The sequence below is a fragment of the Rhinatrema bivittatum genome, chromosome 4, assembly GCF_901001135.1.
Source record: "Rhinatrema bivittatum chromosome 4, aRhiBiv1.1, whole genome shotgun sequence".
Taxonomy (NCBI): domain Eukaryota; kingdom Metazoa; phylum Chordata; class Amphibia; order Gymnophiona; family Rhinatrematidae; genus Rhinatrema; species Rhinatrema bivittatum.
In genome coordinates, this window is record NC_042618.1 from 461,746,450 (window position 1) to 462,034,807 (window position 288,358).

Consider the following 288,358-nt stretch of genomic DNA (forward strand, 5'->3'; position numbering starts at 1 on the left):
ATTTAAATTTGTGAATAGTTAATTTTCCTTTTTTTAAAAAAAATGTCACCCCTGGACATGTTTAAAGAGTATATGGAGGTTTGTTTAAAAATTCCAAAAGATATCACTCCGGTTATTACTAAAGTATTTTTTGTTTCAAAGAAGTCAATGACATCGGTAGAACCTGTGAAAACATCTGAACAAACGTCTATGAATGTCTTTGAATTGATTGAGTTATCTATACATTCTGAAGTTAAATCTAGAGGGACATTGCTGGCGTCCTTTGCTTTTGAACAGGATAGAAACCTTGTTCTAAAATTCTTTTTTAGAAATAGATCTGTTCAATACTATGGGCAAAGTATCTGGATATATCCGGACTTAGTCCGAAATACCCAAGAGCGAAGGAGGAAATTTCTTCATTTGAGAAGTGAAGTGATTAACAGAGGAGCCAGTATTATAACAAGATATCCCTGTAAATGTCTTTTGAAGTATCAAGAGGCTAAATATATTTTCCTAGAACCTGAACAATTAAGGGACTTTCTAGACGGGAAGGCTTGAATTGCTGTATTAAATTTGTAGGGGTAGCCCTATGTGTATGGTTTATTTCCTGTTTCTTTTTTGATTAATAAGTGAAAAGCTCAATAAAATTTTAAAATCTTGGTCCAATACTACTTGATATCAAGAGATCCATTGGAAAAATTACTTGTATATGTTTCTAATTAATGATGTTAAAGTTTGGATTCTCTTATTTCTTTTGATATATGATGTAATATATCTAAAAATTGCATAAATAAAAAAATAAAAAATCAAAGTTACTGGCCAAATAGCTAGACGTAGTTTAATAGGAAAGCATCAACAAGGTTTTAGTAAAGGGAAGTCTTGCCTTACAAATCTATTAGACTTTTTGAAGGTATAAATATCATTTTGATAAAGGTGAGCCAATTGATAGAGGGTATTTGGGTTTTCAAAAAACTCCTCAGGAAATTAAAAAGTAAAGGGATAGGAGGCAGTGTCTGATGTGGGTTGGTAACAGGTTAAAAGGCCAGAAACAGAGAGTAGGACTAAATAGGCAGCTTCCAAATGGAAGACAGGCTATAGTGGAGTACCAGAGGGATCTGTTCTGTTTAAAATATTCATAAATGATCTGGAAAAGGGAACAGTGAGCGAGGTGACCAAATCTGCAGATGCCATGAAATGATTCAAAGTGGTTAAAACAGTAGGAAATTGTGAAGAGCTGCAGACGGACCTTGTGAGACGAGGAGACTGGGCGTCAGAATGGCAGGTGAAATGTAACGTGGAAAAGGGCATTCTGGGCCAGAGTCTGCTGTCCAGCCTGGGGGAAGGGGAAAGGTGGGTGAGGGAGGGAGTTTGCCAGACACAAATCATGAGAGAAACCATTATCTAATCACAAAAATATACAACACTGAGCACAAGTTTGAAACAGTGGAATCCTTCCTCAAGGCTAATTCAGCTGCTTTGTGCTAGGGCTGAAACTTAGATGATGAGCGCCACTGTTCGCAAGTTCCAGCTTGAGCAGATTCAACTCCTTTGTGAGTATGTAATACAGTCTAAATAAGCAGAATATTAAACTTGCTTGACGGGATGATACAAACTTTCCAGGGAAGCCTGCTCTCCCCACACACACACACACACACACACACACACATGCAGGCAAAAACTGAACTGGAAACCACAACAAGCCAGATTCTGTATGCAGTGCAATAATAGAAAAGCAGAACATCACTATTCCTCAAAACAATACAATCAAGAAATATAAATCAATCAGAATAGTAAAACCAAACTAAACAATTATACATATCAAAACAGGTGATGAACAGAATTACCAAACATTGATAAGATATTTCAAAATAAAAGACACATCACATCTAATAATTAAAACTAACAAGGATAAAAAAAATATCTCTTGTTCTCCATATCTAGGAACTTTAGATTTCTCGTCATCCTAAGTTGTGCCTTGGAGGAGAGCGCACAAACTTTAACTCCTCTCACACACATAAATACAGGCACACATGCACAGGCACGCTCTCTCGCAGAAACCCACACAGGCACTCACAGATACACACACACAGGCACCCTCAGACACACACACACACACCCTCTCATAGACACACAGACACCCCCTTTCGTGCACGCACACACACACACTCATACACAGACACCCTCTCTTGCACACACAGGCACCCTCTCATACACACCCACACAGATACCCTCTCATAGACACACACACCCCCTCCCATGCACACACACACACCCTCCCATGCACACACACACACACCCTCTCATGCACACACACAACTTCTCATGCACGCACACACAGGCACTCCCTCATACACACACACACAGCTTCTCATGCACACACACACAGGCACTCCCTCATACACACACACACACCTTCTCATGCACACACACACACAGGCACCCCTTCATACACACACACACCTTCTCATGCACACACACACACACAGGCACCCCCTCATACACATACACACCTTCTCATGCACACACACACACACGCACAATCTCATACACACACAGACTCCCCCTCTCATACACACACAGACCTTCTCATAAACACACACCCTCATGCATGCACACACACAGGCACCCTCTCATACATACACACACACACCCCCTCACACAGGCACCCTCTCATACACACACACCCTCTCATACACACACACACACAGATACCCTCTCATAGACACACACACACCCCCTCATATACACACACACCTTCTCATGCATACACACACACCGACACCATCTCATACACACACAGACCCCCCTCTCATGCACACACACACACAAACCCTCTCATACACACACACACCTTCTCATAAACACACACCCTCATGCATGCACACACACAGGCACCCTCTCATACATACACACACACACACACACTCTCATGCACGCACACACACACACACACACACCCTCTCATACACACACACACACACAGATACCCTCTCATAGACACACACACACCCCCTCTCATGCACACACACAGGTACCCCCTCATATACACACACACCTTCTCATGCATACACACACACACAGGCACCATCTCATACACACACACACACCTTCTCATGCATACACACACACACAGGCACCATCTCATACACACACACACACCTTCTCATGCATACACACACACACAGGCACCATCTCATACACACACACACACACCCAAACCCTCTCATACACACAAACACACACACACTTCTCATAAACACACACCCTCATGCATGCACACACAGAAGCACCCTCTCATACATACACACACACACACACACCCCCTCTCATGCACAGTCTCATACCCCACACACACACACACCCTCTCATACACACACACACACACACAGACCTTCTCATACACACACACACAGGCACTCTCCCATACACACACAGATACCCTCTCATACACAGACACCCCCTCTCATGCGCACACACACACACACCTTCTCATGCACACACACAGAAGCACACTCTCATATATTATATACACACACCCCCCCTCTCTTGCACACACACAGATACCCTCTCATAGACACCTACACCCTCTCATGCACACACACACAGATATCCTCTCATAGATACACACCCACACCCCCTCACGCACAGGCACTCACTCTCACAGGGCCAATCTCCCGCACACATTTTGGACGTCTTGTTCCGCGGCTGGCTGCAGAGCAGGACCTCTCCTTCTGCTTCTGCTGCCGCCGCAGCCTCTGGGGAAAGGCCGGCGGCAGGGAAAAGCCTCGCTTTTGCGGGCGGGGAGTAGGAACCCCGCCCGCACGTTACTGGAACGCGGCAACGGCACCCCTCCCCCTCTTATCACCCGGGGCGGACCGATACACCCCGCCCCCTACATTCTGTGAAATCTCTGAGCACGCATCTCTGGCATCGCTCGCTCTGGGGGCGGAGCCCGCTGCCCTGGGGCAGAAGAGAGGGACCGGTTTGGAAGCGCCCCGCCCACGAGTGACGTATGTGACTCCGCCCCGTTGGCGAGGCTTTAAAACCCTGGGGGGTGTGCGCGTAGCCTCTCAGCTCTCTCTCGGCGCAGCGGGTGCTTGGTGTGCGTCCGGTCTCAGCCCTTAGCGCAGGTAAGAGGCGATGCGGGCTCGGGTGCTGAGCAGGCAGGGAGCCGGTGCAGGGGTCTCCTGCCGCCGCCGCCGCCGCGCTCTACAGCGCAGGCGTTCGTTAAAGCCGAGCTGGTGAGCGGCGACGCTGCCCTCTGCACGTGGCGGTGAAGACGAGACTCCGGGTCCGGCTCTAAGGTTAAAACCAGGGACCTAGGCAGAGAGGAAGGCGGCGGGGGAGCACTCAGGATCCGCCGATGGAAAGCGGTAAAGAGGACAGAGTGGGAAAGTAGCAAGAATCACCTGACAGGTCTGCAAAAGGACAGACTTAGTGGTAACAAGACTGCTCTTACCCTCTGGAAGAGGGTCGCATTTACCCAGGACAAGGGGGTTCGGTGTCCCAGGTGACCCTTCAGTCTCGTGGCCCTGCCTGTGGGGGGTAGAACTGGCACAACATCCTCTTCTCTTGCCACACTCGACATCAGTATCTCACCTTCTGCCAAGTCCTGTATCCCCCTTCCTATCCACAGTGCCCAGCATATCTCACCTTCCCCCACTACCCGCATCCTCCTTTCTCCCCTTCACTCCCTGCTTAACACACCAGCATTATCCCAGTCTCTTTGCCCAATTTTTTCTCCACACCATCTTCACCTGCCCAGCACACTTTCCATAATTCTCTCTCTCTCTCCCCCCCCCCCCCCCCCCCCACTACATCTACCCAGTGTTCATTACCTTTTTATGTGGTACCTGCCTTAAATGGGCGATAGCACCTGGAGGGGGAGTAACTGCCCCCCCCCCCGCAAAAAAACCAAAAAAATTTGGCACTCTAGGCAACCACCTCATTCACTTAATGGAAGAACGGGTTGTGATTTTAGTGCTGGTTGCTGGAGCAGGGCTATAGCCTGTGGACCAAAGGATCTTTGCAGGGTTGGAGTCCATGAAGAGGAAGGCAAGAAGTGAGGAAGAGAGATGGAAAGGTACTGGCATAGATGCCCTCAGGAAGGGGCTTCCTCTGCCTCCACTCACTCCTACTCCTGTCTCTTTGAGCCATCTGCTACACCTAAGGCAGGGATGGGCAACTCTGGTCCTGGAGTGCCATAAATGGGTCTGGTTTTCAGAACATCCACAATGAATATGCATGAGAGAGATTTTCATGCACTGCTTCCTTTGTATGCAAATCTATCTTATTCATATTCATTGTGGATGTCTTGAAAACCAGACCTGTTTATCGTCTTTCCAGACTGGCATTGCCCACCCCTGGACTGAGGCCTCCTATCTGGCTTAAGATGTGTATTACTAGCTTTGATTTGGGAAGGTGATGATATTATGTTTGTGTATTTATTTATTTAGGTTTATATTCTGCTTTTTGCACTTTTTTTCAGTGCTTCAAAGTGGATTACATTCAGGTACTGTAGGTATTTCCCTATCCCCAGAGGGCTTACAATCTAAGGGGGTCATTTTCTAAGCCTATCGCACACGAAAAGTCCCTTTTCGCGTGTGATAGCTCGCCGGGGGCGGAGTCAGGAGGGCAGGGGAGGAGTCGGGGTGGCGAGGAGGCGGATGCAGCGCTATCTTCGCTGGCGGCGATAAGGTAAGCACTGTTATTGCTGCCAGTAGCACACCCAATAGCGCCACCTTACACGGTGGCGCTATTGGTGTGTGAAAGCCGACAGCGATAACACTGCAGTGGTGCGATCGCTGCCGGCTTTTGCAGGCCCTTTGCCCCCCCCATTAACGCTGGGATTCACCATTCTCTGCGTGAATGGAAAATCCAGCCCTACGTTTGTTCCTGAATGTATATGCATTTTCAGATATTGCAGATTCTGGCAGTTCTGACTATTTTAGGGGAGAGGGTGGATGCGATGGGGTTATTCAATCCATTCCTCCCTTCCCAGCCTTTCCATTTACATTTTATTCTGCGCTGGTCAGGCTGGGATATAATTTCTGAGCAAAGGACAACATCAAGGAAACCTTTGCATCCTTCAGAAGGGTTCTGAAACCTTTTGCTTTACTACTTATTAAATGTGGGAGCATTACATATTTACTCTAGCATTTAAATATTTGCTCCAGTCACTGGCTGGCAGGCCAGGATGACTGAGAGCATCCTAGGATCTTGTCTGTGAAACCAACATAACCATTCACCTCCCCTCACTCCGGGGATGATGACAGGAAGGTGGTGGAAAAGAGCCAGAAAGATGTGTAGGAGTCTTCCGGACATGCCTCGCACATGACGGGCTTGCAGACGGTGAGGGTAGCGAAAACATAGATGTTTGCTGAAGGCTTCTGTTGGGGGCACATCTGGAAAATGAGTCACAGTGTAAGCGCCTCCCGAAACCAATCCTGTCTAGCAGTTGATAACTCTGTTAGCGTGAAACACAGAGCAGTTAAGTGAGGGGCGAGGGCTGGGTCTGTCAGGAGCTTAAATAATGATCCGTTGACACCACGCTCATCTTTTCGGAATGCACTTTCTGCCTGAACGTCAACTGCGGGTGAAGAACAGTCGGGGCTCCTAATAAACAGACCTGCCCCTCTCGGAAGGCTGGGTTTGTTTCACGTGCACCATTTGTAACTAAAAATGTGGTGCGACTGAAATCGTCGGTCTGTTAGAAATAGTAACAATATTCCTCACATTAACCGGGACCAAGTATATATTTTTTTTCCCCCGTGGACACAAAATGGGAAAAAAAATCCTTTAACATGTCTGGCCCAAAGAGAACAACAAACATGCCGAATTCTGTATGCCACTATTAAAAGTGAAGTGCCCAGCTTGATTCAGTTCTCTCTTTCTTAGATGCCATTATGCTCCTGATCCACGGAGAATGTTTGTTTTACCTGGAGGCCTAACCTTGTGGGGCCCAAACCTTAGCCCTGGCTTATGGGTTCTTACTGTCTGTGGGAACCGACTGGCACGAGTGCAGTAAATACCCAGAAGTAAGGCTGCCAAAATCTTGAGGCGATGGAAGCACCCCTCCCCTCCCCCATGATGCTATTAATTTGCTATTAAAAGTGCCGGATTAGCTCTCGCGTTCTTGTACTTTTCTTTAGACCGGTCGGCTTTGTCCATGTTTAGACCCGGTCTCTGCCCACGCGTTTACCTCGAAGCTCTTCTGCCTTGAGGGACTGAGATCGCTGCATCCTTTGGCCAGGCCTGTGTCCAGTGCTGGGACCCCGGCGTGGACAAGCTGCCTCCCTGTGCCCCGATGTAACGTTACGTCTGGGAAGAGGCCCGGCCCACCCCCCACTGCCTGCCCAGTCCTTCAGGCTTAACACAGCTGCACTCCCAAGGTCTTGGGTGCATTTTTTCTGCAGATATTTGCTTTTCAGAAAATATAAAAGCCCCCTTTTTTTCTTCCAACCCTTCTCACGCACTTCCAGCCCTCTTCCTGCTAAGGAGCGCTCACGTGTAAGGTAACTGCAGTAGCGGCAGTGCACATTTTAGTGGCGCTGGCTTCATTCCTTGCATTAACACACAAGAGTTTCAGCAAACTGTGCAGCTCTGATTTGGGATGCTCCTGTGCCGTTTCCTAGCATTGATGCCAACTGTTGTGTGGTACGGAAGCCAAGCACTTAAAAGGATTGGAAACGGATATGAGTCCTGGCAGTTGTGCTAGGAGTTGCATGGCAACATCTGTAAGCCGCGTAGTAGGCCTAAAGCTAATTTCATTAACCATGCTTTGTTTGTTTTTGGCTTTTTGTTTTAACCAGATTGTGAAATCAAGAACATGCAAAGAAGCTTTTGAAAACTTCTTAAAATTTCAAGACTCATATTTATTTCACTGATCACAGCAGGGTTTCTTTAGTGAAAAGATGCAGAATAGGGCTGTGTTTAAGTGAATTTAGTAAGCTGCTGTCCATAACAACATAAGACATGCCATACTGGGTCAGACCAAGGGTCCATCAAGCCCCGTATCCTGTTTCCAACAGTGGCCAATCCAAGTCACAAGTACCTGGCAAGTACCCAAAATTAATTTCCTATCGTGTAGCAGATGGACTCAGGACCAATGGGTATAGTGTACTCCTGATAGCAGTTGGAGACGGATCAGATTTCAATCTGACGTCAGCCCCCAGTACATATACCCCTGCAGGAAGTGCAGCTCTTCAGTATTTTCCGTCTCCATAGCAGTTAGTGACTCTCTGCACGCTCTCACAGCGTTAGAGCAAAATCAGCGGAGAAAAAATCCTAAAATCGAAAGAAAACTTACCTCTACAGACGAGCCCCGCTCTCCTGCGGTGATATCCTCGGGTCCCTCCCCCAGTTGAGAATTCCCGAGGGGATTTCCGTGGTCCCTCAGAGGTGAGCCTCGGTCCGGCGGCCGATCCTCGGCGGGGACCTAGCCCCCGACTTCGGGCGCGGCTGAGAGGCCGCGTGCATCCTCGAGACCTGGGTGCATCCTCGAGCGCGGCAGTGAAGGTATTTGCCCTCTCCTCCCACAGCCGGAGACCGCCCGGAACGAAACAGGGAAGCGCCGAAGACTAGGTAAGGTAGAAATCTTCTTTTAAGACTCTGGTCTCCAAGGTCGAGGAGTCGCACAGGTCGCCGGCCGGGACCAGTGCCGCCGGGTTGATCTGCCCTAGCAGGGCTAGCCCTCTGTTAGATTCAAGGGTCTCCCCCCACGTGGAGACCCTACGAAGTGGTCGCCATATTGCCCACGTGGTCGCCGTTGCCATTTTGGCCCTATTCGCCTCTCTCCGCCGCTTCGACCTGGGCGCACAAGGCTCGCTAGGCGCACAAAATATTACATGTGCGCATAAGATACACGCACAAGTGCCGTGCGCATAAGATACGCGTGCAGCACTTACTGGGTTGGGCGCATATCTGCGGCTTAGGCGCACATCTGCGCGCACACAACCCGCACGTACATAAAGATTTACGCGCCTATACCCATGGCACCACTGGAAATGGAGATCAAGGCCTCTGCCCAGCATGCCATATCAGAGCCGCACAAAACGAAGAGGCCAACGCCCTGTGCGTCCAGTGCGAAGAGGCCCTGGGAGATCCAGCCCAGGCCAGTCCCACCCAGGGCCGAGTACTAGCTCCTCAATGAGTAACCCAGACCCCGCAAATTCCAGCGGGACTCCCCCTTAAATGGGGACCCCCAGGGACTCAGTTCCCCCTCGCTTAGACCCAGCATCCATCTCATGGGTGGAATTCTTCAAAGGCCTATACATCTTCGTTCAAATGCAGATGGAGCCTCCGGCAGAACAGCCACAGTCTCCACCACAAGACCTTCATGTCCCAGGCCCCACTAGGCCCAGACAAATGTTTCCACTGCCCAGAAGTCCCACCTACGGGGACACAGATAACTGAAGAGGGGGAACTCCCCCTGGGGACAGAGCCTCACCGGACCATGAGACGCTTCTTCACCAAGGTCGAGCTCCCAGACCTGGTCACCAACAGCCTGAAGGAGCTTGCTATTCTGGGCACAAGTGCTTCAGGGGAACCTAAGATGAATCCCCTGCTAGAGGGACTCCGCCAGACCTCTCGCCATTTCCCTCTGTTACAAGCCGTCCAGCAACTAATTGACCTGGAATGGAGTGCTCCAGAGTCCTCATTCAAAGGGGGACGGGCTATGGCAGCCATGTACCCTCTGGACCCGGTGGCCAAAGACCTTTTGACATGCCCCAAAGTTGATTCCATGGTCTGCGCGGTCTCGAAGTGCACCACCACCCCAGTGGAGGGAGGTGCAGCGCTCAAAGATGCTCATGACCACCATCTGGAATCCATCCTTAAACAATCCTTTGCCTGCCTATCACAGACCAGGAGCAACACCCCTGGGGAAGCCATGGAACCAGCAGTATCATTCCTTGTGGATGCTGCTTCCGATCTGGTACGCACAGCGGCTAGAGGAGTGTCATCAGCTGTGGCAGCCAGGAGGCAACTCTGGCTCCGAGGCTGGTCGGCCGACGCATCATCCAAAACGCGACTCACAAGGATGCCCTTCAAGGGATCCCTCCTGTTCGGCAGCGAACTAGAGAAACTGGCCGACAAATGGGGCGAGTCCCCATTGCCGCAACTACCGGAGGACAGGAATAAGAAACACCAATGCCCCTTTCCCCGATCTTCCAGGGGCAGAGGTTCGCAGCGCTTCAATCCATACAGAAACTCTTATCACACGGCTCATCCTGCAAGCAGGAACCAGTCCTTTCGCAACAAGCACAACAAAAGGGAAACCAGCTCGGGCCCCGGCCCTAGCCGCACCCCACAATGAGATTCGGCCGACCCGTCCAAAGGAAGAAGCCATAGGGGGCAGACTTGCCCTATTCTACCAAAGATGGGTCGAGAACTTCCGGCAAGTGGGTCCTAACCATCATTCGAGAGGGGTACTACCTGGACTTCCTCCGAACCCTTCCGGACAAGTTCGTGGAATCCCCTTGCCACGACCCCTCCATGAGGGTGGCAGTGGAGGCGACTCTGACCAGATTACTGGCCCTAGAGGCCATAACCCCAGTGCCTCCGTAACAAATGGACACTATTCCATCTATTTTATCGTCCCCAAGAAAGAGAGAACGTTCAGGCCCATCCTGGACCTCAAGTCAGTCAACTGCCACCTGAGGATCCCCCGCTTCCGCATGGAAACCCTACACTCTGTAATAAGGGTGATACAACCAGGAGAATTCCTCACATCCTTGGATCTGTCGGAAGCCTACCTACATATTATGATCCATCAAGAACATCAGCGCTTCCTTCGCTTCAAAATCCTGGACCGTCACTACCAGTTCCGGGCATTACCCTTCGGGTTAGCCACAGCACCCCGGACGTTCACCAAAATAATAGTGGTGGTAGAGGCAACACTGAGGAAGGAAGGAATCCTCGTACACCCTTTCAGTGCGAAATCTCCAGAGAAAAGTTGCCAGGCAACCAGCAGAGTCCAGACCCAACTGGAGAGCATCGGATGAGTGGTGAACACAAACAAGAGCTGTCTGCAACCCTCACAGACCCTCGAATACTTAGGAGTCCGATTCAACACCAGGGAAGACAAGGTCATCCTGACACCGGCGAGGAGATTAAAACTGATGAACCAGTTACGAACCCTGATGAGCGAACATCGCCCCACAGCATGGGATTACCTATAAGTCCTCGGTCTCATGGCATCCACGCTGGAAGTAGTACCATGGGCACGAGCTCATATGAGGCCCCTACAGCGCTCACTCCTATCGCGATGGAGCCCACTGTCTCAGAACTACACCGTACGTCTACCGCTCCTGGGCAAAGTTCGAACCCACCTATGGTGGTGGCTACAGGACAGCCACCTGAGCCAGGGAACAAGACTATCCTCACTGATCTGGATCCTGCTCACCATGGACGCCAGCGTACGAGGATGGGGAGCACACTGCGAAGAGCTAATCGCCCAAGGGCAGTGGAACACAGAAGTCAGGTGGAACATCAATCACTTAGAAACCAGGGCAGTCAGACTAGCCTGCCTACGGTTCGGCCACAGACTTCGAGACAAAGCGGTCAGGGTAATGTCGGACAACGCCACAACAGTGGCATACATCAACCATCAGAGAGGAACCAGAAGCCAACAGGTGTCCCTGGAAATAGACCCCCTAATGTCGTGGGCGGAAGGGAATCTCCAGGAGATCTCGGCCATCCACATCGCCAAGAGAAAACATCACGGCGGATTACCTCGTCAGAGAAAGTCTAGACCCAGGAGAATGGAAGCTGTCGACTACAGCGTTCCAGCTGATAGTGAACCGTTGGGGAACACCAACCATGGACCTTCTGGCAAACTGGTCCAACACCCAAGTACCCAGTTACTTCAGCCGCAGACGGGAACCTCAGTTCCAAGGCATTGATACCCTGGTTCAGACATGGCCACAGGAGACTCTGCTATATGCCTTCCCATCGTGGCCCCTACTAGGCGCGATCATTCACAAGATAAGTCGACACAGGGGACAGGTACTTCTTGTACCCGTCCAAAGGAAGACCATGGTATGCAGACATGCGGAGATTACTGACAGGAAACCCCCTGTCACTACCTCCACACAGAGATCTGCTCCAACAGGGACCGATTCTCCACGAGGACCCAGCTCGATTCTCTCTTACAGTCTGGCCATTGAGAGGGTTCACCTGAGAAAGAGTGGATACTCGGGAGCTGTAATCGACCCCCTACTCCGAGCACGCAAATTCTCCACATCTCTAACATACATAAGGGTGTGGAGAGTATTTGAAGCCTGGTGCGAGGACCACATCATCATACCTCGCTCAGTTAAAATCCCCGTGGTCTTGGAATTCCTACAGAACGGCCTACAGAAGGGATTGTCCCTCAACTCCATCAAGGTACAGGTGTCAGCATTATCATGCTACAGCGCCAATTCAGCCGATTCAAGTTAATCAATTTAACCAAGTTATAAAGTTACACAAGTTATTCAAATTAGTCAATCACTCATATATCCACAACACTTTTCGAGGAGAATACTGAAGAGCTGCACTTCCTGCAGGGGTATATGTACTAGGGCTGATGTCAGATTGAAATCTGATCCGTCTCCAACTGCTATCAGGAGTACACTATACATATTGGTCCTGAGTCCATCTGTCTACACTAAGGAAAACAAAATTATCAGGTAAGTAATTTCTCCAATAGATCCCATGCTACTAATGCCGGCAATAGGAACCTATTAATACCTTTTTAAACCCAGCTACACTAGCTGCCTTAACCACATCCTCTGGCAACGAATTCCAGAGCTTAATTGTGCGTTGAGTGAAAAAGAATTTTCTACGATACACACACCCTCTTATACACACTCACAAAGTCTCACACACAGGCATTCACTCTCACAGGGCAAGTCTTTCACACTCACATTTTGAACCTTTTCTCTGCACAGTAAGGCTTCTTCTGCTGCCGGTTGCGGGGAAAACATTGTTGGCACCAGTGACTCTTCTTTGGCTGTTGGATGGTCCTTTTGGTAGTGGGGATCCTGCCAGTACATCGCAGTTCCGTGCTTCTGGGACCTTCCTTTTGCTTTCAGGGAGTGGGAACCCTGCCAGCACATCACAGATCTGCGCTGCCGCAGCATCTTTCTTTTGCTGGCAGAGAGTGGGAACCCTGCCAGCATGTCGCAATTCTTGTCGCTGCTGCATGCCGCCAGCACTGCAGGTTTTCCTGCCACCAGATTTTGCCTGAATGAAGGGTGAGGCAGCTTTGGCAGGAAGGTTTCAGGGGCCAATTTTGCCCCTCAGAATCTTGCTGCCTGAAGAGGCCACCTCACCCTGCCTCATTATAGAACAGCCCCTGGTCCTGCTGGTTACCTTGCTAAGGTCAGATTGCCTCTGGAAACATGTGGCTAATCAAAGGGCTTTAATGACTCTCTTGTGACACTGTTTGCTTTCTCCGAGCTGTAAACCTCCTGCTCCCCTGATTCTGGAATGGATATGGGACATGGGCAGGAAAAATGGCCACGAGCGAAGAGCAAGTCGCAACTTTACTATTTAATAGGGTGGCTTTTAATTCCATGGACTCCATTTTCAGAACTAAACTTTTGATGAACTTTAATTTTGAATACTGATAACCTATGAAGAGTCCAATACCAGGTCTCTATATAGTCTTGTGTGGCCTTGATCATTCTCGTTGGCAGAAAAGAAACACTAGCGAGGTGGTAAGAATAAGCTTTGCTCTGTCCTGTTCCAGAGTTCATTTCACAGATCTACAGACGTTGTACACAGAATCTTAAGGTGGTTCGTGCAGTCTGGAACCAGTTAAATGTCTGTTAGTAACCATGCGTTTCCCTTCTTCCCACTTCAGCGGTGCCAGGATGCCTAACTGGGGTGGCGGTAACAAATGCGGTGCCTGTGGCAGGACCGTTTACCATGCTGAAGAGGTGCAGTGTGACGGCAGGTGTTACCATCGATGCTGCTTTCTGTGCAGTAAGTATGACCTTGCAGCAGTTTGTCGCTGGCACAGAGTGCCGCCATGCCGGCTGTAAACCAAGTACAGCACTGACCTTTCAACTGAGAAAAGAAAGCTATAACTGGCCCTACTTGGAGTTTAGCAACAGCTAGAGGGAAAAAGATGGGAATTGTGAGCCTGGAGACTGTATACATACACTGGGCTGAAATGCTTCATATAGGTTTGTAGCACCAACTTATAACAGCTGTTTTTTTTTTTCCTGAAATGGAGGCCGCCCTCTATCTAAGGTGCCATTTTGCTCTCCAGTGCCTTCTGGGCCTGTGTCTACATTACTGCAGTGTACCTGAATTGAAACTTGCCTTGGGCTTGAGCTTGTGTTGGGAAAGATTAATAATTCCAGTATAAAAGAAAAAAAGCTGCAAGGCTGCACAGAGCTCTAGCCTAGAGCATGACTAGAGAGGGAAGGGATGATCCTGTGGGCCACAGTTCTGCAACATTCACACTCTGTGCAAAAAACATCATGCACAGGAGTAAGCCAGAAGTCCTCCAGACTGCTCCAATTAACTTTTTTGCTGCATATCTCTAGAGGATCATCTCGGGAATTTTTTGGAGGTGAGACCTTGCATGCAAGCTCTGACTTTCAGAAAGAACTTCTTAATTTACAAAAAAGGTTGAAAGAAAACTGGAAGTCCACTGAGGTGAACATTGCGGTGTGTTGATCCCTGAGATTATTTAACTGGGAAAGTTAATAACGTTCTGCTGTATAATCATTGAAACCTGCAGCGTAACCTCCGCCCAGACCATGCAATAAAATACAGGACAACTAGAGTGGCCCCTGGCTCACCATGATGGCCATGGCCCTTTCATCTGGTATTTCCCATGTTGGATGTAGGATATTTCTTGTGGGTAACATTCTATTGTCTTGCATTATTTAAAGTGACTACCATTGTTGGGAATACTGGCTTTTCAAGAAGCAAACGAAGGGCAAATTCTGGCAACAAGCAGTGGTGTTAGTGTATAGAATGCCAGTGGGAAGAGCAGAGTATGAGCGAGCGAGTGGGAAATGCTGGCGGGCACCGTTACCTGTGACTGTCTGGATCCAATACAAAAGGCGATGGATGCCCCTCATGCAGTCATGAGCCATTAACGATGGCGTAGAAAATGCACAAAGCATTGTGTGTTCTCAAAGCTTCGCCCTGCTCAGGGGGTGGGAGTCTCAGGAGCTGGAAATCTGTGTCCTTCAGCCCCTCAGCAGGTTGTCCACATTTTACAGTCCTCTTCCCACTTCCTGCTTCTATGCTAAAATGGCCGACTGCTTCATATTCCATTGAGAGCACTGGTGCTTGATTGTCTTCCCTTTGAATATTGACATTTTTGCAAAGCCGAGGATTTTTTTTAAATTGGAAAATAAATCACAATCCATAAACATCCAACTAAGCTGTTACATAATTGATAACATAAGTGACTTTAGAGTATATCTCAAAGAAACATAATGCAGAGAGACCATATGGCAATGTTTACCAGTCTGTCTCTTGCGCTTGTCTCATGCTTTGTTGAATTCAGAAACTGTCCTTATCTCTGCTTCTATTGGTAGGCTATTCCATGTATCACCACACTTTCTTAAAGAAATATTTCCTTACATTACTCCTGTATCTACCCCCTTTTACCCTCATCCCATGACCCCTTGTTCCAGAACCTTCTTTCAGTTGAGAGGGCCCCCACCTCCTGTGCACTGATCTTGAAGATATTTAAATGTTTCTATCCTATTTCCCCTATCTTGTCTTGCCTCTAAGGGTATACATGTTTAGATCATTAAGTCTATCCCAATATGCTTTAAAATGAAGATCACTGACCATTTTAGTAGCCGCCCTCTGGAGCGACTCCATCCTGTTTATCTCCTTTTGAAGGAGGGACCTCCAGAATTGTACACAGCATTCCAAGTGAGGTCTCACCAGGGACCTATACAGGGGCAGTATCACCTCCCCTTTCCTGCTGACCATTCCTCTCCCTATGCAGCCAGGCAGCTTTCTGGCTTTTGCTGTCACTAGGGGTATTTCCCCATCCCCAGCGGGTCTACAATCTAAGTCCGTACCCGAGGCTTAATGAAAGGACGCGTTCTTGCCATGATATTCAGGCGAACTACGGCATACACTGTAAGTAGCGGTTTATAAATTGTGAATGTAGGGGTGTGTGTTCCAGCTAATTGGGGGGTGCTTTGAGAGTACAAAACAATCTCTGTACATGACACAGGTATTGTTACTGGGTGCCTTTTTCAGTTGAATAAAATACATAACGCTTGGGCAGCAGCATCATTGGCATGGAAAAGGCGCAAAAACTGGACAATCCAAGGCAGGCAAGGGGAGGGGTGAGTTTTAGGGGAAGGTATATTATTTATATATATATATATATATATATAAATAAATATATAAATTTTTATTTATTTTTTGCTGTGTGGGGGGGGGGGGGGGCGTATTTTATCAGCTAAAACCTAAAATAAGCCCAAGTTACATAGTACAGTTACATAATCCTCTGAGATTGCTGTTGGACTCTTTGTGTGATAAGTAGTGCGATGTTCACTTTAATATGTTTTACTGTATCTTTGTATTCGGTGACTGCCAGTGTACAGAGATGGTGGTTTCATGTATGTTGTGGTAAATAGAACAAGTTACAAATCATTATTGAATTTGTTTTGGGCTACTTGTAAACAGAATTATAAAATGCATTTTATAATCAGAATTTTGTAAATACTGTAAATAATTACACCTTGTTCTGTTAATTCTCTCTAGCTTCTCCCAGTTTGAACAGCCTTGTTTTTATTGTAACTTCATGGTTTCTTTGCACTCGTTACATGTTCTTGTTTCATCTACACCCCTTGTTAATTGTAAACCAGCATGATGTGATTCTATCATGAATGCCGGTATATAAAAACCCTAAATAAATAAAATAAATACTCAGAATAGCCTATACGTTATCAAAACAGTGACCCATGTTTATATGAATACATTGCCAATAAAATAACCTTTGCAATTCTGATGCTCTGGACAAACCTGTGCATGGCTTACGTGTGGCCGGCCTATGCCCTTTGTCTGGTCTCACAGCACAATGGATGAATGAACATTTTTTTTTTTAAACCTATTCTTGAGTGGATCCAAGATGGCGCCGTAGAGCAGATCGTGGGAGCCTCGGCATTTCTCTTGTCTGAATTTACTTCGTATCGATGCCGCATAGGGGTAAGGAGAAGACTGACCCTGCAGTCCTCTCAGGAACCCCCATCGCAGGCCCTATGGATGCCCACGTACAGCGAGTGAACAGATCGGAAGAGTTGTCTTTGGGGTTGGCGGCTGAAGGAGAGCTGCTGACCTCTCCCCCGGGCCTTTCGACATCTTTATCCCCGATCTATAGGGCTCCACCAGCAGACGCGGCTGCCTTCAGAGCCCAGGTCGAGCCAGTGGCCGGGGCGTATGCTGAAGATGCTGACACCTTGCAACTCTGTGCAGGGTTGGAATGCCCTGGAAAACCTGGAGGAGAAGCTGGAGTTGGCCCCATTGACGGTAGTGCTGGCTCACCGAAGAAAGGAGGATTTTTTTTAATCAGAATGAGCAGGTTACTACTGCAGTTTCAAGTCCTCTAAGCAACTTTTTTGCACCTACCCTGGTAAGACCAAGTTTAATTACTCTTGGTACAATATGGGAGGCTATTGTAAGCTTGGGGACTTCCATGGCATCGCAACTCAATCCAGTAGTGGATAAAGTTAACAACATCCAAGACAGTTGTTCTGTTGGAAAACTCCAAAATATCTTTTTTAAAAGAAATTGAGGATTTAAAACAAGATACACTAAAATTGAAGCTTACTCAGGATCTGCTTATAAAGGAGAATCAATGGCTTCAGATTAAAATTGAGAATCTGGAAAATGCCATACGAGGAAAAAACCTCCGATTTATTTATTTTCCTAAGCTTCCTCATATATTGGCAAAGGACATGTTTAGAAAATATCTTTTGGAAATCCTTAAAGTCCCAGAGGCGGCAATACCACCATTATCAAAGCCATATTATTTGCCTCCATATAAGAAGCAGGAGATTGAAGAAAATCAAGATGGTGTTCAGGGGATGGATTCCCTAACCTCCAAAGTGGATGTATCTCAGTTATTGGAAACGTCTGATAGCGCCCTGGTACAAGCGGCCACAGTGGTAGACTCATTTGTATTAGAACCTGATCGTGTCTGACTGAAGAGTTTTTCACTGAAGTGTTAGGGTAGTTCCAGATGTCTCCAAGCAACTGTTTCTTCTGTTGAGACCTAGAACTTTGCAGATAGGGGCCTCCTTTTGTTCTGAAATACCCATGTAAATGTAATGTCAAATATAAGGGCCTTTCACCTGTTTTTTCTCTTCCTCCATTAACTTTTTTACTTAGTGATAAACCAGTAGTGTGATAAATGTGAAAGATCTGGTTTTGTCTATTTTGCCTCCTGAAGGTTGAGTGCCCTACATTATGTATTATACCTGCTGTCTAAACACTGCTCTTTTATCTTAATTGGTTTGGGATTTTTCCTTTAACTTTTTTTTCGCAATTAGATCCATCATTGTGGACTTGCGGAATAGAAGTAGTATTTATTTCCATGATAACTTATGTTATGACATGTATAATTCTCTTTTATTCTTCTTTCCTTTTCTGATCAAGATTGTTTCTTGAAAATTTGTTGGAAAATGCATAAAAAAAACAAACCAACCCTATTCTCCTTGCTGTGTGCTTCACTGGGATTTCCTATTGGGAATGCTGGAAAGCCGATACAAATGTACACTCGATACTCGGCCCATGCTGCTGGCACGGTGGTTGTAGTCTTATGGTACGAACCAGTAACCAGTGTTTTCTGCTATGGGTGTCTGAAGGCAGAGAGCTGCACAGTGGCTGGCAGCAGATGGGGTTTGTAAATTCATCCTGAGACTTTCCAAGCATGCTGCAGACTGGCACAGCCCTGCACCTGTCCGTGCTCCCTCCTGAATAAAAAGGTGGCAGGCCTCTCCTCTAAAACAATCTGAGGCGGACGCAGAAGGCAGAAATGAAGGGGTCCTAGAAACCTTTTAAGCTTCATACGCTTAAGGAAAATGTTACCATTTTGAACTTGGTCTGTTGGGTGACTTAAGACCTCGTTTCCATGTCACTTCCAGTGGAGGGCTTGTTGGGGGGGCTAGACATTTTATTGATGTAGCTAGTTAAAATTCATTTTCAAAGTCAAGCTCTCTAATTTGCAGAAGGCAGATCATCTATTAAAGTTTTTTGGTTTTATGGAAAGCAAATGTTGGCTACATTTAGGTGAGTTTGTTGCGCAGGTTGGCCGTTTACTTGTGGTTTTCTTTGAATCAGTGGTTTGCAGGAAAAACCTGGACAGCACAACAGTAGCGATTCACGACGAGGAAATTTACTGCAAGTCTTGCTATGGGAAGAAGTACGGGCCTAAAGGTTACGGCTACGGGCAGGGAGCTGGCACCCTTAACATGGACCGGGGAGAGAGGCTGGGCATCAAGCCTGATGAGTGAGTTCTCAAAGAGTGAAGACCTGAGGAGGGAGGGGAGGGAGCTGGCACCCTTAACATGGACCGGGGAGAGAGGCTGGGCATCAAGCCTGACGAGTGAGTTCTCAAAGAGCAATACTGGAGTGAAGGCCTCAGGAGGGAGGGGAGGGAGCCTTGCTAGTAGAGGTTGCTGAATATCGTTCCTAGACCCCACCGCATTCTTTGCTCCATGGAAAGATCCCCATGTGGTTGAATGGTGAGCTTTCTGGTTAAGTTAAAATAAAAGGCCCATCCAGGTTTCATGGAATCTTTTTCTTTTTGTTGTAATTATGTAAACTGTTTGGCTATAATGGGCCTGGGCTGGGCTGTCCTTGGCATTCTCTCGTGTGGCTGGGCTGAGGGGTTTCTGACCAGAGCTCTGAACCATCTGTACCTTAGGAGGTGGGCAGCAGGAGGTGGCGAACAATTGTTAGGAAATGCTGAGAGCTGACTGAAATAGAACCAATAGCAAACTCATTAACGTGTGATTTTTGAGAGCGAGAATTGCTTAAAATTAGAAATTATGGAAAGGGAAAGATAGCAAATCTATTTTCATTTATAGGCTTTAAAGGCAAGGCTGCAGTAAGGACCAGGGGTGCCAAAGGATTCTAAGTTTTTGTGTATAAGAAAATGTTTACTTCTGTCCTAAATCTCATTTTTCCTTTTGCATCACAGAACACAAGTTTTGCGATCCACTTCAAATACCAACACGTCAAAATTTGCTCAGAAATATGGGGGCGCTGAGAAGTGTCCTCGGTGCAATGAGTCGGTGTATGCTGCAGAGAAAGTAATGGGAGCTGGAAAGGTAAGAGGGGGACAGACTAAAAGGCCCCTCACCTTGGAGCCAGGTGGCTGAGAGGAACGGAGCCTCTGACAGCTTTTAATGAGCGCAGAGTCACAGAGCCGGCAAACTTGCTGAAGAGGCCCCAGAGTCTGCATGCTGGAGGACCTTGCCCTTCTGCTAGTTTCATAGTTGGATTGAAAAGCATCCCCTGCGATGGCAGGATTCATCTTGTCCTGGTAGCAGGTAGCCAGCATTGGGCTGGGGCGGAGCGGAGAGTGATCGGCTGCTGGTACGGCATAAGCTAGCTCACCATGCACTTGACTGTAAAAAGCATTATTTAGGCAGGCAGCTCTTTCTATCCAATTGACCAATAAATTACCTATAATTCTAGGCATGCAAGTCATAGGATCTGCTAGGGAAGCATACATTTAGTTTTGCTCAGTAGCCACTTTACCTTAGAACAGTGGTTCTCAGTCTTTCATGGCTACTGTATCCCTTTGAGATGTCTCTGTAGCCCCTGGTTTCCAAAAATTCCAAATTGATAGTAAATTCTCCTTTTTATGGTTTTTTTTTCTGTCTTAATATTAAGAATTTTCCCCCTTGCTTTGTTTTCTTTCACATGTCTTCCATCCTTCTTTCATCATTTTTTTCTAGTCTCTTTCCTTCTGCGCTTGTTTCCCTTCATCTCTTGCCTGTCTCTCAGCTCTTTTAATCTCATTTCTTTCCATCTTTCTTCAGCTCTTTGCTTTACATCTCTTTCTCCCATTTCTCCACTCCATTTCTTCTTTGGCTTTTAGCCCTCCCATCATTCTTTCCCCTTCCTCATCCCCCGCATCTCCCTCCCAGGCTTCCACATCCCTTTCTCTGGGGTAGTCATGCATAATGACATATGGTGTTCACAAGCTAAGTCTTTGCATCTTACAGAACCTAAAATTTGGTTTCATGGGGTCTTTCAGCTCAGATTAATTTTCCCTCACAAATCAGCTTTCCTTATCCTCGTGATCTCTTGCCCCATTTCTCTCCAGCCTCTTTCCCAACGTTGTTTTCCTTGCCTCTCGGGTCTACAACTCTCTGGGCCTTGACCTCTCTCCTGTGGCAATTGGAGAGCAGCAACAGAGCAAGCACCGAAGTAGTAGGACTTGAGAAAAGCAACAGAGCGCCAGCACAACAGGGGACGGTGAGGGGCCTGCGCTTCCTGTTCCCACAGCTGCCTCCTTTTCCTTGTAGCCCAGCGGAAGCTTCAGCCCCTATCAGGAAGCCCATCAGATAGGGCAGGAGACAACTGCGAAAACAAAGCACAGCACATTCACTGCTGCTTACACTGCTCAGCTTGTGCTGGTAATGGCCACCTTGATCACCTCTCTCCTGTCAGGCAACAGTGATGGCACCTGTCTCCATTTTACTTCTCCAGGCCAGAACACGGTAGCTGACAAAGCCTCGGCTCTGCTTAAGGGGTTAGTGTGCTTTGTGCAACAGCGGCGAGTGGTTGCTTTCTGCAGGTTGGACTCCTCTCGTCCATGGGGGGGGGGGTCTGGTTTCTCCCCCACCTCCCCAAATAAAAGCTTCCAAGTAGCCTGAGGATACCTTTATCCCTGAGTTATGACAGACCAAAGGGGAAACCCTTACAATTAAGGCAGAGAAAAAGCATAAAAGCTATACATTTTGAAATGTGAAGCAGGGAGGGCACATGAGACACATCATCCATGAAAGGGAGACAAGAGTCATGAAATGTTGAGATACCTGCCCTATAGAAGACTTGCCCCAAAACACGACTCTTTGCAGCTTAGAAAACCAAATATTGGTTTTACATATACTAACCACCCATCTTGTATACTGGTATATATGGCGCTCCAAACTAGGTTCCTTGCTGAGTGTTCTAGCAGCTAGGCCACTCTTGTTTCTCCAAATAATCAGCTCCTGATAATCGTGTGATACTGATGCATGATGCATTCTAACCTCATTGTAAAATTGTCATAATAGAACACACTGCACTATGTCACTATCTCACAACAACAAATTAACTTGGCCCCAACCACTGAAAACGTGCAGAAATCCATGGGAGTCCTCGGGTCAGCATGGCTGGTAACAGGAAACCAGTGGCCTTGCGCCTTGAAATCATGGAGCCTCAGCGCGTCCTTTGGCTAGCTGTATGTTCAGTACTTGGAAATGTAACCAGAACTACTTGATTGCTTTGCCATTCACATCTTTGTGGTGTAGGTCTCCAGTAATACCTCACCAAGTTCAAGATCTTGGGTCATTGTTTGTAGTTATTGCTAAACGAGTCTCTTCCTCCTTAGCCATGGCATAAAAACTGTTTCAGATGTGCCAAATGTGGAAGGAGCCTAGAATCGACAACTCTGACCGAGAAGGATGGAGAAATTTATTGCAAAGGTATGTACCCCACCAGAAACCATACAGCACTGGGCAGAATACAGCTTTCTGATTTTTATGGTACTTTGCACATTGGGTTACCATCAAGTTCGATTCCCATATTTACCTGGGCATGAAGACATCAGAGCAATACCAAAGCCTTCATGGTTCAAATATTCACAAATCTGCAGTGAAACAATATAAAGTCCAGGCTGCTTAATTAAGTTTGCATAAATATTTGTGGTCAGAGGTGCCAGAAATCAACCAAAGCTTCTTGTAGGGTACCAAAGATCCATATTTCCTGTATATTAAATCCAACATACCAATATAATCCCATGATCTGAAATGGATCTTCATCTCCTTCCTGGCACTGTTTACCACCACTGCCTGCTTATTTTTGGCTATCCAACGATTGCCATGGCTTAAAGTGTATACCTCCCTGTGTTTAAATCTTACTCCACTCTTTGGAACCACTTCCTATGCATCTGTTCTGTATTTTCAAACCACATTCATCTTGCAGTCCCTGTCCTGTCCTATATAAACCTTTTTTGCTTAAATATCGTGATGGTTTTGCAGCTCAGCTTTTACTGTAGGTGCTTTGCACTAAAAATGACTATAAACAAATTGGCAACCAGAGGGATTTTTTTTACCATTTTATCTTAAAAATGGATTCTAAACATTCCTCCAGGAGGTTCTATTTAAAGTGGAGTAGCCTAGTGATTAGAGCAGCAGGCTAGGGTTCAAATCCCACTGCCACTTCTGGTGACATTGGGCAAGTCACTTCACCCTCCATTGCCTCAGGGACAACCTGAGATTGTAAACCCCTTTGGTCGGGGACAGAGAAAATATGCACTGACCCTGAATGTAACTCACTTTGTGCTATCAGTAAAAATGTGAGCTAAATATGTCCAGTTGTGCACAGCAGAATTCTGGGGTTCGGACTACAGCAAGGCATCCCAAACCTGTCCTGGTACCCCCACAAGGGATATGCACTCACAAGAAATTTGCATACATTGGAGGCCCAATGTATGCAAACTCGATATCCTGGAACGTACGGTCAACAGGAAAGCTAAGACAAGGGGTGCTCTATGGCAGCATTTTGGTAATCTTCCTGCTTGCCATCCAGCTAGATAGATATTTTGGATGCATGCAAGTTCCTTTACAGGCTACAGAATCCAGTAATGTCAGTTCCTTCCTGTAAACTCTCTCTGAGGTCCAGTCAAGCCCCCACCAGCCCCTCTGCAAACAAAAGAGGAGACATTGATGTGAAGTAATGCAATTTTTTCTTTTTCTGTCTCAAAGGTTGTTACGCAAAACATTTTGGACCAAAAGGATTTGGGTATGGCCAAGGGGCCGGTGCTCTTGTTCATGCCCAGTGAAGGAGGCAGAGAAAGTAAATCAGAGGGAGACTTCAGTTTGAGATGAGGCTTCCTGATCTTTTAAACTTCTAATTATTGTGACTCTTAATTACCGGATGCTCCTAACTATGGTGTAAGGCTGTGGTCTTTTCCTTGGCCGGGTTTTTTAATCTTTGCATACAGCGTTCTGTACTAAGATGTGTTGCTTTTCCCCAAGAGTCTGTAAAGTTTTTAATAAAGTTTTGTGTATTAAATTACTGTTTGTTTTAATAGTGCAAATGAGCCTCTCTCTGCAACTTTGAAAATATGTCTGTGCCTGTGTGTATAGAGAGTAAGGTGTTCACAGACCTATTTACCCTCACTGAATATGTTTTTTGGGTGATATTAGAACTCTAAATACACGAAGCTGTTTTCCCCCCATTTAAAACTTTATTAAGAAAAACAAGGCCCTATCTCCTCTACAATCTAATGGGAAACACTACTGGAACTCTGAAATGTAAAGTCCCACTTCTATTTGCACACACCGAACTACCTTTTTACACTATTTCATCAACAATTACTCTTTGGAAACAGCAGTAGCTTAAGACTGGACTAAGCTAGTTTTCTCCACATGGTCACCCACTGCTTTGTCTAACATAAAATTGATGTATTCCATTCAAAAAACCTTCCCGAATGACTGGAAAAGGTGCTTTTTTTTTTTTTTCCCCCTAGAAAGAAAGCCCTGCATCAGAGTACTAGTACCTATCGTTGGTGGGGGACGGGGGATCAGGACCATGAGCCAGGGTCCCTTGCTTTGGGGTGTGCCATACGCCCTGCCACCAGTATTCAGTGTGATCCTCCCTTCTCCTAGCTGGAGCCACAAATGAGCGTGGGTCTGGCACCGTGATGGCATGAGAAGGGAGGGAATAAAACTCACTGGTGAGAGGATGGCAGGGGCGAAGCATGGAAGGTGGGAAGTGGAGAGAGAGGTACCACTGCTGCTCTTCTCTTCCCCTCACTGTCTTTCCCCCCCACACCATGCTTATTTCTCTTCTCTCCCCTACCCCCTTAATTCTCACTGGTGTGTTCCATTAAACATTGTTTAATGGAACAAAGTCAGCATGGCTTTCCCCAGGGCAAGCCTTGCCTCACAAATCTGCTTCACTTTTTTGAAGGAGTTAATAAACATGTGGATAAAGGTGAACTGGTAGATGTAGTGTACTTGGATTTTCAGAAGGCGTTTGACAAAGTTCCTCATGAGAAGCTTCTAGGAAAAGTAAAAAGTCATGGGATAGGTGGCGATGTCCTTTCATGGATTGCAAACTGGCTAAAAGACAGGAAACAGAGAGTAGGATTAAATGGGCAATTTTCTCAGTGGAAGGGAGTGGACAGTGGAGTGCCTCAGGGATCTGTATTGGGACCCTTACTTTTCAATATATTTATAAATGATCTGGAAAGAAATAAGACGAGTGAGATAATCAAATTTGCAGGTGACACAAAATTGTTCAGAGTAGTTAAATCACAAGCATATTGTGATAAATTGCAGGAAGACCTTGTGAGACTGGAAAACTGGGCATCCAAATGGCAGATGAAATTTAATGTGGATAAGTGCAAGGTGATGCATATAGGGAAAAATAACCCATGCTATAATTAAACAATGTTGAGTTCCATATTCGGTGCTACAACCCAAGAAAGAGATCTAGGCATCATAGTGGATAACACGTTGAAATCGTTGGTTCAGTGTGCTGTGGCAGTCAAAAAAGCAAACAGAATGTTTGGAATTATTAGAAAGGGAATGGTGAATAAAACGGAAAATGTCATAATGCCTCTGTATTGCTCCATGGTGAGACCACACCTTGAATACTGTGTACAATTCTGGTCGCCGCATCTCAAAAAAAGATATAATTGCGATGGAGAAGGGCTACCAAAATGATAAGGGGAATGGAACAACTCCCCTATGAGGAAAGACTAAAGAGGTTAGGACTTTTCAGCTTGGAGAAGAGACGACAGAGGGGGGATATTGATAGAGGTGTTTAAAATCATGAGAGGTCTAGAACGGGTAGATGTGAATCGGTTATTTACTCTTTCGGATAGTAGAAAGATTAGGGGGCACTCCATGAAGTTAGCATGGGGCACATTTAAAACTAATCGGAGAAAGTTCTTTTTTACTCAACGCACAATTAAACTCTGGGATTTGTTGCCAGAGAATGTGGTTCGTGCAGTTAGTATAGCTGTGATTAAAAAAGGATTGGATAAGTTCTTGGAGGAGAAGTCCATTACCTGCTATTAAGTTCACTTAGAGAATAGCCACTGCCATTAGCAATGGTAACATGGAATAGACTTAGTTTTTGGGTACTTGCCAGGTTCTTAGGGCTGGATTGGCCACTGTTGGAAACAGGATGCTGGGCTTGATGGACCCTTGGTCTGACCCAGTATGGCATGTCCTTATGTTCCTTCTTGTGCTACCTCTCAGGCATTCACCCACCACTCATTCACCTCCAAGCCTTGACCGCTACCTCCTTGCTCCCACCTCTGCTGGCACCTGAGTCCCAGGAGCACAGAGCTGTGCTTGCTGGTGTGTCCGCTCCTGCCCCAACTAGGGGTGAGGAGGGTAAGCAGAGGGCTCTTCTCTGCTATGGAAGATTCCTCACTTGCCCAGGAGAGGCCAGCCTGCTGTTGCAGTCCCTCCTAGGCAGGGTCCAGGGAACTGTAGAGGAGGGACAGAGAAAAACCTGTTCCATAATCCAGGCCCTCTACTCCCATCCTTTCCCAGGGGAAGATGCCTGTATTAGGTACCAGCACCTACCATTGATTAACAGTCCTGCTATCTAATGTGTGGGGAGTTTGTGGACCATCTGTGGGCAAGCTGATATATTACTGGAAATGAGAGCAAATAGGGTAGCTGCTGCCTAGATTAATCTCTGCACAGTTGTGAATTTTTAATAGAAAGGTCATTGCACATGAAGTAGCTACTTGAGCTATTGCTGCATTTTTAAGTCTATGATTAACCCAGACTGCAGTTTATGTAATCAACAAACGCCAAAGGCTGATCTAGCTAAGAAAACATAACATCCATTCATACTGTGCACTTGGGCAAATGATTAGAAGCAAAGCTTGTCTGAATTACTGTTTTAAGTCTGCTTTATTCCTGGCACCAAACTTATCCCTACAATTCAGGACAAAGTCTAGATCTTGAAATTCTTATATAATCTGGAAATTGCCCCCTCTCCAGCCAGGAATTCTCTTTTCTTAGTCTATTTTGTTAAACTGATGCTGCTTAGGGTGCTATAGAGGTCAGCTCTCAAAATAATTGGGAGTGGTAGTGATGGTAAACACCACAAAGGTATCCGTCCCTAGAAAGAGTGACGTTCAGTCCAGCACTGAGGCAGGGCGCAATGCCACTCTTCTCAGCCAGGCTAATCAGAGCAGGCCTCCTTGCTGATGCATGGAAGAATGATGCTGGTATTCAAATGCAGAACTGTCCTCAGGAGGAGGTGAATTTGTGCCCTTACTCAAGTGTGCTGAAGCCTCACTGCCTGCCAACTCCTTACAGGGTTTGGTCATAGCTGGTTCTCCCCACCCCGCACCTTCCCCTGCGTAAGGGAGCAGTGCTCTTACCTGCGGGGGACGCCTCCACCTTTGTCATGAGAGAGAGAGGGGGGCACCTCTGGTGCTCTTCTTTTTCTCATCTCCCTCCTGTCCTGGTGCTTTTCTCAGATTTAGATTCAGGAAACTTTGTCAGGACAAAATTTGTACGTCTGTTGCCAAAAAAAAGGAAAAGGTTCATAACTGTTGTGACCTTTACATGGAAGGATGGTATATAAAATGTCTAAATAAATAAATGGTGCTAACATTTAAAATGAGAATGTACAGAATGAGTAGTGGCACGGAGCATTACCGGATTTTAGGGCGGTGCTTGGTCACAGCCCAGGAGTGCAGTGCCTTACAGAGATTGCGAGACCGTAGCAGACAGAACGATGCAGGCCCCTCCCCTCTTGCCACCTCCTAAAGGCTGATGTAAAGGGAGAAAAAAAATGCAGGTACTAAATACAGGACCCCCCCCCCCCCCCCCCACAATGTGTTTAGTACAATCAGGGCCTGTGAAAGAAGGGGGCAACAGCACGTGCAGAGCACTCACTGGGTTTGGGGGAAGAGAGAACGAGCACTGTAAGAGGGTGACCTTAACTCTCTCTCTCTACCACTGTCAGAGGAACATTGAACTCGGGATGAAGGGGGGTTCACAAGTCTGCCTAGGGCGCTACAGACCCTTGCACTGGGGTCCTGAGTACAGTTATGTCCTCCTGAGTTTAGCATTACACAAGAACCTAGGCTGGAGGAGCAGCTGCGACAGAGAACCCTTTGCTTTGTTCAGATGGTCACGGCCTAGCTAGAAAGGTGCAAGTGTTCGTTTTTAGCTGCTGCACATAATATTTTCATTTTTTTGTTATTTACTCAAATACCAGGAGCCATTACTATCTTAACTGAATCATTGTTAGATTATAAGAGGGAGAAATCTTTTAGTAGTAGTAGCTTTTGTTAGGTTACACTTCTATGCTGTCTTTTTATTACAGACCAACAATCAAATGTAAAAATAAAATACATTGAACATAAGACCAATTTGTCATAATACAACAAAACAGAACATCCGACGCATATTATAATATAAAATCAGATAAGACCTACAAAATTAAAATTTCCATAGATTCTTCCTTTGTTCATGTTTAATGTTTATGTAGATGGACGTAGCTCAACCCTGGCAGAATTTTGTTTTAAATAGTATGAATATCTCAGCTTTTGAACAGGTTGTGAAAGAAGCAACTATTCAGGGAGGGCTATGCTTTAAGACCTTCTGCATGTTGGCCATGTGATGGTTATGCTTCTATTCTGGCCAGATCATGTAAATACAAACTGGTAGTGATAAAACAATTTCAGAGACAATTACATTCCTTAGGAAAGGTATTAGGGGGAAATACTCTTCATTAGAGGCTTTTGTGGCATCTTTAAACCTAGCAGCAGTGACCCAACATCCCTGCGGGAACACTGGTTAAGATTTGAAGTAGAGAAATTGCTGAAATCATAGATCCGGTAGCTACTGTCAGACCTTGCAAAATTAGGGATAAATGCCCAACTCCATCGGTTACCGTCTAAACTTAGAAATTAAAACAAAGCAAACAAATTAGAAAGAAAATGGTGAAAAACTCATGCAGAATTAAATTGTTACATAAGGCACTGTTTTTCGATCCCGTCCATGGCCTGAAACCAGGATCGGTGCTAGTCCATGCATGCAGCAGCTGTGCCTGCAGGAAGGAGATGCTGAAACAGAAAAATAAATCACTCCCTCTCCTTCCCCCAGCTGGCCACTAGGAGACAGTTCCCCTACCCATCTCTGCACCGAGGACTGAACAGCAGCAAAATCTTAACAGAATGCAGCCAGCAACCACACTCTCAGCGCTGCAGTGACCGGGCCCCTCATGGCTTCCAGCGGGAAGGAAGGCCTTGAGAGCAGAGCACAGGCCGACCGTCTCCAGCTGCATTGTTTGAGTTCATGCATATTCATTGCGGACATCCTGAAAACCAGACCTGTTTGTGGCTCTTCAGGCCTGAAGTTGGCCACCGCTGTGTTAGGGGGACTGTCTTCTGGTGACTGGATGGGAAGGGGAGAGGAAGCATTTTATTATTAAAAAAAAACAAAACAACAACAGAAGACTGGTGGCTGACAGAGGGTAGCGAAGAGAAAAAAAAATGTACTCTTACCTAATGTCCTCTCTTTGAATTCTGCTAGAGCGGTCCAGAGGTGGGGGTTTATCCCACAGTAGCAGCAGATTGCGACAGAATCCAACTTTTAGTGACATTATCACTCCTATTAGTGATGGTACAGTACAGGCACTTGCCAATATCTTTATGATAAAGCAATGAAGTAGAAAATACCCCTAACAATTTTAACAGGAGAACACTCTCTCAGCACAACCCCTTCTTTATCAGTGCTAGAAGGGAAGACAGAACAGCTTCCAAGAAGCCAAAGGATCTCCCTAACTAGCATGGAGGAAAAAAAATCCTGAAGGCTCCCTACTATTGACAAGCAAAGCACGGCCATTCGTATTTCCCAGGGAGGTGCGGGAAGTGGAATTCAGGATTCTAGTCTAGTGCCGAGGTTCAGTGGAAAGCACATATTTCACCAGTCCTTCACAATCGCCAGTGGTTTCCAGTCCTATTAAGAATCTGGGTCATGATACTTTTATTGGTTTTCATAATCTTTGCATAAGCTAGCTTCAGTTATCTCAATATGCAGCTATGTTGTTAGAATCCCATACGAATCCTCAGAAGCACTAAAGGCAGCAAAATAGTTGAATGTGGCAACAAGCCACTTTCTGTCAAACCCCAGTTAAAAGGAACACATTGCCCAAAGAAATACAGGGTGCTTCAGTTTAAGCAGCATCTAGAAACAGGTTTATTTGTTCAGGTATTTGTGATTAAAGATATCTGAATACACTGTAATAACTTCTAAAGCCATCATTCTGTAGGGATTGTGCATTTGTTTTTACATGCATAAAATTGATTTTAGGTGGGGACACAAATGGACATGCATAAAAACATGTTTTATGCATGTAAGTAATAAAACAAAACCAAGAAAATTATTTCCGCGCACAACCCTATCAATCTGCATGTGGTTTTGGCTAACCAGTTTTTAGGAGATGGAAAATAATTTAATTCCCCGTCAATCTGGACACAGTTGATGGTTTTGTCAGATTTACTGCTCCAAGATCACATTCCTGTGAGCTGTATCCTAGCAAAAAGTATTCCATCTGCACGTCAGTGTGCAAACAGCATCCATAGTGCCTGTCTCTCCTGTTCTCACAGCTGTGGCTTTTTCTCATTTCATTTTTTTTTTTTTTTAAACTTTTCAGCCCTCAAGAGTCTGTTTAGAGTTCTTCACATTTTTTATTAGTCTCCTGCAGAACCAGAATGCTTCTCTGTCATATGCAATTATTAAAGGTTTTCAAACTCCAGTGTGATGTTTAATCAAGGTAGGCAGAGCCACTACAAGAATCCCAGTGCAGTGAAAACTTTGGCAAATGCAGCAGTTAACAGCTGGAAATCTGTTTCCAGCCCAAGCTGAGAAAGCTGTCATCTCATATCTTCTTAGGACCTTAGAAGGAGGCCTAGAAATGAATAGCTTCCTGTCGCTGCTGTGCAGTACGGGGAGGCAGAAGTAGAGATTTGAAATGTCTTCACAGATTACAACTGCTCTATGTACAATACGATTTGCTTTTCCACCAGTCTCATCCCTGCCCCAAACCCGTAGTGAGATTTGCATTTTTGGGCTTGCCCATGCTCCCCTGGTCCAGTTGTTGAGCAAATACTGGCAAGCTGGATGCTTTGGGCTTTATGCAGTTGTCCCACTGAAATCGGAACAAAGCAGAGCAGATAGCACAGAGAACAGCTTGGGTGGCTGCCTTCCGCAGAATTGCTCCAGCCATGTCTGTACACCTTTACCCAACTGACTGAAGAAGAGACAACACAACTTGCTCCAGCAGCAAAGGGTGTATGGACAGATCAAAATTGTGGCTAACAGACTGCATCTTTCCTACACCTTAAATCCTTTGGACTTGCAACTGGGAGCTGCTGCAGCCTCCAGAAGATGGTAGCAGAGTTGGCCTGAGTCAACACATGCAGTGAAGCTGTGAAGGATGGAAAGGAGAAGCCAACTAGACAAGTCCACAGTAGAGAGCTGGGGCCAGAACTGACACTGATTAAAACGAGAACAGGACAAAGACGTTAATATTCTTATTTCCAAAGAAGAAGACTAGTTTTAAGTTGAAAGTCAGTGTCAGCACATAATGTTTGCCTACCTAATTTAGAAAAACCGTGTCCTAGGATAAAGAGAGGCCTAGAAATAAAAGTGAAAGAGGAGGTAATGGCGCAAGTCTTTCCAATCCGATCCTGGTGACAGCACAGCTAGTTGGGTTTTCAGGCTATTCAAAAGCAGCTCATCACCATCGGAAGCAATGATTAAGAAGAGCTTTCTTAAGCTCCTACTGCGAAACCCTCGATATGACTTGGCTTTTTGTTTCTCTTCACCTAGTGTGGCTAAAATGAATTTGAGTGAATTCAGGCCACAGTGCATAACTTGAAAGGCGTCAGGTAAAAAATCATTTTTAACATGGCACATCACACCTTTACCAATATTTATAGATTTAGTGCGTGCATCATCACTAAGGCAAACAGCAACCTCAGCGGAGGCTTAAATGAAGCTCCTAAAGGCCTCTCTGCAGTTTAAGTGGGAAGATATGCCTCAACAACATGGGTTGTATTTTGAATTGCAGTGTGAGCCATGAATTCCCTCCCAACTGATGTTGAATAGCTCCGTAGACACCTTGGCCAATCCAAGAAAGAATTTTGGCAAATCCATGTTGACCTTAAAAGATCAAAGGCAGGTAGGTCAACAAGTGGGGCAGAGATAAGGCAGTGATTTTGCTTGCCAGTCCTCCCACTCTAGCTCTTCCGCTGTTACTTCCATCAATACTAGATCTGCATTTAAAGCAACACTCCTTGAAAAATTCTTCAGTGTTTCTTGGTTTGTCACCTTCTGTTCCCACGTCTCTCCTTTTTTATTGAAACATTTTATTCCTTTCAATTTCACATCTCTTTGGAGCAAAACATGCACCCATCACCACAGTTGTGACACCACATGTACGTACTGCTGAGTGTAATTAAGAAAAAGTAGCCAACACTACCACAAGAACACATTCTTAATTATTTATTAAATTGGAGACATTCTAAGTTCAACTTACAGAAGAAAAGCAATCTATTTCAGTACCTGGTATTAATTTTCCATATTTAGTGTTTATTGATCTAACAGGAAAAATGTTGTGTTTATATTTTTCTGTGTGATTAATACCAGCACCTCCGATAGACCATTAATAGTGTTACCCAGGTCACACAATTCTGACGGAGCACAAATCTACTAAAACACTGCAGCCAGAATAACAAGGGGAATATTTTATCAATGGATTCACACTTGTTTTATTATCCTAAGTATACTAACAGTTATTCTTTTCAGGTTGTGAAGCCTTCCAGAGACCATGAAGTACACAAACATTTGAGGCTTGGTGCGATCTCCAAGGATTCAAAATCTGACTCCCTGGAGATCTTCACATCCTCCTCCTCTCAGGCTCCTCTTTGCAGCAGGGAGTCAAAAGTTTCATTCTGGGCTCAGTTAGCCAAGACTGCGTCTTTCTGCAGCATGGATGAAAGCAACCCAGAGCTAAACTCTGAAGCAGGTTCTCAGGCCTGGCTGAACTGCGTGTGGGATACTGAAGAATTCCTTCCAAAAACTGACTAAAGAAGGTGCCGATGTGGTCGGGAACGCTCACGTACATCATGGTCTTTGGATAATTCCATTGGTGCTTCAATAAAAGACATCTCAACCTGCAACGAGACCGGTTTCCTTCAAGACCACTAAAGCTACAAGAAGTCTGCACTGCCAGCTATGCTGTGTACAAACCCTCTGCTTACTGTGTTTTAGCACCACTGGTTAAGATGAAGAGCTTAATCACATCACGGCTGAAATAGTTCATAGTCGTTATTGAAAGACAAAAGAAATATTTTAATCGTTTATGCAATTCATAACTTACAAAAATCTGATTTCATTTGTGTAAGGAAAGCTAATTTATTAAACATTTACAGTTTTTTTTTGTTCACAATGTAAGTACATCAAGATCTTTGACAGCAGTAAAATAATACTTGGCACAATTATAAATAAAATATAAAAGATATCCATATGCTTAAAATGTAGTGACACTGTTAAAATTCCAATCAAACAAGGATGAGTAACAAATGCTTGCAAAGAAGCAACACATGATAAAGGCTGAGACAAAGATTTGCCATGTACTCTCTTTCCCTGCTGTTGGGATAAATTGATTGGACTTTCACTCGGTCTGTTTTACCCAATTTTAAAAGTGATGCTCCCTGGCTGACACATCCTTTTGTTCAATCATGAGCTTAAATCTCTGGCTCACCATCTCTCCAGCGACTGGTTTAAAAGACCAAAGGATCACCTCAACAGATTATATGAGCGATGTTCTTTACCCCCAAACTCCAGAATATTGTCCAGACATACCTAAAACAATGCTGTTTTCTGACCCTGACTGCCTCTGCTGTATTAAGACCACCTCTGAAAGCCTGCAAATGCATTATAGCTGGTACGGGGGCAGCCAGTTTTAAATTGAGTAGAACATAGGGCATTCCACTGAATATGTTTGGTCTTTTGACAACATGAAATGTGTAAAAGTTTTCTTTGAACTGCTCAGGACCGATGTGACATCAGCTGCCCAAATAAGAACAGACTTTCAGTGCTAATGCTGACTTTTTTTCTTTTTCATTTTTTTATTAAGAAAGTTGTGAAATGATAAAATAATTTAAGAATAGCTCAAGAGCTTTCAATATTTTTTCCCATACTTTATTTCTTAAAATCTAAAGAGCTATAAACTCTCTTAGTTATGGTTAATGATTTAATTCTGTTTGAATTCAGAAGTGATGAAATAACAGGCTTTTTTTTTTTTTTTTTTTAACAGCCCCATACCATCACGTCAAAACTCGCCCCCCAAAAAATAATGCCAAAGATGAAGTTGACATTTTTCAATATTAAAACATTCATGTATAGCAAAGTTGCACTTTTATAGGTCTGGTACTTGCAAACTAGGAGGGTGTTGCCCTAATCAGACACAAACTGGGGGGGGGGGGGGGGGGGGGGAAAAAGGTATAATTGCAAAACACCGAACATCAATTATTTACAGTGTTACTGCTCCTCTTATGAAGGCCAAGGGCGGGAATACGACGAGATTGCCTTAATACCTGTAATGCTGTTCATTACAGCAAAAGTTAATTTTCCCAAGCCTCACACATGCAGTGATCTTGCAAGATATAATGCCGATAGGCAGTAGACATCACAAGAAGCTCAGATATATCGTCCTACATTTTTTGGTTGGATTAAAATGAAAGGAGCAGCCTTAGGTACACTAGACACACACACTCACAAAGAGAAAACGGTCTGAATTAGTTATGTACAGATACACATTCTTTACACAGGACTCTAGGATCTGCTTTTAAAGGGAAGGAGGGAGGGATGTTTCCTCACTGGTATTTTGACCCACTACATTGCCGCAGCACATCAGTGAACTCAACAAGTCTCAGTCGCTCAGGAAACAATATTTAAGGTGGCAGTGGAGAACTCACCATGCGCACAAGAAAAAGCTATAACAGAATATAATCAGTGCATCACATTCCGTAATGAAATACCACCGGAATGCAGTTACCCTGCTACCTTATTTATAGTGTGAAAGGTGGTTTCTCAGCTAGTGAAGCCAATGCATTGTCAACAAGATTTCCAAGTTCTGATTACCACTGTAGTAACAGGAGGCTAACAGCGCTGGAAAGCCATTGTGCTCTGTCTATGCCAAATAACCAGTTTCAGTTATATGTACATAATTCAATAACGCATTTGCTCACCAGATTAAACTGATGCCTTGTTTTCAACTGGGTCCCAGAGGTACAGAGGAAAAAAAAAAAAAAAAAGGTGATTTGCCCAACTCGCAGGGTCAGTGAGAGGGAACAGCCTTGACCAGTTCCCAAGACTTCTCCTAAATTAGTGCACTAACCAGCTCCCAACAAACAGATACTTCACAATTAATATTTTGCCATGAAAGGGTTAAGGAATGCACCTCTATGTAATTGTGACATTTTGCATTCAAAATTTCACATCTTTGGTTCCACCCGTGCAACTTATCTCCACCCCCCTCCAGCTCCAGGATTATTAGACTGGGTTACTTCCAGTGCTTGGATACCATCATTTCCAAAAATCGTTGAAATCATCACTTCAAGACAGCCAATCCACACCCCCACCTGCTTCTACGTTAGCACACTGGTAAGCTATTTTGAAATCATTAAAAACTTTTCACCAGGGCATTAAGTTCAAAAACAGAACTTATGTGTCCATGTAGCTGTGTATTTTGGACTACAGAGCCTCTAGAACATGGTTATTAGAATTAGTTTACAGAACCAGATGACAAGAAACAGCAGATAGCCATAAAACCGCAGGCAACATTTTGTCGTCAACATTAACCGTATCAACTTAACATATTACAGTGGATCCCTATTAAAAAAAAAAAAAAATCACATGATCTTTGATCACAGTATTTAAATACCCAGTTTAAATGAACATAAGCTTAAAGTCCATCTGTGTAAGACCACATCATAGGAATAGAATAACACAGTAAGTAAATCTTATGCAAGCCTGACTGCACCATAGATACTTTTCATTCCAATGGAATTATTTGGACTGGGATGGGGGAAGCAGGGAGTCGAATTTCCTTTCAGCATAACATATATTTCATTATGCCAATACTGTCATGCTCCGCTGTGAATGGTGTTAAAAATAAAAATAAAATAAACCTCACACACACACATACATCCAATGCAGTTCAGCTGTTCCAAATCATCCCTCTTTGTTTTCCCTTCTCAGCACTGGCAGTTTGCTCTGTCCGTTTCATTCACAAGATCCCGACCAAGAGAAGGTGCCATAAAAGTCATTGTTCGCCCTGCACACACAGCATGCTACAGTTCAAGGGGCGTGGGGTGGAGTGAGAGCGCGAACGTCTGGCACCGCTCAACTTTGATCTGTGCGCACGCACAGGACGGCGATGCCCCCTGCTACACCAGCTGGTAGCCAGTTCCTGATGTCTGGTCGTATTCTATCGTATACTGCCTTGTCCAGTCCACAATAACAGGGCGAAAGAGGCCACAGCATCTGAATTCAAAGAAGTCTATAATATTTCTTATACATCCATGGCTAGGCAAAAGGAAAAATGAAAGTGTTATTATTACTAGGCATCATAACAGTCCTTCAGCAATTAAGAACAAAAACAGAGAGAGTCATTCCACCATAATACCTGTGTAACGTCTGGAGGAATGCTAGCAATAGGATCTATTGCCTGACTTAGAGGAAGGAACAACTGAATAAATGGCGGCTGGTTGGGCCAACAGTGTAGCAGAGGAATCCAGGTTTGGATTCTTAGTCTGCTGGAGTTGGCTGGACCAGAGCACCTCGCAGAAATGGTGTGCTCTGGCTCAAGGGAGGGAGATGAATGGCTCCACCATGTTGGGTCCTGCCAGCCAAAGAGGGGGTACTGAGCCCACAAGCCAGCAAGGTTTCCCTACAGCCATTCAGGTATCCTGGCTGGGGAAGGGAGGGGGGGTTTCAAAGATAGTGGGTGAAGATATGAACGAGGGTTCTATGCTGTTTTGGGTCTCCTACTATGATGGATAACCATTTCTTGGCAAGGCAGGCAGCTAAGAAACAGTAAAGGGCTTAAGAAGATCCCTATCGAACATGAAAGCAAAAGGAAAGGAGAAGCTTGAGGGAAAAAGGGGAGAGACAACAATTTAACTGTGTTTCTATAATGCAACAATAAATGGCTTTTCTCTACCACATTTAACCCAATAGTCTATACATGAAACTCAGTATTTAACCTGTTAAAAGAATGCAATCACTCTCAAAGGCAGCTGCAATTTATGGAGAAAGGTTTTAAACATTTCATACAATAAAACTAAAACAAAAAAAATCATTATTCCCAAATCTTTAGTCATTTCTCACGTCTCAGTATTTATTACAAAAAAACAAAAAACATTTTCTTTTTGGCTAACTCACTAAAGACCACTGTGTGTGTCTAGAAGTGCTAAAGGATTAAGTGGTAGTAGCAGTGTGATCAAATTATCAGCCTCTGTTTCTAGCTTTTCTGAACTTTAAAAGGGAAAAAGGAAAATTGGTTCTTACCTGCTAATTTTCGTTCCTGTAGTACCATGGATCAGTCCAGACTCCTGGGTTTTGCCTCCCCTCCAGCAGATGGAGACAGAGAAAGTTTTACTGACACTTAAGCTGAGGTGCTACCCTGCAGTCCCTCAGTATTAATCTTTACCCAAGCCTGAAAAGTAATCAAACAAATCAACTAGGCTCCCCCCGAATGAACAGGGGGAGAAGAAAAAACCCCTCAAAAATGAAACTGCCCCCACACTAGAAAAAAAAGGAATCGTGTAGGACTAACGGAACCTCTGCCATTCTTCAGACAGCAAACAGAAAAGAGAAATCGAGCGGACTCTCCCAAACTACCCAAATCCTCCAGAGGGCGGGACTCTGGACTGATCCATGGTACTACAGGATCAAAAATTAGCAGGTAAGAACTAATTTTCCTTTCCCTGTATGTACCCAGATCAATCCAGACTCCTGGGATGTACCAAAACTTCCCTAAACGGGGTGGGACTGTGAGAGTCCCGCTCGAAGCACACTTTCACCAAAACCCTTGGTCCCTGGGGCCTGGAAATCCAGACGATAATGTCTGGCGAAAGTGTGCAGCAACTTCCAAGAAGCCGCTCTGCAGATCTCCTGTGGAGAAACCAGCTGACACTCGGCCCAGGATGCCGACTGAGAATGAATAGAATGCTCCTGGAGATCCTCTGGAACCAAACGCCGCTGACATATATACGCCGAACTAATAGATTCCTTTTTGGAAACGATGAAGTAGATGGAATAGCAACCTGTTTCTTGTTCCGCCAGAGGAACCGGGACAATGACTCCTAGCTTGCGCAAATGAGAAACGGTGTCTCTTACTGCTACTTGCTTCTCGTGGTAAGAGCATGGGGAAATTAAGAAGCTGTCCCTTAGAGGCCGAGAAATTCTAAAGCATAGCCTAGTTTTTTCACACTTAAGACCTACTGGTCAGACGTGATCTTAGTCCACTCCTTGTAAAACAAGCCCAAATTGGCCTCCTATCACTGGGACCAAGGAGTGGACCAGCCTGGCATCATTGGGAGGGTTTGGCACAGCCGTTCCCTGTGAAGAGCAATCTCGGCTGGGCTGCCGCTGCCAAAAGGACTGACTCCATGACTATTGTCTGACCGAGAACTGTCACTGAGTGGAATCGGAAGGCCTGGGTGCCCGAAATCTGCGACTCCCCTTGAAACGAGGGCGAGAAGGGAAGGAACTCTCCCTTCGGCTTATCCTCTGACAACTTGTGAACCTTGTTCTCAACAAGGGACTGGATCATCTCTTCCAGGTCTTTACCAAAGAATAACTTCCCTTTGAAGGTTAACGACCCCAGTTGAGATTTGGAAGAAACATCGGCCGACCAATTCCTCAGCCAGAGGAGCCACCTGGCCGAGACTGCTGATATCATGGTCCTGGAAGAGGTTCTGAGAAGATCATACAATGCATCCGCACTGTAGGCCATCACGGCTTCCAACCACTCAGCTTGAAGAACCTCAGCATCAGACAAATATTTGTGCATTTGCAACTGCTGCACCCAGCGCAGCCCCGCACTTAGCATGAAACTGCTGCACATAGCTGCTCGGGCCCCAAGAGCAGACACCTCGAAGATCTTCCTGAGATGAACTTCCAGCTTCCTGTCCTGAAGATCCTTCAGAGCTGCAGCTCCCGTAACTGGAATGGTCATCTTCTTAGTGACCGCCGAGACCGAGACATCGACTTTTGAGACCTTGAGAATGTGCAGCGCATCTTCAGACAACGGATATAACCTATCCATAGCTCTGCTGACCTTCAAAACTGTGTCTAGGGTATCTCACTCCCTTGAACAGGATAGTGCTGACCAAAGAATGGAAAGGAAAAGATCAAGTGGGACCCTGGAGGCCAACCATGTCCGGGATCCACAGCTCCCAACTTGGAAACCTCCTGAGGGATATCAAGGCCCAGCTCATCAAGGACCGCTGGTATGAGGAGACAACTCCTCCTTGTGGAACAAACAGACCACTTTGGAATCATCCCCTTCGACTGCCGTTCTTTGGGCAGACTGCCGATCCGGATCTTGGTCACCCACAGCTGGGGCCACATCCTGAGGACCCAGACACTAGTGAACCTCCGTATCCGAGGGGTCCGGAGAGGAATCCACGCCTGTGTGGGGAGACGAGGCCCCTAAGAGCCTGGCAGAGCCTCAGGGCCCCAAGATCAGCCCTGGCCTTCTTGAGGTGCGTCCCTGGAAGCTCCTTTGCTGCCTTGCGATGAACCGATTTACGCATCTTATAGGCCTTATATAACAGTAAAACAAAATCGGAAGAGAAGGAGGACGACGAATCAGAGGACCCCCCCAGGGTCTTCCTCACTCCCTACTGGTGCCTCATCAGGCTCAAGCCCTCCCCTGGAGCCCTAACCACGGGGGGAGGGGGGGAGATCCCTAGCCCCCTCTGCGGATCATGCTGCTGCATCAAATGTGGCCAAAATGGCTGCCGTTCCCGCTCAGAGCCTCTAGAGCCTGCTGCGTTGAAACTAGCCTCCTAGGCTTGCAGCACTGGCTCGCCCGATACCCGATCGTGCCCCTAGATTGGTCCCCCCCTCCCCCCCCAGGGAGGCAGCATGCACAAAGGCCATCATGGGAAAGACGTGCTTGCGCGTCCCCGCAGGCCGCACCATGCGGGATCGGGGTCGGCAGGAGAAATAAAGTACAGCACCGGGACAAAGAGAAAAACAAACACCGGTACGGGCAAGCACCGAGGCTGCCAGAAGAGACAGCAACCCCCAGACGGGAGAAACCCTGCCGCGCAGGAACTCCCCACTGCTGAATAGAAACTTGCCTCTGCGACTTTTTTTTTTGTAAACTTTAAGCCAGCGCAGAGGAAACAAATAAAAAAACTTCCCTGAGAAGTGTCTGTGGCTCTACTGGTCCCTCAGGGCAAGTGACCTGGATCCCCTGGGTGTCAGCCATGCCCGGCCAGAAGGGAGAGTGGGCGGTAGAAAGGTCCCCGACCCCCTGCTCGTGTGCCTCGAAGACAAGAGGGGGATGATCCCACCAGGACCTAGCAACCCCCTGGGAGGCAAGAAGTGCTGCCAAACACAGAGCCGTCTTTTTTTTTTTTCAGTCAGACTACAGGCTTTGACTTCCACCATCTGCTGGAGACAGAGAAATACTGAGGGACTGCAGGTGGCATCTCAGCTTAAGTGTCAGGGTCAGTAAAACTTTCTCTGTCTCCATCTGCTGGAGGGGAGGCAAACCCAGGAGTCTGGACTAATCTGGGTACGTACAGGGAATACCTCCTTTGTTCCATTGCTTAACTGCAAACTGAAACACTGCAGGTCAGTTTTAAATCATGTTTTGCTAGTGTCAATGGGCATTCACCTACCCCTCCCCTCCCATCCTAAGCAACTAGACAAAACCTAAGGGGCCGATGCAATAAATGCGCGTAGAAAGCGGGCGCTGAACAGTCAGCGCCCGCTTTCTTAATGCGCCCCCAAGAGGGGCGCGTCCCTAGCACCTCCTTGCTAACGAGAACGCGATCACTTTTACTAACTCAGCCGTCTGCTGGTTAGGTGGGGTTTTTTTTTGTTTTTTTTTTTTTAAGACGTTTAAGGTTTTCCTCCTACTTAATATCGCACTCGCAACGAGATGCACTTTTTTTTTTTGCATCGGAGTGAATGCCTAAAAGCCTCATTCACATGCATTTGCATGTGATGAGCGCTATTAGGTTCACTCCGTGTTGGACACGCGTTGAATATTTATTTATTTTTATTTATTTAGAAACTTTGTTATACTGATATTAGTGGTTACATCATAACGGTTTACATCGAACTGCAGGTAGAAAGTAGAGAGCAGGGAAGGGGAGGGGGACTGCAATTAAACCAGAAATCAAGGGAAAGAAAAGGAGAGAGGAACTGGAGAATTTAACTGGAGAGAAACGTTAACTTAAAGAATGTAACAATTAATGACTTAGAGGCAGTAATGAAGCGATGGGATTAGTGCGCAGGGGACCTAATCTGGGTTTGCCTGTTTGAAGAGCCTGGTCTTTAGCTTTTTCTTGAATTTGATGGAGCAAGGCTCGAGGCGGAGATCCTTAGGTAGTGAGTTCCAACGGGTGGGGCTTGCAAGGAAAGAGCTCGATCCCTGGTGGAGGTGAGGTTGCATTTTTAAGTAATGGGATGTGGAGAGTACCTTTCAGGGTTGCTCTGGTGGGGCGGTTGGAGGGGATGAAACGGAGAGGCTCGTCAAGCCAGTTGGAGTTGTGATTATAGATGGATTTATGAATAATGGTAAGGGTTTTGTAGAGGATGCGTGAGGGTATCGGGAGCCAATGGAGATCTTTAAGGATGGGGGTTATGTGGTCGGATTTGAGGGTATTAGTAAGGATTCTAGCAACAGCGTTCTGCAGCATTTGTAGCAGTTTTATGGTAGAGTAGGGGAGGCCTAGAAAAAGGGAGTTGCAGTAGTCCATTTTAGTTGAGAGGGTCGCCTGTATGACGGTGAGGAAATCATGGGTGTGGAGTAAGGGTTTTTGAGCTTATAGAAGCCTTCCTTTAGGATGGTTTTGATGTGTTTTTCAGGTTTAGTTGCTGGTCAATCAGAACACCAAGATCTCGTACGAAGGGCTGTGAGGAGATAGTACTGTATGCCGGGTCACTTGGGAATTTGTTGGTTGGATATAAAGAGAAGTTCAGTCTTAGTGGTATTAAGGGCGAGATGGAGATTTGTGAGAAGGGTGTTTATGGAAGTGAGACATTTCTCCCAGAATTTTAGTGAATTGGAGATGGATTCTTGTATTAGTATGATGATTTGAACATAGTCTGTGTAGATGTATAATTTGAGGCTGAGGTCGGACAGGAGCTGACAAAGGGGAGTGAGGTATATATTAAATAGGGTGGAGGAGAGGGAGGAGCCTTGAGGCACACCTTGGTGAGGCAGAAGTGTGTGGATTCGGAGTTGCCTATTTTGACAGAGAATAGTCTATTGGCAGATAGGATTTAAACCAAAGGAGGGCTGAGCCTGAAATGCCAATGTCAGATAGGCAAGAGAGGAGGAGGTTGTGGCTTATTGTGTCAAACGCTGATGAGATGTTGAGGAGGGCAAGAATGTAGCAGTGACCTTGATCTAGGCCTTTGAGGAGGGAGTCAGTGAGGGTGAGTAAGAGGGTTTCCGTGTTGAAGTGCTTACAAAAACCACGTTGAGATGGGTGAAGAATGTTGTTGCTGTCTAGGTAATCCATGAGTTGGGAGTTGACCACCTTTTCCATGATTTTAGCGATAAAAGGAAGGTTAGATATGGGATGGTAATTGGCTGGGTCATTGGGGTCAAGTGACGGTTTTTTGAGAAGGGCTTTGACAACTGCATGCTTAAGGGTGTCTGAGACTGTGCCAGAAGAGAGGGAGCAGTTGATGATGTCTGCTAGGGGTTTGGCGATGGTATTAGGAATGGTCAGCAGTGCTTTGGTGGGGATGGTGTCCGTAGGGTGGGATGCTGGTTTGATCTTTTTAAGAATAGATTCAATTTCCTTGGACGAGGTAAGGTCGAGGGAGTCAAGGTTAGCCTTGGCGATGATTGGGAGTGGGGGGATGGGATGGGAAGTGACAGGGAATCTGAGGAGGATGTTCGCTATTTTATTGTGGAAAAAGAAGGCGAGTTCTTCCCTTTTAATACTGGCTTCGGTGTCAGATGAAGGGTGGGGATGATTTAGTGAGATCTGCAACATAGAAGAATAGAGCTTTGGGGTTGAGCTTATATTCATGTATTTTGGAGGCATAGGTACTAATCCCCTTATTGCATTAGGGAACTGATTAGTGCCTATTCAACTCGCGTCCGACTGCGGGTTATACAGTGTGCTCGGCTGAGCACACTGTATTGCATCGACCCCTAGGTGTTTCTACAACTATCCAGTTCTAGTACTTGACGACCTCCAACTAATCAGGTTTTCAGGATATCCCTAATGAATATACATGAGAGAAATCCGCATGCAACTGAGGTTTTGCGCATGCAAATCTCTCTCTCATTAGGGGTTTTCTGAAAACCAAGGACTGGAGTTGGATACTTGTTCCACCAACACACAAATGTATCAACAGACCTCCTTATTTCTCGAGCTAATGCTGATTTCTACACCAGAACTGCTAATTAAAGTGTGCTCATACACTTTGATTTCTGAGATCCGTCACAATCAATCTGTAATGTCATGAAACCACCTCACAATATGAGAGGACATTTTTCTAATACAGCATTTCCCAACCCTCTTCCAGGAGGGAACCCTATCCAGTTGGGTTTTTAGGGATTGTCACGATGAATAGGCATGAGAAAGGATTGGGTCTCCAATGTATGCAAATCAATCTAAGACAAATTCATTTCAGATATCTTGAAACCTCATCTGGTTAGGTGTGCCTCCAAGAGAGGGTTGAGAAACACTGCTCTAATGTTACCAGTTTCACAGTATATACAATTAATAGTTAGGAGGTGTTTGTACCTGTCTGGAACTAAAGATCTTATTCTTTTGTATAGCACCCTGAGGAGTGTTCAGTTTGATTCCCCCCAAGTAAACTTACTTGAATGGGCTCTCAATAGAAGTTGCTGTGACTTTAAAGTGCTTGTATCTCCTTGCATTCATTCTTTCATTTGTAGTAATGCCCAAACAGGATATCTGCCAAAGAATAACATTAGGGAACATTATGTCTCTTTTTAATGCATGCATGTTTCAGGAAACATATACAGCACTATGCAAAGAGAAAACTGAAAATATTTCACCAGTTTTTATTTTTAATGCAGTAAAAATAAAGGGGATTTCGGAATCCATCCCCACACACATTGACATTACGAAGTCAATATTCAAAGGGATCTCAATATCTCATCACCCTACGCCTAGAAGTACTGGGTTAGAGAACTGCCCCAGATACAGTGGATAAATACAGTCATGTCATTTCAAAATTCAATTATATTTAGCCACTGAAAGAAAGGGTGTTCCAGGAAGCCTGTTTGGGTTGGGAGAGGGAAAGCATGACCATATATTTCAGTTTACAAATGCACTTGCAGCTTTTCCTGCAGATATAGCAAGAGCAAGGCCTGTGGGTACTACCCAGATGCTTTCTCCTTGACAATCGCTTACAAGGTGTAAGGGTAGAAAGATAATGCTAGAGCTTGCACCTCGCTGGCTCACTGATGATTGCATCAGTATCTGTGCTTTGTTTCAGGTCTTTCTGTGTGTAGGCCCTTGCGCACTTAGGGCCTGATTTTAAAAAGCATTTACATGAGTAAAACTGGGTTTTATTTCAGTAAATGTACTTTACTCAAGTGAGTGAGCTTTTGAAAATTGCTTCAATATATGTCACTAAATTGTCCACAGGATTTACTCACGTAAGGACACTTTACTTGTGTAAATGGCTTTTGAAAATTGCTATGATAGTATGTTACATTTGTGTGCATAACTCCTTTGAAAATTACCTCCCTAAGGGCTCTTTTTGCCCCATCAGAAGAAATGTACTAAAGTGATACTCTTTACTGCATTACCTCTCAGGTAAAAAAAAAATCAATGAATTACATTTCGACAGCCAAAATTATCACATTCATTAGTTCTCAAGGAGGAAGTCCGAATGTGAGGTAGGGGTAGAACTAAGTTCTAAAGGAATACAGTGGATAAAATAATACATTTAGCGGTAATGACTAAAAGAGTAAACAGAATAGCAGTATAATCACCGTGTAACTATGAACTCAGATAAGAACACTGCCAAAGTAGGGTTATCGCCTCCTGTGGCAAGGCGGCAGGTATACAACAGTTCCAGGCTTAGTACTAGAGTAACCAGATGACATACAGAGCACGTGTGCCACCTTCCTAACAACGATTTGTGATCTGGACATGCAGTGGTAGGAAATGGCTGCAACCCGGCCTGGGTTACAGCAGAAAACAAGACCCAAAGGACAGAAACTTATCTGGTCTCAAACACTCGTGTACAATATTATCTCGGGATAATTCCTATGCTGATCTAATGCAAGATGTTACAGCTTGTGGAAGGGGATTTCTAACTCCCAGAGGTATATATAGTGGAAGAATAAGAAGTCTCCTACCTGGTACATCTGACACATAAGTAACACAGCCACCCACATAAAGTGAAATACACTGTTTAAAAACATCCAGAACATCCAAGGGGAACAGGTGGCAATCTGGGTAATGTATGTCCAAATACCATCTTTTGTGTAGCTGGTCTCGCAGTGGATTCCCCAATCTAGAACAGATACAAAAAAAAAGATGCAATAGGCCTTATTTTCACACAGATTTGCAGAGCATGACAACATCCTCTTTAAAGAATCAATTTTAAACACAGCATACTATGGAAGAGCTTTTGATTTCTGGCACTAATGGAGTAATCTCCCTAACTCCCACCATACAGCCTATCCCAGTTTTTAGCTTTATTCTGTTCGCTCGTCACTTGATAATGGTAACCAGACACCTCATGCCAAGCTTTTACATGGATTAATGCACATTGTAGAGGGCTTAAAACATCTAATCAACACCAGCCAAGGCATGCAGCTAATCTTTCAAACACATGACCTGCATGCCCTACAGCTTTAGGAAATACCTCAAAATACACCTAGGACCACTTACAAGAGATGCACCCATAGATCATCCAGCAGATCATACAGAGCAAGAAGAAGAGGTATCCCATGAAATAACGATGATTGCCAGCTCCTAAAAATAAGGAGAAGATCATTAATCCCGAGGAAGTCTACAAACCAGTTGAAGGCTGCGTAGTGTAAATTTCTTGCACATGTTTACTGAGAAGAGAAATAAAAATTAAACAATGAATTCATAAAACAGGCTTTTGAATAAAGCATTTGAGTTTTTGGGTTATGGGGTCATTAGTGATTAATCTTAGGGTTAAGGAATACGACTAAATCCGCTTCTAACTCAACATGATTTCAGAACTGCATTACAATTACTGATTTTCTCTAACACTGATTCTTGCAACTCCCTTTTACTTGGTCTTCCTTCTTCTACTCTCCGTTCCTTACAAACCTTACAGAACGCAGCCGCTAGAATCCTGACAGGAAAAAAAGAAATTTGACCATATAAATGCCTGTTTTAATATCCCTCCATTGGCTTCCAAATCAAATACCAGATTGATTTCAAAATATTATGTTTATTACAGAAAATTATTTATGGTGGACAGACAGACTGGTTAAATGCCGCCATGCGTCTACATATTCCTCAATGGAACCTTAGATCTGCAAGCAAAGGCCTCTTATCTATCCCCTCAGTTCGGTCAGCTCACCTCAGCCAGGTCAGAGCAAGAGCTCTATCACTAGCCGGCCCTAAAATTTGGAACGCTCTCCCGTCTGTATTCCTCCTACAACCCAATTTAAAATTATTTCAAAAAGGCTTAAAGGCATGGCTGTTTACAAAGGCTTACCAGGATTCAGATTAATTTTCTATGAAGTATTTACTGCATATGAGTCCTACGGCGCAGGGGAATGTTTTATTTACGAAGCTTCTCTCCTTTCTTTCTATCCTTATTATGAAGTAAGTTGTAATCTCTGATTTTATTTATTCTTTTATCCTAATCTTTTATGACTATGCTCCAAATTTGTAAACCGTTGTGATGGTATTTCCAAACGACGGTATATAAAACCAATATATAAGTAAATGTATTATTAAATCATAAATGAAAGGCAACAGAAAGGAAATATCCCATTAGCCTGATGAATGGATCATCTGTATTATCTCTTCTCAACAACATTGTTGGTTTGCTTTTAATTTAGAAATTCAAGTTAACAGTGCTTTTATCACACCTTGGCAGTTTGAACTGGAGGTCTGAGTATAGCTCACATATTGAAATGTGAGATTTGTAAGCAAAGTTTCATTTTTCTTGGTAGACAGTAGGAATAATCCAGAAATAACATGGTTTAATGGAGCCTATTCACCACAGATGAAAATAAAAGGATGGTTAGTCACCAAGACCTGCTTTAAATATTTTGGGAAATTGGGAGGGGGAGACAAAATGCAAAATGGCAGGGCAAGAGAGAGCAATCAGAATAATGGTGCTGCTACTTGAACAGGGTTGGGAGATGCTACTCCAATTACAAATGACGCATTTCATGTTGAGAATCCACTACCTCACTCTGCCAATTAGCTAAAACTCAGACTAATCAACTGTTAGCTGTCAGCACCTCTTACACTTACCTACACAGTTACCCACCCATGGACAGTGGTGATCAAATTTTGCTATACATCGATTGCATACGCCACAATGCTTGGATCTCACTGGCTTTCTGATCTATTAAGAGAAATTTATAAGATGACAAAACAGTAAAATTTAGCAACACTGATGTGAATTCAGATGTATTAAATATATTTCCCACATTAGTACATCTGTTTCTATGAACAATAATCAAGCTTCAACTAAAAAAGCTAAGGTATGCTATTTACAGAGACAGAAAGAGGGACAGAAAATGTTTCTACTTTTAAATGGTTGCCTACTTCTGACAGTTCAAGGATATCTTGACTTATTTTTTCTAGCCACTGTCTGTACCTTGTATATGACAATTATTCTGAACACTGCTGTTTCTGTGGTTCATTCACTTATCTACTCATGGTTCCAAAGGATGCCCTTATTATTATTATTATTATAAGAGTCTCACAGTGTCTTAGGGCAGAAAGCCATAAAGTCAAGGTGAGAATATAAATGAGCCTGCTCTTGCCTTGCTCTCTGATATCTCAGTAGTAAATCAATCATAGGTGGTCCTTGTATTTTAATGTCATTACAAACGTCCCCATCCTGCCCTGCCAGTGTATTTCAATCTTGCTCTGGAGGGACCACCTCTAGAAATGAGAAGGGGTAATTCAGGTTCTGGTTGCATTTGCCCTTTGACCCCTCTGTTAATACTGCTTTTAAAGGTGCCAATGAAAAACAATTACCAGGGTTTTTTTTATTTTTATATTGATGAGGTCATGGTAACTGTCTCTCACCACCTCTGTGATAACTTCACAATTAAATTCAAAACTCTCCAGGAGGTGCCAAATGGTGAGGAACAATAGTAGGGAAGCAAAAATCAGAACAATTAGGAAGAAACCCCGAGGAACAAAGAGGTCCTTCTATCCCCTAGTAAGGCAAAAAGGGGTGAACTGGTAGGAAAAAACACACTTGTGCCTGTAACAGACGTTCAAATGAAAATCTTTACCGTAACTTAAAAAGGATGATGCAGGCCACAATACCACAAACCAAAACCCGCATCAGAAATATGATGGCAATGAATATTATGGTCAATTTGTCCATCTCGAGTGTTAGTTCTCTTCTCACTTCCCTTGCATCATTATCCATGGAGAAAATGTTCTCACCTTGTAGATTTGGGTAACTGGAAGGGGGTTCCAGCATAAAGTCAATAACAAGGCAGAAGAAAATCCCCAAATACAAAAACTCCAGGGTAAGTGTTCCCAAGTACAAAAAACATCTGAAACTCTACTTTGGTCGGACTCAAACTTCTTTCTCAACTGGAAAATTCTCAACAGGAGTTAGACCCTTAACTTCTTGTCTCAAAAATATCACAGTTTCTCCTTACCCTTGCTTCTTCAGGTTGCTCAGGAAACAAGAACCTTGCCTCAATCCTTTTGGATACCAGGGGTATGCCCTTCCCTTCAGAATGGTCAAGTTTAAAGTCCAAAAATCTTATTCAGAAGTCCATCAGTATCTAAATATGAAGAGTGATGAGCAAAGGCCCACCCAAAAAGTAGTGGTAAATCTTCTCTTTAGACTCTGTGAAGCCTCAACTCCACTATTCTTCCTCAAAAATCCCAAGGGGATCCAAACTTCTCAACTGTGACTGAAATCCTGAAGGAATGTTTCTCCTAAGCTGAAGTCCAAGGGGGGATCTCCTACTCGTCCCACAACTTGCTTGAGATCCTTGGGGATCTCCAGCTGCTCTCCTCACCAACTCTTCAGAATCTCCTTCCCACTAAAGCACCGAGCATGCTCCAGGAGATTACATACCCCCCCCCAAAAAGGTGGGGTTACAGCAATGGGAGGAATTCCAAAAAAACAAAACTCCTCCTACTATCCCCAGTTAGAAAATCAATGGCAATTATTAGTAACTGGTGAAACCCAGACACATTATTTTCTGCTTTCTTGTTGGATGATCAAAGTTGGGGTCCAGAAGAACTCCCCCATTGAAATATAGAAGTAGTGAATTGTTTAGGGAGGGTAAGATACAGTGCTGGAAAAAGTGACAGGTATTGCACTTGGAGGAGACAGCAGAGCCACATATTGGTTTACCTGGTCCTCGAGTCATAAGAACATATAGAACATAAGATATTCCATACTGGATCAGACCAAGGGTCCATCAAGCGCAGATTCCAGTCTCCAACAGTAGCCAATCCAAGTCACAAGTATCCAAACATTAAATAGATCCCATGCTACTAATGCCGGCAACAAGCAGTGGTTATTACTTACTGATTAACAGAAGTTTATGGCTTCTCCAGGAACTTATCCAAACCTTTTTTAAACCCAGCTACACTAACTGCCTAAACCACATCCGCTGGCAACAAATTCCAAAACTTAAGTGAAAAATAATTTTCTATGATTCATTTTAAATGTGCTATTTGCTAACTTATCCAAAAGAGTAAATAACCGTTTCTCATTAACCTGTTCAAATCCTTTCATGATTTGTAGACCTCTATCATATCCTTTCCTCAGCTGTCTCTTCTCCAAGCTGAACAGTCCTAACCTCTTCAGCCTTTCCTCATAGAGCAGCTATTCCATGCCCCTTATTTTGGTCACCCTTCTCTGGTACAGAGAAGGGTGACCATCGCAACTATATCTTTTTTGAGATGTGGCGACCAGAATTGTAAACAGTATTCAAGATGCGGTCTCACCATGGAGCGATACTGAGGCATTATGACATTTTCCGTTTTATTAACCATTCCCTTCCTAACAATTCCTAACATTCTGTTTGCTTTCTGGACCGCCGCAGCACACTGAGCCGATTTCAATGTAATATCAACTATAATACCCAGATCTTTTTCCTGGGTGGTAACTCCTAATATGGAACCTAACATGGGCCCCAGTTTGAAAACTTTTAATAAGTTGATGAATTGTAGAATGTGTCATACCCTTTATTTTAGACCTTATAAGCGATGAAAATTCTAACAAGAGGAGTTGATTTGTACACTGCAGTCTCTGCTAGCTGCATTGTAGAAATCAACTCCTTTTTATCACTTATAAGGACTATAATTCTTTACTGATGTCAATTTTCACAATGAATACCTCTGAATGTGTCTGTAACACTACCCCCCTAACCCCAACCCACCACCCAAAAACTCACCTCGAATCAATCACCCCTTAGCAATGGTCCATATATTGAGTTCAGGCTGAGCCTTATAAAGAGGATCTCTCGCTATCTCTCTCTCTCCGAGCGTGCGTAAGATATGCGTGTAGAGCTGCAAACATACGCGCGGTGACACAAGCACGTTTACAGGCGCATGCATGGCCCTTTAAAAATCTACCTGCTAATTTGTTAAAATTGACTTCATCTTTAAAAGGAAGTTAAATTTTTTTAGATTAAACTCCAAACCCCCTCCCCCCACACACACCAATCTGCCACTGCCAGACATTTCAAAAATGGCACCAGCTAATCTCACTCTGTACTATCCCTCCAGACGCTAAGAAGCAAAGGATCACACAAGGTCAGTCGGTGGCTTTTGGAGCTCATCCTCACTGAGGCAGCAGGGTTTCCTCCAGCCACACAACTTGAAGAAATGGCCATCAGAGAGCGTAAACTCTGGGAGGAGATGGGTCCTCCTGCTTTCTGTTCTTCACAATATATATACTTCTATATAAATATATGTATATATTTTTAAATGGGAGGTTTAAAACTACTTTGGCAATTATTATTTGTTTCTCCAATTGACCCTCCATGTTGTATAGGTTCTCAATTTCAACCCAAATATAGGATTCAAACTAGCAGCCTAGCAATGAAAGGCATATAGAGGAAAATAATTTATGCTAAGAAGTAATTTTTCTCTCTCTCACTACCACCAAAACCATAACATTCGAGCTGGTTTTTCTTTCTAAGCTGAAATTCTGCTTTAATGATCAACATGAAGAAAGAGACAATAGTTATATGAACAGTTACATAATTTAAAGTTTATCAGTCAAGGATAATATTACTTGTGAAAAGATGACCATGTTCTTTCTGCTATCACTAATATAAATATGGCTTCATTCCTATGATTTCCTCCTGTTAATTATTTTTACTCTTTATTTGAATAGTTTTAAAACTATTTAGTTGAAAAACTAAAGAAAACCTTGACTAGCAGGAAAAGAAGTAACTGCAACAATACCATGAACTGTCTGCAACAGAAATTACTTGAGATCAAAGCATGAATAATAATCAACACTATACCCATCAGACCTAGAGCACCAGAAATGGTCCAAAATGAGACCAGCAAATATTTTAATTTCCTGGAGTGTAAGCAGAGATATTCAACCAAGACCCATTAAATGTACTAATTTAGCCTGACAATGGACTCAGATGCTGGTACACTGTCACCATTCAAAACGCCTCTGATGAAACTCATATTAAAAATAAATTATATATATTTTGTATATATACATATATACAATGTATATATATACAAAAGTATTCGACCCCTAAACAGTCTGTAGATTTGTGTGGATTACAAATGACACCTACACAGATTGTTCCAGACAGCAGGTTTATTGCAAACCAGTATGCTCTTAAAGCACATTTTCAACATCACAAATCATTATTTCTCTGCATTTTTTTGTACAATAAAATTAAAAATGGAAAAATGCTGCTTGCATAAGTATTCAACCCCCTCAGACTAGTCATGGGATAGGAGATGATGTCCTTTCGTGGATTACAAACTGATTAAAAGACAGGAAACAGAGAGTAGGATTAAATGGTCAATTTTCTCAGTAGAAAAGGGTAAACAGTGGAGTGCCTCAGCGATCTGTACTTGGACCAGTGCTTTTAAATATATATTTGGTTATTTATATATATATATATATAAATGATCTGGAAAGGAATACAACAAGTGAGGTTATAAAATTTGCGGATGATACAAAATTATTCAGCATAATTAAATCACAAGCGGATTGTGATATATTACAGGAGGACTTTGCAAGACTGGAAGATTGGGCATCCAAATGGCAGATGAAATTTAATATGGAAAAGTGCAAAGTGTTGCATATAGGGAAAAATAACCCTTGCTGTAGTTACACGATGTTCAGTTCCATATTAGGAGCTACCACCCAGGAAAAAGATCTAGGCATCATAGTGGATAATACTTTGAAATCATCAGCTCAGTGTACTGCAGCAGTCAAAAAAGCAAACAGAATGTTAGGAATTATTAGGAAGGGAATGGTTAATAAAACAGAAAATATCATAATGCCTCTGTATCACTCCATGGTGAGACAGCACCTTGAATACTGTATACAATTCTGGTCGCCTCATCTCAAAAAAGATATAGTTGTGATGGAGAAGGTACAGAGAAGGGCAACCAAAATGATAAAGGGGATGGAACAGCTCCCTTATGAGGAAAGGCTGAAGAGGTTAGGGCTGTTCAGCTTGGAGAAGAGACGACTGAGGGGGGATATGATAGAGGTCTTGAAGATCATGAGAGGTCATGAACGAGTAGATGTGACTCCGTTATTTACACTTTCGAATAATAGAAGGACTAGGGGGCATTCCATGAAGTTAGCAAGTAGCACATTTAAGACTAATCGGAGAAATTTCTTTTTCACTCAATGCACAATTAAGCTATGGAATTTGTTGCCAGAGGATGTCGTTAGTGCAGTTAGTGTAGCTGGGTTCAAAAAAGGTTTGGATAATTTCTTGGAGAAGTCCATTAACTGCTATTAATCAAGTTTACTTAGGGAATAGCCACTGCTATTAATTGCATCAGTTGCATGGGATCTTCTTGGTGGTTGGGTTCTTGCCAGGTTCTTATGGCCTGGATTGGCCACTATTGTACAGAGTAATGCATATGAGAATGAATTTACTCAATCCTACATTTAAGAAGTAATATCTCAAAGAGATAGTAACGCAATAATATACCTGGACTTGACCAACATTACTCAAATAATGATTTTATTTATGAAATTGTAACCGAACTTTATTGGCACCTGTTAGAATGCACGATATCCTAGATTTACTAACCTTAGTCTATGTGCCTATTTGTAAACCGTTGAGATGATATATAACTTAGCGACGGTATAGAAACGTTTTTAAATAAATAAATATTGGAAACAGGATGTTGGGCTTGATGGACCCTTGGGGTCTGACCCAGCATGGCAATTTCTTATGTTCTTATGTACTAGGTAGAATCACTTTTTGCTACAATAACAGCTTTAAGTCTGAGGGATAAGTTTCTATCTGCTTTGCACACTGTTTGGGAGTGATTTTTGCCCATTCTTCCTGGCAGATTTGCTCCAGGTTGTTCAGGTTGGTTATATGACATTTATGGACTGCAATTTTCAAATAGTGCCACAGATTCTCGATTGGATTGAGATCTGGACTGTGACTTGGCCATTGTAGAACATTCACCTTTATATTCAGTCAGTCCTGTATTAGTTTGGCCTTGTGCTTGGGGTCATTGTTCTGCTAAAAGGTGAACTTTTCCCAAGTTTTAGTTTTTTAGCAGACTGAAGCAGGTTGTCGTGCGGTATCTGCCTGCATGTTGCACCATCCGTCTGTTCTTCAATTTTAACAAGATGCCCCATCCCTGCTGAGGAAAAGCATCCCCCTAACACGATGCTGCCACCCCCATTCTTTACTGTTGGGATGGTGTTTGCTGAGGAATGGGCAGTGTTAGGTTTGCACCACACATAGTATTTTAAATTTTGGTCAAAAAGATCCATTTTTGACTCATCTGACCCCAAAACCTTATCCCACATTTTAGCTGGGTCACTCTGATGTTTTCTGGCAAACTCCAGCTGTGCCTTGATGTGTGTTTTCTCAGTAATTGCTTCTTTCTAGCCACCCTCCCATGCAGGCCAGTTGTATGCAGAGCTCTTGATATGATTGACTGATGCACCTCCACTCCAGTCTCAGCCACTGAACACTGTAGCTCCTTTAAAGTGATTGTTGGCCTCTCTGTGGCTTCCCTCACAAGTCTCCTCCTTGCTGTGATGCTGAGTTTAGAGGGAAGGCCTTGTCTAGGCAGTGTCGGGGAGCTATGATGCAGCTTCCATTTCCTTACAATTGATCCAACAATGCTCACTGGGATATCCATGCACTTGGATATTATTTTGTAGCCTGTTCCTGTCTTATGCCTATCTATAACTATGTTTAATTTCCTTAGAATGCACTTTGGTCTTCATTTTCACAGCTTTCCTTCAGATTCTCAGTCTGACCAATGGTACTGGAATTAGGGGGTCTTTTATCCAGAAAAGTTTACCTTTTTTAATGATTCACAGTTAGAGGCCAATTGTAAGCCAACTGTTAGGGCAATATCTTTCATCTGTGTAAACTTGGAGCTTTCACAGCACAGGGGTTGAATATTTATGCAAGCAGCATTTTTCAGTTTTTAATTTTATTTTACAAAACATGCAGAGAAATAATGAATTGTGACTTTGAAAATTTACTTTAAGAGCATACAGGTTTGCAATAAACATACTGTCTGGAACAATCTGCCCATCATTTGTAATCCACACAAATCTATTTAAGGAGTTGAATACTTTTGAATACCACTGTATATACACACACACACATATACAATTTTCAACTATGATAATCTTTGTGAACTGGAGTAACTACAGAAAAATGTAATGGATTTTAAGTGAATTTCACAAACATCTCACACTGATTAATTCTGGCACAGACAGACCATGAGTTCACTCTGATTCATACAGCTTTTTCTTTTCTTCAGTTATAGCCCCTGACCTGTTTCTGCACCTCACTTTCAGAAATGGCCTGCTTTCTGAACGCAAAGCACAGCAGCTGGATGGGAGCCAAATACTGCACAATGGAATCATGCTCACTGCTCTGGACAGGGAAGCGAGAGAAGGAAGCATTTTTTAAATAAAAGGTTACAATGAATTTTCTCAGATGAAGCTTTCCCTAAGTCAGGATTTTTTCCCCCAATGTATTTCAAACACAGAAATAAAACTGTTATGGGGAAGAACGTCCCTTTGTACAGTGACAATCTCTGCACAGAAGCGGATATTTTACTGGGTATACTCCTGAAAGCTAAGTTCATGAAGAACCTGAATCACAGCTGGATCATAAAAAAGACAGAGGTGTTAGACCATGGGCATATGCTGTTTTCATGACTTGGACGCACTAGAGGGAGAGAGATTCTTCGCATATAATGAACTTATTGTGGCAAAACGGAGTTAGGTGTAAGAGTGAGCAGTCCTTTCTTCAGATGCAGTGCCGGTAAAAGCCAAAGCATGCAATTCAGTGCAGGCTCTGCAGGCAGGAGGGCCAGTAAGTATTGTGCTGTGCTGGGCTAATCAGGCCGGATCAGGCCTCTTCTCCTCCCAGAATGCTGCCATTGCTGTTAGTTTATCCTTCTCCTCTCTTTCTGGCTTTCAAGGTGGGGGGGGCCTATCTGCTGTTGACATTTCCTTTTAGCCGGTGACTCGGCTGGTCTCCTCCCCTTGCCTCTTGGTGCTGACATCAGCGGTTTTTTTTTTTTTGCAGTGTTGCCTTTCTTATCTCCTGTTCCGGTCTGAAACATGAAGTAACTGCGCTAGGAAAGGCAGAATGTGCAGAGCCGCAGCTCAGGAAACAGGCAGTGCACTGACCAGCCATGCTGGTGGTGCCCCCAGGCGACTGCCCAGCCCATCCTACCCAAAGGCCGGCTCTCGTCTGCAGTTTTCGGGTGGCAGGTCAGGGTGAAGTGCTAGAGGATCTAGGTGAATTGGAGAAGGACTGGGTGAACTGGCGAGTCCAAGTTCAACTTTATAAAATACCTGCCTCCACATTTAATTCTAGGTGTTTACTCGCATAGTGTCAATTATTTTGCATGTAAAATGTGTGCATGCGTTTATAAAGTGGGTACAGAATATACGCATTTCCTTGCACTGGAAATGTCCATGTTTATTGAAACATACATGCATACTTTTGGAGCGGAAATATGCAATACTTTATAAACTGAATAGCTCCCACCGCACAGTTTATAAAATACTAATTAATCTCATGCGTTCACTTATGCACACGAATGCTGTACCACAGACAGGTTTGAGAGTTGGGTTCTTAGTTTTTTTTTTTTTAAGTCTTGGCTGAAAGGCCAAGGACAGGCTGACTGTGCCTAAATTACCCTCCTGCCCCTTCAGAAGAGATCTCCCCAGAGTATGGTTAAGGCACTGCACATGCTCAGTGGATAAATAGAATAGAATCCTTAACACTCCAATGCTGACCTTTTGCAAGCTGTAAACTGACTAGAAAAGTAATTAAAAAACCGAATATACTTACTAAACAAGTGCTACAGAATATACTGAGATCCAGACTTCCTGTTTCTGCAAGTTCAACTATTGTCTGCAACAACAAAAAAATACTTGATGTTAGTATGCTGCTTAAAAAAATCCATGGACAAAACCCTTAAAAGATATTCAACCAATCAGATGAAGGAAAGATCATGCCTCTGACTTGCCCCCTAATTTTACACTATAATCCGATGCAACTATTGTTGCTACAGGGGATGATTTCTAAACTCTTACATGCAATTTGACATTTTCTGTTAGCATCTGCTCTGGTCTACTGATAACAAAAATGTCAAATTCATATTATCTTCTATTTGGGTTTCAGATAACGAGGCGGAAAAACGGCACTATCTCTATGCTATCAGTTTGGGCATTTGTTAATTCAAGATGAAAGTAATCTTTAAATTGTTCAAACTTATGTATTTGTGCTGCACATAGATTTATTGAAATTCAACAACTATCTTCACAAAGGCATATGTCTCTTTGACATGCATATAAAAATTCATGAAGAAATCTAAAACCCAAATCAAGTCTTCTCAAATGCCAGAGAAGCAGTGGCTGCTGGCAGATAAGGCTTTCTTGTCCCACCCAGTCTCCCCAGTTATCCCAGCTTACTGTGTTGCCACAGACCCTCCATCATCTACCTGCTTTGCCTTTATTTAAAAAATGTGTATTCTGCCATAGCAACAAATGTTTTATTACAACAGTAACAAATGACATATTACAATTGTAGTACTGCCTGGTTATCCTGTCCCACACAATGCCTCCGTTTTGTCACGAGCTTGGTTAAAGGAGAAGTAAAGAGGCATGTGCTTGCATGGGATTCAAGCAATCTTTACATGAAAAGTGCTATTAGCTGCTTTTACTTTAAAAGATAAGAATTTGCAAATCTCAGAGGCAATTTTCAAAAGGAAACTGCACATGGAGTCTGTCTTTGAAAGTGCCGGCTGGCAGGGGAAGGCAGATACTTTTGTACCTGGGTAATTTGCTCACTGCTTTGAAGAAAGTGCAAAGCATGCATGGGGATTTCTCGCCACTGAATCTAGCATGAAGGGGGAGCAATATTCAAACCACATAAAGGTTTTCCAATTAATCCCTTAATTGCTAACACCTTAGATGACTTCTACCACTTTTAAGATAGTTGTACACTGTATTATACTATTCCTTGTTTCACTCAAGATTCTAGGGGGACATCATGGACAAGACAGAAGACAGTTTACTACCCAGACAGGTGAAAGCAGAAACCTTGTGCCCAAGCACCAGAATAAACTATATGCTAACTTATCCTAAGGACACTGTATACCCAAGACCCTGCCAACAGTTGCACATTCAGTAACATCACCAAGTCTCTCATTTTATTTATTTATAAAATTTATAACCTAAGCAAAGTATAACTTCACACACATAATAACAGTCAAGAACACGATACAGCCAGACAAAACTAGAATACTGCCAGATCTATCATTCAGTTCTGCCTACAATGATCTTACCTATGCCGCTCTACAACCTATCCACCAACTGCCTGCTTAAGAAAACCTTTAACTTTTTTTTTTTCAGAATAATTTCATACATCATCAAGCAAGCAGTTCCATAATTCAGGGCCAGGCACCACAAATACCTGTCCCCTAGTCTCATACAGACAAGAATACTTTATTGATGGAACCTCAAGCAACTTGTAGGGGCAATACACGCCTCATGCACACCAGAACAATGGAATGTAACACCTTGATAACCTAAAAAAAGAGTTTAAAACCTTTTCCTGACACATCAGCGGCAGTCAGTGTAAAGACTGTAAAATTACTGTAACACGTTGGCACCTGGCTGCACCCACTACCACGCCTGCCGCTGCATTTTGTGCCAGCTACAGGGCTCACATAGTAGTAGTAGCAGCAGCAGCAGGAAGGCCCAAAAAGACCGCACTACAGTAATGAAGACCATGAAGCAGAGTCTGAAAGTCAATACATGGTGTAAAAAATGGTTTTGGATACATGGGAGGCTGGGGCCGTGTATGGAGCAGTAAAAGGCCATATGATAAGGATGGCCTACATTTGTCCATGGCAGGAAAAGGATACATTTTCATGCATTTAGACTAGAGGACAGGAATGGCAGGAGGTGGCCATTGAAATTGGTATTTTGCCTCCAAGCAATACAACAAGACTAGGGGGCACTCCATGAAGTTAGCATGGGGCACATTTAAGACTAATCGGAGAAAGTTCTTTTTTACTCAACGCACAATTAAACTCTGGAATTCGTTGCCAGAGGATGTGGTTAGTGCAGTCAGTATAGCGGTGTTTAAAAAAGGATTGGATGAGTTCTTGGGAGGAGAAGTCCATTACCTGCTATTAAGTTCACTTAGAGAATAGCCACTGCCATTAGCAATGGTTACATGGAATAGACTTAGTTTTTGGGTACTTGCCAGGTTCTTATGGCCTGGATTGGCCACTGTTGGAAACAGGATGCTGGGCTAGATGGACCCTTGGTCTGACCCAGTATGGCATTTTCTTATGTTCTTATTCAGAGAGCAGCGATTGGCTCATACTGAAAAGTGGGCTTTTTCAGTGGCAGGGCTTAGACTATGGAATCCTTTCCAAGTAATCGGGCCGATACAGTACAGTACGCTCCGGAGCGCACTGTTAACCTGCCATTGGACGCGCGTTTTCCCTTACCCTGTATTCAGTAAGGGGTGGAAGGCCCTATTAGGTATTCGCGCGTGATTCAGTAAGTAAAATGTGCAGCCAAGCTGCACATTTTACTTTCAGAAATTAGCGCCTACCCACAGGTAGGCGCTAATTTCTTTGGGCACCGGGGAAGTGTTATTTCTTTGGGCACCCTCCAACTTAATATTACTGTTAGTTATTTATTTTATTTATTTATTTTTTCTTCATTTATTTATTATTAGTTATTTATTAATTGTTATTTTATCTATTTATTATTTACTTCTTAATTGTTAACATTATTATATATTTTTTCCTGTTATTTTGGATTAACCATGTTCATTGTAAACTGCTAACTTGAAGCGATAGTTACTGTTCATTGTAAACCGGGGTGATATGTATATTATACAGGAACCCCGGTATATAAATCCTTAAATAAATAAAATAAATAAATAATATCATGGTGATATTAAGTCAGAGGTCCCAAAGGGTAAAAAAAGTAAAAAAAAAAAAAAAAAAAAAAAAAATTTTTTTTTTTTAAGTCGGCCGGTGGCTGTCTGGTCGAAAACCGGACGCTCAATTTTGCCAGCGTCCGGTTTCTGAGCCCGTGGCTGTCAGCGGGCTTGAGAACAGACGCCGGCAAAATTGAGCATCGGCTGTCAAACCCGCTGACAGCCGCCGCTCCGGGTCAAAAGGAGGCGCTAGGGACGCGCTAGTGCCTTTTGCCCGTTTCTACCGCCGGACCTAATTTAAATACTGAATCGCATGCACAGGTGAGTGGCCTGTGCGCGCGCCAGGAGAGCGGGCATTTGCCCGCTCTCCCGCGGACTTTACTGAATCGGCCCGAAAGATAGAATTTAATTACATGAATTTTTGGAAGAATATGGAAACCTATTTTACCCATTCTTTTGGGAAAGGTAGTCGACTAGACCCTTTTGTTGGGATTGTCATAACTTAACCATTACTGAGTATTAGGTGGTTGTTTGGGATGTGCTCAGCTGATCTTGGTTTTAATTTTGTCTGATGATTTATGTGTATGTTTCTTTTTGAACAGTTGTCTTTGTGATTGCTGTATTTAAACATTTATCTTTGATGCTTAGAACTCCTAAGCTGGGTATGCAGAATATTCACTAAAACCTTGTAAATAAGTTAAAGAATAATATTCCCTTAAAGAAAAATGAAGAGGTAAAAGAAAAGATAATTTCTGATCATACATAACTTATTATCTGAACTGGAACAAGTAAAGGTCACCAGGGTCTTGCAATCTCAATGTGTGAAAAACCAAGATGAATTAGCAGCCAAACCCAAAAAAGAGAATAGGGGAGAAGCCAAGCCAAGCCCGGACAGAGATAATGATATAAAACTCTAGAAATAGCTCCAAAAACAAGAGACAATAAACAGCTCTAAAAGATGCACTAAGTTTCGTCTGATTATTATATTAGGGAATCCGACAGGTACCTGTGGCATACAGGATAATTAGCAGATGCCAAGAGAAAGATCTGGCTTCCTCTTTGGGACAACACGCAGCAGGCCAATCAACCAATCAATGCAAATCCATCTTAATTATTTAACTTTGGAGAAACAAGTAAAACATAAAAATCATTTTCCATGAGATGCCACAGCCAACACAAGTTTTAGCAGAGTTACTGTTGTAAACATTTCTCCTCTTTTGGAACCGCTGAAGGCCAATTTGGCACAACTTAAACATAAGCTGTAATTATATTACTTAAATTAACATTACAAAGCTTCAACCATTTCACGTAATATATGTTATCTAAGCATTAATGAACAGTAACTAAGAACTCTACAGTGTCCAGAGAAAACCCAAGTCATCGCTTTTTTCCCACTCAGTCGAATGCCACCTCTGCTCCTTAATGCACTGCATAGCAAACAACGCCAAATGTTTTATCATTATCAAAAGGTGAACGTGTTACCTTTTTCTTATGTTCTTCTGTGGCTTTAATAATTCCTGGATCTGATTTCCAGGATTTTCCAAAATTGTAGAAAAGTGCAATACTATTAGCAAGGAATGGGAGATGAACAAACAGAAAATCCAGATGTGTGCAAAGTTAAGGAATCTGCCCAGGCCAACCAACGTCTTGTAGTAAAAACTGCAGCTCTAGCCATGATTGGTTCTATCATAACACTTAAAAAAAAAAAAAAAAAAAGGCAGCTTTGATTGATTTTTTTAATCTTGAAACATAAAACTTTTTTCTCTAAAACAATCATTTTCCCCACGTAAAAAACACAAGGCTTTGCATGGTACTACTTAAAACATTATAGTCTAGTATCCTTTGGTCATAAGGGTATGAAAACATATTTTCAACTTTCTTTCTGAAAATGTTGCTCTCCAGCTCTCTAAATTGATTTACACATTTGACATCTACTCATGGTGAGTAATCACAATTCTATCTTTAATAAATGTTTGCCTTAGTTTAAAAAAAATAAAAAAATGACATGTTACCATAAATTACTGCACATGTTTAAAGCAAACAGCCCAAGCAACTTTGAAACTGCTTTAGCCCATATATGGGATGGAGTAATCAGGAACACTATGGAATAGCGGAAATTCCTCATTCTTTACTCAGTCTGCACGACAGCCATTTACAAGTTCACGCAATCATTTTAGAGTCAACCTTTAAAATTACAAAAGTGACAGAAAAATATTACGCACAAATTAGCATTTAAAAGCTGTTGTTTTATCAAGCTGGAAATAATTTTATGGTCCAAGAAAACTTTGTAAATAAAACACTGCAGGACATAGCTTTGGGCATTATTTATTTATTTTTAGAGGTTTATATTCCGCTTTTCACACTTTTTCAGCACATCAAAGTGGATTACATTCAGGTACTGTAGGTATTTCCCTATCCCTGGTTGGCAGAAAGCGGGCGCCATGCAATATTATATTAGGGGGTCGCATTAGTGCCTTCTTGCTAACGAGAACCCGATCGGCATCAGCCAGCACTGGTTTGGAAAAACGATGCTTGTTTAGTTTTGATATTAAGTAGGAAGCAGTACAGAAAAGCAGGTTGTATAGGTGCTGTATTGCATCAGCCCCTAAATTTGTAGCTGAGGCAATGGAGGGTAAAGTGACTTGCCCAAGGTCACAAGGAGCGACAGTGGGACTTGAACGCTGGTCTCCCTGGTTCATAACCCACTGCTCTAACCAGTAGGCTACTCCATTATAGTGTTTAAGACATTGTTTGCTAAAGTCCAAAGCTGCTATTAATAAAACATTTCACTGCTGAAGAGCTGGCTCGTTAATTTAACATTTCTCGAGTTATAATTTAACAGATTACTAAAAAGCAGTAAACAGTGGTGATAAAAATTATTCAGTGCTAGCACATACAAGAGGAGTCACTGCTAGAGACTGAACACAGAGGGTGTTTTTTGGGGGGTTGTTTGGTTTTTTTTACCTTTTTCTCTCTTCTCAGAAGGGCCATAGGGTTAGCTGGAAAACCACTCAATTTGTTGGCAGTTTTCCTCCTGGATTCTTTCCCATTGTCTACATTTGTACTTAGCCAGTGAAAAGTGTTGCTGGAAAAAGTAATCTTTTACTCCGGAGAATGAGGAACAAACTAGGAGTGTTAACAATCCTACTCACCGAGGCCAGAGGAGCCAGTCACCCCAAAAGCTCACGCACGCTTTGGGAGGGTCATTTTCAAACAGCTCGCCTAGGAAACGCCTATCCCCAAGTGCCACAAGCAGGTCGCATTTTCAGGATACCCACAACCAACCCTACATGAGATTCATTTGCAAATACGGCTCATCAATTTTCAGTGCGGATATCTTGAAAACCCAATCAGCTTGCGGCATTTGAGGACTGGAGTTGCCTACCCCTGAGCTAAAGTTTCTGGGTCCTTTTTTTACCTGCGGCTAAATCTGCTCACATCACCGGTGCCAGACCAGAAGTGGGTGCAACTTTGTGCATGCATATTTATGGGCACACTTCCCACACACAAATCCCTCTCCCCCTCCCCCCCGCAGGCATAAATCCTTCTGAAATTACTCCCTAAGACAAACTGATTTTTCTGCTAACACTGCAGTTTTTGTGGTATTTCCTACATACAACCACTGGGGGGACCATGTTTACTATCAGAGTCACCGAGAGGAGAGAGAGCGCCTAGCCATAATGCCCTTACCCTAGATAGGTATTTATATATCTTTGGGAGGCCTACCTAGTAACTCGAGGTGAGGTTTAGGTATTAGTGTAGGGGGTTAGGGGCCACTTTGACATTCAAAGTGAGATGTACGAACAGAACAGTGCTCTCTTGTGAAGATTTGATGACCTTCGGAGTGAGAAAACTCTCTCAAAGATGAGATTTGTGCAATGTTCGCTCAACCTAGCTTGATGTTACCCAGGTAGCGAGTCACAAGAGAGCACTGTTCTGTTCTGGACTGGCTATTGGCGACTCTCTGGCTTCCGACATCGGACTGAAAATTGACGACTATCGTCTTCATAAGGGCCCACCCAAGACCAGCTCAACCCGCGGGAAATGGGGTTGGTATTGATGAAGCTTCAGCTGGCCCTTGCTTCAGTTCAGCCTCGCCTCCCGACGGTGGGGACCTGTGGGGATTTGCCCTCGTAGATAATGCCAACTCCCCCTCGGGCAAGGGGTCCACATTCCCCTTCGGCTACACAACAATATCGCTCCATGGTGAGACCGCACTTTGAATACTGTGTGCAATTCTGGTCACCCCATCTCAAAAAGGATATAGCTGCACTGGAGAAAGTGCAGAGAAGGATGACCAAAATGAAATGGGGCATGGAAAGGCTAAAGAAGTTAGGGCTGTTCAGTTTGGAGAAGAGACAACTGAGGGGGAAGGTCCATAAAATCATGAAAGGACTTGAATAAGTTAATGTAAATCGGTTATTTACTCTCTCAGGTAATAGAAGGACCAGGAAGTTAGCAAATAGTCATTTAAAACTAATCGAAGAAAATTCTTTTTCACTCAGTACATAGTTAAGCTCTGGAATTCATTGCCAGGGGATGTGGTTTCAGCAATTAGTGCAACTAAGTTTAAAAAATATTTGGATAAGTTCCTTGAGGTTATTTATTTATTTTATTATTTTCTATACCGGCTTTCACGCCCAAAGGACGCATCAAGTTGGTTTACATTGAACATTTTGTGCATTGAACAGAGAACTCAAGTTACTAACTGGTGCAGAAATAGTAGTTTCTGCACCTAGTAGTAGGTTAAATCCATAAACTGCTATTACAGTAATTAATAAGCAATAGTAGCTTGTGATCTGTTTGGGTACTTGCCAGGTACTTGTGACTTGGATTGGCCACTGTTGGAAACCAGATACTGGGCTTCATGGACCCTTGGTCTGACCCAGTATGGCATTTCTTATGTTCTTAATGTGTGGGAAGTTGCAAATAGAGTAGCTATTGAAACAAGCAATGCAGACCCCACTAGGTGAACAGGCTGCGCAAAACTGCTTGTCCAAAGTTACTATCTCTTCAAGACATATTGCTGAGACAGTATGAGACAAGAAGGTGTGAAATGATGACTAAGTACCAACTTTGCAAATGTCTTTAATGGAAGTGACTTGAAATGAGCCACTGAAGTGGCCATGGCCCTCACTTGATGAGCCTTGACAGTGTGTAATCTAAAAGCCAGCCAATGCGTAACAGTGTGCGATCTAGTTTACTATCCAACTAGGCAGAGGTTTTTTTTAGCAGCTGCTTGTCCCAATCTATTAGGATACAAACAGCTGAGAAGGTTGACGATAAGGTTGAGACCTTCTCAAGTAATATGCTAGGGCAGTCCAAAGGATGAAGAGTCCTTTTTCCTCTATGCACATGCACTCTTGGAAAGAAACTAGGCAACACCATAGTTTGGTTAACATAGAATACAGATACTACTTTTGGAAGAAACTTAGGGTGAATACATGGAATCACTCTGTTGTAAAAATTGCAGGTTTGGGGAATACAAGACCAGAGCCTATAATTCACTTTCTCTTTGTGCCAAAGTGACAGCAACAAGAAAATACTTTCCAGGCGAAAAACTTAAATTATACTGACTCAAAAGGTTGAAAGGAGGGTTCATGAATTGAGCAAGGGCCATGTTTGCACTAGAAATTTATTGACCAGAGGCTTGGAACATCACAATCCTTTCATGAACTTTGATACTAACAGGTGGAGGAAGATCAGAAATCCTTCCATCTGTTGGTGATATGCTGCAATGGCACTTAAATGAACTGAAGAGGTGTTTAGCCAGAGGATGAGAGGAAGAATAGATATTGAAACAAGTCCCTCATCATATCAAGAACCTCTGCCCCTTGAATTTGTAAGATCTTCTGATTGAAGGTTTTGCAGCCAAAATTTATACACTGTCCTCCTCCTTAGGAAGGAGTAAGGAGGTGCCTACTGCACATTCTACATCGTTGCTAGGAGGCCTGTGATGGCAGGGTCGGATGGCAGAGCCTACCGCTCTCCTGTGTGATGAGAGTCAGAGAGCCGATACATAGACAGGGTCAGGTTGGACTTGGAGAAGTTGACCAAGAACCCTAGTAACTGGAGAAGTCAAATAGTCTATTTGAGAGATTCCAAAACTCCTGTTGGAAACGGACCCATCACCAACATATTATCCAGGTAAGGGAATATGCAGACTTCCTGCCAATGCAGATGTGCAGTCAGTACTGCAAGGCATTTTGTGAACACTCTTGAGGCCGCAGAGATGAAACATCTTACATTGGTAGGGCACTTCCTTCACCACAAGCCTGAAGAACCTCCGGTTGAGAGAGGTGAATGGGGATGCATACATAAGCTGCTACTATTACTATTCATCATTTCTAAAGCACTACTAGATATATGCAGTGCTGTATAAATACACATGAGAGACAGTCCTTGCTTCATGGAGCTTTCGGTTTAGTCAAGACATACATACATAACATACAAGAGTTTGGAAGTGTATTTACTGCAGAGAAGCACTTAGGATTTAAAGCAGAGAGCATGACTTGGACTCAGGAAATCTACTACACGCATACAGCATAGCACAGTAGAAAGCATGGGTTCAGGAGTTGGTGGTGGTGGAGAAGGGCAGAGACAAGAAATTTGCTGGATTAATGGTGTTCACGAAGGAAAGTGCCTTTCAGGTCCATGGTGCACATCCAATCCCCAGGCTGAATGAATGGAACAGTTTGCTCTGCTCTTGCAAGTCCAGAACAGATCTCAATCCACCTGACTTGCTGGCACTGGTCCTTTAAGAGATGGACAGATTGGTCTCTCCTCCTCATAGGAAGAGGCGGGCCTCAAGGACATCAAAAACTGGTCCTGAGCTTAGGCTGTAACTGCTGCTGCTGAGTCTTCGATCGATGCCTTTCCCTCCACTCGACTCTAGTGGGAAACTGCTAGTGTTGAAGAATGGAAGAAGCTAAAGGGCAGAAAAGAGAGGAAGGATGTCTTTGGAAGAATGGATGAATACACTGGGCAACAATGAAAGTGTTACTGACCTAAAAAGGTCCTACTCTGTAGTATCTTGATGTGCTAAACACAAATATGACCATGAAAAGTTTTTATTGGCTCTCGTTTTGAAGATATTTAATATAGTTCACTTTCTATGTTTAGTCATGTAAATTTATCCAGTAGGATAAACAACATCCTAAATAAGCCTAGAATGATGTAATATTGCATAATACCATCATGCACACATCATCCAGAGTTTATTACATCATTTTCTGATGCAATGCAGTTCTACTGCCATGCTGCTGCTGAGTAAGTTGACGTCAGCAGTGTACTATATGAAGCCCAGTCAGAAAGGGTGAGCATTTGAAATATTCATGCTGGCTGACCACTGCTGGACACTCCGCAGAGATGCTCCCGAACAGGTGTACAAGAGACAAGCAAAGAAATCTAAGACGTAGTCTATGACTTCATTTTTCAAACGGTATTAACCGTAGGTCTCCTACTATTGGCATACAATTCAAGATGTAATTATATTATTGCATATTACAAAAAAACTAGAGCCAATTTAGCATTTTCACAGTCAAATTCGTGTTTAGCACATGGAAATTTATAAGAAGTGACTAATTTCATTTCCTTAACATGACTTTTGTGAAAATTTGTTGCCCAGTGATATAGGAAAACTACTGTCAGACTAGGGTCAGTTAGCCCCCCCTCTACTGCTGCCACTGATGACTGAAAGGTGGACTGATGCTCCTTAATCAGAGCCACCGTCCCTTACCTTGCCACCAAACAAGTTTTCCCCAACACAGGGAACATTCACATCTTCAAGGCTCTCAACCACATGAGCCTTCAAGCTCCAATGGATGTGGCTGAAGTCCTGGCCGTGGTGTCAAAAGGTCTAGGTTTAGATGCAGTAACTGAAGACAACACATTTCAAGGATTTTATGAAGTCAAACTCCATTGTGTTAAAAATGATTTCAGTACAGCTTCAAAAGTCAAACTGGTTTAGAAAAAGTGCACTGAAATGTTAAAAAATGCCATTTGTACACAGTGTCATGACGCCCATCTCGGGAAATAAAAAAAAACACCCCCATGTGTTAAAATTGAGGCACCAGTCCAATCCAGGCCAAGGGAATATAAAATGTTCAGTATCCATGATTAAATACAACTTTAAACTAGGCAGTCTAGACAGTAATAGTAGGTGTTGGCTCAAAAAGACCAACTGACCCATCCAGTCTGCCTAGTTATTCTCTGCTAAATATGCACCCTAGCTTCCAGTCACAGAGTGTGATGCCTTGCAAGATTTTGCCTTATCCACAACAGTCTTGACTTCCTCCTTTGTTCTTGAACATCTTGGGTAGTATAGCATCCAAGATCTCCACTTAGTTTTCTCCAGCATCTGCTTTTCCCATGTCTAACCACAAGGCTCTGTAATAATCTAAATAGCTGACAATACTAGTATTGCCCAAGCATCTGGCCTCTGCAAGCATTATTACAGAACTTACAGCCTGCCAGACAAACCCAGTTGCTAGTAAGACATCCTCAAAGGCTGATCTAAATAAATGGGCCTTACAATCCTTATCTGCTGTAACAGTCCATGATTCTAAGCAGATTGATGGGTCAAGTGAATAAGTTGGCTGCAGCGCTCTGTGTAACTGTCACTTGTATAAAGCATCCAGAATGAAATGCATGAATAGGCCATGCAGCAAAAAAGTAGCACTGCAGAAAGCATTTTACAACATAAATGGAGAGAGCCTAAACAGTTATGACTAGGAAACTGCACTCTCAAAATGACTGGGTATTGCATTATTCAGCAGTATGAGAAAATATATTTAAAGGTTTTCTTATTCATGAAATCCACAAATTGCTTTTCAATCTATACTCGATATATGAAATCCAGAATTCATATTAAAAAAATGCAAACAAATTGAAAGTAAAACATGGAGCATTTGCAATTCATAGTAAAAATGTCATTCAGTTGTAGCACTTCAATAATCTACAGGAGAGATTTCAAAAGTGCCCTGAACATTCTCTAATCCTCCATTTGTAGATTTATCTCTATGCACTGTCAGCCTGAAAGAGCTGAGCACGGGTGCCTCAATGTTTTGCTCTCTCTGTGGCTATGTTGGAGAACTCTCACTAAACAAGTCTCCTTACTGCTATTGTCAGTTAGGAATGAGCATGTTACTTACAAGGTGGCAGAGAGGGCAGGACTGTGCTATTCCTTTCCCATCCAGAATCTGGGGGCTGGAAGTGCACCATCCATTCCTGCTCACCTAAAATCCAAGGTGAACTACTGTGCAAAATATTTACTTTTCACTATGAAGAAGTATGCAATTAATTAAAGCAACATGTCCTATATTTCTGCAGGCCTCACAATTCAAACTTGGTTTCTTGTGCCAAAGCACTCAGGGTTGGCTACAGTTATATTTTCTTAGGGAACAACACAAAAGCTAAATTATGAGGTGGAATTTTCCATAGAATCGCTATTATTCTTCAAAAAATTCAAGCTTTCTTGAATATCCAGTTTCTTAGCTTGTGTTTGTTTTTCAAACAAGTAAATGCCACATCCCCCCACTTCTGCTACTTCATAATGTAATGAAATTAAATGTTTGCATCAATTAACATTTACCCTTTAAATTCTATTTATTTAAAGTAAAAGTTCAGTTTGGCCCAAAGTATTTTCAACTAACGAAAACAATGGTCTCAATTATATACTGTTACTAATATATTCTAATTGAAACATTATGGTACAATAATTAAGTCCTAAAAGTTTCACAAATAACAAATACTATATTTGGGATCTCAGAAACTCTTTTACAAGGGAGGATACAAAAGGCAGGCAAGAGAGAGAACTGGAAGTGAACAAAGATTGGACTTTATACTTCAGATACAGTGTTTATTATATGATCTGCTTTTGTAGAGAAAGGATGGTATGTTACATGTCGGTGCGTCACAACTACAGTTCTTGTGGCCTCAAAACAGGTCTGGCTTCAGCGTAACCAAAATATAACCCAGCTTTTAGATCAAATGTATGAACGTAACTAATGTATTCATTGCAGACAACCTGCAAACCAAACCTGTTCGAGATCCCCAAGGACCGGAGTTGGGAACCAGTAATATGGTAAGGCTGCTGCATCAAGCATTTCTTAAAAAGAGCACATTTTTCACATATTGAAATATGGAAGCAAATGAACATATAGGATCTAGTTCACTTACGCTAGATCAGTTTATATTTTCCAGTAGGGTAGTTGTTGGATGCTGGGATGAGTTTCCTTTTCCAAGTTTACATGGTTAAGCTAAAGTTGTGAACATTATTCAAAACAATGCCAAACTATTCCTTTGTCTATAGCATCATAAATAAAGTAGTAGTATGCACAGCAGTAACTAATCACACAAAGCTGTCCAAATACACAAATCTACATCTAACAAGTTTTCCAGCTGAAGCATTTAACAAATTAAAAAAAAAAAGAAATAAAAAAAGATATGCCTAGTACATTTTTGCATTTTAAACAAGATCAAAAAGCAATTCACTCTAAAATGAATCTGACAAATTATTACAGTGCTCACAATTTAAATTGACAAAAAGAATGACTAGATGTGCCAGCTTTAAGAATGTGTCTCATTACACTGTGTCATCTTTACGGTTTAAAAAAAACACAGTGTGCCACTAATTGTGAAAGCCAGGCCATTATACAGCACAGAATGGCTGTGCAAGGAATTATGGGTCTGCTTAACTCTAACTCTAGCTGTCTTTTGTGTGGAGAGTTACTGGCTAAGGAGAAACAAACAAGAATATCAGCATATACATGGACAATTTATTTTGCTGTTTATATGTGCTCCTTCAATTTAATTTTAATCTGCTCTAAAATGTAACGACCAAAGATTTATATGATACCATCAGCTTAGCTGAAAAAAACAGGCTTTTAACTCTTACGGCTGACCTAATGCTTACATCTTGCATAAAGTCATATATGTTAAGTCTACTTTAAGACATGGAAATAAAGTCCAGCAACCCAGGGTCAAAGGATACATTTTTTCTGAGCTAACCTTACACATTTCTGACTGGCTTCTGAGAGATATGCTTCCTTCAACATAACCACTTTTGTACTTGCCCGATGGAGAACCTAGAATTCTTGAAGGCTGCTCATAAATGTCAGAGTTTGTCTAGTGAAAAAGAGATCATTACTGCTAAGTTGATGACCTTGATTTCCATCCTAGCTCCTCCTCATCATAGCTTGATTTTTTTTTTAAAACAAATTTATTATAATAAATTTCCTGAAACTTCCGGCTTGTCTTATCTGTGTGATTCGGCTGGACTGGATGCTCCACAGAGAAGGAACTCTCTCTTAAGTATCTTCTGTACAGCACTGCATATGCTGAGTACTGCTAAAGAAATAAGTAGCAGCACGGGAAACTCTTCAGCAGAAGTATTTCTTGTAGAAATATGCACCCCCTTCCCTAAATCCTGACATGAAAAGCAACAGATTTAAGGCATGCATTTCCATTACTACTGTGTCAAGAATTCTGTAAATCATCCTGCTTACGGCAGTAAAGTAGCTCTGTATCTGTAATGCTATACATGTTTATGAGATGTTGCTCACCACCAAAAGAAAGGGGCACAGACTAAGCCAAAACAATAATATGGTTTGTCAGAAAGGCAAAGTCAAAGGTAACAGTAAACAAGATTGTAAGCTAATAATATGGGGTACCAGCAAGTATGTCACATGCAATTAAACTAAACCGCTGCCCGACTGATCAATTTACCCCAATACAAATTTAAACAATTTTTTTCCAATTTGTGCAGCAAATTAAATGGAAGGTATAATCCTAAAAACCCAAAAAACACCCACTGATCAAGAATATTCTCTCTCTATGAAACGATCAAACATCTTATTAGCTTGTAGTTGAAAGTCATGTAATGAATTATAAATCTGTCTTAGTCAAACTGGCTGACTGGAAGACTTCTTTAGACTGGTGGGATGGGCACTGCCATAGCGTAAAAGGCTGTTGCAATCGGTGATCTTTCGATATAAAGAGGTAGCCAAAGTTCAAATCCCACTGCCATACCTTGTGACCTTGGGCAAGTCATTTCATCCTCCATTGCCTCAGATCGTGAGCCCTTTGGGGACAGGAAAGATACCTACTGTACACCCTGGCTGTAACTCACCTTGAACTACAATGAAAAGGCAGAAGCTAAATAAAATAAAAAGTCCTCGTAATGGATTATTCAAGGAAAGCAATCTGCTGTCTATGTGTCTGTGCCATAAAGTTCAATGTAGATGAGAAAGTTGAACCAGGAAATAAAATGCTAGAACTCCATTTGTTCCTTTCCACACGATGAATACATCGTCAATGTAGTGTCTCCATATTAGTTACAATGAGGCAAAAGGATTTCCAGGCCACTTTTCCTCAAAATAGCCAACATATAAATTAGCCAGATGCGGGGCCATGGTAGTCCCCATGGCTGTACCATGGTCTTTTTGGGGAACAGTGGCATGGAAATAATCCTTTTCCCTCATCGTTACTAATATGGAGACACTATACTGATGAGTTCCAGCATTTTATTTCGTGGCTCAACTCTCTCAATCCATATTTGAAATTTATGGCACAGACAAATAGACAAATTAGGCGGGTTGAAGTTCAGCTTGCATTTAGGAAAGGATATGCACGGACTAAATCGCCGCTTGTGATGGAACTTCTTTGAGCAAAAGATGGCCTGTTTCCGTTGAATTGGTTTCCTGATTTCGAGCTATTCCCCTGAAGCAGGACTTCGGTCCGAAACATGGCCATGTCGGGATGTTTGGGACCTATTCATCGTGGATAAGTATCTGCATAAATATTATCCGTGTGACTCTATTAGTTGGGAGTTTTCCCCATGAATTTTTGTGAGGATATTTTTAAAGAAAATTTGAAAAATTTGAAGTAAACAAAATATAGGTGTGATTCGCAATTAAAGTAATGAGACCCCTTATGACAAACGAGATGGAATTATATATGCCTGCTCGTGTACAGAGGGTCTAACAAAAGTTTGTCGGTGACAGTGTGCTGTATAGTATATACCAGTACATTGGTTGAATTGTTGTTACAGACAAATAGACAACAGATTGCTTTCCTCGATTTAACCATTACGAAGACTTTCTGAATTCACTACGTCTTTATATCGAAAGGCCACTGATTGCAACTACCTTTTACGCTATGACAGTGCCCAACCCACCAGTCTAAAGAAGAGTTTTTCAGTCAGCCAATTTGACTAAGACGGATTCGTACTTCATTGCATGACTTTCAACAAAACTAATAAGATGTATGAGCAGTTCATAAAGAGTATTCTCGATCAGTGGGTGGGTTGGTTTTTTTTGGGTGTTTAGGATTATATCTTCCATTTTATTTGCTGACAAAAATTCCCAAAAAAATAGTTTAAATTTGTATTGGGGTAAATGATTGATCAGTCCGGCGATGGTTTCGTTTAATCACATGAGACATGGCTTGCTGATACCACATTTTATTAGCTTACAATCTTGTTGTTTATTATTACTTTTGACTTTGCATTTCTGACAAACGATATTAAAAGTTGCTGACATTATCTAGCCCTCTCGTTTGTTAAACTAGCAGTGCCTTCTACCGACTTCAGAAGCATCTTAACCTGGGCCATGACCAGATCCTAGGGAAGGATCTGAGAAGAAGCAAGGAGATAAACACACACAGCCTGTTGCTTGGCCTTTTCTCAGAACTCAGTTAACTCTAATAGGAGATCTACATTCAACATTTTGACACTCCATATCTAAACTATTACTACTATGACTTATTTCTGTAGCACTACTAGATGTAAGCAGTGCTGTAAGTTACACATAAGAGACAAGTTGGAGAGGGTATGCTTCTAGTATAACGCAAAGTAGGTGCATCTCATAGTCGACTTGTGTTTCAGTATTATTATGCCCCCAGTAAACTCAAACAGTACAGTATTTGCTGTGGGTGGAGTCCATGGCTGAATGACAGGGGCTAGCATTGTGATATCAGCAGGAGAAAAGCTCAGCCAATACAATATTTGCTATGGGTGGGGTCTGCAGCTGAGTGGGAGGGGCTAGTATTATATCAGCTTCTATAAGCTGCCGAGGAGCAACGAGTTGCAAGGACTAGTAAATGTACTAATCAATTCATACAAAATATGAAAATGTAGATAACCATCATTTAAGATACATTTTCTGCACATGAATGATCATATTTTATCATATTTTTTTATTCCCTTTAAAAAAAACTCTTATTCACTGTAATTTTGCTAGGAGAAGTCTGTGCTGTTTTAAAAGAAGGATGCCAGGAAGAGGTCAGATGCACAGCTAACCTGGAAAAGGGGGTGCCTATATGATCTGTGTGCCATGCTAATCCTAAGGAGGGGAAGGAGAAAGGGGAGAAAGGGAAAGGGAGAAACAGAAGAGAGCTCACTGGACATTTGACGGCCTCCAGCTAAGAAATACAAGCACCTGTCAAATTACTTTGGTATAGAAATATGGAAAACACATCACTCACTAGCACAGCAGACATGTCTATGAAAAGGTCTGAGCAAAAGCGTTCCAACATAATAATACAAGTACTACTATTTTTCTTTTATTTTTTTTAAGTCTTGCTCCTTTCAAACCAAGGAACAATTATGCAGTAGGGATGCATTAAAGGACCAGCTCCTTGGCAGTGGTGCACATGGACACGTGGATGACCCGATCTGTGATTCCCAGTTCAAGTTTTTTGCTCCCTGAGTCAGCTGGGGATGTTGCACAGGCAGCATTCTCAGCCTGTTGAGGAAAGGGAAGGGTCACAGTCCTCCTATAATGGTGACACTTAGTCGCCAGATTTAGGGCCATTGATTACAGCATTCAGGAATGAGCTCTGGTATATGCTCCCCACCCCTACCTCAAGTTAGTGGACTAACGTATGAACATAAGAAAATGCCATACTGGGTCAGACCAAGGGTCCATCAAGCCCAGTATCCTGTTTCCAACAGTGGCCAATCCAGGCCATAAGAACCTGGCAAGTACCCAAAAACTAAGTCTATTTCATGTTACTGTTGCTAGTAATAGTAATGGCTATTTTCTAAGTCAACTTAATTAATAGCAGGTAATGGACTTCTCCTCCAAGAACTTATCCAATCCTTTTTTAAACACAGCTACACTAACTGCACTAACCACATCCTCTGGCAACAAATTCCAGAGTTTAATTGTGCGTTGAGTGAAAAAGAACTTTCTCTGATTAGTTTTAAATGTACCACATGCTAACTTCATGGACTGCCCCTTAGTCCTTGTATTATCTGAAAGAGTAAATAACCGATTCACATCTACCCGTTCTAGACCTCTCATGATTTTAAACACCTCTATCATATCCCCCCTCAGCCGTCTCTTCTCCAAGCTGAAAAGTCCTAACCTCTTTAGTCTTTCCTCATAGGGGAGCTGTTCCATTCCCCTTATCATTTTGGTCGCCCTTCTGTACCTTCTCCATCTCAACTATATTTTTTATATGTTAGCCTAGGGGTTAGAGCAGTGGGCTTTGAAACAGGGAAGCCAGGGTTCAAATCCCACCGATGCTCCTTGGGACCTTGAGCAAGTCATTTTACCCTCCATTGCCTCATAAGCCCTCTGGGGACAAGGAAATACCTACAGTACCTGGACATAATCCACTTTCAACTGACTGAGAGAGGGAATATAAATCAAAATAAATTAACACATTAAAAAATAGGAGAAAAAAATCCCCAGGTACTTGCAAATGCAGGCTCATGAGCCCTGATCCCAGCTCAGGGTCTGATTAAGCTGGATTTCCAAAGGAGAGGAGGAAACTTCTGGGTCAGAAAAAGAGATATTTAAATGGCGTAGAAACTGCACTGAATTATTAGCATTTCATATAAAACCCATCCTCTCTTCCACGTGATCAAACATCACAAGCCATCCGCAAGCCCAAGACAAAGGATATCATTCCAAAACCATAACAACCACGTCACGTACATCCAGAATTTGGTTGCCAGGTATATTCCGAGGGGCAGTGCACTATGCATGGAGTGATCAAAGAATGACCTGCAAAAGAAGAAAAGTAATTAACACGTGTTTCCTTGACAATGTCCTGTTTACACATTATTCCTAAAAACTTCCTTGCAACATATATGATGATTACATTCCTGAATAAACTTACATTGTAAACTATTAGAACTGACAATAACACAGACCAATTGGAGTCTCATAAAACATGCACAGCACCATCCTGATTTTTCACCACCCCCTGCTTGTATACTCCACTACAGTAATGATGCAGTAGCTCAACTAAACAAACCAGACCAGCAAATGCTTTAACAGATCTTCAACGCATCAGATTTTCCTTACAGACAAGCAAAGAGGATAAAGCCAAGGCACATTCTGTAATTGACAGTAGTGACCAGAGTTCAGATCTCAAATCTAACAGGGCTTAGATTAGCTATGAGAATACCAGAGGAAGGTTAAGATACCAGTGGATGAGGATCATGTGTAGCCAGAGTCTAGAACTAAAGATTCTGGCCTCAGAGGAGACATTTGGGCAACGTCATTTGATGGTGCTGAACAGACCCATCTCGCCAGCTCAGTAAAGTTTTATTACTGGGCATCGTGAGTTCCCACATGTGCTGCCTTGTGAACCCCTTAGTCCTTTACAGAATTTAGCTTTAGCTAGGTAGTCAACTCTCCATACAGGCAGGCAGGTATTAAGCATGGCTTACTTATCTGCTATCTACAATGCACACCATTTACAGTAGCAAGTGAACTCACTTTTCCATTGACCAACAAAGCTGAATTAGCCATGACACATGGTGAGTCCCAAGATAAGGGTTGCATACTGGAGTACCCAATGTATAAACAACCTGGCTCCCCTGTGGAGAGTGGACTGTTAAGTGAAGAGGCTGTGCAAAACTGCTTGCTCAAAGCTACTGTTATTTCTTGAGCGATTACTCAGACATCAGTGGGATATAACAGTGTGTACAGATGACCAAGTTTCAGCTTTGCAGATGTCTTCAATAGAGATGGCTCTTACATAAGCAAAGGAAGTACTGTAACTATGGCTCTCACTTGATGAGCCTTTATAGATTCTGTAATCTGAAGAACGGCCAATGCAGAGCAATATGTAATACAGTCCGCTAGCCAGCTGGATAAAGTATGTTTGGCAACTGCCACACCCATTCTATTGGGTTCATAGAACATAAACAGTTGAGAAGTCTGATGATGTGGTCTCAATCCTCCTGACTTCCACAATTTTAGGCAGAGACGGGCTCCATCACCCGCTAACTGAGAAGCAGCTCCACCTCAAGACAAAGCTGAGTCAAGTGAGACAGATCTGGTTTGAAAGCCAAATGCTGATGAAGCGCTGGGGGCCAGGAGAAGTGCCAGGTAAAAGGATTCATACACTGACCGGATAAGGTGTCACTCACAGTCTAGGAAAGCATCTAGGAGAGCCAGGTAATAACCCTCTTACTCTCTGTGCAGGGACTCCACACAAGGCACTTCAGCTTGTCAATGCCGTCATGTAAGTATTACACCATATAGAATTGGTGGCTGCAATGTGGATGTCTAGCATTGTGCTCTGGAAGACTCTCTTCTTTAAGTTGGTCAGGAATGTGTTGGACAATATTCATGTTTTCTTAGCCTGCTTCAAAGCAAACTACCACCACAGACTGGTGAGACAGTTGAACTACACTAAAATCAGGGCCTGCTGCATTTTATATTTGAGATTCAGCTTCCTGGCTACCAGACGACAGGAGACTGGAATATCCCTCATTCTCATTTGCAAGACCTCTAGAATCTGATGACCTGGAAGCGCTGCTGGCTCGGAAGGCATTTCTACTATCCGAAGTATTTATTTATTATTTATATATATCTTTTTCTATACTGAAGTTCAGGTAACAGAGTTACTTATCACTCCGGTTTACATTGCAACAGATATTAAACAATGACAACAGGTGTCTTACAGAGAACAGGGAGAGAATAACTTGGATAACATAACTGGGAACAAGAACATTAAACTATTAATGCGAAAACAAGCCCATGGAGTGGGAGCTTAGGCAGATAACTTCCAGGTGGAGGGTCCTTGTCCATTCGGATGTTGACTTTAATGGCCTTGCCCAATTTTTCCAGGAATCTGAAGCATGAGAGGTCTTCTAGTGGGGGATTCACGCCTCAGCAGCTCTGTTAAGTGGTCTAAGGGAATCCTCATAGATTTCTCCTCTGAACAGAGGGATACTAACCCATGACCCCGATGAAGATGATGGCGATCGAGACAGAGACTTCGGCTATCTCGGAAAGATAAACTCCCGGGGAAGGTCCCATTTGGCCATGTCCTGCACTTCATCCTCTGAATGCTGGCTGGACTCTTCCACAGAGAGGGATGGCCTGCCTGAAGGAGGTGGTCTACCACCGCTGGAATTTCTGATGCAGGTTCTCGCAGTATGCAAGTGGAAGGGACTTCCCCTTGAGGGAACAAATCTGTTATGCTGGACAGGAGAAGCTTAAGGGTTTCCTTGTTACTGACCACCAAAGTAGTAAATAAAGTCTTCAACAATTCTATGATGTGGTCCACTGATTGCTGAGTCCTCCGGGACGGAGATGGAAAAGAGATATCTTCCTTTGAGACTAGTATAGGATCATTGCCTCGAGAAGCATGCACCAGATGCCAGCTAGAGACCTCTCCTGTGCTACCTGAGTTAAGAGACTCATGGAGAACAAGGGCACAATGAAGCAGATAAGGTCTGGATTTTTAAAATGCAGTGGGAGGGATTTGGACTGGGTGCTCCAGATAGTTGACACTAATGAAGCTCTGGAGGGCTTGGGATCCAGAAAAAGGTGAGATGGTGATAGAGGCACCAGAAAAGATGAGGGAACCTGTGAAGAATCCCTGCCGGACCCATTGGAATCAGGATCACAATTGGCATTGGTGGTGTTGTCTGTGCGTTGATGGTGCTCAGTGCTTTAAGTGCTGATGGTTTCCACCCCACTGGCAACAACTGAGTTGTATGGTGCTTTCTCTTCAATACTGGTGAGCCCAGAGAGGGAGACTAGACTCAGGAGTGCACCGTGAAGCATGCTGGCTCCTACTGCTTGCTCGATCCTAGAGCTACAGCAGATCTAGAGTCTGGTGCCACAAGTGGGAGAGAGCCCTGCCAGAAGAGCCTTTGCTCGACTTGGCATGGAGGGAGCCTTAAGAGGCCCAATCTCTTCACCAACCTGCAGAGCTCCTCCATCTTCCATGCTCTGTTCCACTGGCATCCAGGCAACCTCTAACCATAGTCATAGCAATTAGAGTTGTGATAAAGTCCCAGGTACTTGTAGCAGATATGCTGGACATCTTGCAGTAACAGATGCAGTCCTTGAAGCTACAGGAACCAGACATCCCAATAAGTTTTCTTCTTTCTTGTTTAATACTAAAACATTCTGTTGAGGAGGGTTGCTGAGGCAGTGAGGCAACACGAAAAAAAGCTGAAAAAAGACTGTAAAAGATTTAAAAAAAAAAAAAAAAAAGAGAGGGTATACATCCATGCGGAAGCTCAGACAAAAAAAAGACTGAGTGGTTCATGTGGTACCACAAGTGCAGAAACTCCTGCACATGCTCAATAGTAAAACTTTACTGGGCTTGAGAGAGAGGACTGTTTGGTGCCATCAGATGATGTGACTCATATTATGGCTAATTCAGTCCGGCTTGTTGATGGAGAAAAACTAATGATAGGAAATATTTTCTGGGCTAGTTTGGCGGCTAGACTGGATGGGTCAATTTAGTCTATCTGTTGTCTTCTACTAGGTTAGTATGTAGCAAGATTACACAGCAGGAGACTCAGTTGCTGGAATTTTGGAATTAAGCAACATACGACGTCCCAGTGAAGGCTTTCCCATCTGCACTCTGTGACAGAGGCAAAGTGCCATAAAATATACTGCAATTATTAATGAAGGAAGAGATCACTTATGACTGATGGGATAAAGCAGAGACCTATGTTAGAAATTGAACACTGACAGCAATTCTTTTATTTCACATTTCTGGCTGCTTTGTAGTCAGCCACATACTCAAAATGTGAAATACCTATCAACAATATCTAAGAAAAGGAGAGGAGATACATCATTTACTCCAAGTTATTAAGCGATAAGCCTCCGCTAGGGAACGTAATCTTCTGAACTCCAACCAAGGTGACACCAAACTCCTTATAGATCAGGAGGAGGAATTTAGTAGATGTGACTAAAGAACAAAAATTAAAAAAAAAAAAAAAAAAAAGTTTAAAATATCCATTAAAAAATAAAATAAGTGCACTTCTCCAGGAATCCAGTTGGAAAAGTGCAGCAGCAGGCCAGGATCGTTGTCCAAAGTGTGCTATGCTTTGAGCCTCAGCCAAGCTCGGGGACCTCTTCTCCAATGACATCCACTTTTGAGGTTAAAAACCCACATCCTCACGGTAAGTCAGCAAAGCCTTACAAAATATTAACTGCATTCAGTCCCTGGATCTACAGTGGTAAACACATCCAATTACGTCACAATCCAGTGAATTATAAGATTTTTAGACTGTATTAATAGTAGGTAGAAATACGTAGCATATCCACAGTCATATCAATAGGCTTCTGCGACAGCTTTCATTTTATTTACACACTATTTGGATTTTCCTAACTTCTTGTTTAAAATGTGTACATTGTCTTGTACAAATACAAAAAGTTGATTGAAGCTACTACACAAAAGCTCGATATCTTCCTTGGGCTCTCGCTTACAAGAATCCTGAAAAACTACGTCCTACTTAGTGTATTAGATTAAAGGTCCTGATTTACCAAGCTTTTTCCCCCCTAGGCATAGAACAGAAAAGAAAGCCTCAGTAAACCAGGACTTAAGGAAGAGCATGAAATTAATATTAACCGTGCTAATCTCTTAACATGGAATAAGAGGTTTTTTTAAAGCTCTAACATGCCTGTTCATGTCAGGGTTAGTGTAACTATTAACTAAGGAATTGTATAAGTGTTTACTAAATTACCACTACACAGTGGTAGAAAATGATTGACTTGCAAGTATTGCAGCCTTAAAGAGACCAGTTTCACAAGCCTAAAGACATTTTTTAAAATTCTCTGACATGTCTGTTCTCCATGGTACATACAGGATTTTGACAATTAACATTTCTTCTTTTATTTAAATATTTCTTTTAGTGAGAGAGGGTCTTCCTCATGGTTCACAAGCAAAGTCAAATATATAGTTTGTTTGTGTTATGTTCTGTCTATGTTTTTTTTATGAATGTTTTGGTGTTACCCACTTAGGATTTTAGATAAGCAAGATATATATTAAAAAAAATAAAAAATAAAAATGAAACTTTTGTGGTTATGTATAACAAATTAACCTCTGTAGGGCATCTAAACTGAGTATTACATATGATGAGCATTCGGTTACCTCTAATTGTGCCTAAATTGCTCACAAGGTACTTATGGAACATTCAGACGTCCTCTCTCCCCAAAGAGGACTATTAATATTTTATTGGAATTTTAACAAGATACATTAAAAATATACATAAAGTAAATATATTGGAATACAAGCAGACTTATACATTATCCACTTATACCAAAAGAAAAATATATATTCCAATTGACTAGTCCCCAAATCATGGGAGGTTAATTCAGGCAAGACCTAATAAGATCAAAAGGAAATCTGTAATAATTACAGTAATGTAAAGATAAATTCAACTAAATGCCGTGTATACCTTACAAAATACATTATATTACACCTTATCACATCCCCTTATCCACTAAAAAAGTATCAAGGTGGGAAGGGTCTTGAAATATAAACTTGTTCTTCGGGTACATAACAAGACATTCGCAGGGGAATTTTAAGAAAAAAAACCACCCCAGAGATAAAACCCTTGGCTTTAATACCAAAAATTGTTTCCTCCTCAATTGAGTGCTTCTGGCAACATCAGGGAATATTTGAATTTTTTGACCACAGAAAAGAAGATCTTTATTTTTAAAATATTTCTGAAGCACCAAAGTTTTATCTTATTCACTACAAAATGATACCAGGAGAGTAGCTCTGGTGGGTATATCATCAATAGAAGCCTCCAAAAAGGAGGTCAAATTAGGGCTATCCCCTTGCAATATATCCAAGTTCTTCTTCCCTCCCTTCTGACCTAATCTTAAATCTAGGAATATAATACATTTTAGAAATAATCATTTCTTTTACAGAGGGAAATAGACAAAACTTCACCAAGATATTTTTTGAACTCAGTAGCTGATAATAACCTTGAGACAGGAAAATTTAGGAAATGAAGATTCCTTATACACATCTCATTTTCCAAATTTTCAAGATGTTTTTGTAACATTAAACTATCCTTTATAAAGGAATTATTAGATAATTGTAAGGAAGATATTTGAGATGTTGTAGACATTGAAGTGGCTTGCAAATGGATTAAATGAGTACCATGGTCATCAAGGACATTCTTAGTTTCAACTGAAAATTTACCAAACTGGGATATGGAATATGATAGTGACTTTTCCATATTAAGAAGTACCTTCTACACATCAACTAACGTTACATTCTGGGGATCAATAGTCTCTGAACCAAAACTTCCAGGTTGAAAAGGCACCTCTAATGGATGAGATCCAGAGTCCTCTTGTGCTCAGTAATTTCTGCTATGCCAGCCAGTGAGGTAGCAGTTACTGGATCTAGTTTTTGTTGTAATATCTGAGGATTAGCTTCAGGAGAATCCATCAACATGTGAGGTGACGGTGGTTGGCTAGGACTCTCTAAGGACCTTGACAAAAAAGAAATCTCTGGGATAGAATTTCTCATAAATTGACTCACCCTGAGTCCATGGGTCCTCTCACAACCGGCAAACCAGGCGATGACGTCAGGACTTTGGTCTTCCTCTTCCTTCCCATATATCTTCAATAAAAAAAGTATTAAAGAAAAACACTAGAAGGGGCGCACCTCTTTGGCATGCGGCTTCGGCAGTGTGCCAGTGGCTGTGCGCCGCAGCCTCTCAGGCTTTATCTGGTTGTCGGTCCCCGGATGATGACGTTGTTGGGGTCGGGGAGTGTCCCGTGGCACAATGGGCTCAGGTGGAAGAGCCCTTAATTCAGACCTCCAGCCAGCCTCCCAGACGGGAGGGAGTTCTCTCCAGATTCCTCCAAAGGAAGCCGCAGCCTCTCTGGCTTTATCTGGTTGTCGGTCCCCGGATGACGACTTCATTGGGTGGTCGGGTAGTGTCCCGCGGCACAATGGGCTCAGGTGGAAGAGCCCTTAATTCAGTCCTCCAGCCAGCCTCCCAGACGGGAGGGAGTTCTCTCCAGATTCCTCCAGAGAGAATATTTCTCTTCCATTTTCTGGAGTTCTTTACAAGATGTGCTGGAGAGTGCCTTATACTGAAGCCAATTTCTGGCCATGTTCTTTTTCAACTTGCGCATATATCTTTTCGTTGCCAGGAAAATTACACATGTGAGTTTCATTGCATTAGAAAAATAGACTTATGTTGTTTATATGCGATGCAGCAAGATGGCGTCCATTCCCATATCAGCGTGCCTAATTTTCTTATGCTGTGAAACTTACATATATAAACTGACCAGCCATCTAGGCTGAAAAAGCACAGACGAAAATCGGCAAGGACCGACACACATGTACAAACAATTTCTTGCACACAGCCTCCTCGTTGCATACGTACTCCCTTTCCAACACACATACACACCAATATCCTCTATTTCACAAAGCCAACTAAATAAATGACAAAAAGTTTGTCACCAACTCATTCACATAATCAAATTCAAGCTCTCTCAAATACACAAAAAAAGTCTCAATTTCAGACGCATAGCAACAGCCTTTCGTTCTCATAAACACAGTTTCTCCCTCTTGCATAAAGAACCACCCACAAGTCTTGCCTCTCTGTCACAGGCACAAAAAAGTGACACCTCTCTCCCTCTCATGCATGCACACACACACACACACAGAGAAAAAGTCTCACTGTTTTTCACATACACACACACAACCTCCCCATGTTTCATGCTCAAACAAACATACATATTTTGGAAATTTGCATTCAATACAGAACGCTTTTGGCAATTTTGGCTACTCCATGGCAGTGGTTCTCAACCTTTATTCTGTCGGGACACACATGCATGACACACTGAATACACGACCATCATAGGGCTAAATGTAAAAGTACAGTTTACATCCACAGGAACCCCCTTGACCCACAATTATGGATGTAAAGCAGAATTATGACATTCCCCGTACAACTCACCTTACAAAAAATATATTCTGCTTCTAGTGTCATCTCAGTAACAGCAACACAAACTCCAACTACCAGGCTCAATAGCCCTACTTATGAAAAGACAGCAGTTTATCACCAATGCATGTCCTTTTGAGAAAATTCAACAAATAAGACTGATACAGTAAAATACCTCACCTTGCTAACACATACAGAACCGACCTAACATACTCCCAGGATCTGCAGTAATGCACATAAACTAATCCGCACACAGTTACACTTGTATTATGGAATGCACTCAAACAGTAACAACCCTATCTATGAAAAGGCGGCACTACAAATATTAAATCAGGCCCTAAACACCAATACACCTCCTATTAGGAAAACAGAACTAGCCAAGCAGCTATAGATCCCAACACAGAAATAATTGTATAACTATACTAATAAGCAGAATAAAGGTTTCACAACAACTATGAACAGAATAATATCCAACAATTAAAAACGCATAAAGATTATTTAAAATTCTCCAAACACCAATAAAATATTTCAAAACAGCAGACACATCACATAATAGTCAGTAATTAAAATGGCAGTCAATCAAAAAAATAAACTTAAAAAGCCACCTTTACTAACCCTCTCCAGCAGCTCTCCTACTCCTCTTCCATGCAGGCCAGTAGCACACACCAGAAGCAGTAGTGGCTGAAGCTCTGTACTCATGGTCCTCTTCCTTAGGGCCCATGACCAGTCTCTCTGTCTCACACACACATACCAGTTACACCCCCACGACCAGTTTCTGTCTTTGACACACCAATCATCTCCCGACCAGTCTTTCTCTTACATACACACCAGTCACCTTCCCGATCAGTTTCTCTCTCATGCACACACACAGGCTTCCCATTTCCATGTTCTATCTTACATATACAGGCTTCTCACTCCCATGCTGTCTCTCACACACACCCAGGTTTCTCAGTCCTATGCTAGCTCTCACCACATGCACAGGCTTCTCATTCCTATAATCACTTTCTTTCTCTCTCACACTCACATACCAGTTTCTGTCTCTCACACATCATCGCCTGACCAGTCTCTCTCTTACACATACCAGTCACTTTCCCGAACAGTCTCTCTCTCTGATGCACATATACACACAGGCTTCTCACTCCCATGCTGCGTCTCACACACCCACGTTTCTCACTCCTATGCTCTCTCTCTCCACAAGCACAGGCTTCTCATTCCCATAATCACTTTCTCTCTCACACACACACACTCCAGTCATCTCCCTGAACAGTCACTTCAATTGTCTCTCCTATATACACACACATCACCTCTCTGACCAATTTCTCTCAATCACACACATGCTCGCTCTCTCACACTTTACATAGATGATCTCAATAAAATGCTCTCACTTATACACAGGCTCTAAGTCACAGTTACACATGCACACTCTCAATCACATATACATTCTCTCACTTACAGACAGGCTGGCTGTCTCTCTCATTTCCTGCACCCCCCTCCCCCGAGCACAAATGGTAGCTGCAGCAGCCTCCTCCTCTAGCCCCCGCAGGCCAAGAAAGAAGAATCCCATCGGCCACGGTAGGCTAATTCTGTCGTCTCCTGTGCCGATTTCTGGCTGCTTCTGATTTTCCTTCGGGCCCACGCTACTGCTCGGGGCTGCCGCTGCCGCCGCTACTTTTTCGTGCAGCATGGCCCTTTCTTCTTCCCGCGCACCCCACTGCACATCACTTCCTGTTCCGGGCCAGGGAGGGGGCAGGTGCGGGAAGAAGAAAAGGCCCAGCCGCAGTTGCCAGCCTCCACTAACACTGCTGCTGTTCCCATCCGGGCTTGAACGTGCTGATAGCCCGGGCGGCAACAGCAGCAGTGGAAGATTGTCCCTCTCTCGCTCAGTGAAGGAAGAGCAGCGGGAGACCGGTAGCACGAGACACACTGGTTGAGAATCGCTGCTCCATGGAGTTACCCATCCAAACTTGTTTTATACTTTAACTTTTACAAAAGATTAAAAGGTTTGCTAGCCAGTCAGACTGCTCCCTACTTAAGCTTTTCTATAAGGAATGCTTACATTACCTGAAATACACAGGTGGCACACCTTCTTGGACTGAATTCTAACAAAAAGTAACTTGAAACTAATTTGTGGCACCCATCAAGGAACTATGACTTCATACCACCAACTCCTTGGGTGAGGTGGATAATAAGCCTGAAAAAAACAGTAGCACACCAGACTTCTTCATTCTTTCCACCTTAATCTTATCTATGAAGGCTCCTATCTTCTATGTCTTCTCTATAAAAAAAAAAAATAGCTATTTTGGAGTGGAGTCTAACTGTTCTCTAAATTGTTTTAATAAAGGTCATTTGTCTTTAATACTATTGATCTTTTTGCCCTGTTCAAGTACTTGACTAGCCAGTTAGTACTATAAAATAAATATGTACCAAATCTCAGAAAATCTGAAAGCAAAGAGTCTTAGGAAAAACAAAAGATATTTTATCTAGCCAGAAAACAGAGAAAAAAGAAAACAATAAGATTACAGCAAAGAGTTCAGCTACTCATAGTTAGATGGAAAAATACAGCATAACTTGTTTCAATCAATGAGTGCTAAAGAGAAAAAGGCTTCATAGTACATAATGCAGTTTCATTAGAGCTTTCTGAAGATTAACAAAACACTTACTTTGAAAGAAACTGTACCATGGCCCAAACGCCACCGTACATCAACCCTTTAATGAGCCAAGAATCTATGTCAAGGTTTGCAATAAACCCAACCAGCCAAATCACTAGGAAGGGCGTTCCAAGCATCACCTTCTGACGGAATTCCTGCAAAAAAGAAAACATTTTGATACGCAATTTCAGAAAAAATTCATTTTCCTTTCCTTCCCAGGGCAATTGCTCCAACTAACCATGCAGCTCTAAGAGGCCAAGAGCAAAACTCAACCCTTCAGTACCACTCGAAGGTGGCCCCAGCAGCAGTAACCTTCCCTCTCCCTGGCACCTGAGCACATCATCTCTGCAACACTTCCGTACTCCGCCAGCAAGACGATGTAACGCAGGTCTCTTACCCCATAGCTGACCCACAAGACCATCTTCAGAAATAAATCTTGAATCCAATAGCCACACCTTCCTACCTGAGCAGATCATTTTGAATGCCCTATGTAAGCAGTGATTTTGTATGCCCTCTAGTATTCAATGGCACTGCTAAGATTAACAGAATGTACGGGGGTAACCTGCACGGAGAGGCAGTTACTACCCTTAACAGAATGCATGGGGGTAACCTGCATGGAATGGAAGTTACTACCATAAGCAAATTAATAGGCAGGCTGAATGGACCATTTGGGCTTTATTTGCTGTCATTACTATATTACTGTGTAAAGTCACTAGCCTTAAGGCTGCTAGTGAGTATCTGCTCTGTGATTTCTACCTTTCACGAGCAGCTTGGGGAATCAAGTCCCTCTGTTCCACAGTCCTCTGTATCTATCCATCGTCAAAAGGAACAATCATGGGCTAATGGCATCAGCTACACAAATGGTTACCTTAGCTTCACATTCAGTTTTATAACGCAGAGTTATTTGCACAAAAGGGATTTTACACACTAAAGAAATGAGACCTTTAGTCATTTGTGAGGTTATCCCTTGACTTCCAGCTGCTCAGTTTAATCATCAGAGGAACAAGTATCACCACAGGTTAACAGAAGATGATATGAAATTACCTTCTGACTGCCATGTACATTTTAACATTACATATCTGATCTTTTGAATTGTATTAAAAAAGAACAAGTATTTAACATTTTGGAGAAAATCAAATAGTCCATCTACAAAAAAACTTCAATCTTACAAAAAAAAAAGTCAATGTATGTAAGTATGCACTATATGCAAGGAAACTGCCTTGTCACCTGCTCTCTAAAATTTGAATTCTGACTATACCAGGAGTTTCTGGCAAGCAAACAATGTCACACCTAAGCTGCAAAACCAATGAGATCCTGTTACACTTCTGTAGGGAAGGGCATTTATATATCTATTGCTTATTTACTGTTTTCCTAATATTCTGTCAGATCCCTCAAATAAAATAAGAACACAACACTTGCCATACTGGGTTAAACCAAAGGTCCATCAAGCCCAGTATCCTGTTTCTAACAGTGGCCAATCCAGATCACAAGTACTTGGCAGGATCCCGAGGGATAGACATTTTCCATGCTGCTCAACCCAGGGAGAAGCAGTGGATTTCCCTAAGTCTATCTTAAAAATGGTTAATGGACCTTTCTTCCAGGAATTTGTCCAAACCTTTTTTAAACACAGCTACACTAACAGCTTTCACCACATCCTCTGGCAACAATAAGCTTAATTATGCATTGAGTAAAAAAATGTTTTCTCTTATTAGTTTTACATGTATTACCTAGTAACTTTACTTTTTGTCCCTTATTCTTTGTACTCTTTGAAAGAGTAAACCACCATCTACCATTAGACACTATTGCAAAGCAGATTAGAATGTAAAGACATTATTTAAAATTTATTTTTATACCGCCTAATTGGTGTGACCATGCTAAGCAGTTTACAGTAACAGGCATACTGAATTTAAAATAAATAGAAAACAAAAACAAAATAAAACTGTATAGATTAAGCAAAAAAAAAAAAACCAACAAACCCATACATAATATTTTAAAAAATATACAAGCAGTAAAACCCATCAACAAAAATAACATGTTAAAATGCTTTAGAAATCAGAAAAAGGCTAATTTAAAATAATAAGTTTTTAAATTATTTCTACACAGTTTATAATCTAGCATCGTATGATGCTCTCTAGGTCATTCATTTGAAAGGGTAGGCCTCATTATTGAAAGTGTTTGACAGCGAATGGACTGAAGATGTACAATTTTATGTGATGTATTACTAAAAAAAGATATATCTGTTGATCATAAGGACTGAGGAGGAGAGTATTTTACTAAATGTTCTGAGAGATAAGAAGGCCCTTCTTCCTGGAGGGCTTTGAAAATTAGAGTTGCCATTTTAAAATTGGACCCATTGATCTACGGGCAACCAGTGAAACCTTTGCAACACAGGTGTAATATGATTTTAAACTGGTCACAATGTAATTAAACAGCCGGCAGCATCCTGTATTAACTATAAAGCTTGCAATCTATATTTTGGTAAACCAAAGTATTGTGAATTGCCTTTTGACAGAGAACCTTTTTTTTATATTACAAAACAATAGAAATATTGATTTTTTACTTACTTCAAATGCCAACCTACTGTTTTCTGGGTGCATTGGCTGGGGTTTGCAGTACAATAAAGCTAGAACTGAGCAAGGTAAGCCATGGGGCCAGATGAGGTTCATCCAAGGATACTGAGGGAGCTCAGAGATGTGCTGGCAGGTCTGCTTCATGACTTGTTCAATAGATCTCTGGAATCAAAAGTGGTGCTGCATGACTGGAGAAGAGTGGTGGTGGTCTCGCTTCACAAGAATGGGAGCAGAGAGGAGGCTGGAAACTAAAGACCAGTTAGCCTCAACTCGGTGGTGGGAAAATTAATGGAGACTCTATTGAGGGAAAGGACAATGAACTATCAACAGTCAGGAGGATTGCTGGACCAGAGGCAGCATGGACTCACTAGGGGAAGGTCCTGTCAGACAAATCTGATTGATTTTTTTGATTGGGTGACTAAAGAATTGGATCGGGGAAGAGCACTTAATGTGATCTACTTGGATTTCAGCAAAGCTTTTGCTGAAAGGAGGCTTGTGAATAAAATGAGAAGCTTGGGAGTAAGCGTGGTTATAAACTGGTTGACGGATAGAAGACAGTGTGTGATGGTAAATGGGACCTACTCTGAAAAGAAACCGGTGTTAATGGAGTGCCATAAGGATCGGTGTTGGGACCGGTTCTGTTCAATATCTTTGTGAGCGACACTGTGGAAGGGATAGAAGGTAAAGTTTGTCTATTTGCGGATGGTACTAAGATCTGCAACAGAGTGGACACGCCAGAAGTAGTAGAGAATGAAACGTGATTTAAGGAAGCTTGATCAGTGGTCAAAGATATGGCAGCTGGGATTCAGTGCCAAGAAGTGCAGAGCCATGCATCTGGGGTGTGGTAATCCAAAAGAGCTGTATGTGATGGGGGGTGAAGGGCTGTTGTACATGGAGCAAGAGAGGGATCTTGGGGTGATAGTATCTAGCGATCTGAAGACGGCGAAGCAATGAGACAAGACGATAGCTAAAGCCAGAAGAATATTGGGCTGCATAGAGAGAGGAATAACCAGTAAGAAAAAGGGAGTGATAATCCCCTTGTACAGGTCCTTAGTGAGGCATCACCTGTAGTACTGTGTACAGTTCTGGAGACCATATCTCAAAGGAGACAAAGACAGGATGGAGGCAGTCCAAAGAAGGGTAACCAAATGACTTATGAAGAGAGGCCGAAGGATCTAAATATGTATATCCCAGAAGACAGAAAGTGCAGGGGAGATATGATACAGGCCTTCAGATACCTGAAAGGTTTCAATAATGCACAAATCAACAAACTTTTTCCACTGAAAAGAAATCAGTAGAACTAGGTGGGTCACAAAATGGAACTCCAGAGAGGACAACTCAGAACCAATGTCAGGAAATATTTCTTCACGGAGAGGGTGGTGGATGCCTGGAATGCCCTTCCCAAGGAGGTGAAGACAAAACCAGTGAAAGAATTCAAAGGGGCATAAGATAAACACTGTGGATCCCTAAAGGCTACAGGATGAAAATGAAGAAAAGAGTGCATGGGGGTAACTTGCTGGTGTGGTGGTTACTACCCTTAACCAATAAGCCTTCATAATTTTGATGCTACTCCATTATTGCTCTCTGCTTCAACAGCAGGGGGAACAAGGGAATTGGATTCAGACAGCAACTAACAAGGGCCCTGATTTTTACAGTCTGGGAAACTGATAAGTATGGGGGTAACCTCCATGGTGCAGCAGATACTACCATAGGCTTGCTCGGCAGATGGATGGACCATTTGGTCCTTCTCTGCCACCATTTCTATGTTTCTAAGTTTTCTTTTATTTTTTATAGCTTGTCTAGAGAAGGGCAAACAATTATTTAAAAGCAGAAAGAAGAATACAGGAGCATGTGATAGGACAGAAGCAGAGGAACAGAAATCCATCTGAACCCAATGCTGCTTTATCTGCCTCCTAAACATGCCTCATTGCTTTGTGAGGATGAAGGCCATGAAATGGACTGTAAGAGAAATATCTGAAGCCAGCCATCAGAACAGTTTGATGGCATTACAGTGCTGCTATAATATAAACTGAAGCAAATTCAAAGTGAGATGGGGACCACATCAGCAACATTGCTAACTGGGTAAGTTAAACTTGTTTAGGTGTGCAGACCTGTTCAGCACTATTGTCTAAGTACTCATTTTATAATCAAAAAATGACAACGGGCAAGCTATTGTGCAGTGTAATTAAAGCACTTGAATGCAATAAATAGCACTCAGCAGCTTTCTGCCGAATAGCACACCTAGGTGAGCCCAATTCCAGTGCAACACATATCCTGTCGCTTCAGTGCTTCATTAGAAACACCTCATCTTGCTATCTTTTGTGTTACAAATGCATTAGCAGCAAACCACTTGGATTTCTATAACAATAAATTCTGCTGAGACATCACAGTAATAACAGTGGATCAGCTTATCATACAACCTTGAAAAGATGACAAATTGATCTCTGTAATTAGCTCAATTCTATGCCATGCTCTCATTAATGAACTCCGCATTGCTTAACTGATTTCCAACCCAACACTTTTCATGCAATACAACAGACAGAATGCAGGGTAGCTCAGCTAAGTATGGAACAAGGGGTCACAATAAGAGACTCTGAAGGGGGAGATTAAGGAGAAACATCAGATCATTTTTTCACAGAAAGGGTGGACAAACATGGAACGCCCTCCTAGGGTGGGTGCTGGTAGCTAAAATGATAACAGAGTTTGAGAGGGCATGGAGTAAGCACAGAGGATCCTTAGTTGCTACAACTGGCACGAGTAGAAAGCAAAATGGCAAATATGAAAGGTTGCTAGTCCATATGGCCGGGTTGTCATGGTAGCATCGACTGGCAGCTGGGTCTGTCTGGCAGGCCACAAGTCCTAGCAGAAATGTAGGCACTCATGTGGCCAGGCTTGTGTGTCAGGCTAAGCAGGAGATCTGATGTTGCTGGCTATTTAGGTTATTACAGAGCCCTGTGGAAAAGGGGTGCTGGAGGGACTATGTGAGGATCTTATAAGCTCCTCTACTCCAGAAGGTGGAGTGGAAGAAAGATTGTCCTGGATAAGGAGACATCTTGCAGGTAGTCACACACTGTTAGCAGTGGGGACAGAAGAACTGGGTAGAGGTGGATGGGCTGGATGGTCTTTTTCTGCCATCATTTACTACGCTACCATGACTCAAGATGCTTGCATGGAGCATGGCCTGCAGGACTGTTCAGAAACTGGAAACAAATAGCAGCTCTGGTAACAGCCGTGAACCCTGCTTTCTATGATTCAGGCCCAGTATATGTTTGATGTTACCCTGATCCCTGAAATGAGAAAGGTGCATGCTTTGGCTCAGGAGAATGGCAGAAGCTAGGACTTATCACTCAAACATAAAATTCTTTGCCCTGAGACCTCAGTGCTACATTGGTGTTTGCAATGTTCTTAGATCATAGCTGTATAACACTTGTTATGAATGTGTAACCTTAATTTAAAGCCACCCCCCCCCCCCCCAACTCTGAAAGATCACCACCGTCTCACCTTATCAGCTTTCAGCTTTTTCAGAAAGGAAGGACTATCATACCCTTTTGCCTGCCTCGCCTCCTGCAAATGGTTAATCATCCAGACATTTTTTCTCTGTTTTGCCAAATCAAGCGGCGATTCCCCCTGCCAAGAATATAGAAGAGGCTTAACACCAAATGAAGCACATACAGGGAAGCAATTTTTCATGGTTTTCCTACAAAATGTGATCAACACGGCACTGCAGTCTGGAGAAGGATAAATACAATGAATCTAGCTTCCAGCTATTAAGGAGTTGCTGCCCTCTGAGATCCCACCAGCACACATTCCTGCCCGTCTTCTCACTCTCCCTACGATATTAAGTCGGGGGATGTACAGGAAAGCACCATTTTCTGCTTTGCGGTACACATATTCGGGCTGCTCAAAGATTAACGCCTGCCCTTGGGCGGGTGCTAATTTCTGAGCGTAAAATGTGCGGATCAGCCGCACATTTTTTTCGCTATCCTGGGCGAATGACTAATAGCCTCATTGACCTGTATTTGATGAACATGCGTCCAACAGCGGGGTTAAAGCAGTGTACTCAGCTGAGCGCACTTTACAGCATCGGCCTATTAAATCTTTTAAACCCAAGCCAACTCTTAATTCTCCTGTGAAAATAAAACTCTTCAATCAGGGTGTAATGACTTCATGCAGGCGATACTATTGCCCCACTAAGGACCTGCATGATTCCACGTGGTTCTAAAAAGAGACTGAACAGGAGACTAGAAAAGGCGATGGCGTAAAACTGTCAGGGACTCTGGACAGCACAGCTGGCATCATACAAGCAAATAATAAAGTTTACTAAAAAGGAGCATTTCCTGGCACAAATTAAAGAATTTATGAATGGACCATGGCAGACCTTTGCCACAATAAAATTAGTGTTGAAATTGAGGGCCATTTGTATGTATCAATTTATTAAATACCTTATCCAATCAATGCAGACTACCCAGCGTGATTATACAATTCTTTCACAGGGAAAGTGGCCAGGATTCGGCAGGAATTACAACGGAAATTAGATAGGGTCAGAGGTTAGGCTGTATGGAACCGTTTTCATCAGGTCAGCATTAAATAGGTAGAAGAAATTTTAAGTTCAACGCAACCTACTATATGAGTCCTCGCGACTCATGCACCTCTTCACTGATAAGATCTAAGCAAGGGTTGAGTGGGTCTTTATCTATGCAGCAGGGTTCTTTTCCTGGTGCCCTTAAATCAGCTGCAATCTGCCCTATGCACAAAAAGTATCATTTGGATACTGATGATTGCAGTAATTACTGGTTGAGAGCTAATTCTTGGCAAAACTGTTGAAAAGCCTGTTATGGTCCAGTTTTCTGATTTTTTGGAAGATAACATTTATTCTGATCCATTTTAAATCAGGCTTCAGGCCAGGTCAAGGCAGAGAAACCATACTGCTTGCTAAGTCAGAAGACCTGCATCTACCAAGACTTAAGGGTGAGGAGAGTTTGTTGGTTTTACTGGATCTTATTTTAGCTTTTGATTCACTTCATCATGGGCATCTTGCTTGTCAGATTGATATATTTTAGGTAAAGGAGGACAAGCTTTTCATTGGTTCTGTCATGTCTAAGGGACAGAACTCAGTTTTTTTATGATGGATAATTTCCAGTCTTCCTCTATACCGGTGGTTTCAGGGGTTTCCCAAGGATCTCCTCTCTCCTTTTCTTTTTAATGTGTATCTGCTTTTGTTGAGACAGCTTATTAGGGCCTTTTTGTATGCTGGCCACCGGTAGCTGTAACTTTCTTTGGGCTCTAATCGTGAGGGAGCCTTGCACAAATTGACTGAGTGCTTAACTGCAATTGAGAACTGGCTTCCTTAATATGAAGAACTGGGGATTGGAAGGGATGGGCCTAGCAAGCTAGATTGTGTCCTTGGTTATCTGATCATAAACTTCTAGTAAGTGCCCAAGTAAAAAACATGGGGGAACTACCTTAGAGAGCAGTTATGTCAATGTTACCTCATGTCAAAAAGGTTTGCCGCACTGTTTTTTTTTTATGTTGCATTTGATTCTACAAGCAAACCCTTTTTGAGGCAAAGATAAACTGACAAAAGCTCTGCAAGCTCTATTCTTTACCAGATTAGGCTATAGTAATAGTTTGCTGGGTGGGTAGCCAAAAAAGTATTTGTGCTGTCTTCAGTTGGTCCAGAATGTTGCTGCATGAATTGTGTCTAGTGTCAATTATGGGGACAGTGCCCAGCCTTCATTGGCTGTCTATTGACTTGCGTATCATTTTTAAAATTGCTCGGTATATTAACCAGTCTTTATATGGCCTGTGTCCTACTCATTTATGTACTCGTCTTTCCTGGTATAGACACTGGGCTGATAGGTGCATGCCTCTGAATCATGTTTATTAATGGCGCCTTCTTTGGGAACTGCTCATCTCATGACTCATCAAAGCTAAGAGCTTCCCCCAGCGGCTATCTGGCCTTTGGGTCTTTAGGTAGGCCTGTGTGTGAATATTTAGCTAGCCGTGGATGTTGAGCTTTATTTGGTATGGTAGCAATTGTGCTTTTTTGCCAATTCTAATTACTGTTGTACTGGTATGCCAGTTGTGATGTGGGTTACCCACTGGGAGCACATCTATCCATCCATCCATCCATTAACCAGTATGCAGAAAATGAAGAAGAAAGGTGGCTGAAAATTAAATTATAGCCAAACTACCCATAGAAGGGACTAATAATCCTAGCAGCAGTCAGCTGGCACTTCTGATTTTTAATGAATTCTTCTCAAACTTGAGTTTAAAACTGAGAAACCAGATGCAACTAATTGATGCTTTTTGGGTCAACTGTTTAAAAATATGTTTACGAGGGCTGGCTCGATGGTTCAGTAGCAGTGCAGGGTTTCACTCCAAGCCTAGTTTATGCTCCTTGGGCCGGCTGGGACTGGGGGGATACTGCAGAGTTCACAGCCCCAAAGCTGGTGGGGATGCACAAAGGTGAAACCTAGTGTCCAGACTCGGGGTGCAAAGGAACCAGGCTCTGGGGGAGCTGCAGCCTGTGGCCAAAGGCTGTCGTGCTGATGACTGAACTGGATGGGAAGGGATGTTTAAAAAAAAAAAAAAAATAGGGGGAAATGCAGGATGGTGGGCAAATGAAGATTCATGGTTCTGTAAAGCCACAGAGAATGGTTTCAACTGATCTGAAAGCCCAAAAAGAGCAAGAGGAAATTAGTGGGCCAAAAAACACTCAATTCTCTCTGTATGCATATCAATATTTATAGGTCATAAAAACATAAGCTGATACCTTTGTATTGGACTAACAATGCATTTCTTAACTTGTTTTGGGAAGTTATACTCCCTTCATCAAGCCAAAACAAAATGAGCTTATTCTGTTTTGACCTGCTGAAAGGCGTGCAACTCCTAAAAGCAAGTCAGACAACAAACTGAGCCTGATAAAAAGGTTTTACCTTATACATTTGTTTACTGACCTGTTTTCTGTATATTCACGTGGACTAACATGGCAACCACACTATTTTATTCTATATATTCACAAAATTTGAAGTTCTGGGTTCAAACATGTACTCTGGTTAGTGGTTCATCCACCAAAGCGTCCAGTTCCTAACTTTTCTTTATTTACGTGGTCAGCTGCATAAGTAAAGGTTAGTGTCCTTGAATGCTCAGAGAAATTTCACATTAACAACTAAAACGCATCCATCCTTTCTGGTCTGCTTTCCTCATCTTTTAACAGCAAGACATTTATGATATACAACAGACTACCGTTTACCTTGACATTCTGAGAGTCGACATTTGCCCCAGCGTCTAGGAGAAGACTAATGACGGTAGTATTTCCTGCCAGAACCGCCCAGTGCAATGCTGTGTTTTTGTGATATTTGTCACCAAGATTGACCGACACATTAAAGGTGAGTAACAATCGTGTGGGATCCACACTACAAAAAAAAAAAAAAAATAGAGCAGAACCAAGTGAGAATTACTGCAATTCTACCAGTTCTAAGTGTCATCCACATGCCTAATGCCACAGCTCAGATCAAGCTGTATGCTTTTTCTGGCTCTGCTCAGTGAGTGAGGATCTCAGCTGGGTGGGCATTTCTCCAAGACAGAGAAACACGCCACTGTCCAATGCATTCTCTTATTCTGGCAGAGGACAAAGGCTCTATATCATGAAACCACAAAAAGGAGCCTCATCATGGACTAGTTTGTAGGGTGCAGTGAGAGATATGTGCTTGATATTACAGCATAGAGTACAAAGCCCCTTTTATCACAAACATAAGAGCCCCACTCCCATACAACTAACTTGTTTAGAAGGCGCTGTAGAATTAATCATGCTGCAAAAGTGAAAACTGAAAGATTTGTTTTGAGAAGCAATTGCAACGTATAGTATTCTGAACTAATAAATATGCTCAATATATTACCTGTGTGTTCTGTAAGCTGCCCACATTAACGGAGTCATCCCATTTTGATCCATCATATCTACATCCTGAAAAGAACAATACTAGTTAAAAAAAATCTATCATGGTAGAGTGAAACCTGTAATTACAATCAGATGTCATTAAAGGGCCATAGCACTGACTGAGCTCAAAACTACCACGTGGGAGTCTTCGAGCTGGATTCTCACCTTGGGCTAACTAGGATTGCTAATATTAAGGAGGTAAAGCAAAATTGCTCATTTACAACAGGTATTCTTCATTGACAGCAGGACAAATCACACAACTGGGTCACGTCATCCAATGATGCAGAGATGGAACGTGCTCCCTCAGAGCTTAGAAAGACCAAAGAAGTCTGAGCATGTGTGGATCCTTCTGTGTAGTTGCTGCAGTACAAGTCTCTTCAGTCTTTGCAGCAAGCTGACCTTCAACTCCAAGGAGAAGAGGGTGGGATTGTGTCGCTGCTTCATCCTGCTGTCTGTGGAGAACACCTCTTTTGGGTGAGCAACACTGTTTTTTCCATAGACAACCAGGACAATTAATAGCCACATATCTGGGGACTCCCAGGCCAAGCACTACACACATATAATTACATGTTTACTTTACAAGGGCACATGCCAGAGGCTGGAGGAAGAGTTGAAGGAATCAATTGAATAAGCTCTTTAGAGCTGTCTGTCCAAAACTGATGTCTTGATGCAAAAAATGTTCCAGGCAATAATGAGCAGTAAAAATATGGACGGACAATCAAGTGGCAACCTTGCATATATCATCTATGCAGGCAGAGCGAGAATGTGCTAGGGAAGCTGCTTGGAGATAGAGTTCTGATCGATTAAAGCGGTAGGAGATGCAATCAGATATCCAAGTTGAAAGTTCTCTTTGTAACTGAAGAACTTTGTTTGACTGGGATGAAAGCAACAATTGCGAAGACTTTCTGTAGCAGTTTGTTCTTTGTAAACAGAATAAAAAAGCTCTCTTGCAGTCCAAAGTTTGAATAGCCTGCCCATCCTTACTGGACTGCATACCGTGCATTTGAAAGTGGTGATAGCAGGTGAGCAGAAGCATAAGAGACTGTGGGGCTGCCAGTGGAGCCAAACCTGGCGGTGGCCAAGAATAAGGAAAGGCCACGGTGTTCTCTCTCATCTGTTTCCGTGCGTGTGCACCCGTCCATATGGTTTCACGCAGGTGCGCACAGCTTCTGCTCCACCTCTCCCCAACACAGGAAGGCCTGTGGGCCATGATGGAGTTCATCCCACCATGGCCGGAAGACAACAGGAGGCCCCGCGGGGTCATGGTGGAACTCATCCCACCATGGCCCAAAGAGAACAGACAGCATGTACGTGTGTATGACAACGTGAGCGCCTGTGTACATGTGCATGTGTGTGTCTGAGAGCGCCTATATGTCACATTCAGGCTCTCACAGGCGCGCACACACACCTAGATAATGTACCTGTGAGGAAGAGGGAGCCTGTGTATGAGAGAGGAAGTGTGTGTGAGAGCATAGACGTGTGTGAGTGTGTCCCTACCTCCTCCAATCCACGACAATCTCAGGGTGACTGGAAATCAAAAGATCCCAGGTATGGAGAGGAGATTTTGTAATTCTTATTGGTTTTAATTACTGGGTATAATTTGATGTTTCTGCTGTTTTGAAATATTTTGTTTTGTTTTTTGGAGGGAAATATTAGAACTTTTTTTAATTATTGGATTTTTAATTTATCTGATGTTTTAAAATATTTTATTGGTGTTTGAGAAATTTTTATATTCTATTCATTAACTGGTTTGAAATTTATTCTTTTTATGAATATGATTTTACTATTATGATTGATGTTTTATATTTCTTGATTTTATTATTTAATGTTTTAAGAACATGGCAATGTTTCTGTTTTTCATTGTTGCTCTGCATATAGAGACTGGCTTGTTGTGGGTTCCAGTTCAGTTCTTCTTCCTAGTACATTTTTGTTTAAATTTTCTGGCCTCTTTATTCTGTATTTGGTCAGGGTCTGTCTGTTCTTCGTATGTGATCGAGGCAACATTTTGCTGGCATGTAATTTCTGGGTAGGGATCTATGGCAGCCTGGCTTGCTCTGTTTTCCTAATAAGAAGTATACTGGTGTTTGAGGGCCTGGTGTAATATGTGCAGTGTTGCCGTTTCATAGATAAGGTTGTTACTGTTTGAGTGCTGGCAGTAGGATTGTTTTGGTAGGGAGATTTATTATATTGTAATGGTAATTCTGTTTATTCATGGCTTTGAGGGCCAAGCCCACACCCAACCCACATTACAAAAAGTCTAATTTTTTGCAGAGTTTTCTGCTCGGCACCACAGCAGTGCATGTAAATATAATATGCATGTTGTAAGTGATATTTTTGCCTCAGAAGACTATACTTTTGAATGTTCTTTTTCATATAAAATTTATTATAAATGCATAATGTGTGCGTCTATAGAGGGTGTAGGAGTGTGTGCATGCGTGTGTGTGTGTGGGGGGGGTGGCATGTGTGCAAGGCTGTAAGGTTTGCTTAGGGTACCTAATACCCTTTCCCTTGACCATGGGTTCTGAAGGGGTGTGAGGTGTCATGTTTTAAAAATACAGATTGAAGGAGGAAGCTAGACTTTATTTGATGGGACGGGGACAGAGACTGAATGAATTGGGGTGGGAGGAGACACAGGGCAGCAGCAAGGTTATTAGGCACCTTAGGTGAAAAACTTACAGATTGCCACCCACGCTGGCCACACCCTCCCCACACACAATTAAATATGTATTAATAATAGATTTTACAGGAACATTTAAAGTACAGTCTTCTGAGGTAAAAATATCACTTACAACATGCATATTATATTTACCTGCAGTGTTGTAAATCCCTGTAAAAAAGACCCTTGGAATTAATATTTGGTTTACTGTAATATGTGTGATGGATATGGGCTCAGCCACAAGTAAACTGAATTACAATTTTAATATTGTAAATCTCCCTTACCAAAACTACCATAACTGCCAGCACTCAAACACTAACAACCCTACATATGAAAAGGCAACACTGAAATTATTACACCAGGCCCTAAAACACCAATACACCTACTATTAGGAAAACAGAAAAAAAAAGTCAAGTTGCTATAGATCCCTACACGGGACCTACACATTAGTGGAATAGTGGATATTTGCTCAGTAAAAGATAGTGGTAGGAGATACTTGGTTAAACTGCAATTTTAGATGCCACTGAGCTTGTCGCATGGCAAGGTGTGCAAAAGATGACATGGACTGTTGCTGCCATGAGACCCAATATTTGCATAGACTGACAAGCCATAACGTGTTTGGAGAGTATCAGAATTTTGTTCATCAATGTTGGTCTGTGAAGAGAAAGAAAAGCTGTCCCTTATATTGGACTGAGATGGGGGTTTCTAGAAAGTCTATCAATAAGAGGGTTTACTATTGATTCTCATCATATGAAGAGTGACAGAATGAGCCGATATGAACCAGTCATCTAGAAGTAAAAAACAAATACATTATGTAGCTTTACATGAGCAGCAACTACTGCAAGGCATTTTTGTCTTGAACACTCTTGGAGCTGCTGAGAGACCAAAAGGGAGAGTTCAATATTGATAATAATCATTTTGTACTGTAAAACACAGACCTTTCCTATAATTTTTGTGAACTACAATGTGTGTACATCGCATCCTTGAGATCTAGAGTAGATAGTCATTGATCTCCAATTGAGGAATTCATCTTGAATATTTCCTTTTTTCGGATGCTTGTTGAGGTTTCCTAAGTCCAGGATAGGACAAAGTCCACCTGTCTTTTCAGGAATTAGAAAGTACTTGGCGTTCAAACCTATTTAAACAGATGTTTCTGCACTGGCTAAAAATAGGGTTGACAGTTCTTATTGCAGAAGTTAAAGGATTTTGGGGGGGAGAGAAATTTGAAATGTAAATGGTACCCTTGCTGTTTCATATTTAAAATCCAAATATCCATTATCAAAGACCATGCAGCAATGAAGTCTTCTCCCACTGGAAGACTAAGGTTAATCAGGAATTGTGTGTTACTGTAGTCAAAAATTCTGGTTTGATTTAATTTTGAGAAAGCTGCAAATATTTGGCTGCACTCTGATACACTGCCTGGGCTACTGTGAGCACTGTCGTTGAAAAGCATAAGGTTATGTTCTTCTTGAACAGACATATTGCCTTTAGTAGTACTGAAGTTGAAGCTTTTTCAATGTAGAATGTTGTTACGTTGTTGCCGCTGATGTCAGGAGAACAGCACAATGATCCTTAAGATTTACTGTTTCTTTCACTTTTTCTTCATAGAGATTATCTACCTCAGATGGATTAGCAACTAGTTTTTCATGTACCTCTTCATGGAGCCCAGAAGTTCAAAGCCAAGCTAATCTTCTGGCTCCAATGGCTACTGTTGACATTCTGGAAGAAGTGTTATAAGTCTCATAGGTTGATCTGATGAGGTGCTTATTACATTTTTAAGTTGTGAGGAGAGTGGACATGAAACACTGCTTCAAACTAATGGAAGTTCTTGAGTCATATCCTATAGATTCTGTGAACAAGAATTCATATACGGCACTATGTATAATTGATGCGCAGCTATTCTAGAACTTAAAATAGCTTATTCGAAAATCTCATTTGCTGTGTTCTCCAATAAGGCAGGGACTTTCCACAGATGGATATTCAAATCATTTTTAGATCTTTTTAACTTTATTATACCACTACTGATTGGCAGGCTGGTTGGACCTTTTGATGGTCTGGACACGACTGAATCTTATACCTGATATCCAGTTTTGAGAGACTGGAAGTGTTGATAATGTGTCTGAAGTTCCTGTTGTAGTCTACGTATTTGGTTCTACAACTGAATTTGGAGGTTCAATAAACCAATGATGTCTTCTCTAGGTTGTGACTCTTGGAACAAAGGATCTAACACAGTGGTTCTCAACCTTTTTTCAGTTGAGCACACCTGACAGATGGCTCTCACATGCGTGACACACTGCTCATTACAATCTACAGTGGAAATTAAAAAAAAAACAAAAAAACTTGCATATTACTTTTATGGTTAAGAATGACAAGAAAAAAAGTTGAGTACTCTCTCTGAACATAAATTATATAAATAGTAAACCTCCCATACCAGAACAGTACCAACTTCCAGCACTCAAACAGTAACCACTTTACCTAAGAAAAGGCAATGCTGAAAATATTACACCAGGCATTAAAACTCCAATACTTCTATTAGGAAAATGGAACAAGCCAGATTGCTATAGAGCCCTACCTAGACGCTACATGCAGCAGTAGCCCCTCACCTAACAAAGAATAAAGAGACTGTAACACATAAATAGAAATCTGCAGTCAAAAACTGAACTGGAAACTGCAACAAACCAGAGTCTTTGTATGCAGTGCAACAAAGGAAAAAGAGAAATCACAGTCCTCATAAAATAAAGCAAGAAATGTAGCAGTAAAGCCATATTAATAAAAAGAACAGATTATTTCAAAACAGCTGATGAATGGAATATCTAATAATTAAAAACTCATATAAAACATTTCTAGATACCAATAAAATATTTCAAAACAGCAGACACACAGACCCAATAATTAAAAATAAGGATTAAAAAAATGATCTGTTCTCCATACTGGGAAAAGTTTGATTTCCAGGTGCTCTGAGATCATTGTGAATTAGGAGGAGGCGGGGTTGTTTGCAAATTTCTCCTCACTCAGTCACAGACATGCTCTCTCTTTCACTTACATAGGCTCTCAGTCACACAATTGCACACAGGCTCTTAATCATACATACACATGCTCTCTCCCCAACTTACGCACAGGCACTCAATCACAATCACACACTTACATACATGCTGTCATTCACACACACACACACACACTTGCTTACTCCCCACCAAGCTAGCAGGAGCAATAGCCTCCTCCTCTTCCAGCCCTCACGGTCTCGAGAAAGGAATCCCATGGACCACGGGGGCAAACACTACTCTTCTTCGGGCCGACTCTGCAGAGACTTTACCTAACAGGGTCACTTCTTCCCACTGCACTCCACTTCCTCTTCTGGGTCGCGGGAGGGGGGGGGGGGGGGGAAGAGACCATGCTGGTGCCATTGACTCCAGTTCTCCTGCCCTAGGCAGAGGATGAGTTCCATTTCGCTGGAATAGGAAGAGCAGGTGGGCCAGCGGGGGACCGGGAATTGTGGCGACACACCTGCGTGTGCTGGGTGACACACTGGTGTGTTGCGACTCACCAGTTAAGAACCGCTGGTCTAACAGATCATTGGCTGGAGCCTGAATGATCTGCTAACAGCTTTCTGGAACACATTTCTCAAAGATAGTTACTTACAGTCAGAAAGCTTGGTATAATTCTTGAGGTTTGTTTTTTTTTTGTTTGTTTTTTGAAGGTGAAGGTATCTTCTACCCTTGTTGTTTACAGAGGAAAGCAATCTCTTTGGTCATTTTTTGAAAAAAGCAGAATGTGTTGTATCCTCAGGAGGATACATACGCCTAGGAGATTGTGGAGAGGGATCAGATAGATCATCATCATCATCAGAATAAAGACTGGAGAAATTTAAGAAAATTCAGAGCCTTTCTGTGAATCAGATAGCATTATAGGAGGTTCCTCTGACATTGTCCTGCCCCAGATGACGGTAAGCCATGACACTAAAACTAAGATATGTTTTCTCTAGCCTGAAAAGGCAAATTAGTAGACTGACTTTCCATCTTAGGCATCAGTGACTCTAAAATGGGAGACACACCTATTCCAAGGGAAGAGGAGGTAGCATGTTAGTACTTTTTTTTTTATACATTCAGTCCACATCTTCTTAACCATGGAATGTTCCTTAGTTGTAGGAAGAACTATCTGATTCAGGAATCAAAACTGGAATTTGAAAGCTTTGATCATGTTTTGATTTTTCTGAGCCTAAGTTTTTGCACAGAAAATGGCACCATGATTTTGCTTGTGGATAGCACCAATGAAACATTGTGATCAAGAGGATTGACTCTGCGCCAATGGTCTGTTGGTTTGCATACATGCTTTGGCGTGTTGGACTTAACAGCCTCTTCTGCACAGAGTTTTCAGACTCATGGTGCTGATCAGGAGAGCACTGAGCCTTTTTTGATTTAGGCAATGACCTCTCACCTTAGAATGCTTTATCTTAAATACTTAGGTGGAAGAATGAGAAGATTTTACAAATTCCTTCATGGTGTAATTTCTCGACCTTATGGCCACGTGTGCACAGGTCATGCATTTAGGAACATCATGGGAAGGCCAAGACACAGCGGTCATGCTGATTTGTGAGTCATTTTAGAAGGGCAATGGGGACATCTCTTGCACCTTAGCTTGTCGTCTGCCATCTTGAAAAGGAGTGATGCTAAATGAAATTCAATCTTAAAGGAAAAAAGGGATTGGGGGGGGGGGAGGGAGGGTATAGATTCACAAATCCAAAATAAATGAATAAATATCAGAAAAAAGTAAAAAATAAAAAACACGCCCAGAAGCAAAATTGACAACCATTGGCTTTAGTTTTAGAGCACACGAAAACATTATTTTGCGCTAGCAGAAGAAAATAGACTGAGGAGAGTCGCACAGCAATGACGGCTGCATGAGGTGGTCTTGGAAAGCTATCCATCTCAGCACCATCTGAGGATGTCACCCTCTTCTGTGGCTGATCACAACTCATAAGGCTAAGGTGTATCAGGCATCTATATTGCGGCAGCACTGGCTGTCTGGCACTAGCGTGTCCTGCACTCTGGGTTCACAGGGTGGAACTGAAACAACTTATTAAAAGGAACAATCTACAAAAAGTTTTTGCTAGTATTGCTGCATTAGCATTCATGTTCCTCTACTTATCTCTTTACAGTTAACACCCTCAGGAAAACACGCGTCACAATACAAAAGGAGCAAAATGTTCAACAAAACACTTCATTTTCTAATGAGACCATGAATTATGTTCCTCAGACACTGTATTTAGTGGGTATAACTATGGTGAAAGGCTTACTTTAAAGAAGGGTGTACAGCTAACCTTGCTGCCAGGTGATTTTCGTGATAGAATGGAATGTGCTCCACTGAAGCACACCAGAAAGAATATGAACCTTTAAATAAAATGTTTACTATATCTCAGTGTTCAAGAGAAAAACGGTTTGGTTTCACAAGCTTTGATTGTACTTATGCAAATTACTCTAAGACAAATACGTTGCCTGCTCCAAACCAACGCTGAGATGTTAGCGGAATTAAGTATACTGAGAGTTGTTTGTCTGGGGAGAAGCAAAAGCATAAACATAGTAGAAAAAATAAAGAGTTACTGCAGAAACACATGTGGATCAAAACTTGACAAAGGAATGCCTGAGCAGTAGTGAAATTAAACCTAAAGATAAGAACATAAGAACATGCCATACTGGGTCAGACCATGGGTCCATCAAGCCCACTAATCCAGGCCATAAGAATCTGCAAGTACCCAAAAACTAAGTATATCCCATGTTACTGCTGCTAGTAATAGCAGTGGCTATTTTCTAAGTCAACTTAATTAATAGCAGGTAATAGACTTCTCCTCCAAGAACTTATCCAATCTTTTTTTAAACACAGCTATACTAACTGCACGAACCACATCCTCTGGCAACAAATTCCAGAGTTTAATTGTGCATTGAGTGAAAAAGAACTTTCTCCGATTAGTAATGTGCCACATGCTAACTTCATGGAGTGCCCCCTAGTCTTTTTATTATCTGAAAGAGTAAATAACCAATTCACATTAACCTGTTCTAGACCTCTCATGATTTTAAACACCTCTATCATATCCCCCCTCAGCCGTCTCTTCTCCAAGCTGAACAGTCCTAACCTCTTCAGCCTTTCCTCATAAGGGAGCTGTTCCATTCCCCTTATCATTTTGGTAGCCCTTCTCTGTAACTTCTCCATCGCAATTATATCTTTTTTGAGATGCGGTGACCAGAATTGTACACAGTATTCAAGGTGCGGTCTCACCATGGAGCGATACAGAGGCATTATGACATTTCCTTTTTATTCACCATTCCCTTTCTAATAATTCCCAACATTCTGTTTGCTTTTTTGACTGCCGCAGCACACTGAACCAGCCGGATTTACGTGTGCAGGGGACTTGTGCGCCGGCGCGCGCAAAGCCCCGGGACGCACGTAAGTCCCAGGGCGGTACGGCATTCGGGGGTGTTCCGGGGGCGGTGTCAGTGGGTGTGGTGCCGGCCCGGGGGCGTTCTGGAAGCGAGGCCAAGGCCTCCGAACCAGCCCCCGGATTGGGGAATGGCAGACGTAACTTTCTGAACAAAGGTGGGGGGGGTTTAGTTAGGGCTGGGGGGTGGGTTAGGTAGGGGAAGGGAGTGGAAGGTGGGGGGGGGGGGGGCCGGAAAAAAAAAGTTCCCTCTGAGGCTGGCTGCTCGGCGCGCAGGGTCTGTGTGCGCAGGGAGGTGCACAATTGTGCACCTCCCTGCGCGCACAGACCCTGGATTTTATAACATGCATAGATTTGTTTGCACCGGGTTGCACAAACAAATCTATGCCCGCGCATAACTTAAAAAATCTACCCCATAGTGTAACTATAGCATGGGTTATTTTTCCCTATATGCATCACCTTGCACTTATCCACATTAAATTTCATCTGCCATTTTGATGTCCAATTTTCCAGTCTCACAAGGTCTTCCTGCAATTTATCACAATCTGCTTGTGATTTAACTACTCTGAACAGTTTTGTATCATCTGCAAATTTGATTCTCTCACTCGTCGTATTTCTTTCCAGATCATTTATAAATATATTGAAAAGTAAGGGTCCCAATACAGATCCCTGAGGCACTCCACTGCCCACTCCCTTCCACTGAGAAAATTGTCCATTTCATCCTACTCTGTTTCCTGTCTTTTAGCCAGTTTGCAATCCACGAAAGGACATCGCCACCTATCCCATGACTTTTTACTTTTTCAAGAAGCCTCTCAAGAGGAACTTTGTCAGACGCCTTCTGAAAATCCAAGTACACTACATCTACTGGTTCACCTTTATCCACATGTTTATTAACTCCTTCAAAAAAGCGAAGCAGATTTGTGAGGCAAGGTTTGCCTTGGGTAAAGCCATGTTGACTTTGTTCCATTAAACCATGTTTTTCTATATGTTCTGTGATTTTGATATTTAGAACACTTTCCACTATTTTTCCTGGCACTGAAATCAGGCTAACCGGTCTGTAGTTTCCCGGATAGCCTCTGGAGCCCTTTTTAAATATTGGGGTTACATTAGCCACCCTCCAGTCTTCAGGTACAGTGGATGATTTTAATGATAGATTACAAATTTTTACTAATAGGTCTGAAATTTCATTTTTGAGTTCCTTCAGAACTCTGGGGTGTATACCATCCGGTCCAGGTGATTTACTACTCTTCAGTTTGTCAATCAGGTCTACCACATCTTCTAGGTTCACCGTGATTTGATTCATTCCATCTGAATCATTACCCATGAAAACCTTCTCCATTACGGGTACCTCCCCAGCATCCTCTTCAGTGAACCCCGAAGCAAAGAAATCATTTAATCTTTCCGCGATGGCCTTATCTTCTCTAAGTACCCCTTTAACCCCTCGATCATCTAACGGTCCAACTGACTCCCTCACAGGCTTTCTGCTTCGGATATATTTTAAAAAGTTTTTACTGTGAGTTTTTGCCTCTACGGCCAACTTCTTTTCAAATTCTCTCTTAGCCTGTCTTATCAATGTCTTATATTTAACTTGCCAACGCTTATGCATTATCCTATTTTCTTCTGTTGGATCCTTCCTCCAATTTTTGAATGAAGATCTTTTGGCTAAAATAGCTTCTTTCACCTCCCCTTAACCATGCCAGTAATCACTTTGCCTTCTTTCCACCTTTCTTAATGTGTGGGATACATCTGGACTGTGCTTCTAGGATGGGTTTTTTTTTTGTGTTTTTTTTTTTTTTTTTTAACAATGACCATGCCTCTTGCACACTTTTTACCTTTGTAGCTGCTCCATCAGGAGAGTAATGCTCTCTGCAGAGGACGCATATGTGCAAAAGCCCAGGGCACTAGATTGATAGTGGATGCCATGGATCCCAGGACCTGTAGGTAATCCCAAGCCGTGGGAAAGGAGAGGCAAGAGAAGCGCTGTACTTGCGCTAGGAGTGACTGGGCCCAGTCTGGTCGCAGGAAGACTTTGCCCGCCGCTGTGTCGAACCATGCTCACAGGAAGTCCAGAGACTGAGATGGAATAAGAATGCTCTTGGCGAAATTGACAACCCAACTGAGGGATTGTAGGAGATGTACAACTCTGTCGACCACCCGGTGACACTGACTCAAGGTCTTTGCTCGAATGAGCCAGTCGTCCAGATATGGGTGAACCAGAATTCCCTCCCAAAGGAGAGCTGCCGCTACCACCACCATTACCTTTGTGAATGTCCGGGAGGCGGTCGCCAGGCCAAAAGGTAGAGCTTGGAACTGAAAATGCTGACCCAGTATTTTGAATCGAAGGAAGCACTGATGCCCCTTGAGGATGGGAATGTGAAGTTAAGCCTCTGTCAGATCCAGGGAGGCGAGAAATTCTCCCTGATGTACTGCCGCAATCACTAAGCGCAAGGTCTCCTTCCTGAAATGTGGGACCATGAGCAACTGTTGACCATCTTGAGATCCAAAATTGGGCGGCTATTATTCAGTGGACTGAATAATGGCTGGACTCAACTTCCATTGGCAGCACTGGGAGGATCGCTCCGAGGGCTAGGAGCCTGTTGAGCGTCTGTTGCACAATGAGCTGCTTTTGTGGTGGTCTGCAGGGAGAGAAGAGGAATCTGTCTCTTAAGGGTCGAGGAAAGTCCAATGCGCAGCCGTGCTTTAGAATATCCAGGACGTGATCTGGACCCACTCCTCGTAGAAAAGAGAGGGCCGCCCCCCTATCCTGGGGGTCGGGGAGTGGGTCAGCCTGGCATCATTGTGAAGACTTGGAGGTTGCCCCTTGGGCCATCCTGTCACGTGCCGGTCTGCGGCCTCAAAAGGAACGGGACCAGGACTGAGATCGGGAAGAAGGCGCCCAAGGCATCGTCTGTCTTGTAGTGCGGAAACGGCGTTGACTGCGGAACCGGTTTCTGAAGGCACCGAACATTCTAGTAGCCCGCAGCCTATCTTCCGGAATCCTGTAAACCGTATTCTCTCCGAGGGACTTGATAATCTGGTCCAGGTCGTCCCCAAAAAGAAATTTCCGTTTAAAAGGTAGCGATCCCAACTGTGTCTTGGAGGAGGAATCCACCGACCAGTTGCGGAGCCAGAGAAGGCGTCGGGCCGAGACCATTAATCTGGCCAGAACTCGGAGAAGGTCATACAGCGCATCTGCTCCATAGGCTATGACAGCCTCCAGATGGTCTGCTTGCTGTGCTTCCTCCGGCGGTAGCTCTTGTGAGGTGAGTAGCTGTTGCACCCAGCAAAGTCCCACTCTTTGCGCTAGCAAGCTACAGATGGTCGCCCAGACCTCCCAGTGTGGAAACCTCAAACACTCTTGAGATAGACTTCTAGTTTCCTATCCTGCAGATCCCGCAGAACTGTGCCTCCCGTCACCAGAATGGTTGTTCTTTTCGTGACTGCTAAAACCGCCACGTCCACCTTCGGGACCTTAAGCAGCTCCAGAAAGTCCTCAGGGAGGGGGTATAGCTTTTCCATTGCTCTGCTGACCTTAAGTGAAGCTTCGGGCAAATCCCATTCCCTAGCCAACAATTGAAGAAAAGTAGGATGGGTAGGGAAAGCTCTGGCCAGAGGGCGTAGCCCCGCAAGCACGGTGTCTCCCTTTTTCACCGAAGGAGTGGGACCAGGTGGGTCCAGAGGGGCCTCAGTATCCAATTCTTGCAGGATATGTGGAATGAGGGCGTCCAACTCGTCTCTCTGGAATATCCGCAGAACTCTAGGATCATCCCCTTCCATCTGAGAAGTAAGCAGGGAATCATCCAGGTCCAGAACAAAATCCACCCCCCCCTCAGGGGTCTGTACCAAACATACCCTGGAGGACCCCTGAGGGGCACAGGTGTCCCCGCCCCTAAGCCCCCTACTCCCTGGGAGACTCCCACGGGAGGAGAATCCGCCGTCCTGAGCACTTTGGGAGGCAGAGGCCCTGTTGCCAAATCCAGAGGCTGGGTCATCCTGGCCAGATAGGCACTATGAAGTAGAAGCACGAAGTCCGTGGAAAACGGAGGTGGGCCCAAGGGAGGCAAAACTGGGGGATCCTGTTATAATTAGTGAGGTTTGGGTGGACCCTTGGACACTGTGGCAACTGACCACGCCCACGGGGGGGAAATCCCATGAGGGGCCACAGGTCAGGCTCAGCTCTTTAACACACAAACACAGATTTATCTTTATTTAGACAGTTTGAGAAGCCACCAGAGGTGGCAGTAGTGAGTAGAAGATGTAACCCTAGACTAGTATTCCCCAGGCGCTGGAACAGCGGTTCCTCCAGTAGCAGTGCTGTAGTGGAGAGAACTGAAAGAATGAGTACAATAGAACATTCACAGAGTCCCAAATATGGAGAAGCCCGAGATAGGGAGAGCTGGCCCTCAAGGAGCGAGTACCAGATCCCTGGGAGCAGGGAGACTCATTGGCAAAGTACTCACACAGGAGATGGCACTGGCGCTGGAACGGAGGCAGGCCCTCAAGGAGCGAGTACCTGATTCCAAGGAGACAGCTCTGAGGAGTGGATGATAGTAGTATTCACTGATGATGTCTGTAGCGAATTCTTCCAAGTAGAAGAGGAGATAGTTGCAGGCAACGTGTCAGGGAACATGGGCCCTCGAGGAGCGAGTACCGGTTACCTGATAGCGACCTGAAAGAAGCAAAAGAGGCCCCCGAGGAGCGGGTACCCCATTAGCAGAAAGAGTCCAATTAAGTTGGAGGGGCAGAGTAGCTGGGTAAGGAGAGCGAATCCCATCTTAAGAATTCCCCTTGCTAACTCAACGGCCAGCAATAAAATGTAGGCTTAAATATCCGGGCAGCGTGACGTTATCACAGGGGGACACCGCAGAGGAACGCACCAATGAAGAAATAAGAATGAGGGCCGCGTGCGCCCCAAGGTATCTGTAGAACATGGCAGGAGGTAGCACCCAAACCAGTTCAGGGACGCTGGAGAGGACGGCAGGCGGACACCGCGGCAACCAGGCGTCCGTGAAGAGCAGGAGGAGTCGCAGTGACGGTCGCAACAGATCCCCTGATGGTAAGAAGGGTCCCAGAGGAGGAACTGGTATTAAAACCAGCGGTAACAGTGAAGAAATGCCTTCCGAATTGTCTTCTGGGAGCGCCAGGGCAGCTGGCTCTGCATCCAAAATGGTCGCCGTTCCTGCACTAAGCGGGATCAGGGCCAGCCTCTGCCTGTCAAGGCGCGCCTGAGAGCGCGAAACGGAGCATTCCATCGGCTGAGAGGGGCCCTCCCCACTGGGGAGGCACCTCGTGCATATCCCCTCACGAGAGAGCCTTGATCCGGGCTCACCGCACGCTGAACACCGGTAAGCCCTCGGCATGGCAGAAGGGGGGGGGGGGGAGCCGTGAGGAAATTAGCAGGCAGTGCTGCGGGCAGCGGAAAAAACCTCTGCTTGCCCTCTCTCACCGACCCGATCAAATTCTCAGGCGACACAGAGGAATGTAACCTTCTCTGTGGCTGGCAGCCCCAAGGAATGTGCTTCTCGGGGCAGCGGGTCGGGACGCGGCAGGGGTGGAGAGGTTGGAACCTCCAACATGCATCTCCCCCCCCCAGTAGAGCTGAGTTAGAAACTATCCCTGTAAAAACAAAGCAAGAACAAAAAACTTACCCCGGTACAGCCAAACAGGGAAAGGACAGAAGACAGTGAGAAAAAGTAACATCTGTCTGCAAGCTATGAGTAGTCTTTTTCTTTTTTTTTTTTAAATGTAACAACTTGATCCATCGAATGAAGGAAGAAGCTTAAAAGTAGAAAAGTAAGAAATCAAGCTTCCTATCAATTTACTGGGGAATCAGAGGTTCCCCTACTCCTATCTGCTGGAGTCAGAAAGATACTGAAGAATGGCAGAGGGTGCACTGGTTTATAAGGCAGCACCCTCCGAAGCTTTGTCTGACTCCATCTGCTGGACGGGGGACATAAGCCACCGTCTGGACTGATCCGGGTACGTACAGGGAAGGTTACATTTCTCATCACTGATGTCAGAAGGCCTGTACATAGAAAAGTATAATAAGGTGGGATGGCTCAGCCACTGGAAACTGTATGCACTAGAATATCACAAGCTTGAGAGAACTGTAGAAAATGAAGAGCTGTGATCACCTGGGACTTTTCTATTCCAACCAATAAAAAGCTTGATGCAAGAAAACCAGATATTGTGGTAAAGGAGAAAAGCACATGACAGCACTAACAGATGTTTCAGTATCAAGAAATGAGATCCTCGTACCAAAAGATGCAATCAGAGACCTAGAAAATGTGGCAGAAATGATTCCAATTGTACTGGATGACACTGGCCTGCTAAAAAAGGACTTCCAAGTGAACCTTGATATGTTGCCTGCACATATTACATCCTAGGAACCCTTTGGTACAACGCAAGTATTAAGAAGGGCATTAACAGTAAATGTAAGAGACTGAGATCATGTCTAACATACCCTGGCTTACGAACGAGGTTCATTCCTGTCATGGTGGTGATGTACCTGTCTAGTGAGGAAAATGCCATCAAAATTATCTTTGAATTAGAGGGAAGGGAGGAGCAGCCACTCATACAACAAAGTCATTCCATCTGTTTTATTGGTAGCTGGTGTTTCTACACTTTTTGCTTTTGGAGACATGATCTCTAAGAGAGGAACTGATCCCTGTCCAGGACAAGTGAATTATCGGAGTGCATTGTAACTCCTCTGTACTGCTGGGATGTTTCTGCCACTCCGCAGCTGTGCTAAATACACCTCTGGTGTGCGCCACACAGAACATAGAATATGGCTGCTGTCCTGAGCGTCTGCTTTCTCCAAAGAGAGTCCGTGTACAACACAGAGCACACAGGAAAGAAATTTCATAGCTATTACAAGGTTAAAGCGTTTAATTAGTCCTATAGCACCATCTGCTGTTGCAAGACCAATAAGCAAACCAAACTGGGCATTATTTTATAAGGCTTTTTTTCAAATTTTACATTATATGCAGTGCAATACCAAGATACACGCAACCAATTATATATGTAGAAGAAAATACAAACAGAAGAATCGCCTAAACCAACCCGAATTTAGAACCATACTACAATCCCTGATTACTGCAATTCGCTACTGTTAGGCCTGCCCAAAACAACCACACGTTCGCTTCAAATATTACAGAATGCCATAGCTAGAATGCTTACCGGCCACAAAAAAACAGAACATATCACCCCCGTACTAAAAGAAGTGCACTGGTTACCCACTGAAAAACGAATAGAGTACAAAATGCTATCCATCATACACAAATCAATACATAACAACGAAGTCAATTGCCTAAATACTGTAATACAAAAACATAATCCACAAGGTAACACAAGATCAACAAATAAAGCCCTGCTAGCTATCCCCTCAGTCACGTCTGCCAATCTTACTACAGTAAGAGAAAGAGCAGTCTCGATAGCCGGTCCAAGTCTGTAGAATATCTTTATTTATTTATTTAAATTCTTTTCTATACCATCGCTAAGTTATATACCAGAAAACCTAAGACTACAAAACACAAAACTATTTAAAAAACTACTCAAAACTTGTGGGCCGATACAGTAAAGTCCGCGGGAGAGCGGGCACAGGCCACTCTCTTGTGCGTGCAATTCAGTATTCAAATTAGGGTCGGCGGTAAAAATAGTTAAAAAGAGGCACTAGGGACACTAGCGTGTCCCTAGCACCTCTTTTGGACAGGAGCGGCGGCTGTCAGCGGGTTTGACAGCAGACGCTCAATTGAGCGTCCAGTTTTCGAGCCGCGGGCCGACTTCAAATTTTTTTTTTTTTAAACTTTTTGTAACTTTCAGGACCTCCGACTTAATATCGCCATTATATTAAGTTGGAGGGTGCACAGAAAAGCAGTTTTTACTGCTTTTCTGTGCACTTTCCCGGTGCTCAGAGAAATTAGCGCCTACCTTTGGGTAGGCGCTAATTTCTGAAAGTAAAATGTGCGGCTTGGTTGGACATTTTCCTTTCTGAATCGCGCGGGAATACCTAATAGGGCCATCAACATGCATTTGCATGTTGCGGGCACTATTAGGTTCAGGGGGGATGGACGCGCGTTTTTGACCCCTTAATGAATAAGGGGTAACGCTAGCTCGTCGAAAACGCGCGTCCAATCGCGGGTTAATGTATCAGCCTGTTGGTTAATTCGACAAGCCTATAAAGATGGCATAGGTTAAACACCCAAATCAACAAAAGGAATCTGCCAAAAATTTTTTTAACAACGCTAGACACCTTAGTTACAATTTATGTCGAAAATGTGAAGAAACCGCATCAGCAAGCCTGACAACGTGCTATGCACTTAGCGGGCTATTTAATCTCCAAAACTGGTTCAATGCGGTCTCTGTCCCGCACCACTGACCTGTTGTCCAAATGAAAAGGTTCGCTACACCGTCTACATAAAAGTTAAGTAACCTATAAATTCTTTTTTGGCATATTAAGTCTGATTACTCTGTATTATTTACCTTTAGAAAATCTATTGTTGTCATCTTGACTCCTGAAGAAGCAACTATCCTGTTGCGAAACACCGGCCGCTGTCGGGTCAATTATTATTATCTAACGGGTACAGATGGACATAACATATATATTTTAATACCAACATTTTTTCTTACATCTCTGGCTGAAGCATTTTCAGATGCTCCTATATAGCCTTCACAAACCGCAAATGATTAAAAGACCGGACGGTTTTGCTAAGTGCATAGCACGTTGTCAGGCTAGCTAATGCGGTTTCTCCACATTTTCCACATAAATTGTAACTAAGGTGTCTAGCGTTGTTAAAAAAGTTTTGGCAGATACCTTTTGCTGATTTGCTATTGTATATAAAGGACCATTCTTGGCTCCCTTTTGTTGTTGCTTGATAGGTTAAACACCACCATCTTTATGCATCACTTCAGCCTCCTTATCCCCTCATCTATAATATGTATATAGCAGCTACTTTTGAGGCCCCCAGGGCTCATAGGAGTTAAGAAATTCTGTCTACATACGCTCTTACTTAGCCATGAAAGCATACTAATTAATCTCACCCACCTTAACCCCCACACATTTCCCCCCCCCCCCTATTTAAACTGTCATGTTTTCATGACATTCAAATCAACTCCAGAGAAATACCATAAATTATCCTCTCAGACAACATAATCACTATATCCTATTATCTCTAGAAAATATTATCTCGCCTTACACAATCAATATATTCAATGTTAAACATTATATTACTGTTAACGTTGTAAAAAAATTGGCTGTTATAGTTATTATACCATTCTAGTATAATTATTAATGTAAACCGTTGTTTTTATATGTAAACAGTTGTTATACCTGTAAACCGGAGTGAAGGCTTATACCAGAGGGAGTGAAGGCTTGGTACCAGAGGATAAAAGGAAGGCTATTTAAGTAAGGGGGTTAGGAAGTCCTATCCTTTACCTGGGAATGAACCAAGGAAACTGGTAATTGCGTTGGTGCGCATCTACTGAAATCCCTCCACTTACGCAGTAGAGGTGGCATTTGTGCGCGCCCACTTAAAATCGCTCAGAACATTCACGCGCATATTATAAAATGGCCATGTCCCTGGGTGCAAGTCGGCATACCTGCGTGCTGGCATGAAAATTATCCTCTGAATGGTTTTTTTTAGTATTGTAACATAGTAAATACCGTCATACATAGTAACACCGTCATAACAATAGTAGAGAAATAGTGGATGCCCTGTAAGGGGCTTTGTTCAAACAAATGGTAAACCCATGGGAGAGGGAACTATACTCGATTTAGTGCTCACAAATGGAGATAATGTCTCTGATGTCCAGGTAGGCGCCAACCTCAGCACTAGTGATCATCAAACGGTATGGTTTCATATCACACACAGGATACGTAGAAGCAGCACGGGAACGATGGCTACTACCTGGTGATAATACCCTTATTCAATAAACATACACACGGTTAATGCAACTCCAACATTGCTCTAAGCTTCAGCGGCAATGAGGAAATGTGGAAAAAAGGATTTGCATTCACAAAAAAGCGGTGAGTAGCTTGCTTGTTACGGCAGTTGCTACCCCAAACCAAAAAAGCTGATACTTCACTTTCAATGCATACCCAGCATAGCTCTCTGCTTCAACGGCAGGGGAGCAAGACCAATACTTCACTTTCAATGCAAAGCCAGCATAGCTCTCTGCTTCAACGGCAGGGGGGAATGAAGAAAGGTGGATCTATATTCAGGCAACAATCAACAAGGACTGAATTACATAGTCTGAATAAACAGTTAAGCATGGGTGTAGCTTGCTTATTGCGGTGGTTAATACCCCTAATTAAGCTATTTCACTTAGATGCAGTTCCAACACTGCTCTCTACATTAATGGAGGCGGTGGAAGGGAAATAGAATAAAAAAGGTTACTAAGAGCCAAGAGAAAACAGATAAGTATGTGAGAGAAAAAAAAAAAGTGTGAAAGCTTGCTGGGCAGACTGGATGGGCCGTTTGGTCTTCTGCCGTCATTTCTATGTTTCTATACAGGCGACCCTCTCAACTAAAATGGACTACTGCAACTCCCTTTTTCTAGGCCTCCCCTACTCTACCATAAAACCGCTACAAATGCTGCAGAACGCTGTTGCTAGAATTCTTACTAATACCCGCAAATCCAACCACATAACCCCCATCCTTATAGATCTCCATTGGCTCCCGATACCCTCACGCATCCTCTACAAAACCCTTACCATTATTCACAAATCCATCTACAATCACAACTCCAATTGGCTTGACGAGCCTCTCCGTTTCATCCCCTCCAACCGCCCCACCAGAGCAACCCTGAAAGGTACTCTCCACATCCCATCCCTTAAAAATGCACACCTCACCTCTACCAGGGATCGAGCTCTTTCCATTGCAGGCCCCACCCTTAGGAACTCACTACCTACGGATCTCCGCCTCGAGCCTTGCTCCATCAAATTCAAGAAAAAGCTGAAGTCCTGGCTCTTCAAGCAGGCAAACCCAGATTAGGTCCCCTGCGCACTAATCCCATCGCTTCATTACTGCCTCTAAGTCATTAATTGTTACATTCTTTAAGGTAACATGTTTCTCTCCAGTTAAATTCTCCAGTTCCTCTCTCCTTTTCTTTCCCTTGGCTTCTGGTTTAATTGCAGTCCCCCTCCCCTTCCCTGTTCCAAGTACTTTCTACCTGCAGTTCGATGTAAACCGATATGATGTAACCACTAATATCGGTATAAAAAAGTTCCTAAATAAATAAATTAGTAAATAATGGCTTACACTGCCTTGGGCATCCATTTAGCTGGGAAAGACTAGAAATGCTTTAAATAAAAAAGATAAAATAAATTAGCTTATCTTTTGCCACCACAATTTTAATAGGTATAATAATCTTTAATTTGATCCTGAAGTTGAAAAAAATTAGTGGAAACAGTTTTAACCCCCCCCCCCCCCCTTGCTGAGACTCCAATTTTGCTTCCAGAGTGTGTATTCTTCCCTGAAGGATCTCAGGAAAAAAGACACTTTTTAAAATCCTAAACTGCATACTATACAGTCTCCAGGGCGGTGATTACAAACCTAAACAGCTGCTCTGTCTGAATCAGCTTGACTCTGCTCAGATCCCAAGTCGCCAGCTGACTTAACAGTGGAACTGCAGCTCTCTTCCCTCTCCTGCCTCATCTCAGAGGATAGATGTGCCAGAAGGGATGGACTTCTGCAAGATGTTTCTTTGCATCCCTGCGGCTGCTGCGGAGGTAGAAACCTGAAACTTCACTGGTGCACAGCTCTGGAATTTCACAGCTCGCTCCTTTGGTAAAGTCCATACTGCTGAGCTATCTCCAGACCCTCCCCCCTGCTGCTGTTGTAGAATAAACAAAACTTGTCAACTGTGATTTGCACAGCATCTTCAGAGGCATACTGATAGAGAGAGAGATTTTACAAAAAGGAAAAAAAACAAACAAACAGTGGAGAGGAAGCATTCCACTGAAGGTAAGACCTATGAGAGTTAGGCAGAAGCCTATTTTCTAAATTTTAAAAGGATCTTAAAATAGTCATATGCCTCAAACAGACAAAAAAAAAAGTTTAAATTAAGTCCCCATTGGTGGTTCTCTTTTTTTTCATCTTGTGTCCATCCATTCCAATGATGAGAACATTTCATTGGTTGTGAGTTGGCCTCAGCAAGCTTCTGCAACTTCAGGGGCCATCCTCAACAATTAGCAGACCAAAAGGTCTTGCATGCAACAATTGCAGATGTTGAAACTGAGATATGGTGCATTCGTTGGTCAGTCATTTCATTTGTTTATTTGTTTGTTGCTCGTACAATGAAAAATGTAGGCGCGTACTGCAAAACGAATGACCAGTGAATGCACATTCCTAATGGTGGATCCAAACTGCAAACTACATTGTGCTTATATTTGTAGGACAGTATGTACAGTTTTATCAGTGTAGTGAATGGAAATTAGTTGTGTTTTTATCTTGGTTTTATTATAGGTCTTTATTTCTAATTAAAAAAAATTCACACACATACTCTGCTTGCATCTCCCATGTGTTTTATGGGATCAGTGGTGGTTTCTTACATTTATGTACAAACAGAAAGGGTTCCTCTGAATCCAGCAGTCTTTAGAATGAGTCAAACAACTGCAACCCATTCATCATATTTGAAAAGAGCAGCCTGTGGGATTTGTTTTTCAAATTAGAAGTGGCCCAGTAATCCATTATTTGATTTCATGACCTGTGCTTCTCACAGAGCTGTGTGCGCTCACCTCCACCTCCTTCATAAGAGGGACGCTGGCTGCTTCTGCCAGAATTTGAAGGAATCGTACATGCTTGTCCACATGAGTCCTTTGAAAATGCTGCTCTGTATGAAGTTTCTAGTAAGATTCTATCAGATGCTTTGATAATCATTTGCAACAGTGGACAAAGAACCAGATAAAACGTACAGATGCCAGCCAGCTTACTGGGGGATTCCTCAATAGCACTTTTTCAAATCAACATCTTAGACAGAGGGTCTTCATACTCTTTTAGCAGAAAAGCTACGAGTGTAAACACAAGGCAACAATATAATAAGGTGCACTAGGCTGTGTACACATACTAACATGCTGTTCTATGCACATTTTTCTGCATACAACTTTACTCTTGATTTCAACAAGAAGTTTTGTGCACAAAAATGTGGATACATTTTAGCATGCCTTCATGCAAACCCCAGGTTACTGAAGACATTAGCTACTGGTCCCTAATGCAAAGAAGTGCACCAAAGTCCTGAAGGCTTAAAAGTGTTGTTTTTTTAATGCAGGAACTTTAATTCCTGGTCAGAGGAGGAGTAAAGCTGACTCACACTTCTGAGGCTATTGTTAGTCTAGTGTTCTCCCGAATCTGAAATTCAGGGGACTTGGACTCTGGTTTTGTGCACAATTCATGTTTTCTGTATACAACATTGTATAAAAACATGTTTTATGCACATATTTTTGAGTTAGTGCACATTTTTAAAACTTGTGATGCATTAGCTTACAACATTGGTAATTAACTTTCTTTTAGCTCGTGAGTAAAGAAAACATGCTGAAATTCAGCACTTATTTTTTTTAAATCACATCGGGCCCTAAATAAGAAGGCAGCAGCTCAGACTGTTGTGCCTAATGGCTCTTATTTTTCAACCTGTCAGCTTCTTCCAGATCTTTTGTGCTTCCAGCTCAAATCAGAACCAGGGCTGGGATCTGGTGCAATGAGCCTTCATTCTTAGCTACCTGGAGCTTGTTCCCTCTACTCTATACTCCCTCCCAACTTACTTTTGAGTCTGACCATTGGAAAGAGCCCTCAGTCGGGACCGAGGCACCAGGGCTCAGTCCTTCTAGAAAACTGCAATTATGAGCCCTCAATCGGCTCACTAGGTGTGACCAGTGGATGACAATTATGACTCCTCCCACCCTAGACGCTGTGAGCACTGCCTCTGCAACCATGTCAGCCTTGGTCTGGGCGTGGAATACCTAAACCATGAATTGAACCCAGCTCCCTGCATAGTAGAGCACAGCACTGCCAAGCCAGTACTGCTAATGAGCTTTTTTTAATGCTTAATATTTGACAGGTTTGGCACAACCATATTTGCTAGTCATTAAACCAATGATGCAGGTACATTCTAAAATCATCTATGGGATGTTTTTACTGCTTTTTCCTCATACTAGATTACCAACTGCATTTTCTCAAGCTAGATTATAAATTGGTAAATGGCAAAACCATAAAAAAGCACCTGTTAAATAAGGAAATTTGATAACTACCGGATTTCGTAGATCGGATCTGATTAGTGATTGTTTTTATATGTCAAACCATCTTGCAGGAGCCGTTAAATACTCATTGGAACTAAAGTAATTTGTTTCTACTAAAGCCTTTTCCAAAAGCTAGGCTTCCATTATAAGAACTAGTATGCAGCATTCCTCCCTCCAAACTGGATTTGTCCCCGACTGCTTTTATAGCTTCAATTAGATGAGAAATGCAATTAAAAAGGGGACAGGAATACAAAAGTTCCACTATCATCTGCTGCTGTTGACTGATTGACACATCGGAAGAAAGTCAAAACCATTGATGCAACCAAGCAGTCAAAATATGTTAACAGATGGTTAGCATCTTTGCTGAAAAGAAGAATGGCCAGCAATACATCCCACAAAATATCAGCTGCATGCTTTAGGAGTTATGCTAGTTAACTATGGTTACAGTGCTCAGCAGATGACTACAGAAGCTGTTGCATTCTCTACTGCACCTTAGCACCAGTTCCACTCCCTCCTAATAAAGAGCTTGGCACATTTCTATATGTCTGATGATAAAGAGTAATGATAAACAAATGAGGGATAACAAAAAAAAAACATAGATAGGACATTATTATTTTTATTCCCCAGACTCTTGTGTGTCATATTTTTACATTTTTTGGAGCTGGGGGCGTCTCCTTAAATATTCAGCTAACATCCTCCCTCTCTCATGATGTCACTTCCTTCCAGTTCCACAGCTTCTCCATGTGCCTTAAAGAGAGGGGCTTCACCACTTCCCCCGCATCACTGTATGCTTCCTTATATATTTAAGTATTTTCCACCTGCTCTCATTCCTTTACTCTTTACTTGAAAGTAGTAAAATCTAATTTTTAAAAAGCTGTTAGCACTAAATAAAACGGGGTGTTGAGAGGCTCAGGTGGCTATCACAACCCCCAACTATTTAATAATGAGAAGTAGCCACTGGTTGTGGATCCTGTGCCTGCTTCTCATCACAAACTCCTCTATGCTGCTTTTGGAAGTTCTGTGGATGTTTGGTAAAAATTTGAGGGCCCACATATTTGAATACGTTGCATCTTCCTCTCTGGAACCAGAAATTCTCCTTCTGACACTCTGCCTAGAAGAAATCTGTAAAATGGATCACAGTGTACGGTGCAGTCCAGGTCCTGCTCACCTTTCTTCTTGCTTCTTTGACTCCAACCTACACTGCACCTCTTTATGGGTCCTCAAATGCTGGAGGATGTATAATCGCTGCTGTGCACCAGCTTATACATCTTCTTCCCATCTCCTCAGGGTCTCAGGACTCCCTGAGGTGCCAACCTGGTGTACCCCTCTACTCAGTACATTGGCTTATCTGAAATAAAAGAGCAAGACCAGGCTTTGAACTGGGGACTGCCCTGTTGAAGGGCTTGTGCCCTGCCCGTGAGCCACAGGACGGGTCTGGTTATTTGCAGCCGAGATTGCCTTCAGCCAGACTTGAGGCCTCATCTGGGAGGACTCAGAATGGTCCTCAGCAGTTCATGAAGGATCACTGGGGATATCCCAGTGTTGCTGGCAACTGGAGGGCTGGGGGTCGTGCTGTGGAACCTAGATGAGAAGATTCGTAACTCTGTGTATCTGTGAAGCACCCTGATGAACCTGTTGGTAGTATTTGCAATATATGTGAAAACCTAACTGGTATATTCTGACCAGACCAGACTGACTACGAATACTGTGAGCCTGCTGTTATATGGTTGTGTCTAAGTTAATGAAGGTGTTATGAACAATTCCTGCATTGAATGAGAAGATATCTGTTTCATATCCTATGGCTAGCGACCTGATAGGAAGCTAGGAGGCTAGGAATTTAAAATTATTTAAAAAGTCACTTTTGTGTAAAAAAAAAAAAAAAAAAGAAGGGCAGGCATAGTTTTTTTCTTTTTTTTTTTTCAATCAAAAAATAAAAACAGATAGCTCTTATTGCTGCTTTCAACAAGTCCAATCTATATTTCAGTTGGGGGTGGGCATGAATTGCCTCCAAGTTGTCAATATTTAACCTGAATGTACTCGAGTGACAAGAAGCAGGTTTGATTCATTTCAAACCTCTGATTTCCTCTGCATGAATCCAGATTTTAGCAGATTGGTGAGCCCGTGGATTCTTTAAACATAACTGTGTGTATGAGAACATCCATATCCAAAAGCAAGAGGAAAAATAAATCTGTACCGGACAAGTACTGAGAAGTGAATCAAACCCCAAAATGCGAGTCAAGCTGGGATTTCTCAGATGGATTTGTGGGCTGTCCATATTCCAGCCTGCCCCGCCCACCCTTGAGGTTTAAGTATTTACCTGTCCCTTCGCTATCAGATAAGCAACAATTGAGGTATGTCCAAACTGAGCAGCCAGGTGAATGCAGCTGCATCCTTCCCCATCAATGAGCGAGGGATCAGCCCCGTACTTCATCAGCTGTACAACCATGGACAAGTGACCCTGTCTAAAGCAGAAGAGAGAGTGCACAGAGTCAATCACTTCACCACACATTCACTTGTAGATATTCTTTTATTTACTTTGACACTTGGGTATGCAAACGCCTGATGAAGAAATGTAAAGCTCTGTTCTTGTTACTGCTGTGTACATCAGCTGGAAGTATGTTCCCCTTTTTCTCAGGTGGGCCCCTCTGCTCTCAAGAGGTCAAAAATCACACAAAGGTCGCGTTTCTCAAAAAATATATCTATATTATGTTTCACAGCAAACGCGCTCCTGCATCACTTGGCTCTATTTTAAAAGCTCTCTCTTGCAGAAAAATGTCCCCTAGCACTGAGCAGACTCTGCTCCATGCATCACCCCCATCAGCAGAAGGAAAAGTAGAGCAGTGCAAAGATTATTATTAGAAACAACAGTCAAACCTTTTTTTTTTTTTAGAAAGTATATTATTTATGTTCTTCTTGATCTCCTTCTCCTTTCATCTTAATGGTAAATGGGAGCCTACTCTAGGGAGAGGGAGGGTTTGAGTGGCTACTTTAGTTCAAATGACATTAAAAAGACAGTCCTTTTATGATGCGTCTTAGGGTAAGCTAGGAAAACAATTTATGTGGATTTCAATTAAACGTAATCTCAACTAAGTGTTGAGGAAGCAGCAACAGCATTTCCCAAATTGCATGGTCCACCATGCTGGAGAACACATCTCTCTGGCTGAACTGGTTTACAATTTATTTTAAAAACATGAACAAGCTGAACCACTCAGACTTGGATGAAGCTTACGTTCTCTTCTGGGGGCATTGATTAGGCAGGAGATGACCTAGGTGCTTTTACTGGTGACTCCAATGTGTTATTTGGGTTTGCAGGGGCTGAAAACTGTACAGGCTCCAGCAAAATTCATCTTATGGATGGTATTACTCCTAGCAAACTAACATATTGTAATCGCTACCAAAGGTGATTCTTTTGACTGTTCACAACTGCGCACGGTTTGCAGAAGAGGTCTCTACAAATATTTTTTGCTGTACAATCTCTAGAACAAATTGAATGGAAGCCAACAAATCTAAGTCTTGCAGTCTGCTACCTGTCGCCTTTCCGAGCTGGAGTTCACACACTTTCTTTGTGATCACACATCCGCACAAAGAGCCAGCAGTTTCATCTGCCCTGAATTTGTTGGCAGGTTCATTAATATGTATTTCATTTAATTCTTGGTTTTGTATGATACAAATAATTAAACTTTAAAGGCCATTTAATGAGGAACATGTAGCATTTATATTGACCTCAGTACATTCTGCTAAATTAAAACGGTACTTACAGAGAATTTCAACAAGGATTCCATAAACTGGGGTGCCTAAGGGACAGTGGCTCATTCCACCCTAAAAATTAAATCAGTGGAATGTTTTGGAATAAGGGAATAATAATATGTAAAGGGTACAACTGATCAAGTGGTGATAATTTTATAATAATGCACAGCACCCCTTTGAGGAGGAGAGACTCACAGGGAAGCCCAGAGGAGAGTGTGCATCAGTCCTCCCTTCAGATTTTAAGAACCATCCTGCGGGGGGTCTGTTGGACTCCTTTTTGAATGTGATGTTATTGGCGCTAGGAACACAAATACACTGCCAGCATACAATTCATTTAACTGCTATCTTCAAAAATGAGGAAAAGCCAGAATTTACAAAAAAAAAGTATTTGTAGAAATTTCTTTTTACCTTGTTGCCCAGTGAAGTGGAGTAGAATTCAAGTCTCCTCCAAGCTGATCTACTATTGCACCTTTTGATATGTAGAACCTGTTTTGCAGGGAAAAGAATTGCATTTAGGAGCCCGGTTCATTAAGACTTTTCTCCCATTCTGCGTCTGTGGGGGGAAAGGCTTAATGAACCTGGCTCTTAATTATTTTTGTTACAAATTATCATTCATATTTAGCAACTGTTAGCAGTAATACTCCACTACTAGTAGTGATACACTTTTACAGACAGGTTCTTATGGCCTGGTTTGGCCTCTGTTGGAAACAGGATGCTGGGCTTGATGGACCCTTGGTCTGACCCAGCATGGCATTTTCTTATGTTCTTAACCTTTTCACAGGTTTACGCAAGATTTTGCTTGGAAAGCACAGTTCCTGTGGCACATGCTGCTTATTTTTTGTTACTGAGTACCTGACTCATTACGAGGTTTTTTTCCAATAGACACAAAATGGAAGAAAAGCCTTAGTGAACCTGGCCCTAAGGTTGAAAAGTGCTGTAAAATATTAAATGCTGCTACAGACCCCTCAACTAAGGTAAAAATCTTAGTTAGCAACTCAGAAGAGCCCAGCCTTCTGCCTAGGTTTGCTCTGAAGAGAAACTTCTATAGCTCTCTCTTCATTATTTTGTTGTGTGCAGGAAGATTTTGGCTCTTGAGAACTTAATATGACTGAACTCTTTGGTTAAAATTCACAGTAGTCAAGGATAAAAGATTTTGCCCCTGTAAAGATCCCTGGTAAGACCTCACTTGGAACGCTGTGTACAATTCTGGAGGTCCCTCCTTCAAAAGGATATGAACCGGTCCAGAGGGTGGATACTAAAATGGTCAGTGGTCTTTGTTCTAAAGCATATGGGGATAGACTTAAAAATCTAAGCATATACACACTAGAGGAAAGGCGAGATAGGGGAGATATGATAGAGATATTTAAAAATCTCCCAAAGTTTCCATGCACAGGACATTGGCCTCTTTCAATGGAAAGGAGGCTCTAGAATGAGGGGTCATAGATGAGAGTGAAAAGGGGTAGAGTCGGGAAGAATTTTAGGAAATATTTGTTTACCGAGAGGGAAGTAGATTCATAGAACTGACCCCCAGTGGAGGTGGTAGAAACAAAAACGGTATCTAAATGTTAAAAAGTATGGGATAAATACAGGGCATCTCCAAGAGAGTGATGGGGATTGTAAGGCTAGATAAATTGGGCAGACTAGATGGGGGTTTTTTCTGCTCTCATCTGTTTCCATGTGAAACTAACCAGTCAGAGTCGATGGAATCACCTGCGTTTAGGATATAAATAAATTAGCAACATAAGCCAGCAAGGTATACAGACATATCTACACAAGGACATACACACATACCCAGCAGTTCTTTTTTTCTACCAGGTCAGCTGGAACCAACGCTGGGATCCTGGTGCCATAAACCTTCATTGGCAGCCACCCAGGGATTTCTTCCTTGTCTTAATATACCACCCCTCCCACTCTTCCTAGTCTTGGTGGGAGCTATACACCAAGGCTCCTTCCAGAATCATATTGCTCCTATTGATGACGGCAGCTGCCTCTGCCCGTCCTCCCCTGGGGCTGTGAATACTGCCCTCTGCAGCATCCCCAGCCAACCCAGGGTGCAGAAGCCCTGATCCAGGAATCAAATCAGGACCTTCCAAATGGCAGCAACTGAGCCACAATATGTTAACTAATTGCGGCCTTGAATTATATTAATGTTACATTGCATTTTTAACTGCTGGCATAACCTAGCGAATCTCCATTTTTACCTTTAATGCAAAGTTAGTGCCACCCTGCCAGCCAAGCACTGAATATTTTTTTTCCCGTTGAGAAAAGAATCATCCATGCAAACAGACAGCGCTCTGGCAAGAGAAACAGGCTTGAAATGCAATACTTGTTACTTGCTCACATCAGAAATCTGTAATAGATCAATTATGTGTCTCCAGAATTTCTGAGGTGTAAATTAAAGTGCCTTAACCTTGCACCATTCCAGTTTGATTATAGTAACAGCTACTTTAGCAATCCTTAGTACATAGCTCTTAAGCTTCCCAAGTTTTTTTACTCCTTGTTAAATGTAACTTTATCTTATTCTCTTTTCTTGTTAATTACTTTTATTTATTGCTTCTGTTATACCCTTGTTTTATGTAAACCGATCCGATATGGTTTATTTACTATGAAGGTCGGTATAAAAAAAGTGTTAAATAAATAAATAAATAAATATATTATGGAACAAAACAAATACAGTACAACAGGATCAGAACAGGTGTTTCCATGATTCAAGCCAGTGAAAAGCTTTCCAGGTTTAGAACACAAGAAATACCATACTGGGTCAGACTAAGGGCCCATCAAGCTCAGTATCTTGTTGTCAACAGTGGCCAATCCCGGCACAAGTACCTAGCAAGATCCCAAGCAGTAGATAAATCCCAAGCTGCCAACGCCCAGGGATAAGTAGTGGCTTTTCCCTGTCTGGTTAATAACAGTTTATGGACTTCTCCTCCAAGTACTTGTCCAAACCTTTTCAAACCCAGCTATGATAACTGTCTTTACTACATCATCTGGCAGTGAATTCTAGAGCTTAACTGTATTTGGTGAAAATAAATTTTCTCCAGTTTTAAATGTGCTACTTACTAACTTCATGGTGTGTCCCCTAGACTTTGTATTTTTTTTAAAGTGTAAATAAATGTTTCACATTTACCTCTTCTATTCTACTCATGATTTAATAGATCTCTATCATATCTCCTCTCAGATGTTTCTTCTCCAACAGCTCTAACCTCTTTAGCCTTTTTCATAGGGGAATCATTCCATCCCCTTTACCATTTTGGTCTTCCTTCTCTGTACCTTTTCCAGTTCAACTATAACTTTTTTGAGATTGCACACAGTAATCTAGATGCAATCTCACCATGGAATGATACAGAGGGATCGACATTCTGTTTTATTCTCCGTTCCTTTTCTAATAATTCCTAAGGTTCTATTTGCTTTTTTGACTGCTGCTAAAATCTCAGCTCACTATTCAAAGTATTGTCCACAATGACACCCGAATCCTTTTCCTGGGTGGTAAAACTCCTAATATGGAACTTAACATTGTGTAACTACAATATGGGTTGCTTTTCCCTATGTGCATCACTTTGCACTTATCCACATTAAATTTCATCTGCCATTTGGATGCCCAATCTTCTAGTCTTCCAAAGTCCTCCTGCAATTTCTCACAATCCACTCATGATTTAACAACTCGGAATAATTTTGCATCACTTGCAAATTTAATCTCCTTACTTGTCATTCCCTTTGCCAGATCATTTATAAATATATTAAAAAGCACCGGCTTCCGAATTACTGCAATTAAAAACACAAGCAGCCAGTGCCTCAAATAAACCTTTTGATCCATCCAATACCCAAACTTCACAAGCATCCTAAATGCTCTGCAATACACTACAACTGCCCACAAATATGCAATTCTGTACTTTCTAAGGCTCTGCCACTCTCTGTTAAGGAGAATTCCCCATGGCAGTGGGCTATTAACCAGGAGACCAGGGTTCGAGTCCTGCTGTCGCTCCTTGTGACCTTGGGCAAGCCACTTTACCCTCCATTGCCTCAGGTACAAACTTAGATTGTAAGCCCTCTAGGGAGAGGGAAATACCTACAGTACCTGAATGTAATCCACTTTGAAGCGCTGAAAAAACCCAAAAAAACTCTCCTCTATAAAATTTTCGATCTGAAAACAGCCAAGGAAAGATTAGAGAGGACTGATGAAAGATACATTTTCCAAAGGACAGGTTTAAGCTTTTTCTATAATAAAAATGAATTAGCCGCATTAAATATATGACTAGTAATTGATGCATGGGCTACATGCTTTGACAAGGCTTTTCTTTATGGAAGCCTCATTTCTCATGGAGATTGCACCAGACCTTTCTGTTATTTATTCTTTTTCTGTTAGTGAAATAAAAAAGGCCAATTGACATGTAATAGCTGACATAACATTGTCCATTTAGATATGATGGATTCATTTCATGCATTTGTGACCAGTCTTCAGGAGCTATGCTCTGTGCAAAATATGTTACAATGAACAAACAAAACAACAGTGTGGAAAGTTTCTTACCTATGCCGGCCATTTCTTAATAGTGAAAATGATTTATTATGGTACAGTCCTATGGTAGTTTTATTCAAAGCATCGTACAGGAATTGCATCACAATGCCAGCATTAACATCCTTCCGCTTACATTTTACAAAGCCTGCCCTGCAGTTTTTAGTAGACTGCATGCATAACTTTGCTGTCTGACCAACACTGGAAATCTGGCTCCCTTAGGAGCCCTAACATCCTGCTGAGAGTTTTCTCCAGAGCCACCTGCACCATATCCTGTGCAACGTGTTCCTGGGCAGCCTCTCTCCTGCAGCAGTATCTGACTGCAGAGCCACACCTGAAGACCAGAAGCATGAAGGGCCCTATTGCTGGCTTTTGCCATCAGCAGCCAGTTAGCAAACGTATGGCTGGCTTTCACAGCGATACATACTTAACCAGATCTATCCTGTTGTTGATAGCAGCCCAGTGAAGGAGTGTAACGTTCTCTTTATCTGGTTGCCGTACATCGTAACCTGCTTCCACCAGCTCTCGACAGCGCTCATAGATTCCATACCTTTTAAGAAAAAGGCAAAGCAAAATGAATGCAAGTGAAACATTACAACCTTACCTCTCCTTCGTGCCCTATGAACCAATGATTGTCAGAGATTTCTTTAGATACTGGCAATTAAGCAGGACCCCTGCCCAAAGAAAACAGTAGCTCAGCCTCATCATTTTTAAACAGCTTCACATCTTTTGTTCACAAAAGCTCTGATTAAAGAAAATAAATAGAAAGTCTAAGAAACATAAGATATACAACTTCTAGGATTGATGATGATTTATTTATTTAAGGTTTTTTAAATTAATCCCATTGATTTCAAGATTAGTAAAAGATGTGAGGTGTGAAATTCCTGTCAGATTCACATCTAGCCTGAAAGTGACATGCTGAAAAAGGGTACTGGACTGGAATATGCATGTAAAAATCATAAACCAGCAGCTACATACACAGGAGAGGTGAGACAGTATTTTACAAAAAGAGCAGCCGCTATTATTTACTAGAGGGCCAATGCAGTAAAGTGTGCTCAGGCCGAGTGCACCGTTAGCCCCTGTTTGGATGCGCGTTTTCGACACGCTATTTTTACCCCTTATACAGCACTCTACATTAATAGGGACCTCCTCTTCCTTTCAAGCTCCAAAGACAATCCCGACCACCTTACGTGTATCCTTCCTTTTTCAGAAAAGATTAACTAAGTTTGCGCCATCATATGGCGTCTCTATACTCCGTATTCCGAACTTCACCATGATTTGACTTTTGTAGAGGCAGCAACTTACGAGATTATCTAGTTCCTTCAAAACTGCACTATCCACATACAATGGAGATTTCCCATTCTGGACATTCACCTTTTAACCGCTACTCTGTTTGCCCTTTGTCTCTATCAGTTTCTATATTTGTACATCCTTCTAAAGGAAAGCATTACCCTCTTCAATATTTTTCAGAATGCCCTTCCACAGGTGTGGTTTACATCATCATTTGCCCTTGCCCCCTTATTTATGTAGGGAAACCTATGTGTGCACTCAAAACCCGTATCATAGAGAACAGTCAGGCTGGCTGCTGCCCTGGTCGCTCATTGGCAGGAACATTCACATACTATTTCTGACCTTCGGTTTCTTGGCATTGTATGGGTACTTGCCAGGTTCTTATGGCCTGGATTGGCCACTCTTGGAAACAGGATGCTGGGCTTGATGGACCCTTGGTCTGACCCAGTATGGCATTTTCTTATGTTCTTAACAAAGTAATCCCCATAGTAAAGGCGGTGACTTCTTTACATATCACTAGATGTGAACAAAAATGAAGGTTCAAACTTTGTTCCTCGATACCTTCCGGCCTCAATCGCAAAATTCTATGGCTCTCCTTTCTTTAGTCCCTTTCCTGGTCACCTTTGTAATCCTGTGGTGTTATACTTGACAGCTCCTATTGGCTGGTTCTTCTTTACTTCTATTGGTTATCTCTGATCACATTACTTACCCTGAATAGTTTAAAATTTGGGTGCCTTTTTTGCCTTCTTTATACTGTAAGTGCCTACATTGTGAACCTTGCCGCTTGTGCTTCATGTCTGCATATTTTTCCCTTGGCATCTTGGTATGTACAATACTGTGTTTCCTTTAACTCTCTTGGATATCAGCATTTTGGTTACAGTGCATGTGAAAGTTTTCACGTTTCCTTCTCTTAGGTTGCCTTCACAAAGTCTTATAGCCAACTGAGACTGCTCCTAACTCTTTATACTGGTACATTACAGTCGCTCTGTGTTTTAATTTCAATCTCATGTACACAGCCATGCTGCTGAATATACCCAGATAAGTTACAGTTAGCTGGATATGTGGTATCCGGCCAACTTTAGACCTGCTCTACGGCACGTCCAGAGTTAACCAGCTAACAAAGCTCCTCCCCGGAGCGCCTACCTCCTGCCCCAGGAACACCCCTGACTTACCCAGTTAAATTTTGAAAATGCGGCTAAGCCAATTAAGATGGATAACTTTCCTGTTATTCGTCTAAATGGCTTTTGAATACATATCCCAATTGAGTTTAAGTTTTTAACTTAACAGGACCTTTACGTGTGGCCTTATATATGACTCTCAAAGATTTTCATACTGGCAGGTACAGTTTCTCAGTGCTGTCTTTGCTGTTTTTGTTAGTGATGTTTTCAATTAATTTGTTCTTTATACAGATAAAAGATTCGTTGTATGAGACCCTTCTGACACAGCCCCATCGGGGGACCGTACTTCTACAAGTTTTATAAATAAATTGCTTAGTTGAACACTGTGAAGACTCACAAGAGCACTGCTCTCTTAATTTTGAAACAGCATTACCTGCCTTCACATATTCGTCCCTTACTTCATATGGTTATATGTAGGAGAGCATCTCTCCACATCCACTGTGTGTAGATTATTGCAATGCCTTGTGCTGAAGTCTACTGTTAAGGAGTCTACAGCAAAAACGGAATGTGGCATCTAGACTGTTAGGTCTAGAGATCATGCCACCCCACTACACTGGCTACTGATTGCCCAACAGGTCACATTTAAGGTTTTAAGATCTTGTATGCCTGGGGTCCAGCTTGTTTAATGGCGTGGTTAAGCGCATTATTCACCCACCTGCTAACTGCGTTCCCAAGGAAAGAATCTCCTAGTAATTCCATTTTTAACAGCTGTTTAGGTGCACACCAATTTTCAGCCATGCACACTCTTGTGCTATTTCAACTTGGTGGAATAAACTGCCACAAGTGCTGCGTTGACTAGGTGATTTGATGCCTTTTAGAAGGGCTTTGAAAATATTTTTATTTTCCACTGCCTAGAGAGGAAAAGAATCTTGGGAAATGCGTCCCTCCTGTTACATCCACTGTTTTCTATTACTGCCAATGCTATATTATGAACTTATTTGATTGTTTTTATCTTGGTTAAGTATAGTACAATATTTATGTTTTATTGTAACCTGCTCTGGGGGCAGTTTCGCATGAACAGGCTCCATAATTCGGGAAATAAAGCTTCTCCTTCCCAGTCTTTTCCAACCCTGGTGTCATGCATTTGATATAAACTTCCACATTACACTATGAATAAATCAGATGCCCTTCCACGAGAAGTAATTAGTGACCCTGCTCCAAATGCAACTATTTACAACTGTTCAACGGAACTACAGGAAAGCAGTCTAAAGAATTTCAAAACAACAAGTCATTTAGAAACACAGGTTAAGTATTACTACTTGCTTTGGGTATTTACGAAATACTGCAGAGAGGGCACAACTTTCTTTTATGACAATACAGTAGATGTTGGTTGAAGGGAGATGAAAAGTCCATCTTGTTTCCAAGTAGTAATCCAGGTGAAGCTGCCTCCCTTCCAAAAACAAAAACTGCTGATTACTGGGTCTGCGGTACAGCTTTCAACCCCCGAGCTCAGGGCCTCAGTGGGAGCACTAGAGCAAATATCAGCGTGCAAGGCTGGACCACAGGAGAGACGCCTTGTGACGGGAACTTGAACAGAGAGTTCTGGACCAGAAAGACTAGCACTTCGGAGCTTTATTCCAGATGCTTCACAAGGAAGAGACCGAGAGGCTATTTATACCAGAGACAGCTGCAAATTCTAGCTCACTGGGTTCATGGGCAGAATGACAGAATTTAGAGGGCTGGACCACAACACCGCTACTTTTACCAATTTTGTTTTTAAAGTACTGTAGTACTCTTATAGCATCATGCTGATGCAGCCGCTGCCAAGCAGCCGGTAAGAGAAAGGCACTATCTAATGAAAGATCAGGCCATGCTAGAGGAGAGGTTTGGAATATAAGAACATAAGACTTGCCATACTGGATCAGACCAAGAGTCCATCAAGTCCTGTATCCTGTTTCAAACAGTGGCTAATCCAGGTGACAAGTACCTGGCAGGATCCCAAAATAGATTCCAAGAATAAGCAGTGGATTTCTGCAACTCTACCTTAATAATGGTCAATGGACTCATTCCTCTGGCAATGAATTCCAGAGCTTAATTATGCGCAGAGTAAAAAAATATTTTCTCTTATTAATTTTAAAATGTATTACCCAGTAACTTCATTCTGTGTCCCCTGATCTTTATACTTTTCAAAAGAAAAAAAAAAAAACTGATAAACATTTTCTCGTTCCATTCTACTCATTATAGACCTCTAAAATATCTCCCCTCAGCTGTGTCTTCTCCAAGCTAAAGAGCCCTAACCTCTTTAGCCTTTCTTCATAGGAAAATTGTTCCATACCCTTTATCATTTTGGTCACCCTTCTCTGTACCTTTTCTAATTTTGCTGTATCTTTTTTAAGATGTGGTGACCAGAACTGCACACAATACTCCATCAATATCACACCATAGAGTGATAGAGGCATTATGCTATTCTCTGTTTTATTCTCCATTCCTTTCCTAATAATCCCCAGCCTTCTATTTGCTTTCTTGGCTGCTGCTCCTGCACACTGAGCAGAAGATTTCAACGTTTTATCAACAATGACTCCTAGATCCTTTTCCTGAGTGGTGACTGTGGAACCTTGCATTTTGCAGCTCTAATTTGGGTTACTCTGGGGAAAGCTGAAATAATACTTTCTTTCCACAGCATCAACAAAATGTTTGCTGTCAGGTACACAGCGCTACCACAAGTTACATTAATTTTCAGAGCAAACTTATTTGCAGAAGTTCGCTTTGAAAATTATATGACATAACAAAATTACCTGCTCTTTGCAGGGTGTAACTTGTACATGTGAATTTAAAATCAGAGAAAAAGAGACCTTCAAACACGAATCTGGCTTAGTACCTCAGCCTCCCCCCTATAATCATCGGCCTCTAAGCTTTCTTTTGGGATGATTTAAATCCAGTAAAAACTTTGCAAATCACAATCCTAAATGTGTTCAACTCAATATTTATCCGATATTACTTCAACAAAAGCTGTCATTAACATGATCACTGCATTTCGATGTTCTTCTGCCTCCCAGATTTCTTAAACTGCTTCTGCCAACCAAGGATGGCATTTAAACAATTCCCTCCCTCCTAAAAAAGGGCTGTAAATCAGAGACCGATGATTATAGTGGGGAGGCCTGTGCACTAAGCCAGATCCATGTTTGAAGGTCTCTTTCACTGCTCAGATATAATTATGAGGTTATAGCAAGTAATTTTGAGTAATTTTACAAGTCATTTATGCTGAATAAACCTGGGTTTTATGCATTTAAATGGCTTTGAAAATTGCCCCCTAGCAGGTAGTTTTCAAGAGGACTTCTGGAGACAGGTAAAGTAGTGCTTTACCACCAGAAATAGCCCTTTAGAAATCTGATGTGTGTACTTTTACATGCACAGGGGAGCGGAGTCTGGATGTGCATGCATTTTCAATTTACAAACCCTTGCTGTAGTTACACGATGTTAGGTTCCATATTAGGAGCTACCACCCAGGAAAAGGATCTAGGCGTCATAGTGGATAATACTTTAAAATCGTCGGTTCAGTGTGCTGCAACAGTCAAAAAAGCAAACAATGTTAGGAATTATTAGGAAGGGAATGGTTAATAAAACGGAAAATGTCATAATGCCTCTATATCGCTCCATGGTGACATTGTACCTGTACCTTGAGTACTGTGTACAATTCTGGTCGCCGCACCTCAAACACAGATATAGTTGCGATGGAGAAGGTACAGAGAAGGGCAACCAAAATGATAAAGGGGATGGAACAGCTCCCCTATGAGGAAAGACTAAAGAGGTTAGGGCTGTTCAGCTTGGAGAAGAGACTGCTGAGGGGGGATATGATAGAGGTCTTTAAGATCATGAGAGGTCTTGAACAAGTAGATGTGAATCAGTTATTTACACTTTCGAATAATAGAAGGACTAGGGGGCATTCCATGAAGTTAGCAAGTAGCACATTTAAGACTAATCGGAGAAAATTCTTTTTCACTCAACGCACAATAAAGCTCTGGAATTTGTTGCCAGAGGATGTGGTTAGTGCAGTTAGTGTAGCTGGGTTCAAAAAAGGTTTGGAAAAGTTCTTGGAGGAGAAGTCCATTAACGGCTATTAATCAAGTTTACTTAGGGAATAGCCACTGCTATTAATTGCATCCGTAGCATGGGATCTTCTTAGTGTTTGGGTAATTGCCAGGTTCTTGTGGCCTGGTTTGGCCTCTGTTGGAAACAGGATGCTGGGCTTGATGGACCTTTGGTCTGACCCAGCATGGCAATTTCTTATGTTCTTAAAGTACATGTGTAAATTCTCTGCGCACCAAACAGCAGCTGCAATTGTGAACATGTAGTTTTGCCGGGCTCAACTCAGCTTTGAAAACTGGTATAACCCGTGTGCATATTTGCTGGCCAGCCTACAGGCAATTTTAATGCTGTCTGCCCGGTGACAATGATCTTATAGACTTTGCATCCATTTTCAAACTCTTTTGCTTTGAGACTTGCCACAGGTGTACAGGAACTGCGGACACCTGTGCCTGCTTCTTCTGCAGGTTGAGATTTGCTGGAGAAGTACTCATGGCCATTTGAAAATGCCATCTACACACGCTCTTCTCTTGCCCCAGGGAACATCTCCTCTCAGAGGAGGCTGAAAGGCCGCGTGTTGTGACTGCACTGGGGGAGGGCAATTTTCAGATAGCTGGTAAGTTGAGGGGCGAAAAAATGCTTTTTACCAGGGTAAACTGCTTTGAAAATTGTCCTCAGCGTTAATGGAGCTTAAGCATAAAAACCACATCTTGTTTCCTCCATTATTTCCTATTGAACAGCACACATCAGAACCACCCCCCACCCCCATGAAAACTCTCTGACCCTCCTCACATATTCTCGTGCTCCAACACGCCTCAAAAAATTAGAGAAGGTTGAAAACTAAGATGTCCAGTGTTTGAAATCTTTGAGATACATAATAAAGAAATGAAACTCAAGTAAATACACCACAGGAAATAGGCGGAATTTTACATTTCGAGATGTTAAAAAGGAAAATATACAGCATCAGGTGAAAGTGCTGCAATGAGAAAGGGCAAAAAAGATGTACCCAAGGTGCGTGCAAAGGTAAATTCTCTCTGCCAGAGGATACATAAAACTAATGTAACCTTTCCTCCAAGAAAACACAGAGCTACAAGTGGAGGAGCAGCTTAGCAGTTAAAACGGTGGGCTCTGAACCAGAGAAACCAGGGTTCAAATCCTACCGCCGTAAGCTTGCGACCTTGGGCAGGTCACTTCACCCTCCACTGCGTGAGGCACGAACATAAGAAGTTGTCATTCTGGGTCAGACCAGAATTGTTTGCAACAATTACCTGGCAAGTACTCATACATCAAATTGAGCCCATGCTACTAATGCTGGTAATAAGTAGGGGCTATTCCCTAAGTCAACTTGACAAATAGCAGTTTATGAACTTCTCCCTTAGGAACTTATCCAAACCTTTTTTAAACCTAACTACCCTAACTGCTTTAACCACATCCTCTGGCAATGAATTTAATAGTATGTTGAGTGAAAAATAATTTTCTCCGATTTGTTTTAAACATAGGGCCTCATTTACTTAGCATTTTTCCCATAGACACAGAATGGCAGAAAAGCCTTAGTAAAATCAGGCAGACTAAGTCCTCCGGGTACAGGGAAATACCTGCAATACCGGAATGTAATTCACCTTGGGCTTCCAGTGGAAAGGTAGGAGGTAAATATACAAAAATAAACAGACTGCTATGCTCTCACACTCAAACAGCTGAACAGAACCCACAAGTTACTATACTGAAGTGCTGTGCTAACATTAACCAGTAAACGTGTCCGAGCTGCTATTAATTTCCACTGGATGCAGCAATCACCGCCGTGGACCGGTTCAGCACCAAAAGGAATGTTGCGCCAGCTTTTGGATTCTGTGAGACAGCTTTATGGACCTGTTGGACATTTTCACTCATTTTTTTTATATTTTAAAAAATCTGAAGAATTTGGAAGGGGGAGAAAAGCTAGTAAAGGTGCCAAAATAGATTTTAATAATCCAGTAAAGTACAAGAGTCTTTCAAATCACATTACATTATATTTTAATATGTTAACTGCATGGCTTTCATAGCAGGCAACTTTTTTTTTTTTTTTTTTTTTTAATTTTCCAGGGTTGTTCAAGCCACCTGCCTGCTACTCTGGCTTTCTCCTGCTTTATTATAATGCCAGGAAAGGTAATCCCTATCCTCAGCTACCTATGGGAAGATATGGGTCACAACAGCAGGTAGATTTTCAATCCTGGCACTGCAAGCTGTCATTTAACCTACTAACTTGCCCAGAGAGCATGATTTCTATGTAAGGGTTTGAGTAAGCTCTTGTGTTCATAGATGAGCAGAGGGGCTAGGGTGCTGAAGGGAGAGTGGATATATGAAGATTACCCCACGAAGCAATTCAAATGTATGTCATGGGTATAAAATCTGCTCGCCCTTTCTTTTGGGCTTCCTCCTACTAAAACGTTTTCTGATCAAGTATATTTTTAGTACAGCTATCTTCATGATGATATTGATGTGGGTTTTACTATTAAAAGGAATCCTTACTGTGTCTCGTCAGTTTTAATATTAGGGCAGCTTCTGAAGCACCTGTCAGAGACAGAGAGGGAGAGGGGCATTTCAGTCTCAAACCAAAGCAGACTGGAATATTAGGGAGCCCTGGGCTTGCATGTCTGAAAGAGGATTAAACGAAAGGCAAGTGAAAGTGAACATACAGCAACGCAGTCTGGAGCCAGGGCAAATTTCAACAATTCTCTCTGTTGCTGCGTTTTCTGTAGCAGATCGGAGTTAGATTCGGTGGCAAAAAAGTAAAAATTATTCAGCAGCCTATTTGTATAGTTTGCATTTAAGATACACAAAAAATGTGCTCCTTAAAAAACACGTTTTCCAACCTGTGTGCCATTTTCTTGTGTTTATTATTAATTTATTTTTGCTATTTCAGTTCTTTCTCCCTTGGTTTTTTCTTATTTTTCACTCTTCTCTCCCACTTGCTTTTCTCTCCTTTACCGCTCCCCCCACACACTTTCTGTAGGCTCTCTCCTGCCCAAAAGTGTCACCTTTCCTCTCCCCTGCTCTCGATTTCTTTATTCCTCTAGCAGTCTCCTTCCTCCTCAGCTGCTCTTTACTTACATCCATGGGCACGTTTCAACAATTCTCTGCGATGCTGCGTTTTCTGTAGCAGTCTACTTCAGCCCTCCTCCTAAATCAGTCAGGCAGTCCAGGGAAATTCTGTCCTCCTCTCCTGCGGCACTGAATGCAGGGAGGAGACACTGAGCATCAGTTGTGCTGGGGAAGAAACGTCAGGCTGGGCTGAGCCGAACTGCACTGGGGGTGGGGGAAGATATTGGGCTGGGCCGTGCTAGATGGGTCAGAGGAGTGGCAGGAAGCAAAAGCATTAACAGGTCAGCGGGGCATTGGTTTTGGCCTGTCCAGCAGTCTGTCAGGAAGAAGGCGGCAATGGTAGGTCAGGCTGGTCCACCTGGTAGTTGGTCACATTTTCATGGCAAAAGGCAAACTGTGTGGCAGCAGCTGCAGTCACAGGATCACAGCAAACTGGAGACAGTGTACTGTGTGCATAGGATATACTATATACCCAGACTGCAGAAGAGCACTTTTACGTCTGACAAAAGGAAGCAAAAGTTTCAAATGGTTGCCAATTCAGCCCCCTCCTGTGAAAACAAGCAAGCACTTACTGTGTGGCTTTGACGATATCCCAGGTGCTGTAATCATCAATATGGCTTTTGCGTCCAAGGGATTCACTGTAGCCATGGTTATAATGGCTCTGGGGCTTGATCTCCTGTGAAAGACAGATTTATCACTGTGATAACGGCTTTTGGATCAGCGCTTTAATAGGCGGTCACTTGCAGCTCAGAAAAACTTCATGTTTCAGCATGGAGTCTGTCCAATAAACACATCAACAGGTTAAAAAACTGACTGCATTTCCTCTCTTTCTCCCCATGTAACACACGAGAGTATGAAGGCTGTCCTTTTTACAAAGATGTACTTTAAAAGGCGCATAAAAACAAGTGACAAATTCCTCACTGTTTTCCACTTGTAAGGTGGCTCAAAGTAGAACTATACGCAACTTAAAAGCAGAGTTGCTTACCTGTAACAGGTGTTCTCCAAGGACAGCAGGATGTTAGCCCTCACACATGGGTGACATCATCGGATAGAGCCCTGGTCCAGAACTCTGATCTCAAAGATTCTAGAACTTTCAAACATGCCCTACTGAGCATGTGCAGCTGTAGTCATCAACTTGCCCCCTAAAGCAGAGTCTCTTAGTCCATGATATAGCTCATACATGGAGAAACCAACTCCCAGGGGAGGTGGGAGGGTTTCGTGAGGACTACCATCCTGCTGTCCTCGGAGGACACCTTTACAAGTAAGCAACTCTGCTTTCTCTGAGGACAAGCAGGATACTAGTCCTCACACATGGGTGAATCCCAAGCTATAGGCTGTCCAAGCAAGACAAAGCAGGAAACCGCACACTGCCTCTCTCCCTTTTTCCTGTGAGACTGCCGATCCATAGAAAAGACAGACACAAAACCCTACTGCATAGCAGGAGTGCCTAAGGCAGAGGAGTGATGCGAGTGCCAGCAAGAAACATGCAAGGAAAACATTACAAACAGGGTTTCAGATCAGGAAACTCTGACAATAGGTCTAGAACCTCCTGGATACAGGAAAGAGTCTACAAATTTAAACAAGAGGAGGACTCTTGGTCGAAGACAGTACAATTTCCTTTGATGTTTCAAGACAACCAAAAAACTAACCAGGGCAAGAGAACTCCCCAGAAAGAAACTGCGGTCCACTGGCATCTGAAGGACAGAATGCATCTGCAGAAGTGTGCCCCATGTTTGGCTGATACGCACAATGGGCAGAAAAACCCAAGCAACGCTTAAAAGAATACTCAGCAACAAAAGCAGGGAATCTGACAAGCCCTACGTGCCAAAGTACCAGACATAGCTGACCACGCAGGACAGCATCAAGAGTTTCAGGGGATCGCTAGTCCAAACCCCTGAGCAGGGAGATAAGTTAGGCCTGAAGCTCACTGTGGAAAACAGTGCATCGTCAAGGGCAGGGCTATCCATCGTGCCATCAGAAGCAGTGATATCCCTTCTCCGGGAAACAGAGAATGAGCGACACAAATTGTAGGGGTGGGCAACCAGGCAGGGATCCATAAGAATCACCCTGGAAACCCAGTCATATCTCCCCTTCCTGAAAGGACAGGAAAGCAACGGGAATTGGGGCCTCCCAATCCCAAAAATCCTTCCAACTCTCCAGGTGAAAGTTGGGTTACAGTCACTGATCACTGAGGTTCAGAAGCGACCATATCTGCCATTTACAGCCACCCTCAGATGGGGTAGGCCATCACGGTCATCAATGGAGGGACCCCAGCAAAAATGATCCAACGACGGCCGCTACTGTCCCCCGGTCCTCTCCTACAAGGAGATGCACTGATTCAAAAGAATCAAAGCTCCAGTTTGGTGATAAACCTGCAAGGGACGGAACCCCAGGGGCTTCCCCACAAAGGGGATTTCTAACACAGGAGGGGTCGAAAGACCTAGTCCTCTTCTGAGGAAGGGGGAGACTCCCAAAACTACCTCTCCTGATATCCACTCCCATAGGCGCTCGACCAGGAACGCAGTCTTAGGTAAGTCCTATGGCTGGGCACACAGCCTGTTGTGCTCACCACGAGGGAACACACACACACACACCCATACAGTAGACGGCAACTGGAAGAATAGTGCTCTCCGCTGTAAAAGCACACAGACTAGTGCTCATACAGTGATACCCCATCCTACGGTTGGTGGCACACCTACGAACCCACTCGCCATGCTTGTGAGTAGAATCTCACAGCACAGCAAGGACCGAGCAATACCTGTTAGAGTCAGTGGCTACGCGCTGCCAAAAAGCAATCACAGAGTATGTGATGGTGCCTTCCTTGACCATGCTCTCTAGGACCTTATGGTGCACAACAGACAAGGAGGCTGATACCTTGACACGACAATGGTAGAACCCTGGCATGGCTGTGTACTGTACCGACAGAGAGAATGCCGCCTGCCAGAGCCCTAGGTACTTGGAGTAGATGACCCCTGTCGTACCTGACCACGCAAGCTGCACTAACTCCCAATGGCGTGAACAGGAGTGTGACAACGGTGTCCCCAGTACCACTGGGGCTCTGAATAGGGCATGTTGGTGGATGGCATTCTATGGCATCTCTCCCATGGTACCACCAATACCTGATAAAGCTCCAAGAGACTGAATATAGCCCTTGAAATTGCATCTGGAATGGCTCACCGCCATTTCCCTCATGAAACGGCAGCTGCGAAGTCCATGGCAACCAACGGTGCCCATGATGCTCTGTGGTAATATCATGCAGCATCTGAAAGCGTCCACTGGTGCCCACCGTGGTAATGGCGCCCATGGGGCCCATAGTGATCTTGCACTCACCAACAATGGATCGCATCAATGACACCAAACAATGCTGCAACCAGTATTTTGATGCTTATCCATATCTTGACTAGTTTGATGGCATATTGCGCCATCCCCAGTGCCCCAGGTGCCCGTGGACATCGACAGCCTGGCAGCACCGATAAGAGACCCCAGTGTCCGAAGACATCGATGGACTTGCAGTACAAAGGATGCCAGGGGCATCTACAGGCAAAGGTTCTTCAGTCCAAACATAGCCCCAACTCACTTCATCGGTGTCCAAAGGAACCGATGACTGCTGGCATCATCAACAGTTACCCTTGGCTCACCTACATGTCCGGGGGCATTAATGCTGCAAGCTCGATGGCATCCCTCGCCAGTGGCTATGGCTAACGATAGCTTTGACAGCAACCCTAGTGTTCATTAGCATTGATGGTGTATGAAGCCAGGCAAGGCCTCTGATGCCCCCGATGCCAGTGGCTCAAGGACCCCATGAGATCATCAGTATCCATGGTGCCCGACAGACATAGGCCAATGAAGGGACAGCATGATGCCCCTCGGTGCCCCGTCTGGATACTGCAAAGGAGCCTCAAGGGCACAGGACCACTGTGCCTGAATGTCTCAGCACTCCAGGGTGCCTTAAGAAGATGGCGACCCTGGAGCTCAACAGCACCAAGTTCTCCGAAACCCCGATCGTCCAAGGGCTTCAGAGGCACTCGAGGGCTCTTAGGAGCTCCGGCAGTCGATGGCCTCGAAAAGTGACCTCAGTGCTCAATAGTGATCCCAGAGCCTTGTCAATGGTGCTTGACATCGTTGAGAGCGGCAATGAATGGCATCGCTGGCCAACATGCCAATGGCCTCCATGGCTGTCCTGCACCTCGATCTCATCAAGGATGGCCACAGCATTGAGGCAAGTACTGCGATGAGATTGAAGGCATCGATGGGGAACCACAGCACTCAATGACAGTTCTGGTCCCTGACACGAGGTCGGCACTGTTACTCCACCACATCAAGGCCCAAGGTGCTTGATGTTGCTAAGGTAGATGTTATTCCTCTGGTGCATCGAGACTCTACGGCGCCTGCAGATGCCTATGGAACAGAAGGCCCAGCCAGTGCATTCAAATAATGCATGGTGCTTGCTGTAGAACGTAGCCCTTACGGCATCAAGGGTGATCACACACTTTGATGGCATAGAGGGCACCCAGGCACCTTGATGGCATCAATGGTGACCATGGCGCTCAATGGCAGTCCTGGTACCTGACGTGGTCCTGACATCAAGTCAGATCATCAGTGCATTGGTCACAGATGTGCACAAGCAACCGATACTGGGCATGGCGCCGAAGATGCAGCAGCAAGCTACTTGCCCAAGCTCCTGCTCAGCCTCTCTCACAAGGAGACTGCACTGTTATCACAGGCAAGTAGGAGGGTAGGCTATATCTTCCAGGGCTCCCTGCCTGTGAAGACTAGCTCCTTTCAATGTAGGGAGGATGAGCTCTCCCTCCCCCCCCCCCACAGGAACGATGTGGTCCTCGATCTCTTCACTATCTGAACCTCTCTCAATACTGATCGATCAGTGAAACAACATGGAACTCCTGCCTGGGTAGAACTCAGGCAAGTCACCAAGCTCTGAGATCTACACAGATCACCCACTGCCTGCATTCTGTCAGTCTTGCCAGCACCTGACAAACAGGCCGATACAGTACAGTGCGCTCCAACGGAGCGCACTGTTAACCTGCCCTTGGACACGTGTTTTCCCTTACTCCTTATTCAGTAAGGGGCGGAAAACGCGCGTCCAACTCGTGGCAAATGCAAATGCCATGTTGATGGCCCTATTAGGTATGCCCGCGCAATACCGAAAGTAAAATGTGCAGCCAAGCCGCACATTTTACTTTAAGAAATTAGTGCCTATCCAAAGGTAGGCGCTAGTTTCTGCCGGCACCAGGAAAGTGCACAGAAAAGCAGTAAAAACTACTTTTCTGTGCACCCTCCGACTTAATATCATGGCGATATTAAGTCAGAAGTCCTGAAGGGTAAAAAAAAAGAAAAAAAATTTTTAAATGGGTCGGCGGCTGTCGGGCCGAAAAACGGATGCTCAATTTTGCCAGCGTCCGGTTTCCGAGCCCGTGGCTGTCAGCGGGCTCGAGAACCAACGGCCGTCAAATCCGCTGACAGCCGCCACTCCTTTTGCCGGTTTCTACAGCAATACCTAATTTAAATACAGAATCGCGCACACAGGCAAGTGGCCTGTGCGAGTGCCAGGAGAGCGGGTGTTCGTCCGCTCTCCCACGGACTTTACTGAATCAGCCCGAAAGGAAGAAAAAAAAAAAAACCAGACAGCGCAAGGAGAGGACACAGATACCAAACTGCAGGTGCAGCATTTAATAAGGGATAGTATTAGACTCTGCCAGGCTGCACAGCGACTAAGGCCCGCCATACAACTGGCAGACAGTGGAAAGAAGAGAGCAAAACCTAATACCGTAACACACATAGCTCCTGCGACCACACGGCTCCACGGAAAAAAAAAGACTGAGGGACTCTGCCTAGGGGGCAGGGTGATAAATACACCTGCATATGCTCAGTAGGGCGTGTCTGAAAGATCTGGTATCTTTGAGATCAAAGTTTCAGACTGGGCTCCATCCGAAGATGTCACCCATCCTGCTTGTCCTCGGAGAGCAGCCTGTTTCCCTCCCCTGCAGCATTCCACTTAGCACCTCTGAAGTTTTCTAAACCCTAGTAAGTAGTTAAGGGAAGCTCCAAAGGCCAGCTGGTTCCAGCTCCTGGTGAGTCCTATATCATTCTTTGTAATGTTTTGCCTGTGCAGCAGGATAAGTAAAGCAGAAGGAACGTTACCAACTGTCTCCATTTTTTTTTTTTTTTTTTACTGACAAGCCAATTCAGGACTAGTTTTATATTCCTGCTTTCCCTAGGAAAATCAATAGGGACATCAGAACTTCAAATCTGTGCACGTAGTGGGATAAAACCAGGACTGGATAAACCTTCCCTGGCAAAATAGAAGCAGCAGGTAACCCCAACCAGGAAAAAAAAAAAAAAAAAAGAAAAGAAAAAAAACTTGAGGAGCCCTACAACAAAACAGCTTGAAAAAATTATGTTCTCTTTTCAAATTCACAGAAACTACTCAGCCAGTGGGGTGGATCTTCCCCAGAAAGCAAGTGGTGATGCAGGATAACTAACCAAACATCTGGCCTAGAAGCAGCAGCTGTTCTTAATGTGAGACTATTCCAGGGCCTACAGAGCAAGTTACTGAAGCTGTTACAGGGTTGAAAGACAAACCCTCAGCCCAGAACAGCAGGCTGCTATGAGCAATCCAAGTTAGCACCCCTCCGGCTGACTAGGGACAGTGTCTCAGGGAGGAGAGGCACCTGAGAGGTGGCAGTGAAACTGAATAACTAAAACCACAGAGACAAAATATAGTGCCACCCTACATGTCTGGGAAAAGGTTTCCATTTATTTTATGCAGGTCACCTTTAGCGATGGCAAATTATTTGAATAAAATTAAAGCTACAGATTCATCCATCTTTTTTCACCCTTTCTTATGAATTGATTGCTGTGAGATGCTCTCAAACGTTATCATACATTGAAAGAATGAATATTCTAGAGCAAGGCCTATTGCACACGATTACAGAATGCATAGACAGTAACCTTTGCTTTTAAACTTTCTGTGCATGTTATACAGGTAAACAAGTTTACTTCCTTTGATAGTTACCACTATTAATAAAATTAAACTGAAAACAAACAACTTAGGAGAGAACCAGAAATACATTTTGCTTTCATAGTAATTATGTGCCGAGTAAGATAAAGAGCAATGTAAATGTTCAATCAAATTAAAGCAGCAGTGCATGCTCACCGAAACATTTTTCTGGCTAAAAGAAACTATTTTCTTCTCGTCTCTTTAAAATTAATTTGTATGTTAGTAGAATGATCATGGATTGGCATATCTGATCAATGTTTTATATTAATGCTAAAGCAGTCTCTAAAAATGCTAAGATTCTAGCGATATTTAGTCATATTATGTTCACAATTATTAATGTACTAATGAAAACTGCTTATGACATTCCTAAGGTTGCCTGGTCCATAACAAATTTTAAAACTGAACAAAAGTGAAAATGATAAATATTGTTTTATTTTGTTAAGTAATTAACAGCAAGCATACAGAAACCTAGGGAATCTCTCCATGAACTACACTGACAGTATATTAGATGCCTCTCATTGCCCAACTCTAGAGAGCACTAAATAGTAATTGTTCTAGAAGACAACTAAAAAGCACCGGTTCCAGTACAGGTCCCTGGGGTACTGCATTATTTACCATACTCCACTGAGAAAACTGACCAGTTAGTCTTACTCTCCGTTTCCTCTCTCTTAATCAGTTCACAATCCACAGGCTCACCCACTTACGACTCAGGCTCACGCAATCAGAAAAGGCAGCCCCCAGGATGGCCGTTGCGGTTCCCATCCTGTGGCAGCTGAAGGAGGAGGTCTGGCAGTGCCTGAAGATGACCCGTGTATATGTGCGTGCATGCCTGCCCATGGCTGTGTGAGAGAGCCAGGGCTCTCCACAGACAGAGCATATTAGCGAAAAGTACCCAGCGTTGCTCAGGTTGTCTAGCACACAACTGAAGTAAATTTTCAAAACCAAAATTGGAAAAAAAGATACTTTTTGTTTTTATTTAATGTTTATTAAATTTTTCAAATAGCAATACATCAACATGAGCAATGGAGCAGTATCAAGAAGATAAATATTCTCTTAATGTATTAAATTAAGAGAAAAACCTGTGTGTGCATAAGAGAGCGCCAGTGTCTGCCTGAGAGACAGGGCTCTGCAGACTGAGCACATTCAGGCCGATGCAATAACAGCGTGTTTTCTATGGACGCTCTCTTAATGCACACTAATCCACCTCTCCAGGGCGCCCGATTTAATATGTAAATCAGCTGCCATGGTAAAAAGGAGGCACTAGGAAAAAAAGTTTGCGTTCCTAGCGCTTCCTTGGCATTGGGCGCCTGTCAGTGGGTTAGGAAAACTGAGTGTCCGTTTTCCTAACCTGTGCACAGCCACCGGCACACTTCTTTATTTTAGTTTTTTTACGGTTCTTTTTCGGTTCCTCTGACTTAATATCGCCAAGATATTAAGTCGGAGGAAAACTTTTGCGGCTCCTCAAGAATCCACACTGTTCCAGGGCAGGCGTTAATTTTTCAGGGTAAAAGTATTTGCATTGGGTTCACTCTTTTTTTTTTTTGCATCGGAGGATAAGCCTCATCAACATGAATTTACATGCGATGAGCATCATTAGCTACGCGCTCGTTTGGACACGTGCTTTGGATGTGTTAAGCCCCGTTTTGCATCGGGGGTTATGGACGTGCGTTGAGCCATGCGCTGGCCGCAGCACACTTGCACCGTGGTGGCCACAGACAGATATAACCATGAGACCAACTGATAGAAGCAAATACATGAAAACCTTTTGCTGTGCATATTATACACGTAAACAAGTTTACTTCCTTTGATAATTACTATCAGAAATATTAAAATGAAAACAAAACTTAGGAGAGAAACGGGTTTCCCGCTGTTGATAGAAGAACAAAGGCAGAGTTTTATAAAATGTCAAAAGAGCGTTCTGTAACACATTGCTAAGAAAAGTTCATTATCCTGTCACCAGTTTGATTTTCATTCTGTATATGAAGACTATTTTCTGGAGTCTTCGATGTACTTGCAACTTTCCCCCGAAGGAAGCCATCACTGGAGAAATGAAGTCTTTTCTTGGGGTGTTTTCAGTAACGTAAGGATGACCGACTAATCAACACAGCTTGTGGATTCTCTACATTGTCTGACGCGAGCTATATAATCATATATGGGGACACTGCAATAGAAGACTCTGCTGCCATTCAAATACCAGCTCAAATGTAGCAGAAAATTGAGCTTAGACTTGATTTTATGATTTCTGTGAAAAATATTTGTTTGACTATTGTTATTATGCATGGGTAATTGTTAAACATTTAGCTTATTGATAATTTATATGAGTATTTTGTATATTTGTTAAACATGTATGTAATTTATTTAAATAAAAACATCATTTTAATATTATGGGTTGTTTTTTTTTGTTTTTTTTTTTAAGACTGGCACATTAATGCTCCATTTTGTAGAAGAAAGAGCATAATAGGGGTGTCTGCCTGAGAGACAGGGCTTTGCAGACTATATAGTTTATAGTGATTTTTAAGTTGAATAGTATTAAAAAGGGAAACTGCAACAGAGAGAAAATTCTGAAGAAACATTCCTCATTCACAGACTTTCAGAAAGGTAAATGAATCCTTAGCTGCACCCTCAGATCATTATGGCTGCAGTAGTTCAATCTCGATGGTTGTAACACAGTTGCCCCTACCTTCACTGCTGTAGGGATGCCTCCCAGCTGCCAACAGTAAGAGCCTGACTACCTAATTCCTCCAGCTCTGTATTTCGCAGCGTTTTGAAGTCCGACTGACAGATCTGTAGTTGGCTGCCTCTTTTTCTGGACTGCTCTCCTCCAGTCCCTTTGGAGCCTCCCATTTCCAAAGACAAACTGAAAAAGAGCTGAGGGGAGCTCCTTCCCCGATTGTGGAGTTAACTCCCACTGTCTTATCTACTCATTCAAACTTAGGCTACACCGTTCAGAGGCTAAGAACAACAAGACTTGGTTATCCCTGCTAAGACCTTTTCAGTACGAAAGCAGCAAATCATTCATTTACTTTTTAGATGTACAACTCGCTTAATTTATACCATGACACCCTAAGCAGGGTACAACATGAAACTAACAGGCTAATTATTCAAATATAATACCCTGAACTGCCTTCAAAAGGGGCCGAATGCTCAGGAACCAAATATCTTTCACTGAAGAGGGCAGCAAAGACAAGTAAAGGTAACCCGCACACACATTACGACGGTGGATAAAAGTGGAGTCCAGTAAGTTCTGGAGTCCACCAGAGCACGAAACGTGGGAGCGTTTCTCTCATAGAGAAGGGGGCACTACGCCAAGGAAAGCACCGTCTGAACGCAGAAGGTTAAGTTCACATGCTGTTATACTGCACAGTTTATATGAGCTGCTCTTACGCCTCCATGTAACAAAGTGAACTCATTTTAAAATTCACTACGCTTGCCACTGTCTTTCCTAGCATCCTCATGGAAATTACCATGAATTAAAAATAAGATTACTGTTCAGTATGAACGGAAATCTTTTCAAGGTTTAAAAGGTCAATATTAATCAAAGATTTTCCTTTCATCCATTGTTTCATGCATGCGCTGTGGTAAGGAGATTTCCCTGGGAGGTGCAGGCTGTTAAGGAACCAGTTTTATGCTCTGTGTGTAATATCATAAATTGGATTCTGAGGGCCGCTTGTGGAGCCTGCATACCTGCGAAAGTTCTAATGCGGGTATTCCCAAGGTCTTCTTGCGAGAAAAAAAAAATCCCCAGATGCTAAGAACAGATTGCATACACCTTAGCTTATGGACAGATTGTTCATTAGCACAGTAGCGAGTCGTACTGGAAATGTAAACGTGCTGCTCCAGTGGAATAGTGAGCTGCCACACCTTAGCTTATGGACAGATTGTTCATTAGCACAGTAGCGAGTCGTACTGGAAATGTAAACGTGCTGCTCCAGTGGAATAGTGAGCTGCCACACCTTAGCTTATGGACAGATTGTTCATTAGCACAGTAGCGAGTCGTACTGGAAATGTAAACGTGCTGCTCCAGTGGAATAGTGAGCTGCCACACCTTAGCTTATGGACAGATTGTTCATTAGCACAGTAGCGAGTCGTACTGGAAATGTAAACGTGCTGCTCCAGTGGAATAGAGAGAGCTGCCACACCTTAGCTTATGGACAGATTGTTCATTAGCAAAGTAGTGAGTCGTACTGGAAATGTAAACGTGCTGCTCCAGTGGAATAGAGTGAGCTGCCTCACCTTAGCTTCTGGACAGATTGTTCATTAGCACAGTAGCGAGTCGTACTGGAAATGTAAACGTGCTGCTCCAGTGGAATAGAGAGAGCTGCCACACCTTAGCTTATGGACAGATTGTTCATTAGCACAGTAGTGAGTCGTACTGGAAATGTAAACGTGCTGCTCCAGTGGAATAGAGTGAGCTGCCTCACCTTAGCTTATGGACAGATTGTTCATTAGCACAGTAGCGAGTCGTACTGGAAATGTAAACGTGCTGCTCCAGTGGAATAGAGTGAGCTGCCTCACCTTAGCTTATGGACAGATTGTTCATTAGCACAGTAGCGAGTCGTACTGGAAATGTAAACGTGCTGCTCCAGTGGAATAGAGTGAGCTGCCTCACCTTAGCTTCTGGACAGATTGTTCATTAGCACAGTAGCGAGTCGTACTGGAAATGTAAACGTGCTGCTCCAGTGGAATAGAGTGAGCTGCCTCACCTTAGCTTCTGGACAGATTGTTCATTAGCACAGTAGCGAGTCGTACTGGAAATGTAAACGTGCTGCTCCAGTGGAATAGAGTGAGCTGCCTCACCTTAGCTTCTGGACAGATTGTTCATTAGCACAGTAGCGAGTCGTACTGGAAATGTAAACGTGCTGCTCCAGTGGAATAGAGTGAGCTGCCTCACCTTAGCTTCTGGACAGATTGTTCATTAGCACAGTAGCGAGTCGTACTGGAAATGTTAACGTGCTGCTCCAGTGGAATAGAGTGAGCTGCCTCACCTTAGCTTATGGACAGATTGTTCATTAGCACAGTAGCGAGTCGTACTGGAAATGTAAACGTGCTGCTCCAGTGGAATAGAGAGAGCTGCCACACCTTAGCTTATGGACAGATTGTTCATTAGCACAGTAGCGAGTCGTACTGGAAATGTAAACGTGCTGCTCCAGTGGAATAGTGAGCTGCCACACCTTAGCTTTTGGACAGATTGTTCATTAGCACAGTAGCGAGTCGTACTGGAAATGTTAACGTGCTGCTCCAGTGGAATAGAGTGAGCTGCCTCACCTTAGCTTATGGACAGATTGTTCATTAGCACAGTAGCGAGTCGTACTGGAAATGTAAACGTGCTGCTCCAGTGGAATAGAGTGAGCTGCCACACCTTAGCTTATGGACAGATTGTTCATTAGCACAGTAGCGAGTCGTACTGGAAATGTTAACGTGCTGCTCCAGTGGAATAGAGTGAGCTGCCACACCTTAGCTTATGGACAGATTGTTCATTAGCACAGTAGCGAGTCGTACTGGAAATGTAAACGTGCTGCTCCAGTGGAATAGTGAGCTGCCACACCTTAGCTTATGGACAGATTGTTCATTAGCACAGTAGCGAGTCGTACTGGAAATGTTAACATGCTGCTCCAGTGGAATAGTGAGCTGCCACACCTTAGCTTATGGACAGATTGTTCATTAGCACAGTAGCGAGTCGTACTGGAAATGTAAACGTGCTGCTCCAGTGGAATAGTGAGCTGCCACACCTTAGCTTATGGACAGATTGTTCATTAGCACAGTAGCGAGTCGTACTGGAAATGTAAACGTGCTGCTCCAGTGGAATAGTGAGCTGCCACACCTTAGCTTATGGACAGATTGTTCATTAGCACAGTAGCGAGTCGTACTGGAAATGTAAACGTGCTGCTCCAGTGGAATAGAGAGAGCTGCCACACCTTAGCTTATGGACAGATTGTTCATTAGCACAGTAGCGAGTCGTACTGGAAATGTAAACGTGCTGCTCCAGTGGAATAGAGTGAGCTGCCTCACCTTAGCTTATGGACAGATTGTTCATTAGCACAGTAGCGAGTCGTACTGGAAATGTAAACGTGCTGCTCCAGTGGAATAGAGTGAGCTGCCTCACCTTAGCTTATGGACAGATTGTTCATTAGCACAGTAGCGAGTCGTACTGGAAATGTAAACGTGCTGCTCCAGTGGAATAGAGTGAGCTGCCTCACCTTAGCTTATGGACAGATTGTTCATTAGCACAGTAGCGAGTCGTACTGGAAATGTAAACGTGCTGCTCCAGTGGAATAGAGTGAGCTGCCTCACCTTAGCTTCTGGACAGATTGTTCATTAGCACAGTAGCGAGTCGTACTGGAAATGTAAACGTGCTGCTCCAGTGGAATAGAGTGAGCTGCCTCACCTTAGCTTCTGGACAGATTGTTCATTAGCACAGTAGCGAGTCGTACTGGAAATGTAAACGTGCTGCTCCAGTGGAAATAGAGTGAGCTGCCTCACCTTAGCTTCTGGACAGATTGTTCATTAGCACAGTAGCGAGTCGTACTGGAAATGTAAACGTGCTGCTCCAGTGGAATAGAGTGAGCTGCCTCACCTTAGCTTATGGACAGATTGTTCATTAGCACAGTAGCGAGTCGTACTGGAAATGTAAACGTGCTGCTCCAGTGGAATAGAGAGAGCTGCCACACCTTAGCTTATGGACAGATTGTTCATTAGCACAGTAGCGAGTTGTACTGGAAATGTAAACGTGCTGCTCCAGTGGAATAGTGAGCTGCCACACCTTAGCTTATGGACAGATTGTTCATTAGCACAGTAGCGAGTCGTACTGGAAATGTTAACGTGCTGCTCCAGTGGAATAGAGTGAGCTGCCTCACCTTAGCTTATGGACAGATTGTTCATTAGCACAGTAGCGAGTCGTACTGGAAATGTAAACGTGCTGCTCCAGTGGAATAGAGTGAGCTGCCACACCTTAGCTTATGGACAGATTGTTCATTAGCACAGTAGCGAGTCGTACTGGAAATGTTAACGTGCTGCTCCAGTGGAATAGAGTGAGCTGCCACACCTTAGCTTATGGACAGATTGTTCATTAGCACAGTAGTGAGTCGTACTGGAAATGTAAACGTGCTGCTCCAGTGGAATAGTGAGCTGCCACACCTTAGCTTATGGACAGATTGTTCATTAGCACAGTAGCGAGTCGTACTGGAAATGTTAATGTGCTGCTCCAGTGGAATAGAGAGAGCTGCCACAAGGGATGCTTGTCACCTGAGGAGCAGGGCTCAGCGAACGCTGCACAGGTAGGTTTACTGCAGCAACCCCACTTTCATCGAGGGTCTGCTACTTGCAGCCTTAGTTATAACAACTGGCTTCATGACGTGTTAGGCATCAAAAGGCTTCACACACTCCTGTGCGCATGGACCCTGGTGGATAGACTAGTAATTTATTTATTAGATTTAAATGCTGCCTCTTAAGACACTTCAAAGCGGATTACATTTCTGGTACTGGAGCTGTATATAAAGGATGAGGACAGGAAAAGAACAAATGTTATTTTAATTATCCAACTACTGCAGATGGAAAAAACGGAGCTGGAGAGAGAGACAGTAACTGGGTTAAAAATCACAGAGCGGGGATTAAAACACGTGTTTTAGGAATCCTCTCCAGACTAATAGTTCAGTTCTCTAAAACACTCCTTAGTGCAGCAGAAGATAACTTTTTAATTTCCTGTGGTTCCTGTGCTTTCGTCTGTGCTCTGCTGTTGTCTGCCTTCCATTGCTCTAGAAGTAACAGGCTGAGCCAAGTGATTGAGTGCCACTGGGGAGGGAACTAATGATTCCTGGTGGACAGGAAATTATACCCCCGAACATATTTCAACCATACAGCCTATGAGTCAGCAAGGCTGAAACAGGGCTTGCAATTAGCATTTTATTCAAACAGCTTAAGAAAAACTAAAAGACAATGCTCTGCATAGCTTTGTTTTACATCATTTTAATTGATTTTGAAGGTATAAAGAACACCTTCACAATGTCAAAGAAAGAGAATGTTATGGATAAGTCTGACATGTTTATTTCATTTTAATAAGTATAGCGTTCTCAAGAGTAATTTTTTTTTTAACAGCCTATATACCTGAAGCAGGAAACCTGCGAGAGAGTCAGCTGGACCGCTAGATGAGCGAGGGATTAAAGGGGCACTTAGGGAAGATAAGGCCATTGCAGAAAGACTAAATGAATTCTTTGCTTCTGTGATTACTAATGAGGATGTTGGGGAGATACCAGTTCTGGAAATGGTTTTCAAGGGCAATGATTCAGATGAACTGAGCCAAATCACTGTGAACCTGGAAGATGTAGAAAAGTAGTAAATCGCCCGGATCAGATGGTATACACCCCAGGGTTTTGAAAGAATTCAAATATGAAATTTCAGATCTAATACTAGTAATACCTATCATTAAAACTGTCCATTGTACCTGAAGATTGGAGGATGGCCAATATAACCGCTATATTTAAAAAGAGCTGATGGGATGATCAGGGAAACTATAGACTGGTAAGCCCAACTTCCGTGCTAGGAAAAATCATGGAAACTATACTTAAGACCAAAATCACAGAACATATAGACAGACGGTTTAATGGGACACAGCCAGCATGGATTTACATAACTGAAGTCTGCCTCAAATCTGCTACATTTTCTGAAGGGGTTAATAAACGTGGATAATGGTGAGCTGGTATATGTAGTATATTTGGATTTTCAGAAGGCATTTGACAAAATCCTAAGAAAATAAAAAGTCATGTGATAGGAGGCAATGTTTTCTTTTATGGACTGCAAACTGGTTAAAAGATAGTAAACAAGAGAGTAGGACTGAGTGGTTATTTTTCTCAGTGGAGAAAGGTAAGCAGTGGAGTGCCTCTGAGATCTGTACTGGGACCGGTGTTTGTTAAATATATTTATACATGATCTGGAAAAGAGAACAATAAGTGAGGTGATGAAATTTGCAGATGACAAAATTATTCTGAGTTGTTAAATCATAAACAGATTGTGATAAACTGTAGGAAAATACCGCGAGACTGGCATTCAAATGGCAGATGAAATTTCATGTGGACAAGTGCAAGATTATCTCATAGACAGGCCGATACAGTAAAGCGCGGCCGCAGTTACCCCGTTTCTAACCCGCTGTGTACTCACAATTTGGCCGCGCAAGTCTAACCCGTGATTCACTATCTGTTTTTACCGATCCTTACCACTTCTTCTACTCGACGCGTATCCCTTTCCGCCCGCGGCATGTATATGTTTGTAAACGATCCGATTAGCTATTCCTTCCCATACAGTAACGTGCGCCCTGACTATCTCCTTTTTAACCTGCTATCTTGCCGTGTCTTTTACCTGCTAATTTACCGCCTACCCTGACCCTGGCGTTAGTGTGGTTTCACACTAACGCCAGGGTCAGGGTAGGCGGTAAATTACGAAATTTCACACGAAAATTTCAGTCCCAAACCAAACCAAACCAACCCAATCCAAGCCCTAGCAGAGACACACGAAATTTCACAGTCCCGGGCAAACTTTCCCCCAGCCCCCGCTCACCTGTCCTGGCCACGCAAGCCCCCAGCAGCAGCAGTAGAAGGGCGGCGAGAGAGAGCGGCTTCAGCGGATCGGGCGCTCCCCATGCAAGGCGGCTTCCAGCAGCCCCGCCAGCAAAGGTGAATACGCGCACGCTGTGACCTCTGACGTCCAGCCGGGCGCTCAGGTCACAGCATGTGCGCATGCACCTTCGCTGCCTTGAGCGCCCATATTGGACGTACAGGCGTGCACGTATTCACCTTCGCCGGCGGGGCTGCTGGAAGCTGCCTCGCATGGGGAGCACCCGACCCTCCCCGGGGGCTGCTGAAGCCGCTCTCTCTCGATGCCCTTTTACTACTGCTGCTGGGGGCTTGCGTGGCCGCGGCCAGGGCAGGTGAGTGGTGGCTGGGGGAATGTTTGGGACTGTGAAATTTCGTCTCTCTCTGCTGAGGCTTGGATTGGGTTGGTTTGGTTTGGGACTGTGAAATTTCATCTCTCTCTGCTGGGGCTTGCCTGACGATTGGTTTGGTTTGGGACTGTGAAATTTCATCTCTCTCTGCTGGGGCTTGCCTGACGATTGGTTTGGTTTGGGACTGTGAAATTTCATCTCTTGCCCATCCGAAGGAGGGTGCTTTGTTGCGCTCCCTGCCTCCGATCGCTGGCTGCTGGGGCTTGCTGGCGCCGGGCGCTCAAGGCAGCGGGGTCTGTAGGAGAACCATCCACTTCCTGGTACCTGTCATTTCAAACGTCATTTGAAATGACATTTGAAATGACAGGTTCCAGCGCACCCAGGATACTGTATAGGCGCTGTATAGAGCCTATACAGTAAAACGGATTGCGCTTCATGGACGCGGCTTGCATTTGCATGCCATTTAAATACTGTATCGAGCAGCATGTGATCCGGACTGTGCGTGCGGCAAACGAGGGTGCGCCTGGCACTGCCGCACTTTTTCTTACACGCCCTTACTGTATCGGCCTGAATGAAAAGTAACCCATGCTGTACTTACAAGATGTTAGGTCCCATATTAGGAGTTACCACACAGGAAAAAGATTGAGGCGTCTTAGTGGACAATATGTTGAAATCCTTAGCTCAGTGTGCAGCATGCAGTCAAAAATGCAGAGTATTAGGAATGGAATGGTGAATAAAACAGATAACATCATAATACCTTTATATCACTCCACTGTGAGAATGCACCTTGAATACTATATGCAATGCTGGTCACTACATCTCAAAAAAGATATAGTTGCACTGGAAAAGGTACAAAGAATGGCAACCAAAATGATAAAGGGGATGGAACAGCTGTTCAGCCTGAAGAGAGGGCTTAGGGGTATATGAAAGAGGTCTATAAAATTTGAGAGGATTAGAATGGGTAAATTTGGGTGTTATTTACTCATTCAGATAATACAAGGACTAGGGGTACTCCATGAAGTTAGCAAGTAGCACATTTAAAACAAATTGGAGAAAATTATTTTTCATTCAACGCACAATTAAGCTCTGGAATTCACTGGTGGAGGATGTGGTTAAGGCAGTTAACGTAGCTGCGTTTAAAAAAGGTTTGACAAGTTCCTGGAGAAGTCCATAAACTGCTTTAAACCAATTTGACTTGGGGAATAGCCACTACTTATTACCAACATTAATAGCATGGGATTTATTTACTGTTTGGGTAGTTACCAGGTACTTGTAATCTGGATTGGCCACTGCTGGAAACAGGATGCTGGGACCCTTTGTCGATCCTGTATGACAATTTCTTATGCTCTTACATTTTCCACCAAAGACATACTCGTACATAAGTTACACCAATTATCATAAGGGAAAGAGAACACATTCTTTGTCTTTGAAAATTCTACCATCAAAACTACCTGCACACAATTAATCCTGCCAATATGTATGCAGGATTTTTCCAAGGACATTTTTGCCCACGCTTTTGAAAATACAAAAGTGCATAAGTGAAAACCCCCTGGGAATGCCTCTGTCCAGTCTGGGTAAACTTGAGTGCATCCAGGCCATCAGTGAGTATGTTTACACATACATTGTGTGGGTACTTTTGTAATAAGACATTTTCACAGGAAAGGCACTGTTTTACCTACGGAAATGCTTCTGAAAATCACCTTCACGGTGTTGTGTTCTCAGATGCATGCAGCACTCTGATTGCCCGTCGCCTGCTGTCAACCAGAAAGCAGAGATTACCCTGCATGGTTAAACATGGGGAAAGCAGTCGCACGGCCTGGAAGAGATTGTGCACACAACTCCACATCTCCTGGGGGACCTTCACTTTCGCCAATATTGTGGGGTTGCCAGCGTTCTCACCTAGCTGGGAGGCATCTGCTTTTAAACATTGGACCGTGCTAGGACTGCAATATGTGCATCAATTGTTTGATCCTGTGAGCAATTGTCTCCACTCCTTTGAGGATTTACAGTCTCGCTTTAATCTCCCTTCTACTACATTTTTTGCTTATTTGCAGATCCGACACTTCCTACGGAGTGGGGGACGATCTTCCACTGATACCACTATACACGAGTCCCTGGACAGATTCCTCATGCCTACTTCGAACTCAAGGAAATGCTCTACAATGGTAAAGAAACTTCACCTCCTGATCTCCTCGGACAGGGCTATAAAATTGGCGGCCTTATGGTCCCAGGACTTACATTGCCAAGTCTCTCCCTCTCATATAACTAAAGGTTTTCAGCGCATCGCCACCTATGTTGAAAATGTACAATTGAGGGAAACTCAGTTTAAGCTACTGCACAGACTTTATATCCCGCCTACTCTCGCTTATAAGTGGAAGCTGACGCCATCAGCCGCTTGTATTAAGTGTGGTAAGGAGCCTGCGACTTTGATTCACAATTTTTGGGACTGTGAGCTAATTCAGCGTTTTTGGACCAAGATCCTTCGTTACCTGAGTGGACTTCTAGCCTTTAATCTGCCCTTGAACCCGCAACTTTGTTTACTGCACATCATCAAAAACACGCTCTCGGACCCAACTACTTATCCCATGGGCCAATTCTTATGCAAAGCTTTTTTGTTGGCCACACAGACCATCCTCACTCAGTGGCTGGCGAAGGAACCTCCTTCAATTACGCAGTGGAGGTTACGACTTCACAGACTGGCCATCTTTGAGCATATGTCAGCGAAGTCATCGCCATCTCAACGACGCTATGACCTCTACCTGGACATGTGGAATCCATACCTCTTGTCTCTCAACCCTAAGGCTCGCAGCAAAATCCTGGCCTCCTCAATTTGAGGATGCTGTTATTCTCAATTTCTGACCCTTAGGTTAATCCTGCTACTCAGATTTTGTCCTGGGAGACCTAGTTATAGCTGGTTTAGACAATAGCAGTCGACCTCTGCAACTCTACCCACGGACAAATCACACAGAGACAATTGAACACTGACTGTTTATTTTCTATTTCACATGTTCGGCTACCATTGAGATTCATCAGATAAGATTATTTTATGTTTTCCTACTTCTATACTTAATGTCTTTGGCTGTTGGTGCTATATTAATCCTTCTTTCATCTTAACCTTCATAGCGCTCGGGGTGGGGGAGGGAAAGGGGGGGAGGGGGGGAGGAGAAGGGGAGAAGGGGAGAATCGAGCAAGCTGGAAAGTAATAACTTCTTGTTGTATTCAATACATCCCCTTCTATATTGTTAATCATCATTCCTTCTTCTATATCAGATGTCTCATATTGTTGTTATTTCTATCATGATCCACGGTCACGGACCAGGGGATCTTACCCATCTGTAACAAATTTCAAGAGGTTATTTGTGATGTGATTCATGTTATTGAAAACTGTGATAAATAAAGGTTTCAAAAAAAAACAAAAAACATGGGGAAAGCAATTTTCAAAGTGGAGTTAAGCAGGTAAAGTTCTTGATGGACTCTCTCCATGTAGCTAGAAATCTGAGTATTGCTCAACAGCATGCTGATTTTTAGCTGCATTAAGAGGAGATGGGCCTGGGGACATGATTAGTGCCAAGGAAGAAAATAACACTCCAAGACTGCATTTTGAACTCCGTGCGCTTTGTTTTCCATGAAAGAAGTACCCATGCAAAAAGTTCCACGTATACCTTATACCAACGGCCAGTTTCAAAGCAAAAGCGTGCATGTCCTTTCTGATTGAAAACTGGGGCAAGGCCCATGGGTAAAGAATATCAGCACAGTTTATCTCAAGCTGGACAATTTGAAATTCACCCCTTAAGCTGAAGTTACACAGATTACTGTGCCTGCCCCTTATCTTTCATCATGCACTTTGGACTTTATATAACGCAAGTGGTTTTCCACTTAGGTAGAACCCAGGCTTTATAAATTTCCATGTCATTTTCAATCTTGCCAGCTGAACTGAAAGAACACCCTTGCCCTTCGCCAGAGGCAGTTATAATGGCTGCCCAATTAACATCAGCATCCATTGCCTGAAGCAATGGCAATTCATGAAGCAAAAATAAGGAACAACATTCTTCTGGTCCAGTATATGCAGGAATAATGGAAATGAACATTTTTCTCTAATCTGATAACTACCAAATTAAAAAGCAGAGCAAGCACTAAAGAGTCAGACTGATACAGTGCGCTACCATCATGCTACAAATTGTGTTTGAAGCATGTGCTATTATGGTGCAGGCAGGGGTAGCTCAACTGTCCTGGAATTCAGAAACATATTTGGCTGGTTGCAGGACAGTCCCACGACCGACTGCACCGGCACAGACAGCACTGAAATGGGCCCATGACTCCCGCCTTGCAGGTCACTCGGGAATTGCTAGGACCTTGGAGCTACTTCTTTGCCACTACTGATGGCCTCAAGTAAAGCATGATGTACAATGAATGCTATGTGAAGTCCTGTCCCAATTGTGCAAGTCATAAGAGTTACCATGCTCGCCGTTGAGGGACTGTTACAGCCATTGCTCCCCGAGAAACCCTGGACCCATGTGGCAAAACTTTATCACAGACGTACCCCTCTCTAATGGTTCACCACTAATTCTATCTGGGTTGTGGTGGACCGATTTTCTAAGATGGTTTACTTCACATCACTTCCTGGGCTTCCATCTGTGCCAGAATTGGCTCGTCTCTTTTTCCAACACATCTTCAGACTTCATGGATCATCAGAACACATTTTCTTGTGTGGAAGGGCTTTGGCCCTGAAGAAAACGCATGGGAGCCTGCCTCCAATGTTCAAGCCCCCTGACTCACTAAATAGTTCCATCAGCGCTTCCTCCAGAAACTTAAACCGAGAGACTTGCAACGACCAGCCGCACATATCCTCAGATGCCACAAACCTCGCAGCGGCAAGGACACTGCCATACTATCGTCCCCAAGGCTCCCCCCCTTAGGCATGTATCAACTCTTAATGCCCCCGTGGCAGGAAGCATGGGGCATGCTCCCAGCTGGCACCTCAGCAACAGCTCCTCCTGCCTTGTCTGCGGGCATGTTACTACCTCTCTGTGCCTCATCTTGCCTTGTTTCCCTGCCTCTCTGTTGCCTTCCCTTGGTCCCCTCTGTCTGTCCTGCCTTATCCTGTCTGTTTTAGCCTGATTCCTGGTTCTGACCTCTACTATGCATTCTGACTCTCTCTTGCCTGCCACCTCGTGCTGACCTTTGCTACGGACACAGACTACTCCTTTGGACCTCTGCCTGCCCCAACCTTGGCCTGGACTCAGACACTGATTCTCAATGCCTGCCCTGACTTCGGCATGGATCTTGCCTACTTGCTGCCAGCCCCGACCTTGGCCTGTATCCTGACTTCGTTTGACCGCTTATCCCGGGACTTTCGCCTAAGCCCCGCCGGCCCCTGGAACCCAAGGGTCCAACCTGCGTGGAATGGGGCTGGTATAGGTGAAGCTCCAGCTCCAGTCCTAGTAAGAGGAAGTCCATCAACTGGCGGTTTTGCCTGCTAGGCTGTGCCAACCACGCCACAGCCCAAGGACTCACGTCTGTGAAAAGAATTGTGAAGTATTTTCAGCCCATTTCTTCTGCAAGGCAAAAGGCTTACTCACCTAACAGGAAATATTGCTATAAACCTGACACATTTTCTTTTTTTTTTTTTTTTGCTTAAGTCTCCAAGTACATAGGACTTCTTCGAACAGATCTCGCTTCAAAGTGTCAGTGGCAGAAAACGTAATGCAGCTAAAATATTTCCAGCTCTGTTGCACTGGAGCTTTTCATGATTTGGAAACTAAAACCAGTGACCACTACCCAGCTGTCTCCTGGTAGATTTGCAGGCTGCCTTGCACCTTTCTTCTGGCAGGTGCTGCGAATGGCCTGGGGTCTGGGCTACTTCCTCTGTCTCCCCACTGAGCAGGCCGCCAGTCTCAGGAGTAAACGTTTCTTGTACTTTATTTCATCCTGATCCGTACAGAGCGCCCATCAGAGGTGTTGCAAAAACAAACAAACAAACAAACTCCCAACGCAAGAGTTTTAGCTTCACTTCTAACAGCAAACCATGGTAATCAACCAAACTAAACCTGTGTGTTTCAAAATAAACAGAGCCCCCTAGGCCCCTCAGCCAGGCAGTTACCTGGTCCCACTTCCTCACCTGCCTAGCTAGAAGCTTCCCTCTCCGTGCCTTCTCAGCCCTCCTGCCCCGTTTTCCTTCCTGTGCTCTATTTTCAAGGTGGGTTTGGAGCTCTCTCGCTCTCTTTCCCTTAACTCCACTCATGGACCCCACTTTGCCTCCTTGCAGGCCTCTCTCTGCCCAGCTTTATTCTTCCTGCTCCCTGGTACAAATCCTCCATCACAGATTAACAATCTTAAAGAAAACACTCCTGATACTTGCCAAGACCCCACGTTCAACTAAAACGAGAATTTGATACTGGGAGTAAGTTAAGAGCATGAAATCCGACGACGTAATTGCTTGCCATAGTCTTGTGATGGTGGTGGCTGGATTTGCCTCCTCTGCTTTCTTAAAGAGAGAATGGCTTGAGAGAATTTCGCAGGCTTTCACAGGTGCTGGCATTTCACAGAGAGACAAAGAAGCGCTGGAAATTTAAAAGGAGAGAGAGAGAAAAACAAAAGCTTACACAAGTGCTGGCGTTTCTAATTAAACATTCAGTTTCAAGGGAGAAAAAAAGAGGCAAAGGCTTACCAGGCTGCTGGCATTTCACTGGAACCGCAGGAGATGTAAACGGAGACACCGGTGGTGTATGCCAGCTGATACAGAGGCGCTTTAAATAGCCCAGGCTGGAGGGCCAACGTCAGTCCAGTGCCTCCAGCACACTCAGTGGCAGGGGCAGGCATTGACATATTGGCATCAGAAGATGAATCTATCGGAGGAGGTCCGGAGCAGGATGCAAATTCAGCTGAGACTTAAGTGCAGAATGTGAGGTCTTCCTGTCCTGCACTCATGTAATTTCCAGTGAGGAATCAAAGCTCTATCACCAAGACTAGAGTTTATTTCCAGAGATTTTAAGGCTCCTTGCTCCCACAGAAGGCATCGTAAGAATGGATTATTTTTTTTTTACAATGAGCTTTGTTGTGAATCTGGCACAGTAGTACTCAGAAAACAATGTGTCAGGAGACCGTACTATGGTGATTGATAGAGTTCTGCAGCTTGGAACCGCCTTTCAAATACCTGAAAGGAATTAATGATGCACAAAAATCAAACCTTTTCCAGCGGAAAGGAAATTGCAAAACTAGGGGCCATGATATAGAACTCTAAAAGGGGGGGACGAACTCGGGAATAATGACAGGAAACACTTCTCCATGGAAAGGGTGGCAGACACGTGCAATGCCCTCCCGGAAGAAGTGGTAAAGACAAGATCGGCAATGGAATTCAAAAGGGAGTGGGACAAACACGGAGTGGCAGCAGAACAGAAGTGAAAAAATGGGGCAATTAACTTTCACTGTAACATTTTTTTCATGGGGGAAACCTACACAGAGCAGCAGTTACTACCCTAAGCAACTTGGCTGGGCAGACTGGAAGGACCATTTTGCCCTTCATCTGCTGTCATTTACTGTTACTAAAGACAATTATTTTTAGCACAAATAACTGAGCACAATGCTGTAAATCAGTGCATGCCATTCATACACTACGGGAATCACATTCACTCTATTAAACACAGGCAGTTCAGTGCCCGTTACAGAGGGATCCTTTAAAAAAAACAAAAAACAATGCCAGTTTCGAGACCATACTTAATCAGGAGGGCTGTGCAAACTAATTCTATTCAAACGAATCAGGTGGATTTCAGCCTGGTTTGAGGGGTTTTTTTAATCTGTTTTGCTGAGATCATGCAGAAAGCTTGTCATGTCATAATTTATGACATGCTTTTCCAGCAAATGAGTTCAAAGCAACTTGCAGGAAAATTATAAGAATAAAAACACAAATTTCATCAATACATGAATTTGAATACAGAGAACAAAGTATAGAGAAGAGCTACCAAAATGATAAAGGGGATGGAATGATTCCCCTACGAGAAAAGGCTAAAGAAGTTAGGACTCTTCAGCTTGGAGAAGAGACAGCTGAGGGGAGATATGATAAAGGTCTATAAAATAATAAGCGGAATGGAATGGTTAAACACAAATCGGTTATTTATTCTTTCAAAAAATCTAAAGACTAGGGGACATGCCATGAAGTTATTAAGTAGTTCAGTTAAAACATATAGGCGAAAATATTATTTTACTCAGCGCATAATTAAGCTCTGGAATTCATTGCCGGAGGATTTGGAGGGAATCCATCGCTTAATCCTACAATAAGCAGCATGGAATCTATTTACCTTTTGGGATCCCGTCAGGTACTTGTGACCTGGATTGGCCACTGCTGGAAATAAGATACTGGGCTTAAGGGAGTTTTTGGCTGATCCAGTATGGCAGAAGAACATAAGAAATTGCCATACTGGGTCAGTCCAAGGGTCCATCAAGCCCAGCATCCTGTTTCCAATAGTGGCCAATCCAAGTCACAAGTACCTGGCAAGTACCCAAACATTAGATACATCACAAGCTACTGATGCCAGTAATAGCAGAGGCCATTCCCTAAGTCAACTTGATTAATAGAAGTTAATGGACTTCTCCTCCAAGAACTTATCCAAACCTTTTTTTAAACCCAGCTATACTAACTGCACTAACTACAACCTCTGGCAACAAATTCCAGAGCTTTATTGTGCGATGAGTGAAAAAAGAATTTTCTCTGATTAATCTTAAATGTGCTACTTGCTAACTTCATGGAATGTCCCCTAGTCCTTCTATTATCCGAAAGTGTAAATAACAGATTCACATCTACTCATTCAAGACCTCTTTCATATCCCCCCTCAGACGTGTCTTCTCTAAGCTGAACAGCCCTAACCTCTTCAGCCTTTCCACATTTTGGTTGCCCTTCTCTGTACCTTCTCCAGTGCAACTATATCTTTTTTGAGATGTGGCAACCAGAATTGTACTCAGTGCTCAAGGTGTGGTCTCACCATGGAGTGATAGAGGCATTATGACATTTTCCGTTTTATTAACCATTCCCTTCCTAATAATTCCTAACATTCTGTTTGCTTTTTTGACTGCCGCAGCACACTGAGCTGACAATTTCAATGTATTATCCACTATGATACCTAGATCTTTTTCCTGGGTGATAGCTCCTAATATTGAACCTAGCATCGTGTAACTATAGCAAGGGTTATTATTCCCTATATGCAACACCTTGCACTTGTCCACATTAAATTTCATCTGCCATATGGATGACCAATCTTCCAGTATTGCAAGGTCCTCTTGCAATTTATCACAATCCGCTTGTGATTTAACTACTCTGAATAATTTTGTAACGTCTGCAAATTTGATAACTTCACTCGTTGTATTCCTTTCCAGATCATTTATAAATATACTGAAAAGCACCGGGCCAAGTACAGATCCCTGAGGCACTCCACTGTTTGTCCTTTTCCACTGAGAAAATTGTCCATTTAATCCTACTCTCTGTTTCCTGTCTTAACAGTTCGTAATCCAAAGGACATTGCCACCTATCCCATGACTTTTTAGCTTTCTTAGAAGCCTCTCATGAGGCAAATCTTATGTTCTTATGTCAATATCAAGATAGCAAATAGTGTACTGGGACTACAAAATTTTGTGCAAGAGAACCACATTTTAGATTTCCAATTAATAAGGTCAACTGGGTATCTTGTGTGGGAATAGAAGGGATTTTCAGTGGATCCAGCATGGTTCAACAAGTCAGCAATCTGTCTGTAGTTTTAATGGGTTTAGGATTGGCTAGAACTGAAAACTGCCTTGAAGACCCAAGTTTTCTGAATGTGTGGGAGGACAGGGGTAGATCTAATGTAAGGAGGAATTAATTCCAAAGGGTCAGAACAAGCCTGCAAATGTCCTTTTCCTGGTGTTTGTGATGTGAATGGCACCCACACGATGGGCCTGCGATGTTGATCATAGTGCACGGGCAGGTTTATTGGAGGTAAGGAATCTGCTACGGTAGGTTGGGATCATATCTTTGAGGGATTTGTCAGTCAGGCTCAGGATTTTGAATTTGGTGCGGTAAAAGTGTTGGTAGCCAGTGTAACCTTTTCAGGATTGGAGCTATTTGATCAAATGTGCATGCATTCATTATCTTGCAGGCAAGCAGCATTTTGTATAAGCTGCAGGTGGCGATTTAGGGTGTTAGGGAAATATGCCCACTGTAGATCTCAGCAATAGGAAAAATCCAAAGCAGATGCAAACAATCCAACCAATTCTCAAAAATCTTAAATAGATGATCTTTTAAAAGATCTGTGTTGGGTTTGACAGTATAGCTGCACTTTACTACAAAAGACAATCAAACTAATTCAACACTATTCTGGATTTTTCACAACATTGCAAACTTCTATTATAGGTGTTTGCACATGTGATCAAACTACAGAAGTCATCGGGTCTCTCTCTATCAAGTTTTCTTTGCTACCCAATCGATTTTAAAGTTCCCATTGCATAGCCAAAGTCTAGACCAGTGGCTCCCAACCCTGACCTGGTGACTCCCCAGCCAGTCGGACAGGGCTGGGAACCAAATGGTCTAGACCATTTCAAAACCCTTTAAAATAATTTCACAATTATTTTATTTTTTTTTACCAATACAAGACCAGAAGCTCCTATAGTCACTCTCCGATTTCTATAGTCAGTCTAGCGGAGCTAGCACAATGATCCTATATCCCCGTTACCGGAGATAAAGCCCCCGTTGTCACTTTGGTTTTGTGAAGCCTAAGAACCACTCTCCTCCCTCTGGATCCAGGAAGAGATGCTACCATTTCTGTACTCAATTTCTCATTTGTCTGACTTCCTAAATCTAAATCCTACTGCTTTCCCACACCTCTCTTATAAACCAATTTTAGGAGTGCTTCATCAATAAAAAGCATCTACTGTTATCTCCATCTTTACCATTCGTACATGTTTTAGTCCACTCTCCATTGCTTTTGCCTCCTCCCTAATGCCACTTCAAAATTATAACCCCATTTTTAACCTTAGTAGTAAACCAATCCCTTGTGAAAGGGAAACTGCACCCGATGTTAAAAAATGCAATTGTAAAACCAATATTGAAACAAAAAGATCTAGATAGCACTGGCCTAAAAAATTACAGACCAATTTCAAATTTGCCGTTTTTAGCTAAATTAATCGAAAAAGTAGTCAGTTAAGTGAATATCTAGAAATGAATGAAATTTTATAATCCATCCCAACACGGTTTTAGAAAATTACATAGCACTGAAACTTTTACTTTCATTATTTGAAAATATTCTCAGAGGTTTCGACAACGGACAAAGTTATCTACTTGTCCTTTTAGATTTATCCACCACCTTTGATACGGTGGATCATCAAATTCTTCTCGATAGACTACAGGATATAGGTTTAACCAAAACCACCTTGAAATGGTTTACATCCTTTTTAGAGAATCAGAGTTTCACAGTAAAAATCAATGATACTGTTTCTGAGAAAGTAATAGTAAAAACAGGAGTGCCTCAGGGCTCTGCTCTGTCAGCGGCTCTTTTTAATATTTATTTGCTTCCACTGTGTCATCTTTTAACCGGTCTTAGCCTAAATTATTTTATTTATGCAGACGACATTCAGATTTTATTCCCAATCGAAAACGGTTTAGAATCTACCTTTAAACTAGTAGACACGTATCTCAAAATTAGACAACTTTTAACCCAAAAGAAATTAATTTTAAACTTAGAGAAGTCTGTGTATATGATTTTAGACCGGAAAAAATATGAACTCAGAAAAGAAAGTTGTTACTCTCAATGACATAACCAGTTACAAATTTGAGGATACAACAAGGAACCTAGGAATAATCATGGATTATGAACTAAATTTTAAAGCTCATATCTCCAAGAAAGTTAAAGAAGGGTTTGGTAAATTGATGATGTTAAAACATTTGAAGCTATTCCTTTCAAAGAAAAATTTCAGAACTATACTTCAAGCTCTGCTATTAACCGGATTAGACTATTGTAATTCCACAATGCTAGGACTTCCAAAAGTGACACTGCGCCCTTTACAGGTCCTACAAAATACTGCAGCTCGCATTCTTTCAAATACCAGAAAAAACGATCACATTACTCCAGTTTTAAAGGACTTACATTGGTTGCCAGTAGAAAGCAGAACAACATACAAAACCTTATGCATTATTCACAAACTATTATATAGTGATATGTCGGCCTGGTTAAATTCTACAATAAAACTACATATCCCGCAGCGTAATCTCAGGTCTGCCAATAAAGCCCTTCTGACAGTACCAACAGTAAGGTCTGCACATTTAAGCGAAGTAAGGGCCAGTGCAATTTCCATTGCCGGGCCAGCCCTCTGGAACAAGCTGCCTCAAGAACTACGGCTACAAGATAATTTAAAGAGATTCAGGAAAGATCTCAAAACGTGGCTTTTTAAACACACTTTTGAAATGGTCACTGAAGCACAATCCAGGTTTTTTACATGGTTTAGCTTTTCCCTTTTAATCTGTTTCTTATCTATTTTAATATTAATCTTAGTCCTATTTTAGAAAGTTTTTGATAGAATTTTAGTCCTTGGATATTTGAAGATATATTGTTATTTTTCTCTCTCTTTTTATCATGTTCTTAAAATGCGATTACTGTAAACCGTGGAGATAGAACTTGTTTCTGTGCAACAGTATAAATAAAATAAATAAATAAACTTTACTTGCCCACTGACCTATGACAGGTAAAAGTATTGTAGCCTTCTGGCGCTTTAAGAGCTGGAGGTCACTGAGCTATCGCTGCCTTGCCTTGTGACATTTACCATGCGTATTGGGTACAAAACATATTACACTGTCAAGCACGGTCAGAAACAAACCATTGGGATTCTAGTTTCTTCTGGACACTGATAGCAAGAATATGATGACCAAGATACCATAAAAAATCAAAACCACTAAAAGAAGTCAGAGGTTGCAAGTATTTCCCTTCTGATTGGTAATGAACATGCTACGAAAAATAGTGTTAGAGAAATATTTTTCTGACAGTCACAAACCACAAAGCCCCTTTTTTAAAAAAATATTTTTAGCTAAATATACACCACAACAAAAACTTACAATTCAGGGTTATTAATACAAAAATTCGGAAAAAAATTCTCTACATTCTTAATGGCGTCCATTCAGTGGAAAAGGTGCTTCTTCCCGATTTTGAGAGATTGAATCCAAAGGAGTCCTGGCGTAGTCTGTGTTCCAGCATACATTCCCTGAGCACCAGAGTCTTCACTTTATTTTTTTTCCATTCTTTTTCTTGATACATGAAATATCCCCAGAAATGTTTTCCATAGCCAGTTTATTCTGATTCGTGTGGGACATACTTTCTACCACGGTTCTTAGCGTCACTTCCGTCTGACAGACTTATGAGACTGCACTGCTGTACACGCATGTGCGTAGTGATTTGCATGGCTGGGTGTTCTTGTTGCTTCCTCTGCCAGCCTTGCTCACTAACTGGAGAGAGGAGCCAGATGCAGGGTGAGAATCGGGCCGTAGCCTGGGATGTCTGTCAGTGGGAGTTAGCCCATCCCAGTAAGTCACTCTAAGCAGCCTCAATTCATGCCGCACCTACTGCCCCCATTATTTACATGAGAGAGAGAGAGGCATGGGGCAGATGCTAGGGGGCCAATGCTATGGCAGGACTGAGGCAGGGAAAGGGAGGATTTTGAGCAGAGCTCTCAGAGTTCGTAGAAAGGTTGCCATCTTCCAAGAAATACAAACTTATAATAACTGCCAGCATGACCATGAGCCACATCTCCCAGTATCTGCACCCTACCTCTCCCCCTTCCCCGACATTTCAAATCAGCAAGAGAGCTCTTTTAGGTCTCCTTGCTGAGCGAAAGCATACTCTCTGATGGGGTCTCACCCCATGGCCATCTTGATGATTTGAAATGTTGTGCTCCCCCCCCCCCCCACCCTTCATCAAAAATTTGGGGACCCCTGACCTACACTGCCACCACTGTAAAAAAAAAAAAAAAAAAATCATGCTACAAGATTTCTGACCCACAGAGTCTGCAACCAAAGTCTGAGCAAGGGGAGATACAAGTGACCAACTCAATTTTGGTCATATGGTGATAGTGAAAGAGATCAGAGATTGGTTTTCCAAGTCTTTACCAGTCTATGCTTGGAGATGCCTCAAACCTCACAAATATTTTTATAGAAAAAATACTGAGAAAGTTTAGTATTTATATACTAGTCCTTCAATAAACAGCCCAAAAGACATAGTTTATCACTTTTTTCATTAAAGTTTAGAGGACTCCCCTCCACTTACCCAGCTAGATCACACTAATAGCACTGGGCTATTCTGAACAAACAGCCATAGTTAACGCCTGTATTTTAGGAACCAAGCTGAAATTACTACCCACAATTAGTGTTGGGGAAAAGAGAGAAAATATTGGTCGTTGAGGTTTTACTGCAACTGATCCAGCAGCAGAATTCTCCTACTGATTCACCCGGCGCAATGTGAAAGCAGGAAACAGGAATCTTATACAGTGGGATAAGGCTTTGAAAGGAAACTTGACTTCCAGTTTCAAACATGATATTGGAGCCAATTTAGGGTAGTAGGGAGGGAAAAGAAAATGCACGTATACAGACTGATCTTCAGTTAATGGATTTCACAAGGAAAGAAAAATCGAAGAATCGAAAATTACTAGCTCTAGTGCACATATGTCACGTCCCAGGGGAAGGGAAATGAAAGAGATTGCTTCTCGCAGCTGCTGTCTATATTTATGGTGAGACAAACAGAATTTGAGAGTCCCTGAGGTTGCAATTCGGCAAAGAGTGATGAAGGTGTAGGATGAATACTGGTTGTAACTGGAATGACCATTTTTTTTTTCTGAATTTTTATTTGGCACTAATGCAAATCCACAAAAAGAGAGCACAGATAAGAGTCACAAATTGCCTATATGGTAGAATGGACCATGCCCAGGCGTTTGCCTTGTACAGTTTTTTCAGAAACATTTCTGTTGCAGAATTTGAGAGAGAACGGGTGCTACAGAAGGAAGGAACAATGTGGCTCCGAAGGTTCCTGCATATTTGGTTAAGTATTATATTAGTCCAAAAGTATCATGACCTGCCAAGAATCTAGTATCGTTCAGTACTTTTGTAGTGCTTTCATAGTGATTATGTCAAATGAAAAGGTATCAATGTCTCCTTTTATTACAAAAAAAAGTTTAGACTTTGAAAAACAGCCCAGTATGTAAGGGTTTATCTCTGAATATTCAGAAAACAGATCTTTTTATAAAGATGATCTCATACAGAAGGGCTTCCGCTTTTCAATTTGATGCCACAAAAGTAAAGGACCAGGGGTAACTTTGGACAACCAATTTAACTATGAAGAAACATATTAAAAACCTAATTAGAAAAAGCTATTACAAACTGCGTAGAGTGAAGAGATTACAACCCCCTCCTAGATTTTGAAGAGTTTCGCCCAGTTCTCCGAACACTCATAGATTATTGCCGTTCCTTATTAATAGGCCAAGCTGGAAGTACACAGAGCATGCCAACCACTCCACAGCTCGGCTGCACGTGTACTTTCTGGTCACCCAAAATACGATCATATAATGCCGGCACTGTATGCTGGCTCCTGATACAGAACACAGTGCAAAGTTTTATTAATTCTGCATGAGATACTCACTGGGTACTAATGACTACAGGATGGGCACAGCGCTCCATGTCCATGCACCACAGCGAACCTGCCTACTAACTAAACAGTACTAACAACACGCCAAGGACACCTGGGGGAAGGGAGACTCGGCACCTTTTTGGTGGCCAGTCCTTTAAACTGGAACTCCATGCCAGAAGGTCTGAGAAATATGAATGACATCAAAATATTTTTTAAAAGACCTTAAAAATCTTGGCTGTTCAAAACAAGCTTTCGAAGCCTCAAATTAACTTGAGAGACTTGTTTTCTAGAGTCAAAAAATATGTAACATCCCTTACGCACACGGCCTTTAGGCAGGTTCTGTTTATATATGGTATTGTTTTATGTATGTTTTTATGCTGGAAACCACCCTGAACATTGGAATGTGTGGTAAACAAAATTTTAAATAAATAAAACTTTTTCATTCCAAATATTAGCCAGTGGAAAGAGATCTTTCTCACAGTGACTGAAGAAAATTCTTTGTAAACTCAGCAGAGGTCCAATATTGTAAAATTTAGGGGATGAAATATGCAGGGATGTGCCGAACAGCAGAATATAAATCTAATAAATAAATAAATAGTGCGCATTAAAACACAACGCAAAACAAAACCAAAAAGAGAGACAAAAAACCCAACACAAAAAAGAAAATTTTCAGGCTGCACAGCCCTAAAAACACGTGAAGGCCAGAAAGTATTTCCCGTTGTGAATTTTTTAGATGGTTAAAAATACATTCATCTTGATTTTTATTGATTTATTTACATAATCTTATATGCTGAGATACTTCATCACCAGCAATCCAATTTTTGTAAAGGACAGCAGAAAGGGCTCCCAAAGACTATGAACCGAAAATCATGCACCTTCTAAATGTGTGCAGTATCCACTTTCCCATTTATCTTCAATGGTATTTGGAAGCCCTGTACAGTGGTTTTGCAAACAGTAAGAAAAATGCTTAGATGTAGTATGGTCTATACAATAAAAATATAAGTTAATAATAGAAATGTCACTTCTAAAATGATTAAACTTGGAGGCCTCTTCTTGGGTGGTACAGTCATCTTCATTTGATTGAGAAAAGGAGACTATCCTTTTTCGGTGAGCTAGATTCTCTGGGAGATTTTTTTTTTTAACAAGGTAATCCCTCCACACTTCGTATTCTCCGTTTTCAGCCTACCCAGTAGAGTGGGTGTTTATTCTGCCGGAAACTAACATCTGTACCAAAACAAGCTCTGATAACCGGGTCCTCCCCTTTATTGTTTTGACAGGTAGGGCCAGTATCCTTTCCGCCTCACTGACATGCGAACGGGACAGACCCTTAGCATCTATGCATGCGTGGCACAGTTCTACGGCCTAAGTGCTTGGTTTGCACAACAGTGGGCATGGCAGGATGCTCAGAAATGCCCTCGAATGCACGATTTGTACTTAGATTATGGATTCCACTGCTTGCCAACCTTATTCAATTGGAATACTTGGACAAGAAGCCAACACTTTCCAGTAAACAGTAAGTCCTAAAACAGGAGGTCAGGACAGGAGGCTCCAAGGGGTGAAACTAAAGCATAACATCATAAAAATATTTCTTCACAGAAAGGGTGGTGGATGCACGGAAGAGCCTTCCCGTACAGGTGATGGAGGCAAAATCATAATAAAGTATGGGATAAGATCAGAGTATCCCTAGTTGTGAAGGTAAAACCTAAGAACAACCGTGTTCTATGGCACTGCATCAGAAGTACTTTGGGCAGACGAGACGGGTCTTGTGGTCCTTATCAGCTGTCACTCTGTGTTTCTATCAGCTGGGAATCCATGGTGACTACAGAAGGATATAGGCACATTCAGGACTATGATGGGAGTTGCATTTACCACAATTTTCTTCAGTAATCTTATATTCCCTTTTATTTGGCTCAGTGTGCTGTGGCGATCATAAAAAGCAAACAATGTATGGAATTATTAGGAGGGGAATGGCCTTGCCTTAACTGCCTCATTTGAGCTTCAACTCTGTTCTAGTGCCCCAACTCACCAGCATGGCCACTGCCTTTCAACTCTTTCAGACTCCTCCATCAATATTCTTTCCCTCTCTGATCTGATAACTTTCACACTCAATCCCCCTTCCTTCGTTTCACACCGTCAGCACTTACACCTTTAGGAATCTCCAAACTATCGATCCTTGCATCCAGTCTACTGTTGTGTCATCTCCCTTGACCACCACTATTTTGTCAGAGGATTGATTTGTCAATTTCTTGTTGCAACCCAATGCTGTTCCCTGCTTTATACATTCATGTCCTACCCATTCCCATCCTAAACGAGGCATACCAAACTCTATCTTGGGCTAATCTAAAGAGATTATAGCACATTGCTATAGTTAATGTCTGTATTTCGGTGACTGAGCTTAAGTAGTCAATCAGTGTTAGGGGAGAAAAAAAAGAAAAAATGTTGGCTCATCTAGAAAGTTAGTTTCCTACCTTCTTGTACCTGCTCTGCAGAATGCCTCAGGTGAAAGACCCGCTCCCTTCCGGACTTTCTATAAGAACATAAGAAAATGCCATACTGGGTCAGACCAAGGGTCCATCAAGCCCAGCATCCTGTTTCCAACAGTGGCCAATCTAGGCCATAAGAACCTGGCAAGTACCCAAAAACTAAGTCTATTCCATGTTACCATTGCTAATGGCAGTGGCTATTCTCTAAGTGAACTTAATAGCAGGTAATGGACTTCTCCTCCAAGAACTTATCCAATCCTTTTTTAAACACAGCTATACTAACTGCACGAACCACATTCTCTGGCAACAAATTCCAGAGTTTAATTGTGCGTTGAGTAAAAAAGAACTTTCTCCGATTAGTTTTAAATGTGCCCCATGCTAACTTCATGGAGTGTCCCCTAGTCTTTCTACTATCCGAAAGAGTAAATAACCGATTCACATCTACCCGTTTTAGACCTCTCATGATTTTAAACACCTCTATCATATCCCCCCCTCAGTCGTCTCTTCTCCAAGCTGAAAAGTCCTAACCTCTTTAGTCTTTCCTCATAGGGGAGTTGTTCCATTCCCCTTATCATTTTGGTAGCCCTTCTCTGAACCTTCTCCATCGCAATTATATCTTTTTTGAGATGCGGTGACCAGAATTGTACACAGTATTCAAGGTGCGGTCTCACCATGGAGCGATACAGAGGCATTATGATATTTTCCGTTTTATTCATCATTCCTTTTCTAATAATTCCCAACATTCTGTTTGCTTTTTTGACTGCCGCAGCACACTGAACCGACGATTTCAATGTGTTATCCACTATGACACCTAGATCTCTTTCTTGGGTTGTAGCACCTAATATGGAACCCAACATCGTGTAATTATAGCATGGGTTATTTTTCCCTATATGCATCACCTTGCACTTATCCACATTAAATTTCATCTGCCATTTGGATGCCCAATTTTCCAGTCTCACAAGGTCTTCCTGCAATTTATCACAATCTGCTTGTGATTTAACTACTCTGAACAATTTCAAATTCATGCTCACCTCCTACCAAGTCTACAATCGCACTTGCTAAGCAAGACTACTATGTGTCCGATTCACCAAAGCTTTATCTCTAAGTCACCCAAGCTCTATGTCTATTTGTCAGACATGTTTGTTTCTAACCACCACCATCCTTCCCTACATTTCCCCCACTCTTCACTTTCTGCCCAGACATTGGCTGATTTCTTCCATGACAAGGTTCAGAAAATTCACCTTGAGCTCTCCACAATAACCCCCTCCATCTCTTCAATCCTCTCCTCTTTCCTTCTGCCATGTTTTCTCTTCTCTCTCTGAAGACAAAGAAGAAATTGCCCATTTTCTCTCCTCCTCCGAATGCATCACGTGTCTGTCTGACCCCATTCCTATTTAGCCCCTCAGTTCTAGATGTTTTACGGCCTCTGTTACTGATTCTCAGTTTATCACTTTCCACTGCTTTCAAACATACTGTCATGATACCATGCCTCAAAAAAAACCTTTACTGAACTATTTAGTATTCACATTCTGCTTATTTGGGAAACCATGCTAAACAGAAAAGATAAAATAACCAAATATCAAATAGCACCAAATTGTCATACTAACTTATGTCTACTGGAACAGCAACCTATAGAATTATAAAACACTGCCTGGAACGAATAAGTTCTCAAACCTTTGCAAATAACCTTATAATCCTCAGTCAGACGTAGCTCATTTGTCAAAGAGTTCCATAGGGTAGGACCTGCCACTATTATATGCATTTTCAGTGTTTCCTGGAGACATGCATCTTTTACTGTTGCACAGTTAATAGGTGACACCCAGCAAAATGTAAAATCCTTATGGGTGTATATTTGATAAGCCGATCAGCAAAATAAGACAGCTCCTCCCTGATGTCAGCTTTGAATACAAAGCAAAGCACTTAACATACAGAAACATAGAAATGACGGCAGAAAAGGACCAAACGGTCCATCCAGTCCGCCCAGGAAGCCCATGGCAGCATCTGCTGCACCATGCAGGTTATCCCTATATTTATTTTCCCAGACCGTAAAAGTTAGGGCCCTCCCCCCGCTCTCACCCCTCCCTCATTTCTCATCCTCCCCTTCTCTCACACACACACTTCTCTATATAAATTCATGCTCATCAGGGCCTTCATCTTTACCGCAAACAGCGTGCTCCATTTGCGGCATGCCGGGGTCTCCTCTGCCATTTTCTGCGCAAATATCTGCGCTAACATTTGGAACCCATATGATATTAGGCCTATTGTGATGTGTGTTGGGTGTGAGCTTGACCCCCTGAAAGCTGTAAAACATTAATACACTTCCTATTAGGAAAACACCTCACCTCAGTCACCTGCAGAACATAAACAGACCCTCACCAAATACAGAATAGAGCAACCATAAAGTAGAAATACAAACACACAGACAAAAACTGAACTGGAAACCGCAAGAAGCCAGACTCTAAGCAGTACAACAATGAATAAACAGAATCATCACTATTCCTCAAACAATAAAATCTAGAAATAAAATACATAATCATAAAACTAAAAACATACTAATATTTTTAAGAAAGTTGAAGAATATAAGATCAAATAATTAAAAACTTAAGATACAAGTTTTTTTTACATGTCCCAAACACCAATAAAATATTTCAAAACAGCAGCCACAGCAAATAACACCTGAAAAATAAAACTAAATGATTTTAAAAATTCACGCTCTTCATACCTAGGAACTTTTGATTTCCAGTCACCCTGGGACTGTCGTTGAGAAGTGGGAGTGAGATGCCCATGGCGGCACCATGGGCATCTTCTTCTGCTGCCGGTGGGATCAGGACAAACGGCGGCACCACAGGCCTCTCCCTGCTCCCAATGCTGCCCTATGCAATTACAAGGTTTGCCCACCCAGTGGCACCGGGCCTACTTTCCTGCCATAGACAAATGAAGGCAATCCTTACTATATAATCTTTTATTGCTCCATACATGACCCCAGCCTCCAATGTAGCCAAACTATTTTCCATATACCCGGTTTTAAGCCAGATATTGAAATTATCTACATGGCATAACCTTTCCTTTCCCTATCCTTGAATAGGTAGTACTTCTGAAAAGGCAACAGTCTTTACCATGTGCCTAATATTCTCTCCTAGATTTTGGAAATATTTCTGTACCTTGTAGACACCGTTTCTAGTGAGGTCTTTGGTTCCCAGATGGATGATAACACTGATATCCATGTTCTCACTTTCTTCTATAATTGCATTGACGACTTTAAAAACAATTCTCTGTGCAACAGGTAACCAGTGAAGTTTATCTAATTGCCATTTAGATTCCTGATATAACGATATTAATTACTATATGCAAAATGTGCTGTCAATTGTACTCATTGTAAACTATAACCACTTAAAGTAAGCAAAATGCCCTGTAAACTGTACATGTATATTGTATATGTTGTAAACCGAGACGATGGTACCCCAACTGAATTTCAGTATATAAAAACACAAATAAATAAAATAAATAAATAAGTTGTAAAATTGGGGATTTATGGTCTTAAAGAGAACAGGCTACTAAAAGCCATATGAGCTGCGGCATTTTCAAGCAATTTAAAACTTTTATATGACACTTAGGGAGGCCACTGTAAAGAGCTAAAATAGTTACTAGAGGTCAGGACAAAGGCTTGAAGAATAACATGGGAATCATTGAGAGGTACAAAACTTAGATTGTAAGCCCTTTGGGGATAGGGAAATACCTACAGTACCTGAATGCAAACCGATGTGATATCTCAGATAGAATGTCTGTATATAAAAAAAATAATAAATAACATATTTCAGCCACCAAGTCTCCATTTCAAAAAATCCTGATTTTAAGACAGATTATAACCACAGCTAAAGACTAACAAGAACCTCAGGTCCAAAATCCGAGTCCCATCTATGGATAGGGAATGTAATTAATCAGGAATTAGACTGTGGCAAGCTCATAGCGCTTCAGTTTTCTGTAAATTCAGAACAAGGGTGTTTCTGCGCCTTCAGCGAGACAGCATTTAGATTGAGAAATTCTAGAGAATGCTGTAGAAATGCACTCAGCTACTGAGAATAGGAGATGTATGTCATCTCCCTCCTCTGTTTTACATCCAAACTATTTAAGCATGCTATTTCACTTCTGCTGCCTTGACTTTCTTGCATTTTAAGCCATTCACTCCTATCTTTTTGCCCTCCCCATTTCATGGAGACAGCCCCTGCCAGTCTTCAGTGACTTCACCTTGGCCTCTTATTTTGTCCATGTGCCTCTAACTATATTGTAATCTTCACAAATCAAGCACCATATGAACCTATTATAGCACTACACATCTTGTAGTGCTATAGAAATAAGTAACAGTGATAGTTACCCCAACTACAGTCTACTTTTTAAATTATGCTAATTAAAAAAATGAATAATAATTATAGTTAATAAGTTCAACATGACAAAAGAGCAATTGCTCATTTGTCCTAGGATATCATTTTTATATAAAAATGACAATAGTTCATCTGGAGCCTTTATGTCATGATCGCTGAGCCCTTGCACTGAGCCATGAGAGAGCCAGTATAGAACCCACTGGGCCAACGCTGTCAATAGGTGGACATACTCGAGGACAGGAGCTAGTTTTCGCCAGTACCAACCCCATTCCCCACAGGTTGAGCCCTTGTGTTTGGAGGCTGGGAAGATTTAGGTGAGGTATAAGCAAAGGAAGTCCAAAAACAGGCCAAGGGTCAGGGCAGGCGATGTACCAGCAAGGTAGAGATCCAGGTAGCAGTCAGGGCTGGCAATATTCAGGCAGAAGCGAAATCCAAGCAGAGGTTGGGGCAGGCAGCATTCACGCAAGGTCAAGTAACAAACAAGGGTCAAGCCTGAGAAATTGGTCCGAAGAGGCAAGAAGTAAGGCAAAGAGACTAAGGAGACTGGACAAGAAACAGGAGCAAGGCCTGGGAGTGAAGGAAACGTTGGAGCAAGGCTGGGACTGGAAAGGGCAAGAGCAGGAAGTGGTGCGGAGGCAGGAGCAGGAATGAAGGCAACATGCACTGCAGACTAGGCGGAAAGACCTATTGCCGAGGAGACAAGGAGATGCTGAACATCCTTTAAATAGAGAAGGCCCGTGACATCATTACGGGAAGTCTGAATCCCGTTTCCGCCACAGTGCACTTAACTAGAGAAGAACATGAGTGTGTGCCTAAGAGGAGCCCAATGAACCAAAGAATGGTGGCAGTCAGGCCACACTGGTGGCAGGGGGTCAATTTCGGACGGCAGTATCATGGCTGAGGGAGGCTGGGCACAGGACAACCCATGGTTGGCACAGTGTTACACTTTAACCACTGTACTTCTAGATCACCAATGGACTTTAAATACAGCTGGCTTTTCCAAATGGAGAAAGGTCAATAGCGGAGTGCCTCAGGGATCTGTACTGGGACTGGGCTGTAGAATATTCATAAACGATTTAGAAAAGGGAACCACTAGAGATCAAATCTGCAGATGAGACGAATTATTCAAAACAGTTATTTTTTTTTTATTCTTTATTTATCAATTTTTACTGATTATAATAACATAAAATGTTTTGGTAAGATATATTGTATCTTCTAGTACAGATTTTGCTACTCATCCTTTTTTCCAATCAGTAATTAGAAAAACAATATAGGAAATTATTAGACATTGAAACCCATTATAAAGCGAATTTATAAGGTAAGTATTCTAAGAAATACATGCAACAGTTTATTTATATTTAATCCCCAACTTTAACTGATTTTGGAGGGTGTGATTTTAGAAAAGCTTGCAACGCAGTGACTTCATAGAAAAGATATTTCTTGTCTTCGCACCAAATCTCACACTTGCATGGATATCTAAGATAGTACTTCATCCCTTTTAATAAGCACTCACTCTTTAGCCCCAGAAAAGCTTTCCGCCTAGTTTGTGTTACCCTTGATAAATCGGGATATACCCAGATTTGTTGACCATGAAATTTAAACTCTCTGTTTCTTAAGAATAACCTGAGTATTGTATCCCTTTCTGGGGGGGAATATAAATGAGACAAACAAGACTTCTCTCTCCAATATTTCTGTCTCAGATGACATCTCTATAATACCTGACAAATCAATGGATTGCTCTGGCTGACTATCCTTTTTTTGTTTTTTATTTAAGATGTAATAAATTTTCCCAATAGCTGGCATAGCCTGCTCTGGTACTTTTAATATTTGCTTTAAATATTCATTAAACATTTCTTTAGGGGCTATCAGCTTTTGGTAGGGGAAATTCAATATTCTTAAATTTGAATACTTTAAGTTGTTTTCTATATATTCATAGCGTTTTTCGTTTAAACTCTCTGATTTAATGAGATTTTTTTTAATATCTTCGATCTTAGAGATTCTTCCTTCTTGTTTTTCAATTTTCTCTTTATTAGTATTCACTACTTTTCCCATTTCTACTGATTTTTTCTGACTATCTTCATATGTTGCTGTTAAATTTATTATTGCTTTCTCTAAAGATTTGATAGCAGACCATATAACATCCATTGTTACTTCAGTGACAGAAGAAGAAATAATCACATCAGTTTTAAGCTTAACCTCTTCACCACCTTCTACAGTTAAGTCTTTTATCTCCACTCCCGGGTTAAGAGTGTCCCTTGGCTCAATGGTCAGAAGGGCATCTTCCCCTTTTGATGGAACCGGTGGAGTGGGTGTGTTGGGAGCCCCGGGGCTCAACGAGATGGCCTCGGCCGGGGAGACTGACTCTCGCTCCAAGTCTGTTTCCCCAATGGCCCTGTCCTCCGGGTTAATTCCTGTCGCTGACATAAAAAAAGTAGATATTTGAGGCTGAGACTGACCCAGCATGGGAGACGAAGTTGTTGCCTCCCTTATGCGGGCCTTCCGCTTGGTATGGGGCATATTCAAAACCAATTTCAACTTTATGTCACAGTTTCTATGTTCAATGTCTTAAATGGAGGTTTGAAGCGCAGTAGGGTAAGCTTAAAGTGTACTTACATATTTGTTTTCTGAGTTCACATTGGAAAACAAATCAAGCAGCTTCTTTTCTAACAAAGCTGCGCGCGCCCCTTTGGCGCGCGCGGCTTCGGCAGCGCGCCGACGTCGACGGCGCGCCGTAGGGGGTTCCGGTTTTAAGCCTTACCGGCCCCTCCTCCAATGACGTCAGCGACAGCTGATAGTAATCGCGGCAGTTCAAAAAAGAAGCAGCAGAGGCAAATCTTTCTTTGAGGAAATATTTCAGAGGGCAAGTGTTCTCACCCTTACATCCTTCGCTTGCCACCTCGAACTTTGGTGTAGGGGGTTCCGGTTTTAAGCCTTACCGGCCCCTCCTCCAATGACGTCAGCGACAGCTGATAGTAATCGCGGCAGTTCGAAAAGAAGCAGCAGAGGCAAATCTTTCTTTGAGGAAATATTTCAGAGGGCAAGTGTTCTCACCCTTACATCCTTCGCTTGCCACCTCGAACTTTGGTGTAGGGGGTTCCGGTTTTAAGCCTTACCGGCCCCTCCTCCAATGACGTCAGCGACAGCTGATAGTAATCGCGGCAGTTCAAAAAAGAAGCAGCAGAGGCAAATCTTTCTTTGAGGAAATATTTCAGAGGGCAAGTGTTCTCACCCTTACATCCTTCGCTTGCCACCTCGAACTTTGGTGTAGGGGGTTCCGGTTTTAAGCCTTACCGGCCCCTCCTCCAATGACGTCAGCGACAGCTGATAGTAATCGCGGCAGTTCGAAAAGAAGCAGCAGAGGCAAATCTTTCTTTGAGGAAATATTTCAGAGGGCAAGTGTTCTCACCCTTACATCCTTCGCTTGCCACCTCGAACTTTGGTGTAGGGGGTTCCGGTTTTAAGCCTTACCGGCCCCTCCTCCAATGACGTCAGCGACAGCTGATAGTAATCGCGGCAGTTCGAAAAGAAGCAGCAGAGGCAAATCTTTCTTTGAGGAAATATTTCAGAGGGCAAGTGTTCTCACCCTTACATCCTTCGCTTGCCACCTCGAACTTTGGTGTAGGGGGTTCCGGTTTTAAGCCTTACCGGCCCCTCCTCCAATGACGTCAGCGACAGCTGATAGTAATCGCGGCAGTTCGAAAAGAAGCAGCAGAGGCAAATCTTTCTTTGAGGAAATATTTCAGAGGGCAAGTGTTCTCACCCTTACATCCTTCGCTTGCCACCTCCATTCAAAACAGTTAAATCAGCTGCAAACTGAAGAATTACAAAAGGACCTTGCAAGAGACTGGACATTTAAATGGCAGAAGAAATATAAAATAGATAACTGCAAAGCGATGCACATAGGAAAAAATAATCCCAACAGATACACACTGCTGTATCCCATATTAGGCATCACACCCAGGAAAGGACTTGGAAGTTCTTACGTACAATACTCGAAACTTTTCAGTTCTGTGTTGTGCAGCAGCAGTCACAAAAGCAAACAATGCTAGGAATGGAGAATAGAGACTAATATAATGCCTCTGTATCGATCCATGGTGCGACCACACTTTCAGTACTGTGCGCAGTTCTGGTCACCCCATCTCAAAAAGGACATAATTGAGCTAGAAAAGGTACCGAGAAGGGCAATAAAAATGCTACAGGGAATGGAACAGCTCCCTAATGTGTGGCATGTCCCTGACAAAAGCACAGCAGATTCAGGTGTGGAAATGTACTTAAATCTCAATTTGCACCACTCACCTGGACACTTGATAAGACTATCAATCATGCCTTGGACCTGCCATTCTACATAGCACATGGAAAGAAACTCCAGATACTTGAAGGAGGGGGAAGCACGTTAAAAAAGGTACTTTTTGGCTGCTAGAATGACTGTTGCATTTAAATGGAAACACGTTCAAACACCGGCAGAGCCGGCTCTAGGGCCAATGGCACCACGGGTGAAAAACACATCCCCATCCAACCCAGGCTTCCCTTCGGCCGCGGTGGGACAGGTGATTCTAGCAGTGCTCGAGGTGCTCCCCAGCTCATAGCGCCTGGCTCTGCCCGCTGAGCCTTGCCTTATCCATACTAAGATCTGGCGAAGCCTTGAAACAGAATGCTTAAACACTTTAATTAAAGACAAATTGTCCTTCTTTAATTAATTCAGTCTCCTTTTATATACTATGCTGAATGGAATGACGGTATTTAATGCTTATTGCGGTTTTTTCATGGAATAGGACTTTTGTGTCTAACTTCCTGTTATTGTTTTATATTTTTTATAAAAGTGGTTGTTCTGCATTTTTGTATAGAGTTTTCATAATAATATGTCAGCTCTACAATGTTCTGGTTTTGAATTTTTTCATAATCTTAATAAAGTTTGAATAAAACGGTTTATTACTTATACTTTCAGTAGGACCACATCAGGCTGCAAAAAAATATTAAGCTTCAAGCCTTCTTTGCCATATAACAGCCTTTTAAGTATTAAGGAAATGGTCAATTTGAAGAGAGAACACAGGAAGAGACACCAAACCGGTCCTCTCTCTAAAAAAAAAAAAACATCTCTTGAATGGAATGAGGACTCCACCACAGAGTCCAAGACTCTGCAAACACCAGCAGCAGTTAAACCATCCGAATCTGACTGGGCACTGAAACCCTGGGAAAAAGAGATTTGTGGTACATGGGGGGGGGGGGGGGGGCACAGAGTTAGAGAGCCTCCCAAACACCACCTTCAGCAGAGGGTAAGTGTACAAAGGTGGTTAGATTAAAAGGGCAAATAGTGCTGATCAACAAATGGGGAAAAAAAATCAGGAAATAGCCACTGACTTGAGCAGTTCAATATCTCTTGAAATCGGGTAAGGCTAAGCCACCCATTTATTTAGAGAGACAATTAACTTAAGGGCAATACTAGCTCTTTTATCATTCCAGACATACAGAGAAAGGGCCCTATTTCATTTAACACACACAGAGGCAGGTATCATACAAGGAAAATTTTTAGTAACACTAATTCTAGTTTTTAGAGATCCTACAACACATGACCATCTTGTAAAATCCCTTTTCAGCTGAGCCAGTTAAGGTGGGAAACTCAGTTGATGGGAATCCTTTAACAGAGTAGGGGTATATTAACTCCCTGATACTGAAAACTATTACACTGCCAGGCGCGTTATCAACTCTTCTGACATACTGAAGGGAATCGGAGATTTTGAATCAATCGAGTTTATACCCAGAAGAGATACCAAACTCTCCACAAAGACAAACATGGAAAACTTACAAAATGCTAAGGTTGTCTCATCTGCATGAAATGCAATTTTGTGTACTCTATCACCAATCTATACGCCTACAATATCTTTATTAACTCAAATTGCCTGAGTCAAAATATTCAAGGATTTCCAGAAAATTTGGGACCCTTATACACGATGGCTAGCGGCTCAAGACACCTCGGTGTCCTAACCTGGGAGTGCTGACCGCCGCAGGGGTCCTCTAATCTACCATATTCCCCATGCTGCTTTTCCCTTTTTCATCGGGCACAGTGACTCTTATGCACCTTGTACTGTTTGTTTTACCTATTGATCGGTCGGGGGGTGGGTTATGGGAGGGGGGGGGGGTTATGTGTTGATGATGGAAAATATGGTGCCAGTTGTTGTTCTTTTTGATTTGTTGTTCATTGGGGACTGTATCTCGCTATTCTGTTATATACATGTCACATGTTTTATTCTATACTGCCCTTACTTTTTTGAATGCTGGTTCCTAATAAAAACCGTTTAAATACAAAAAAAAAAAAATATTCAAGGACAATGCGAACAGCAATAAAGAAAAGGGACAATCTTGTCGGGTCCCTCTACCCAATACAAAAAAAGGAAATCATGCTCTACTGATTTTAAGGCTAACCATGAGTTGATCATACGTAGATTACCAGTTCCAAAATAAAACTTGTCCAAATGCCTAAAGCAATGAACATTTTCTGTTGGTTTGGCATTTGCTGTTTCACACCAAGGGATCAATCAAATCAGCTTATAAATATTTAACAACCCAGTTATATTAAGAGAAATCAATTTTATTCCACTTTTTAAGAGGCAGTCTTTTACAAACATAGGGCCCTATTTGCTAAGCATTTTTCCCCAGAGACAAAGAATAGGAGAAACTCTTTTGTAAATAGGTCCCATAGACTGCTACATATATATATGGCCTAGCAACATGAACGTGGCAGTAAACTGACTAATGACAACAACGAAAAACTGGGCCACAATTTTATTTATGAGATGGCCACACGCCTAAACACTTCTTAACAACTTCCAACACTAATTCAGTTACCAGATGACCAATGCTTACACAGAAGCTGATCTAGTCATACGTTATCAAAATTGGAGTCCACTTGGCAAAGTTTAGAAACATTTTTTCCATGACAATCCTCACTCAATACCATTGTCAATTTAGAAGGAAACAGCTGATGACATCAACTAGTGCTCTAACAATGTTACATAGGATACTGTGCTCTCAGGGTCTCTCTAATTTCATCATTGTATATATATATTAAATTCTCTTGATTCCTGCATTCTCTAGTCACTTATCTCATCTATAGTCCATCTTTCCCCGCCCCAATCTTATCTCTTAGGCAGAGCATTCTCTGTTCTGCCCAAAAATGTATAACAGTTTACGCCATTCCTCATGCCTTCCATGAGAGGTAAGCTAACTCTTCACACTTAAGTTTTACCTGTTAAAAAACATTATTGCATAGCATTTATGAAAGAACCTCCCAGTGGAATTGGTGGACATGGAAACAAAGTTGAAGAAAGCATGGGACAAACACACAGAATCTTAGGGAGAGGAAAGGATTGTAAAGCTAAGTGGGAGGTGAGGTCGGGCAGACTGGATGGACCATAAGGTCTTTATCTGCCATCATGCCCTCTGTTTCTATGCATCTCTTTTGCACGGTGACCTGTTTTGAGACTACTTAACATTGCACATGCTATACAAAGTTGCGTTGCATGCAACTCTCTCTCAAAATCATAGGATTATTTTTACAACAAATTTTTAAACTATTTTTTTATACTTTTTTTTTTTTTTTTAAAGAGAAAATCATTTAGAAGACGTTTCCATAAAGCAATTTCACTTTTTGGGTCTGATGTACTAATGGTAGCAATGAGATGTAAATCGCTCCATCACAGTGCCACCTGCAATTTGCTTGCCCTTAGCTACATGCAAAGACACTTTGCGTGACATTTTCATATTTGTTTTTACTGTGCACCACCTAGAGATTGCTTATATTAGCCAATATATCAACTCTAATAAATGTAGTGTTTTAGTTACTAAAACTAAGTGCTTAAATATCTTAAAGTGCAACAGTACCTACAATTTGAATATGCAAGGTTTTAGACCCAAAGGTCTTATTAAATACAGGTTAAGGTGGAAACCATGCTAACAAATATAGCGTTCCCAAGAAGCAAAGTTCACCCATCTGTATGCCGTTTAGGCTACAGCCAACATGCCGATGACCTGCCTTGACCTAGTGCTAAGTCCCAATCTTGAACATCAGTGAGCAAAGGGAATCCCTTACATGATGTGTTGGGATGCAACCTATGGAAGTGTGAGTTAGATGCACACATTCCTTTATGTCTGAACCTGGGAAGAACAAAACCAACAATACAGTTATTAAGTAACATTTAAGATATTAGACATTGTGGTTACACATTCACCAAAAATGAATTATTATTTCAAAGTTTATTTTCACTGGAAACATTATCATTAACTGTGAACTTAAGGTGCTTGATAAATGAAAAACAATGTATCCTCAAAGTATCAATTAAGTAAAAAATGATTTAAATTGACTTTTATTAGAAATAATTTAATTACAAAACATGGATCAATCATTTAAACAGATGTCTCGTTTCTCTCTGCCAACAACTAAAACCATCAGCAACTTGATTATTCCTATTATTGAGAAGTGTTTCAAAGAAGATTTATACCAATTATTTAAACCCCTTATATAAAGTCACAAATCTGCCAGTGCTGGCTGAGATTGAGGCTGAACTGAATTCCATTGAAAGCTATGGTGTATAAGACAGATTTCCAGTACCTGACTGCACATGCAACAAAACATGAGAGCAATGAAAAACAATAACAAGGAAACATAATGAAGTAGAAATCTCGTTACCCACAATCCATTCAGAGGCAAATTTCCTTCCACTCTTAACTGAACTTCTGTAAAGTAATGCCCTCCTTTTGCTCAATGGAAAACTAATAATAGTGCGTGTGCTGATTCATTCTATAGGCAGAATGACATAATAAAGGAATCCCTCTTGCTTTTTGCAGCCACTCCCACAGACTGCTATTGTAAACAGATGACATAGTAATAATATAGTAAAGGATGACAGAGACAAATAACTCATCCAGTCTTCCCAGCATGCTTTTTAGGGTTGCTATTTATTTATTTAAAAGGATTTATCGTCTGCTCTCAGAACAAGGTTTGAGGTTACTCCCATGCTTTTTGTTTAGGGTCACCTGCAATAAGGACCCAAAGTTCTCTATATCTCAGGGGTTTTCAACCGGGAGCTGGTGGCTGCCTGGGGTTCCATGAAACAGATTTTGTAAACTAATGAAAAATAAAATATGTTTGTTTAGCTAATTTATAAACAGAAAAAACATTCATGGTATCGAGTGACCAAATAAATTTCAAAACAGGGGGTCTTAGAAGCAAAAGGTTTGAGAACCCATGCCCTACATGTTCAGTCTTGTGGGAGGATCTCTCTCACGCCCCAAGTCTGTTCTTTAGTGAATGTTGATATGGGAGGATCTATTCTAATACAGGAGGGAGACATTTTATTTAGTGAATCTGCCAGGTACTTGCGACCAGGATTGGCTACTGTTGCAGACTGCATGCTGGGCTTGATGGACCTCAGTCTGACCCAGCATCTCTGCATCTTGTTGGGAAGAATTCATTTTTGAGGAACCTTGAGGGTTCACTGTATCAGCAATAAGTTCCCATTCTGGAAATGGAAGTAAGCAACTTGCATATCTTTGCTCATTGAATTTCTTCAGCTCTTCACACCATTTGATCCATAGTATAATGAGAATATTGTGGTTCACTAATTACCGCAATATATTTTTAAATTTTGAAATCTAAACTGATGTAGAATTTCCAAACAAACGAAAACTGATAATAAATTGGTTTATTTAAGTGATAATGTTTTCTAAGCAATTAGTACTTACATAGCATGCATGCTGCAACCTCTAGAATAAATTGCTAGTCATTATAGGTTACGAGCATTGCACATCAGCCACTAAAGAGAAGGAAATATTACCCAATTACAACAGTTAGGCAGCGTTAAGGAAGAATCAGTTGCTCAATGTTATACACAAAGGCCTGACTTAAGAGTTCTTTCTGTACAAAGCAAACAGGAGAGAAAACTTTATGAATTTTGCCCAAAAAAGTTAACAGAAGAGCAAGGCCTTATACCTTTGTAACTGGCAGGGGGGCATATTGCACTTGAAAATCCAGAACCCTTTTCTGTCCTTTAAGTAGACCACACCTCTAGTTTGGCAGAGCTGTTCAGCTGTCAGTAAGTATGTGTTTGAGGGTAGTATGGGTCCAGCAGTGCAGGCAGCAACACTTCATATTTCCTATACTTGCCACTAAGCCAACTGCTTCACTCTTGACTAGAAGTAAATACACTGTAGGATTACAATTATTTTCATTTTCGACAGGTTTTGCATCTTTCAGAAAAGACTACACAAAGATCTAGATTCTGGGAGGGGAAGCCCAGCAAGCCTGAGTGATCCTAGGAAAACCAGCTTACTCTAAAAAAAAAAAAAAAGGCATTAAGTGATAAGTAGAATGTATAGCTCCAAATAATTCTGCAGAGATGCTAGACCATTCAAAGGTCAGGATTTATGCATAACATTTTAAATCACACTCGATAGCTAACAGGCTAATGGAGTACACAGAAGGTGGGAGACAGACTGCCCAGGACTATGATACCAGGACTTCAGACACCATAGAGACCACATGTGGTTCTCCCACACAAATTATAAATTTTAAAACTACAGAATAAAATGAAATTCAAATTTAACTGTTATGATAAAAAAAAAGTTAATTTAGGATTTGGCAACCCAATTCACTGCAACTGTGACTCAAGGCCAGAAAGACAAAAAGAGGTTATGTACCACTTCTGTTTGGATAATGGCTGGAGTTTCTACACTTTTGCAAGAGCAAAATGCTCTGTGCTCTCTTCACACAGCACATTAAGGCTGCAGGGGTACTGTGGCAGTGGTACATATCTTGTCTTCAATACTACTGCTCTTCAACTTGTTAGAACATCAGTATTAGAACCTGTGTTTCTCAACTGTAGTGCTTTCTATGTTTCATATATTCCTATGTCTACTTTTGTTTTTTTTCTCCTAATATTACTGTGCCTTGTCTTCATCTTTCAGAAAATTTGGCATGCCCAAATTTCCATCATAAAAATCTCACTCCAAGTCTGCTCTTTAGTGAATGCTGGTATGGGGTTCAGAGTGCATCTTTATGGTTGAAGAAACTTACAAATGTTTTAAACAACAGTATCACAATAATAACAAAACAAAATGCAGAGTATAAAATGATAGTGCTGCTTTAAGGAAATAATAAAGGCATCCCAGCACAAGCGAGAAACTAGATCTAGCCACAGCAGGCCCAACCTTTCATACAGCATGAGCAATATATCATATGCAAAATGAAGCAATTCTTTATCTGAACCACTTTTAGGCTTGATTGCTATAAAAACATTATCCATTTCTAATTGGCACAAGAAAAGTACATATTTTTATATGCACTAATGTAGTGCAGAGTTCTAGTAGCTGTATTGGTCCTAGATAGGCAGACTGGATAGACCTGTTGATATTTTTCTGTTTATACGGAGAAAATTGCAATATTTGTAGAATGTATATTATAGGGACCTTTATTTTCAGTTTTATTTTTTTCCCCAGGAATTTATCAGTGCTTATTACAAGAACAAACATGATATTTACCTGGAAAAACGAGTTATTTTTTCCACTTATTTTTCCTGTTTTTTTGTTCTTGTTGTAATAAACCCTGATAAATTCCCAGGAAAAATAAAATAATAACTGAAAGCAAAAAGGTTCCTAAGGACATGATACCTTTAATGGAACCAACTAAAAACATGTACATTTCATTTATATACCACACATACATTATTCATATAGCCGATCAAACTCTTATGCATGAGTTTTCGAAACACTGATGGTCCACCAAAGGTCATTACAACCTACGTTTCCTATATATTCACTGTTCAGCAAGGCATATAATTAAAGTACACATTTTTTTACCAACAATCTGGGGTTGAGTCCGTTTATACAAAAACAAAGCCAATCTGCTTATCCAAAAACCAAGGCTAATTTCCACAACCTCCAGAAGTTACTTTCTGCCCACCGAAACAGAATCAGTAACATGTACCTGTAGTGTAATTATCCAGCTGTCCCCTTTCCCCTAGATTTTTCAAATCCTTCATAGATCATTAACCTCTTGCACTAAATAAAACTGCCGTTGCCCACTGTATTACAAATGAAAACTATTGAGCCCACAATGCTGGCTCATTAAACCTAATTTATATAGGGATACATTTTTACCAAAGTCAACCACTCAAGAGCACATGCTCACTTTCATAATACACATTCTTCTGGCAGTATGCAAGAGAGAGGCCTTTTAAATTCATGTTTAAAAAGTATGTGATTTGTAAGCATGCAGCTAACATGCATACTTTATGCTACAATTTTAAAAGATGTAAGAATCAATTTGTACTTTTAATCAAATTAATAATCCAATACTCAAACACAAAGTACACAGGTACCTTGTTTTCAAAATCAGTTTGTGAATATTTAAAAAGTACATGTATAATTATACAGCCGCAACAAATTTTGTTAAAACAGTGTGTTCTGTTTCCACAAAAGACCCAAAGGGAATGGAAAACACAGCTAGCTCTAGGACATGATCTTTGAGGCTAAAGGGCTGCGGGGGGGGTGGGGGATCTCCTGCTGTCAGAGAGTGAAAAAGTGATCCCCAAGAAACCAGCAGGTACACTCTGTCTATGGGTGGTGCCAATGCTGGGAAAATGTTCATGCTAGGGCCCAAGTCAAGTCTCCATGCTAGGAGCAGGAGAAAGGTATCGATGATGCCCAGGGCCGCACTAAGTCTCCATGCTGAGGACCGAAGAATGGTGCTGATGCTGAGGACCAGAGTAGGAGCTCGGCTGCTGCTTCCTAAGGCGGACTCCTCCTCCTGCATATCTCCAGATTTCCCGTATCCCATCAGCGGCGCTGCCTGAATTCTGTGAGGTCGCCACCGGCTGAGCCGCTAACTAACACCCAGCGCAGGAGGACCCGAACCCGCACCCTCTCCGCTTACATGCGCCGCACTACTGAGGCGCAGGCACGGCCGGACTCACCTCGGCGTGCAGGATAGGGACGCAGCCCGCCTCCTTCTCGTATTCATCCATACTGTCCGCCATCTTGCTGGGAAATCCTGCAGGGCATCATGGGTAACCACAGAAGCAGGGCGCCGGACCCACGCATGCGCGGGAGGGGGGGGAGTTTGACGGCACGCAGTCAAGGAGTGCTCTAGGGGTTGCGCTACGTGGGCGAGGAGTAAACTCTTGTTAGCATTCTTGCCCTACCTGGAGACGGCATTGCACCTATTCGCGCAATCCAAGGGGAGGGAGAACGAACCCGCCTTCCTCTATTTACACTGCACGCGCACACATAGAGAACGGCCATTCTTTTAATCAAGGGCTCTGTCCTGCTTTGTTACTAAGGCTGACCTTCAGAATGTGCGGAACCCTGGACTACTGACATGCATGTCTCCACCCCCGCGCAAGCAGAAGCAGTATAGTGTCGAGGAAAGGGTTAGTACAGCAGCACTGCCCCCCACCCACCAAAGGGTAGGGCCTAAATCGGTTGCCAGGGACAGATTCAAGAGTTTAGCTCCCCTATGCAGGGTGGGAGACCTTGGAGATGTGAAAGTCCCAAATATTTTGCTGGGCACGGTTGCACAGCTTTTTGGGCTGTGGGCTTGTCACCCAAGGGAATTGCCTATGTCTAACTCAGAAACTGGTGGTTGCTTCCATTCACCATCCCACTCCCTCTTAAGAACAGCCCTGCCTGATGCATTTGGTGAGACACTTCTATAAATAATTCAGCAAGAGACCACCAGGAGCCTCATCCTGTAAGTCACTGAAGCACACCCACTACTCCACAAATAGCACAATTACATTCAACTCCCTTAAACTGCCTCCACCTCCAACGTCCCTTCCTTCTCTGTCCAGACAGCAAATGTTGCTTACCTGTAACAGGTGTTCTCACAGGACAGCAGGATGTTAGTCCTCACATATGGGAGACATCACAGGATGGAGCCCAATCATGGAACACTTTTGTCAAAGTTTCTAGAACTTTGACTGGCCCCTACTGGGCATGCCCAGCATGGCACCAACCCTGCAGCTAGCAAGGGTCCCTCTTCAGTCTTATTTCAAAGCTACAGGTAGTGCCGAAAAATAAAATAATAAAACGAACCCAACAGCGCGGGGTGGCGGGCAGATAGTCCTCACATATAGGTAAGCACCAAGCTGAGGATGTCCGAACATACACCAAATGTACCCAAAGGCGTGCAACAGGCACAACAACTGGGGTGGAATTTGGTAGAGGGCATCCTGAACCCCACCGGGCAGGCGGAAGGGTGTTGGTACGTCATGTCTTAAATAGGTTACGCAAGACAGACTGGCCGAAGATGGAATCTTGTCTTCCGGCTTTGTCTAAGCAATAGTGGGCTGTAAAAGTATGAAGAGAACTCCAAGTGGCAGCCCTGCAAATGTCAGGAAGCGGCACCGATCGTAGGTGTATTACTGAAGTCGCCATGGCCCTCACAGAGTGTGCTTTAACATGGTCTTAGAGTTGAATGCCCGCTTGCTGATAGCAAAAGGATATGCAGTCCACTAACCAGGAGGAGAGAGTCTGCTTACCCACAGGCTGTCCCAATTTTTTAGGATGGAAAGACACAAATAATGGAGTGCTCTTCCTGTGGGCAGCTGTACGGTCTAGGTAGAACGCTAGAGCCCGTTTGCAGTCAAGGGTATGCAGAGCCTGTTCCCCTGGATTGGAATGGGGCCTGGGAAAGAAGATAGGTAGTATAATGGATTGGTTGAGATGAAACTCTGACACTACCTTAGGTAAGAATTTAGGGTGAGTGCGAAGTACCGCCCGGTCCTGCAGAAGTTTAGTGTAAGGCGGATAGGTAACTAGGGCCTGTAATTCACTAACTCTGGGAGCGGAAGTGATTGCCAAAAGGAAAATCACTTTCCATGTGAGAAAGCGAAGTTCACAGGAGTGGAGAGGCTCAAATGGTGGTTTCATGAGCCGACCCAAAACCAGGTTGAGGTCCCAAGAAGGGGCCGGAGGATGCAGTGGAGGCTTGAGGTGAAGCAAGCCTTTCAAAATCGTGTGACAAGGGGTTGTACTGAGATAGGGACATCCCTGAAACTTTTATGGAAGGTGGCTACCGCACTGACATGCATTCTAATGGAGGAAGTTTTAAGACCTGACTCTGACAAGTGCCAGAGGTAGTCTAGAAACTTCGGGATTGGACAGGTAAAGGGATCAAGGGCCTGAGAAGAGCACCATGACATGAACCTGTTCCATTTGTAGAAATACGATTTTCTCGTGGAAGGCTTCTGTGAAGCAATCAAGACATGGGAGACTGGATCAGAAAGGTTAAGCAGCTGAAGGATTAACCTTTCAACATCTATGCTGTAAGGGACAGGGCCTGAAGATTGGGATGGCGAAGGCACCCGTCGTTTTGAGTGATTAGAAGCGGGTCTGTTCCCAGAGGAATGTGCCTGCAAATGGAAAGATCCTGAAGAATTGGAAACCACACTTGGCGGGGCCAGTGGGGTGCTATCAGGATCATGGTTCCCTTGTCCTGACGTAACTTCACGAGAGTATTCGAGAGAAGTGGGAGTGGAGGGAATGCATATAGGAGAGCGGTTGATCATGATAGGGAGAACGCGTCTCTTGGTGGATAATGTTGGCTGCGAGTGAGAGAGCAGAAATTGCCTACTTTGCGATTCTGGGGTGACGCAAAGAGGTCTATTTGAGGATAACCCTATTTTTGGAAGATGGAGTTCGCTACTGAGGGGTTTAGAAACCGCTCGTGCGGTTGGAAGTTGCAACTCAATTTGTCTGCCAACACGTTGTCCAGTCCCAGCAAGTAGGTGGCCCTGAGGTACATTGAGTGGGAGAGGGCCTCCACCCATATCTGTGCAGCTTCCTGACACAGAAGGTAGGATCCTGTCCTTCCCTGCTTGTTGATGTACCACATGGCCACCTGGTTGTCCGTCTAGATCAGGATGACATGATTGGACAGGCGATCCTGAAATACCGTGAGAGCGTATCGAATTGCTCATAACTCCAGGAAATTTATTTGGTGTTTGGCTTCCTCTGGAGATCGGCCACATGGGCTCCCCACCCGAAGTTGGAAGCATCGGTGGTTAGAGTTATTTGAGGGTTTGGCGCCTGAAAGGGCAAACCCTGTAGAAGATTGTTGTGATTCATCCATCAGGCGAGAGACAGACGGAGTGAGTTGGTGACGTGGACCATGGTCAACAGGAGCTGAAGGGACTGGGTCAATTGCGACCTTAGAGTCCACTGCATGACTCTCATGACCAGGCGGGCCATTGGTGTGACCTGAACTGAGGACGCCATGTGTCTAGGAGGATGAGAAAACGATGAGCAGTCGTCGAGCGTTGAGACTGCAGCTGATGCGCCAGAGACACGAGAGTGAGGGCTTGTTGTCGAGGCAGGAAAGCCTTTGCCTGTAAGGTGTCCAAGTCTGCCCCAATGAACGACAAGGTTTGAGATGGGACTAAGGAGGATTTGTCGTAGTTGACGAGAAATCCTAGTGAAAGTAGAGTGTTTAAGGTGAGATGTAGGGATGACAGAGCGGATTGCTGAGTCGGAGCCCTGATTAACCAGTCGTCCAGATAAGGGTAGATGTGAACACCTTGAGTCCTGAGAAAGGCGGCAACCACGACAAGGCATTTTGTAAAGACTCGTGGTGCAGATGCTAGCCGAATGGAAGCACTCGGTATTGATAGTGCTTGGGGCCTACGAGAAACCTCAAAAATTTGCGATGAGATGGAGTTATCGCAATATAAGTGTATGTGTCCTAGAGGTCGAGAGAGCAAAGCCAGTCCCCTCTTTGAAGAAGAGAAAGCAGGGAGCCTAAGGTTACCATCTTGAACTTTTCTCTCTGAAGGTACTTGTTGAGGGCTCGTAGATCCAAAATTGGACGGATGCCTCCCGATCTTTTGGGGATTAGAAAGTACTGGGAATAGAACCCGAGGCCTTGCTGAGGCAATGGTACTGGTTCTATTGCTCTGGACTGGAATAGGAGGGAGGCCTCCTGCTCCAGAGCAATGAATGGTCGGATGTTTTCCACATCATTAGAGGTGGGGAATCCGGAGGAATGGAGAGAAAGTTGAGATGATAGCCTTGAGCAATTATTGCTAAGACCAATGGTCCGAGGTGATTGATTGCCATATGTTGTTGAAATGGCCCAAGCAGCCTCCTACTGGGACATTTGGTACTGGAATCTGGCTGCTGCTCTCTATATGAGAGTCAAAAACCAGAAGCAGGGCCCGGTTGGGGGGCTGTCTGTGGATTTTGCTTTCGGGTTTGACGAGACTGTGATCTGAGGAATGGTCTAGCAGACCGGCATCTGGCTGCTGGCAGGTAGGACTTCTTTGGTCTATAAAAAGACTTTTTAGAGTCCTTCCGGAAAGGCTGTTTAGAAGGATAATCCGAAGGAATCAGGGAGAGCTGTCTGAGAGTCTCATGATGGTCCTTTAGTTCAGCCACTGTCTTTTGAATCTGCTCGCCAAAGAGATTGTCTCCTATGCAGGGGAGGTCGGACAACCGCTCTTGCACTTCCAGACAAAGGTCTGAAGACTGAGCCAAGCCCATCGTCTTGCTGAAATAGCGGCTGCAGACACTCTGGTTGCAGTGTCAAAGATATCGTAACATGATCTAATCTCATGTTTGCCTGTCTCCAAACCCTTATTAAGTAGGGTGTGGAAGTTTTCTGGAAGTGACTGAGGCATGGAGGTTGTCAAGTCTTGTAGTTGCTTTAAAAAGACCCTATTATATTGGGTCATATATAGTTGGTAAGCAGCAATTCGGAGGATCAGCATTGATCCTTGAAAGACTCAGCGACCAATAGTATCCAAAAACTTCTGTTCCTTGCCAAGGGGAAAGGAAGTATGAGTTTTCGACCTTTTTGCTTTCTTTTGCGCAGATTCAACCACTACAGACTGGTGATCCAACTGAGGCTTTTGAAAGCCTGGAGCTAACTGCACCAAATAGGTAGAGTCAGTTTTCCTGTGGACTGGTGCAATGGAGCCAGGATGCTCCCAGTTCTTTTTGAGAAGGTCAAGAAGAACTTGATGGATGGAGATGGAGGTGATTTCCTTGGGCGCGTCCAGGAATTGAAGCAACTCCATCATTTGATGTCTGTCGTCCTATTCCATCAGTAACTGGAAAGGGACCAATTCAGACATGTCCTTCACAAAATTTATGAAAGAAAGGTCCTCTGGAGGAGAACACTTTCTACTTTCAGTGGGTGAAGGTGGTGAAGGCAAGTCATCGGTGTCTGGTGAAGAATCATCAGTCCAGGTGTCATAAGGATCAGAATCCTGTCGCTCTAGGAACTGTAGAGGGACGGGGTAGTTGGATACCTGAAGGTCCCAGTTTAGGCTCCGAAGGCATCGGAGGAATAATCGGAGGCACCAATGAAAGCAATGAAGGCCCTGGCACAGGCATCGATGGCATCAGTGGTATCGGTATTGATCTCGATGGCTGAGGCAGAACTCCCGATGGAGGGATGCGGAACGGTGTTTCTCCTCCCGATGATAAAGTCAGCGGGGAGGGCACCAGAGCCATCCGCGACCCGGGGTCTACCGGTGGAAAAGCGGCAATGAGCGCTTCCATCCTCGATAACAGCGGTGCCAATGCTGCTGGAATCGGGTCGTGCTCGGTTCCACTATCGGCACAGATATCGGTGCCGGGGGAACCTGGAGTCGATGCATCGCCTTGTCGATGGCCTCCTGAACCATCCGGTCCAGTTCTTCTCGGAGACCTGGAGCAAGCAGCCCCAGCTCCGGAACAGAAGGAGGCAGAGGCATAGCCGGAGGGACCATCGTTAGAGGCGGAGTAGCGGCTCCCGATGCCCAGTCGGGTGAGGATTGCCTCGGTGACCCGGTCGCCAAAAAGGTCGGTGCCTTTTCTGGAAGGGGTTTCTTCGGCGGCGGCTCGGACGATGGCGAGGTCGATGCTTTTGATGCCTCGATGGTCTGAGACTTTCGGTGCCGATGGCGATGTTTCTCCTTATGATCCCCTCGGTCCTGAGGGGGAGAAGAGGGTGTCAAAGGCCGGGAAGTGATCGACGCCGGGCAGTCACCGGTCGGTGGTCGATGCTGACATGATGTTGACGGTGCCGGTTCAGATGACGTCGATGCAATGGATGGAGTCGGGGCTTGAGCACGGAAGAGAAGTCCCATCTTCTCCATTCTAGCCTTGCGACCTTTTGGTGTCATTAGGGCACATTTGGTGCAGATCAAGACATCGTGCTCTCGTCCAAGACACATTACACAGACTTTATGCGGGTCTGTAATGGACATGGTACGAGTACAGTCCGGACACCGACGGAACCCCGACACCATGGCCATAGAAAAATCAAGCCACAGTATGGTCGATGGTCAGTAGGCCGTGAGGACTAAACTCGATGGTAATCAACGGAAAACGGGTAAAAACTTCCCGGAGTACCGCGGACTGAAAAAGTTAACGGAGGGACCCCTGTGAGGCAATTTAACTTTAAATAATTCCGTGAGGAAAATTAACCGTGTGGCTACTGCTGCGCGGAAAAAAGAAGACTGAAGAGGGACCCCTGCTGGCTGCAGGGTTGGTGCCATGCTGGGCATGCCCAGTAGGGGCCAGTCAAAGTTCTAGAAACTTTGACAAAAGTGTTCCGTGATTGGGCTCCATCCTGTGATGTCACCCATATGTGAGGACTACCATCCTGCTTGTCCTGTGAGAATATGGCTGAACACTTCCATGACTAGGTGCACAAGATTAATCAGGAGCTCTTCAACCGGTCACCTCCAGCCCCACCCCCTCCTCTCCACATTACTTTTCTGAAATCACAGAGGAGGAAACTGCAGATCAACTCTCCCCCCTCCAAACTCCCTACCTATTTCTCTGATTCCACTCCCACCCACTGCTATCTCTCCTGTTGTCATCCTCGCTGTCACACCCTTAATCTATGCTGGCCGTCATATCAATCCTCAAAAAAACCCTCACTGGACCCTACCTGCCCTGTTAACTATTGTCCTATCTTCCTCCTCCTTTCTTTCACATCCAAACTACTCAAAGGTGCTGTTCACCCAGGCCTGGATTTGGCAATAGGCACTCCAGGCCTGTGCCTTGGGCAGGAGAAATGGGGGGGGGGGGGGGGGGGGGGGGCAGCACCCTGGCTGAAGATATGCTGACTTTCAGCTGTAGGGATGTGCATTCAGTTTCGGTTTTTAGTGCACATTGAAAAAAATTAGAGGACACTATTTTGATTTAGTGTGCACACAAAAATTAAAATTTAACAAAAATTAAAAAAAAAAAGAATTTTAAAAATGAAACAAACTGAAAAAAGAAAAATCCTTTTTGACGGCACAACTCTATTCAGCTGTGCTGAATCTCACTCAGCAGAGAACAGCCCTCTCTTTGCTGATCCAGCTCCTTCCCTTAAGGGAACAGGAGAGCCTGCAGCAGACAGTGCAAAGGAGAATAATTTGGGGGAAACTTAGGAGGGGCCGAGTAGAGATCATTGGAGGATGGGAAGAGAGGCTGGGAGATGAGAGGGGGATTGGCTGGGGTGGGGTGTGAGAAAGGAACAAGGGTTGAGTGTTCTTGTGTTTGTGTGTGTGTATGCATATGCCATATTGGGTAAAATGTAAGAGAAGGGGATGTAAGGAGGAGCAGGATTGGAGCATGGTAGGGACACCTTCCTCATCTCCCTCCTACTGCAATTCAGATCCTCCCTCCCTTGATTCTCCCAGATCCTGCAATCCACTCCCCACCCCTTCCTACTGCTCTCTCCCCTTCAATCCAAGAACCTCTTTCTTCCTCATCTCCCATCTGCCCCTAGTCCTCTTTTCACACTCCTTCCTTTCTCCTCACCACATTCGTCATCCTCCTCACTTCCTGTCCCTGTGGTCTCTTCCCAGTACTGATACTTAAGATCACTTTTCTTCACCCAATAAAAATAAAATAAATGATATTAAGTTATAGTCTAAAACTACTTTATTTTATAATGTAATATAAAAGATGGAAACGTTTGCCAATTTGCTTCAGAATTTTTAAATTTTTCCCACAGGATCTACCCCTGAGCTGACTCAGAAAATTAGGAGATTATGCATTAGACCTTCTGCTCCCTGTTGTCCAACCTTGGGGTGGGGTGAGGTGTGTGGAGAGGTGGATGATGAGGCAACAGCACCAACGGTGCCTAGGGGCACCAGAATCCTAAATCCTTTACTGCATTCATCTCCAGTGCCTTGACTTTCTTTCATCTTAAACCAAGTCATTTTTGATCCACTGACTTTCACTTTTTATACTGCAAAGAAATATCCCTTGCTAAAGTCACAATTGACCTATTCCCAGCCATATCCAAGGGTCTACTTAATTCTCATCCTCTGTGACTTATCCACCGCTTTTTACACTGTTGATCACCTCCTACTCTTTGAAACTCTGTCCTCACTTAGATTTCAAGATTCTGTCCCATCTTGGTTCTTTTCCTTTCCCATTATGTTTTTAGTGTATGCTCTAGTACAGTGGTTCTCAACAGGTGTGTCAGGGTACACTGGTGTGTCACAAGGTCCTGGGAGGTGTCGCAGGGCCAGCAATGGCTGTCTCATCAGTCCAGATGGGAGTTGGTTGACTTCTCTTACATTGTGTCTAATTGATGGGAGGCTACTCTCTCTTCCTTCTCTTCTTTCTGGCCCAGTGGGAGGCTGTTTCCTCCTTTACCCAGATCAGAGTGAAATATTGCCAGTTCCTGCTGTTCTGGGCCTGATGGGACGCAAACTTTATCTTCCCCTGCTGAGTCTGGGAGTGATGCTGCTGATGATCTCTTCACCCTGTGGAGGGTGGGGAAAGGCGGTTGGGGATGCTAGAAAGATGAAGGTGGAACGGAGAGGGAGTGTGGGGGCTGTTGAGCAGGAAGGGATGGGAAACGGAGTCAGGGTAGCTGGGCAGGTAGGGAGAGTCAAGCAGAGAAGAGAAGGAGCACAGGGAAGAGGATGTGGGGAGTCAGGAATGCTGGGCAGGGATATGAGTGTGAGCAGATTAAAAGGGAAAAGTGAAGGATGATGGAGGCATGGAAGAGGAGTGATGGGGTGCAAAGAGCCATAAGTACATCACATCGGTTCACATTATAACTGTTGGAATAGTATGATGGAGGTGTCTTACTATAGATACATTACAACATTAAACATTAAGGATTGAACATTGAATATTAAATTTTAAAACTTAGGCTAAGGTGCCTTATAACAAATACAATATAGCATATAATCATTTTAACATGAGATTAAAGTGTCTTAATAATGATACATGGAAACATTGGAGAGGAGGAGCATGGTAACAGAGAGTGAGACATAGTAAACAGTGAGAAAATAGGGGTAGGATGGGGAGGGGGGGATTAGTCTGTGTGTTGGTAGGCTTTTTGGAATAGCCATGTTTTCAATTGTTTTTTGAATGATTGGGTGAAGGGTTCCAGTCTTAGTTGGGTGGGCAGCTTGTTCCAGAGGGGGGGGGGGGGGGCCTGCTACTGAAAAGGTACATTGTCTGTTGGAGGTAAGGTGAGCTAGTTTTGTGTGAGGGATGGCAAGCAGGCCTGTGTTTTGGGACTGCAGGTTTCTCTGGTAGTCATGGGGTTGGGGAGAGTCTTTTGGCCATTTGATTTTTTCGTTGTTGATGGTTTTGTGCAGGAGGGTGAGGATTTTGTATTGTGACCTGTATGTTATGGGGAGCCAGTGGAGTTCTTTTAGAATGGGAGTGATGTGTGATGAGCGGTTGGTGTTTGTGAGAGATCTGGCTGCTGCGTTTTGCAGAAGCTGGAGAGGTTTGGTGGTGGAGGCAGGGAGTCCGAGGAGGAGGGAGTTACAGTAGTCCAGCTTGGAGAGTATGAGGGATTGTAGTACTGTGCAGTAATCATAGTTGATTAGTAGAGGTTTGAGTTTTTTGAGGACTTGAAGCTTGTAGTAGCCCTCTTTGATTGTTAGGTTGATATGTTTTTTCATGTTGAGTTCCGAGTCCAGGGTGATACCAAGGTCTTTTACTTCGTTGGTGAGATTGGTGTGTAGTTGAGTGGGGGTGATGTCTTGGATCGTTTTTGTGGTGGGTTTGTGCGAGATGTGTAGAATTTATGTTTTTTTGTAGTTGAGAGTAAGCGATATCTGAGTGAGGAGGTTTTTTATTTGGATGGAGAAAGATTCCCATAATGAGATGATGTTTGGTATGTTTTCTTTGATGGGGAGAAGAATCTGGACATCTTCTGTGTAGATGTAATATGAGAGGTCCAGGCTGGAGAGGAGTTTACAGAGAGGGAGCATATATATATTGAACAGGGTAGAGGAGAGAGTGGATCCTTGAGGTACGCCGTGTGGGAGTGGGAATTGTTCTGATTTGCAGATGTTGAGGCGAACTTTATAGGATCTGTTGGATAGGTAGGATCTAAACCATTTGAGGTTGTTTTCACCTAGCCCAATCTCCATTAGTTGGGTTAGTAGTATGTCATGGTTTACAGTATCTATTGCAGCAGAGATGTCCAGTAGGATGAGAAGGTAGGAATGACCGGCTTCGATGCCTCTTAGCGCTGTGTCTGTGAGGGATAAGAGGAGAGTCTCGGTGCTGAGGGATTTTCTGAAACCGTGTTGGGTGGGGTACAGAATGCTTTGGTTTTCTAAGTATTCAGAGAGTTGGAGATTCACGTGCTTCTCAATGATCTTGGATATGAATGAGAGATTTGAGATGGGTCTATAGTTGGAGAGGTCGGTGGGGTTGAGATTTGATTTTTTGAGAATGGGTTTGATTATGGCACATTTCAGGGCTTCAGGGAAGATGCCTTGTTCAAGTGAGGTGTTTATTATGTCCGCGATGGGTTTGGCGATGAGATCTGGGATGAGTTTGAGAGTCTTGACCGGGATGGGGTCAGTGGGGTGTATGGCTGGGTTTATTTTCTGAATGATTTTCTTTACTTTGGTTGAAGTGATAAGTTGGAAGTTGGACCAGGTGGGGGGGGGGGGGGTGCAGTTTTGGGGAGGGTTGGGATTTCTTCATTTGTGTGGGGGTTGGGGGTTATGAGTTTGGTAATTTTATCTGAGAAGAAGCGGGCAAGTTCTTCGCAGGTCTTTGCGTTGCTGCCTGTGGTTGGAGAAAGGTGGCTGGGTTGCGTCAGTTTGGAGACTAGGTCAAATAGGGCTCTGGGGTTGTATTGGTGTTGATAGATTTTCTTTCCGTAGAATTCTCGCTTGGCATTATCGGTGTCGGTTCTGTAGATGTGGAGTAACGTTCTGTATCTGTCGAGGTGGGGTGGAGTAAGATGTCTTCTCCAGATTTTTTCAGCTTGTCGGAGTAGTCTTTTGGTGTTTTTCAGCTCAGGGGTGTACCATGGTGTTTTGTGGGGGTTGTTGTTGTTGATTGCTTTGGAGATGATGGGGCATTTGGTTTTGGCAATTTCAGCATTGATGTTAATCCAGGAATTAATGGCCGTGTTTGGATCGTTGAGGTCTAAGGTGGTTAGGGCGCTGGGGAGGGCTTCAGTAAGGTCTTCGCTGGAGCAAGGTTTGTAGAAGTTGATGTATTTTTTGGAGTTGTTGTATTCGGTGTAATAATAATGAGTGGTAAGACATTTCTTACTAAAAGAAAAATAGGAACATTTATATCATATTACCATCCATTTTATACAAAGATATAACAATAGAAATCAAAACCCTGATATAAGTTCCTCCCTAAAGTAACATATAAGGGGGGCGAATATACAGGAGAATTCAAAGTAACTCAAACAATTTCATTATATACGAAAAAGAATTAGCTTTATGTGAATTGACAAAAATACACACTTTATGTTCCCAACTTAGTACTAACTAGGAGATATAACAGTAATCATCCTAGAATTAATGAACGATTTAAGCTGTTCAGGATAATAGAAAATAAAACACTCTTTCTGTAGCTTCATAATGCATTTGCAGGGGTATCTTAAAACAAATGAATAAACCATAGATTTAACTTGTGCCCCATGAGACAGGAATTCCCTTCTTCTCTGCTGCGTTACTCGGGCAAAGTCTGGAAAAATTCTTCCGGAGCCCCATAAAAAAATTAAAAACTTGGCTGTTTCAACAGGCTCACACCTAAACCTATTCTTTGCCCACATCTTTGTCCCCCTCATCTGTCCTTTAAGTGCCGCTAAGCTCCCCCCTTCCATCTCATCCAGACCAATGCCTTTTACATGCTTCTAGATTTACATTCCTCTAACACTCCGTCTCCTCCCCCCTGTGTTCCCCCCCTCTTTTCATACCCAATTTCTCCCCTCCTTTCTCTTTCCCTTTTCATTTCAACTTCTTATAATCTGTTCTCCTAAACAGAATACCTTCTTCATCAAATTAACTTCTTTGTAGATACACCACTCAAATTTATGCAAGTTACTTATTATCTATTTATGTTCGTTTTTTACCAGTTCAAATGCTCCACCAAATTGTTCGATGTTTATCTGTTGCTGTTCTGTGTTCCATGTAAAGGATATGGCCTCTCAGGGCCCCCCTATTCTGTTGTACGATGTGTAAATGGCTATCGGTATATAAAAATGTTAAAATAAATAAAATGGGCTCATCATATTCTTAAAGAAATTCTTCATTACAATGCCCATATCTTGTTCTGAGGCAAATGTTACCAGAAGAGTAGATCTTTCACAAAGTTCCGTTGTGGAATCTTCCAGGTATTGGGTGATTCTCCAGTATCTCGACCTGGTTCTCTGCCTCTTGTCTGTCCTTAAATGAGACCGGTAAGAAAAATAACTTGACAATACAGGGTAATCTGTTCTCATCAAGCTTCAGATTTTCTAAAATTTTTAATTAAGTTATATCTTTTTTTAAGTTATATCTGCTGCTTGTCCCACTATTTTTGGAAAGTTCAGAAATCTTAGGTTAAGATGTCTGGAAAAATGTTCTAAATTCTCAATTCTGCGTGAAGCACTTGTTATATCTTTAATTAACTTCACATTACATTCAAAGTTAGTTTTCAGTGTTGCTTCCAACACTTCTATCCTGGGTTCCACATTATTCACTTTCACTTCCAGATTCTCCACTTTTGTTTTAAGAATATCCGCTTTTGCATTGGAATCTTGAAAAGACTTGCCTAAACCGGCTACTAAGTCCCAAAGTGTGTCTAGAGTCACAATGGCTGGTTTAGGTGGCAAATGAAAGTCGCCAAACTCACCCACTTTCTTTTCCAGCCTTTCTTCCGCCGGTGCTATCAGCTTTCCACCCTTCTCCTTTTCTCCTCCCTCTAGGGTTGATGTTCTCATTGCTTCCTCCAACTCTCCTTCCCCCATCACGGAGGCTCCTTTGGGAGAAAGGGGTAAACTACAAATATCTCCTCTCTGTTCCTCTCCTGCCGGTATTTCAGCCGTTCCTTCGCTAAGCTGCTTCTCGGCAACAGTGGGGGTTCGGTGGAAAATGTCATTATTGGGCGCTGGGGATCAGGAGGGCTAAGGGTCACTTCCCCCTGCGACACTGAGGCTCCCTCCTCTAACGCCAAAGTGGGGGCTTTCTCCTCCTTACTTGTCAATGCCGGTGAGAAGGCTGTTATCAATCGTTGTCCTGTTACCGGGGAAGGGTTGGAGAGGTATATCCGGGTTTTCCCCTTTCTTTTTGCAGGCATTTTGACGAAACTTCAGGAAACTCTAGGGACAGCGTTCTCTCACCGGCTGTATGCCACCATCTTGCCCCACCTTGTTCCTTGCCAGGAGGAAATGTATTTCTGTTTCTATGTCTCCAGTTTTGCACTGCATGCAGAGTGACTTTTTGAGGTTTCCATTCCAGTTTATGTCTCCACATTTGTAATTTGTGTTCTTTTATTCTGTAATTGGTGAAGGTCAGATCTGTATGTGTGACTGAGGAGCGGTATTTTACTGGTAGGTAGGAATTTGTATCAATCTTCTTTGTTGCATTTTCTCATTCTCAATAGGACATGCGTTGGTGCTGCACTGCTGCCTTTTCATAGGAAGGGCTATTGCTGTTTGAGTTCTTGGAATTAGTGATGCAATGGTATGGAAGGTTTGTACATATGTGCTTTTTTTTTTTGTTTTGTTTTGTATTTTACAATGTGCCTGGGTAATAAGGGAGTTTGTGTTTCTGTTAACTGAGATAGCACCAGAATCAGAATATCTTTTTTAATATAGCGAGTTGTATTTGAAATATCCTAGTTTTGCTCTGCATCCATTGTTTGGGGACGGGGAGCAGGGGTGGGTTCCTGTGGATGCAGAGTATATGTTTACATTTAGTCCCGTGATGGTCAAGTGTTCAGTGTGTCACGCCTGTAAGCATTATCTGCCAGGTGTGTCCCAATAGAAAAAAGGTAGAGAACCACTGCTCTAGTAGATCTTCCTCCATTACTATCTCATTATTAATTGGTGTGCCGCAGGGCTCTATCTTGGCACTTCTCTTTCTATATTTGTTTCCTCAGTGCTCTGATCTCCTCCCATGGCTTTCTGTACTATTTTTATGCCAATGACTGACAGATCTACTTCTCTACATTAGAAATTTCACCAGGATTCCAGTCCCAAATCTCAACCTGCTTGATGACGTTACTGCCTGGATGTCCCACCACCATTTAAACTCAACATGGCCAAGACAGACTTCCTTATCTTTCCCTCTGAAGCCACCTCTTTCCTCCCCCTCTCTGTTTCTGTGGATAACACTGAAATTTTCCCTGTCCCCTCAACCCCAAAACCTTGGGGGTCATGCTAAAATGTGTCATTTCCTTTCTCTGTATCACCACCAAAATCCATCCCTTTCTTCTTGAACACACCACCAAAATCCTTATCCACATTCTCACCTTATTTAATTTATTTAGTGCTTTTTTTTTCTGCTTAGCCTACTGCAACTTGCTTCTCGCAGGTCTCCCACTGAACCAGTTCTCTTCTCTGCAATTTATTCAGAGTTAAGTTCTTCCATCAATGTCACTAAACCTACATAACACTCTTCTCAAGCCAATTTACTGGCTCCCTACCCATTCCTATATACAGTTTAAGCTCCTCTTACTCTGCATTCATTCTGCAGCTCCTCATAAATTCTCCCTGCACCCTTCCTCATGAACTCCACTTATTGGGCAAGTCATACTTAACTGTGCCCTTCTCCAGACTCTGTGCTTTCCACCTTGCTGCTCCAAATGCCTGGAACAGACTTCTTGAGTCTGTGTATTATGTTTTCTCTCTCTGACCTTAGGCTAGATTTGACTAAGACCCCACCTTTTTCAGGCTGCTTTTAAATCTTAGCCTTTGGTTCTCCTGTGTAAACACTTACTGGTCTTAACCATTTTCCACAACATAAATAAAACTTCCTAAGTTTATCTGTCCTGTTTGTCTTTCTTAAATACACTATAAGCTCTACATCACAGGGATCTTCTCTTACATGTATTTGTACAGCATTACATACATCTCGTAGTGCTATAGAAATGGTAAGTAGGAGTAGTAGGTAGCCAGAGAGTTCTGGCTGCCATCAAAGCATACAGCAACACTGACTCAAATGGCACTTCAGTACAGGTCTCAACCAAAGAGCAACACAGCCAGAAGCCATTCAGATACCTGCTAAAAAATGAGTGAATGTTTTTAAATGGCTAGCAATTTTATTTATTTATAATATTTATATGCCATCTATAGCACACTTCTAGGTAGCTTATTGTGGAAGTGAATGACATAGTGAAGAATGGAGCTGTTCCCGAGAGGGTGTTGAGAGCTACGAGCCCTAATGCCCAGTTTGGGACATTTTTAAGTATCCTCTCTGTCTTAATATTAAACTGAATACAACTACCACAAATCTCTACTATGATAAGAGGAAAATCATCTCTTCCTATCTGAATCACTTCCTACTGCTAGTTTTGTGACAGTTTATGTCTAGGATAAATCATAATGCACAGCTGGGATGAATGCCAGGTCACAGAACATGCTGACTGTGCTACATGGTACAGATTTCCCTTCAGCTCTGGTAAAATGTCTAGAATTATCAAGAGCTGACAATTTGCCTTGCCCCAAAGTACAGAAGAATCCATTGTGAAAGGGACTTTTAAATACTGTCTGATATTTTACTTTTCATGCAAGAGACACTTAAACACTGACAATTTCAGTTTATATATAAACAGCAAAAAGTATCTTCAATTATTTTGAAAGATATGAAATAAAACTATTGTTTATAAAAAAAACTTGTCACTAGTTTTGGTGCTGTCTTCATGTGCCACAAATGTCTAGTTTTTCTGATAATCTTTATGGAGTGCTCATTCCAAAAAGTCTGCCTTCATTTAAGTGGTCTTGATACATATTATGACAAGAGCAAGCTCACCCTTTCTCCTTTCCTGGAGGCAGGCACATCAACATGCTTTTAATGCCCTAGATTTCCTTCCATGTCGAATTATTACAAAGAAGGCTAATATATTATCATAAACTTTAACATTCAGACTTTATAGTTCTTTCAAACAAATTGGGGCGACATACATTCTTTGCTCCTCTCCCTAGAGTTGTAGCCAGGGCCAGCTTTAACATGTAGACACTCATAGAGGGGGGATGTCTCCCCTCACCCCTCCTCCCCCGATTACCTTTGTCCAGATTGCCCTCTCGCCTTGGAGTCATGAGGTTGTCCCCTATACTGGCCCCTCAGCAGCAGCAGCAGCAACTTCAGGAAGGAAATTCATAGCGTGCCTAGAGAGTCCTCATCCTGCAGAGGCTCTGCGGTACCCTGCCCCCTCCACCCACACAGGCTGTCTCTTACCATGGAAATCCCTGCAATAGGAAAGCCCCATGTTGACTTTCCCTCCTATTGCTGCTGCCGAGCCAGTCAAAAAACGGAAGGGGGACATCAAGACGACGACTTGGGAAGGAGCCATGGAGAGGAGGGTAGGAGGGAAGCAGACCTGAGAAAGGGTCAAGGTAGGGGGAGAGCATAGGAGGAAGAGAGCTCAAGAAGTGTTGCGTTCATTGTTCCTTGGCCCGAGGTGGCGAGGCCAGATGGAAAGAAGAGGCCAGCTGGAGCTTCGCCACTATCAGCCCACGTTCCCCGCAGGTTGAGCCCTTGAGTACCGGGGCCAGCTGGTCTTAGGTGAGCCTATCATTAAAATCATCCATTGTACCTGAAGACTGGAGGGTGGCCAATGTAACCCCAATATTTAAAAAAGATCTCAGGGGCGATCCGGGTAACTATAGACCAGTGAGCCTGACTTCAGTGCCTGGAAAAATAGTGGAAACTATTCTCAAGATCAAAATCGTAGAGCATATAGAAAGACATGTTTAATGGAACACAGTCAACATGGATTTACCCAAGGGAAGTCTTGCCTAACAAATCTGCTTCATTTTTTTGAAGAGGTTAATAAACATGTGGATAAAGGTGGACCGGTAGATGTAGTATAATTTGGATTTTCAGAAGGCGTTTGACAAAGTCCCTCATGACAGGCTTCTATGAAAACTAAAAAGTCATGGGATACGAGGCGGTGACCTTTCATGGATTACAAACTGGTTAAAAGACAGGAAACAGAGAGTAGGATTAAATGGTCAATTTTCTCAGTGGAAAAGGGTAAACAGTGGAGTGCCTCAGGGATCTGTACTTGGACCGGTGCTTTTCAATATATATATAAATGATCTGGAAAGGAATACGACGAATGAGGTTATCAAATTTGCGGATGATACAAAATTATTCAGAGTGGTTAAATCACAAGCAGACTGTGATACATTAGAGGAGGACCTTGCAAGACTGGAAGATTGGGCATCCAAATGGCAGATGAAATTTAATGTGGACAAGTGCAAGGTGTTGCACATAGGGAAAAATAACCCTTGCTGTAGTTACACGATGTTAGGTTCCATATTAGGAGCTACCACCCAGGAAAAAGATCTAGGCATCATAGTGGATAATACTTTAAAATTGTCAGCTCAGTGTGCTGCAGCAGTCAAAAAAGCAAATGGAATGTTAGGAATTATTAGGAAGGGAATGGTTAATAGAACGGAAAATGTCATAATGCCTCTAAGTCGCTCCATGGTGAGACCGCACCTTGAATACTGTGTACAATTCTGGTCGCTGCATCTCAAAAAAGATATAGTTGCGATGGAGAAGGTACAGAGAAGAGCAATCAAAATGATAAAGGGAATAGAACAGCTCCCCTATGAGGAAAGACTGAAGAGGTTAGGGCTGTTCAACTTGGAGAAGAGACGGCTGACGGGGGATATGATAGAGGTCTTTAAGATCATGAGAGGTCTTGAATGAGTAGATGTGACTCAGTTATTTACACTTTCGAATAATAGAAGGACTAGGGGGCATTCCATGAAGTTAGCAAGTAGCACATTTAAGACTAATCGGAGAAAATTATTTTTCACTCAGCGCACAATAAAGCTCTGGAATTTGTTGCCAGAGTATGTGGCTGGTGCAGTTAGTGTAGCTAGGTTCAAAAAAGGTTTGGATAAGTTCTTGGAGGAGAAATCCATTAATGGCTATTAATCAAGTTTACTTAGGGAATAGCCACTGCTATAAATTGCATCAGTAGCATGGGATCTTCTTAGTGTTTGGGTAATTGCCAGGTTCTTGTGGCCTGGTTTTGGCCTCTGTAGGAAACAGGATGCTGGGCTTCATGGACCCTTGGTCTGATCCAGCATGGCAATTGCTTATGTTCTTATGTTCTCCGCATGGATAGTCCCAGGGAGCTGATGAGGGAGAACGGTGGCAACCAGGAGAGAGAAGACCGAGGCTGGAGCCTGGGGTAGTATCAGATCCAATCCAGTGGGCTAGGCGGAGAGCGGGGCCAGACCTGGTCCAGAAGGACAGAGGCACGAGGCGTAGACCGGTCCAGAAGTCTGAGGCAGTCAGCAGAAGCGTGGTCAAGTCCGATCCAGAGGTCAGAGGCCGGCAGCAGAATACGTGGTCAGGTCCGGTCCAGAGGTCAAGGCAAGCAGCGGGATATGTGGTCAGGTCTGGTCCAGAGGTCAGAAAGCAGACAGCGGGTACAGGAGCACAGGAACTGGAACATCAACTCAGGAACTTGAGCAAATAAGAATGAGGAGACCCGTTGCCAAGGCAAGCTCTGACTGTCAGAGCTTGCCTTATATACCCAGGGCTGGCAACGTCATCACTAGGGGCAGTAGGAACTTTCCCATCTCAGCCCCTTTAAATCCTGACTGGTGGTGCGTGCGCCTAGGAGCAGGGGCAGAGCAGGGCAGCATGGTGTCGTTCTTTTACCGTGGCTGGGAGGTGGCCCATGCGGAGGGCAGGATGGCGGCACCCCTCTGCCGCAGAGGGGGAGGAGAGGAGCAGTCCAGGGCCGAACCAGGAAGTGGCAGGACTGTGACAGAGGCTGGCCAGAGCAAGAGACTGGGAACTGTAACAAGAAGGGGCCATGGAAGAGGAGGAAAGAGAAAGAGGCCATGGAGAAAGTATAGGAGAGAATTTGGTAAGGGGCCATGGAAGGAGGGTGGTTGGGTTGATAGGAGCAATGGCTTTTCCATACACTGGCAAACAGGGCAAGAGCCCCAAATGCTGGTGTCCTTGCAGTGGCCCGTGAACCCCTGCACCTTTAAGGGTGCCAGATGGAATGTTCTGGATCTTAAAGGCACACGGGTTTGTGAACCAGCTCAGAACATTAAAGAGAAGAGCGAGATCTTTCGCACCGAGTATATCTCCCCAAGGCCTACTGCCCAGGAGGGAAGGGTTAGGTCGGCCGTCATAGTTGGTGATTCGATTATTAGGAATGTAGACAGCTCGGTGGCTGGTGGGCGTGAGGATCGTCTGGTAACATGCCTACCTGGTGCAAAGGTGGCGGACCTCACGCGTCACCTAGATAGGATTTTAAACAGTGCTGGGGAGGAGCTGGCTATCATGGTACATGTGGGCACCAACAACATAGGAAAATGTGGGAGGGAGGCTCTGGAAGCCAAATTTAGACTCTTAGGTGGAAAGCTGAAATCCAGAACCTCCAGGGTAGCATTCTCTGAAATGCTCCCTGTTCTACGCTCAGGTCATCAGAGGTAGGCAGAGCTTCAGAGTCTCAATGCGTGGATGAGACGATGGTGCAAGGAAGAGGGATTCAGTTTCGTTAGGAACTGGGGAACCTTTTGGGGAAGGGTGGAACCAGACTGCTGGCGCTAACTTTTAAAAAGGAGATAGCACGAGAGCCGTGGATTTGCTTACTGTCCCCCTTCCAGTCATTAATTCAAATTTAATCATATTATGATCACTATGCCAAGTGGCCCCACCACCATTACCTCTCTCACCAAATCCTGTGCTCCACTGAGAATTAGATCTAAAATTGCTCCCTCTCTTGTCAGTTCCTGAACCAATTGCTCCATAAAGCTGTCATTTATTCCATCCAGGAACTTTATCTCTCTAGCATGTCCCGATGATACATTTATCCAGTCAATATTGGTGTAATTGAAATCTCCCATTATTACCGCACTACCAATTTGGTTAGCTTCCCTAATTTCTCTTAGCATTTCACTGTCCGTCTCACCATCTTGACCAGGTGGATGGTAGTATACTCCTATCACTATAGTCTTCCCCGACACACAAGGGATTTCTACCCATAAAGATTTGATTGTGCATTTAGTCTTATGCAGGATGTTTATCCTGTTGGACTCTATGCCATCCCGGACATAAAGTGCCACACCACCTCCCGGGTGCTCCTCTTTGTCATTGTGATATAATTTGTACTCGGTATAGCACTGTCCCATTGGTTATCCTCCTTCCACCATGTCTCTGAGATGCCAGTTAAGTCTATGTCAACATTATCTACTCACGAACAATTATACCTCCCCTCATCTGATTCCTGGACAGCATGGATACCAACTCTAACATGTGGACTAATTCTATTCTGAACTATCTCTAGTCCGGAATTTGTTATTTCTCTTTTCTTTACTTAACTTTATCTCTTTTCTTCCAGCTACCTAAGCTTCCAAGTTCACGGTCCTCGTTTAATGTAACTTTGTCTCTTCCTTTACCTAATTATTTTTATCCCTGTTCGATGTAAACCGTCCTGATATGGTATTTAACCATGAAGGTCGGTATAGAAAAATGTTAAATAAATAAATAAATAATTCACTGCTATACATTCTAATTCTCTCATCTTACTTCTTAGACTTCTGTCATTAGCATACAAACATTTCAAAGTTTGTTTTTTGTTTGTATTTTTATTCTGCTTTTTAATTGATAGGGATGTTAGAATTTTTTAGCGAAGGTGAGTTTTTAGTTACAGGCACTTGGACTACTTTTTTTATTATTTTATTATTGGAACCTCACCGTCGGGATGCCCTAATTCTAATTCATCATTGGTATCTTTTGAAGATACTTCTCTCCAAACCATGCGCTGACAGGTCCTTTTAAGAAGGCCCAATTGATTGGCTCAAAGAGTGGCTTGACTAAGGCCCTTGACATTACATTTGAGATCAATTCAGATCCCATTGGAGTATTATCAGTCTAATGGTGGACAGACTGATCTTACCCCTCCCTGAAACTGCCCAACATGCAGTTGCACTGTTACTTGGTGCTTATAGCCTGAAATAGCAGCTATCTGAAACTTTTAAGAGCCAGCCCCTTAACCAGGCATGACTGCTGAAGTCTAAGAATTTGCAGTATGCCAGACTTCCTGCTCATTGCAGAGATCCTCGAAATCTACCAATCCCTGATATATGCTACAAATGGCAAGTTTTTATTTTGTATTTGATCGGTTGAGATCATGGCTAAGGCAGACTTACACAGCCATGCCCATTCAAGGTTCAGGCTGTAAGAGAGAAAAGATCCAGGTTCTCTGTTGAAACCACCCCTTGACAGAGAAAGCCCTGCTCCTTAGGAAAGTGCAGTGGAGCCCACTCAGCAGCTGCCCTGAGGCTTCTTACCAGAGCCTCTTCGGCAAGTTGGAGGCTAGTAACATCACTGTGGATGAATGGTCCTTTCCTCTTTTATCATTTTGCCTATCAGGGGCCATGGTGGGAAGACAGAGTGGAAAGAGCCGTGGCAACAAACACATTTATGCTGCTGGGGCTTGGCTATGAAGAACGTAGCAACCTTGGTGTTCATCCACATTGCATTTAAGTCCACACCCCGGTAAACCCATTGGTCTACTATCATTTGGAAGGCTAAACTTTCTTAGGTCCAGCCTGTTCCAACTGTGATAACCAACTTGGTGATTTTCCTTCCCTGCTATGCTGCTGATAGTGGAAGATGATCCTTTTCTGCTCCTTCAACCAAATGGGCTGTGATTAACCCATACTTCTAAGGTCCTTCCTCTTCACTCCCTCCCCTCCTTCTTAATTTCCTCCCCCTTACCCCCTTTTCCTTAACCCCTAGCATATTTTCCTTTTAAGCAAATACCTCTAAGTGTAAATACTTGTTGCTGTTACTCGACTCTTCTTTTCTATTCCTTTACACCCAAGTTCCTTTCTCCCTTGTTCCATGTAATTTCTAATTCCTTCTCCAAAGAGTTAACTGTTTCCCCTGTTCAATGTAAACCGATGTGATATTCCTATGAATGTTGGTATAGAAAAGTTTTAAATAAATAAATAAACTGGGCCTAACAGTGGTTTTAGTTTCTGCATATAGTCATGTATGTAATGCACCATGTAGAACTGGTGTGTGGAAATGCAAGTATTAAGCAATGAGCTCTGGAACATCTTTTCCCCAAAGTTGTCTAGCAGTCTGGGACTTTTCCTTGGTGGACCCTTGTAGTATATTCTCATTTTCTTTGCCTGCTTTAGTGCTGACTCCACGACAACTGATTTATAGGGCAGCTCAACCATGCCAAAACCCAGGGTTTTGTGGATTCTATACTTTAGGTCTAGTTTTCTGGCTACTAAAGCACAGGGAATCTGATTGTCCCACATTACTACCTGTATTTCTTGCAGGATGGAATATACTGGAATTGCTGTTGGCTCAATAGGGGTGTCTAGGATTTGGACAAGGCCAAAGCCTTCTGTACGAGTGTCCTTGTTCTTTTTTTTTTTTTTTATATTTTATTGCTTTTTCAGAAAATTATGACAAAAAACTGTCAAAATACAATGCGGATACATAAAAATAAGTAATATTTAACATTACTAAACACAGAATTGTCACATTGAAAAAAGAATAAACATTTAAGTTTTTGAATAGTAATCTTTAAAGGTTAAACAAAGGATGTCCTATTTACCATGTAATCTGCAGTAAACATCTTAAAGTCTGAGCTAACTAGGCAATTTATCTACCAATAGTAGAAAGTTTAGCTCTCAATCTCTACTTAACAGTTATCGATTTGGCCTACATTTCTCCCTAATAGTTTTTTTCTTCTAGAAACCTTTTTAAGTCTTCTGGTTTGTAATATATATCTCTCTCATTATTTAATCTCAATAAACATTTAGGATACCGGACTATCTATTTGTGTCCTTGTTCTTATGAACATTCAGTTCCAGCGACTTTCTGGAATAGGAGAGGACCTCAAATAGAGAACAGTATTCCAGAGGCTCAGATAGGGAATCGGAGGTGTTAAGAGAGGATTCCTGTCGGTCCTTCCTCTAATCAGAAAGGACAAGGGATGCTGAGCCAGGACCCAAATGATGATGTAGGTGCCTGAGATGAAGTCCTTGGTCACCTCAGATGGTGTACTCCTGGGGAATGTCCTCCAATTAACTGGACTCCACTGCAAGAAAGTGGTGAGGACTCGAACCCCCTTGTGGGAGTTCTGATGGGTTGCTCTTAGGATCAGGGGCAAAGGGGACTCCTTCCTAAGGGAGCAAATCAGACACCCTAGATAACAGAAGTTGAAGAATACTCGACTTGTCCTTAGCTACCAGGGAGGCAAAGAAAGTCTTTATCAACTCTGCCATTTGGTCTAAGGGTTGCTGTGTCCTCTAGCCAGGTGTTGTGGGTGGAACATCCTCTTCAGAAACCAAGATGGGCTCCTCGTCAAAGACCCTCTAGACTTTGCAATATCTTCCCCAGGGGCAGTTAGAGATTAAGGGACCACCAAGCAGATGGGAACTAGTGTCTCCCTAGCAGCCTCAATGGAGGAACAGCCCTTGAGGCAGGAAGAGGTAAGTGCAGGAGGTCTCTCTCCACATCTCCCACCCTCCCTGAATGTGTCAAAAGGTCTGGCGATTTGAGTAACAGCTGCATTGGCAGCACTGAGGCCTGGTGCGTTGATGACACCGATCCAAGCTCTGAGGCTCAAGATGTTCTGGGATCCCTTGTCTGATATGACAGTACTGAAGGAGGAAGCATTGTCAGTGCCGAGGCTCCATGTGCTGACAACTCTAGGACTCAATGTGTCGAAGGTGCCAGGCTTTGATGCACCAGCAAATAGTATGCTGAGACTCATGCATTCACCACGCCTCTGGTGCCACAGATTGGTGCTGCTTCTTCAGGCCCACTAGCTCTTGAGGAATGATGTTTCTTTTTCTTACTTTGCCCTAAGCCCTGCTTTGCTCACAAGGGGCTTGCAGATGCCAAGAAAGACACTTTCACTGCTTGCTTGATCCCAAGAAGGAGGGGCCCAAAAGTAGGGGGTGGTCTACTCCATGAGCTCCTGCTCAACTCTGAACCAGGGGAGCTAGAAGAGGCTTCGCTTTGGGAGGAGGAATGGCTGCAGCTTTTTTGGAGACTTACATAGTTCTCCCTCTTCCAGGTTCTGTACTTCTGAGTTCATGGAGATATCTGTTTGCAGTGAGAGCAGTTAGCTTGTGGCCAGGCCCTTGAAACCGGTAACAAATGTCTTGGCCATCAGTGATGGACATCTTCTTACCACACATGCAATCCTTGAAGCCACTGATGGTGGACTTCTTAGAGCCAGACATTTGCTGTGATGAAATGTATTTATTTTTTAACAACACTGATCTATTTAGGGGGCTGAGGCAACAAAGCCACACTGGAAAATATAAAGAGATCACTATAGAAAAGAGAGAGAGAGGGTACAGGTCCATGCTGAAGCTTGGACAAATAAAATGAGGGGCTCATAAAGCAACTCCTGCACATGCTCAGTAGAGCAAAAGTTCTATCAGCTAAGAGGGTCCATTCGTGCCATTGGATTATATCACCCATGCATCATAACTCATTCAGCCTTGCTTGTCAACAGAGAAGCGAGGCAAACACAGCCCCCCCCCCGGGCTGTCTTTTCTGTTACTTATTATATAGAGGAACATATCACAAATTTGCTATCTCTTCAGTACTCTAAGTTTTTATACATGGTAACAAATTAGCAGATCAGCTATGCCTATATCTGGTGACATCACTGCACTGATTGTAAATTGATATAATCATTTTAGAAATATGTAATCTATGGTGCCATTTCACAGATGCAAGCTTGCACATGTCCAGAGATATTTTCTGTAAATTTGCAGAACTTAAGCAGCCAATTACTTTGTTGAGACTATGTTTGTTGTTTTCTGCACACCTGTATATAGTGTCCCTTCACACGCTTTCCAGTTTTCTTATGGCTCATAATGAGAGATTTCCATGTCTTGTAGCTCAGATGTCTTTATCACTACCCACACATTTTCACTCCCCCTCCTGGCTCTGTTTCTTATTTCCAAAGTACTGAAGAGAATGTGAATCTTCCTCTGATGAGCTACTGCCTCAGAGTAGCCTGTAGTTCCTGGGCTCCAGTAATGTTCCGGGGTGTCTCAGGCTGCATCTTTGCACCCAGTCTTGTCTGTATGTGTATTCACCTGAGCTCCATTAGATGGCAGCACCTCACCACCAAAATCAAAAGATTTGTGGTCATCATCATCGCTATCCGACTGTAACATCAAACTGCAAGACTTTCTATGACAATTATGTTGCATGAGCAAGGTGTCATAGCAAGAAAGAATAGATCACAAAGTTCACCCTTCCACAGAGTGCCTCCCAAACCCATCCCAGTGAACTCACAGCCAGTCAGGTTTTCAGGATGTGCACAATGAATATGAATGAAATAAATGTCCATATACTGGGGCTCCAATGAATGCACATTTATCTCAAGCATAGTCAGTGGATATCCTGAAAACCCTTTGTTATGATTTTGTAGGAAATTGTGAACCCTGGGCCGAGATGAGAGATGTCTCCACGCACAGGGAGGAGCCCCATGAGCCTCATCATCGGTGGGCGTGGTCTCAGCGACATTGGACACAGCTGTGAGAGAGACTTTATTAGAGAGAAAGATAAGGCATATCCCGTGGAGCGGAAAATGCAAATAAAACACAGTTCTTGAGCTATAAGATATACCCAGGGTGGTACTGCAGATGAGAAGGTCCGGTAGTGGCCCACAGCGTGGAGTACACCAGGAGATTCCTGCAGGCTGGTAGAGATATCTCAGAAGTGCAGATCCGGTAGTGGCCTGCAGCACGGGGTACGCAAAGGATGACTGTACTGTAGGTGACGAGGTAGAAGAGGTCTGAGATACAGGAACCAAGAAGTGGACCTTGCAGTAGATGCAGCGATACCCTGCAGCTCAGGATATGTAGAAGCGATAATGCTGAAGAACGGTAGTGGCCCGAGGCACGGGGTACACTGTGGAGACTTAAGCAATGTTGGTATCTGTTGTGGGAATGCTAGTAGCGGACTCATCTCTGATAATATTGTGTGCTCCTGGGCCACAACGCAGCTGCAGAGGAGCTCCGGTAAGCGCCGAGGCAGGTGAGGAGTGTCCCAATATGGGCTGTAGCTGTGGAATAATGGCCCCAACCAGAGCCACACCTGTACGCAGAAGAAGGGGACCCAAACAACGCAATGTTGATCTCATGAGTGGTCCTCAGACTACTCCAAGCCCTTTTGGACCTGCCGCATAGGAGCAGCAACTGCGACAAGGCAGACAGTGGTCAGAGGATGAAGACATCAGACGAAGATGAAGACGTGAAGGTTTCATGAAGAGACGAAGACTCAGGATACATGAGGGTTTCACAAAGACTTGAAGGAGAGAAGAACTTAGGTGGAATCTCAAGGTTTTAAAGGTCTGAGGTGGTACTGCGATAAGACGCGCCCTACACTACCCAGCAAGGCAAGTCAGGGACCACGCTTGAGGTTCCCAAGACAGGTAGCTTGAAGAGGTGAGACAGGACTCATGGTTGATTGAAGAGGAGGTGAGACGGGTCTCAAGGTTGGTTGAAGAAGGACTCAGAAAGAATCACAAATTGCTTGGAGAAATACTGAGTAGGTACTGTCACATCATGCGCCCTACACTGCCAGGCCTAGCAGGTTGCGGACCACGCTTGAGGTTCCCCAGCCAGGCTGATTGTAAATCCAGGGTAAGGTATGACAAGACTCAGTGAGACTGGAACCGAGACGCGCCCACCCAGCCGGTCAAGGCAAGCAGACCACGTCATATGGAGCAGGACATTATTAGAGTTCATTTTCAAGGTGAGACAGTTGCAGGGGATTCCGGAGATCCTAGCAGTAAAACAGGACCTTAGAGAAGGACCTAGGGGCCGAACCCCAGGAACCAAGGACTCGGGGCCCAGGACTCAGCGCAGGAGCCTAAGTAGGACATGGAGTATGGCACTGGAGCTTTGAGGTAAAAGCAGGATCCATCTGGTTGAGGTGCTGTCGAAGGAAAGGTTGAAGGATTTGTAGAGAAGGACCAGAGACAGGACATCTGGAACTTCGAGTTAAAAAGTTCGAAGAGAAGGACCAGTTGCGGGATATCTGGAACTTCCAGGGTTAGAAGATAGACTAGAGAAGGGACATCTGGAACTTCCGGGTTGGTTAGAAGATTTGAAGAGAAGGACCAGTGGCAGAACGTCTGGAACTTCCGGGTTGGTTAGAAGATTTGAAGAGAAGGACCAGTGGCAGAACGCCTGGAACTTCCGAGTTGGTTAGAAGATTTGAAGAGAAGGACCAGTGGCAGGACATCTGGAATTTCCGGGTTGGTTAGAAGATTTGAAGAGAAGGACCAGTGGCAGGACATCTGGAACTTCAGGATTGGTTAGAAGATTGAAGAGAAGGACCAGTGGCAGGACATCTGGAAATTCAGGGTTGGTTAGAAGACTGAAGAGGTGAAAAGATTCGAAGACTTGAGCCTTGAGACGATACGAAGATGAGAAGACACCGAGAGGACGAACATCAGGAACACAGAAGCTGATGAGATGAGAGACCAGGACGAAGACATGGAATTCCAACGAAGAACAGAGTGCCAACGAGAAGCTGGATTCAGAGAATTTCTAAGGAGGACTAGCTCCTTGCAAAGGCAAGGAAGGAATGAAGATTGAAAACTTTTATACTGCAGAAGAGGCGGATCCAATGATGACATCAGTAAAGCACCACTCCTTCGCTGTCCCTTTAAGAAGGGAGAAGAGGCACGGCTTCATCCCCTAGGAGAGGAGGCAGGACCACGGACAGCAGCTCTGCTGTGATACAGAGTGCAGGAGCAGGAACTAGGCCGCAAACAAGGCCCTGATGTGGCAGGCAGCCTCCCTGCAGCGAAGGACAGACCAGAGGCGGCTTCAGGAAAGGTTGGCGCTGAGGGCCCTCTTCCCCTGAGGAACCGAAGGTACGGTTGGTGGCCTCCTGGCCGCATGGAGACACTGGCGACGGCTCCTGACCACATGGAGACTCCTAAAGCGGCTCCTGCCACTTAGAAAGCCTGTCGGTGGTCTCCGTGCCAAGTCAGAAGTAGAAACGCAACCCCAGCTATATACGGAATGTATACGGCTGGGGCTGCCCCTGAGGTTCCTGCCATGACGTATACAAAAGGAGGCCCTTGCGCAAGCGCCTAGGGGATTCTGGAAGTAAGATGGCGGTCAGCAGCACCTACGCCGTCCAGGGGATGCCGGCGTTGGTTGGCGGAGGCTGCCTTTCTTCCCATGATTGACTGGGCAGGGAAAAAAGGTGACAATGAGAGGTCGCAGCCGTGTGCGACCATCGTGCTCAACACCCTTCTGCCTGTGGGGTGACCAGGACAGGTTTGGGAAGCCATGGGCTATTGTATCAGAGAAATATGGATGCCAATTATTTTACCAGGCCAGGTTTGAGAAGCCTTACATTAGTTCTTTCAGAGTTGTGCCTTTCATGCATATTCGGTGTGGATATCTTGAAAACCCAACCAATTTGCAGTATTTGAGAACTTGAGCTGTCAACCTGTTATAGAGAAAAAAAAAGGACACCTTTTAGCAGTGTTTTGGATCTTTGTAGAGAAGAGAGAAGTTGAAGATGGCCCCAAGGTTACATATGAAGGGGACTGGGAAGATAACAGGGTTGCCCAAAGACATGGAGAAAGGGAGATGAAGTGGGTTTTGGGTGGTGGTGGTGGGATAAGAAATTTTATCTTAGCTATGTTGAGTTTAATGTGGCGGTGGGACATCCAGGCATCAATATCAGACAAGAGGATGAGATGTGGGCTTCCTAATGAAATATCTGATGTAGAAAGGTAAATCTGGGAGTCATTACCATAAAGGTGGTACTGAAAGCCATGAGACAAGATTAGAACACTAAGGGAATTAGAATAGAGACGTGATCCTCAATTCATAGCGGAATGACGGTAGAGGAGGGTTCATCACACTAAAACTAAGATGGGAGAGGTAAGAAGAGAACCAAGACAGAACATAGTCCCAAAATTCAAGTGAAGACAGAGTTTCAAGGAGTATGTGGTAGTCAACAGTGTCAAAAACAGCAGACAGATCAAGGAGGATGAAGATCGAGAAAAGATCTTTGGTTTTAGCTATAAAAAGGTAACTGGAAATGTTAAAAGCTTTTTTTTTGTGAAATGTAGATAGCAAAAACCAGACTAGAATGGATTGAGAATGCCTTGAGATGAAAGAAAGTCAAGAGAATGGAAGTGAACAGCACATTTGAGTAGTTTGGATGCAAAAGGGAAGAGAAAGATGGGATGGTATTTAGTAGGACGGTTAGGTTCCAATGAGAGTTTTTTTTGAAGGCAGCAGGTACAGATGTGGTGGAAAGTGATAGACTGAAGATATGACAGATGGAAGAGGTGACTGCAGGGGAAATGGAGCTGGATGGTAATGGAGTCAGGGGAACAAGTAGCGATGATGGAAGAAAAAAAGGTGAGAAGTTTCCTCTACTGTGATTTCAGAAAAGGAAGAGAGGGTGGCAATGGCCAAAGGAAAGGGAGAGGGATGAAGTGAAGGAAGATGACCTGTTTGAGGACTCCAGACTAATTTGGTGCAACTTTTTTGCTATTTCCTCTCCATGAGCTAATTGGTTATCAAAAAGGCAAAACCATAAGTCTGTTTAGTTTGGAGGTCCATATGAGTGAGTTCATGGACCTGTGAAGTTGGCAGAATGTTAGACAGGAGATAATGACTGAGGATTCCATTTTTTGGCAATGGACAGAACATAATCATGTCCCTAACGGACAGGTCGATCCAGTAAAGTGTGCTCCGTCGGAGCGCACTGTCACCCTGCTCTGGACGCGTGTTTTCCCTTACCCCTTATTCAGTAAGGGGAGGAAAACACGCGGCCCACCCGCGGCACCTAATAGCGCCCTCAACATGCAAATGCATGTTGATGGCCCTATTAGGTATTCCCGAGCGATCCAGTAAGTAAAATGTGCAGCCAAGCCGCACATTTTACTCTAAGAAATTAGCGCCGCCCAAAGGTCGGCGCTAATTTCTTCCGGCGCCAGGGAAGTGCACAGAAAAGCAGTAAAAACTGCTTTTCTGTGCACCCTCCGACTTAATATCATAGCGATATTAAGTCGGAGGTCCCCAAAAGTAAAAAAAAAAAAAATTTTTTTGAATTCGGCCCGCGGCTGTCGGGCCGAAAACCGGACGCTCAATTTTGCCGGCGTCCGGTTTCCGAGCCCATGGCTGTCAGCGGGCTCGAGAACCGACGCCGGCAAAATTGAGCGTCGGCTGTCAAACCCGCTGACAGCCGCCGCTCCAGGCCAAAAGGAGGCGCTAGGGACGCGCTAGTGTCCCTAGCGCCTCCTTTTCCTCGTTTGCACCGTGTCGCCTAATTTAAATACTGGATCGCTCGCACCGGCGAGGGGCCGGTGCGCGCGCCGGGAGAGCGGGCGTTAGTCCGCTCTCCCACGGACTTTACTGGATCGGGCTGACAATTGGGTGGCATGGACCTTAAGTCTATTTTATAGAGTTTCTCACTCTAAGTCAAAAATGTCCTCAACTCTTAGCTCAGACCCTACACTGTGCCCTTGTCCTGAGTCAAAAGACTGAGAATACAGTAAGAGGTGTTGGCCTTATTCCAAAAGATCTTTTCCCATTCTTACTGAAAAAAATCTGTATTGAATAATGCCCTATGTCTTTCTTATTTCAGAATGAGAGAATTTGGCACTGATTGGCACAACAGACTTCACGTTTTAGCAAGCACTGGAGACAAGACCGCCAAAACTTACATTTATATCACTTTCACCATTACTGTGTCAATGGAATTAAACATATGCCATTTGATTAATCACTTGACAGCTTTTTTTATATTTACTGTATTTGGAGTATTGGCTTCCGCTGTTTTAAGGATCATTCTGCCAAAATGCAATTACAGAAAATAAAAAATAAATTTCCAGTTCTTGACTGTGTCATACGAAAGTACCTTTACAGTGAGCTATAGGTTGTGTTCTCATGTGGAGACATTTATAGACTGACAAAAGAGAAAAAGGGTAAGCGTTCACAGCAGTGAACGCTTACCCTTTCAATATTATGTGTGTTCTGTGAGGTACCTCTTCTCAAAGAAAAGTGACAACTTGTGCAAATTCAGATGAGAAGAATCGTAAAACAAAGACAGCTGGGTGATTTGTTTGCTCAGATTTATGCTGTAATCCCTTTGCCTCCTCCTACTGAAAACAGGATTTGCACTACCTTTTTCCTGTTTATCCCTTGTATGTAGGAGCATACATACCCACAGCTGTATTGCTATAGAAGTAATGACTGCAGAGTTTTTAGATAGAAGCTAATGGCAGATAAAGCCTGTCAGTCCCTTCACTCTGTTAAGGTTCCTTAATACAGGCCCCCTAAGGCAGGGCTTCCCAAACTTTTAACCAGTAGGGTAACCCATTTTATCACCTGAAAATTCACAACCCCAGAGGTCTATCAAAACAAATGAATGGGGGAGCAATTCCCCTTCAATAATCACTCCACTCTCACTAACCCTGCACGCCAGCTGATCCCGTTTAAACCTACTCCCTTTCTAATCGATCCTCTCTCAACTTCCAGAGGACCTTCTGTCTTAACCACCTCCCCTCCAGCAGAACCCCCCTCAATCTCTGCCTCTCCAGCTGATCCCCTCTATGCATCCTTGCTCCTCTCACCTACTCAGCCAATCCCCTTTTCTCACCCGTTCCAGCCTTTGTCACATCCCCCTAGCTGATCCTCCCTCACCTCCCAAACCTTTCTTATACCAACTGATCCTTTGTTATTCTCTCCCTCACCCTATTCCCCCTTCTCTTACACTACTCCAGCTGATCTCATATAACCTCACAACTCCTCTCTTACACCCCCCAGTCGACCTTCGGTCATTCCCCCTCTCTCACACTCCATAGCCAACCCCTCCCTTCAAACAGTCCCTCCTCTAAACATCCCTCTGACCAAGGTCCATAGCAACATTTTCTTTTGGGCCCAGGATGACAACTGGTGGGAAGAGAAGGCAGACTGATTACATGGGCAACATTTTTCTCTTAGGTAGGTTTAGCAGTGATTGAGGAGAGAAGAGCAGCAGCAATCTCCATACTCCAGGCACACTCTGCCCTCCCTATCTGGTTCCAAACCTGAAAGCAGTAACAGCAATAGTAAGAACATAAGAAAATGCCATACTGGGTCAGACCAAGGGTCCATCAAGCCCAGCATCCTGTTTCCAACAGTGGCCAATCCAGGCCATAAGAACCTGGCAAGTACCCAAAAACTAAGTCTATTCCATGTTACCATTGCTAATGGCAGTGGCTATTCTCTAAGTGAACTTAATAGCAGGTAATGGACTTCTCCTCCAAGAACTTATCCAATCCATTTTTAAACACAGCTATACTAACTGCACTAACCACATCCTTTGGCAACAAATTCCAGAGTTTAATTGTGCGTTGAGTAAAAAAGAACTTTCTCCGATTAGTTTTAAATATGCCACATGCTAACTTCATGGAGTGCCCCCTAGTCTTTCTACTATCCGAAAGAGTAAATAACCGATTCACATCTACCCATTCTAGACCTCTCATGATTTTAAACACCTCTATCATATCCCCCCCTCAGTCGTCTCTTCTCCAAGCTGAAAAGTCCTAACCTCTTTAGTCTTTCCTCATAGGGGAGTTGTTCCATTCCCCTTATCATTTTGGTAGCCCTTCTTTGTACCTTCTCCATCGCAATTATATCTTTTTTGAGATGCGGTGACCAGAATTGTACACAGTATTCAAGGTGCGGTCTCACCATGGAGCGATACAGAGGCATTATGACATTTTCCGTTTTATTCACCATTCCCCCTTTCTAATAATTCCCAACATTCTGTTTGCTTTTTTGACTGCCGCAGCACACTGAACCGACGATTTCAATGTGTTATCCACTATGACACCTAGATCTCTTTCTTGGGTTGTAGCACCTAATATGGAACCCAACATTGTGTAATTATAGCATGGGTTATTTTTCCCTATATGCATCACCTTGCACTTATCCACATTAAATTTCATCTGCCATTTGGATGCCCAATTTTCCAGTCTCACAAGGTCTTCCTGCAATTTATCACAATCTGCTTGTGATTTAACTACTCTGAACAATTTTGTGTCATCTGCAAATTTGATTTTTTCACTCGTCGTATTTCTTTCCAGATCATTTATAAATATATTGAAAAGTAAGGGTCCCAATACAGATCCCTGAGGCACTCCACTGTCCACTCCCTTCCACTGAGAAAATTGTCCATTTAATCCTACTCTCTGTTTCCTGTCTTTTAGCCAGTTTGCAATCCATGAAAGGACATCGCCACCTATCCCATGACTTTTTACTTTTTCCTAATGAATGTCAGCATGGGGTACGAGAGCTAATGCAAACTCACAGGCCCTGAAACAGCTCCAATCCCTCCTTGTGCAGGTTACTACAGAAACTCATGCACTGGTGAGGCCTGTGAGTACATGCTGGCTCACAGTCCCCACACTGCTGCTATTGCCTGAAGAGTGCAGCTGTTTGAGGCTCTTGTGATCACATTTGGAGTCCAAACCCACAGTTTGCAAAGCCCTGGCCTAAGGCACCAAAGATACAAACCACAAAGAAGTCAGCTTCTGCCTGCATTAGGGATATGTGCTGGCACAACTTCAACTCATGGGCAGAGTGCCACCACATCATGGTGGCACTCTGCCCATGAGTACCAAAATCTTAAATTCGGCCTTCCTGTAATACCAAACTCCAATTGGTCTCTGGTTTTACTTTGGTTTCCCATATGCACTTATTATTGTGATGGAAATGTTAATATGCTGCACCACCTTACGGAAAATAGATAATACGATCTCTGTATGCACCAAAAAGAACATGCACGAACCCTTCTCCTTCTAGATTAGTTAATATTGTTCACTTCGGGATTAGACCTGTTTCACTCCCTGTTCTTTTCACAGTGATGGCCTTAGGCCACAGTTATAAGTGAAGCAGTTTCTCTTTTCGTTGAATCTTAATCCTGGAGTAGATACCACCAGTCCATTCACATATCTTCAAACCAGCACAGGCTACTTCTGGACTAACTCACTCAACAGTAAAACAAGGAAACGACCTTCCGGGAAAGGAGCAGAGGAGATATTAAGTGTTCCAGGGCTCAGTTGATTCACACCTTCTTCTCTAACAGAAGCAGCAAAACTGATTTACACACACGACGTGTGGAAAACAGCATCCGGAACCCACCAATCCGATCACCTGGGAACGTGCTTCCTCGCGCCGTCTAATTTCCATACGCTCCACCCTTTCAGGGTCTGATCCGAGCCAGTTTCGCACGCCCCGCCCCCGCCCCGCTGCAACCGTCTCCCGCGGCACGTGATTGGGGAGGAGAGCTGAGAGCCTGGGGCAGCTTGGGGGCGGGGCCTGCACGCGCTGGGCGGAAGGTCGCAGCCGTGATTCAGGCGGAGGGGCGACGAACGGAGTGACAGGATCAGCCAGCGCCTGAGAGGCTGCGGTCGGTGAGGCGCATCAGGCTAGCACGGAGCGCGCGCAGCAAATGGTTTCCTTTTAACCGTCAGGCGGGCGAGAGGGGGAGGGGCAGCTTTCCGTCGCCTTTCCCCGCCCTGCGCAGAACGCGATCACCGGCGTCCGAGAGCGGCGGAACCAGAAGGTAAAGTGTGGCCCGCTCCGCTACTCCGGGGCGGGGTGGAATGACAGCCTCGACCGGCACTGACCTTCCCCTTTACTCTGAGACCCGGCCGGCTTTTTTTTTCCCCCCCCCCTCCCCGTTCTGAACCCCGGCTTGCTTTCTTGTTGTGCCCCCTTTACCCCGAGCTTGTCTGCCTCCGGCTTCCCTCCCTCCCTGGGCGCCCTTCTCTTCTGCTCAACGCTCCGCTCTCGCTGGGAGATGTGTGTTTAAGTTTCTTCTGGAAAAGCTCTCCACACCACTACGCTGCGTTCCTTAGTTTGATTAACGATGGAAGTGTTGTCTTCTGATTTTTCTCGGTTGCGGAGTGGATATTTCTGAGGTAATAGTTTTTTCATTCGCATCTTTTATGGAAATTGTAGGTTGGAAATGTTCTGGTGTGGTAGACACAGCTTGACGTAGCATGGTAATAGCAATGGTCATCTTTTCTGTCATTCATTCTGACTGGAAATATTACTTATCGGTATAAACTGAGCACTTTTCCTGACAGATTCCATGAATTTGGTCTGTCTCGCACGTTTAGCTTCCAGCCCAATAATTAAAAACCACCTACCCAGCTCGCTCCATTGCTATGATGGTTTGAGATGGAGGAGACACGAAGCTGATGTGCCATTGGCTTTCATTCACGGCCAACGGCGGTCTCTTCCCCCCCCCCCCACGCCCCATTTTGGCTCTAATGTTGTTTCTCTCTACCTCCTCCATCACGGTAACGGTCCACAGACTGTGACTGCCTTTGAGCTCCACGTGGGCTCTGAATCCGTGTCATGCTTGTGTGATGACTGCGATCCTCTTTCAACCAGTGGTGTAAACACTGTCTCTGTAGCATCCCCCCACAGTACTGGCAAGAGAGGAACTGCCTGGCTGAGGATCTTACCCAGCTTCACTGTGGGATAGATAGTGCTTCTAATGAACTAACGAGTTCAACAAAACTATGCGTTAAGTACGTTTCTTATTTATGTTACTCCTTCCATAACTTTATTGGTAGATACTCATTTTTATTGTAACACTAGTAATATTTTAACAACGTTTGTGTTAAAAGAAAACCTCCAAATTGTAAATCCATCACTTTAGAAGGGAGTTGAACTTGTTTGTAGTCCTAGCCTACCAATTAACTTTTGGCACGTCAGACAAATAGATTTTGGTCCTTTTGTTTATTGTTGATGAGTGTTTTTTTGAGATGTCAATTACAAAATATTTCAAAATAATTGTAGTAAATGCTGCACAAGACAATTATCAAGCTATTACACTTTGGGTGCAGAAATGCAAGGGTCACAGTAGTGAACGGCAATAGCATATAGTCAGTGTGGCAAGAGCTTTGAAAAGCATTAACTGCAAAGTTCAGTGTAGGACCAGTCTAGTAGGCATCATGTGTATATGTTAAAGTGAATGCAGTGCTCAAGGGAAGTGTCTGATGGACAGTACAGGAAAACAAAGTTCTCTGTCAAGAGAACATGTATAACACAGGCACTGGCAGATATCAACTTGGTTCACACACATCTCAAAACTTCATTTAGATGGTGATGGCTTTCAGGCCTCACTGACTTGGGCTTAATTTGATACTGAGACTTGGAGGTGGAAGGTTCTATATAGATTTGCCATTCCCTTCAGTCACAGACTCCCTTTTGTTATTTAGTTTTTATATAGTTTTATAAACTGTTTTGGAAGGCAGTTAAAACTATTCTATTTAAAGAGGCATTTCAGAAACTGCTTTTTTTTTAAAAGTAAATTTGTCGATTTTGTGATTTGTTTTATGTTTGCTTTGTAATCTGCCTAGCATGACAGTCAGTGTAGATGGCATATAAATATTTTAAATAGTCTAGCCTGCATGCAGCAGCACAACTTTTAGAAAAAAACCTGAAGTGATAGTATTCTTATTTATGAATTTTGTAGGCAATTGTAAGTAAAAATGGATTAATACATAAAAAAAGGCCTTATTTTGTAACATTTTGAGGTGTGCGAATCTCTGCTAGACCAAGCTAACTAGCTCCCAGACTGACCTGAACATCTTTATTTATTTTTTTAAAGTATGAGAAATACTGAGTCTGTAAATTTTGGACTGAAATACATTAGGAAATGCATATAGCTGCATAGCACAAATTAGACTTGTTCTAGCACTGAAGAGGATTGTAGCTGTGGAATTAGCAATGCAGCACCAAAACCGCAGCTTTCAGATACAGAATGCCAAGCTGCCATATTAGCTATAGCTGGAATAGGGTTATCACTGCAGTACCATCGGGATCAGAGCTGTGCTCCCTACTGCTGCTGCCACCATTCCTGTTGCTGTTGCCATTCTTACTGAACACAATTATACCCAGCTGTATTCACGCATGCTTGATTCATAGCATAAGATAGATTGACAGATGACAATGCCAATAGGCATGTTTACTTCATTATAGAATATGTCTAGAAAGGCATCTCCTATCACCACTCCTGTACCAGAATCTGGCGAAGAGTGATAGTTGATTTTTGATTCAAAACCTAGCTATCCTTGCCGGAGAAAGGGCAGGCCTTATTGAAGGACAATTCCTCAGTGACCGGGCTGTTCCTCAAGGAGAAGCTTGCACCCCTCGTTACGGGAGTCCAGGAGGCACTAAAGATTTGAGACAGCAGAGCTGATGTACCCTTTGAGGTGGATCCCATCTTGCAAAGGATGAGAGAGCATTTAAGGGCCTTTCCTCTGTATGATGCCCTAAAGCAAATGGTGCTGACAGAATGTGCCGCCCCTTTGGGAGGCTTTAAAGGAGGCAGGTGATGGGGAAATTGTACTCCCTACCTGCAGAAGAAAAGGAGAGCCTCCCGAGGATCCCAAAAGTGGATGCCTCTGTTTTAGCAGTAGATCACAGGACTACCATACTTGTTGAGAGTGGCTCAGCTTTATGGGATCTGCAGGATAGGAAAATAAAGGTTATACTGAAGCAAGCTGCCTCCACAGGAACTGTTGTGCTCTGGGCTTCAATTTGTGAGGGTTAGGTGTCACGGGATCCAGCAACTCCCCCCAAAGCCTTGAAAAGTGCATGCCTGAAGTCAGCAGTTGCTTTCCTGGCAGATAGTCCAATCAGATCATATAATGTATTTTCCAGATCCGTGACCTCTGGGATTGTAACCAGGAGGCATCTCTGGTTACACAGTTGGATGGTGGGTTTAGTTTCCAAAGCACGTCTGTGTAAGCTGTCCTTTTAAGGGGGTCTGCTTTTTGGGGTAGAACTAGAAAAGTTATTCAAAGAGCTGGGGGAATCGGAAACCCAAAGACTCCTAGAAGACAAAATCGTTCAGCCACTCGAGGGCTTAGACGCCAGCAACGTAGGTATAAACGTAAGACCACAGCATCAGGAACATGGGCGGCTCAGAGGGTGAGAGGCAGATTTTAACCCTTTCAAGGGACCAAAAGACCCTCAATTGCACAAGAAAGATGTCCAGCAGGCCCCTCTGCAAGTAATTCCAGTGGGTGAACACAGAGTGAGAGCAGACCAGTGGGTCCTGGAAATAATTTTAAGAGGTTATGCACCAGAGTGTTTGTTCCCAGTCCCAAAGATCTTTTCTCCCAGTACATCGCAAGTCAAGAGGGAAGTGGTAAAGATAACACTGTGACAGTTGCAGGCCTTGGAAACCATAGCTCTGGTGCCACCCCAAGAGAAAGGGCAAGGAACATATTTAGTTTACTTTGTTGTGCCAAAGAAAGATGGCACTTTTCATCCTATGTTAGATTTGAAAGGGGTCAACAGATGTCTGAAGGTACACATTTCAGAATAGAGACCTTTTGCTCAGTCGTGATTGTGAGACAAGGAGAGGATCTGGTGGAGGACTACCTCCATATCCTCACAAGGTCGAGCTTTCAAGGATTTATTTATTTTTTTTCCCTTTTGGGCCATCATTTTTGGTTTTAAGCCCTACCCTGTGGACTTGAAACAGCTTCAATTACCTTCACCAAGGTCATGGTAGTAGTCGCGGTAGTCTTGCACAAGTAGGGAATTAATATACCCCTTATTTAGCTGACTGGCTGATCAGAGCAAAAACTGCACAGGAGAGCCAACGAGCCTCAATCACAGTGATCCAGCTTTTGGAAAAACTGGGTTGGGTAATAAACCACGCAAAAAGCAATCTGGAGCCCTCACAGACCCTAGAATTCTTAGGAGCTCTGTTCAACACAGGCAAAGATCCAGGTCTTCCTTCCTCCCAAGTTGTTGGAATAAGTGAGAGGTTTTTGCTTGCTAAATCCTGCAAGGGCACTGGACCATAGTTGTCAGTCTTATTGTAGAGCTCTTATATCAAAACTAGCATGAAAGATGTCCATGTCAGTTATTCATCTTTCTTAAAAGATAAGATGCATTTTTTTCATGTGTCTAATATTAACCAAGAATCAGATAAACGTCAGAACCTGAGATTGCGTGTTTAGGACCTGATTAATCTAGGGTTTTTTGCGTGTTTAGGATCTGATTAATCTAGGGTTTTTTTTTGTGTAGATGCAATGTAAGAAGAGACTTAGTGCCAGATTCACTATTATGAATATTTAGTTTGAGATATTAAGGACTATCCAAGCCTTTCAACAATTCTCCTTCTTGGATAGGAACAAATATATTAGCAACTCAAGTTAAATGGCATTTGTAATGTGTGTTTAAATCGATTTGTCTTGTTTTTTAAAGTGTATATGTTTTTACAGAATGCTGTTGCATCCCACTCCAATAACAAACAGATCCTTGACCGAGACAATATGATGACCAGGGTGAATAGTAAAGAAACTAGAAAGGCTAGGGAGGACTGGACCCTGGAATTCATTCTGTTAAGGAACCAATGTACTGCCTCCATTTAAAAAAATAAATCAGTAAAATGAAAAATCCTTTCAGTCTGCTAATGAATGTTTATATTTCACTTAGAACTTTTTGTTTAGATCAAAGGGAAGTGCTGGGTTGGCTACTTGATTTCTAATCTCATGGATGTACATTTTCATGGACAGTATAACTATCCTTAATGAAGCAGGTGCTGGTCATGAATAGTTTATTAAAGTAGTAAGGGGTACTGCCTCAACCTTTCAGTAATTCTCCTCATATTGGCATACATATTTGCATCTCCATTATAATGGCATTTCTAATGGGGTTAGATTTGTTTTTTAATGATTGCCAGTTTGCACTAGCTGTGCTGCCTTTATTTTCAAGTTTCCGTGCCTTTTTGAGGGCTCTTCCGCAACATTAATTTGAAAAACAAAATAGCGAGTACAAAGGTGCAGGAAACCTCCAAACAGATCTTATCAAAGTGTGGTAAGAGCTGTAACCAGAATCCATTTAGTGGTGTATTTGCATGTTTCCTGTATATAAAGGAAATGACTAACTGCCTGGCAAGTCCTCGGCATCAATTAATCTGGCAAGAAAATACAGGCTGTGGTACTTTTTTGTTTTCCAACATTTCTAGTTGTGAGTATGTATCTTATCTGTGCCACACTCCTGTTTTTCTCTCCTTCCCAGCCTCTTCAGAACTCGCTAAATGGGATTTATATGTTTTGGATATGGTGTGTGTGAGGTAGCTGACTGTTTTAAGACAGAGGTTTAAAGATGTGATGCTAGGTTTAAGCAAATGTATTATCAAAATTTAACAACTTGAAAGAGAGTGAAATAGGTCAGGATGAGAAGAATAGTATTAAAAAAAAATCAATGAAAATTGGAAACTAAGAAATTTTTTTTCATTTGAAATATGTTTAGTAAAATATATTCTGTAAATTGATTCTCACTCTTCTGTTCATGCTGTTTTAAGCACATAATTCAGTATTGGGCGGCAGGATGTCATTTTGTGGCTCAGTTAACTGAAATGTGAGTTCCTAGTCACTTGGTGACCATGCTCACAAAGGATTTTTGCCACTGTTTTGTGTTTGTTTCCTGTTTTTCCCTTTTGTTCTTATCTGCAGACAGGTTGGGAGATAGCCTGGATGAAGTTGGTTCATGTTAGAGCTTTTTACTTTTGAAGTCACTAGTTGAAATCCAACGTGGTTCAGTAGTGACTGAAAATGTATTATCATCTCAAAGCCATCTGGTGGTCTTTGTAAAGTTCTTTGTGGGCAGGGGTGTAAATCAGTAAAAAGCCACTGTCCTTGTTTTGCAGTAATTGGCACCTTGATGTTTCAGCAATTGTATAGGCCAGTGATGGCGAACTCCAGTCCTCGAGTGCCACAAACAGGCCAGGTTTTCAGGATATCTACAATGAATATGCATGAGAGATTTGCATGCACTGCCTCCATTGTATGCAAATCTATCTCATGTATATTCATTGTGGATATCCTGAAAACCTGACCTGTTCGTGGCACTCGAGGACTGGAGTTTGCCATCACTGCTATAGGCCCTGAGAAGGTAAGATTTCTTGAGCAGGGTTGAGGCATATTGACACGACAATGAGTGGATGCTTGTACTGTCACTACCCTGCAGGTTACATTCATTTTTTGGAAATAACTTTCACAGTTCTGATTTCACTAGGAAAGTGTTCTTCATTGTGAGGCCAGGAGCCAGGGCAGCTAGTGTTACCAAATGGCTCTAGATTTTCAGAAGTTAATCCAGTTCTGGTTTTAACCATTTTGCTTTCAGGGTCTTGTGGTTCTGATGTCCCTATTTAGTTCTCTATGAAAAGCAAGACTAAAAGTCCATGCATGCATTGGGATAAAACCTAGAGTGATCAACCTGTCCTGAAAACCTGGAGCCAGTTGGCAACCCTAGTGGCAGCTCCCCCACCTTCTCTGGAATCTTGCTGATGGCGACAGCGGTTCTGTTTTCTACCTGCATGGCACAGCTCTCATTGAGTTTTGAGTTGTGTGTTCCCGAACTTATGAGCTATTCTCTCAGGTCTGGGGGAACAGTGCAGAGTACCATGCAGTGCCAGAAGAAAACAACAAAAAAACTCCCCAAAACAGAGCAGCTGTTTTGGATATTTGATGCCACCTCCAAAGAAGGTGGGGTGGGAGAGAGCCGGCTTGGAGAGCATGGGAGTGGGGACAGGATGGTGGAAGCTTATTGGTAGGAGAGGCAAATAGTGGTTGAGACTGACTGGGTTGGGGAAGAGTAGGTGGAGGAGAGGAGCTGAGAGAGAGAGCAAGCTGGGGGGCAGGGGGGTTTGGAGAGATGGGATGGTGGGAGAGCAGACTGTTTTAGTTAAGTTACAATGAGTGCAATTGAGCAGCAGGGTCAAATGCATCATCTGAGAGGGACCATCCACCACATCATTGGAAGGGGACATCTCTTGCCCAGATTGCCGGCCACTTATCTAGCGATGAACTGGGCTTCCATGCTGAAGCATTAACTGCAGAATATTCCTAGGCCTTGATAGTGATGTACAAAATTGAACTTTAGTTTCAAATCTAGACATCTGCCAGGTAGTATATATCAATATCACTGTTTCATTGTGTGGGCTCAAATTAGTTGCTGTGTGTTTGTTTGACCTACTTAAATCAGAAGACTTCATTCTCCTTTAAAGGTACATCACACACCTCTGTATGCTCTTTGAATCTTGTTCTAGGGACATAAAAGATGTTTGCATATCATGTGTGGGTCCTAATGCTCAAGTTGAACCTTACAATATATGTAAAGACAGATTCATTGTAATTATGCTTAATTTAAGGAGAAAGGTAAAGAAATCATATTCTTCTAAGACAAAGTTGTCATTCAGTTTCTTGTGTTTTTCACCTGCAAGGTAATGTTGCCTTAACTGCCTCCATTACTGAAGTGGGCCCTTTTATGTGCCTGTTTGACTGAAACTACATGGAGTGAAAATTGGGTGGTTTCTTTTTTATCTTTTGAGCCTACTTTGTCGGCCTCCTCTCTTTAAGGGCTGCAAGTTCTCTCAATTCATTATCCTCTTTGCCAGACTTCTGCTTTAGTGTCCAGTGAATCAGCTAAAATTCTACATACCATGATGTATTCAGATTTAGTCTTTGACAGCATATTCTGCAGTAAGATTGAACAAATATTTATTTGATTTATATTCCACTTTTCAGGCATTTTAAAGTGCATTACATTCGGGTACTGTACATATTTCCCTGTTCCCAGTGGGGGAAAATGCTTTATCAGGTGAGATACCATGGGATGCAGTGACTGCTTACTTAAGCTCCTGTGATTTATGTAACTACTGGACTTTGTAGCTTCTGACAACCAGAGGTGGTAGGCCCAAAAGAGCTCAGCACGGAATCGCCATACCCACTGCTGCAAGAGCAGAGGCCATCTAACAGTAGATGGACCAGATGAATTATCTTTCTAGTGGGTGTCAATAAACAGCTCTTTTAAAGTGATCTTGTTTGGTCTGGCCCCTTAAATTGTGCACCTGAGCAATTCCTCCAATGGGATGCAGAATTTTGAAAAAAAAATTTTTGTGTGTTGAGTGGGAATAACTTTAGATCTCAAACTCCCTTGAGTCTAGTATGTGGTGCTGTTTTCAAGCTATGGGGCTGGATAGAAAGTTACCACTTTTTTTTTAATGGTAATAAGATTAGAAACTTTTTGTAAGTACTGTATTATCTTGTTTTATATGCTGAGTTATTCGAAGCAGATTTTTAAAAAATCATTTTATTGTGGTCACACAATGTAAATGTACCTTACTCAGGAATTGTTTCCTGTATCCTAGTGCTTGGGCAAAAGTTTGGATGTGAGAAATGTTTTTGTCATGCGTGGCATGGAAGTGAGCTCTTGGTGCTGTGGCTTGATTGATACTGCCTTGTAGGAGAACCTACGAGGCCTATGCAGACAGCTGGCAAACGCTCCCTGAAGTGGGAAAGGTTGGAACTCCATCTATACCAGCCGCCCCCCCTCCCCCCCCCTGCAGGTTGAGCCCTTGTGCTGTGGCAGCCGGCAGGGCTTAGGCCAGAGATGGACGAAGACACACAGGGGACATTGGATGAGACCGGAACAAGAAGGCAAGCTGGATGAGATGGAATGGACAAGGAAGGAACAAGCTGGCACACAGGAGGCTGGAACTTGGGACAATCAGGAATGCAAGAGCAACATATACTACTCAAAGCTGTAGATCCATTGCTGAAGCGCTGGAAGTCCATCAGAGTGAGGCTTAAATGGAGCCAAAGTCTGACATTATCAGAAGGGGCCACTGTGGTGTTTCCTGCCGCAGGGCCTATAAGGCCCAAGAACCTGTGCAAATGCACTCCTAGTGGGCAGCACAGTGGGAACGGGAGGAGATGCGATGGCTGCGTTCCTGGTGTCTAAGCAGGTCGGCGGCATCCAAAATGAGTGTGGCCACTCAAGGGACAGTCTTCCCATGAACTGCCCATTGTAACAGTTTTAACTGGTGCTTAGATTTCTCCTGAAAGCCCTACAGTACCTGAATGTAATCCACTTTGAAGTGCTGAAAACCAGAATATAAATAAATAATGATGGGTAGTTGGTGTCTCCTTTTCGGTCTGTTTTACTGTAGAGACTCGCTTCTTGTCCTACTTAAGCCAACAGAAGTGAATGTTGTTCCCCTTTGGAGAAGTTTCCAAACAGAAGGAATTTTTTTCCTTTGGCTATTCTATTTGTTATGCTTAACTTTTTACAATCTGTTATACAGCGAAAGCAAGTGTTCTTTTATTTCTGTTAAGAGGTATTTAAAAGATTAAATGCAAGTATAGAATGTATTTCCCTTTATCATTTGCCTTTTTTAATTATAATTTAACCTTTGTTTACTTGATTATAACAAAAACTAAAGAAATAGGGTTTCCAATGTGGCATACAGGTCACTTCCTGCTCTCCTCGTATGCGTCCTCTATCATTTGCTTTTTGAATAGCATCTTGTATCCATTATGAATCTTAGAAAGTTGTTTGAAATAGAAATGATTATCCTTTAAGGTCAGATCAAAGGTTCATTAAACCCAGCATCCTGTCTCCAACAGTGGCTAATCAAGGTCACAAGAACGCAGCAGGATCTGAAAGAATAAATCTACCCCTCCTTGTTCATAACCAGGGATAAGCAGTGACTTTCCCATGTTTATGTGGCCAATAATGGTTTACAGACTTTTCCTCCAGGACTTTGTCTACCATTTTTAAACCCAGTTGCACTCTTTACCACATTCTCTGGCAATAAATTGCACAGCTTAATTGTGAGCTGAGTGACAAAAATAATTTCTCTGATTTTGTTTTAAATGTGCGTTAGTGACCCATAGTCCTAGTACTATGTGAAAAGGTAAATAACCGTTCTTTTCAACCCATTCCACGCACTCAGGATTTTAAAGACCTCTATCATATTTTCTCTCAGGCTGAAGAGCCCTAATCTGTTTTAGCCTTTACTCATAGGGGAACTGTTGCCCTTCTCTCTACTTTTTCCTAGTTATGCTATATCTTTTTTTGAGAAGGGGTTACCAGAACTGCACACAATACTCAAAGGGGCTGACTTAATAAAGTGCGCTCAGCCTAGCGCACAGGTTTACGCATTTATTTATTTTGAAGGTTTTGTATACCGCCATTCGTTAGGAAAACATCACATCGGTTTCCATAGAACAATAAACTAGCCAACAGGGCTTTACAATGAACCTGATACAATAAACAGGGGAGGGGATGAAAAAGGGGGGGGGGGGGGGGGGAGGGGAGGGGGAGTGGGATTAGAGGGTGTGGGAAACCAGGGTTATACTGTACATATGGGTTAACATAAAAACATAGTTAAATACAATTATTTAAATTATTATTGGATGCTCGAGATTAGCATAGAATGACGGCAGAAGAAGACCAAATGGCCCATCCAGTCTGCCCAGCAAGCTTTCACGCTTATTTTGTCATACCGTACTTATCTGTTACTCTGACCACTGAGGTCAGGGCCCTTATTAGTAATTTTTTTGGTTCTAATTTCCTTCCATCCCCGCCATTGATGTAGAGAGCAATTGCTCATTATATGTAAATTCCTTGTAGATGAGGCTATTACCCCCCCAATGTAGAAAATCGCTGGGTGTCAATGCACACTTTTTAATGTGATAAATTGAACTCCAGTCTTGGAGCTTCTGTTAAATCAATCCACGGGTTCAGGAGAAATTAAAAAAAAAGTGTTCTGTGTGGCTCTTAATCACCTACTGCTTGCGTTGTTTAAGAATAAAGGTATAATGTAATGGCTTGATGAGAAAAAATTCTGGACGCATAATATACATGCACAATAGATACGCTCCAAGTCCTTGCTATTGTGCGTGTATTTTGGTATCCAGAAATCGACCTGAAGCAGATAAATGAGTGCTTGTATTCAGCGCCCGATGCAGTTGTGAGTGTTCAGCCACGTCTCCTGGGTGCCCCATGCATTTGAGCGCTAGGGACACACAATTCTTCCCTAGCGCGTTCTTTTTAAAGCAGCAGCTCATTAAAATATGACATTGGGCATCCAGAAGAGGTGGCTGTGCACCCTTTTTAACACGTATCTTATTGCATCAGCCTGAAGGAGTGGTCACACCATGGATTGATATGGAGCCATGCTATTCTATTTTTTTTTTTTCCTATTCTCACCTAATAATGTATAATACTCTAATTTGCTTTTTGGACCTCCTTCTGCACTGGGCTGAGGATTTAAAAGTAATGTCTACAGTAATTCCAGGGTGGTGACATCTAATATGGAGCCCAGAAATGTATACTTACTTTGCACGTCCACATAATTTCATCTGCCATTTAATACTCCAAACCCCCTTGTCCTCCAATAATGAATAATTGTGACCAACCAGTACTTGCCCTTGTTCTCCGTCACAGTGACACAGTAAACAAATTCAGAAGCTGTGTGATCGAATGGAAATATATAAGGCTATGGATTTATTAATAACCTGACAAGGGAATCTAGCCCAGGTACCTAAGTCTTTCTATATTTAGGCCCTTTTAGTAAAAAGGGAGAGATGGGAGGCACCAAGGTATGGGGTATGTGCATGATAATTGCTTCTGGAACAATCAACCTGTCTTGGGCTAAGCAAGGCTGCAGTCCTTTTTGGAAGTCAACTCTTGGCTGGTTGTTACTGAGCAGCCTTACCCTATTCAAGCAAGGCTACCAGCCCTCAATGTTCCATAGCAATATTGCACCACCAAATAACTAGCTGTTAATTAATTAATTAATTAATTGGTTTTTATATACCGCCGTTTATCAAGATATCACGTCGGTGTACAGAGAACATAATAACATACGCCTAAGCGTTATACATAAAACAAGATAGTAAGGGTTAACTATAAGCCTAAACATTGTACATTAAACAAGTTAATAATGGTAAAACTATTATAAAGAACATCTCAAAGTTGGGGAGGCAAACAATGGTTAAGCTAGTTAAATATGCGTAGCAAAGTGTAATTAATAGGAAAAACAACTTAGGATATTACTTAAGAGTAGCTTAAATATTTACATTGGTGAAAATAACTTAGTAAGACGGGGAAAGATAGGGGAGTGGAAAGGTAGGGGGAAAGGGTAAAAAGTAGGGAGAGAAGGGCTGAATCAGGCTTTACATGTTAGGGGAGGCGATACGAGAGAAGCAGGGGCGTATCCAAAGGGGGGAAGGTGGAAGGGATATATAGGGAAGGTGGTACCTATAAGATCCTCTAGGGCTATAAGGAGATGAAAAGGAAGGGTGAGAGGAAGGATAGAGAGGGAGGAAAGGCAAATGGAAGCTTTGAGGGAGAAGATTAGAATCATGTGTAAGCTTGAGTGAATAACCATGTCTTGATGTTAAATATAATGTTGCCCCAATTTATCATAAATTTTTCATCGTTAAAAATATTAATATTTTTTGTTTTTCAACATTTTGTAAATTTTTTAAGATGAGAAAAAAAGACTTTGAAGGATTGTACGGTCAAGATTGATCAAATGTCCCTCTGGGGCGTCAGCCTGAAGGCCTTTTACAACTCATGGTAATAAGATCACCGCTTTAGAAAGGGACATTAAAGATATTAGTGTGTTTAATTCTGCTGTTGCAAAGGAGTGCTTGGATTATTCCAGGAGACTTGAACAGAGAAAATCATTCTAAGTGTTTGAATCTTCGTATTTTGAATTTCCCTAAAATTACGGATGAGATGTCGCTTATGACGCTATGGAAGTACTTTTTGGCAGTACTTTTTGGCATATTACATTTTGTCCAAATTCCCTTGATTAATTTTTTTTTTTCAGCCTAGCTCAGCATGTTTTTATATTTGCAACAGAATCTGTCTACATAGGTTTCTTCTGAACCCTTTAATTTGACTAATTTTTTGGAAAATTCAGGGCCCTGACATTATAGAATGAGAGGTTTTGATGGTTTCCTTTATTACTGAACAGAATGCTAGTAAGATAATTAAGTTGTATTTTCAGAACCTAAGCTCTTTATTTTATGGCCAAGCTTTAAGAATTTCTCCAAATGTATTGAAAATCACACCTGAGCAGGAAATAATTTTTATTTTTGAGGCAGGAAGTTGTCATTAGGTGCCTCTGTTTTGTTGAGGTACCTGTGCAAATGTTCAGTTAAATATAATCCATATATATTTTTTTTCACTCAACAATTGAAATCTTCCTAAATTCGAAAGATTGACATCTTCACCAGTTCCCATTTGATGATCTCATGTAATGGCATTCGTTAGTGTAGACCTTGAAATTTTGTTAAGCCATTTCCTAAGACATAGTTTTCTTTAGATCTCCTCGATTATCTATTCCTCCCTCTCGTAGATCAACTGTTGTAAGTTGTGTTGTCCGTTTTAATAAAAGCTATTTTGAATGTGTACTTTGCTCTTAATCAAATTATAAAAGGAAATGTGGGTTTTTCTTTGTTTTTGTAAATAAAGTAAAAAATAATAAATACAAATTAAAAAACACCCCCCCATGCTATTAAGCAATACATGATATGGTTAATGCAAGGAAGGGTGACAGGGGTAGATGCTGGAGCACTGTCCAGTTCTCTGTTCTGTATCCTCCCTTGCTGGCATAGTGGCCCTCACTTGGGCCATTGGGCCAGCTATAGGGGGACATGTAAGGGATAATGGGGAGTGTCAAAACCAGAACTAGAAGGGCTTTCAACTGTGTAGCAGTCCATGTGGGCATGTGGCCAGCGGGCCTTGCAAGCGGTGCTGTAAGCTGAGTGACCGCACTCACTTTCCACCCTTGGGATCTGGTGAGTGCAGACCGCCTGCCCAGTGGAAGGACATTCTTGTTTGGACTATCCTTCTGTTTTATTCTGAATGTATTTAGTTCAGTCTAATGCTTTTTACCAGATGTTTCAGGAATTCTTTCTTTGAAGATTTATTTTAGATTCACAGTTAGTACTGTACAGACAAATTACTCATGAACTATTTCTTATTGATCTTTTTATCATGTTGCTTTTGAGGAGCTGATGTTGGATGCATTGCTGTTGACTTTTTACTTTTGAGGAGTTATGTTCTATGTGCAGGTATTGACTTTAATTGTAGCCCTTTATTTTCATTTGTACTTCTAAGCAGTTTTCTTGGTTTTGATAAATTTTGAATTGATATGGAAAACAATGTTTGGCAGTCTGCTCTAACTTGCTGTTATAAGAAAAATTTCATATCCAATGTAAAGGAGAATGTGCTGAAAGTCTTTGCATAATTTAGGTCATTGACTAGCTCAGAGACAGTATAACATTCATAGACCTTGAATCTTCTTGTGGGGTTGTAATCTGCTTGCTCCCCAAACCTTTTAAGAGGAGCCTGCAGCCCTCTGCTGGCTCCACTAACAGAGCCTTACCCTTATTAGTAGGCGAGATCCAGCCTCAGCCAGTATGAGTATAGGGTATGGTCAGTCAGGTCACCTGGATGATTTCTCTGCAGCTGGAGATAATTAGTTAAACTTCTCGCTTCATAGCTCAGGTAAGTTCTGAATATCTTTTAAGGATGTTACAGATTTCCCCATAAACCTATGCCCATTAAGCTACACTTTTGTTGAAAGGCATTGCACCTGAAAAAACTTGAACTACACTGCAACAAGTTATACCCTGAGCAGGGTTACTGCATGTAAAGGACTTATCAGCTCTGCGATAGCTGAGCCTGTTATACCCAGCTTACTTTGGTTCCTGCTGGATATTGTTTATCCTTGCAGTATTCTTGCAGGCCTTACCAAGTCTGCTTGGAAAACTGGTAGGTGTTAAACAAATGTAGCACTTAATGCTATAAAAAAAGACCAGGGCCATAGTTTAACTGCAGGGAGTTACCCATTCCTCTGCAATAAGTGCAGATACTCAGTTGCATCCCTCTCTCCAGCATATGTATATTCACAAAGAAACTGGCTCAGCTGCTACTTACCTGCTGGTCCTTCACCTTTGAGAGAGAGAGGCAGGGGAGGAGAGAGCAAGAGTGCTTTACAAGCCTCCTGTGAGAATCTCTGCAGCTAAGCGATAACTGTTATGCTCTGGGGAAATTACAGCCCCTGCAGGGTAGTGGGCCAGGCACCATTCTCTGGAGGTTTTGCAGGCCTGCAGGCAAGGACGGACCTCCAAGAACTCAACGAGGACAAGGCCTGGGAAATGCCACCATTGGGATGACCCAGGAGTTTGACCAGGGCAAAGCCTAGGGAGACTGCTTCCACAGGGAGGAATAACCCCTAGGGGTAGCTGTCTCAGAAGCAACAAGGACTCAACCAGGCCAGGGTATACTCTAACTCTGGAAGCTATATATCCTCTTCATATGTCTGCTGTTGCTGGAGGGCCAGGGCCATGCCTCTCTTATAGCCCTAAGTGAGGTAATTGAAAAGGTGTGTCTATCCTCTCTGTAAAGCTGAGGAGGAGGGAAATCCCATTTGGTCTAGCAATATAAGAAAGTAGCCATTTCTTCCTGCTGGGGGCTACTATTTGTTTCTTCCATAGTCCAGTCTATATAAGCACCAATACCAGTTTCCATTCTTACTGCCAAGGTAGCAAGTCCTTCCTCCAACTAATAAAATAAAATGTACTATGCTATAAAAAAAAAAATCATCCAATACCACTGCATATAGTCAGTCACAGGCACAGGATGAATGAAAAGAAAAGCAATGCAGATCTTCTACAGAGTGGTGCAGGATGGCATGATGAAGCTAGGGCTAGACTTGGGCAGTCTGGTGAGGCTGGAGCAAGGCAGGCAATGCTGCAACTCAGGAACAATGTGCAGACAAGGCTGGAGCTCAGGACAGAGTGCTGGTAAGAGCTGAACTGAAACTCTGGAACTCAGGAACAGGCTGGAACTGGGACTGACTGAGACAGGACAAGGACAGCACGGAACATGGACCAAGAAAACCCAAAGGCGGGGGAGACAGGAGAGGCCAGAGGTTAGGGATGGCCTAGATAGGCCACAGAGCAATGGAAGGGCCAGGAGCCCTAAGCATACAAAGCAAAGCTAGACTGGGAACAGAAGGCTGAAAGGCCACAAGGTAAGACAAGGCACAGCTGAAATCAGAAGGCCCAAAGGCTATGAAGCAAAACAAGGAAAGGCGTGAGAAGGCCACAAGGCAGAAGTGGCTAGAGCAAGGAGCCAAATGGAACTCGATGCTGAAATATTGAGGCAAGGGACAGACTGGATAAGTAGTGCTGAAGACTGGGTATGGTGCAGGCAGAAAAAAGGAGCTTAGCCAGATGGGGAAGTGAGCTTGTGGAGGTCCCCTGGTGGAGCGGAGGCTGTAGGACCGGCTGAGGCATGAGACCAGGGACCTATCGGAGAGTATAGTTCAGAGGGGAGCTCGTTGGGGTCACCCAGTGGAGGGGAGGATGCACAGTAGCCGGAACGTAACAGTAACCTTGCATTATGAGCACAAAGTGCCCTGCAGTATACTACTATGAAATTCAAGTTCAGGTAGTGCAAAAGTAGAACTGTAGTTCTTGCAGTTCAAGTGCTAACCCAGCAGTAAGGATAGCACACCACCAATTTGCAGAAGGAGCATACACCAAACATTTTGTAATGCACTAGTTGATTGGTAATTAGCAAAGCCTAGTTATCTCAGAGCTTGCAGATCTCTTGGTCTATAATGGTACAGCTCAGTGTTCTACAGGCTACAGAGTGATCCTATTACATGAGGGCAAGAGGTGTGATTGGCCTAGAAAATGACCGAAAGGATTTGCCTCTGGCTGCATTTGTGCATATTTCATCCTATCACAGTTTGTTAGAAGCTGAGGGTCAGTTAACTAAAGCAAGGTGAATGTATGAACTCACTGGGACATAAATACCTCCTAAGTTTTGTGTATAGCTAACAGCAGGAATGCTATTACACATCTTAAAAGTATTCAAACTAACCTGAAGCGGAGAGTAAAACAAAAACAAACCCCCCTTCCCCCCAGAAGGTAGCCATCCTATACTATCCCCCTGCTGCAAGGGAAGGCTAGGAGCTGGTTTGTTTAAAGAATGCTGTAGCTGGGTCACCAGCCATCCCTTGGGGGTACATGGCACTCTCAGCCCTAGCAGCCCTTAAAAAGGGAGGGTGCAATTCACAGCCCTGTAGTGCTACAGGCTCAGTTCATGTGTTGTACAGAGGGGGTCTGAGAAGGCCCCAGCCACGAAGTCCGGCAGGTGTCTGCAAGACACCTTTTGCCTCAAGGAAAGCCTAGCAGAGAATCTTTAAGGTGGAAAAACCATCACTCTGTCCCTCAAACTAAATAATGGCAATTGAGATTTGAGCTTTGTCCGATCCAGGGCAGATAAGCAGGATCAGAACAGCATAGGACCATCAACGGAAGGAAGTCCCCCTCTCCCTTTGGGGACATGCTAGGGGCCAGCCCCAGGATAATATCTGGGGAAAGCCTGCTTTTCTCCCCCCCCCCTCTAAAATAAATAAAGCAAACAAATAAAAAAAAAAAAAAAAAAAGCTCAAGAGGGCTACAAAGTTTCCTAGCAGAGATTCCTTTCCACTGTGCTTGAGATTGATGCACAAAGCTTATCTAGCCATGCAGGAACCTATGCATCTCTGAGTTTCTGCTCCCTAAGGATCAACATTAGCCGCTGAGGTAAAATCCTGAACCCCTTTAAGAAGACTCTCAAGCTCCAGGCCACCCTGGAGGAGGAAAGATAGCTAGCATTAGAAATCAGTAATTCCATTTAATAGACTATCCCAGGAAAAGAGAACTGGCAGTCCTCCTTTCCACGATAGTGGTTGCTTGCATCTTTTTTTTTTTTTTTTTGCAAAAATGAGAGGAAGAGTATTAGGCAAGCTATCCTGTGCCTCAGGAGGAGAGGAATAGGCTACTCACATTCTCCCAAGCTGGTACTCCTCCTTGGCAAGCATGCTCAAGTTCGGTATCATGGTAGAAGGGGTGGGGGGAATCAGCACTCAAGGTCAGTATATTGGCTAGAATAACCCCCTTTAGGCAAGAATTCTGCAAGCCTTCATTTATGGAGGCAGTGGGGCCCGAGCCACAGTATGGGGGTTCCTAGTCAGCCCAGGTTCAGCCCAGATGGTAATAGCCTTAGCGTTCTGGGCAAGGAATAAGTACAACCCGGGGAGGATATCCTTGAGGACCTTTGACCTCAGAGGCTTCAAGAAGAGAAGTCTTGCTAACTTGTTAAGATAGGGCATGGTAAAAATAAATAAATTAAAGGGAGGCCATTATGTACCTGCATGTGCTCCATTTCTTGATGGAAGCTGGGGTCAGGGATGTCGCTGGTGAGGGCAGGGACAATTACTGCTGTCTTCTGACTCAACGGAACCTCACCACCATATCCCCATCTAAGTGTAATCGGAGCTCAGTGAGGCTCTGTATATGGGGAAAATATGCCCAATCCCAGCAGTGGCTTTTGACCTAGCAAAGCACCCAAAACCTTCATTAAAGTTGCAGTAGTGATGCCAGCATTCCGGCATACGCAGGACACTAGGCCACACTCATATGTAGACGTATGGCTTGTAAGTGTCAAGGTAGTTCAAGGAACTATAATGCCTCATCTCCTTTGTCAGGTGGGGTGAGGTATAGAGCAGGATATCATCTGGATTCTGAAGGCCTTGAGCAGGTGGCCTCTTGGGCCATTTAAAAAGGCATTCCTGAAGGGCTGTTTTGGGATCTGTCTTAATCAAAGTAATTTGCTTGACTAAGACACCATCTCAGAGAGGCAGGATCAGTATTGCAGAGAATACATATCCAGGAATTTCTCAAGGTCTGATTCAGTCTTACTACCTGAGCTAGTATCTCCTTTCCATGGAAAGCAAAGCCCTGTCCAGCAGCAGTGGCTAAGGCAAAAAAACAACAAGGGGACAATCATATGTTGTGGAAGGAATTTTATTAAAAAGCCTGACACCTGCTGAGTTTCACCAAACAAGGCTGCATCAGGGGCTAAAAGTTTAAAAGTAAAAATTTGTTAAAATAAGACAAACTGTCTATTTAATACAAAACAACATATATATAACTTAATTAAAAGGTACATAGAGTTCATATTACCTCAAAAACGCTACGTGGGACCACCTTCCGATTTGTTTTATTGAGCAGCAGTGGCTGGCAGGAAAAATATAAAACTTGTGATTATTGAATATACATTGGATTCTCTTGACATACCTAACATTGTAGAGGAGCAGATGAGCGGCTCCTGATATTTAGTGCCCAAAATGAGGTAGACTGCCTCTAAGGCCACCATATCAGAAGGATCAAGGAAGCAATTGCAATGGCCTACCTATTATCAGGATAGCAGGTCCCAATAGGGCTCCAGGTTCACCCTGGAAAGGCACATACATCATCCCGGGCAGAGGCACCTGAGCCTCATTAGAAGAAAGATGCAAGGACAACCACATTGCTGCCTTGCAACTTTCTTCTAAATACCATAAATTGGTCTCACAGTCCGAGTCAATCACTGACTTCGAGACAAGGATTGATAAGGTAGCCATCTTTCCCCACCCCAGCCAGGAGAACCTTTGGAAAGCTCCAGTTGTAATGACTGGTCTAGCAATATGATAAGGAAAGTGAAATTATATTTACCTGATGGTTTTCTTTCCTTGAGTATTGCTAGACCATTCAGGATCCCCATCTAGGAAGACAAGGGCGAGGAGGGTCAGGACTAAGGGCATCAAGTGAGACGTGACTGCCAGCGCCCTTCTGCTGCTGCTTATATCTTTTCCTCATTTTACATTTGTACCTCGCTCAGAATGGGTCTCAGTACCCCATAGTGTATGTTTCAAGAATGGAGTGTAAAGGGGATTCCTGGTGCTCACGCTGCCTTGGCAGTAGGCTACTGGTTTTGGCCAGTGTCACGCTTCCTTTATAACCCTAAGTGAGGTCATGAAAAAGGTGTGGTCTCTGTCAAGCCGAGGAGGAGGGAAATCCGAATTGTAATGACTGGTCTAGCAATATTCAAGGAAAGAGAATATTATCAGGTAAGTGTAATTTCACCTTACAATGCCTTGTAAAAGTTTCATACCCTTGTACATTTTTCACAAATGAAAATGCATTAAAATTAGGAGCTTGTTTCACTGACCTTCACAATATAGCTTCATCAAGAAAGCGCAATTATAGAAATATTCAAAATAATTAAAAATAAAAAGTCTTGATTGCATATCTTCCTAGCCCTTAAGTTCTTTCAGCAACTCTTTGTTCCATGTTTTGACCTTTTTGCTTCAGATTCACTTCACACAGCAGAAACCATTCAGTTCCTCATTCAGGAGAAATCAAATCTGATTAGCTATTGTGATTGTATACAGGTGGATCTATTTAATTTATTATGGACCTTAAAGCAATTTTTTTGAACCAGAGCCATTTTGGATATGCTGTGACAAAAGATGTGAAGACTTGTGCAATGAAGACTTTTTTTTTTTTAATTATTACTTTTGAAATATTTCTATAATTGTTTGTGCTTGATGAAAGTGTAGAATATATTAGTGAAACAAGCTGCTACTTTAATGCATTTTGATTTTTCCTTTTTGAGACAGCAAAATGTGAAAAATGCACAAGGGTGGGAAGACGTACAAGCATCAGCCCTTTACAGTGGATGTATATCTTCCCTAAGAAAAGAGGGAGAGGAAAAAAATTAACCAGTCATTGGAATGGTTCAGTAATCTACAGGTGCATTTGTGCTTTCTTTGTGAGATGTTTGAGGCAGAAGTTCAAACCTATTCTTTTTAATATCTTCTTTGTTTTTTTTTAACTTCTTGCTATGTAATGAGAGCAGTGATAGCGCATCAGAAATAGTACACCACTGCACATTGATTATTATAGCTATCTGTACTATAATCTGGGCTGTATATTTCTGTACCCTTTGACACAGTTATGTCACAGATTATAGTAGGAAAAAAATGCTTGAATATTTCAGGATGTTTTTGTTTTTTTTGCACATAAATCTTGCATATAGCTATAACTATTAACCGGTGCCTGGCAGCTTTCAAAATGAACTAGCTTATTTCACTTTAGGAATAAAAAAAAAAGAGGGATTGTAAGTTTTTAGGGTACAGAGGGCATGGTAAAAGTGTGAGTCAGGGTCATGAAGTGCTCAGTCTGTGATAGAAAGAAATATGAGAGAAGAATGAATGAAAACATGGGGGGGAGGTGAAGACAAACAAGGGCAATAGATAGAGTACTCCTATTTGTATCAGGACAGTTTCCCTGTAAGAAACAAGTCTAGAAATTGGTTATTTTGTAAAATGAGAAACTAGGTAAATTTCTATACTGAGAAATACTATTATATGGTTAGTGTGCCTCATAACTCCCGCTACTCCCCTTCTCAGATAGATCCCATAACTCTGAAGTTATTCACAAAGAAGTTCTACTTTGTCAATTGGCATGGTTTGGGTTAGTTGTTGAATAATAGCATAAAAATTATTACCATATAAATCTATTTAAAGGTATATTCATCAGTCATATCCATTAACCTTTACTTTCTCAAAGAAATTTAGTCAATGCTGGTTGTATGTTTTGGTAATATTTCTCTACCAAGTCTTGAATTTTTCTTGGATCTACCAACTGTTTCTTATTTTGTGATGGTCTGGTGCAAGGCAAATTAAATGTGCATCTTATTTTGATTGCTAATTATCTAGTAGAATCTGGTATTTTTTTCTGATCCTCCAAAATGTTCCTTATGTTGTTTTCTCTTAATTAGTAATTATAAGCTTCTAATATCTTTCACTACATTAATAAATATGGCTTTAGATTTTCAGAACACAGCACAGGTTTGATCTACACAGGAGAATTGCATGTCCCCTGAGCTTTAAGAGACTGAAAATGAAATTTCTTTTGACTTGGGGCACCAAACATTTATCCAATAGGTAAGAAAGGAGCAAAAGCTTTTTAGCTATTCTGACCATCATAAAGCACAGAATGGAAATGGAAAATCTTGTTTAGCATAAAAAGCAAGAGCCTGATTATGTAGTATGCGGGAGGGGGATAAAGGTTTAGTCTGTTAATGTGTCACTGGCTAAAAAAAGAGGGCATTCTTATATGGAGGGTATTGCACGACCTTCATGTGGGAATTGATACCAGCCTAACCTGTCTTTTACAGGTCTAGATCATGGAAGCAGTATTGGAGGGTATAACTGCTCCATATATCAGGACCTAAAAAGAAGGAAGTCCAGATGGATAGTTGCAACACTTGTAATGGTTTCACATCTGTATTACTATTCTCCTAGGACAAGCAGGATGGTAGTCCTCACGCATAGGTGATATCATTAGATGGAGCCCGGCACAGAAAACTTCTGTCAAAGTTTCTAGAAACTTTGGCTGGTATACTGAGCATGCCCAGCATGCCATTATCCCTGCGTCCACGCACGGTCTCTCTTCAGTCCTTTCTTTTCCGCGGAGCTGTCATCTCGCGGAGGTAGAGCTCGTGCCTCTTAGTGGAAAACTAGTTTTTTTCTTTGCGAAAATTTCTTTTCGCATCTTTTTTTTTTCCTGCACTGGCTCTCTTTGATAATCTGTTTCCTCCTTCCATATCCACTGGTCGTCATGTCCTCGCGGTCTCTGTGTGCCTCATGGCTGCTTCAGGCTTCCGCCAGTGTCCCTGGACTTTTGTCCCTGACAAATCCACATGAGGTGTGCACCCTCTGCCTGGGGGCATCGCATAATGTCTGCAGCTATGAATTGTGTGCTTAGATGACCCAGAAGGGCCGGTGGGCCAGGCTTGATAAAATGGAGAAGGTCTTTGCTGTGGGCAAATCCAACCCCTCTATGCTGGTGTCTGCACCCTCGACGCCAAGGAACGAGGAGAACTGATTACCCTCAGTCCTCCGGTCACCACACTTCCCCTAAAGCTTTTGGGGCAGGGGGGCTCTGGGGATCGGCTGGTCTGTGTGTCCTTGAAGTTCCGGACATTCAGGTCATCATCATTGTCCTCTGTACTGGGGAAGGACTGGGTCAAGCACCGTGGGAGATCCCACAAACATTGGCACTGGTCCCCATCCAAGCACAGATCTGGACTAGTAAGCACCATGGTGCTTGTCGCCCTGCCGCATAAGCGGCCTAGACACGAGAAGGCACAATCCTTCCTTGATGTCTGTGGTCTGGGGCCGTCTGCCTAGATTCCAGTGTCAGAGATAGACTCTCCTCGGGGTGCCAAAGAGGAGTCTGGCGCAACCCTCTCCTCTCAGCCTCTGCTATCGCCAGAGGCCTTCAAGGCAGAGTTGGAGTATCAGGTGTGCCTGGCAGTGGAATGCGCTTTGCTAGAGTAGGAGCCGATGGCCCCGCCACTGATACCAGTGCAATCCTCGACCCCCGGTGCCTTCACAGAGTCCTTCGAGGCCGGCTCCTGCGCCGACGTTGACTGTAGTGCCTAGGGGCCGATTTGACACCCCCCTCATTGTCCTCCCAACCCAGTTAATGCCTGTGCCTTGTGATCCCTTGGTGTCCCATAGGGCAAAAAAGTGCAAGGCGTCCGAGTTGGTCCTCATTGGGGACTCTTCGGGCGATGAACCATCATCTGTGCCATCCGCACCTCAAGGTCCCTCTGGGCCAAGGCCAGGGCCTAGTCCTCTGGGCCCCTTGCTTCCCCTGAGCCTTCCGGCGCCTGTTCCTAAGGCATTGCCAGGGGCTCCACGCCCCCCTCTCTGGGTGGTCTTGAGGAGCCCGAAGGTTCATATGTCCCCTGGGACCAGGATGCCTCTGATGCCTTATCTATGGACTCCGATGACCTTCCATTGGATCCTTCCCCTTTGGAGGTACGGCAGTGTTCCCTTCCAAAGGACTTGACCTTCGCTGGGTTCATCTGTGCGATGGTGGAAACTATCCCATTCCAGCTTATGACGGAAGAGATTGCCCGCCATAAAATGTTCGAGATCCTCCAGTTTGTTGATGCCTTGAAGGAGATCGTAGCGGTGCCGGTGCATGAGATCTTTTGGGACCTGCTTCTCTGGCTATGGGAACACCCCCTCTCTGTTGCCCCGGTTAACCGGAAGGCCGATGGAGTGTATCTGGTACAGCAGACTGTAGGCTTCGGAAAGTGTCAGCTTCTCCGCCAGTCGGTGGTGGTTGAATCAGTGCTGAGGAAGGCAAAGTGGCAAAAACCCATGTGTCAGTTCCTCCAGGTAAAGATAACCGGGCATAGGATGCCATGGGATGGAGGGTATAGCAGGGTTCCATGGTAGTAGCCCAGATTGTTCCTATCTCTTGTACATTACCCAGTATATCCGCAACCTCTGGAAACAAGTCCAGAATGTGGCAGACAGTCTGCTGCAGCAGCCGCAGGAAACTCTCATGACCCTCGACCAACAGGGCCTGGAATGTGGTAAGCACGAGGTGCATGCTACTTATGATGTCTTCGAGATGGCCAGGCATATGGCAGTGGCAGGTATTTCTGCCAGTCGACTGGCCTGGCTTCGAGCCTCAGAGTTTTGGTTATAGGGAGGCGGTCACGCAGTTAAAGGACCACCACGAGACCCTCCAGCACTTGTCTGCCGGAACCTTGGCCTCACTGGTCTCTTCCGAGCGGTTGCTCCACCCGGGGCTGAGGAGTCCTTTCTATAGGCCTAGGAAGTACTTCCCTCTGGGCCCCCCCGCTCCAGGCCACAGAAGGCAAGTGCCAGGGGCAGATCCTGCCAGCAGCTGGGCCCATGCCCATAGCCAGCCTCCCAGGCCAGGCTTGCTACGGGATTTTTTTTATTTATTACTTTTGAAATATTTCTATAATTGTTCTTGATGAAAGTGTAGAATTATATTAGTGAAACAAGCTCCTACTTTAATGCATTTTGATTTTTCTTTTTTGAGACAGCAAAATGTGAAAAATGCACAAGGGCAACGAGGGAGCATATGCCAGCCATCTCTCCCGGTGCCAGGGTACCCTCCGGTCTGAGGCCGGCTCTGCTTCTTTGCGGACCGATGGCCAACCATGATGTTGGATCAAGGAGTCCTGTCCGTCATCAGGCGGGGTTATTGGCTGAATCTCATGGACACTCCACCAAATTCTTCCCCAAGCCCTGCAGTGGGGTCCCTATTTTGCATTCAGACCTGCTTCGAGAGGAACTCTTGGCCCTTCTCCAAGCCAGGGCAGTGGAATCAGTTCCGCAGGAACAGCAGGGTTGGGTTTTTACTCCCGTTACTTTCTGATTCCAAAGAAAACCGGAGGCCTTCTACCCATTCTGGATTTGCAAGCCTTGAACAGATTTCTAAAAAAGGAAAAGTTCAATATGGTATCTTTAGGCACCATAATTCCCCTGTTGAACCAAGGGGACTGGCTTTGCTCCCTCGACCTAAAGGACACATACGCACACATCGCAATACTCCCAAGTCACAGGATGTATCTTTGCTTTGTGGTGGGGCTTCAACATTTTCAGTACTGTGTGCTCCCGTTTGGCCTTGCCTCTGCCCTATGGGTATTTATGAAATGTCTCGCTGTGGTGGGGGCTTATCTGCACCAGCTCGGCGTCCAGGTGTTGCCATACCTAGACGACTGGCTGGTGCAAAATGACACGCAGGGTGGGGCACTTCACAGTACTATTCAGGTCCTGGAGTATCTGGGGTTCTTAACTAATTACCCGAAGTCAAACCTCCAGCCCTCCTCGCGGCTGGCTTTCATTGGGGCCGTCCTGGATGCTTCACAAGCCTTTCTGCCAGAGCATGTGCGCTGGCATCCCTGGCAAGGGAAATCCAGATGAACAGCCTGGTTTCGGTGTGGCACATGTTGCAGCTTTTGGGGCACATAGCTGTAGCCGTGCATGTCATTCCCTTCACCAGTCTCCATATGTGACGAGCCCAGTGGTCCGTGTGCTCCCAGTGGCGGCAAGCCACCCAAGGCCTTCAGGTCTGCATCCAGGTGTCTCCCATCTCTCAGGACCTCCCTGACTTGGTGGACATCTCCTCCCAACCTAGAGTGCGGTATCCCCTTTTGGACACCCTCATCTCAGGTTGTGCTGACCACAGACGCACCCCACCTGGGGTGGGGAGCCTACATCGATGGCCTCTGTATCCAGGATTTCTGGCTGTGCAGGAGTCGCAGTGCCAGATAAATCTTTTGGAATTGAGGGCGATCTGGTACGCCCTTTGGGCCTTCCGGGATCGTTTGGCCAACAAGGTCATCCTCGTTACAACCAAGTGGCCATGTGGTATATCAACAAATGGGGGTACCAGGTCCTTCCTCCTTTGTCAGGAGGCAGTGTAAATCTGGAGCAGGGGATGCTTCTCCAGGCCGTGTTCCTGGCGGGCACAGAGAATGCCCTAGCGGACTGGCTGAGCCGCACCTTCTAACCTCATGAGTGGTTCCTGAAACAGGAGGTAGCACATCGGCTTTTCCATCTCTGGGGGACCCCAGACATGGATCTGTTCGCCTCCCCCAGCTATATGAAGGTGCCCCGACGCTGTTCTCTGACCAGGCCATGGGAGGCCCACCATCTGACCGCCTTTGCGGCTCATTGGGGGACGGGCCTCCTGTATGCCTATCCGCCTCTTGCATTAGTATTGAAGACTCTCCTGTTGTGCTACCTATGTTCTTCCCCTGGCCTCATGCCAGCCTGGGAGAGGACGCCCACGCTGGATTGTAAGAGGGTCCTGGCCTTCTACCTGGTTCGTACAGCAGACCACAGGCTGTCCACCCAGCTGTTTATCTCGTTTGACTCCAATTGGCTGGCAGGGCTGTTACCAAGCAGACTCTTTCCATCTGGATAGCAGACTGTATCTTTAGGCTATGACCAGGCGGGACTGCACCTGGAGAGGGCCATGCCACAGTGTTGCCCACCTGCGTGCAGTTCAGTTGGGAGAGATCTGCAGGGTTTCAATGTGGAGTTCTCTCTACACTTTCACTGTGCACTACTGTCTGGACAGGAATGGCCGGCGGGATAGCAGATTCAGCCAATCTGTCCTGAGAAACCTCTTCCAGCTGTGAACCCAACTCTTCCACCGTGGCCCCCTGATTTTTAATTCCGGTTGCCCCGTTGTTACCGACAGCAGCTCTGTTGTTGTGCCCGTTGGCAACTGCTTTGGTCTGTTGGTCCTGCTGGTTCTGGTCCAGCCTGTAGCTAGAGATTCACCCATGTGGGATTCACCCCATTTGTCCTATGAGAAAGCGCAGTTGCTTACCTGTAACAGGTGTCCTCACGAAACCCATCCCCCTCGCAATGCGGAGTTGGGTTCTCCTGGTTGGTTTGTTGTTTTATTGTATCATAGAAACATAGAAACATAGAAATGACGGCAGAAGAAGACCAAATGGCCCATCCAGTCTGCCCAGCAAGCTTCACACATTTTTTCTCTCATACTTATCTGTTTCTCTTAGCTCTTGGTTCTATTTCCCTTCCACTCCCACCTTTAATGTAGAGAGCAGTGATGGAGCTGCATCCAAGTGAAATATCTAGCTTGATTCGTTAGGGGTAGTAGCCGCGGCAATAAGCAAGCTACACCCATGCTTATTTGTTTTACCCAGACTATGTTATACAGCCCTTATTGGTTGTTTTTCTTCTCCCCTGCCGTTGAAGCAGGGAGCTATGCTGGATATGCGTGAAGTATCAGTCTTCTCCCATGCTGTTGAAGCAGAGAGCCATGCTGGATGTGCATCGAAAGTGAAGTATCAGGCACATTTGGTTTGGGGTAGTAACCGCCGTAACAAGCCAGCTACTCCCCGCTTTGTGAGTGCGAACCCTCTTTTCTTCTCCCCTGCCGTTGAAGCAGAGAGCTCTGCTGGATGTGTGAAGTATCAGTTTTTCTTCTCCCCTGCCGTTGAATCAGAGAACTATGCTGTATATGCATTGAAAGTGAAGTATCAGGCTTTTTTGATTTGGGGTAGTAACTGCCGTAACAAGCCAGCTACTCCCCTCTTTGTGAGTGCAAATCCTTTTTTCCACATTTCCTCTTGTTGTTGAAGCTTAGAGCGATGTTGGAGTCACAGTAAGCATGTGTAAGTTTATTTAATAAGGGTATTGACTCCAGGCAGTAGCCATCATTCTGGCGAGTCACCCACTCTTCATTGGCAGCATCTTGACTTTATGGATCCACAGTGTTTATCCCACGCCCCTTTGAAGTCCTTCACAGTTCTGGTCTTCACCACATCCTCCGGAAGGGCATGACTGGAGAGACCCCACGTGGTTGCAAGGATGGCAGTATGCTGGGCATGCTCGGTGTGCCAGCCAAAGTTCCAAGAAACTTTGACAGAAGTTTTCTGTGTTGGGCTCCATCTGATGATGTCACCCATGTATGAGGACTAACCTCCTGCTATCCTAAGAGAACACCTGTTACAGTAAGCAACTGTGCTTTCTAAAGGACTGTGCAAGCCAGTGAGTTTACTAACTCCTAATCACAAGATAGGGTAACTGCAGGTAAAGAATCATTGCAATATATTCACAGTTGAGGGTATATTCCAACTGAGCTTGGAGGTACAAAGAAAGAAACTAAGGGCATAGAACATCATTCATTCCCACTCCTCTTGGACTCAGTAATGCTTATGAATGATTTGATGTGGGTGTGTGTGTATATATTACTTCGGGGAGAATTCTACACAACTGCACAGCTGAGAATATGAGCAGAATTCTCCTCCTGAGCAGCATTTTCATATTCTGCATAGAATCTGGAGAGTAGCCTGGTGGCTGCAACTCAAACCCATCCTACTCATGGCCAAAGATTAAGCCCAGCAGGGCTGAAGGCAGAGTCCATGCCTCCTGCAGCTGAAGACAGTGGAGACCCAGAATGACAGAGAGAAGGAGAGGGCGTACATATGAATAAGATTTGGAGCTTATATGCTTGATTGAGGGTGTAGGTAAGAGATTTGTGTATGTGGAGGAAAAGAGCCTGTGTGAGAGTTGGACAGAGGCAGTCTATGTGAAAACCAGTATGAGAGAGGGGTCAGACCTCAGGAGTAGAGGGCTGGGGGGTAGAGAAGGTGGAAGAAGTTGAACCTAGAGGTGGGGGCGGGGAATAGTGGATAGTAGAGGAGTTACGGCCTGAGGGCAGAGTAAAAGGGGTCTGGCCAGGGGAATAGGGAGAGTGTGTGGAAAGGACACACCTATAGTAAAAACTGTTTTCTGTATTAATGACTCGGATTGTGACATATATTGTTATTTTGACCAATATAAAGTATGCAGAATTCCCTCAGGTGTAGTGTGTGCATAGATATTTAGATATATACCGTCAGAAATAGTAGTTAGAGCTTGATGCATATCTTGCTAAATGCTTTTCTGCCTGTGTACAAAATTTCATCCATAGAAATGTGCTGCCCATATCTTGGTGTCTTCTTCCTTGTATTTATTATTTAATACAAATGTTGTCATAAATTCAGTCTGCAGTTTTTGCTTATTTCTGATGTCTTAAGTGCATGTAAGGGGATGATGGGTATAGTCTGCTGTGCTATACTGTACCTGCTCTGAGATCACTGTGCCCAGGTTTTTACCCATATGTGTACAGCAACTCAACTCTTGCATATTTAGAAATGGCTGTTTTTCTACTTGCAGTGCTGTTTGAACAGGAAATGGGCAGTAAGCCAGACCATAGTCATTTATCTTAGAAAACAGCTTTCTGTGTATCACATTTAAGACCTCTTGACTTTTTCTTTGCAGAGTGCAGCTGCCACAGAGGGAGCTGGATTGTCTATAGTTTATTCTAGAGAAATAATGGGACTAAAATTTGCATAGCAAATGGTTCTTACAGGATCTTGTTTAAACTTGATCATATGCATCCTGGTGTTTGTTATATATTCCTGGTGTACAACAGTAAGTTTGGCATCCTACTATTTTGTAATTAGGGCTTCTGATTTTATATTTTAACTGAAAAACACAGATAAAAACACCCTGATGCAAAAAGTGTTTATCCGGCAAACATTGAAAAAACACCACTTCCCCTAGTATTCTCTCACCCCTCCCCTTGCCTGCTTTGAATCTCCACTCTGTTTTTCTGCCTTTTCCACACTGATCACACCCCTGCTGCACAAATATATGTTTAATTCAACAGAAAAAAGTATCCAGCAATAATACTTTTGCTGTGAAAACATTTATAAACTCTGATTTATTTTTTTTGTACTCTCAACCTTTAAATAGCTGGAAAATAAACACAAATTTACAATGTATAAAAACTTTAGAAGCCCTGTCTATAATCCACTTTAATGTTGAGGTTCAGGTGTTACCTGGTTTTGAGCCTTTGCAATTGAAAGCCATAAATTTGTAAAGTTCAAATTTTGGTTTTATTTAGAATAGTAACACAACACTGGCATCCTGGCTCACAGAATGCAAGTTTAAACATAAGCAATACTTTTACTTGCGAGGACATTTGGACAATAATGAGTTCAGTACTAAGCATCTACATACAAGTCCTATTTGCTTTATTCATCTCAGGTCCATTCCAGGTTCAGAACCTTCAAGTAAGCAATCCAACATAAATACAGACAACTTAAGCAATGAGTGTTCATGGACTGTCACATCAGGGTCATTGCATCAGCTCAACAGCCCTCAAATTACCAGGAGCAAGATATTGTTCAGAGATTCTTTCATAAGCCTAGAGGAGCAGACCGGGTTTCTCAGGGGCAGAGTTTGCAGGTCTGTGCTTCAGAATATTTCCAAACCTTTCCTACTTGCTCACCTTCAGCTTATTAGGCCACTCAGTGGCTCACAGGCAAATTGCAGCCTCTTGCCTCAGCCATCCATATAGCAAGAAATATTTCATGCCAAAATTTCTGCATCATTTTTGTAGCTGTATTTTGGGATTGGATAGTGGGAACTTCAGAGATAACTAACTATAGAAGAAAAACTGGGTGGTTAGCAAACTGTAATTGAACTGAAAAGATATTGTGAACATCTTGTGTAGAAAGTACGATGGTGCAGCTGTTCTCTACTTCTTTCTTGACTTGCCTTTTTAATATAATCATGGAAGGATCTTTGTGATTTGCCTTCCTTTTTTAGTTTTAATCATCATTGTAACCATAGATGACTGTGACTCACTTGTTTGGGGAGGAGGAAGTAGGTGAGTGCTGCATGCACTCTCTCTTCCTCCCTCTTCCCTTCCCCCTCGAGTATTTCTTCTTAATATTCTATGTCACATAACAAAATAGTCTCCAACCTTTGTCTCTGACTGATTTTCTGGCTCCACATTTCTTTCTTTATTCTTCTTTGCCCTGATCTCAAATGATTTTCAGATGACTGTTTGTGAGGAGCTAGAGTTGTATGCAAAAATTAGGCAATGAGTATCTATTTAATTCTTTTTTTATACCGACATTCATGACACATCGGTTTACATGAAAAGTTGGAAAATTACATTGAACAAGGGGTAATAACTTGGCCGCTAACAAAGGTAAAGAACCTGGTGGAAGCACCTAGGGCTGAGCAACCTTGAAAGGAAGGTCCCAAGTGAAAAACCGAGGGTAAAAGAGAACAAGATTCATAAAACCAAAGTTAACTTATATCATAAGAATCAAATGCTGTGGTATCAAGGGTAAAGGGTATAAGGGAAGCCGGGTAGGAAGAGGAGGGTGGGGGAGGGGTACCCAGAGGTGGAAGGAAAGAGGAAGTGAATAGAAGCTGACACAACCTCTACATGACACCTTTATGAAATGTTTAATGCAAAATTACTATCTGCTGATTTTAACAGATTGAAAATAATAAAACAGCAAAAATGGCATGTGCATAAGTTTGGACATCCTTCCAGTAGAGTCATTACTACTTATTTTGAAAAGGTGTTAATGGCCAAAAAGTTGGTTGACTTGTTTGAAAACCATTTCACATTTGAACAAATACTCGGACCCTTCTAATTTTTCAGGTTGTGATAGTTATATAACGCAGTAACATAGTAATGATGGCAGAAAAAGACCAAGTGGTCCATCCAGTCTGCCCAGTAAGTTTCTTATGGTAGTAACTGCTGCTCTATGCCGGTTATCTCCAAGCCTTTTGCTGAGGGTAGTAATATTTGCATTCAAAACCAAGCAACTGTCAAATCCATAACAAAATTACTGTAAGCAACATTTTCACAGAGTGAGCAGCTTTCTTGATAATTCACAAAATGCTGCTTTAACGTGCTTTGCTTTTGGACTTAGCCATGGATGCAATCCTGTGCTTTTTCCGTAACATTTCCTTATTTGTACCCCAGGCCGTAAAAGTGGGGCCCAGCACTGGCTTTCTCTGAATCCGATTTCTCTCCCACTGCCATCAAAGCGAAGACCAATATTGCCTTCTGTTAAGAGTAGTAGCAACTGCTGCTCCATGCAGGCCACCTCCAAGCCTATATGTACAGCAGAAAAGTTACCTAAGTTCTTCACTTCCATTCCTTTTTGAATTCCATTACTGTTCTCTTCCATCTCTCCTGGAGGCATTTAATATTTAGACATTTTATATACCGTCATCCCATATATAGATCACAAAGGTTTACAAAGTGAAGAACGTCAGTACCCGCGGCCGATGGGACTCCTTGTTCTGCGAGGGTTGAAAATGAAGGAGGTTAGGGTTGGGAGGAGGCTGCTGCTGCCACTAGTTCCGGGGAAGGAGGGAGGGAGAGAGAGAGAGTGAATGAGCAAGCAAGCATGTGTGTTTGAGATCCTGTGTGTGTGTGAGTGAGATAGCATGTATGTGAATGATTGAGAGCCTGCCTGTGAGAAGAGAGAGCATGAATGTAAGTTTACGATTGGGAACCTGTATGTGTAAATTTGTGATTGAAAACCTGTTTGTGTGAAAGAGTATGTGTGTATGATTGAGATCCATTGTGTGTGAGAGAGATCATGTGTATGTATGATTAAGAGCCTGTGTGTATAAGTAAGAGAGCATATGTGTCTGTGTGATTGAAAGCTGGTTCAGGTGAGGGAGCATCTGAGTATGTGATTGAGAGCATGTGTGTAAATGTGTAATTAAGAGCCTATATAAGTGAGAGAAAAAGCATGTGTATATGTGAATGACTGAGAGCATGGTGTGTATAGGTGTGAAATTGAGAGCCAGTGTGAGAGAGTGCTGGTATGTGACTGAGAGAGAGGAGAAAGTTCCAAGCAAACCACCCCTCCTGCTAATTCAAAACAATCTCAGGAGACCTGGATATCAAAGGTTCCCAGGTATGCAGAGCAAAAACATTTTTGTATCCTTATTTTTCATTACTGGGTCTTTTGTAGTTGCTATTTTGAAATATTTTATTGGTATCTAGAAATTTTTTATGAGTTTTTAATTATTGGATATTCCACACATCAGCAGTTTCGAAATAATCTGTTCTTTTTGTTAGTATGGTTTTACTGCTACTGGTTTTATAGTTCTTGATTTGTTTTATAAGGATGGGTGATATTTCTTTTTTTCCTTTATTACACTGCATACAGAGACTCTGGCTTGTTGCAGTTTCCAATTTAGTTTTTTCTGCATGCTTCTAGTTATGCGTTTTGGTCTCTCTATTCTTTGTTAGGTGAGGGTCAGCACATGTGATTCAGGTGAGGTTTTCTGCTGGCATGTAGTTTTCCTAATAGGAGATGTATTGGTGTCTTAAGGCCTGGTGTAATATTTTCAGTGTTGCCTTTTCTTAGGTAAGGTGGTTACTGTTTAAGTGCTGGAAATTGGTGCTGTTTTGGTGTGGGATGTTTACTATTTATGTAATTTCTGTTAAGACAAAATACGTATCTTTTCCTTGTGTCAATTTAAACAATAAAAATAATTACCGGACCTTTACTTTTTATTTCCACTGTGAATTGTAGTGAGCAGTGTGTCACACACGTGAGCGTGGCCTGTCAGGTGTGTCACGATGGGAAAAAGGTTCAGAACCACTGGTCTAGAAGACCAAAAAATAAGGGAGCTGCCCAAAAACTGATCAGATCTGCAAAACAGTTTTCCAGTGATGTGTGGGCTCTATCTGCTGAAAAGTTTACTTACACTGGTGTAGTTGTCCACAGTAAGAGTTGCTTACACAACAGTGATGAGTATGAGAGAGCTGTCAGATGGAAACCTTGTCTTTGACCTCATCAAAAGTCATAGTCTAAAGTATGCAAAACAAACCATGATAAGCCTGAAACGTTTTGTAACAAAATGTTTTGGACTGATGAAATGACAGTTGGATTGTTTTTAACCTCAACTACATAAGATACTGTGGAACGAACAAGAAAAATCTGAGAGCTACCCAAAAACTGGTCAGGTCTGCAAAACAGAGCCCACACACTACTGCAAAACTACCTGCTGAAAAGTTTAGTTGACACTGGTGTAGTTGTCCACAATACAAGTTCTAGAGTCTTAGAAGTAATCTTAAGAAGTGTTTCTTTACAGAGAAGGTGGTGAATATGTAGAACTGCCTCCCAGTGGAGGTGGTGAAGACAAAAATGGTATCTGAATTCAAGAAAGCATGGGATAAATCCATGGGATCTCTAAGGAAGTGAGGAGAATTATGCTAAATTAATTGGACGGATTGGCAGATTGGATGGGCCATATGATCTTTCTGCCATCATGTTTCTGCTTCTAAACTGTACCTTCATTTTTTTTTAAACTTTTTTTATTTATCATTTTATATATTATACACAAGCATAAACTTGCTACAGTAATCTTCACAGGAAAGCAAAATACAAATTTCAAGTCAATTGCTGTCAGAGCACCATAAGATGGGAGGAACCCAGAAAGGCGGAGAGAGCAGGAAAGAAGGAAAAATGTCCAAATAACAGTAAATAAAAGATCTTCCAGTGAGAATAAAGAATGCTTCATACATATTGCCTAATATCTAAGCTGAATAGTATCTAGGAAAACAAATTTCTCAAGGGAATGCATGGAAATGGCAAAAAGAGATTATTGGTTTGGGGGCTAGTTTCTTATCGCATATCAAGAGATGCTTTCTTGTGTGCCTTAGTAGCCTAGGAAAAATCTGCAAATGCCACCTATGAAAGAAATATTCATAGCTTGAAAATATAAATGAAGAATCAAAACCCGATCAGAATTTGAGTAAAATGTCACACTGAGAGGAGAGGGTCACCTTGCTGGTGGCTGAAAGGAATCAGTAAGTTTTTGCTTGGGACATTGTTTTTTTCAAAAGTATTGGGGCAAAATTAACTATTTGGGAATATTATTTAGTGTGTTTGTGCTTTTAATAGTCAGTAAGGCAGCGAATAAACAAATTAGACTGTATTTTTAAATGGTCAGTCAGGCAGAGCTAGTAAGCAGAACTGAGTGTTTTTTCTTTTTTTTAATACAAAGTAGCCAGAAGCTAGAAATAAGCTAGGAGCAGTGTATACCTAAGTAAAAAGGTTGAAAAGTTCAGTTCAGTTAATCACCTTGGAAAGGTGTTGAGGTAGTGTGATTTGGTTTGATTAGGTACCAATATTTGATAATCAAGAGCAGTGAGTCACTCTGGCTGACTAACTGAAGTTAGACTGTTTGGATTTCCCAACCCACCCACCCCTATCTCATCCTTTAATTTATAGGCTGATGCCACTTTCACAAAAACAAAAAAACCCAACAAAAACTTTGAGAGTTTGATCAGTCCCTTGTTGGCCACTACCAGACATAGTGAATTCACTAATACATTTAAAGGATGTTAATTAGACACATTCCTACTCCCACAGCAACCTAAAACTTAACTAGGAACTGATCAAAATTGAGATGAAGGCAGCAGTCCAGCAGCAAGAGGGGGGGCTTCCTAGTCTTTTGCATCGAGTGTTACATGTATGATTTTTTTACCCACTGGTGAGAAGTTGTACATGTGCATGCGATGCAAAGAGCTCCTGGCGCTCAGAGAACGAACGAGTCCGATCTCTGGAGGCTAGAGTGGCAGACCTGGAGGAGCTGAGGCAGACAGAGAGGTATATAGATCAGACCTTCAGGGACATAGTAGCCAAGTCCCAACTTCAGACTGGCAGCCCTGGTGCTGCCTTGGAGGAAGAAGGTCTCATGATTGGAAAGCATCAACCAGGTGCAGCAGGAAAGAATCCTGTAGCAAGGACCTGCTCTCCAGGTGATGCATTGTCCTTTCGCACCGAGGATATCTCCCCAAGGCCTACTGCCCAGGAGGGAAGGGTTAGGTCGGCCGTCATAGTTGGTGATTCGGTTATTAGGAATGTAGACAGCAGGGTGGCTGGTGGGCATGAGGATCACCTGGTAACATACCTACCTGGTGCGAAGGTGGCAGACCTCACGCGTCACCTAGATAGGATTTTAGACAGTGCGGGGGAGGAGCCGGCTGTTGTGGTACATGTGGGCACCAACGACATAGGAAAACATGGGAGGGAGGTTCTAGAAGCCAAATTTAGGCTCTTACGTAGAAAGCTTAAATCCAGAACCTCCAGGATAGCATTCTCTGAAATGCTCCCTGTTCCAAGCGCAGGTCACCAGAGGCAGGCAGATCTCCGGAGTCTCAATGTGTGGATGAGACGATGGTGCAAGGAAGAGGGATTCAGTTTTGTTAGGAACTGGGGAACCTTTTGGGGCAGGGGGAGTCTCTTCCGAAGGGATGGGGGCTCCACCTTAACCAGGGTGGAACCAGACTGCTGGCGCTAATCTTTAAAAAGGAGAGAAAGCAGCTTTTAAACTAGAACAAAGGGGAAAGCAGACAATCGCTCAGCAGCACATAGTTCGGAGAGAGGCATCTTCAAAGGATACTAATGATGCATTAGAATTAGGGCATCCCGACAGTGAGGTTCCAATAATAAGAAAAGTAGTCTAAGTGCCTGTAACTAAAAACTCACCTGAGCTAAAAAAAATTCTAACTTATCCCTATCAATTAAAAATCAGAATGAAAATACAAACAAAAAACAAACTTTCAAATGTTTGTATGCTAATGCCAGAAGTCTAAGAAGTAATATGGGAGAATTAGAATGTATAGCAATGAATGATGACATAGACTTAATTGGCATCTCAGACATGGTGGAAGGAGGACAACCAATGGGACAGTGCTATACCGGGGTACAAATTATATTACAATGACAGAGGAGCACCCGGGAGGCAGTTTGGTGCTTTATGTCCGGGATGGCATAGAGTCCAACAGGATAAACATCCTGCATGAGACTAAATGCAAAATTGAATCTTTATGGGTAGAAATCCCTTGTGTGTCGGGGAAGACTATAGTGATAGGAGTATACTACCATCCACCTGGTCAAGATGGTGAGACAGAAAGTGAAATGCTAAGAGAAATTAGGGAAGCTAACCAAATTGGTAGTGCAGTAATAATGGGAGACTTCAGTTACCCCAATATTGACTGGGTAAATGTATCATTGGGACACACTAGAGAGATAACGTTCCTGGATGGAATAAATGATAGCTTTATGGAGCAATTGGTTCAGGAACCAACGAGAGAGGGAGCAATTTTAGATCTAATTCTCAGTGGAGCACTGGATTTGGTGAGAGAGGTAACGGTGGTGGGGCCGCTTGGCAATAGTGATCATAATATGATCAAATTTGAATTAATGTCTGGAAGAGGAATAGTATGCAAATCCACGGCTCTCCTGCTAAACTTTCAAAAGGGAAACTTTGATAAAATGAGAAAAATTGTTAAAAAAACAAAACAAAACTGAAAGGAGCAGCTACAAAAGTAAAAAGTGTGCAAGAGGCGTGGTCATTGTTAAAAAAAAAATACCATTCTAGAAGCATAGGTCAGATGTATTCCACACATAAAGAAATGTGGAAAGAAGGCAAAACGATTACTGGCATGGTTAAAAGGGGAGGTGAAAGAAGCTATTTTAGCCAAAAGATCTTCATTCAAAAATTGGAAGAAGGATCCAACAGAAGAAAATAGGATAAAGCATAAACGTTGGCAAGTTAAATGTAAGACATTGATAAGACAGGCTAAGAGAGAATTTGAAGAGAAGTTGGCCAAAGAGGCAAAAACTCACAGTAAAAACTTTTAAAAATATATCCGAAGCAGAAAGCCTGTGAGGGAGTCAGTTGGACTGTCAGATGATCGAGGGGTTAAAGGGGCACTTAGAGAAGATAAGGCCATTGCGGAAAGATAAAATGATTTCTTTGCTTCGGTGTTTACTGAAGAGGATGTTGGGGAGGTACCCGTACCGGAGAAGGTTTTCATGGATGATTCAGATGGACTGAATCAAATCACGGTGAACCTAGAAGATGTGGTAGACCTGATTGACAAACTGAAGAGTAGTAAATCACCTGGACCGGATGGTATACACCCCAGAGTACTGAAGGAACTAAAAAATGAAATTTCAGACCTATTAGTAAAAATTTGTAACTTATTAAAATCATCCATTGTACCTGAAGACTGGAGGATAGCAAATGTAACCCCAATATTTAAAAAGGGCTCCAGGGGCGATCCGGGAAACTACAGACCGGTTAGCCTGACTTCAGTGCCAGGAAAAATAGTGGAAAGTGTTCTAAACATCAAAATCACAGAACATATAGAAAGACATGGTTTAATGGAACAAAGTCAGCATGGCTTTACCCAGGGCAAGTCTTGCCTCACAAATCTGCTTCACTTTTTTGAAGGAGTTAATAAACATGTAGATAAAGGTGAACCGGTAGATATAGTATACTTGGATTTTCAGAAGGCGTTTGACAAAGTTCCTCATGAGAGGCTTCTAGGAAAAGTAAAAAGTCATGGGATAGGTGGCGATGTCCTTTCGTGGATTGCAAACTGGCTAAAAGACAGGAAACAGAGAGTAGGATTAAATGGGCAATTTTCTCAGTGGAAGGGAGTGGACAGTGGAGTGCCTCAGGGATCTGTATTGGGACCCTTACTGTTCAATATATTTATAAATGATCTGGAAAGAAATACGACGAGTGAGATAATCAAATTTGCAGATGACACAAAATTGTTCAGAGTAGTTAAATCACAAGCAGATTGTGATAAATTGCAGGAAGACCTTGTGAGACTGAAAAATTGGGCATCCAAATGGCAGATGAAATTTAATGTGGATAAGTGCAAGGTGATGCATATAGGGAAAAATAACCCATGCTATATTTACACGGTGTTGGGTTCCATATTAGGTGCTACAACCCAAGAAAGAGATCTAGGTGTCATAGTGGATAACACATTGAAATCGTCGGTTCAGTGTGCTGCGGCAGTCAAAAAAGCAAACAGAATGTTGGGAATTATTAGAAAAGGAATGATGAATAAAACGGAAAATGTCATAATGCCTCTGTATCGCTCCATGGTGAGACCGCACCTTGAATACTGTGTACAATTCTGGTCGCCGCATCTCAAAAAAGATATAATTGCGATGGAGAAGGTACAGAGAAGGGCTACCAAAATGATAAGGGGAATGGAACAACTCCCCTATGAGGAAAGACTAAAGAGGTTAGGACTTTTCAGCTTGGAGAAGAGACGACTGAGGGGGGGATATGATAGAGGTGTTTAAAATCATGAGAGGTCTAGAACGAGTAGATGTGAATCGGTTATTTACTCTTTCGGATAGTAGAAAGACTAGGGGACACTCCATGAAGTTAGCATGGGGCACATTTAAAACTAATCGGAGAAAGTTCTTTTTTACTCAACGCACAATTAAACTCTGGAATTTGTTGCCAGAGAATGTGGTTCGTGCAGTTAGTATAGCTGTGTTTAAAAAAGGATTGGATAAGTTCTTGGAGGAGAAGTCCATTACCTGCTATTAAGTTCACTTAGAGAATAGCCACTGCCATTAGCAATGGTTACATGGAATAGACTTAGTTTTTGGGTACTTGCCAGGTTCTTATGGCCTGGATTGGCCACTGTTGGAAACAGGATGCTGGGCTTGATGGACCCTTGGTCTGACCCAGTATGGCATTTTCTTATGTTCTTAACTATGTGAACTGAATGTGTGCTCCCCTGAAGAAGCCTTCACAGCGAAACATGTTGGGATCTCTGTAGAAAAGTAAACGAAATTTGAAAAAGGAATGTTGTAATTAAAAACAAACAAACCACAAAAATGTGTGAATGGATGTATGAATGTTTATTTTATGTATAATGTGGGGTATAGATTGTTCCTGGGTTTATTCTATGTGTATCTTATGAAAGAAATGAGATTTTTAAATTGATGTTTTGTACAAAATAATTTTTCTAAATAAGTATTCTATATGTCACTATAATATATTGATTGGTAACTTTAAAGGCATGTTGGGGTACTTTGCTTCCTTCGACTGGATAATGGCATCACATTTAAATGAGAAGACCAACAAGAATCTCTTTTCTTCCTTGGTCCACAATAGCAGGAGAAAGTTGGTTTAGGGAAATAGTTTCTATTTTGTTAAGAAACAACACAAAGCTCAGTGATAGAAAAGTCAAACAAGTTGTTAATACCTTTTTACTGGACTAATACATTTTTTTTTTTTACTAGGTTTCAAGAGTTATGGTCCCATCAAGTCAGTGCACAATAAGCTTGTTCTGCACTGACCTGATGAGGGCCCAAAGGTCTCAAATGCTAGTGTTAGTCCAGGTAAAAGGTATCTTTAATTCTACATTAACAAAAATTTGTATTATTGTGTTCCACTTGGTTATCAATGTTTTCTCATGGCAGTGTATACCAAGTTGGATTTTACTGGGCTACTAAAAAAAATTAGATACATTAAAACATCTTTGAAACACTATTAAAGTATATATTTCTATTACATACAGAGAGTCTGAGGATTCGCTACCAATAGGTTTCTGAAATGCAAAGTTGAAGTATCAGGATGGACTTTGGCAATGGGCACATCTGCCTTCTGTTCTGCACTACTTGCTTCATAGAATTGAGAGGACTTGCAAGGGTCTTCAAATCTATGCTCTTAACATGAAGAGCTGTTGCAGTTGTTTTGTCACAGCAATGCTCTAAATGGCTCATAAACTTAAAACTAGCTGCCGGTTTCACATGTTCAGGTCCTGAACACAGAAGGGCACTATATGGCTTCCGCAGTTTTAATATCCTGGATAATTTTTTTTAAGGGAGATACTCTAGTCTTATTGCTCAAATTCCAACATGCCCTGAACTTTAAAAGAAAATAACAACCCACTTCATGTGCCACAAATCTAATAAAAAACTGGCCCATTTGATTGCTCTTGAGCAATACATTGTGTACAGCAGGTATTTTGTTGTATCAAAACAGTGACTTTTACAATTAACATTTTTATGTTGATAAGCAATTGTTACTGTGGACAAGTAAATTAAATTTAATTTACTGACTTAATGATCTATTCAAGTTTTAGGAAAAATTCAACTCCTAAGGAAAGTCAGTTTACACAGAAAGATAGATCAATTAGTGCAAAAATAGTTTAGAAAAAGTACTTAACAGTTAAGATGGTTACTGCTAGCTGTAAGCAACTTTTTGTTTTTAAACAGATGCAGAGAAAACAGTATTTTAAGGTTCAAGAAAACCATCAATGATATATCTTTTTCAGTCTTGTAGGACACTGGATCTACTGGGAAGAATCCCATCAAAAGTAGGGATAAAGGGCAGGGAACTTCTACACTGCAGGGGTCATAAGGATCTTAAGAACCACCAAGTCTGATTGGAAAAAGCTCCATCTAGTCCAGTATTCTCCATCTCTGACAGAAGCAAACATCAAGAAAAGTCATAAAATAGGAGGCAACGTCCTATCATGGCTTGGTAACTGATCAAAACATATAAAAACAGAGTAGGACTAAATAGTCAGTTTTCCCAATGGAGGGATGCCAATAGTGAAGTGCCCCATATTCATAAATGATCTGCAATAGGGAATAACAAGTGAGATTGAATCTGTAGATGATGCAAAATTATTAGAAGTTTTTAAAACACAAGAGGATTTGCAGGAGGACTTGCAAGAATGGGCACTAGGCATCTAAATGGCAGATGAAATTTAATTTTAATATTTCCATACTGGGTCAGACCAAGGGTCCATCAAGCCCAGCATCCTGTTTCCTACAGTGGCCAATCCAGGCCATAAGAACCTGGCAAGTACCCAAAAACTAAGTCTATTCCATGTTACCGTTGCTAGTAATAGCAGTGGCTATTTTCTAAGTCAACTTAATTAATAGCAGGTAATGGACTTCTCCTCCAAGAACTTATTCAATCCTTTTTTAAACACAGCTATACTAACTGCACTAACCACATCCTCTGGCAACAAATTCCAGAGTTTAATTGTGCGTTGAGTGAAAAAGAACTTTCTCCAATTAGTTTTAAATGTGCCACATGCTGACTTCATGGAGTGCCGCCTAGTCTTTCTACTATCCGAAAGAGTAAATAACCGATTCACATCTACCCATTCTAGACCTCTCAAGATTTTAAAGACCTCTATCATATCCCCCCTCAGCCATCTCTTCTCCAAGCTGAAAAGTCCTAACCTCTTTAGTCTTTCCTCATAGGGGAGCTGTTCCATTCCCCTAATCATTTTGGTAGCCCTTCTCTGTACCTTCTCCATCGCAATTTTATCTTTTTTGAGATGCGGCGACCAGAATTGTACACGGTATTCAAGGTGCGGTCTCACCATGGAGCGATACAGAGGCATTAAATGTGGATAAGTGATGTACATAGAGAAAAATCCTAATTCAAGGTATACAGTGCTGGGTTCCATATTAGGAGTTAGCACTCAGCAAAAGGATCTTAGTTTTTGGGGTTAACACATGAACATCATCAGCTCAGTATGCAGTACCAGACAACAAAGCAAAAGGTAATTATGTATTTGACCAATCTTTCAATTATTGCTGGATTTTCGTGGAGATCTGATGGATTGAAATGGTGATAAAATAAAATTCATATCCCAAATATGGTGGTGTTTGGCAGTATGTAGGAATTCTTTTTGATCACGTTTGTATTGCAGGCAGACAGCAACCTTGTTTGTGTCTGCTCGATTGTTTCTGTTAACAGTAATAGCTGGTTTGAACACCATTCCAACATCCCTATATAAAAGTTCAATATGTAGCTTGCTGCCTACTTAGTTCTCTAGTGACTGCAAATGCTATGTTCTGAAGGTTTCCAGTTAAGCCTCACCGATAATTCGTCAGTTATTTTCCATGCAGTTGAGGGAAAAATAATGCTTCCTGGATAGTCAGTGCATATTTATAGAATCACCACATGATGTGGTTTCACATCTTAGGCAGAATTGGTTTGTTCATTTCAATTTTGTTTTCCTTAATGTGGCACATAAGTGAGAGACTTTACATGCACGTAGTGCTTCTAATTCTATGATGTTTAATGTTTCTAATTTTGAATTGGCCTTTTTATTGTACTAACTTTAATTTCTTTGATTTGTTTTATCAGAAGTATGCATTTACTGTGTGTGTGTGTACATATAAATAGCATGTCTGTATATATGTTTGCTTGTAATTTGAATGGCTGTTACTGCCTACTCTTTAAAAGAAGGAGTTTTGAGTGCCACCTGAAGAAAATGATAGGCACTAGGGATGTGAATCGTTTTTTGACGATTTAAAATATCGTCCGATATATTTTAAATCGTCAAAAATCGTTAGAGCCACGATACAATACCAGTTCCCCTGATTTATCGTCAAAAAATCGTAAATCGGGGGGAGGGGAAGGGGGAGGGCGGGAAAACCGGCACACTAAAACACCCTAAAACCCACCCCGACCCTTTAAAATAAATCCCCCACCCTCCCGAACCCCCCCAAAATGCCTTAAATTACCTGGGGGTCCAGAACGACCTCCTGCAGTCGAATCGTGTTGTCTTCGGCTGGCGCTATTTTGCAAAATGGCGGCGCAAAATGGCGCCGGCCGAAGACAACACGATTCGACTGCAGGAGGTCGTTCTGGACCCCCGCTGGACCCCCAGGTAATTTAAGGCATTTTGGGGGGGTTCGGGAGGGTGGGGGATTTATTTTAAAGGGTCGGGGTGGGTTTTAGGGTGTTTTAGTGTGCCGGTTCACGATTTTAACGATTTTCACGATATTTTAAAAACCCAAACGGTGACAATACGATTCACTCCCCCTCCCAGCCGAAATCGATCGTTAAGACGATCGATGACACGATTCACATCTCTAATAGGTACTTCATTTTTCACAGGGATCCTCTGTGTCTCCAATGCCCTTTTGAAGTCCGTTACCGTTCTCATATTAACCTAGGACAAGCAGGATGGTAGGCCTGACACATGGCTGACATCATCGGATGGAGCCCAGCACGGAACTTTGACTTCAAAGATTCTAGAGCTTTCAGCATGTCCTACTGAGAATGTGCAGCTGTAGTTATCACTCTGCCCCCTAGGCAGAGCCCCTCAGTCTCTTATTTTCCGCAGAGCTGTCATCTCGTGGTTGTGGAGCTTGTGCGCTCTCTCTTTTTTTTTTTTTTTTTGTTTTTTTAGAAAACATTTTTCACGGTATTAAGCTTTGCTCTCTTACAGCTTTGTAAGTGATTTTTTTTTCTAGAGCTGCAGCTTCTCTTTCTTGTTTCTTTTGTCAACTGCCAGCTGCATGGTGGGCTCTCCCTTGTTGCAGCCTGACAGTCTGTTACAAAAAAAACTATGCTTGCAGGTTTTTGTATTTGTGTCCTCTCTTTGCTCTGTTTTTCTTTTTTTTGCACAGTGCTGACAGGACTGGACTATGCAGTCCGTTGGTGATCCTTGTAGGCCATTGAGCCTGGGGACTTGCCAGAGTTCCATGGCGGTTCACTGATCGGTCTGCATTGGTGGATTCAGATGGTGGAAGGATCGAGGACCATGCAGTTCCTGTGGGAAGGAGAGCTCATCCCCACGTCTCGAGGAATTAGTCTCCACTAGCAGAAGCCCTGGATGTTGTTGCCTCCTCTCCTGCTTGCCAGCCTTGGTAATGCTATCTCCCTGGGAGAGAGGGTGAGCAGAGCTTGGGCTAGCAGCTTGCTGTCGCACTTTGGTGCTGTGCACCGTTCATCTGACGCATCGATGTTAGGCCCCAGCCCCGACTCGGTCCCATCTTCATGATTCCCTTGATGCTGTCGAGGTCCAGGGTCACCCTTGTTGCGTCCAGGTGTGTGACCACCCACGTTGCCAAGGTGGCCTTCGGTGCTGTCGGCTTCAGTGAAATTGGAGCCTTGCTGCACTGGTTTGGGCATAGAGACCTTGTTACCTTCAGTGCCGTGGTGCCATGATGCGGCGCAGTTGATGATACAGTGCTCTTGATGTCACGGCACCTTCCATACATTTGATACCACGGCAAGTTGCATTCTGTGCCCTCTGTGCCTTTGATGCACTTGATCCCTTGGCATGGTGCCCTTGGTGCACTCTGCCTCTGTGCACTCTGCCTCTGTGCCTTCAGGGCATTCGACCCCTTGGCACGATGCCCTCTGTGCACTTTCTATGGTCTGTGCACTCAGTGCTGTGGTGACCGCAGTACCATCGATGCCTCTGTGCTCTCGATGCCTGTGGTGCTCTCGATGCCTGCGGGGCCCTTGATCCATCAAGGTGTGTGCATGGCCACCCTAGAGGCTGGTGAGGTCGAATCAGTGGTAAGCCCTTGATGATGTCGACCCCACTAGGTAGTCGAGATGCATGACAATGCCGTTGTGATGCAGTGCTGCCCCAATACCAGTGACACCCTCGAGGCCATCAAGGTGTGGGGCCTCTGGAGAGGGCTTCAGGCCACCAATGCCATTCATTACCGCTTAGACTACATCAAGCCTCACCAACCAGGCACTGGATTTGCCATTGAGTGTCCTTGTCACTCCTATGGTCGGCGACTGCCAGGACTCTCTAAAGGCCCCTCCTGGCCCTGCAGCCCTCGGGGGTGGGAGGGGGGGGGCAGGGGTTCTTGGTCTCTTACTGATCAAGCGCAGGGGATCCTTTTAGAGTTGCTGCTGAGGATTTGGGAACACCCCCCTCAGTGTCTCCTGGCAAGAAGGTGGACAGGATTTACCTCATCCAGAAGGCTGTCAGATTAAATAAGTGCCAGCTGCCCCACCAGTCGAATCTACCCTCAAGAGGGACAAACACTTTCAGACCACTCCTCGGCATCCCCAGGGATGGACCACAGAGCGATGGATGCTCTTGGGAGGAAAATGTTCCAAGGCACCATGTTTGTCTGCATCGTTGCCTACCAGTTCTACATGAGTCTATAGTCGCGTGACATCTGGAAGCAGGTGCAGGAGGCAACTGAGCAGCTGCCTCAACAGCAGCAAGACACCCTCATGTCGCTGGTGTGCAAAGGTTTGGAATGTGGGAAAACACGAGGTCCTTGCGGCATCGAGTCTTTGAAGCGGGAATCAGTGCCCGCAGAATGGCATAGCTGCAGGCCTCTGATCTCTGACTGGAGGTACGGGAATGACTCGCTGACGTGCTGTGTACAGGAGAGAATCTCTTTGGCGATAGGGTGGGGGATGCTGTGGCCCAACTTAGGGACCATCATGAGATCCTCCAACAGCTCTCTGCCAGCACTCTGGATCAGTCGTCCTCTTCCAGGATGCCATCTAGATAGGGCCAAGGAAGTCCTTCTTTTGCCAAAGAGAGTACTATCTTCACCTCCTCGATCCCATCCTCAACATCAGAGCTCTTGCAGCCATCCCAGGCAGCAGAGAGCTCCTAAGCCCCAGCTGGCTCTTCATTTGAACTCAGGGATGAGATTTTGATTGGGCTGCAGAGAGTATCATTCGTTTGCCTGTACCTGGGGCAATGGACTCTCCGGTCGGAGGCAGGCTGTGGTTTTTCGCGAACCAGTGGCCCAGTGTAACCTCGGCCAGTGGATTCTGTCAATCGTCTGTCAGGGGTACCAATTAAATCTGTCAGGTGTCCCACCACGTTGCCCTCCAAGCCTGCACTGGGGGCCAGTAGTGCATCAGAAGGTACGACTAGCAGAGCTCTCCTCCCTCTTAATGGCCAGAGCAGTCGAGCCCGTTCCACTACAGCAAAAAGGGTGGGGATTTTACTTCAGGTACTTCCTGATTCCAAAGAGAAGAGGACAACTTCATTCCATCTTAGACTTGAGGGCCTTGAACAAATTTCTAAAAAAAAAAAAGTTCAAGATGGTTTTCCTGGGCTCCTTGATTCCCCTTTTGCAACAAGGAGACTGGCTATGCTTCCTCGACCTACAGGATACACACGCCCACATGGAAATCTTCCATGGCCACAGGAAGTATCTACGGTTTGTAGTGGAGGAACAGCACTTCCAGTACCAGGTTTTGCCTTTTGGGCTTGTGTCCACACCATGAATGTTCACAGAATGCCTGGCAATGGTGGTGGTGCTCCTTCACAGGCTGGGAGTGCATGTTTTTCCCTATCTGGATGATTGGCTGATCAAGAGCATGTCTCAGGCAGGGGCAGCCAGATCCATGTGCTTGACCATCTGGGTGTTGAAGTCTCTCGGGTTCGTCCTAAACTACCCAAAGTCCCATCTCAGTCTGTCACCTCAATTGGACTTCATTGGAGCCCTGCTAGACATGGCTCAGGCCAAGGCTTTTCTGCCGCATCAGAGGGCTGGCACAGTAGCGGCCATTGTGGCGGAAGTTCAACAGAACCAGCAGGTATCTGCTTGGCACATATTGTGGTTGTTGGACTGTATGGCCGCAACCGACCATGTTACTTCCTTGGCACAATTACACATGCCTAGAGATCACACCGGACTTTCAAGATTGCATCCAAGTCACCCCGTCCCTCCGAGACTCCTTGTCCTGGTGGTGGGTACTTTTCAATCTGGAACAGGGAATCTCCTTTCGGAGTGTTTCCACTCAAATTATGTTAACCACGGATGCATCTACCCTTGGGTGTGGAGCTCTTGTGATGGGCTTGGCACCCAGGTTTATGGTCCGCTCAGGAATGTTCATGTCAAATCAACTTCCTGGAGCTCCAGGTGATCATGTTCATACTATGGACTTTCAGAGTTCGGCTATCCAACAAAGTTGTCCTGATCTAGACCGACCAAGTAGCAATATTGGTATGTCAGCAAGCAGGGAGCCACAAGATTGTACCTCCTGTGTCAGGAAGTGGTCCAGATCTGGTTGTGGGGCCTGTCCTATGGGATGGTACTCAGGGCCATGTACCTGGCTGGGATGGAGAATGTGGGTAGTGGACAGGCTGAGTCGAGCCTTCAGACCCCACAGGTGGTCCCTGGACCAGGAGATAGCGAATCAGATATTCTGCCTCTAGGGAACCCGGATGTAGATCTGTTCGTATCTCTCTGCAGTAGGAAGGTTCCTCAGTTCTGCTCTTTGCACAGGACAGATGGCAAACCAACCTCCGATGCCCTTGCCCACCATTGGGGCACAGGGCTTCTGTATATGTGTTCTGTGATTCCCTTAGTGGGAAAGACTCTTTGAAGCTTCACGAAGACAGAGAGACTATGATTCTCATAGCCCCTCATTGGCCGATACAGGTCTGGTTTCCACTCCTTTGGGAGTTGCCCATCCGGAGACCGATCAGTCTGGGGACTTCCCCAGATCTCATCATGCAGGATAAGGGCAGCATCCCAACCTCCAGGCCTTGTCGCTTATAGCCTGGATGTTGAGAGGTTAATTCTGCAGCTGTTCGATCTTTCAGAAAATGTCTCTCGGGTCCTGGTGATTTCTAGAAAGCCTTCCACTAAAATGTCCTACGGACTGAAGTGGAGGAGGTTTTCCTTGTGGTGTGAGCAGAAGATCCTAGATCCATTCTCCTATTCCATGCAAAAACTTGATTAAGCCAGCCTCTGATAGGTGTAGAAGGTAAAGACTGCATCCGTTAGGGTCTGTCTTAGTGTGATTGGCGCATACCACCATGGTGTAGATGGTATGTCCATCTATGCACAGCCTACAGTTGTACTTTTTATATGGGGTCTGCTTCAGTTGAAGTCTCCCATAAGGCCTCTTGCTGTGTGTTAAGACCTCAATGTGGTTTTAGCTCAGCTGATGAAAGCTCCTTTTGAGGCGCTGCACACCTGTGATCTGAAATACCTGACCTGGAAGGTCATATTTTTGGTGGAAGTCACTTCTGTGTGCAGGGTCAGTGAGCTCTAGGCCTTAGTGACTTATCCACCTTATACAAAATTCTGTCATTACAGGTTTTACATATGTACCCTAAGTTCCTGCCTAAGGTGGTGACTGATTTCCATCTTAACCAGTCATTCATCCTGCCAATATTCTTTCCCAGGTCCCATTTGCACCAGGGTGAATGAGCATTGCACAGTTTGGACTGCAAGTGAGCCTTAGCCTTCTATCTGGAACGGACAGAAGCCAATTCTTTTGATAAGAATAAGTTGGGCATTACCAAACAGACACTATCTAATTGGCTAGCAGAATACACCTCCTTCTGTTATGCCCTGGGGGGCAGTATCTTGAGAATCAAGTCAAAGTTCATTCTGTCAGTCCTTTTAAAATAATACCAAATCAGGGGATAAAGGAATATCAGATCCAAACAGAACTTATAAGAACCTGCTATCAGTTTTCAGATAACCTTTTGTAAATTTTCCATATTAAAAATTGAGCAAATCAATGTAAGGCAGGATGATCTGTGTAGCGATTAGGAAAACAATTTCCTTGAGGTTCATTTGTATAAAACAAAAAGCTTCAGTCACAAATATAAGTAGTTCAAGAAATGGAGTAGCATTTTCCCAGAGAGGTGGTTCCTCAAAATTAGAATACTATTAAATGTACACATTGTTGCGGTCCCGGTCGCTAGACTAGCGACCGGGTCCTTATCTGGTTTCCTTTAGGAGAGGTCAGGCCAAGTCGTGGCTAGAGCTGGGCCTGCCAGGCCATGTTGCGGCAGCGTCTCCACGAGGGAGACATCGCCGAGGTCCGATTTTGGCTCCGCCCCTTTTGGAGCGTGCGCATGAGGAAAAGTCCTGCTAACGGTTCAGCACCGGCAGGCAAAGGACAGCCCCCTGGTTGATGTCAGACGCCGGCAAAGTATTTAAGCCGGCATCTGACTGTTTACAATCGCTTAGCAACAGAGTTTGCTTCAGTGTCTTTGCCATTCTTCGACTCCAGCTTCTGTGTTTCCAGTTTATGACTTCTGCTCCTTTGTGTTTCTAGTTTATGACTTCTGCTCCTTTGACTCCTGTTCCTGTGGCTCCTGATTAGTGACTCCAGCTCCTGTGATTCCTGCCTGCTGATCCAGATCTAATCCATGGTATCAGTTTCAAATTCCATAGTTTGACTCTGGCTTTTGATCTCTGCTTCTCTTTCGCTTCTCCTGTTTGCCGCCTGTGTCATCGCCTGGATTATCTTCTCATCAACGTCGCCTAAGTCCCAGCGGTCCAGGTCCTCACGGGCTCCTCCTGGGGGGATTTTGGACTTCCAGGGTGAAGACTTCCTCTTCATCACCGTTGCCGACGTCCCAGCGGTCCGGGTGCTCACGGGCTCCTCTCGGGTGTGCCACGGACTTCCAGGGTGACGTTTCTACACTGTTTTCGGTCAGCCACCTAACCGGTCTTCTCTTCAGTGGAGTCCATCTTCTCTTCTAACTCTTCTCCACAAGGCTGACTCAAGAGTCCACATTCCAGGTTGCAACACACATAATCAGAAAAGACTATAACAGTAGGGAGGATCAAGGAAGGCTTATGTTTAGATTAGTGAAGAAGTGAGCCACCCGTAAGCAAGCATATCTCCAGTTGGGGTTATTAAATGCAGACCATACTTTCCCAAAGTTTCTAGACAACATGCATTCTTTAAAGTTTGCAGAGTCTGCATTCTTAACCCTACCCCATTGTTATGATTTTACAAAATAATATTGAGAGTTGCATTTGAACCCCCATGAATGACAGCATTGCAATAGAATAAAGAGGACTAACAATCCTATCAGAAATAATTGTTGAAGCAACATCCAAGTACATAAGAACATGCCTTACTGGGTCAGACCAAAGGTCCATCAAGCCCAGCATCCTGTTTCCAACAGTAGCCAATCCAGGCCATAAGAACCTGGCAAGTTCCCAAACATCAAGAAGATCCCTTGCTACTGATGCTAGTAATAGCAGTGGCTATTTTCTAAGTCAACTTAATTAATAGCAGGTAATGGACTTCTCCTCCAAGAACTTATCCAATCCAAATATCTGCTGGTAGCTTATCTGAGTACACTAGAGAAAATATTGCCTTGGCAGTATATTGGTATAGCCAATTCTGTATTGACAGCTTTTTGGAGTCTTTTTTTTTTTTTTTTTTTCCCCTTCAGTTTTTATCGATGAGGTCTAGGAAAACCTTTTTTATATACCCTGGGCCACAGATCTCACAAATAAGATATTCTAAACCAAATTCTGGAGAATCCAATCAGAGGTGCAGATTTGTCCCCTATAGGAAATGAGATCAAATTGCCTGGAGCAAATTTGAACCCCCTGTGTTTGATCTACAGAGACCAAACAGTTCATTGTAATGAGCTATCCTTTTGGAAGTTTTATATGTTTGCTGGTTTGTGACAGTTTGCTAGAAAGACATTTTATTACTAGGAACAAAATGTTCAGGTTCTCCTGCTGAAGGGGTATGAATGCACCCTTTTTTCACATACAAGGTTTAAGAGCTAATATATTCTCAAAGTAGTCATTCCTCTGCTCGCATGTTGGCTTGGGAGCGGGACTTTGGGACACAGTGGAACATGGATAAAAGGGAAGAGTGCTTTCAAACGTTGGGACGATATTCCATGTCCGCATCCATGATGGAAAATCGTTATAAGCTATTGTATCGGTGGCACTATCCCCCAGCACGTGTGGCCCGCTGGCTACCTGGCAGGTCCCCTCTTTGTTGGCGGCAATGCTTACAGTTAGGTACTTTCTGGCACATGTGGTGGCAGTATCCCCGGATCCAACCATTTTGGGTGCAGTGTCAATGCATGTTGGGCTTGGTTTTAGGGGTCCAGATACCATTGCAGGCTGATTATTGGCTACTGGGGATTCCCTATCCGGCCCTGGACGACGAACCACATCAAACGTTTACTTTTATTGCGACTGCCGCGCATTTGGTTGCAGCACATTGGAAGGATGTGGACCCACCGGATGAGCTTTGACATTTCATATGGGTCCGGAATAGTTTTTGGAGCCCCATGTAATGATACTTTTTAATACCCTATCATGACTGATGTTACTCTGGGTTGGTGATGGGAGGTGAGGGGTGGGAAAATTAGGGGATAAAACTAAAAATCAGGGGGAGCAAAAAGACACAGTAAGGGAAAATGACGAATGAGTAGCCTTTTCTCAAAGGACTTTTTCACTAATCTGCTTCTTGTTTCAATACTTAGCAGCTGAACCATGTGTATCTCTGTAGTACCATTTTTTTTTCTTTTGTTAATGGTGTGTTTATGTCTTTATTCATTGTTTGTGCTCTTCTCAATAAACAAATAATAAAAAAAAAAAAAAGTAGTTATTCATCTAGGGGGGGCATAGCATTCTTCCAGCACAGTAAAGCTACCCTGTGTGTCAGAGCAGGCAGTAAGATGAGGATCTTTTAGACCTTGGAAGCTGCAGGCCCTGGATTCCTTCTCTGAACAATGTATCTGTGAGTCCATGAGCACAGAGTTCTTTTGATAAACATTTATTTTTAGCTGGAATCCTAGATCAGGAATTCTTGATATTGGAACAGGACCAGAGCAGGTGTCCTGTATAACCTGTTTCTCAAAGGTAAGCAGGATGGTGGTCCTCACACATGGGTGACATTGGATGTAGCCCAGCATGGAACTTTGATCTCAAAGATTCTAGAACTTTCAAACATGCCCTACTGAGCATATGCAGAGTCCCTCAGTCTCTCTATTTTTCCACAGAGCCGTGTGTCTCATGAGCTTTGTGCTCTCCTCACAGTTTTTGTGATTTTTTTTCTAGAGCTGCAGCTGTTTTTCTTTCCTTTACCTTACAATACTTTTTTCTTTTCCTTTTTCTTTTTTCCTCTGTCTGTCAGCTGCATAGCGGGCCTTAGTCACTGTACAGTCTGATAGTCTATTTCTATCCCTTAAAAAAAAAAATACTGCACCAGCAGTTTAGTGTCTGCGTCCTCTCCTTGCTCTGTCTGTTTTGTACCTTTGTGAGGTGCTGGCAGCGCTGACTGAATGCAGTCCATGGGTGATCAGTGTATGCCGCTGAGCATGGGGACTCAGAGGAGTTCCATGTTCCACCGATCAAATGGCATTGATGGAAGTTCAGATAGCACAGAGATCGAGGAACACACTGTTCCGGGGGGGGGGGGGGGGGGGGAAGCTTATCCTCACATTCAAAGGATTTAGCCTTCACGGGCAGAAGCCCTGGGTGACAAAGCCTTCCCTCCTATTTGCTGGTATGGCAGTGCAGTCTCCTTATGAGAGAAAGTGAGCAGGAGCCTGGGCAAGCAGCTTGTTGCCACACCTTCGGTGCCATGCCCAGTAATGGTTGCTCGTTCACTTCTGTGACCAGCACACCGTTGCTCTGATGCATTGATGTCAGGACCGTGTCGGGGACAAGGACTGCCATTGAGTGCGATGGTCACCCTTGACACCGTCTATGTGCTTGGGCGCGTGACCGCCATGGATGCCATAAGGGCCTTCCTTGCCTTAGGTATTTGTAGACTCGAGGAACCAGAGACATCGAGTGCCTTGGGCTTTGAGGTGATGGATCCATCCATTCCATGGATGCCTTGTTCTCCTATGGCAAGCAGGATGGTAGTCCTCACACATGGGTGACATCAGATGGAGCCTGGCACAGAAAACTTATGTCAAAGTTTCTGGAACTTTAACTAGGCACATTGAGCATGCCCAGCATACTCTGTACCACATGGGATCCCTCTTCCCCCCCCCCCCCCCCCCCCGTGGAGCTTTCGCCTCAGTTAGGTGAGCTCTTGACTTTTTCCTTGGAAAATTGCCTTTGGTGTCTTGAAAAGTGTTGTCCCTCCTGACACATCCTGTCGGCGAAACACGGGGTCTGTGTCAGGGGACCCTTTAAACAAGTATTTGTAACACACTGGAGTTTCCGCTTATAAACATTATTAAAATTATTGTAAATGATAATCATTGGACCAGTCAAAATTCTTCTGCACTTGTGTGTGTTTGTACTTTGGAAAACTTTCACCAGTTATTTTAGGTTTTTTCGCGTATCTATCGAAGATGGGTCTCTCTCTGTTCCTCCCCGTAGGTTCCTTAGGTTTTTTTGATGTTCTCAGTAAGTTTCTTTTCACTTTCATTCCTCCCGTGGCGGTGGTGCCTTGGTGCCCACTGGCTTCGACCATCTGCCATCACTATAGTTTTACTCCTTTCTTTTCGTTTGTCATGGCCTCAACTGGTTTTCGTTGATGCCCCCTTTGCCCAAGGACCATGTCCATTATAGACCCTCATGAGATATTTGGCCTCTGACTGGGAGCATCGCATGATGTTCAGTGTTGCTACTTGTGTGCTCAGATGGACCCCTAAGGGACGTCGCGCTTGACTCGATAAAATGAATAAACTCTTTGGGTCGAGAGACTCAGAGTCATCAATGGCGGCATCTGCACCTATATACTTTGGAGCTGCACCGATGGACACTGCGCCATTGACATCAGTGGGGCCTCCGGTTTCGTCAATGCTGTTGGCATATAGGGGCGCTGGAGGCTGGCCCCTGTTGGTTACTTCCAGGTTGAGGACATCGGGTTTCTCGCCATCGACCTTGGCACTGGGGAAAGACAGGGCCGACCATGGAGGGAAGCAGAGGAAGCATCGGCACTGGTCACCTTAAATGCAAAGTGCCAGGCTTGGGGAGGTGCGGGCTCATGCTGTGATGCCTCCGAAGCAACCCCGCAGTGAGAAGTACCAATCCTCCATAGATGCTGGGGGTCAATGACAGTCTCCACCGGTCCTGGTGTCAGTCACCGATCCACCTCTGGGTTCTGAGGGAGATCTGGCTACCCCTTCTGCCTCCCAGTTGGTGTTGGTATTCGCAACTTTCAAGGAGGAGCTGGAGCGGCAAGTCCAACTGTCAGTAGAACGAGCGCTGCAGGGTATCGGGCCTATGGCACTGTCTGTACCGATGCCCACACTATCCGTCCTTGAACCATTGCTGGAACAGGTCAGTGTGCTCATTGGTGCATTTCTGACTTGGCATCAGTTCCTGGGATGCTATCGATCCCTGGTGGGGCACCAATGCTTCCCCTGACTGATATGGTGGTCATTGCCTATTCCTCCGAGGAGGAAGCTCCACTGAGGCTGGCAGGGGTGCCGAGACATATAGCCCCCTGTCCAGCTTTGCTGGGGTCAGCACTGGTGCTACCAGTGCCCATGCATCTGGATGAAGGCCAAGCAGCTATTATTCCATCCCCTGTAGACTACAGTGGGGATGAAGCTCCATATGACCCCCTGGGGGGATGACTCGGAAGGTCTCCCCTCAGAGCCTTCTCCTCCAGAGGAACAAAGGAAGTCTCCACCAGAGGACTTAACCTTCGCAGGGTTTGTGTGGGCAATGGCTGAGGTTTTTGGACCACCATGAAATCCTCAACAACTCTCTGCCAGCACTTCCAGCCCACCCTTCTTAACTAGGAGATTGGTGAGACAGGGTCAGAGGAAGTCTTTCTACTGCCAGAGGAAGTTCTATCCTCCAGCTCCTCGCTCCCGTTCATAGCGGGTGAGTTCCCATGGCTGTCTCAGGCAGCAGAGAACTCCTAAGTCCCAGCCAGTGCCCCAGTCAAATCCCAGGACAAAGTTTTGACTGGATCATAGGGAATATAAGCCAGCCATCTGTACCCAAGACGCTGGATCCCCCAGTTGGGGGCAGGCTGCGGTTCTTCACGTATCTGTGGCCCAGTATAACTTCGGACCAGTGGATTCTGTCCATTGTCCGTCAAGGGTACCAATTAAACTATTGGGTGTCCTGCCAAATTCCCCTCTGTGCCTGTTTTGGAGGCCAATATTGCATCAGGAAGTACTGATAAGGGAGCACTCCGCCCTCTTAACGGCCAGAGCGGTTGAGCCTGTCCCACGAAGGCAAAGAGGGCAGGTATTCTATTCTTAGTACTTCCTGATTCCAAAGAGAACAAGATGACTCCATCCTGTCCTAGACCTAAGGGCCTTGAACACATTTCTCAAAAAAGAAAAGTTCAAGATGATTTTCTTGGGCACCCTCCTGCAAAAAGGGGACTGGCTTTGCTCCCTCAATTTAAAGGATGCATATATTCAAATTGAGATTGTACCAGATCACAGGAAGTATCTCAGATTTGTGCTGGGGAAAAAAGCACTTCCAGTACAGAGTGTTGCTGTTCAGGCTAGCATCAGCCCCATGTGTCTTTATAAAATGTCTGGCTGTGGTGGGGGCGCATCTCCGAAGGCTGGGAGTGCATTCTTTCCCTTACCCTGGACAGCTGGCTGCTCGAGAGCACCTCTCAGACAGGGTCTGATCAGTCTTTGCGCTTGATCATCCAGGTATTGGAATCACTAGGGTTCATCATCATTTACCTAAAGTTCCATCTCAGCCCATCACCTTGATTAGACTTCAAAGGAGCGCTGCTAGACACAGCTCAGGCAAAAGCCTTCCTGCAACAATCCAGGGCAGTCATCTTGGTGTCCATAGTGCTTGTGATTCACCAGAGCTAGCAGATTTCAGCTTGGTACATGTTAAGACTGTTGGGCCACATGGCTGCAGTTGTCCTTGTCACTCCTTTGACATGCTTTTGCATGCGCAGAGCCCAATAGACTCTAAGGTCGCAGTGGCGCCATGCCACGCAGAGCCTCCGGGCTTGCATCTGAGTCACTCTGTTTCTCCGGGACACTCTGTCCTAGTGGCGGGTTCTCTCGAATTTGGAACAGGGAATATCTTTCCAAAATCCCCCTACCCAAATTGTACTAACTATGGATGTGCCCACCTTGGGGTGGGAAGCTCATATAGAGGGGCTCCACACCCAGGGTCTATGGTCCACTCAGGAAGCATGGTGTCAGATCAACTTTCTGGCACTCTGGGCAATCAGGTACATGCTGTATGCTCTGAGATCTGCTGTCCAACAAAATTGTCCAGATTCAAACAGACAAACAAGTTGCAATGTGCTATGTCAGCAAGCAGGGAGGCACAGCGGTCCAGATCTGGGCCTGGGGCCATCTTTCTGGTTGGAACGGAAACGTGACAGTGGACAGACTGAGTCATGTTTTCAGACCCCCATGAGTGGTCACTGAACCAGGGGTAGTGAACCAGATCTTCTGCCTCTGGTGAAACCCAGATGTGGACTTGTTCACTTTCCACTTCTGCCTCTGGTGAAACCCAGATGTGGACTTGTTCACTTTCCTGTATAGATCAGATGGAGAGCCAGCCTTGGATGCCTTTGCTGCCATTGGGGCAAGAGTCTTCTGTATGTGTATCCTCAGATTCCTCTGACGAACATTCTTGAAGCTTCATGAGGACAGAGGGACTATGATCCTCATAGCCCCTCATTATCTGAGACAAATCTGGTTTCTACTCCTTCGGGAGTTATCCATCCAGAGAGCGACTTCCCCAGATCTCATCACACAAGATCAGGGCAAGCTGCAGCATTCTTCTCGCTCACAGCTTGGATATTCAGAGGCTAATCCTGCAGCCACTTGAGCTCTCTGAGGATGTGTCTCGAGTCCTGGTGGCTTTCAGAAAGCCTTCCACTAGAAAATCCTACAGACTGAAGTGGAGGAGGTTTTCTATGTGCTTTGAACAGAAGGCCCTAGATCCGTTCTCCTGACCCACACAGAAACTGCTTGACTATCTCCTACACATATTGCAGGCTGGCTTAAAGACCAACTTAGAGTTCATCTCAGTGCAACTGGTGCATACCACCAAGGTGTCGATGGTATGCCCATCTCTGTAGTAGGCCTGATTGATAAACTGAAAAGTAGTAAATCACCTGGACCGGAAGGAACTAAAAAAATGAAATTTCAGACCTATTAGTAAAAATTTGTAACCTATCATTAAAATCATCCATTGTACCTGAAGACTGGAGGGTGGCTAATATAACCCCAATATTTAAAAAGGCACCAGGGGCGATCCGGGAAACTACAGACCAGTTAGCCTAACTTCAGTGCCTGGAAAAATAGTGGAAAGTGTTCTAAATATCAAAATCAGAGAACATATAGAAAGACATGGTTTAATGGAACAAAATCAGCATGGCTTTACCCAAAGCAAGTCTTGCCTCACAAATCTGCTTCACTTCTTTGAAGGAGTTAATAAACATGTGGATGAAGGTGAACCGGTAAATGTAGTATACTTGGATTTTCATAAGGCGTTTGAAAAAGTTCCTTATGAGAGGCTTCTAGGAAAAGTAAAAAGTCATGGGATAGGTGGCGATGTCCTTTCGTGGATAACAAACTGGCTAAAAGACAGGAAACAGAGAGTAGGATTAAATGGACAATTTTCTCAGTGGAAGGGGCAGTGGAGTGCCTCAGGGATCTGTATTGGGACCCATACTTTTCAATATATTTTTAAATGATCTGGAAAGAAATACGACGAGTGAGATAATCAACTTTGCAGATGATACAAAATTGTTCAGAGTAGTTAAATCACAAGCAGATTGTGACAAATTGCAGGAAGACCTTCTGAGACTGGAAAATTGGGCATAGAAATGGCAGATGAAATTTAATGAGGATAAGTGCAAGGTGATGCATATAGGGAAAAATAACCCATGCTATAGTTACACAATGTTAGGTTCCATATTAGGAGCTACCACCCAAGAAAGAGATCTAGGCGTCATAGTGGATAACACATTGAAATCATTGGATAAGTGTGCTGCGGCAGTCAAAAAAGCAAACAGAATGTTGGGAATTATTAGAAAGGGAATGGTGAATAAAAAGGAAAATGTCATAATGCCTCTGTATCGCTCCATGTTGAGACCTCACCTTGAATACTGTGTACAGTTCTGGTCGCCACATCTCAAAAAAAAAGATATAGTTGCGATGGAGAAGGTACAGAGAAGGGCGACCAAAATGATAAAGGGAATGGAAAGGCTCCCCTATGAGGAAAGACTAAAGAGGTGAGGACTTTTCAGCTTGGAGAAGAGACGGCTGAGGGGGGAAATGATAGAGGTGTTTGAAATCATGTGAGGTCTAGAATGGGTAGATGTGAATTGGTTTTTTACTCTTTCGGATAATAGAAAGACTAGGGGGCACTCCATGAAGTTAGCATGTGGCACATTTAAAACTAATCGGAGAAAGTTCTTTTTCACTCAACGCACAATTAAACTCTGGAATTAGTTGCCAGAGGATGTGGTTAGTGCAGTTGGTGTAGCTGTGTTTAAAAAAGGATTGGATAAGTTCTTGGAGGTGAAGTCCATTACCTGCTATTAATTAAGTTGACTTAGAAAATAGCCACTGCTATTACTAGCAACAGTAACATGAAACAGACTTAGTTTTTGGGTACTTGCCAGGATCTTATGGCCTGGATTGGCCACTGTTGGAAACAGGATGCTGGGCTTGATGGACCCTTGGTCTGACCCAGTATGGCATGTTCTTATGTTCTATAGTTGTACACTTCATGTGGGGCCTGCTTCAACTGAAGCCTCCCCTAAGGCCTCCCGCTGTGTCTTGGAACCTCAGTGTGGTGCTAGCTCAGCTGATGAAAGGTCCCTTTGAGCCACTGCGTTCCTGTGACCTGATGTACCTGATCCAGAAGGTCATATTTTTGGTTGTGGTCACTTCAGTGCACAGGGTCAGCAAGCTCAGGCCTTAGTGACTTATCCACCTTATACCAAGATTTTATCATGACTGGGTGGTCTTGCGTATACACCCAAAGTTTCTGCCTAAAGTGGTGATGGATTTCCATCTTAACCAGTAAATCATCCTGCCAACATTGTTTCTCAGGCTCCATTTGCTCCAAGGCAGACAAGCACCCTTAGCCTTCTATCTGGAGTGGACAGAAAGCCATAGACAGTCCACCCAACTTTTCACTTCTTTTGACAGTAATAGGAGTTGCCATTGCTAAACAGACACTGATCAGTTGGCTAGCAAACTGCATCTCCTTCTGTTATGCCCAGGAAGGTCTGCATCTTGGGGGTCAAGTCAACGCTCATTCTGTCAGAGCAATGGCAATGTCTGTGGCCCAATTGCGAGCAGTTCCCGTGGAGGAGATCTGCAAGGCTGTGAAGTGGAATTCACTCTACACATTCGCATCTCACTATTTTCTGGATAGGGATGGCCGATGTGACAGTAGGTTCGACCAGTCTGTCCTTCGGAATCTCTTTGAGGTGTAGAATCTAACTCTCCCTGCCTAGGGCCTATTGTTTGGGTTCAGGCTGTCTTCCCCCTCTGTTACCAACAGCACTTGTGGTGTTGTGCCTGTTGGCATCTGGTTAGGTATCTGTTGGTCCCCTTTTGTGTTGGGGAGCAGCCTGTAGCTAGGGATTCACCCATCTGTGAGGACTACCATCCTGCTTGTCCTAGGAAAAAGCAGAGTTGCTTACCTGTAACAGGTGTTCTCCTAGGACAGCAGGATGTTAGTCCTCACGAAACCTGCCTGCCACTGTGTGGAGTTGGGTGTCTCCTGTTTTTTATTTTAATCGTAATTTGCTCTTACAAGACTCAAGAGAACCCCGCTTGGACATGTGGTTTAGGGTATGCTGGGCACAGTCAACATTCCAGAAACTTCACATAAGTTTTCCATGGCAGGCACCATCCTATGATGTCACCCATTTGTGAGGACTAACATCCTGCTGTCCTAGAACACCTGTTACAGGTAAGCATCTCTGCTGTATCCATCCTCCAGGCCTCTGACCCTTGTTTGGACAATTTCTAGTTGTTTTCCTTACTTTCACACAGAGAAAACTAATTCAGTAACCTTTTCCACCACAATTGCTAATTTAGAGTCGATGGTCTTAGGAAAAATTTCTGATACTTTTATCTAACAGCTGGTGGAGTGTGTCTATAGTTACCAATAAGAGATCAGCAGCCGGCCAGTCCTCTTCTCCAGATGATGAGTCTTTATCTGGGCTCAGATCAGACTTTTCAAAGGGAGGAAAATCTGTAGTTTTATCACTTTTTTTTTCTGCCTTGTCTGCCCACATTTTTAAGAGAGACCCTTTGTTGCAACCTTTAATCATTCTCACAGCACTCTCAAACGTTCAAAAATTGAATATAAAAGGCTAAATAAATGTGGCTGGTGGAAGCTCCTTCAACATTCTGTTGCCAGCTCTATAGCATCACATGATTCCCCCTCCCTCCTATAATATAGTTTTAGCACATTAATTAAAAGGCATCAAATAACATACTGCTATCCTTCTATCACTATTTAAAATGTTTATTATATAGTTTCCCTTACACTATGGCTACCATTGTATGCTTTGTTCATGATGGGTTGCCAAGTAAATAATGCTATGCAGCTTTGGATATTTTCAATATATTTTCCATATGTACCTGTGTTTAGAAGCTTAATTCACAGCATCTGATGTATTCCTGGAGACATGATATGCAATACAAAAGGAAAAGTGTTTAAGGAGCAATCAAGCTTGTATAGCTGACAACTGGGAGATTTTGTCAGCACAGAGAGTGATGGTAAGGAGAAACCAGGGTGATGACCAGAGCTACAGTAGACCAGGCAACAGTAACTGGACTGACTGGGTCAGCCAAATTATTCTTACTTATTAGCACTTACTATGTTATCTGTTCTGGATTTATAATCATGTATTGTGAGGTGAAGTTATAATCACCTACAATTGCTCAGAAACAGAGCAGTAAGATTAATTGTAGGAGCTCGTAAATTAAATAGTCTCCACTTCTACAAGAACTACATTGGGTTGCCATTAGGAGCTAGAATCCAGTTTAAGATTAGACAGTTTCTATTTATTAATTAGTATTTGATATTCTGCTTTTTACCATGAAAGGCCTCAAAGTGGATTACATTATACAGTTTTTACATTATACAATATATATTGTGGAGTGGAGGAGTAGGCTCCCTTTGAACCAGGGAGACCAGGGTTCAAATCCCACTGCTCCTTGTGTCCTTGAGCAAGTCACTTTACCCTCCATTGCCTCAGTTACAAACTTAGATTGTGAGCCCTCTGGGGACAGAGAAATAACTACAGTGCCTGAATGTAATCCACTTTGAAGTGCCAAAAAATATAAAAATAAAATAAAGTAAGTTACAGTAGTGTTCAATCAACAATATTGATTGAGGATCTATATATTTAAAGTCAGATTCATAGCTAGGTTCTTTTGTTGTTGCTGTAGAAATAGAAATACTTTGCTGGACAGGAAGTCTCTGTTGGGACTGTTTGGCTAAAAGGTTA

At 43.3% G+C, this 288,358-nt stretch overlaps 2 protein-coding genes across 2 annotated transcripts; one reads left to right on the top strand and one right to left on the bottom strand.

Annotated features, from left to right (window-relative positions):
* Window positions 1-3,956: 3,956 nt before the first annotated feature.
* CSRP2 (cysteine and glycine rich protein 2) lies at window positions 3,957-24,265 on the top strand. The gene is made up of 6 exons (XM_029597143.1): window positions 3,957-4,109; window positions 13,829-13,950; window positions 19,297-19,465; window positions 20,159-20,288; window positions 22,565-22,658; window positions 23,940-24,265. Exons 2-6 carry the CDS (start codon window positions 13,839-13,841, stop codon window positions 24,014-24,016), a joined length of 582 nt encoding a protein of 193 aa, XP_029453003.1. The 5' UTR covers window positions 3,957-4,109; window positions 13,829-13,838; the 3' UTR covers window positions 24,017-24,265.
* A 10,229-nt stretch (window positions 24,266-34,494) lies between these two features.
* Window positions 34,495-191,278, bottom strand: ZDHHC17 (zinc finger DHHC-type containing 17). The gene is made up of 17 exons (XM_029597144.1): window positions 191,207-191,278; window positions 139,380-139,483; window positions 129,666-129,788; window positions 125,137-125,214; window positions 123,299-123,443; window positions 97,628-97,692; window positions 96,982-97,144; window positions 93,228-93,353; window positions 87,169-87,311; window positions 76,237-76,337; window positions 61,807-61,931; window positions 57,211-57,273; window positions 47,957-48,050; window positions 46,382-46,465; window positions 45,844-46,001; window positions 44,331-44,425; window positions 34,495-36,821 (listed from the first exon to the last, which is right to left on the bottom strand). The coding sequence occupies exons 1-17, from the start codon at window positions 191,267-191,269 to the stop codon at window positions 36,683-36,685; spliced, it is 1,869 nt and encodes a 622-aa protein (XP_029453004.1). The 5' UTR covers window positions 191,270-191,278; the 3' UTR covers window positions 34,495-36,682.
* Between the last annotated feature and the right edge of the window lie 97,080 nt (window positions 191,279-288,358).

What these genes read in the sequence shown, in the direction of transcription:
- ZDHHC17 (XM_029597144.1), bottom strand. Translation starts at nt 191,269, where the DNA reads ATGGCGGACAGTATGGATGAATACGAGAAGGAGGCGGGCTGCGTCCCT. An exon ending in ATCTGATAGCGAAGGGACAG is followed by an intron (nt 97,693 to 123,298) that starts GTAAATACTTAA and finishes TGTTCTTTTCAG; the next exon opens with GATGTAGATATGATGGATCA. An exon ending in TCTATTGAGAGCCCATTCAA is followed by an intron (nt 36,822 to 44,330) that starts GTAAGTTTACTT and finishes CCTTTTGCCTAG; the next exon opens with CCATGGATGTATAAGAAATA.
- CSRP2 (XM_029597143.1), top strand. Translation starts at nt 13,839, where the DNA reads ATGCCTAACTGGGGTGGCGGTAACAAATGCGGTGCCTGTGGCAGGACC. An exon ending in CTGGGCATCAAGCCTGATGA is followed by an intron (nt 19,466 to 20,158) that starts GTGAGTTCTCAA and finishes TTTGCATCACAG; the next exon opens with AACACAAGTTTTGCGATCCA. An exon ending in TGGAGAAATTTATTGCAAAG is followed by an intron (nt 22,659 to 23,939) that starts GTATGTACCCCA and finishes TCTGTCTCAAAG; the next exon opens with GTTGTTACGCAAAACATTTT.